The sequence below is a fragment of the Lissotriton helveticus genome, chromosome 1_2, assembly GCF_964261635.1.
Source record: "Lissotriton helveticus chromosome 1_2, aLisHel1.1, whole genome shotgun sequence".
In the NCBI taxonomy this organism is placed as follows: Eukaryota; Metazoa; Chordata; class Amphibia; order Caudata; family Salamandridae; genus Lissotriton; species Lissotriton helveticus.
This window is the reverse complement of record NC_136058.1, coordinates 369,741,051-370,029,408: the sequence shown is the minus strand read 5'-3', so window position 1 is coordinate 370,029,408 and position 288,358 is coordinate 369,741,051. Positions and strand designations below refer to the sequence as shown.

The 288,358-nt window shown below is 44.7% G+C and overlaps 1 pseudogene; it reads right to left on the bottom strand.

Moving 5' to 3' along the window:
- Positions 1–79,815: 79,815 nt before the first annotated feature.
- Positions 79,816–79,963, bottom strand: LOC144808073 (5.8S ribosomal RNA; annotated as a pseudogene).
- Between the last annotated feature and the right edge of the window lie 208,395 nt (positions 79,964–288,358).

Genomic DNA, 288,358 nt, shown 5'->3' with positions numbered 1-288,358 from the left:
GTTGAAAGAGATAACAAATAAAAGATCAGACTATTTGTTGTTTAGTGAGTGCTCATATGTGGGATCAGCTAAACTACCTAGAAATATGGTAGCGATACTGATGGTGTAAGCCATAGTTTGTCCAAGAGAGCAGTTGGACAGACAAGGTCATAATCTTTCTCCCTTCTCCCAGAAAAGCCCAATCCTTTATTTTGGTCTTAGTTAGGGAGGAGAGGAAAAAACTTTATATATAAGGGAGCTCTGGGGAGAGAATGTAAAAGCTGAGGCAGACCACCTGTAGGAATATATATATCAGAAGTAATCTCCAAAGATAAAAGAACATCTAAGACTAAATTCATTAGAAAGAAGAACTTAGATTTAAATTAAATGGGGCATTAGAAACGTGACTGAAATTGAGGGAATGAGATAGGGTGTCCATCCTGAAGGAGGTCCAAAACCTAGATAATGCCCTGTTCTCTCCATGTCTCCCAAAAGAGTTGTCTATTATGAAGTTTAACAAGCTTATTATACCATAAAGGAATCTGAAAAAAGCCATGGCAGATGAGGGTGTCAAGGTGAAACATGAGGACAACAGTGAACATGTGTGTCTAAACACAGAGTTATTGACAACCACGGTTTTAGACGAAAACAGAAATACCTTCTTCAAAAGAGAAGGGGTGAGTAAGGATTTCTCAACTGTAAATCAAAGAGGGGAGAAACGAGAAGAAGTCTTTCATATCCAAAACGAAGCTTGGCGAAGGCAAAATGCCTTCTGATATTGAAGGAAGTCAGGTAGGTTAACTCCTCCCTCACATATAGGTTTTTTAAGTAAGGACAATGAGATTTGAGAATGTTTCTTCTGGCATAAAAAGGCAGTAATAAGAGAGTCAACTCTCTTGAAATGAGGTACAGGGATGTTCACAGGTATCATTAAGGTCGTATTGAGTAAAATTGGTAAGTTCAGTAATTTGATACCATCTAAGCAACCCCACCAGGACAGAAATGGAGGATTACAGTTCGGATGAAGGAAAGCCGATGTGGACAAAATATTCTTAGGATTAGTGCGTTTTGTCTCAGTGATAGAATTAGTGAACCAAAGACCCACGTTTTTGATCAGGGAAGAAGTCAAGAGAAAGCCAGAGGAGTCCAAAGGATGTTCATTGCATAACTATTTAAAGGGAGTATTTCCATTTTATCAGTATCAATTTTATACACAGAGATCACTGAGGGTAATGAAAACTAATTCAGTAAAGCTGGGAGTGAGGTATAAGGATTAGAGACAACATAAGCTACTAATTTAAAGTGATTATAACCATATTTAAAGCCCAATATCAGCAAGTTATTCCCAATGCAAGAAAGGAAAGGTTCCAATGCAAGAAGAGAAGTGGAGAAAGAGGGCAGCTTTGGCAGACACATCTCAGAAGTGAAAAGTAGAGAGATACTATGTCATTCACTATCAGAGAAGCTTTGCTAGATTTATATAAGGCTATAAAGTGCAAAACCGTGCCATCTTAAGCCTGACAGCATAAAAACCTCAACACAATCTATCAAAGGCTTTCTCCACATCAATAATTTATTGCTGCTAATGCATAAGACAAATTGGGAGATGTACCAAGAACATTGAAAAATAAATGCCTGTTGGATGCTAGTCTATCCATAATGAACCCTGACTGTTCTTTCCCAATTAGTGTAGGTAAAAAGGAGACTAGAAGCAAAGCCAAAATGTTTTCCTGTATTTTATAATCAACGCTAACAAGAGAGTTGGGGAACTCATGTTTACAAAAGGTAGGTTCCTTACCATTTTTATGTAGAAGACATATAGGGGCATATTTATGAGCCCCTATTGCCACAGGAACATCACTTTTATTGACGTTCCTGTGGCGATATGGGCTTTGCCTTATTTACAAGCAGCCTTAAGCCACTTGAGGTGGCTTAACGCTGCGTTGTAAATATGGCACCCTTAAACGCTATACTTAGCGTGAAATGGGTGAGCAATGGGTGTTGCGGTGGGCGCTCCGCCTCAATACCCATTGGTTTTGATGCTGCCCCATATTTACAAGGGTGGCTTAAATATGGGGCAGCTCCAAAATGAAGACCAAAAAAACCTGGTCTTAACCTGGCGCACTTAGGAGCAATGCTATATTTATCCTAATTTTTGCTGGTTTTGTATGTGCTGCATTCTGCAGCACCCATAAAATCAGCAAAATGTCATGCATGATTGTTTATGTGCAGGAAGGTGTTTCCTTCCTGCACATAAACAATCATTTTGAAAATGACGAGTTGCAACTTCTATGTGTGCTGCACAAAGCAGCACACATAGAAGCTGCAAATCACCATTAAAAATGTTTTGTGCAGGAAGGGTCACCTTCCTGTACATAAACAATCATTCCCACAACTCAGACAACCTTGCACGATGGTGCAAGGGTGCCTGCGTTGGCAAAAGGCAGCTGTAATTAGTGCCAGGGGGAAACGCAGGGCTGCACCGCATTGTTGTAAATATAGTGCAGCCCTGCATTTCAAAAGTGGCAGAGCACTGCTTTAAGCCAAGCAGGCGAACGCCGTGCTCCGTCACTTTCCTTGCAAATATGCCCCATACTTCTTCAAACCTGCATATAGCTGAATTTGTCGATATGAGCAACCGGAGTAACTGCAATCGTTTTGGTGTTAAAAGATTAAAGAAAGGAGAAAACATTTCACTGTGACACCATCAGGACCAGAGACTTTGGCCTTTTTAAGTAAGGAGATGGTGTGAATTTTTTTCTGTCAGGCAATATTTGATTCCAGAGAGGATACATTGACATCTGCAGCTGTAGGACATGCAACTGTGCTTAAGTAATTAGTAATATCAGCTTGTTGAGGAATAATATCTGGGCTATATACATATTTATAGAAATGTTCAAATTCAGAAAGATTTCATGTTCTTTGAAAATCGAACAACCTTGTGCATCCTGCAAGTGATATATTCTAGTCCATTGTTGTTTAACTTTCAAATAATTTGCCAATAACTCACCAGCTTTATTAGAACCCGTATAATAATGAGCACTACTTTTGAGAAGAATGGCGGAGGCAGCCCACATCGAGATTTCATTTCAGGGCCACACTCTTGCCTATAACAACAGTTTCATGCTATTATTACATTTGTCATTGTTATACTTACATTTGTTCAAAGGAAGAATATTCAGTGTAATATATTACTAGATCTAACTAGTTCCTTTAGTATTAGATTGGATTTGAAAGAGTAAAACCAATGATTTTGACAGTTGCTTTTAGTACCTGAAGTTCTTTCTCAAACTGTTTCTTTATTCTAGCTACATAATTAATTATATAGCCAAGAGCCAAAGATTTAAAAGTATCCCATACCAATTCAGCAGATAGATTAGGATCATTGTGAATGTGAAACAACTCCAGAACAGATGAGGAACACTATGAAGAAAAGTATCCGTCTTTTAAGAAACCATCATTAAACCTCCATCTCCCTTCTTGTTTTTGACCCAGGATCATATCCAAATCAACAATGACTGGGATGTGATCTGGAATCAGAATGGACCCAATTTCAGAAGAGCCAATATTTTGATATAAACTTTTGCTACAAAATAAAAAGATGGTCTAAGCTAGAGAAAAGTGCCATGAACAATGGAGTTTAAAGTATATATTATCTGGAAGTAGGGTTACAAAACCTCCATGAGTCGATCATTGCTCTCTGAGAGACAATGGCATAGAATTGTTAATGAATTTTGTCTGTTAAACATTTGCTGGATGATTGCCGGTCAAGAAAAGGGTAGATGATATGATTACAGTCAACTTCCAGTATGAAATAGTCATCGCATACTGAAGGCATTTCCTTCCCACATCAGTCCAGGAATTTTGATCAGTCTTAGTGGGGCCACATTCATTAAAAGGGTTAAAGGAATGTTATTAGTCAAAAAGTTTACAATTATCCATCTGCCATCACTATCGATGTCTTGAGAAACAATAGTAAAATTCAATCACTTATTACAAAGAGTAATAACAACATTTTTGTTATTGAGGATAGGGGAAACCAGATGCATTCCCTCCAACCTCATTCAAGTTTCAAAGCTTCAACTTCAGTAAGATGAGTTTCCTGAAGAAGAACCATGTCTGGGTTAAACCCACCCAAACGGGAAAGACCTCTCTGTCATTGTATGGGATTACTAAAACCTTTCATATTCCATGCAATAACTCTGAATTATATAAACAACATTACATTTAATAATTACCTGATCTACAAGGTGAATGAAGAAAAACAGCATAACAAAAGGACAAGCAAACACAATAAGTAATAAAAAAAACTAGGAAAAAAGGAAAAGAAGAGTAAGAAAAGAAATGGAAAACAATGAGGAGAAAGAGGGAAATCAAGTAATGCCAAGGCAGACAGTAAATACCAAACTAGAGCCGACTGAAAGTAACGTATCTGACTGTGATGAGAAAAAGAGGATGAGGTGGAGCCCACACTAAATGAAGGTAGCCCTTCAGGGAGCAACACATACATACATACATAAGGATGAAGTATAAGGAAAATATGTATAGACAAGGACTACACATAATGAAGAAAATCTGCAAAAGAAATAAAAGAAGAGGTTATGACATCACAATAGAACACCTAACCATAAATAGAAACATTAGAGACATATGGAACAAGCATTGGTAATGCATCGGTTTCACCTATGTAATGAATAAAGAGCTGTTTTAATCAATCATTGTCTGGGAGAAGGAAAGAGCTCCCTGACAGATAACCTGGGAGTGGAGAGGATGTGCTGCAGTGGCAAGAGCTGCTGTGTCGAGAGTTGGGGATCCTGGTTCGAGTCTCAGCGGCTCTTCACAACATTCTGTGATACTGATAAGATAAGCAGATGAGCAACGACCATTGGTAAAACCAGGAAAATATGCTGCAGCCAATAGAAATGGGGGAAAGGTAAGTGGCACGCTTAAGAACCAGAGAAGACAGGAAAGAGAGGAGGGGGGATGTAAGTCCCTTTTAAGTTTATATTAAAAACAATAGATTTCTCAGGCACAACACAAGCGCTGTGCAGGCTAATTACTAGCAAGAAAGTCTATTTTGAAACCATAAATACTATAAAAGCAATGTTAATGCTTAGAAGCATTGTTGCCATAACCTCACTTGTGCAAACCTCGAGTAACTTTCAAAGTTTGGTGGGTCATCATGTGTGGTAGTCCTATTGTTTAAGGTCACTTTAAAAATACAAGGGTGAAACAAACCATAATGAGCTCCCAGAGAACGAAGGAATGGTCAAAGAAATGGTCAAAGTTGCAGCACTGAGAACTTTGGAAAATTTGTCAAGTAGGGAAATAGAACAATAAGCCCTTGGGCTTAAACGAAAAAAACAAAAGGACTCAGCTCTGCCAGCTCTTTGGATATTTAGCACAGTTGACTGTGGTACATCGACAATTTGAGGCAGAAATGAGCCGAAAAATGAGATGGTTATTACCTGTCATGTCCTCTAGAAGACCATAAATTTGTAGGTTGTACCGTCTGTTCCTATTTTCAAATCCTTTAATTGTCTCTTCAACAATGTTATTTCTTTTTCCAAGAGATTCATTTTCATATCATCCTGAATGTTATTAAGTCTCTGCTTCACTTCAGGAATCCTCCTTCTAGTTAGAGACCATTTATCATCCAAGCTCTAAATACTTTTATTGGTTTCCTCTACAAAAGGACGTAACGCTCTGATATCTGCAAGTAAGAGCTACATAGAGATAGATGAGGACAATTTATCAGGTGAAGGAGGATCATGTTTTAGTCTCTTGTTAGCAAAGGAGGCCATTTGAAACTTGGAGGAAGAAGATACTGGTTTGGGATAGCAGTAGGTATCAACTGATTAGTAGCCAAGCTTTTTCACCATTGAAGGTAAACAGTAATTAGAGAGCTGCTGAGTAAATTTAACCCTAGAAGGTTTAGCCTATAGCTCCTTCATCCTGTCTAGACAGGGTTAAGAGAAGGGAAATAGAAAACACGGGTGCAAACATATATAGATTTCTTTAACATGCGTAGAATAGAGGCTACTTTCTAAACGTTCATAAAGTAGTCTTGATTAAACATTTCATTGAAGATGTTAGTTAGATAGCTTGCAGTAGTATTGGGGATCAGTTGTAGGATCTTGGGAGGACAGGGGTCCAAGGGTGAGCCTGAACTGATAGATAATGAAGGATCCTGAACTTGATCAATGGTTAAAGTGGAAAAAGAAGAAAGATCTGTTTGGTCAGAAATAGAGCCAAACTCTGCAGAACTAAGTGGACCATCAGTGCAAGATCCTTCTAGCCTAACATCTGTACATGTCCCTGAATGTTGCGTCAAACTAGTGGAAACATTTTATAAATGTCTATCACCTTCGTTTGAAAGGCGGGCACGATACTGTCTCATAAAGATTGACTTCTAGAAGTTTTAATGGGGTCTTCAATCTTAGCAAGCTTTTTAACCGTGGAGAAAAGTTCTTTGGAAGAGTTTTTTTATATTATTATCTTCAGCGAGAAATAATCCATATATTTTGTGAAGATCAATGCTTTGTGCTCTGAAATTTTCTGTTTGCAGGCAATTTTTTCCATGGGGTTCGTAGTTAAGCCTCCAATTGCGCTCTTGCTGAGGATCTCAGTTTGTTATCTAGCATATGAGAATTGTTTATATTCCATAGGTGATTAGTTCTCAGAAGAGTGGGGGGAGAAATTCTGCAGGACTTAGGGGCCGATTATGATGGCGGACGGACCTGAGTCCGTCCGCCACCATAGAGTAGGAGGGACCGTCCGCAGGGGCAGCGACGGCCCCTCCGTGCAAATTAGGATGTGACCGCCACCCTGGCGGTCACATCCTGTATTTTTAACATTGCAGCGGGTGCTGCTCGAAGCAGCACCCGCCGCAATGTTAAAAATGTAAGTTGTGCATTTGCATGCACAAAGCGGCAGGCACCGCGCGGTGCCTGCCGCTTTGTGCACGCAAATGCAGGGGGGTACCATAGGTACACCCCATGTGCACCCCCCACCCCCCTTCACCCCTGGGGGCCCGCAACGGGCCCCCAAACAAAAAACCGTATGCCTTTGGACGGCGGAAATGCCGCTGTGTAAAGGCATGTTACTCCAGACATCCTAATACCGCCAGCCATGTTAGTGCTTTTCCGCTGCGGACGGGAGGCGACCGCGGCGGAAAAGCTGCGGACTGAAAAACGATCCCCCAGCCATCCTAATCTGGCGGGGGGTCTTTTTCAGTCCGCTGCGGTTTTTCCGCATCCTCCGGCCCGGAGGATGCGGGAAAACCGCCATCATAATCAGCCCCTTAGTCTTAAACTTTAGGTTGAACATGACCACAGCATGACCAGAACAAGTTAGTGGTAGCGCCTCTAAAAAAGATAATGAGGTGTTATCATAAAAGATGCCATCAAGCGTGTGACCATCAGAATGAGTTGGAGATTTAACCAACTGATCCATGTCCAAACTGTTCATCAAGTCTAACATACCCTCAGCATCTTTGTCTTCTTTGTTCTCCAAATGAAAATAAAAATCGCGAGAACAGTAAATTCAGTGGTCTCAGCCTTACCATCAAGCAAAAGCTTTGTAGAAATGCTGACCTGAAGCCTGGCATTCGGTAAATTAGTAAAGCATGGAAGGAGGTGTGGTTATTAAAGGTAAACTTAACCACTAAGGCCTCACAATCAGTGAAAAGAGGGGCTGCCGAAAAATTAGCAATCAAAGGGTTGCGACCAACAACAGCCAGCCCACCACCTTTCTTTCCCACATGGTCTAGTCTGAAGAGTGAGAGACCCTCAGGAGTTGGTAATATTAGATCAGGGCCCGAGCTTTAGTAGAACCCAAGTTTCCATTATAAAAGTGAGGTTAGTTTTAGTGCAGGAACTCAAAGAGTCCTAGTTTATTTTTAATAAGCAATCTGGCATTGATTAAGGTGCTGTGGACCACTAAATGGGTATGCATATCTTTCCCGGTGGACTGATCTATGCTAGTGACTGAACTGCTTTTCTTGGCCAACAACGTGAGAGAGCAGCCAGGACAATCCAGCTTTCCCACTGACTTTATAGGGTCAAATGAAGGGCAACAGCAATTTCTACCTAGAGGACACATTCTTAAGCGCTCATCCTGGAATATTGAGGTAACACACTGGGTTCTGGCAGCAAACCAACATAGTAGCTAGTGCTGAGGGCTGTCTGAACGCGGATGGGCACAGGCGGACTTCCGGTTGGCGCGCTTTCAGGACCAGAGGAGCACCTGCTGTGCTTGGGCGCGCAGCTTTCCTTCATTTGAAGCGCAACATCTGGGGCAGGTGGGGGGGGGGGGCCTTTCCAAAGCTCTCCTAGTTGCGTGATAACTGTGAGGGCTAAATTAAATCTAAACAAGGGTCCAGTAACCCCTACTGTGTTGGAACAAGCTTCCTTGTCCTGCAGAGATACTGCTAACTAAAGCAAAAAGTAAAAAGGTGAAAAGCTAAAGCACAACAAAATAATTGCATTAAAAGCAAAGCACAAAAAACATTACAAATGGCTCCATACTGATGATCTTGGGAGCCAGTCCCTTCCCTAACATGCACGCTAGTGCATACACGGAAAAGAAAATGAAGGTAGGGCTGAGCTTCTGTTACTGACAAAATATTGGAGCCACAAATATCTAAATACAAAAATATAACAAACAAATATGGATGACAACAAATATTGTCTTTGTTTACTTTGAATGTAAAAAACAACATATTGGTTGTCAAAATATAGAATACCAAAATATCACCATAAATTAGGTAAATATATAGAATGTTTGATATTAAACAGTATAATAACCGTAAAAATATATTTAGTTAAAGCATTATATAATATAGAAAAGATAAAATTGTATTTTATAACTTACAAACTGAAAATATATACTTTAGAATTCATGTAAAAGAACAAACACAATATATACATAAATACAATGAATAAATATAGATGAATTATAGACACATGTTTTTAATAGTAGTAAATAATAATAAATTAAAAATATATAAATATCCAAAAAATAGTATACCTTTTGCAATAAAAAAAACCTTCAAATAATGGAATAAAAACATGGCAGACTTGGAGGGATCAAATTTGCTATTCCCACTCCAAAGTAAGCTACAGTAAGAAAACCAACGTAAGCAGTGCTAGGAAAAGTGTAGTACTTTGGAAGGGTCGGAGATGCTATTCCCACTCCAAGGTTAGCAACAATAGACAAAGTGTTGTACTTTGGAGGCATCAGCATCAGTATTCTAGCACCAATTTAATCAATAGAAAGGAAAGTGTTAGACTTTGAAGAATCAGATTTACAGTTTCCACTCTAAAGAGAGCAACAGTAGAGAAAGTGTTGGAATTCAAAGGGGTCAGATTTACTTTTCTCCCTCCAACTAGAGTTACATTAGGAAATATTGAACTTTGGAAGGTTCAAATATACTATTTCCATTGAAACATTGTGGAAGTATTGCAGATTGGGAAGCCTAAATTTGCTATCCCCACTCCTAAATTAAAAATACCATTAAATACATAGTAACAAATATATTCAAAATGAGTGATTTTTATATTATAACATTTATTAAAAATGTTTGCAGATTAAGATAAATACATTAACAAAAATAAATGTAAAAAAATCCAACCTTATTCTGCCCAAACTCAAAGAACTTTAAATAAATAAATCCATATAAAATAAATAATCTTTAAATATATTACCAAATCATGAATAGTATAAACCATACGAAAATATTACACCTATCTAACATTTACATAATAACTTACCAAAAAACTCATAAAATACAGCAAATTATTTTTTTTAAATAAAAACATTTAAAAAGTGATGTAAAGTAACCGAAAAATAATATTCTTACAGTCTATATTGTGTCTGACTATATTTTTTTGACATCACAATACTTCCTTACACTATTTGTGCCCCACAACATTTTTGATACAACTATTCATCCAGAATGCCATTTTAGGAGTCACAAAATATTTTCAGACTCCTAAAATGGGATTAGTACACAAAAACGCAATTTTATGGTCCCCAATGCAGAATTGGAACCTTGTGACAAATAAGGTGCTTGGTGTATCTGGCCCCAAACTCTAATAATTTAATGAATAGTTTATCATAATAAAGCATATTATTTTATTGTATTCTGTAGTACTTACAGGCTGTTGTACATAAGGTATGCTCAAGGTCTGTTAAAGCATGGTGCCTGGTATATTTCTTGGTTGTCTCGATGTTCCATTTAAAATTACTTTGTGGCTGCAATGCAGCTTTGTCACTGGCACTTCTGTGGGACCTGGCTGTACCTGAAAGCCACAGTTCCTTACTTTGAAAGATATAATTTGTGGTAGAGCAGAGAATCCTTTCCATTCTTGTGACCTTCACAAACTGTTCGAATTTAAAATGAGCATTTACTATAAACAATTAGTGTACCAAGAAAAAGCACATCAAATATTTTTCTTTAATATTGTTTTAATCGTTCATGTTCTATCTGAATATAAAATTTGATTCTGGGCTGCAATATTTCAGTCCCTTACTTAAAAAAAACTTACTTTACAACGATTCCGTCAATTGTGAATTTTAGATTTGTTGTGTTTCTTGCTCTTAGCAGGTTCTAGGTCCCATATATACCCAGCTGCCCATGTCTTTCCCCATTCTCATTTTCTCGTACGAATACAGAAGGAATAATCGATGAACAAAGTGGTAATAAATGTCTTTGAATGTAGTAAATGTCATTGGCAGAATCTAGTTATAGTGTCAATAATAAGACATCTGCAAACTTTCCACTACAAAAGCATTCCCCAAGAAATACACCTACAGCTAACTTTAGTCACTAGTATACTGGCCATAGTGAAAGGGTGCAGTCATTGGACAGCTGCAGGCGCTGGACCAGAAAAAGGGTGTTCTACATTTGGACTTATGTCAATTTAATTCCCAGACAACATTACTGGTGCAATCCTCACAGGCAGGTGCTTGTATAAAGTAATCACAAAACTTGCTTACATTCTTGATCTCTTTGTTACGAATGTTGTGGAAAATATATATATTGTGGTAACAAAGCAGAAAATGATGGTGTTTTGTCATTAGTGCACATCAAACTGATTGCAAGTAATAGTGACACAGTTGCAATCTCTTTTAAAATGTGTCCTCTTCTGGATTGTTGTGTCCTGGGGGCTGTTTTTACAACACCATTTTCTAGGATCCTCTCTTTGGCCTACAAACAGTTTAAAGATGGGTTAGATCATTTATTAAAGAAAATATTTTTTGCATAATTGGTTTGCACACATACATTTAAGAAATGTACATGAACATGACATATACTTGTCAAAAAAGGTTTATTTAAAATGGTAATAGGCATTGGTGAAGTCAATAGCTCTTGTATATTAAAGACTATAACCTACTATGCAAATTTCACTTCTCACAGTTGTGGGGGAGGGTTGTGGTAGGATTTTTTTTCTCAGACTTTCCACAGGAAATATTTCTTCATATCTCTTTAATGCCTATTCCAACCATATTAAATGCATAATGCTCAAATATCTGTCAAGCACTTCTATCACCCACATCCTGAAACTGGGTAGGTACCACCAGAAACAAAACAAAAAAATCAGACTCTCCTTAACTCTGCTGTCTACTCACTTATTCTCCAGCTAGTTCAATATCCCCAGGAGAGGTCACTTGTCTAAAACAATACAGCATGGATTCAGACTCTCTTCCCTTGTGATAGCTCCTGCATTATATTTGAGCTTGAGTACACTTACATAATAATAATAATAAAGTTCTTTATTCGGCTTATTCACAAAGGAAAAACCATAAAAGAGACAGTAAATAACATTCATTACATTTTTGAAAAAAAGAAAAAAAAAAGCATAATTCCTAGACTATCATACAAAAAAACTAGAAAGTTATAAAGAAATTAGTTATAAAGTTTTCTGAAAAGATCCACACGAAGTATCATTAATATAGGCGATTATAAGTTTTTCCTATGTTTCGTGATACATTTTAAAAAGTTGCTCACGAAATAACAGACATTGTCAGTTTCCAACATTTGGAGTCTCAGAAGGGCGGGTCTGCATTGTCTCAGACCCCAGTTCCTTAATATTGGTAATATCCAGATTTTTCTGTGCGGTCGGTGAAATTTACAAAGCACAATCAAGTGTAGGTTTGATTGTGCTGATACTCCATCGCACGGACAGGGTGGGAGAATAGCATTCCAACAGTTTTTCGATGGAAACGTAACCAGTCTAAAAAAAGTATTTAGCCTAAATCGTGTTAGTAACATTCTCTCGTAAGTCGATAATTGCAGTGTCAGATACGGGTGAATGCCATAGGCTATTTGAACCATGTTCGCATGAACTACCGCCGTTTTCGATGAGTTTGAAGCTAGTCTTAGCGTTTCCAAGTGTCTTAGAGCTAGTTGTTTAAGTTCTCTTTTTGGAATGTCCATAATAGATTCTGGGTTAAAATAACAGTTCTCCAGCCCTAAGTCTTTAAGGAAGTTTCTTACATAAGACAGCCACTTTATTTTAGAGGATTTGTCTAGTGCCATTGAGTCAGCGATGATAGACTGTGTCAATTTGTTGTTTACAGATGTCCAGATGCGCCGCCACAGCATCACGGGTTCTGTTTTAATTAGATCCTCTATATAGGGTGTTCCTAGTTCCAGATGCATGGCATATGTTGAGGTGCCTTTCGGAGTGGCCAGGAGGAATCTAAGAAAAACATTTTCCGCCTTCTGGATGGAGCTAGTATCAGTGTACCCCCAGATTCCCGCACCATATATGGCGGTAGCCAGGCACTTGGCATTGTAAATTTTTAGTAGCTCCACCGGGGGCCTTTTTCCTAATCTCTGGGAAAAGCTTGTTAGAGCAGCTATTGATCTCTTGAATAGATTGCCCCTTGTGACTACGGCTGGCTTCCATGTTAAGTGATCATCAATCATGATGCCCAGGTAGGGATATTGAGGGGTAGCTTCGAGTTTTTGATCTTCAAGGTAAATAGCTTTTGTTCTTTTTTGGCCCGTGCCTGCTGTCATAACAAAAGTTTTCTTCACGTTCACCCTTAGATCCAAATTACCCATGAAGGTCGTATACCTATTCAATGAAGATTGGAGCTCACGAGGGGTGCGCGCGAGAATGACGGCATCATCCGCGTAGAGCAGAGCGGGAATCAGGCGCTGGTTTATACGTGGGAGGTCCTGAGCCCCCCTCAACATCTCCCCCTCCAGGCCATTTGTATAGAGTGAGAAGAGGAAGGGGGCCAGGACACAACCCTGCCTGACTCCACGCCCTACGCTAAACGGGGCCGTCAACTCACCATTTACGCCGAATCGTACTCTAGCCGTGGCGCCAGAATAGAGTTCTCGTAGGAAGTCCAGAAGAGGGGGTTCTACTCCCATTTGAGCAAGGACCGTCCACAGCTTTGCATGCGAGACACAGTCAAAAGCTGCGGACAGGTCTACAAAGACCATGTAGATTTTTTTAGCCTTGGCCTGTATGTATTTTCCCATTATTAGGGTAAGATTAAGGGCCTGTCCGACAGTTCCGAAACCCTCTCGGAAGCCGAATTGGATGTCGGAGATAATACCTCGGTCCTCACTCCACTGCTGGAGACGCTCAAGGATGACTCTCCCCACTACTTTCCCGAGCGAGTCCAGCAGTGAGATTGGCCGATAGCACTTCACGTCTTGTCGGTCCCCTTTTTTAAAGATGGGGACCATTATTGATTTAGTCCAAGAGCTTAACACTCCCTCATTCACGGCGGCAATGCAGACTCTTGTTAGAATCGGGGCCCAGAGATCTAGATTATTTTTGAAAAAGTCCACTGGGACTCCATCTGGGCCTGGGGCTTTACCCATTTTGCTTTTCTGCAATGCTTCCAATAAATCAGGAATGTCAAAGAGGAGCGGAATGGGATACTGTGCTCCTGAGGGTGCTAAGGCTGTTGGTGAGGTGTTTTTGAAGATGTTGGAGAAATGTGTGGCCCATGTCTTCTCATCTATGGCAACTTCTATTCTAGGGGCGCCAGTGTCCGAGAGATATGGGGTTCTGACTATACGCCAGAATTGCTCACTATTTTTTGATACCGCACTCTCATGGAGATCGTCCCAAAGTTTCTGCTTTAGTTGGGCGATTCTCAGTTTGCGTTCACCTATGTATTGACGCCTTAGAAGTTGGATTTGGGCTGCGTCTCTCGATTTATTATGAAGTGCTAATTTTAGTTTTTTTAGGGCCATTGTACAATTTTGGTTGAACCACCTTTTCTTCACTGAATGGATACCTTTGGGTTTTGACATAAGTAAGTCCTTGATGGAGTCCAAAATTTGTTTGAAGTTCGCTAGGACTTCCTCATGGTTAGACGATAGGTCAAGACATTTTAAGATATTTGGATATGCCTGAACTATAAGTTTTTTGGTGATTTCAGTAGGGTTAATCTTGCCCCATCTGATTGAATAGCCGTTCTGTTTGCCAATCTCTAATCTATTTTGACCGAGCAAACTTGCAATCTCCGAATTTAGGGTGTTAGGTGCAGACAAATACAGGTTAATCCTTAGGGCTGAGTGGTCACTGAGTGGATTGCCGATGACCCCAAAGTCCTTGGCTATACCCAGCAGGCCGGACGATAAAAATATATAGTCGACTGTTGTGTAATAGCCTCTACCCACGTAGGTCGGACTAAGTAAGTTGGACTCTGCATTTTGATGGTTAACAATTTGCAGGTCTAAGTCCGAGAGGACAGCGTTTAATGTATTCCCTGCTTTACTGTGTGTAAAGTGTACTAAAGGGGCATCGAATTCGTCCGCCATCCCACAACAGAGTGAGTTAGTCTTTATACATGGATGGAGATTGAAATCTCCTCCCCAAATTAAATGGGTTGCCCTATTACCAGTTCTCCATTGGTAAGATTGTTTTAGACTCTCATGTACATGGCTGAGGAGATTTATGAATTGGTCTTCAGGAAGGTTATTATATATGTTGGTCAGGAAAATAATCTCCTTATTGACAAAGGATAAAGAAAGGATTTGAAAATTGGAATCCTGAGAGACTATGGCGACTTTTGTGAGGGTGAGGGTGTTGGCTATATAAATTACTAACCCGCCTCTAGGTCTTCCCATTGTGCTACTTAAAGCTGGAATAGAATAGGTTTTATAACCTTGTAGGTGTAAATCTTCTGTTGACCAAGTCTCCTGGAGACAAATTATTTGGTAGGGATTTAAGAAGTTTTGTGCACTCCCATCCTCAATTTTGGAGCGAAGACCTGCTACGTTCCAATAAAGTATGGAGGTCGGAGGTGTGGCATCTTTTGAGAGTTCTACTGGTAGAACGACTTCCAAGTTCGTGGATCCCGAGGAGAGGTTCAAATTCACCGGACTAGGGGATGCGTACAAGCTGTTAGATGTACTTTCGCTTGGTGGTCAATCGACCATTTCAAGTCCACTGTACCTATTTTGCAAGGGGATGTTATACCATGGGTCCCATCGAGGATGCTCTCTGATTATCGGCCTTTGTATGTAAGGTCTCCTATCCTCCCAGCCACCCCCCTGATAGCGTGGACCCACTGTGTTCCAGGAATAATCTGTATCATGAAATCTTGGGGGGCCATGATATCTGGTATTAGCTGAGTCATTCTGTCTGGGGGCTGGAACTGCCCAAGGGGGCTCTTGTTCCTGTAGTCCGTTTATTTGCCTGAAAGGGTAGAAGAAAGAAAGTGATTTGATCTTAATACCTCCATTTGAGGTGATGTCTTCCCACGAACAGATGTAGTCTGCTATTCGTGGGTCCTCAAAGGTAATCACTATGCAATCCCCAGGAATTGTTTTTCGAGTGTTACCCACCCATGGAACCCTTGCAACAGATCTGATCCTGCCCTGCCAAGCTGACGGGATCGGCCGGTTAGTCTGCAACCAGTGCTGAGCCTTATTTTTTAGGGACCAACCAGGTTCCGAGTTGGAATCATTTAGCTCAGGAACACCGGTCATGATCGCCACATACGGTGAGGCCTCAGGTGGAAAATCTGCTGAAGGTCTTGATTTGCCAACATTTTTGGCGAAGTTTCCCCTGGGCCTAACAGACGGGGTGTTTGAAACTGGATGTTGAAGGACCGGCGTTTTAATGGTTGGTTTATTTAAGGTTTTGTTAGCGGTTTTATTAGTAGTTTTGTTAGATGCCTCTATATTCGGCGCCGGTGTAATTGGCGTTCCTGGGGAAATCACTAGGGTGGTATTTGTTGGAATATTAGAGATAGTCGGGGTGGTTATTGTCTTCGAGGTATTGATATTGGTAGGGGCTCTGGGAATTGTAATTTGGAGTATTTTCTGTTGAGGATTAGTCAAAATTGGATTTCTATTCGTTGTGTTTATGGGAAATGGTTTTTTAATGTTGTTTCCCCCTTGTTTGTGGGAGCCTACAGGCTGATCATGGTGTTGAGTTTTTACAAGTTGTAGAATCTGTGACTCCAAATTCGCTAATCTTTGTTCTAAGGGTTGCAATGAGTGTTTAAATATGTTGGCCATCTTGATCAATAATGAGTCGATAACATCCGGATCACGCAAGCCCCTAGGGGACTGTGTGTCAATTGGGGGATCCAGGGCTACCGATGTAAATATTTCAGTCTCTGAGTGGTGTACTAAGATTGGAACTTCTAATTGTTCTGCTCTAACCAGTCTTTCTTCTTGTGCGCTTAATAGGTGGGTCGGGTTGTTTAGTGTTGGGGGATTAGGGGCTGCCCTCTTCTTGCTTATCGCTCCCTCCCTCCTTCCCCTTTCTATCATTTTTTCTATGGAGGAGATAGGTGGGGGGGTTTGCGGGACTAGGTCCGGTGTTTTTTCGAGGTCAAAACTAAGCTGTGATTCAGCTAGTTGGGACACTGAAAGGTCAACTGTGTTGGGTAGACTGCGTCTTTCTCGTGTCGGGTTAACCTCGGCAATTGTGGGTCCTCCTGTGGCTGGTGACCTGGCATCCGCCAAATTCCCCAAAGAGGATCTCTTGGCAAAGGCCAGGTCCAAGGAGACCCTTTCTTCCATTAGTGATATACTTTGGTCTATGAACGTGTTCGCCTTCGTAATGAAGTCGTCCATAGGACCAAGCAATTTGCCCACGCTGCCCGGGACCTTGGTTTTCGTTCCTCTGGTGACAACCATTTTTCTTGGGCTATGAAACTAGGTTTAATAGTAAGAAAGATGATAAGGTCACGTGCAGACGAACGGAAGGTGGTCCAGTCCGGTCTCTCAGGTCCTCGAACGGCCGGCTCCTTGCCCGGTCTTCGCCCCGGGCTGCGACCCGCGCGCGTCCCGCGGTGCGCGTTGTAGGATCAGTTTATATTCAATTTAGGAGGGTGGAGGCGGGCACTGGGAGGGGGCGCGGCTCACGCGGGAAGAGGATCCGGCTGGTAATGGTGAATGCTGGTCCTCGCAGTCCCGGGGCCGCGCCTCTCACCTCCTCTGCGGCCACGCAGTTGGTCTTCTCCTCAGCGGCTGCAAAACAGGCACAAACAGGTCAGAGGGGCTACTCCTGTAGCGGAGACAGGGTCACAAGGCTGGAACGAACCTCTATGCGAGCGGCACCCGCGTAGCGGGGGCCGCGAGAGGTAATAAAGGGCAGAGTCAGCTGGAGGCGGGCACTGGGAGGGGGCGCGGCTCACGCGGGAAGAGGATCCAGCTGGTGATGGTGAATGCTGGTCCTCGCAGTTCCGGGGCCGCACCTCTCACCTCCTCTGCGGCCACGCAGTTGGTCTTCTCCTCAGCGGCAATTCCACAGTGATGCTCTCCTCTGATGAAGAAAAGCGTGAAGCAGGATACCAGGATTCCTGGCTGTACTCAAAGTCCCATAATGCAACTGACTTCTGTGAACAAAACCTTTGAAAGGATCCAGGGGAAAAAACTCTTTAAAAACAGAGAAAAACCCCTCTCAGAACAGGTACTCAATATATTTAAACCCGCTTTCTTCCTGAATAGTGGCCACTACATAGGGGATTTCCCAGCTGGACTCTACATCCTTCTTGACTCCTGGTGTATCTGAGTTAAATTCTTTTAAGACTGGGCTTTGGTAAATAACACTCCTTCTTGTCATTGATCCTTTTAAAACAAGAACCTCTCTGAGTTTCTCCCCTTTCTGGCTTTATAAGTCCTTCCTCTGGCTCCCTCCATGGTGACTGCTCCTTCCGCACCCCCTTGAGAGACCTTCTTTGCTTTGCTGAGGCTTTGAGCCTTCCCAAACCATCACCTCTGAAATATAGGACAGGTCTAATACGTCAAAGACAGTCAAACTCTGTCCTCTCATGTTCTTCAACCATGTATGGCCTCCAAGTCTGATGCAGGGTCCGCCCCCACTAGTATCCATTGGAAGTCTGTGCTGCTGCTACTGGTGTCTCAGTCTTTACCAAGTAACTCAGCCAAAGCAGAACTTTAGCTTTCTCTGAGGTTTGATAGTTTTTATCCACGCCATCTGCAAGACAATCTCCTTATGGGCAATTTCTCCACCTAAGACGCAAGTGTAGCCAAACAAAAGACTTCAAGAAACAAGCAGAAATTTTGACAAACAAGCTGAAAGCCAGGAACTACCCGGAACAACTGATAGAGAAATAAAAAAAAGAGCTGGAAACCAAAACAGAGAGACTCTTTTGGAGGGTGGAACATGCAACAAGACATATCCCCCCTAGTGTGCGTCACTACATATAACATAGCATCTAACCGAATTTAAAAAATAATTCTATGCAATTGGAGAACACTGAATATAGGAGGCAGACAAAAGGATCAGCCCCTATTCTCTCACAAGAGAGCACGTAGCGTATGTGACAGTCTGGTCCACTCTAGACCTAGGCAAGAACAAACACCAGCACACACTATGCACATGATGCTGGGGCTCCCACTAGTCACAGGACATTGCACCTGTGGGCAATGTAGCGTTTGGTATCTGACATCAGCAACTAAAATTATAAACCTGGGACTAAATGCCCTGTGGGAGTTGAGAACGCACACTAATTGCAACACCAAACAAGTGATCTACCTCATTGTATCCCAACGTAATCTCAAATATATAGGAATCACAAAACGAAAAGTAAACACATGTATTGTGGAACATAGGAGCTTAATACGATGTAGACGCAGTATCACCAAGATGTCGGAACACTTCACTACAAACAATCATACCCCTAATGAGATGAGGTGGATAGTTTTAGAACAGGTATCCACAAAGACAAGAAATTTGGAAAAAATCCTTTTTGAAAAGGAAAAAAGATGAATTTATAAACTATCTAGTCATACCAGAGGATTAATTGATGACGTTCCATGGGGTAATATTCTCTAAAATATTCTCATATATTTTTGCAAAGAGGAATAGTTATAGTTCTGAATCAAGACATCCCAAATTTTGGATGCAACAACTTAACCATCTTGATATCTGATTGCTCGTATTGAAAATGGAGTAGGATCATTATACAAATAGAGATCGATCATGGATAGTTTTGACTCCCTGTTTAGGTTACAAACAAGGTCTTTCAACTTAAATCTTGATTTTCGGACTCAAGGTTTCAGAATTCTTTGCTTCTGATACATTGAAAGGGAGGGGCTACATCATGCACATAAAATACGATTTATCTGTACTTTGACAAAAACTAGCAAGCCCGGACACAACCACTGGCAACGAGGCCATGTATTGTTCTGACCACATACCGGTGGAGGTATTTTGAGGGTCACACAAACACCTAAGCTCTTCAATGCAACTGAAAGAGTATTTCTTTCATTTCCGTTCCAGTCCTGATCATGTGACCAAAGCTCACATGACAAGGATAACATGAAAAGCATGCAAAAGGCATATAAAAAGAGAGAACAAACAGACCGTCCTCAACATGTAGGGACACAGGGATACGCTATGAGTTCGAGCGGACGCATACTCTTGATGAAGTAAGGCAAATCTCTCCTAATTTCACCTCCCATTTTTGTACACAGATTAGCTAAATTGCTCTGCTAATGCAGAAAGTACATTTTTTACAAAATGACTTAAAACTAATTTTCTCCTCCTAGTGTGTAACTACAGAGTCCGTCCTCCTCTGGTACCCCGATGATGTCTGTTGAAAAAACAAGTTGTGTATGTAATAGGTCCAGTCTGTTTTTCCTTCCAAATGTATTTTCCATAGTGCAACTTTAAGTTTTAATTATGCTGAATTTCTAGATGTGGTGACAACTATTTTAAGGCAAACACATGGTTTTCCCCTAAATACTTATAGCCTATTTTATAATCCCACTATTTGGAAGCTCCAAAAAGTATGAGCGCCCGTAGATGCCTAATCCGCCCCCCACTTTTTCTCTTTTCAGTTACAACCATACAAGGAAAAGGTCCTATAAATATGGTCTGTATGGTAACGTGCATGTTTATTACTATTTGATTGCGCAGAAAATTAGCTATCGCAAAAAGAAGGGAAAAAATGAGGCCCTCAGGAAAGCCTACGGACCCTTCACAGGCTATATAAAGGCTGAAACAGGTCTACCTATCAGATGCCTGGGAATATTAATTCCTAAAAGCATCACTCGATCTATTTTAACCTATCCCTAGATACCAGAATATTAAAATTGTTACAAAGGATTTAAAGGCTATTTTAACACACTCACTCAAGCCTGCCTTCAGTCATTACTACCACTCAAAGAACTCCACTTACAAACGTGTCGAGCCCACCCATTCGTGTTTAGTGTCTGGGTGAGGGTTCAATGATGAAGCATGCCACATGTGGTACCTGTGGATGAGGACCCTATATATATATATATATTCACTGAAAAAACCATAGCTTTCACACCAGTTATAGTTAGCTGGTCATTTTACTCATACAAAACCTTTGAAATTCCCCCGTTATAGTTAGTTCAGCTAACTATAACTCGCGCGCCCGCAATGCACTGCTGATGACGTCACATATTATATCACTCATGACCTCCAGTATGCGCCAGGGGGCTGCATTGCAGAGAGGTGTAATGAGGCCACACCCTTTTTTACACCTCTCTGCAACGCAGCCCCCGGGCGCGTTTGCAGAGGGGGAACTAATTCCCCTTGCATACTAGGGGTCCCTGGGGGCCAACTAGCCCACCTGGGACCTCCAGTATGTGCCAGGGGGCTGCATTGCAGAGAGGTGTAATTAGGATATGCCCCTTTTTACACCTCTCTGCAATGCAGCCCCCTGGTGCGTTTGCAGAGGGGGAACTAATTCCCCTTGCATACTGGGGGTCCCTGGGGGCCAACTAGCCCACCTGGAACCTCCAGTATGCACCAGGGGGCTGCATTGCAGAGAGGTGTAATGAGGCTATGCCCCTTTTTACACCTCTCTGCAACGCAGCCCCCTGGCGTGTTTGCAGAGGGGCAACTAATTCCCCTTGCATACTGGGAGTCCCTGGGGGCCAACTAGCCCACCTGGAACCTCCAGTATGCGCCGGGGCAGCATTGCAGAGAGGTGGAAGGAGGCCACACCCTTTTTTACACCTATCTGCAACGCAGCCCCCGGCGCGTTTGCAGAGGGGAAACTAATTCCCCTTGCATACTGGGGGTCCCTGGGGGTCAACTAGCCCACCTGGAACCTCCAGTATCCGCCAGGGGGCTGCATTGCAGAGAGGTGTAATGAGGCTATGCCCCTTTTTACACCTCTCTGCAATGCAGCCCCCTGGCGCGTTTGCAGAGGGCGAACTAATTCCCCTTGCATACTGAGGGTCCCTGGGGGCCAACTAGCCCACCAGGAGCCTCCAGTATGCGCCAGAAGGCTACGTTGCTTTCCCCAGGGCAGTGTGGGGCGGATTGCCCCCCCCCACACTTCTTTATCACTATGCCCCCGCAATTTGATCCCCCTGGGGGGTAATTTGAAAAAAACCAGACCGGGTTTAAAAAAAAAAGAATTGGGCCTTGGGGGTCCTTATGGGACCACCTGGGCAGGCCTAGGGGGTCAGGGTGTTTCTGCCCTGTCCCCTTTTTGTGTTCTACACGTTTGTTTTTCTACTTTCTTGTGCCTCAGTCTACTGAGCACAAGATGGCTGCCAACACTTCCTGGTTTGAAATGTTGACAGCCAATGAGCATGCAGCTTTCTCGGGAAGGTATGCCTACCGTACGCATACGGTACGCGTACGGTACGCATACGGTACGCGCACCCCGCAATTTTTCAAAATAATTATAATTATAATCATAAGGGTTCTTCTATCCTGCCCCTTTTTTGAGTTCTACACGTTTGTTTTTCTGCTTAAACTGAGGCACAAGATGGCTGCCAACAATTTCCGTTTTGGAGTGTTGACAGACAGTGGCAGCCAATCAGCATGCAGCTCGTGCACGGGAAGGTACGCGTACGGTACGCGCTTATAGATCTATATTTTTCTTTCTTTAGATTTTCTCATGAACTACTGGAGGGATTTACACCATTTAAGCAAAAGCATGATCTGCGAATCAGACTCTACCATTTGCCAAATTACTTGTAAATCTGTTCAGCCGTTCGGGCTGTAGCCGTGTCTAATCGTCCTATGGAAAATAACATGGGGAATACACATTTTGGAACCCCCCCTTTTTCTCAGCCCCCACTTGACGAATCCCCCCAAAACTTTCAGGGAAGGAGCGGAGCGGGCCATCTTCTTTGAGAAATGTGCGAAGATTCATCAACCAGCGCCAAAGTTATTACCAATATATATATATATTTATATATATATATATATATAGAGAGAGAGAGAGAGAGAGAGAGATGAGAAAACAAAAGTAGTGCTTCACTGGCAAACTCTGTAAAGTGGCGCTAATGTGTGTGGTTGTGAATAACACCAATCTGGCCACTTTACGAACACTCTGTTTCTTTTAATTTTCATATTTTGAACCTTTTTTTCTCTCTGTTACGAGGCTGCACATTGGAATGGAAAAATGTCAGAAAAGGACGATATTTGTGGCCAAAGTGTTTCTTTCTTTTTTGGATCCATTTCACAGGGGAACAAATAAAGGAAAGAAGAGGAAAGACAGGGCAAGAGCTGTTTGTTAAAATCATGGTTTTCTGCAAGTGAGGAGGAGCGAGACAGAGACAGAAAGAGAGGGAATGAAAGGAAGAGAAAAAAATAGAGTAGGGGCAGCTGCCAGCGGCAGAGCAGGAAAAGTGAACACTGTAAGGAGATGGGAGGTGTGAGATTTGTATTTGTATTTGAGCTTGTAAAGCGCACTGCTACCCGTCCGTAGGTTTCCTGGCGCTGTATAACTCTGGGGAACCCGTCCTGGCTTTCCCTGTGGGATGGTCCCTTCTGGGAGTCCCCAAGGTGGAGCCAGGTATCCCTGGAATTGATGGGGCCGTTGTGGAGATTAGGCAAGCTAATGCCCAGAGTTGCCGAGTGGAACCTCTGATTAGAGTAAGCACCGAAGCGAGAATTATCGAGTCCGCTGACCCAAGTCCACGACCCTGCCGCGTCGGGAATTGAACCCTGGTCCCAGCTGACTTCTGCTCCCGGGTCTGCCGCCTCTAACCAGTGAGCCACACTATTACACTGAGTGTGGGGATGGGGCTGGGGTTCATCATATTCGGAAAGGGTTCCTCAAAGCATGGCGAGGCAGATAAATCTATGAGATCAGTTGGATTTATTGCGAGTGGACCAAAGACGAACTGAGGAGCAATCCTTATTTATTTATTTATTTAAGGAGTTTTATATAGCGCTGGCCGGACCCGGGGGTATCGGAGCGCTTTACAGCAGTTTTAACAGCAAGAGCCACATAATAGAGTCTATTATCTTGTTATACATATTGGCTCGGAAGTACAAGTGCGCTGTGCAGTATTGAGGTAGTACGTGAGTCCTGAGTTGGCCTCGATTAGTGCACATTGTCTTGGGTTGAACCACAGCAGTTTCTCGCTAGAGTCATATAGTAGAGCAGTGATATACATATAGGTTTGGGGGTCCAAGTGTGCTGTGCAGTATTGAGGGAGTACTTGAGTCCTGGGATAACCTCGATTGATGCACTTTGTCGTGGGATAGACCTTTGTGTGGGGGGGAAACAAGAGGAGGTTAAAAATCAGTGTTATACATGATAGGATAGGGAAGTCCAAGTGTGCTGTGCAGTATTGAGATAGTACGTGAGACCTGAGATAACCTCGATTAGTGCACTTAGTCTTGGGATGAACCCTAGGGGGTTGAGGGGATCAGGAGGTGGTCAGAGAGCAGGTAGGTCTTAGTGATACAATGTCGGTGAGCAACGGCGAGTAGGGATTAGCGCTGAGGTGACGGCTATCCCTTCGGGAGGGAGCGGTTGAGGAAAAGGACTTTTAGGTGTTTTTTTTTAATTTGTGAAGGACGAGATAGTTCTGATATTTGCTGGGATTGAGTTCCAGATTTTGGGCGCATTTCTGGCGAAGAACCGTGCAGGTTTTTTTTGTTTGCATGTGTTCATAGGGATGAGAAGTATTTAGTCAGCTAAGCGTGGAATCGCGTTACCGTCCAAATCATGAAACGCAACAGGCTTTGTGCTGATACACCACCCGAGGGAAAGAAAAAAACATGGAAATGGGTCAGCCTAATGAGAATAAGCAGCGTCGGCTGGTAAGTGACATAAAAAAAAAGAGTTATCCCACAGATCAGCTAAAGAAGGAAAGCGTGAGAAAACTGTACTTGGCTGGTGCTCTTCAGACTTAAATGAAAGTGAGGTATCAGCTGCGTGAACAAGTTAGGAGGCAGGAAAGAAGAGCTACACTGGAGTAAACCTATGGTAAGCAGAACGCGGGATCAAAGTCAATTTTAGGATGCAGCAGGTCTTGCATGTGTGCTGCCTAGGTTCGACCTCAAAAGGAGTTTGTAGTATCTTGATATTCCCTATGCTATCCTTCTCTACCTCTATTGGAATGTTCTTGTGATGCACCTTTGAGAATGTTGGTGATCTGCCTGACAGATTACAGTTGGCTGGGCTGAGCACCATGTTGGATGCTCCTGGTGGGGTCTCTCTTTACAACTTGGAATAAAGCATCACTAAATACTACTCAACGTGTGGACATCTCATCTTTACAGAGTTCCCTTAATGTAAGTGGTGGAAAGATACAAGCAATCCATTCAAAAGGTTGGCAAAGAAGTTATGCACCATGGAAGAGTAAACAAGAGAGGAATGAGAACCATTGTGATATTGACAAGAAAGCGAGCCAATGATTAGCAATAGGCTGCCCAAAGTACAATGTAAGTCTAGCTATTATACAAGTTTGTTTTTTCAAATACAGACACCTAAATCTTTCCATAAGAAAGACCCAGAAATGACATAAAGAAAAGGGTAGCTCTTCGTGATGATGAGGTGTTAGTCAGTCACTGCAGGTCCATAGGGGGCACAAGGGCAGCGACCTACCATCACAAGCACGCAGGAGGACAGAAAAGCTACTCTTTCCATCTCCAGGCTCCAGAAATGGAGACATACCACAGACAGATTTGTCAGTTTTTTTATTTTCATTTCTGTGCTGGTGACAACGGATGTGCACCGAGGAGCAGCCCAGGGGAGGGCTGCATCAGGCACCATGTATTGTACATGTGTGAAGAGAGCTTTTCATTTCAGCCCTCTTCACGCATTTGCAACCCATAGACGTGCTGTGCATGCCCTTTGCGGGGCAGCTTATCTAAGAATTGTTGCATGCACGGGCTGCGAGGCAAAATCACACTATCAGGAGTCAGGATGGAGCAAGGGTGAAAAAGAGGGGAATCAGTCAGAACACCGCGGCTTCAGCCACTTGTATTCCGACAACGCAAGTGCTACCACCATTGCCTTACCCGCACATATGCCTTTAGCAAGACAGTGTGCGGTCTAGCTACTGGCTGCTGCTCGGCTGAACTCAGTAGCAGGAAGGCCTCGGACAAGGCAGCGGAGGATGTACTTTTCAGGGCCGGGGAGAGGTTGAGGCAGTTTTCAGGGGTGAGGGGGTTGGGGTCGTTTTCATGTGTGACGGGGTCAGGGTCGTTTTTAAGGCTGGGGCGGGGTAGTTAGGCGTAAGGTCAGTGGGTGGGTGGGGTAGTTTTAGGGACAGCATGGGGGAGGGAGGTTGGGGTAATGTATGTAACAGGGCAGGGTTTTAGGCTTCAGGGCAGAGTAAGGGACATGAGAGGTCAATCAAGTTTTTGGGCGCTTAGGTGGGAGCTGAGTAGATTTTAGGGCTAGATGGGGGTTGGGCAGTTTGTGAAATTCGGGATTAGGGTTTTAGGCCTAAGGGGAGTGGAAGGAGTTGGGGTTGTTTTAGGGACAGCGCGGGATGGGATGGTGTTGGGGAAGGTTTGGACCTCAGGACAGGGGGCAGGTAGAGGGTAGGTAGCTTAGGGCAGGGGGAGGGGCAACCTTAGCCATTCACACCCCTTTACCATGCATGCCTTTACCATGAGATTGCATGGTAAAGGCATACATGGTTAAGATGTATTCGTGATTCGGGCTGAGTGGTAGAGGCACACATGGTTTAGCCATGCGTGTCTCTATCATACAACCATAAAAAAGGTTAACACTCAGCTCTATCTTGATTTCGGCTGTGATCAGCACTTTCATTGCACAACAATAAAAAGGTGAACGGAGCAATCCAAGGCGTGAAGAAACATGCAGGTATGTAAACTACGGGAGGAATCCTTGAAGAGCACGATTCCATTATAACGGGCACCACGCCTACCAAGACTAAACACTGCCTTAAAATGAACCCTGCACAATTTCCCAATGTTGCTTTCAATAAGGATTCATTTAGAAGTTTTTCCTCTACGTTTCCCTCATACATGACAGTTGTGTCGTCTGTGCATGTTTTATTTACAAATTGGGGGTCAATTGTGTGGTAGAGGAAAGGGTGTTTAGTCATGAGAACTGGACCTTGAAAACAGAATCTGAAAGTCAATTTACACATTTATTAAAAAAACAAATCTGCTGCAATGAAATTGGCAGCAAGCACATATGTGACAGTAAATCTGTTCTAGATTACCAAATTGGTCACAAAGAGGCTGCATTTCAAAATATCTTACAGGGTTAATACATCTGATGCAGAGATCTCTGTCTGCCAAACAATTTTGGGGGAATTATAATAGTGATGAGATAACTCAAGTGATAAACACAGCTCTGGGAGAGTTACTCATAAAGTGATATAGAGGATTAATGTGCCGTGCACAAGGCACACCGTGTAACATGCAGAACACAGATTATGTAGCTAGGTATGGGTGACTCTGCCTCTGAGATCATTTTATAACCTCTAGTTCATAAGTTGAAATCCTTCCAATATAGTACAGTGATCTAAATACTCGCATCAAGGCGCTGCATGAAAACTGTAAGTCACGGGTTAGATCCTTTTTTGTTTTTTTCTCAATATGTTGATATTCTAAGAATGCAAAGTAGAGTTTCTTTGGGAAGAGATAAAGGGCCATATGTATCATCATCACCATTTGCGATTTCTAAATAGCGATTATTTAAGGAATCGCTATTTAGAAATCGCAAAATGGTATGTATGTAGGAAATCGCTTCTTTTTAGCGATTCCTTAACATTCCTAAATTGCGATTAGCCAGGAGGCCCATAGGAATGAAGGGGAAATTTGCGATTAGCAATTTGCTAATCGCAATTTAGGAATATTTTCAAGGGTGCAGGGGGTCACAAGAACACCCTGCTGCACCCCTGAAAATGACATGTGTGGGCATATTTATTTATTTATTTATTTATTTAGTCATTTGTAAAGCGCATAACAGCTACCCCCAACGGGGGTGTCCCGGCGCTAACAGCAAGTGAGGTCCCAGAAGGTTCAGTAGAGAGTTCCTGCCGGTTAAATCTGAGAGAAAAACCAGGTTTTAAGTTTACTGCGAAAAACAGCCTCGGATGACAGGAGTCTAAGTTCTACTGGCAGAGCATTCCACAGTCTAGAAGTGGCCACGACGAATGCTCTACCGCCTGTTCGGGCCAGACGAAAACGAGGGCAAAACATAAGTCCAAGGTGGTTGGATCTTAAATCCCTCGTAGCAAGAGATCGTCTGATTCTGTGCCTTAAGAAAGCCGGGCCACGATCGTTAAGAGCTCTAAAGGCCAGGACTAGAGCCTTGAACTGGATGCGATATCTCACAGGTAGCCAGTGGAGTTTGGCTAGGTAGGGAGAAATCGAGTGGCGATAAGGGATGTTACTTATTAGCCGGGCTGCTGAATTCTGCACATACATGCCCTAAGGGCATGTATGAGCGTCATATGGCACCTTTGGATTTTAAATAAATTGCCTTTTTAAAAGAATTCGCAACTTACCACCAACTAGAAGTTTGTGGTAATTTGCGAATCCTTATGGGCATTTTTGAATTAATTTTTTTCTTTGATACATTGCATTTAAGGAATCGCACAATTTGTGATTCCTTAAGTGCAATCGCAAAATAAGGAATGGCAAATTTTGCGATTCCTTATTTTGCTGGCAAAATGTTTCATACATACCATTTAGCAAATTAGCATTCGCATGCGAATTTTGGCCTTTGCGAATGCTAAATTGCTTGATACATATGGCCCAAAGTCTTGTTAGTAAAGACAACAATGATCAACTTCATTACGTTTTATATCCTGACTTTGGGGCATATTATCAAGGACGGGCGATACATTATCGCCGCTTTTATCGGCAGGAAACTGCTGATAAAGCGGCGATGATGGGCTTGAAAATATGCTCTATGGAATTCCTATCGAAGCCCATGTTAGATGTCTTCACATCTAACATGGGCTTCGATAGGAATTCCATAGAGCATAGTATCAAGCCCATTATCGCCGCTTTATCGGCAGTTTCCTGCCGATAAAAGCAGCGATAATGTATCGCCCGTCCTTGATAATATGCCCCTTTGTGTTTCTGCTGACCATTCACTCTTAACTTACACAAGGCATAATGGTGACTTTGAGAAAGTTTCAAACATAGAATTAGCAAAAATATTTTTGAATTCAGACTGGTGAGCAATTTCTATATCAATTGTATTGTTTTTAATGGATGTTAAGCCAATAGGTGGATGATATGTAATTTTTGTAAATTAAGCCATAAGAAATATTTTAAATAATTGTAATAAAAAGTAATAATGGAAAGACTTGAGGCCTGATTACGATGTTGGCGGATTGGATGACAAGCATGACGATATCCCGTCCTCCGTAACACAAGTTCCATTGGATATTATGGAAAATGTAATAGAGCAAACGGGATATCCGTCACAATTGTGACAGAGTATCCTATAAGCCAAAATCATAATCAGGCCATAAAAGTGAATTGTAATCATGGAGTCCAAATCTATGAAGGGTATCGTAGTAAGGCATGGATAAATTTGAACTTTTGAATGAGTAACTTGTAACAGGATCTTATCTCCAATACTGTCCTGTTCCCCTGATAGCTACTAAGGCGACATGGACTCCTTTTTAAGGTGCTGAAGTAAACCTAAAAGCTACGCAGGGTCTTAAGACAACATGGCTAGGGATCTATGCGCCAATATCCCTATCAGAGACAGCTTTACCAAACATGAGGACAAGTAATGAGGGGTTTCGAATTCCCGGGGCAGATTTACAAGCCCCTTGCGCCACTTTTGCATAATTTTTAACATGGGGAACATGATGCAAAAGTGGCGCAGGGGGCTTGTAAATAAGCCCCATCATATTTAAAGTTTTTGGTGTAAATAAATATTATTACCTTTCTTCTTCAAATAAACATTTCTGTTTCTGCTAAACTTTTTATTGCAGGATCCCATTTCACCCCCAATCTATTCAGCCATTTCAGCACTACTACTGGATAATTACACTTTTTTGCAATCAAGTTTTCTTTCTATTCTTTAGTCACCAGGCTTTTTATCAGATTTCTCATTGGAGTTTAGAATTAGTACCTTTCAAACATTGGTTTTCCTTTGGTGGGTTTACACTGCTCTAGTTCTCCCCTAACCCTATGTTCTCAACCGTCAAACCTCTGACATATGAAGCAATGTCCACTTTCCGCATTGCAAGTGGGCCATTAAGAGGTTCTGGCAGACACTTTCTTCTAATTTCTGTATTTAGTTCAATATTGCCAACTTCATGGCCTCTTTCCTCATGTGAACGTGATGACCTAAAGTAATTTTTTCCTTTTTACATTTATTCTGGGTCACATTAATTTTAGAGGGTTAATTTTTCTATTTTTACCAGAAGTTGATGTGGAGCACCTCTTGCAGATATTGAGTGGTTGACAGCAAGGAGATGCCACGGTTCAGGAAAGACTACCCACATAACCTTATTACCATTCTTTTAACCTTGTCATGGATCTGCTAGAAGCAACAACACAACTGGATCACCAGGCCTGCTTTTGGTGCCCTTTCTTCCTGCAGAACTTTCTCGCCGGCCGTTGAGTCTGCTAACCTTGGTTCTCACAATTAACAGAGCAGTTCCGTAATAGAAGCCAGTCTCAACTTAACATCATTACTAATTAAAAAGTGAGATTGAGGTCAGTGAATGATTAATAATCAGTGACTCATCCTTATCACATTCCTATCTCAACCCTATGGACTCCTGTACAGTGTGAGCAGATTAATCTTTATAATAGGCTGAGGGTGTAAACTAATTATAATGATGAGATCATCTCTTGGCATCTGCAAGATCCTCTCTTTCTGAATGGTCTCAGCAAGAAATTGACTCCAGAAAAGCAGGTTGTTTGGCATCTATGGAGCAAATAGGACAATCCACTCCTTAGCCCTTGCAGCCATGTGTTGGATTATGGATGGGCACTCTGACAAATTACATAAAAAGACTACTTTTGACTGCCATGCCATCACTGGAGAGAGTGTGCTCAGCTAGGGTACTGTCTTTAGACAGCATCGGCCAGGTGTATCTAGGAACCACAACAAGCTAGATAGAAAAAGCAGTTGCCAAAGCCAGTGGGTCTCATTATTTCACCTCTCTGAATTATTTTCTTTAGTATATGTGCTATGCTGGACAAATAGAGCTGTCAGGACTCCAGAGTTACTAAGTATTGGCAAAGCCAAAACAATTGACAGTTCTATAGTGAAGGGAATTAGAGAAAGGACACAGAGAAAAGAAGGATAAGGGAAGGCGTGTGAGAAGGACATCGTATGCCAATATCTTTATGAGTCAATATGAATCTGAACACATTCTATCAGATAAAAAATGGCAAGACAACATCATCATGTATAAAAGATACATAGACGATATATTTGTGTTATGGAAAGGAACCCCAAAAGAATTAACTCAAGCCATAGAACATCTCAATTCAATAAACGACAGGATTCAGTTCACACATAACATAAGCAAAACACAACTACCATTCCTCGATGTCCTTATCATGAACAACAATGGAGAATTACTAACCACAGTTTACCAAAAATCCACCGATAGAAATAATCTACTACATTATCACAGTTTCCATCAGCCATCCTTAAAAAAACACCTTCCGTTTTCACAACTGCTAAGGATCAAACGCATCGCATCCAATTCACAACTCTACAAAGAAAATGAAACCAAAATGATTCAAAAATTCACCGACAGAGGATATCCAAAGTCAACGCTGGTACAAGCTGCCAACAGAGTAAACGCAATAAAATGCGAACAACTACTAACACCCACACGTTCTAAAGAGGAAAGTCGTATGGTGTTCGTATCAAAGTTTTCCACCAAAAGTCAAATAATCAAAAAAACCATCATGAAACACTGGCCCCTTTTGGCCACGGAAGAAGATTTCAAAGGTATATTTTCAAATAACCCAATATTTGCCTATGAACGTACCAAAAACATTAAAGAACTATTGAATAGGAAACCTGAAATACTGAGACTCAATTTCAAAGGCACAAGTCCATGCCACAATTGTGGAAATTGTAACTCGATTATTAAAGGCAACGAGATCACTCATCCACTATATGGAACCAAAATCAAATTGAGAGTCACAGGTACATGTGACAGTACTAATCTAATCTACATGTTGAAATGCCCGTGTGGCCTAATCTACGTTGGGAAGACAACTAGGAAAATCAAAATTCGGTTAACCGAACACAGAAGCAATATAAGGATGAAATCAACCAAATCCACAGTCGCAGTACACTTCCAAGAACGTAACCACAACTTGAGTCAATGGAAGTATTGTATATTAGAAATGGTTCCTAAGTTACCAGGCAGAAACAACTACCAATTCCTTTTAAAAAGAGAACTATATTGGATTCACCGTTTATCATCGGTCCAGCCCAAGGGGCTTAACGAAAGACTGGAATTTAGTTGTCACCTATAATACATTTACTGGGGGCCCCCAGACTTTTACAGACCAGCATCCTCTGTAAAGAGACTTATATGAGACTTAAAAGGCAATCATGTAAAATGGTAATCATGTAAAATGGTAATCATGCATTGTATTATGTATATTGAAAAGTATCGTGTACATTTATGAAGCATCGTAAACTAACTGATTTGAAACTCCATAGTTATACATTCTTGATTACACCACTATTCCTATCAATCTTTGTCACTTTCAAAAATTCTTTGAAAATTCTTTGATGACTCTCATTTAATTAGTTTATTCATCCGGTAAGATTTTTTACTATTTTCGCTTCTTAGTAACTCGCCTTCAGCCGTGTTTGTAAGTATTCACGGCCATTCATAAAGTTATCCATAAAGTTTTTTCTACAGCAGGACGCTGTCCGGCATCCAATCACGAGACGCGTTACAACTTCAGTCACAACGTGACAGAAATCACCCTATCACAATCCACGTAGTTTCTTTAAGAAACACGGAACACACACACGGAAATTATGCGTTTCCTGATCGCACATTTTCGGACGCCGTAAACAAATCTTGAATACTTAGAACTACCAGGTAAGGGTAAAACCCGCAACCTTATTGACGCCACGAGTTTTCTCGTTACACCATGTCAGTTGCTGTTTAATTGACCTACTAACCTTACCGTCCCGTTACAGATACCACGCGAACGCTATCTCTGAAGCTAGACCTACGTTCAAGCTTCAGGTTGGTGGCAGTATAAACTGAGACACGCATTTGTTAAATTTTGAGCACTTTGGCACTAGATTAATTTATGTTTCATGTTATATAAGACGCACAAACCGTCCTTGGGTTCATGCATGGTACATTACCTTTCTGAATTTCCGACCGTTGCTCATTGCACACACGTTAGACACGAGCTTTTTACTCCCTTTAAGGCAACACCACACAGTTCAGTTGAATAGTATTTTAATGCTTGCATGTTTTGTTACATTGCCTTTGTATACCTACTCTACACGTTCCTCTGAAAGCACTGAAATGTGATGACATGTTGTAACTTTTGACATTTTCAAACAGCAACAGCTTACTAAAATGAAGTTTGCATAATTTCTGGATTAATTTGTAGGATCAAGTCCCCTGAAGAAGGGCCACAGCCCGAAATGCATTGGGCAAAAAATCGATATGTTATGAAAAACGAATAATGTGTTGATGAAAAGAAAAGAAAAATCATCATGAAAAATGAAAAATAAAATCATGTGTTAATGAAAAAAGAGTAAGAAGAATTATTACAAGAGTGCGCCAAAGGGACATTACACGAGTCTCGTGCAATGCACATTTGAATTTATCTATACCTTGGGCCCAGAAGGTTTACTTTGGCGGCACCAACCACATTTCACGAAATCACGAAAAAACGAACAAAAACTAGAGCCACAAACGAGTGCGATTACCACCAACCACTTGTTGGATTTTTACAGAAGGACAGAAGAGGAAGGAAGAAGAGGGGAAGGAAGGAGATGTGGAGGTAAGATAGTAGGGGAAGAAATTAAATCGCCTGTAGTCAGTGACTGTGGGTATGCCTGCTTGCGTATTATTTGCAGGTGTAAGAGTGCTAGGTTGTCTGTTGTGTGTGCATGATTGCCTTCAAATATGTCTCTCATGTGCATGGTGCCACTATGAATATTATCTTTTGTGAATGGATTCTGGAAGGTGTGTGTTCTGCCTGCATGTGTGCAACTATGTACGCATATGTCTGTGTGCGTGTTTCTGTTTACATGCACTACAATACAGCATGTGTAAACGTTTAGTCAATGCTTGTTTTCCTTTAGCATCCAAGTCAATATTTAACCAGGGCCAACCAGGGAAAAGAAAATACAACCAAGCAGCAGGAAAATAAAAACATCAGGAGAATAAAAAGACTCCCTGTTACCACAAAGATAGCTAAAAAGTGGCCCAAAATTGTAAACTGAGCAAGTTTGAACTTTTAAACATACATATAAACATATGCAAAGGTATAGGGTAATGCATGTGTGTGTTCTTGCTGCACGCAATATTTGTGGCAATAATAGGGAAATAAACAGTAAAAACTTTTCATATATATTTGCGCCACACAATATCAGCGCTACCACGAATTAGGAGTTATCCTGGATCACTGGCTTTTGCATCACAAAGACGGGGAAAAATGCAACTTGGGACACCTGTTTTTATTGAATAACAAGTCCCGCCCCAATAGGCGTAGGCAGAATCGCATTGTGGTTATGGTAGTCCCACGAAATATAAATTTGCCAAACTTGTAGTCCCATCTTACACCAAGTGGGTGCTGTTGTCTCCGTACAAAATGTTTGACCCAATTGGTGAGTAAAATGAAGTATCGCTCATAGGTGAAGGGAAAAGAAGGTGCTCTGCATTGCTCCCAATATCACCTTGTGGCTCAGGCCCCCTCAGTTCTTACACCAAGCTAGCGGTGTCGAGCATTGAAGAGTGGTCATTTCCGGCAGCGGGGCATCTCCACGACTGGACTGGCCGCTAATATCAAAAACGCACAAGGTTGCCCCCCCTGGAGACGCCACACACAGAGGGGATCACACATGATGCCACAGGCGGTTGCAATATCATCGCTCCCACTCACCTTCAGAGTTGCAGCAAAACGTGTTTCTGAGTTATTCTTGATCACTGGCTTTTGCATCACACAGACGGGGAACAAAAGCAATTCGGGACACCTGTTTTTATTAAATAACAAGTCCCGCCCCGATAAACGAACTTCATGCATTCATCTCTGGTCAAATCCTCATTATATTATCTAAACTGGAACTGCCATTAAAGGAAAACATCATGTCATCTTGGATTGGGAAACTCCCCCTTTCCTGAAGTTTACAGTGTTAGTTTTTGACATGAAAAAAAAGCACAAATTTGACATGTGCTGTCCAGCGCTAAACTCCGCAATGCTGCCGCTGTCTTTTTTGTCAGATGTCCCACCAGCCTCGAAGAACACTCATCCAGGTCGCCGCAGGCGTAGTATTCTCAATTGTGCGCTAAGTGTAGTGTCCAGCAATATGCGATATGGCTGTTCTACAAGCGCACTAGTCTTCTCAAGTACATTTTCAAACTCTAGTAAGCTCTCTGCACAGAAGTATCAACATCTCATGTAATAGATGCCCACAATATGCCAAGATTCCTCCTGATATTTAATCCCAAAACATGACAGGGTTATTTCAATGCAATTCTTAATGGCATTTAGAGATTATCCTGTTTTGAAGACAGATTGTAATGAATTACCATAAAGAGGAAGTGAAAACGGGTTTATTTCCCTAAAAGGTGTGCCTTAGTTATTTGACCGGATATCATTTATGGAAGTTTTCCAAATATACCAAGGGCTCTTAGGCCACCACTGCATAGCACACAGTGATTGAAATAAACAAGAAAATGAAAAGTAAATAAAATATTATTTTAGGGGCAGCTGAATTTCAAGGGTGGATGATACCCAAATGCACCTCAACATTTAACCAAACAATGACATCTTCACATAAGGCCAGTTGGATACCTCGATATCCAAAGAATTCCTAATACTCAAACCACAAACATTTCTCCTCATTACTACGAAGAACAGAAATAAAATTGTCTCTTGGACATTTTGAAAACATGCAGTTTCTCGCCTTAACTCACTGTTGGAGCAATCTCTAGGATTTATCTTAGATTCTTATAATGTTGTACTCATTTTTAATCCCTCACATCAGACTTGAGGCTAAATCTGCTCCCTACCAGCTCCACATAGTGAAGAAAATGTGAGTACCTAAGTTCCTAAGTCAAGCTGTGAACAGCAGGTCAAGCTTTTGTTGAGTTCATCTGCTGAGTGCGACTCTACTGAGTGCTACTTAGTCCTCACTGACTTGTACCAAAACAACTCTACACTCCGGGGCTAAACTTGTCACCAATTCAAATCAATCTACTTCATCAGTCCAAGGCACTGTGATCTTGATTGGCTACCAGAAACAAACAGAATTACATTGAAATGAAGTTGCCTCAATTAAACATCCATTGATCAGGATAAACCCACGTTTTTATCTAAATTAGTAGAAGACTCAGAGGCTGAAACTCCACAGAGATCAAAGTTTCAAGATTCAAAACTACTCTTGGACAGTTGACTCTTTTTTGTCTTGACAAACCTTTAGTTCTAGTAAAATGTATGTTGAAGCAGCCATATTTTATTTTGCCTACTCATGAATTAACCGTAAATCTTCACTCAAAGCAGACGTGGTTGTGTATTTGGCTCCTAAGATGGGACTTCCACAATTGTGGATTTAGAGATGGTGGCACACCAAACTTCATGTTTGCATTCAACAAAAGAACACTTACTTTGAGCTTCACTACTTCTCATGGGTTCATTTCTACACCTTGCGCTTAGAGAAGTGAAACTTTCATGATGTGATATGGTTCGAGAACCTCCGATAATGGCTGCAAGTGTGTGTTGCCTCGTCTGAAGAGAGCTTCTGTCCTTGGCAAGTTTAATGAGACTACTGTCTGATTTTTGAGATTGCAGCATTCGAATAAATACAGTTTTCAGACTCATCCTAAATACTGGGTATATTTTCTTCAATACTCCTGCCTCAACCACCATTTGAAACTTCTTGCCTCTTGACTGCATAACAAAATCCACCCTTCTCATTTTTAGGTAACACCTACAATTTCACCTCTTCCTACTCTTCATGAACATAAGTTCTATGGGTTCCTATCAAAACACTATACAAATGGATTTTTAGTCGTTACTGTAATGTATTCTATCTGGAGGGATGATGTACAAAGCATTTTTGTGGTATCAAACTGTTATACTTATTCCTGCTGCTCAGCCTAGAATGTATGATGTGAGAGCCTGTTAGAATGTTGAGTGTGTAAGCCTGTCAGTTGGATGAGGGCTGAGTGGGGTTTTCCTCTTAACATCTTGTAATAACTTAAATAAAGAAATCTACATAATCTACGCCCAAAGTCCGGACTTCCATTTGTTTACAACACAAACACTCCAATTTGGAGTTTGCATGCACAGAAATGATTTTTGCAATGCAATAAATCCATTTTAGGACTTAATACCTTTTTAAGACTCCTAAGAAATGCATAAGGACTCATTATTTAGAATGGGTGTGTTGTAGGTTTTCCTACCAAATAGCAATTTCTCTCCATATGTACCGATGGTCTAGGACTGAAATAGCGGCCGTAAACCATTGAAAAGTTACAGACCCCAGGTTCGGGAAGTAACCCATTTGCAAGATGAAATGTTGTCCTTTGGAACCCGTTCGTTCCCATTTGTGAATGTTAAAAAAAATTGTGTTGGGCTGTATGAACTGGTGCATGAAACCTCGGGCATTTCTCCCAAAAACATTTTTTTTTTTAAAGTAACTTTTTCCTTTGAAGAAATGGGCTGCATTTAAAACAAAATGTTTACTGTATTGAAAGGCTATCACATGCAAGGTGGTCTGCTAACACTAGCAAGCCACCAGCCCTGTGATGGTCACCAATTGGAATTTGCGACCCCCCTCTTGAATATTACTGAGGTATGTTGGATTGTTACCCGGTCCAAATCTGAATTTTCTGTACCAATTTTTTTACATAGGTAAGTTTGCAAAAATGCTGGTTACAGTATTTTACTACTAGTAAACAGGACACCTGGCCCTTATTTCTTAAAACTTTAACTTTTACCTAATTTTTTATGGCCTATGCTAGGCCAGCGTTTGTGCCACAGACATATATTTTTAGGTGTTGAATGAGCCTTTAGTTTCTCAATTTATAGGTGTCTTTGGTTCATCTGCATAGTTAAAGTATTGCTCATCCAAGATACAATAGTCATCAATTTGTTGCTTAAGTCGTTTTGTTTCACAAAATACTTCCTTGTGATTCTCAGCTACGTCATTTATAACTGTTCACATTCAGTAACACACTTTTCACGCCCAGATGAACTTGGTCACACTCATGAGTTAAAATTTATGGCTGATCTTACACAACCCTAGAATATCAGGCTTTTTTCGCTCTGTCCTCACCACAGTGGTCAAATAGTTTTATGTTTACTGTTTCCAAAATCCTAAGAAGTTATAAGTATATAACATTATTATTTTTTACTGACTTTAATTTAGATACAAAAGACTACATGCTGCTTTCAAGGTACAAGTTATTCAAATCTGTTTCCTCTTTCAGTTTATATTCACACTGTTATCAAGTCTCAATACTAAATTCCACCATACATCTTCCTTTGCTATTCTGTTTCCAGCTTAGGTTAACAAATAAAGTTTCTCCATTGCAAAATATTTTTTTAATTCAAAATGATTCTTGTAACAACAAAGAATTTTTAATCCAGCAGTAGTAGATTGTAAACATTTGATATAAACCGTGTATTCTCTTTGTCTACTGTAATAGAGTCCCTTCTATTTATATTTACATGTAAATTTGTTACACCGCATTTGCTAACATTTTTTATTTTATTCCACAGGAGCAGCAGAGCGCAATACCTAGTGACGCGGGGGTAGTCAGACTCTGTATCCCTAGCACATTTGAGAATAATGTACACCCTGTTTATGACAGACCTAAAGCCAGGTTGGAAACAACAGGATATTGAGGATTGTGGTCTTAAAGAATCTCCCTGTAAGAAGTGGAGTTGTACCAGGAGTGACTTTTCTAAGTTTCGACCTGGATTGGGGAAGGGATGGAGACACTCGCAGGTACAATGAGCAGAAACTACAGAGCGTAAACAAAATGTATGCAGGTATTTGTTTCTGAATCCTTTCTCGGTGTGATCTGGATATACAGTTGCCTAACTGGAAAGGCTGCATGTCGCTCTGTGGCTGAAGGCGTTCACGAGAAGATTGTTGAGAAGATAATCTGGTTTGGTGGTAGGACAGTCCTTATAAGTTGTGCAGATCCACACCAACCCGAAGACCACCCTCAGAGGCACCCTGATCTACCGACCCCCGGGACCGCGCACACGATTCAGCGAGGACATCGCCGACTTCGTCAGCCCGCACGCTCTCCCCTCCGCCGACTACATCCTCCTGGGGGACCTCAACTTCCACCTGGAGAACAACAACGACCGCAACACCATCACCCTGCTCGACAACCTCGACAACCTCGGACTCAAGCAACTGGTGACCACCCCCACCCACCTCGCCGGACACACACTCGACGCCGTCTTCTCATCCAGCAAAGACGTCACCTTCAGCCACGCAACAGGACTCCACTGGACGGACCACAGCTGCGTCCACTTCACCTTCAGAAGAACGACGATCCACCACCTCCAGCAACAGGTTGCTCGAAGAAGCTGGAACAAGATCACAGCCGACCAGCTCACCGCCTCCCTGAGCCAGCACCCTCCCGCCAACTCAGCGAACCCCAGCCAGGCCGCCGACAACCTCACGAAGTGGATCAGCAACTGCGCGGACGAACTCGCCCCTCTAAGGACCCCGCCCAGCAGATCCTGCAGCAGAAAAACACCATGGTTCACCGACGAACTCAAGTGCTCCAAGAAGAACTGTCGAGCCCTCGAGAAAGCCTGGAGAAGGGAACCAACGACGGACAACATGACCACCCTCAAGCTCGCCACCCGGAAACACCACCAACTGATCCGCGCCACCAAGAAAAATGCATACAAGGACCGGCTGGACAACAACGCACACAACTGCAAGGAACTCTTCAACATCGTGAAAGAGCTCTCCAACCCCAACGCCGGAAACAACGACATCACACCGTCGCAAGACCTCTGCAACTCCCTCGCGTCCTACTTCCACAACAAGATCACGGACATACACAACAGCTTCAACAACCAACCAACGCAAGCCACAACCGCAACGACGCCACCATCCACCACCCTCCGCACCTGGACCCCGATCAGCACCGAAGACACCATCCGCACCATGAACTCCATCCATTCCGGATCTCCGACTGACCCCTGCCCTCACCACGTCTTCAACAAGGCCGACGCTGTCCTCGCACCCCTCCTGCGGGACATCATCAACACCTCCTTCGACTCCGCCACCTTCCCTGAGAGCTGGAAGCACGCCGAACTCAGCGCTCTCCTCAAGAAACCCACAGCAGACCCCACCGACCTCAAGAACTACCGTCCCATCTCGCTCCTCCCGTTCCCGGCCAAAGTCATCGAGAAGACCGTCAACAAACAGCTGGCCGCCTTCCTCGAGACGAATGGATCCCTCGACCCCTCACAGTCCGGCTTCCGAGCAAACCACAGCACCGAGACCGCCCTCATCGCCGCCACCGACGACCTTCGAACTCTGATGGACAACGGAGAAACAGCGGCCCTCATCCTCCTGGACCTCTCCGCGGCTTTCGACACTGTCTGCCACCGCACCCTAGTACAGCGCCTCAGCAACATCGGAATCCAGGAGAAGGCACTGGAATGGATCACCTCCTTCCTCGACGGAAGAACACAAAGAGTCCGCCTACCACCGTACAAGTCAGAGGCCACCAAAGTCATCTGCGGCGTACCCCAAGGATCCTCGCTGAGCCCAACCCTCTTCAACGTCTACATGAGCCCCCTCGCGGCCATCGCACGCCAACACAACCTGAACATCATCTCCTACGCCGACGACACCCAGCTGATCCTCTCCCTGACCAACGACCCCGCCACCGCCAGAGCCAACCTGCACGAAGGGATGAGAGACGTAGCCGAATGGATGACGACCAGCCGCCTGAAACTGAACTCAGACAAGACGGAGGTCCTCATCCTGGGCTCCACGCCCTCCGCCTGGGACGACTCCTGGTGGCCCCCCGCCCTGGGCACCGCACCCAAACCGACGGACCACGCACGCAACCTGGGCTTCATCCTGGACTCCTCCCTCTCCATGACCAGACAAGTCAACGCCGTCTCCTCGTCATGCTTCAACATCCTGCGCATGCTACGTAAGATCTTCCGGTGGATCCCCACCGAGACGAGGAAGACGGTCACCCAAGCCCTCGTCACCAGCCGACTGGACTACGGCAACGCCCTCTACGCCGGAACCACTGCCAAACTCCAGAAGAGACTCCAGCGGATCCAGAACGCCTCGGCGAGACTCATCCTCGACATCCCCCGACGCAGCCACATCTCCGGACACCTGAGAGATCTGCACTGGCTCCCGGTCAACAAGAGAATCACCTTCCGGCTCCTCACCCACGCGCACAAAGCCCTACACGACCAAGGCCCGAGCTACCTCAACAACCGGATCAACTTCTACACTCCCAAGCGCCTCCTCAGATCAACCAACCACGCCCTCGCCGCCGTCCCCCGCATCCGAAGAGCGACAACAGGAGGAAGATCCTTCTCCTACCTGGCCGCCAAGACCTGGAACTCACTTCCGACCAATCTGCGCCTGACCCAAGACCACCTCTCCTTCAGGAAGAAGCTCAAGACCTGGCTGTTCGAGCAGTAGCGGCACCCCCCCCCCTCCCAGCGCCTTGAGACCCTACGGGTGAGTAGTGCGCTCTACAAATGACCTGATTGATTGATTGATTGCATTATGTGTTAGAGCTAGATCACATAAACGGAGCACTGTGAGTGCTATGCTAATACACACAGCCTGATTTAGATTTTGGCAGATTAATACCCCATCACATGTATGACTGATATCACGTCCACCTCATTAATATATTTTATATTTGAATGCACTTGTAATAAGGTGGACAGGATAATTGGCACATTCGTGATTGAGTATTCATCTGTCAAACTTTAACTCAGAACCTTCATCTCTTCCACTATTTTGAGCTAACTGGTATCCTAAGTAGTACAAGTATTGCACTGACATTATTTATTTTACCTTAGACAGTGGTAAATGATGCTGCTTTCGGCCCCAAAAATGGCAACTTTTTTTGCACATCTAATTTTAAACAAGCATTTGTAATGCAATCGGTCTTGCCTTTGGGACCTTATAATGCAGCACATTATCCTGGGTGCTGCAACATCTACTATTCTTGAAGATGGAAGCTTTGTTTAAATATTGAATTTTACAAAAAAAAACACCAGTTCATCTTCCAGTGATACCAGAAAATTGTAGATTGACCCACTGTTTTGTTTTTGACTATGACCTGATTGCCATGGAATTTTTTTATTTTCTAGTTCTAAATTTACAAGTAATGAATGTGATGGTAATCGTGAAGGATGAACCTTGATGGGAAGAAATAGAACACTTTACATGAGATCAGTGACGGCCTACACAAGTAAGTGTGGTGGAGCAGGGCCGGGTGGGGAGTGGAAGTTGACAGACGATGGAATAGGTATAATTAAATTAAACGGACTTACCTTGCGCTCGCAGTAACACTGAGCTGGGGATGCGGTGAGTGCAATGTAATTGGTTTTATTTATTTATTTACTTTTACCTATCCTGTCACTTGTTATTTCACCTCTGCCCACCCCGCCTCACTGCTCTTACCTGTGCCAGCTACCACTGCATGAGAGTAGGGAAGTAGGGGGCGTGGCTTGAGCGCCGAGGGAGATGGCGGCGTGAGCTCGGAGCTCCGTGCCTCTTCCCCGCGAAAATCCTGACACAGGGGCCGGAGAGCCCGTGGGTGCCCCGGCGCCGGCAGAGAGATCATCGGAGGCCAGCTGGGCGAGGCTTGGGCGGCCGGCGGACCCGCAGCGCCGAGGCAGACCGCCGATCGCTGATGCGGAGAGGCGAACTGCGCCACACAAGATGGCTGCCGCGACGGCGCCCCGGAGCACCGAGGGCTGCACAGCAGGTCGCAACGCCGGCGGGCACTGAAGAGCCGCGATAGCCGGCAGCGCCGATCCCCCGCACAGCGGGAGGCGATCCTAGGTCCGCGGCCGCGGAGTGCAGCGAGGACGTGTGGGGACGAGGAGAGCCGCCCGGACGCGCCGCTGCAAGCGCGACTTCCAGACAGACTCCTTGGCGGGGAGAGCGGGACCTGGAGCATCGGCCCGGTCCTGATTGCCAGCCAACCCATCAGGTGAGCGGAGTGCCGCCTGGAGAGGGGATCCCGGGGAGACGGGGCACGGCGCTGCCCACCTTGGCGCCCCCCCCCTTCCCCCCGCAGCGGGAGCCCGGTGAGCGAGCGAGTGGGGGCATAACGGAGGAGCCCATGGGCCACTGAGGGATCTCTAACAACGCCAGACGACCGAGGGCGCGACCAGCCTAACGCGCCGCTCCAGGGTAGTGAGAGCGATCCCCCACAGCACCCGGGGATCGGACACCACGGTGGACGCACCCACTGGGGAAGTGACTGAGCAGCAAGACCCCACAGCGCGCAGGAGCTGACCGCACGGATAACAGGCGGACGTGGCAGGCGGGAGCGAGGAGGCCGGCGGCTATGGGGAAACCGAGAACCAAGGCGGAGGAGGCGGCGTCGTCGAGTATGGCAGAAGGGGGCCCCGCTGAGCAGACGGACCTGCAGAGACTGCAGGATCGGATCTTGGACGCCATTTCGGCCACCAGGGACGCGCTTCATAATGACATTGCGCAGGTGGCGTCGGGGCTGGGCCTGCTTCGAGCGGACCACGACAAACTTAAAGACAGGGTCAAGGATACCGAAGTGGCGCTGAGTGACCTGGCACCGGCTCATAAGGCGATGGAAAATAAACTGACGGACGCCCTGGACCGCATACGCACCCTGGAACGGCGAGCCGAGGACGCGGAAAATCGAAGCCGGCGCAGCAATGTGCGGATCGTAGGCGTGCCAGAGACGGAGGGGTCGGGGAACTTGGTTGCCTACATGGAGGGATGGCTGAAGACAGTGGTGGCGCCGGAGGGGCTCTCGCCGTTCTTCACTCTGGAGCGAGCGCACAGGGTCCCTTCGGGACCGCCCAAGCCAGGGCTCCCACCTAGACCGATTATAGCCAAGTTGCTGCACCACCAGGACAGAGATCTGCTCCTACGGAAAGCTCGAGAGGATGGCCCTTTCCAGATAGCGAACAGCGCAGTCACGCTTTTCCCAGATTTCACCTTTGAAACGCAGAAGCAACGGGCCTCCTTCCTCACAATCAAGAAGGAGCTGCGGGCTGAAGGGATTGCCTACTCCTTGCTTTTCCCAGCTAGGCTCAGAATAGTAGTGGACGACAAGGCGATCTTCTTCGCGACGTCAGCGGAAGCCTGGGAGTGGTGGGAGACGTACAAGGCCGGGACTGATGGCGCCAAGGCACGAGAAGAGCGGGAAAAGGAACGAGAGCGCTCGCCCAAGCGGCTGCGGAAATCGAGGAGACTATGGAAACGAGGGCGGGGGAAGCTGGGACCCACGGCCTCCCAGACTGAGGTGGAACGGCAGGCCGCGCTACTGGAAGTCGAGAAGATTGGTCGAGCGGAGGGCCCTGAATCCAGGGGGGCCATGGACTCGGACACTCACGTATCGGCCTCTGGATCGGAGTCGGACCTTCCGGGGATTCACCGCGAAGAGGGGCCGCGGGTGACACCGCAAACGGCGGATGAGATCCTGAACATATGAACTTCCGTTGATGCAGCATGGGTAATGTTTGAAATGACTGGGAGGGGAACCATTGCCTGAGCACACAGTGGGGGCCGGGGCACACCGCAGGGCTCGGGGCAGGGCGACCATGTGGAACGGGGGAGGAGACGGGGAGCGAGGCGGCGCAGCCCCCCTCTGGACGAGGCCGCGCTCCGTAAGCCCTTAAGGCACCCACGGCTACGGCTGTGTAGTTGAGACCTGGGTCATCAGGTTTAGGAGTTTGGATGGGGACTGATATATCAATATTGGGGCCTGTTCTGGGGGAGGGGGGGGAGGGGTACCACAGTTGGGGACTGTTTAATTTTCTTGAGGTTGTTGACCCTGGGGGCATCATGGGGAGGGCAGTTGCAATGTTTTGTTTTGTTCAGGGGGGGCACCACCACCGCCGAAGGGCAGGATCTGGGGAGAGGGTTACGACTAGACCACCGGGACAATGGCTAATGTGAATGGATTGAACTGTATTACCTGGAATGTCCGGGGCCTACACACCATGCAGCGTAGACATAAAGTGCATGCCTATTTAGTGCGGAGGGGAGTACACATTGCAATGCTGCAGGAGACGCATCTCGCACGACAAGAGGGGGTGGCGTTACAGAGGAGATGGCGGGGACAGGTTTTCCACACCAGCTACTCGGCCTATGCGCGGGGAGTGCTTATATGGGTTAGAGCGGGCACCCCTTTCCAACTAACGCGCCAATGGGTGGACCAGGACGGGAGGTACGTGGTGGTGGAGGGGAAGCTAGAAGGTAAGGATATTGTGCTGGCTAGTATATACGCCCCGAACACGGACCAACTGGCTTTCCTAGCGACACTGTCAGGGACGCTGGCCCACTCCTTGGCGGGCCCGGTCCTGCTGGGAGGCGACTTTAATTCCATTGCCGACCCCTTGCTGGATAGGTCCCACCCCCCCCTACGTGACTCCCCAGTTCATAGGCTATCTAGAGGGAGGAGGGAATGGCAGGAGAGCTGGGAGCTAATAGATATTTGGAGAGGGCAACACCCGACTGACCGGGATTATTCGTTTTTCTCCGGGCTCCATGACTTGCATGTCCGTCTGGACACGATGCTCTGCTCCCGGGGGGTGCTGCCGAGCGTCACCGGTTCGGAGTATCTCTCGAGAACAATTTCGGACCATAACCCGCTCCTAATCCGGCTAGCATGGATAGCGGAGAAGCCCAGGATTCCGCTCTGGAAACTGAGGCCGGAGACCCTAGAGGACCCCCTCTTCGGGGAGGCCCTGGCGGAGGGAGTGGACCTATATTTCGCAGAGAATGCAGGGACGGCGACCTCTAGAGCGACGGAATGGGACGCCTTGAAGGTAGTGGTGAGGGGTATTTGTATTAAGGATTATGTAGGTGTGCGGAAAGTACTGCTGGGCGACTTGACTAAGGCGGACACTACGCTTAGAGAGGTAGAGAAGAGGCGGCCCGGACACCCGGACCTCCAGGAGGCTCTATGTGCGGCCAAGGAGGCGGTGGCCGTTGAAGTGGAGAGACTTCGAGCCTTCGACTACAAGCGATATATACTGCGCTCCCATGTTGAAGGCGATAAGGCGGGCACGCTCCTGGCATGGCTCTCGAACCCCACAAGACGGTGCGCTCCCATACTCCAACTGAGGGACACAGCGGGCGTGGTGCAACACACACAGCTGGGTATAGTCAACGGCTTTCAGCAATATTACGAGGGTCTATACCGGAGTACCCCGGGAGACAGGACGGGGCTGGTGGACCCCTTCCTGGCTGACCTGCCCCTGCACCGGCTGGAGGCGGACCAGGCGAAAGATTTAGGGTCTGATATAGAAGTGGGGGAGATACGGGCGGCGGTGCGGCGCATGGCAAGGAACAAATCGCCGGGAATTGATGGACTCCCTATAGAGTTCTACAGCAAGTACCTGGACGCGCTGGCACCACGGCTCCTGACTGTCTATAGAGAGGCCAAGGCGACGGGCCGGCTGCCGCAGTCGATGCGGGAGGCGTTAGTGGTCCCACTATTGAAACCCGGCAGGGAGGGCGCTGACCCTGCGTCCTACCGACCACTCTCCATGCTCACAGCGGATTATAAAATCCTGAGCTCCATACTAGCGGCGAGGCTCCTGCCTCATATGACGGGGCTTGTACACGGTGACCAGAACGGATTTATACCACAGCGCAATACCTCACTGAATATCAGAAGGCTTGTCCGTATCATGGATGGGCTCGACGGCGGGGCAGGGACGGAGCTGGTCCTCTCAGTCGACATCGAAAAGGCCTTCGACAGCCTCGAGTGGGACTACCTGTATGCTGTTATGGAGCGCCTCGGGCTGGGTGCCGGTTACATTCACTGGACGAAGGTCCTTTATGCGGGGGCGATGGCAAGAGTGAAGGTGGGTTCGACTGTATCCCTCCGCTACCCAGTGGAGCGGGGCACACGTCAGGGCTGCTCCCTCTCGCCGCTGTTATTTGCGCTGGCTATTGAGCCGCTGGCGGCTGCGGCCCGGACAGGGCAGCATACTCGCGGAGTGCGGGCCCGAGACGGACACCATTTCATCTCGCTATATGCCGATGACCTACTGCTGTTCCTCAGCGACGGTGTGGAGGACCTGCAGAGAGCGGAGGCCCTGCTGGAGAGCTTCGGAGAGATGTCGGGCCTAAGGGTTAACTGGCCCAAAACGAGCTTGTTCCCGCTCCTGGAGGGCACTGCCCAGCCACAGCACCGATCCGAGGCGGTCTGGAGCCCTACCTGTATAAAATATCTGGGGGTCCACGTTTACCACAAACCAGGAGACTTGCTTGAGGGCAACCTGGGGCGCTGCATACGTGGACTGAAGGGCTGTATGGCCTTTTGGACCACGTTACCACTGTCGGTAGCGGGCCGGATATCACTACTTAAGATGGTCGCCCTGCCGAGATTACTGTATTATTTCCGGACGCTCCCAATCTGGCTACCCGGCTCTTTCTTTAGACAACTTAAGTCTCAGATTACGGCGTTCATCTGGGGAACGGGTCGGTGCAGAGTAGCGCTGGCCACGCTTTCTCGTCCGAAGGATGAGGGGGGGCTTGCGGTACCGGACTTTGAGCTATATTACCTGGCAGCCCAACTGCAAGTCTTCACGCAGGAAGTAGCGCGGGTGTTCCGGGGCCCAGAGGATGAAAGCTTACGGGGGACGCCCAGACATGTCCTAGCATATGTAACCCTCCAACAGCGGCTGGACAGTCGGGATTTGTCACTGGAGCAGCGCACGTACCGACAATGCTGGAACCGGGCCCAAAAGAGAGCGGGTATCCAGCGCCCATATGCGCCCGAGATCCCCCTGGGCATGCTTACGGCCCTACCACATGGCGGCGACTGGTCGCACCTACAGGAATGGGAGGAAGCGGGAATACAGGTGGTTGGGGACCTGTTTGAAAATGGCGCACAGCTCCCATTCCAGGAGCTGACAGATCGCTTTGGCATCCCGAGAGGGGGATTTCTGCTGCACGCAGCCGTAACCAGGGCGATGCAGGCCCACTGGGGCACGGGATTGGAGGAACCTGGGACGGCAGCGGCGTGCCAATACACCATGATGGCGGCAGGCACGATCAAGGCGGTGACGTGCCTCTATAATCGGATGCTCAGAGAGAATACCCCTCCACTCGCATCCCTCAAAGCCAAATGGGAAGCGGACCTAGGAAGGGAAATACCAGACACAACGTGGGAGCAACTTGTCCGCAGGGCTCGCAACAGCACAAGGAACGCTAGGTTCCAGCTAATCCACTACTATGTGCTGCACAGGGCGTACATGACCCCGGGCAGAATCAGGCGGTATTTTGGAGATGAGACAGCGGCCTGCCCTAGGTGCCCGGAAGAGGGGGCCGAACTGGTGCACATGCTGTGGGCATGCCCGGCCCTGCGGGAATATTGGCAGGACATAGGAGAGGTGTTGAATGAGGTGACTGACAGATCCATAGAATACGGTCCAGCGGAATGTCTCTTGCACTGGTTCCCCCACACCCCCAAGAATAAACTCACCAGTAAGTTTATAGACATGGGACTGATGGTGGCCAAGAGGGAGATCACGAAGAACTGGAAGGCGAGAGTGGGGCCAACTCCGCGGAGGTGGCGGCAGGAATTTCTGAAATGGGCCGCGGCAGACAGCACACATAGGTACCAGCTTGCGCGTAGGACCCCTAGCCCAACAGCAGCTGACACTGCTACCTCGTGGGAAGTAATGGTGCAGGCACTTAGGGACAGCGAGGCTGATGATGAGGGGGAGGCCCCCGGGGCGGGTGGGACGGAGGAGGTGGACTGAGGCCCTAGGCGCAGCAGGTATGCAGGGGGGATGACACTAGCAATCCAGGAATGGTCGCAATGGAACCTCAGGCAGGTGGTGGTGGGTGGGATGGGTTGGGGGGGGAGTTCGGGGCTTTGCGCAGGGAAGGGGAGTTGGGGATTAGCGCGTAGTTAGGTAGGACTATAAAAGTAGGCATACACAGTAATCCGGACACTGATTACTCCTTCATATGGAACGTCAGGTGTGGACGAGCAGAGACATCATTGCCGCCCGACCCCAGGGTTGTGGGCAGGTAGGCTGTGTACAGATTGACGAAGCAAGTTGAAAGTCTGCTACATTTATGATGATACTTCTATGTGTAATGACCTGTACAGGTATGTCTACAATAAAAATTCTTTCAAAAAAAAAAAAAAAAAAAAAATGAGAGTAGGGAAGTACTCTGGATTGTGAATATATGTGAAATATAATACTGATGCTCAAGGGTCTTTTGAAGCTTGCCTCTCAGTTAAGCCTGGGCATGAAACTCTGCTCCGCTCACGGACATCGCAGTATTCAGGAACTCCGCCTTTCACGCAGAACGCAGAGTTCCGGGTAAAATCTGCAACAGAGCAGAGGTTTTTTTTTCTTAGCATGCTCGAAATGTCCTTTTCTGTGCGTGAGAGCGACTTGCCAGCCACACGATTTTCGATACCGCTGCAGGACGCCACAAGATTTGCTAACCAGTCGCATACTCCTGCGAGATTTTGCGGTCACCTACATGTAATTTGCAAAATATGTTTTTAATTCAAAATGATTCTTGTAACAACAAATCATTTTGAATCCAGCAGTAGTAGATTGTAAACATATGATATAAACCGTATATTCTGTTTATCTACTGTAATGGAGTCCCTTCTATTTATATTTACATGTAGATTTGTTACACCACATTTGCTAACCTTTTTTATTTTATTCCACAGGGGCAGCAGAACGCTATACCTAGTGAAGAGGGGGTAGTTAGTCTCTGTATCCCTAGCACATTTGAGAATAATTTACAAAAACTTGATACTTGTACTTAGACCCTGTTTGTTACAGATCTAAAGCCAGGTTGGAAACGACAGGATATTGAGGATTGTGGTTTTAAAGAATCCCCCTGTAAGGATTGGAGTTGTACCAGGAGTGACTTTTCTAAGTTTTGTCCTGGACTGGGGAAGGGATGGAGACACTTGCAGGTACAATGAGCAGATACTACAGAGTGTAAATGAAATGTATGCAGGTATTTGTTTCTGAATCCTTTCTTGGTGTGATCTGGATATATAGTTGCCTAACTGGAAAGGCTGCATGTCGCTCTGTGGCTGAAGGCGTTCACGAGAAGATTGTTGAGGACATATCCTGGTTTGGTGATAGGACAGTCCTTATAAGTGATGCATTATGTGTTAGAGCTAGATCACATAAACGGAGCACTGGGAGTGTTATGCTAATACACACAACCTGATTTAGAGTTTGTATTGTATTGTATCTATGCTTGTATAGCGCTACTGCCACCCAACGGGTATCCTGGCGCTTCAGATCATCCAGGATTTTGGCAGATTAATACCCCATCACATGTATGACTGATATCACGTCCACCTCATTAATATATTTTATATTTGAATGCACTTGTAATAAGGTGGACAGGATAATTGGCACATTCGTGATTGAGTATTCATCTGTCAAAAATTTAAATCAGAACCTTAATCTCTTCCACTATTTTGAGCTAACTGGTATCCTAAGTAGTACAAGTATTGCACTGACAATATTATTTTTACCTTAGACTGTGGTAAATGATGCTGCTTTCGGCCACAAATATGGCAACATTTTTTTGCACATCTAATTTTAAACAAGCATTTGTAATGTAATCGGTCTTGCCTTTGGGACCTTATAATGCAGCACATTATCCTGGGTGCTGCAACATCTACTATTCTTTAAGATGGAAGCTTTGTTTAAATATTGAATTTTACTAACAAAAAAACACCAGTTCATCTTCCAGTGATACCAGAAAATTGTAGATTGACCCACTGTTTCATTTTTGACTATGACCTGATTGACCTGGAAATTTTTTATTTTCCAGTTCTAAATTTACAAGTAATGAATGTGATGGTAATCATGAAGGATGAACCTTGATGGGAAGAAATAGAACACTTTACATGAGATCAGTGGCGGCCGACACAAGTAAGTGTGGTGGAGCAGGGCCGGGTGGGGAGTGGAAGTTGACAGACGATGGAATAGGTATAATTAAATTAAATGGACTTACCTTGCGCTCGCCGTAACACTGAGCTGGCGATGCGGTGAGTGCAATGTAATTGGTTTTATTTATTTATTGACTTTTACCTATCCTGTCACTTGTCATTTCACTTCTGCCCACCACGCCTCACCGCTCTTACCTGTGCCAGCTACCACTGCATGAGATTAGGGAAGTACTCTGGATTGTGAATATACGTGAAATATAATACAGATGCTCAATTGTCTTTTGAAGCTTGCCTCTCAGTTAAGCCTGGGCATGAAACTCTGCTCTGCTCACGGACATCGCAGTATTCAGGAACTCCGCCTTTCACGGAGAACGCAGAGTTCCAGGTAAACTCTGCAACAGAGCAGAGGTTTTTTTTTTTCTTAGCATGCTCGAAATGTCCTCTTCTGTGCGTGAGAGTGACTTGCAAGCCACACGATTCTCAGAACCGCTTCAGGGCGCCACAAGATTTGCTAACCAGTCGCATACTCCTGTGAGATTTTGCGGTCCCCTACATGTAATTTGGGCACACCAGTGTCTTCCAGCAGATGTTTTCTGCAGTTTGCAATCCCGAATGCACAGGATCTACCGCAGCTGGAGTTGATAACCTCCCCAAATGGCCATTTGGCATTTTTTCTGTGCGAGTAGTCTATTTTTTTAAAACTGTTTTCCAAGTGAAAGGAAGTGCCCCAGTTCCATCAGGCTCCTCACAGTGCTTTTTCCATCTCATGGTCACTTTTCCTTCGGATTTGAAGCTAGAAGGATCACTCTCGTGTCTGCTGCATATTCCATTGAATTTTTTGAAATTTCACGAGCAATTAGAAAATCTGGGGTTGTTTGTTTGATTGGGGCCATGTACATGGATTTATTTGTACTTGTAATCGATTTTTAAATTTGCTTGTGGTGGGTGACAGTAGGGGCCTAGTTGTTTCTTTGTAAGCAATCTTTCTTCTTTTATAAAGGAAATCGTTGCACAGTTCACTACATTTTCTCCATATTTTTTAATACATTTGCAATATTGATTTAATTCACTTTGTGTCCTAGTCTGTCAATGGGCCTTCCAGCCAGTAGGCACAGTGCTAGTCATGGGTGCATGAAACAACTGTTAAGGCCATGGATGGATTTGGATTGAAATGCAAAAAGTTTTATTTGTGGTATTTAAAAAAAATGTTCCTGCAAACAAAAGTGTTGTTGGAGCAGGGGGTAAAACCCAGCTGAGCAGGAAATCTGAATCTGATTAGATCACAGTGGAAGGTAAAGAAGAGGAAGACATTTTCTTTATGCAAAACAGCTCTCTCCCCAGCAATTCAGTAGTATCACCCACATCAGCAACATCACTATGGCTCAGGTCGAGACACCAAGGCAAAAGAGGACAGTAATTGCCACGCTGAAAAGTACATTGAGCCTACCACCGCCTGCTCTCAAAAAGTCACATGCATCAGTGGCATCGGAAAAGAAAAAATTCCAGGCCACTATTCCTGGCCTGTTTAGGCTGGAGCGGCAGTATTAACACAGGAGACCAATGGCAAGTTTGTACAACGTGACGCTGGCTAAAATGTTAGCGATGGACCTCCTCCCTTTTTTTGTGGAAGTGGTGAGTTTTCTTGAATTTGTGGCCGCCCTCTGCCTGAAATGGAAGGCTCCCAGCTGGTCCTATGTTGCCGGAGTTACTGTTCCAGTGCTACATAATGATGTGCTGGAATTGCTTGGACAAGCTTTGCTGTAGAGTGCTGTTAACAGTATCCACCTGACAAAAGACATGTGGACCACTTGCCAAGTGACTGATTACATGTGCATCACTGCACACTGAATATCTTTTGTGGGGGCTAGAGAACTGATATCTGCAGGTGTTGACACTGCTGAGATTTGTAATGCTGCTCGGAAGCATGCCACAGTAGCCATGTTCACCATTGAGATATCCCATACAGCTGCAAACATTTTGGAAGACTTTAACAACAAGTTCTTTGAATGGCTGTAACCTAGAGGGCTCAAGATTGGATTTGTTGCCAAGGACAATAGCAGTTATACAGTTAAAGCCATGGCCGATTGTGGCTAGTACAGGGTCCTGTGTTTAGCTCACTGCATCAACATCATTGAACATAACTTTCTCAAAAATAGAAGACAAAGTAAGCAACTTACTGTCCACCAGCTGGAGAATCTGCACTCATTTCAGAAATTCATTTAAAACACAGAAAGATCTGTGGGCCATTCAGGGTGATAATAGAATGCCAGTTAAAGCACTCATACAGGAGGTACCAACACGTTGGAACTCAACTTATTACATGCTTGAATGCCTCTTTGAGCAGTACAGGCCACTCAATGAATATGTGATGCAAAGAGGGGATGCAACTGTGAAAGGCATGATTGTTGAGATGGACCAATGGGACCTCGTCAAATGCCTGACAGAAAAGCTGTTTCCTTTAGAGGTGTTCACACAGGAAGTGAGCAAGGAGGTCAGTACCATGGGCCAAGGTATCCCGTTGTTGCACATGCTACAGGAACAGCTAAAGCCTGTCTGCAACGCACACAGGTGTGGAGGACAACAAAGGCGTATGACTTGGTGGAGATCTTAATCCTTATCTTATCTGCTAATACAAGGGTGCAAAGAGACATTGTGCCATTCAAACATTACATCTGTGCTACAATTCTTGATCCACGTTATAAACCATTACTGTTCACTTTAATTCCTTTTTCAGACAGGGATATTAGAAAATACAAAACATGGATAGCTGGACAAGGCAGGGAGCTAGAAAAAGAACAGCAAGGAAATAGAAGTCTACTCCTCCAGTGCAGAAGTCCTGCTTGGCAGCCTTCAAGTTCAGAGCCTGTTGGCAGTGCTGTTGGCTCACAGCAGCCAAAACCATCAACAACAAGAACAGGAGCATCAGCTTCACAATTTGCAACTGAATGGTTTCTACTGGCAGGGCTTAAGTCCAGTGTAGAGGTGAAGGAACACAAGGTCAAGCAAGGTGGAACAGCAGCAATGGCCATTGAGTGGATGGTACGAGCCTATCTGGATGGCTCAACACAGGTCTACCTTGATGAAAACCCATTGGTGTATTGGTATGGGACAAGGTGTCAATGGCCAGTGCTCAGCAGGCTGGCAATAAACTATCTGGGTTGCCTGGTAGCCAGTGTCTCCACTGAGAGGGTTTTTAGTGCTGCTGGAGCCATTGTCACAGTGAGAAGGACCAGTCTGTCACCCCAATAAGTGGAGACAATAACCACGATCAAAATTAATTAGCACTTTATACCACCTGATTACTCTATAGCTGAAGTCCGACAGGAGGAAAATGAGGGAGTAGTGTGTTTGATGACCTACTTCTGGGTGAAACACCAGAGTTTAAGAATAAGCTCTACTTCCTGACTACTAGGCCCTGGCCAACAACCATAGAACGTTCTATCCCAGACTCTCTGTTTCTATTGCTGATCTGCTTTCTTTCTTTGGTGCCAAAAAACAAACAGAAACAAACAAACGATATAGCTTGGGGAACATTAGTTACTTTTATTTGTTTGTGTCTCATTGACTTATTTATCCCCTTACTCTTGGACACATTGTATTGCCAGATTGAAGTTGATACTGTGTGCACTGGAGAAGTCCCCCCACACCCATTTCCCTCAAGGTCATTGGATGAAGAGAACACAAACAAATGTGGGCCTGTATCCAACCCCGGGCCATGACTATCTATCCTTTCCTAGTTTATTACCTTAGCCAGACTGCCCCACATTATTTGATTTACACTGGCCAATGTCTGCTTCATGAACAAGATGGTTCTACACTGTGCAATGTACCATGATCACGGTGACCACATTTGAAGAACAGGTAAATGGCATGCATTGCATGCTGAGTGATTGTTGTTTGCTATGAACTTATTATATGTGTTTAGAGATGATTCATTTGGTGGCAGGCAGTGTACCACTGAGTGTTTGTTTATCGGAAACTATTACGCTTAAATTGTGTTAGTGATGATGATTTACAATGTTGGTGGCCTACCAACGGCTGATCAATTTTTTCCGAAAGTGTTTTTTTTCCCTTCCCCATTGAGATATAGCAAGATTTCTTCATTGGGTCCACTCCACACTGCTTTGTTTTATTGTTTTCTGCTTTATACACCTCAAAGATTCAGATCCCAACAGTCCCTTACTCAACATAAACACAAATATAGTCTAACAAATAACAATGACTCAATGTTTCTCTTGTTGTGCAAAAACAAATTTGTATTACAGGTCGATCCATTGCATTGGACTCGAGAGTCGGGACTCGGGACACAGTTGGTACAAAGTTTGACACCTTACTCAGAGTTAGGAGGATCAGAGATGATGGAATGACTCAAGGCTTGGGCGTGACTACTCGAGAACTGCCACTGAAGAACGAAACCAACCGATTTTGTGATGACTTTGAAGTGACCTAGAGTTAAACAGCAGTCCTACACACCTCCGTGTAGTGGTGGTGAGTGGTGACAGTGGTGCGTTGATTTGACTTGATTGGAAAAATGCTATGTTGCTGTGAGTGTGTCTGTTCACTGCTGTCTGGCTTACATTTAAAGCTAAGTCGTGGTTGGGTGGGAGGCCTGTAACTGTAACTGTAAACTACATTTAGCCAACAATGATAATCATATTATGCATGTGCTGCTGCTGTTAGGCTACCTATTATTGTTATCATTCATGCTGATGAATTAAAGATCATGACAGTTGCGGGTTTGATCAGCACATGCAGATTCCCATAGTTACATGCAGCCACTTTTTGTGTGATTATATAGTTGTAAATTTGCCCTGACCTAATTGTTCACATACTAGCCATTAAAAGAATGATTGCAAAAAGGACTATTCTCAGTCTTTTTTCTCCGTTGCTGTCTCAGTCTTCTCGGTGAACTCCTCATGCAGTTTAACTTCTTTCTACTTGATTCTTCAACATCATTTTTGTTTTGCAGTCTACAGGCGCTCTTACCCTACACCATACTGGAAAAACAACATAACACACTCACGCTAACCTTACCGAACTGCTTTAGGCAGGCACCCAAGATTCACGGACAGCCAAAGAGGAATGCAGATGCAACTCCCAATATGACAATACAGTATACTTTTTTCTTTTAGTAATCATTAGAACTGTACGTGCTGTTTACTTGACTCCTACAGATAATTTAATTTGTAATATATTTGGTATATTTTAAAGCTCGGTACCACAGAACAATTAGATACACAACGTAACGTGGGTCTCACTGGGGGCATACGGACAATTTGGTTTGATTTACCTGTAATACTCATCATTCCTTCATTTTCTTTTCCTCCCATAACAGATTTATGATGGTTGGCTGCTCATTGCCAAGATGAACGTTGTCCTTGTGTGCTGTTTATCTTCGTCAAACCATTCTCCAAATCCAACTTCCCATCCATTCATCGAATCCCTAACCCTCTTCCCCCAGGCCGTGTGATTTATTGAGCTGTGAAGTAATCATTTGCACCATTAATTGATCACACACGTGGTGGGGCAGACCTTGTATAAGCACCACCAAATTAATGCAGGGCGAGAATCTTCAGCTCTAAGTAGAGCCCACACTGACTATATTATATTAGCCACCCACGTACAGTGTTCTTTATTTTTCTTCAGAGAAACAGCATTGATAGCATCATCATTTAGGCAATCAATTGCGTTAAAGGTTACGCTTTTCCATTTTGTAGCTCGAGTCGACTTTGTTTTTTAACTTATACTGTTGTGTAGTTCCTATGACCACCCAGGACCTGTGTGTTTTGGATGACCTAAACTGAGGGCTTCGTGTGCAGACAGACTCTGGACACCACTAAACATGACCACCCTGATTCCACAGGTATAGTGGAAAAGAATACTGTATCTTTTGCTCAGTCACCTATGCTTACTTTCCTCAGAATACACATAGAAGGACGATTTGATCGGTTTCAATAATGAATTATTGGTCAAGCGTCTGTCTAGTATGAAACATATTTGCTGCTACAATCAAAAAACAAATATGATCGCTAGCACCAATATCGTAAATAGTAGATACATTTTTACCATAGTGCTAATAAGATGATTTAAAGTAGATTATATCAAACAATAGCATTGGCATACACCTACAATGCGTAGCCTACCTAAATGTACCTAGCCTAGATACGTAGGTGAAGTATGTGTATGTAAGTGCAAGGATATATCCTAATGGAGCCAAGACTCTACCAGGGTAATGCTAACCCCTGATCGGATAGTTCTGAATGGAGGACCCCATCTCTGCGTTGAAGATGGCCCCCCCAAGGATGTGAGTGTGAGGTCTCTGCCTCTTAAAAGATCAGCCTGCAGAGTCTCGGATCAGCCTGGAAAGAATTCTCCTCTCTTTCTGTAAGGGGGAGTGAGGGTCTTTTATACTAAAAAGTGGTTACTCCAGGGTTTCTTCGAGAATCAATATGTTTTGAAAACATTTGCTAATCCTCTGCTAATCCTTTACTAAACAAACATGATCATGCACAGCTGGCTGTCGGCCATTAATGAAAAAAGTGATGACCCTTTTACAGAATAAATCTGCTGTGCCTCAGGACATGTTTAGGTATGTCAGGTACAGGGACTAAGATAGGGTACAGAGAGCCTGGTGTTGAAGAGACAGAAGTAAGCTACTAGGTAAAAGGTCCCCTGTGTCGGACCGTTATGTTGTGTGGATGGGCGAGAATGTATGTAATTGGTATGTACATGATGGGACTATCCTAAAGGACATGACAATGCTAGCTTACAATTCGATTAATTCAATTTAGTTTTGCTTATCATATTTTCTCTATTGTCTCTCTTCTTGTATACTAGTAGTCTAGTCTCTGGTGACTGTCTTATTTTTTTAAACGTGCTCATAATAACAGCATTAACTCTGTTTTTATTTCAATTTGTTTAGTTCCCTGCTATGATTAGTCCTTATGCTAAAATTTGAGTTTGGCTATGAGGGAGCGGTGCCTCACTTCTAATACCTTCACTGTTACACTAGCGCACCAGCATGCTGCTACAACTACCATCACCATAGCAGCTTGGGAAACCAAACTATACAATTGTTGAACTGCAATCATTCTGTATACAATGGAAATTCACACAGACACCTCCTCCAAGTCCTTAGGGGTTAATATAATTGCAGACTGCAGAGACTAGGAAGAGAAAGTAGTAGGCCAGGGGAGGGTACTGTACTACATAACTATTTTGTTGTTACACTATCAGCAGATTTTTAAAACTGGCTGTGGTAAAGGCAGCAGTGCGAAGTAAAACAGTAACCCCCAAAACAGATTGATATGGTAATGTACAACTATAAAAATTATATTTCAATAATAAATATAAATAAACTTAGTAAACCCACAACTGGCCCACCCCACTCCCTAACGCCAACCAATATCCAAAGTAGATTCCAAGTCCAGAAACAAAAATGTCCATAAAGAAAATCGCAAAAATGCCCCAACTCCTGCATTCCCACCCTCTCCCCACAACAAGTCCCACCTAACAAAAAAATAATTAAAAAAGGGCGGGCTATGAGCTTCATAATGTGCCTCTCCAATGTATCCAGATGTTCCTCCTGCCTGGCTTCCAGGAATGCCAGGCTCTGCTTAATGCTGTGCTGAAATATGCAGAATTAGGGGGGCGCAGCAGTGGTGGCGGTGAGCAGCTGCCTTTGGATGATGGCGACTGTGTGCTGGAGGCACTGGGACCTGGCTGGGGCCCAGGGCAATTGCAGCTGCTGCTGCCGCCTCCACCTCCTCCTCGGCCACCAGCTGCTGGTACTCGGCCCTGATGGGTCCGGGCTGCTCTCTCCGGCCTGTTAGGTGTCGGATCGGCAGGAGTAGCTATATCAAGAAAGAAAAAAGACACATTGTAAACAATGCTCTAAGCAAAATACATACAAATATATAGTGGCACACTAGCAGTACATTTACTGTTATCCGCGGCACATTTACTGATTAGAGTTTCAGGCATTATGCTCTATGGCGTATACAAGTATTCTCTCTCATGTTGAGCAAAATTACTGTAGGCTGGCTAGCTCAGTTGGCACCCTAGACAGGCATACTCATTTTGCGTTACCTTGTACTGTCTGAACTGGCAGTTGTACTAGACAATTATCTTATTACTATCATGGCCATTCTCTGTTAAATACCTCAAATTCACCCTGACTACAAGGCAGATGAATAGTTACTTACTATGAATGATATAGTCATGTGAGGTTCTATATAAAAAGAATTATGCAGACAGACATCTTCCTGTTTGCCCGTGGGAAAAGCAATACACTGCAGCTCATCCACAAAATGAAAAGGCACTTACTCTTAGTTCCACTTTGCTCCCTGGCCTCACCCTCCATCACCAGATTTGGCATTACTTTTTAATTTGCTTGGCAGTAAGGAAAATAATTATTAACTTAGTCTACTGCTGGTAAATTCTAGGGATTAGGCCGGATAGGTAGACTTTCCACTGATTATCATCATCATCATCATCAAGTGCCTAAGCCTTTGCTAGTAGTGAGTCACTTTGTTCAGCAATTGTTGAAAGGGAACTATTTGAACTAACGTAATCCGTTCTGCAAGCAATAATAAATTATAGCACTTGGTAAGAGGAAAGTGGCATATTCATAGAATGTTTTTTCAAATGTTATGGAAGGCTGGGACAGAAGGAACCTAGGAAAGGACTCTGAGTTATGTACTAGCAAGTGACTGAGTGGACACTGGGTGCTAAGTGAAACACAGCTATTTTTTTGCATTGCCATGAAATTTGGAAATGGGTCTACACATTAACTGAGGCAGATGCACATTGAACAGCCAACTATGCAGTGCCATCAACTGTAACCTTGCAGTCGATAGGTCACCCATGAGTTTCACTGGCAAAATGCCATGAGTAGGGAGGGTGGGAGGTGATAGATGATGATGGGTGGGTATGAAGGATACATAATTTATGTTGGGCTTGAAAACTATTGTGAGTCAAGGGAGTAGTCTGAAATACCACTGTCCTCAACCCTTTGAATAAAAAACCTTGATAAAAACCATTCCAAGCAAGTAAACGGGAGAAGAGCTCCACTACAGAGGAACATATACGTCCCTTGTTTATTCTTCTTCCCAAGTTTTTTCCAATTCATCATTACATTGTTCTAGTTTTTTAGTCTTCACCCTTGGCTTTGCTAATCACCGTTTAAGTTTTACATTCTCTCAATCTAGTCTTTACCATTGTAAAACATCCATATATCCATCCATCGAAACATGGCTCTCAGTCTCAACGAACCTTTCACAAGCTAACATTTGCCATTTACCCACCTACGCGTCCTTTGACCCATCAAATACACTGGAGTATTCTTTACACCTACCCTGACAGGCATCCTTTCATCCATACATTTTCACCCACTCAGGCAGGCGTCCTCTCATCCATCCTGCACACACTCATGCATCCTATCAGCCGCCCATAGTATGTGCATTCTTCTCTTCCAGTCATATTACAAATAACCTGTGCTTTTCTTCTTCCATTCTTCTTTCCCATTTCCATCAACCCTTAATAGTTAAAGGTCTTCATCAAACTTTCTCTGCTGAGATGAAGATAGAGGAGGCCCTTAGTTACTCAACTACCACTGTATATGCTAAGTAAAGAGTGGTGTGTTCACAAGTCGACAGTACACCTCCACTGGTGGTTGGTGCAGCTAGAATAAACATTACACATTTTTTAGGTGCCAGTTACGCCTCTCCCTATTTATTTATTTTTATAGCAAAATACACCATACACATCACTACAATTCGGAGGCAGACAGCATCTTCTATAAAAAATATCACGTTGGGCATTTTGTTTGTGGCAAATTGTGAATAGCCTCAAGACAAACTGTAATGGAGTGGTAGAGCTATTGATGAATCTTAGTTTGAGAAAAGAAACAAAAGAGTAGACAACTGGACATATGGTCTTGGTTGGCAAATGCAATGGGGCCATCCTTCTCACACTTCCTTTCAGCTCTGCTGCACGGTCATCAGTTCACCAACAAATTTGGGGTGTCCAAGTCCAACGTGACAATGGCCACTCTCTTGTTTTACTGATTGAACTTGAGAAGTAAAAGAAAGCCTTTTCATCTCAACAAACATACATTGAATACCTTACTTGGGCATGCAATCTGCATGGCAGAGCAGCAGTAATAGTATATAATCACTGGGTTCTCTGATTCTTACACTACCACCAGGGTGCAGTTCACAAAATATAATGTAATGGGAGAGGGAAAGATGACAGACAAAGCAGAAGAAAGAAAGCTACAGACAGACTTGTACACAGAGACAGTTGAAGTAAGGTACATACACTGGAAATATAGAAAAAAAAGTAAAAAGGATAATGCAGGGATAACAAGAATTTAGAAACAGATAGATCGAAGACGAGTTGGAAATAAATTTGGAAATGGGTAGAAAAAATTCAAAATAAGAAGCGGTTAAAGTTAGGGAAATAAATATTAATGTTAACAACAGGAGTACTTACTGGGGCCAGCAGAGCCATTTTCGTGCCCCTGGATGCTGATGTAAGATATAAGGACAGAAAAAGATTGGTGGTAAATAAATAATCGATTAAAAAAGATTTTTTGACAGGAAAATTCAATTGCAATATTATTGAACTTTGCTAAATCAGATCGACTAGTAGTAGACTAGTATAGCGGACAGTCCTATCCTATTAGAAAATTCCTAAACCTACCTAACCCTATTCCAAAGATTTTGGAATTACTAATAAATTGCATTGAATGATGTTTGTCTCTTCTCAACTAATTCACAATCTCAACCCCCTGTAATGGGTAATTACCTAAGTCTGCATTTTTTCTTTAAATGTATATATGGACGTATACATGCACCAAAATGGTTGCAAGTCACTGTGCAAGCTATAAAAAAGGCTCTAGAACTGAAGTGAGAGGATGTACCACACTAAATTACTAACACTAACTGCCACTATCTTCATGACAGGACGTAGGAGTCTCTGGATTACTTAAGTTCTTACATAATCGGCCCAAGCGAGTACCAACAAGTATGATTAGGTAGCCCCGAGCACCTGCCTACAATATTATTCACATAATATAATATTTGTAAACTTAACTAACTGCATGTGAGCAGCATGCTTGCTATTTGGGAAAAATATTAGCAATAGCATAGAATGCACAAGTAATAATGATATTAATATTTAGCTACTCACTGAGCCCCACAACCTCAATCCGTAGCAGGTCCTGCTCTCAGTCCAGGATGTCGGACCAGTGGTGCATCAGCTAATTATTGGTGCACCGGACCCCAGAGCAGGGATAAACTGCGCGGTGCACTCTTGCCCGGCTCTGTTGGCATTCCCGGAGTCCATACCCGGACCCAGGCCTGCCGCCAGGGTGGAGGGGAGGTGGCACTTCACCCCTTCCTGGTGCTTCCTTCCGCCAGGAAGGTGGCTCCATTTTGTGGGTGTTTTTGGGGCACCTTCATCCACCATGGTGCTGGGGTTTGGGGGTGGAAGAGAGAAAATGTAGAAACAGGAATGACATCGAAGGAATTAACGCGAAAAAATAAAGCACAAAGCTCACAAAAAAACACACAAAAAAAGTAGAAAAAAACATAAATTACAGACTCAGAAAGACAAATGATAAGAAAAAAAAAGATGGGGAAAAAAGTTTTAGAACAGAAGGATTGTAAAGATTCAGGAATGATCAAAAAAAAGGCCCCAACATCATAAGCAGAGTGAGATACAAGATAGCTGCTCCCTTGTGTGACTGTGTCATGCAGTTCACACAATATTTCTGCCCAAAAGCGCAATTGGCATTGCGGTACGGTGGAAACGTCACACAAACAGGTGGGACAAGGAACTCCACCCGCTCGCAAAACTCTGCATAGCATAGCAGAGTTTGTTTGCCACTATGCAGAGTTCTGCTTTAGCGTTGCTTCGCAAACTACGCCTAGCCTTACTCTCATTTGGGTCTATGGAGTTTGAGGAGCCCTTCAATGCTGGTTGAGGAGATATTAACTGAAGAGTCAAGTTTTTAGTTTTCCCAAATCATGATTTGGTCAAAGAATGGCCGTGCAAAATGAACCTCGACAGTATCAGTCCACAACCTTTGAGAAGTATCAAATCACTTTTATTCATCACTCACAGGAACATGGTAAACAACAGACAGCATAGTACTCTTTTCCAAAGGGCATCCATCCTGCAGAAATAAAACCTCTTGGCTACATCAATCTCACGTTGGACGAACTTCAACGGCGTCCCTCCTTGCCACATCACTGTTGGACTATCAAGAAGTCTGTAAGCTCAAACACAGTAGAGACTGACAAAAAGATATCAGCTCCAAGCAACAATTCAGCCTTGATATGAATGTACTTGAAAAAAAAACTGCAAAATGAGAAGTCTACATAGCGCACCTAGGAGCTATAAAAAGTACTGCCCACCACTGTAGAAAGGCACTTACCATAAAAAAGAATCCAATGCACCTTATGTAATGTTCATTTACTATGCTCATATACACATAACCATCGTGGCGCTATAGAAATATATTTCATAACAAGGTTTCTGTGAAGAGAAGATCTGACATAAATAAAACTAATGATAAACTAACCAAGGAGGTTGTTGAATAAAAACCCAGCTTTTTAACAGTACATACCCATGTTTGTACACACTGCCAAGGATACATAGGAACCTCCCCTTCCCACCAGGCAGACTCATTGTGTCCGGCATAGGTGGTCGTCTTTCTACAGCCGAAGGTGGTTAATCTGCCCTAATATATAAGGGCCACAAACATATACTCAGTATACTTGCTGACATCACATGGGAAGACACCATGACATTGGTGGCCCTGGATGTTAGCTCCCGGTACACGAACATTCAACAAAACCTAGGTCTATTTGCACTGGAACGCACACTGAATTCTCGACCGGCCAGCCTCTGGTAACATACTTGGATGCTTTTAGAAATGACCAATCTAATTCTTGAGAAAAATGTCTTTCTCTTTAAGGATGAGTGGTACAAGCAAATACGTGGAGTGGCCATGGGTTCGAAATATTCCCCATCATATGGGTGTATGGAGGAACAATGGATTTGGGGCTCAAAGGGCACTGATTGGAATGACTCGATCCTCTACTGGGGCAGGTATATTGACGACTGCCTCATGATCTGGATGGGGAGTACTGAGAGGTTGTCTTGTTTTCTGATCTTCTTGAACAGCAATGATGCTAACATTCGCTTTACCGGCAGTCATAGTAAGCTTTCAATAACTTTTTCTTGATGTGGAACTGTTTGTCTCCAACAACAAGATAGAAAGTAGACTATATTGGAACTCAACAGCATGCAGTAGCATATTGCATGCCAGGAGTGCACACCCACGACACCAGATAGATGTCATACCTTACGGCGAAATCATACGTGCCAGGCGCAATTTCAGTACAGACCCTGACTTCAAAATCTGCCTTAAAAGCATGGAGGACAGGTTTAAATGCAGAGTCTACAACCAGAGGACTATTAGCAATGCCTCTAAAGAGTCTCCAAGATTGACAGACATTATACTTTGCATAACAAAACTAATAGAGAGGACATGAACACCATAGGAATGATCACAGACTATAATCAGCTGAACACCACACTAACTCGCAGCTTAAAGAGACATTGGCACCTACTCTGTGCCGACAAAACTCTGGAGCCGTGCTTGCCTCCAGGTAAAAAGTGACATGCCGTAGGGGCAAAAGTCTCCAGAATCTGTTGAGTCCCATTTACACCAAGAAGTGTGGCTCAGTGGTTAGAGGTGGCAGACCCGGAAGCTGAGATCGGCCGTGGACCAGGGTTCGATTCCCCGCCTTGGCGGGTCTCGGGCTCAAAAATTCCACGGACTCGACAATTCTCGCTCCGGTGCCTACTCGACTCACAGGGTCACACTCTGCAACTCTGGGCAATAGCTTGCTTAATCTCCACTACGGCCCCTCGCGGCGGGATGCCTGGCTTTCACCTTGTGGATACCCTGCCGGAGTATCTCACAGGGGAATACCAGGATGGGTTCCCTAAGCAAGCGCTTAGATACCGGGTCGGTGATTTGCGCTATATAAATACATGTACATTTACATTTACATTTACATTTACCAAATTCAGGACGAATGCATATTGGCTCACACCACAAATGTTGGGTTTCTCCAAATGTGGACAATGCACCGTGTGGAGATGGGTCACAGACAGGAAGAGAAATTTCACTGACCCAAATGGCCATACCTATCAAATAGGCACATACATCAGCTGTTACACCAAGTTCGTTATCTATGAGATTGAGTCCAAATGCAAACGCCGATACATTGGCAGCACTATCAGGGCACTGAAGGATTGCATTGGGGAGCACATAAGAACAGTGAAACAGGCTGATGCCAGCTAGCCAGTAGCAACACACATTGCCGAATGTCTCGCACAGGACAGCCACAGAGCCTTCTCCTCCTACCGTACCTAGAGATGCTAGGGGAGGCAATAGAGAGCTAACGCTCAGGAGGAGAGAGGCCCCTTGGATAATGCGCCTAAAATGTGTGTAACTGGGTCTCAATACCGATCATAAATTGCAGTATTTCCTGGGTGACTGATGTGTATGTTCTCTCATCATTGTTTCAAGCTCAATGTATTCTGGACATTTGATTCTCTTTTCGTAACGTTCTCTTCTCACAACACTTGATCCATACATTGATAAGGATTCTATGTTTGAACCTAGTAAATGAGGTGCGCCCTCTCAGAACTCGATTACGTACCAAGCATTGGGATAGGACTGTGTCTGTAGGTCCTGTCCCTACTCCTGATTAACTAATAGGGATGTGTTATGCTACTTGTTGCTTTTCCATACCACCATACTGTGTGCCTGTCGCACCATAGTTTGCTGGATTCTCCTTTATTTTGCAACACAATGCATAATCTTGCTTACATGGCTAAAAGTCGGGTGTGACTGTCTCTTAATGTTGCCCCTAGTTTAGGATTTGATTCTCCTAGTTTTTGTTCTCTCCCCATATAGTTCTACTTATATTATGGATGACTGGCTTTTACATAATAATTATCCTTCACAGCATCTTGGAACAAATTGGTTCATTAATATACCATACAGTCCAAAGTGATCAAGTTGATTTTTATCTATTTCTTATAATCACTCAGGGAACTAGCTTCTATAGCTGTTCACTCTATTCAGAGTGACAATGAAACACACGCTCAATATGGCTGCTACCTGATCGAGTAATAGCACCTTGACACGCACAGATGGAGAATAGCTTTCTCTACTGAGAGATACGATAGACTACAGTAGGTGCCTTAATAGAATGCACAAAACGTAGGGGGTCATTAGAATGGCGGGCAGACTTTGTCCGCCTGCCATCCTTTCCTGAAATGGGACCACCAACCATTGCTGTGGGGGTCCGGTTGTTGATATTAGGATGCGCCCGCCACACTTCCTGCTGAGAGCACCGCCCGCCGCGATGCCAGGAAGGCATGTTGTGCACTTCCATGCACAATGTGACAGGCACTCTGCGGTGCCTGCCTTGTTGTTTATGGAGCTGTAGGGGGTATCATAGGTACCCCCATGTGTACCCCCCCATGGTCCCTGGGGGCCTGCTACGGGTCCCCAATTGCTGAAACCACCTGCCTTTCTGTGGTTGGCAACGCAGCCACAGAAAGGCATTTCCCCGCAGACATGATAATATGGTTGGCGGTGGCTCCCAGACACCACCAACATGTTAGCAGGTTTTCTGCCCGGTCGACTCTGCGACCGGGCGGAAAACCGGTGGACGGTCTTTCCATCCGCCGGTGTCCCCACCGCCATGGTGGGGGGAATTTGTAAGCGGGCGGTGGTTTATGGCGGGCGGATCGCCACTGCCATACGGGCGGTGGCGATCCGCCCGCCATACTAATGACCCCCTAAATAATCACCCGCCACTAAAGACTACGAATACTTCAGTTAATAGGCAATTGTGTCACTGTCTAGGTCTGCTTAGACAAACAGAGGCCAGGTGGGCAGTCCAAGACGGCAGACGCACCACCTTCATGACAGCCTCCAATTAACAGAGCACCAATTTCATCATTTGTCCTCTCTCTATTTTACCTACTTTTCCTAATTAAGGAGAGGAGATCATTCAGCTGGTGAACGCTGTACCTCTCACACGCGGGAGACTTCACCAGCTGCTTCAACAGTAAGAGATTACTTTGAGGGCCTGAACACTCATGGTAACAACCTCCTTTTGGGCTGGGTGGTTCAAGCCGCTCATTGCTATGGAGTACTCCCTACATAGGATTTTCGGTGCACATAGAGAATATCGAGTTATAAATATCGACATACACAAATATTGAGTTGGAAATATCGTGATACAGAAAAATTGACAACAAGAATATCGTAGTCAAGAATACCGACATAAGATAAGAAATATTGTTTTTGAACATATTCAAGTTAGTAATATCGTTTGCAAAAATAAAGTGGTTTAAAATATCTATTTTTAAATTAGTATTATATATTTTATTATGTATTCTAAAAAAATGTGATACATTTTTTGTATAAGTAATGCTTTAGTTTTTTAATACATGTGTTAAATTTTAAGTATTGATTAATTTTATGTCAATTACATTTAGGGGTCGATTCCGATTCGGGAAAAAACACTCCGAATAGCCGTACGGAGCGTTTTTCCTGTACGAATCGTACCTTGCAACGTCCCCCGTACGTACGCCGATTTACGATTCGCACCAGGAGCAGGACTCCGTACGAACGGTACAGAGTCCGTACGAATCAAATCCCAGTACGAAACTCCCTCAGGAACCCGCTGTACGCCACATCCGTACGGTTCACGGCTGGTTTTTGTGATCCAGCAAGTACGAATCGTGTCGGGTACGCACCGTTGATCGCAGGGGTACGGTGCATACCCCAGCGATCATGGGTTGTACGCACCGTACGGTGTGTATGTGAATGTGTGCTTTTCCGTACGAATCGCCCTTACCTGACGTGGGCAGTACGAATCGCGTCCTCATCCCCCGGTCCGGATCGTACTCGTCGGTTCGTACGGCATGTTCACGCTTTGTACGGAGAGGAATCCGGATACGAATCGTACGGACATTTTTATTCCTGAATCGGAATCGACCCCTTAGTGTTTTTTAGTTCTGTAGCAGGTTGTGAGTTTATAGGGGAATAGGGTGGGAAGTAATTTAATTATAATACCGTTAATTAATATTTTTCATTTATTCATATTTATTTAATTTAGATTTTTATAGTGTTAATTGTGGGAATTAATTTATTAATTATTAATTGGTTGTTAATCATTATTAATAGGAGCGGGTTGTGGGTTTATAGTGTAATAGGCTGGGGAAGTAATTTAATTTTCATAAATTGAATAATAATTGTTATATATTATTATTTACTTAACTTATAGTGTTAATTTTGGGGATTTATTTATTAATACTTATTTATCAATTGTTTGTTAATTAATATTAATTAATTCATTCATTTGTAATTAATTATGTTAATTCTGTCATTTTTTAGAAATGGGTGGTGTGGTTTATAGGGGAATAGGGTGGGAAGTAGTGTTTTTAATTAATTCATAAATGATTGTTAATAAATAGTAATTAATTATTTACAAATTAAATATGCCAATTGTAATAATGTAATAATGTAAAATTAGTTATGGAAAGTATGTAATGATTTTTAGGTGTGTGTTGTGGTGTTAATTGGGGTAGAGGGTGGAGAGTATTTTAGCTTTCATTAATTAATAATTAGTTGCTCATTATTATTAATTCATTAATTGATACATTTTCATGGTAATTGTTTACTTTGATTTTGTGTGTGGATTTTTATTTTATTGCGTTAATGTTTGGCGAGTAAATTAATTTGTATCTGTTTAAATTTATTTTTTAATTAATATTTTTTTATTTGATAATTAATTATGGAGGTACAGTTTTTTTGAAATTTAGATGTGTGTTGTGAATTGTGTGGGGCTATACAGTAGGAAATAAAAAATATTAATTGTATGTAACAATTAATGTTTTTTATTATAATTAATTTCTATTAAATATAGTTATTTGTTTGTAAATTATGTTTTAAATATTTATGAATTAATGTTTGTCGGTAATCTTAAAATGATTTTAACATTGTATTATGTTTCTATCTTTAGTAATTTTCACTATTTTTATATATGTTTTCTTTCTTTGTTTTTACCATTTTTTCCATTAAAGTTGATATTTTGCTTGTTTCTAATTTTGAATTGACTTCAGTGGAAATATTAATTTTTACCCCTCCGCTATCCAATACTTTCCCTACTGTTGCACTCACTGGAGTGGGAATAGTAATTTTGATCCTCTCGGCTATCCAACACTTTCCCTCCTGTTGCACTCACTGGAGTGGGAATAGTCATTTTTACCCCTCCACTATCCAACACTTTCCCTACTCTTGCATTCACTGGCATGGGAATAGTAATTTGTAACTGTCCTCTATCCAATACTTTCCCTACTGTTGGACTCACTGGAGTGGGAATATTAATTTCTACCCCTCCGCTATCCAACACTTTCCCTACTGTTGCAGTAATTGGAGTGGGAATAGTATGTTGTTCCCCTCTGCTGTCCAATACTTTTCCTACTGTTGCACTCATTGGAGTGGGAATAGTAATTTTTACGGATCCGCTATCCAACACTTTTCCTACAGTTGCACTCACTGGAGTGGGAGTGGTAATTTTTACCATCTGCGCTTTCCATCACTTTCCCTACTGTTGCACTCAATGGAGTGTAAAATGTAAGTTTAAAAATTATTAAATATTTTAATGTTTTAATTATTAATATATTTGGTATTAGATTTTATGTTATAGGGGTATATATATATATTTATTTGTAATTTTTTATATGTTTATAACATTTTAAAACAAATGAAAATGATTAGTTTATTCATTGTTTTAAAGTAAATATACATTTATATATTACATTTTATATATGTATGTTTAAATTTTTTAAATTACATTTATTTATTATGTTTAAATATACATTACATCTAAATGATTTTTGTAAAGTTAATTTTATTATTTGATTTATGTAACATTATTTTTTATATAAATAAAGATATTTTGTACATCAATATTTTTTACATCTATATTATTTTTTCGATATTTTTGTACTTTACATTATTAAGATAGGATGTCGATATTTTTGACATCGATATTTACATGTCGATATTTGTGTATGGGAATATTTTGGTAATAGGTATTATGTCAGTGATCCAGGAGTTTGCCCTCAGTAACTCGACCTATTTGTTCTCGATTCCACTCTAAGGGGTCGATTATGATTGCGGTGATTCCACATCCTCCGGGCCGGTGGAAGCCACCGCCGGCCCGGAGGATGCGGAATCACCACTGCAGACCTTCAAAACACCCACCGCCAGATTATGGTGGCGGTGGGATCAGCGGCGGACGGCAGGTCCGTCCGCCGCTGATCCGCGGGGTGTTGGACGCAATTTGGTGGCGGTGTCTGCAAGACACCGCCAGCCAAATTACGATGGGTTTGTAAACATGCTTTTCCGCTGCGGATTTACTGCCGTGGAAAAGCATGTGGACAATAGCTTCTAGGGGGCTCTTGCGGGCCCCCAGGGTGTCGGGCATGGGGGGTGCACATTTTCATTCACAAAGCGGCAGGCACCGCGTGGTGCCTTCCGTTTTGTGCATGCAAATGCAAAGCATGCATATTTAACATTTGTGCATGATAATGCAAAGCATGCATATTTAACATTGCGCAGCAATGTTAACTATACGGGATGTGACCGCCAGGGTGGCGGTCATATCCTAATTCCAATGGAGGGACCGCCGCTGCCCCTGCGGACGGTCCCTTCACCTCGGGGGTGGCGGACGGGCGCAGGTCCGTCCGCCATCCTAATAGGCGCCTAGGATCGGGTAACCAGCGGCAACACAATCAAAGCTGGCTGACAGCCATAACCCTATGAATACAGTCTCCCAGTAATTAGTAGCTGCATATCCTGAATACTTGTCTGTATCTCAGAATATAGGTAAATGCAATTACCATTACTATGGTATAAAGTTTTTTTAGCCCTAGTTTTCCTGCCTAATGCCGACCTTTGATTATTACTTTTTGCCTTATCCTTGTAGAATCTGCTTCATGAGGAAACTTTAATTAAATGGAATTTTGATCTCTGTTACCCTTGTGACCATCTACTACTATTTACCTTTGGGACGGAAGAACAATAGACAATAAGGTTGGTTTTATTACTATCCATCCACGCATTATGTGTTTTTTTTTCATGTCATAGTTGTATTCTGGAGTACTAATCTCTCTGATTCAGCCCTTTTCTCTACTTTCCTATAGGACCGTAATCAAAGGAATTTAGGTAACTATCCCTTTTTTCTTTCAATACTTGCATGGACTATGGACTGGCGACATTAAGGGGCCCACAAATTCACACTTGCACCATGCACAAGTCACCATTTTTAGTAATGAAAGTTACCATACTGCAGGGCAATAATGACTGTTTAGTTTGTCAAAATTCCATACAACCACATTAATGCTGTCACAATAAGTCACACAATTTCACTAGTGTTTTCCAAACACAGTTTATTTCCTCATTTGATAAATAATCTTTTTATATAAAAAAGCTTTGACACATTAGCCATTATGTTTATAACAACTTTGGTTTCCACATATGTTAACAAATCATGTGTACCGTGCTGCTTTTCTCTTATTTTACATGTCACAATGGGTGTGTGCCAATGGCCTTAATTCTCTTATTCCCTCTTTGATACAATTGTGTATCTTATATATTTCTTAGCCCTGAAGAATTTTCTGTTTACTTCATGGTAGCAACGAAACACATGTTGGCTAGGCTAAGACTCTGTACCAAGGAACGCACAACAAGGACAATGGGCCATATGTATCAAAACATTTCCCCATAGGCACATAATGGCCAAGACCCTTTGATACATCTGGCCCAATAAATCCTGGAATCACACAGAGCAGTGGAGGAACAGTGTTCCTTTGTTTCCTATACTCATTACTATACTAACTTAATTCTATGTACCACTAGCGTGTGCAGGGGACCCTGTAGTTCTTTGTCTGTGGTTTACCACAATCTAGGGAGAGGGGTGGATCTCCATACCATTTTGCACTGTACTTACACCTAAGTTCGCCCTATAATATTTGCATACTACCTTAGAGCGCCATCACCCCACTAGCACAACCTCCGGTTGTGCAGTGTCTTCAATTTTTTTATGGCGTTCGCCCATTTAGTGCACCGTTTGGAAAATTAATGAGTGTGAGACTGATATAGGTTATGGCGTCATGACAATCCTTTATCGAATACACTAGCAGTCAAGGCTTGTTTAAGTAGTTGATGGCTTGCTCAACATATTTATTCATGTCTGTATGATCACCATTATATGTGCATTGATCCTCACTTTGAGCTCGAGTTACTGCAGCATTCTTGCAGACTTTTGTCACTATCTTTGCAGTTAAGTCAACTGCCCACTTCCATTTAAAATGAATTCCTTCACTTTTATGTCCATTGTATTTTGTACATGGATAAATAGTAGCTTATCCAGCAGGACAGCCTCCTTTAACTATAGGTCTTCAACTTCTATTAGAACATTGGAATGTTGGGACTCCATTGAACACCATGGACTGCTCCGGGCTTCTAATGGCCGGTAGAAGCTCGGAGCATCAACATTCCAATGTTTATCATTCTCAGCTGTTGTGGGGTGGTGGGCCATACTAACCCAGATGACTCCTCTATCGGAGGGGGCCTTTATGACTCAGGTGGCTTCCCTTTCAGGATTCCGGCATTGGGATGCCATCGGTATCTCAACCCTAGGGGATATCATGCATGGCCCGATTGTTAAATCCTTTCCGGAATTGCAGAATGAATTTCAATTGATGCGCCACCAATTATGTAGATATTTTCAAATACGACATGCCATAACTCCTTATATACCGTGCCTGCAGGACCTGACAGAATTCAACCCACTAGAGGGCAGATTACTGAAGGTAGCCCTTGGTAATAATAAAATAAGGCAAGTCTATCATACACTATTGACACATAGTTCCTCCTCACTCCGGGCCTTGAGACAGTCTTGGCTGGAGGACATACCCACACTGGATAATGGCGATTGGACCGAGGCTCTCATGGCCCCTCATTAAGCAGAGATATCAGCCGGGCCGCGCCTTACTCAACTGAAATTCCTTCATAGAGTCCACTTCACTAGATGTCGCTTATGGGGCATGGAAGTCATTGCCTAGCAGCGGTATCTGAGGTGTGAAGTGGCTGACAGCACCTTTATACATACAGTCTGGGAGTGTGTGTCCATGACAAGCTTTGGGAGAGGGGTAGTGACATGCTTGGATAGGGTGCTGTGCTGGGAGATTCTCTTCCACATAAAGACTATATTTCTTCACCGCACAGATGGCATTGGAGGGAACAGACATAATAGACACTTACTATTCCACGGCCTAACCCTGGCCAAACAGGATATAGCAAGGCTGTGGAAAGACATGTCCCCACCCACGGTAGAAGCCTAGCAGCTGGGTATGGACCATTGCATGGGGATGGAGTTAGCAGTGTTCCAAGCACGGGAATGTCCACATAACCACACAAAGATTTGGCAGAGATGGGCACACTACACCATCAGCAGATTCCCTTCTTGACACAGAGATTCAACAATTCAATGAGTGATCATGACCCCTCTGTCCCCTAACATACACTAACTCGCGGTTGTGCTCCTGGAATGGTAGCCAGGTGATTATTGTTTTGCAATGGTAAGGATGGTATACCTGCTAATTATACGTCTGTATTGTGTAGGGGGTGTTATGGGGTGGTAATGCACTGTAATGTTTTTCTTGGCCATGTAGGCCACTGTGTTACAAACAAAATTCCAATAAAATGTGTCAGAAAAAAAAAAAGTCCAGCCGGACAAGGCACGCTAAGTGCCCATCCTGACAGACCTGACTATGAAGGCAGTAGTGTTTTGTGAACTTGTGCAGAAAGGCCAATGTTGCTGCCTTTATGTGCCGAGACAGTGGAGTCGCTCATATTCTTTAGAGGGATGTGGCAAAGCATAAAAAAGAGGCAGGGTAATGGACTTGCCTACATGAAAAGGAGTAATCGCTTTCAGCAGAAAGAAAACTCTAGTGCTGTGGTAATCAAAGTACGTCCCGGAGGTCGCATGTGGCCCTCCTGACCCGCACATGCGACCCCCCCAGCTGAATGACTGCAATGGGATACTGTTTACTTCAGACAGCAATAACCAAAAATATGTTTAATATGCAAGCAAGAGTTTGTTTACAGTCTAACCGAAGTAAAAGAAAAGAAGCCAAAAAGCCAATAAGGTGTCCTCCAAAAATTTACTTTAGGAACACAGTAATTTTTCAAGCCATATTGCAACTAATGTGTAAAAATATGAAAACGTCTCTTCAATATTCAAAAAGGGTATTTCATTAACATGAGCAAGCGTTTCACCTCAGTACTTTCAGAAGAATTTTATTTTTTTAAACTAATCCTTTTTAGAAAAATGCCTCCTCCTACCCTGACAACAATGCCAATAGTGAACTAAGAGGCACGTCAATTGTCATGTAGAACATTCTGGGTGGTTGGGGTTGTTGTTATAAATGGACAACATTATTTTATTGAATAAAAATGCAGGAGAAGGTTTTGTACCTCTTATATCCTGCACTCATGTGTTTCAAGGTGCTTTCATACGTCATAATGAAGAAAAAAGAACCAAAGTAAATTAGACAATTGCAGAGGTTCAACCAATTTGCTCAAGTGGGGAAGCCAGGATTGATCTATACACAATAGGGGATTTCAAGAAGAATAGCTTGTAAGGCTACCACAAAAAGGCTTGGATAGCAGAAAGATAGCCCTTTAAGGCACCCATGGCAGAGCCAGAAAAAATGCACAGAACTTACACAGGAAGTGGAGGCTTGGACAGTCAAGCTTTTGTGAGGAAATTGGAGCTCCCTGGGGTGGGATAGTAGCTGAGGGAAACCATCCTGTTCACAGGAGCCCCTTTGGTGGGCTTGGATATGTCCCAAGCAGGACGTTTGTAGGGATTCATTAAAAGGGAGAAGCCGTTCTGAGGGTCACTCCCAGCTGAAGCACCTCTGTTAAGACATTCGTCTTGACTGCCACTGAGGGTAGGCTAAGTTTGAGGCCCACGGCTTCCATTTTCACCACCACTGCCACTAACGCTCCCTCCTCTGTAGCCATGGTAAAGGGAGAAAGCATGCAAGTATCAGGAGAAGTGTCCAGTCCACTGGCCTATGCCAAGCCCTCACATTAGTCAACATTGGTATCTAAGGGCTGGTATTCTTCAGGGTCCGGTGACCCCTCCACAATCCTCACTGAGTCCTAGTCCATAAAAATAGGGCTCAGGCTCTGGCCTGGAAGGCATGGCTGCCATCATCGCCGGAGTTGCTTAGGACATTGCCCTTCTGGCTCTGTGTCAGATTCGAGGATCAGAATGGGGCTAGTACAGCCAGAGGCATTGCCATCAAGATGGAGCCAAGGAAGATTGAGAAAGTACAATCGGTGCCTGTCTGAATCCCTCCATTGATCCAAGGGGCCCTACTGGTGCCTAGGATGGAGCCACTGTCGTTGAAACCAAAACGGGCCACTCCCAAACTCCCGCACCAGCAGGACTAGGCCACTCAAATATGAGGATATAGCTTCAGAAAACTCCTGAATTTGAGCGAGGTTGCTCCAGCTCCCAGAAACTCAGAGAGACATTGAGCTGGCCCATGCACAGGCTGAACCGCAAAGCCTAGCCTCGAATGACAATGCTCCCTCGTCTTGTCTGAAGACCGTAACAGATGGTGCAAAGTCGAATAACTCTTCAACTTCTTGCTTTTCTTTTTTTTAGGACTTACCCCATTGACCCTATGGCTTCCAATGAGAAAAGGATCTTGAACTTTGCAAACTGATCCCGGGACTTTTCTCTCGACCGGGATCGAGACCATTGTGGCTTTGCACATCAGGTACCAAGGAGCTTGAGGGACCGCTCCCTCAAGGCTTAGGCTGCGTGGTGCAGCAGTCGTAACATGTCTTTACGCTGTAGTCATGCACCAGGCACCAGAGGAAAGCAAGATGGGGGGTGGTCACTGACATCTGTTGATACCAGATGCTGCAGGAAAAGCACCCTCAAAAAAACTCAACAAAACAATCAAAAACAAAAGCATAGCCAAAAAGTGACTGATGAGGTAGCTCTCTCCAGATCTCTGATGACTGGCACGGAAAGAAAAGAACTGACATCAACATGCTGGGGTAGCCTCTATATAGGCACTGTGCAAGTCACTTCCAGCATGCATGGCACCGCCACGTGGAGCCTAATGACACTACCTACTGGCGACCAGGAGTACTGTTCCCGAAAATTTTCCAGATCCAGTCTGATGCCGGGGATAATTCTAAAGTAAAGAATCTGCTGTCTCTATCTGATACATGAATCACTGCTTTTCACTCATATTATCAACAAGCATTGGAAAGTACTGCAGTTAGGGAAACTTTGAAAAGTTTGTAACACTTTTATAAAGTTGTGCTCAGGTACTCTGGAGCCTTATGGAAGACCAAATCTGACATGAGCAAGTTAGGGGAGCTACCGAGGAATTGTAGGACAGTTACCTTGTCACCAATGTAATCTCCAGTCCAGTTTCAAGCTCTAAAGGCGTTTCACCATAGACATCAATGGAGTGGTCCTGATTCAAGGGATGCAGGATGCTGAAGATGCTGTAAGATTCTGAGGATGCTGTGTGGTCATCATGGGTCTTCCTGGAAATACTCCTCATCTCCAATGTCCTGGTGGGGTAGCTTTGGCCACAAGGGTCGATCTCTCAATCCTGGTGGGTCCAGTAAAAGTCCAGATGCCACTGTTCTCCTGACACAACAAACTCAGCGGTTCCTGTTGGTGGATGCTGGTGTTCTTTTTGGGTGACCAAACTACCCTCTGACAACACTCCGGGGTTCAGTAGTCTTGGGTGTTGTTCTTTGGCATTGGGACTCGGTCTCCCACGCTTCATGATGGCAGTAAGTGACGATCAAGCGATCGTGGCTACTGACTAGCCAGGCAAGCTTCTTCAGCTTGTTGCGGCACCTCCCTCAGCTACTGTAACTTTATTTATTCTTTCTATATAAAATATTCTTAAACTACACAAACATTAGAAATTCTAAAGCTATAGTTATACCTTAAATGTATAATTTACGCACAACCTTCAAATTACTATAACTCGCTCACTTCTGTAAAAAGTGTTGTCAACTCGCTAGCCCGACTACATTAACTATAACTGACCACTATGCATGCACGGTGTTGTTACAAATGATGTAATTTGAGATATCATAAGTGATGTTATGTATGCTGTAATCTCACAGGGTATAAGTGATGCAATATGAAAGAATATAAGCAGTGAATTATAAACATGTGAGTTATAGTCAACTCCCTTCCCAACCCCAACAACAACTCCTCTATTTCAAAATTGCTTTCTTGATCCAGTGGGACTCTTGTGAGGGCCATGGGGCCATGCTGGCCCCCGAGGGACTCCATGAGAGACTCCCATGAGAGTCTAGGGGCCAGTGATTGCCCCCATGGGACTCCTGCAGATTGCATCTCCCCAAATACAATACATTTCTCTTAATTTGACCCAAGGGGGCATTCTGGGCCCCCCCATAAGGTCCAGGCAGGGGGTCAGGGTGCCCATACCCTGCTCCCGTATACCTTATTTTATTTTTAGGATACGGGGACTGAGTGCCCAAGCCCTGTAGCGGTGGCTGTAACATTGATGTTCAGGTTGTTGTCAGCCATTCAGAGCATGATTACCCAAGGGACTCACAGGAGTGTTTTCCTCCGGGGGAGTGAGGTGACCGAAGGGTAAAAAAGCCTTCTCTGTCAGTTTGAGGTGAGTACATTCAGAGTGTTGGTGGTGTTTTAGGTGTTCTCTGCTTGCTTTTTGCATATTTACATTTGAAACAGTTTTGTTTGGTGAAGTACCCCTCACACCCACCTTTTTTACTCCTAACCTCTTTCCTCCCCTGCACACTAAAAATTCCGTACAACCTTTATCTCTACCCACCCCTTTACCATAAAAATACCCTTACATCCAATTACCTTTATCCACCCCTAAACCATATTACTATCCTTACTTCCCTTTACCTCAACCCACCCTAAAATCCCTCAACTACCTTAACCTCCTTTTATCTATACACATCCCTAAACCCTAATGACACCCATGCCTCCCTTTACCTCTATACAACCTTTATCCCTAAAATCACCCTTACCTCCCTTTACCCAAACCTAAACGCTAGAGGCTGTTCACTTTTCAGACCTGCTGCAGATATGGGTAGGGCTTGGGGAGAGATTTACACCATTTCCCCTGGATTTTTAAAGATCAGCCAGAGCTCACTGGGGGAACCATAATGCGTTCATGCCCATCTCCCAAGGCAACCCCATTCCGGGACACTCTGCCCTTCAACTAGGAGAATACCACTCTCCCAGGGGCTACTGCTGGCTTCTCTGGGATAATTTATGTTGCCACACCAGGACGTTGTAAAGGCACCCATCTCTGCCACCCTGGGTTCCGAACTCGACTCCCTTTTGATTGGTCAAGGGGAATGGATACCATCGCCCATCCCTTCCTAACGGTGCTCGCCCAACTCCTATGACTGACTGACCCATATTAAACTGCTGTTCACATGGAACCCTTCTCCACTTTGGCCTTCAAAGTTCTTACTTGAATATTTGCTACTACCACCAAGATATTCTCCTGTGCGGCTCCACCTATACCCTTGCTCCGAGCTTCTGTGCAAACCACAGCGGCTCTCCTATTGGTCATGGCTTAGCCCCTGCAGCTCTTGCTGCTGGCAGCAGCCGGTATGGGCCCGACAATCTAGCGCAATCCATTTTCAGTTTATTTCTTGATTTAGTAGGTGAACTGTCACACATTACTTAGCGGATTCCGGCTTTCATGGCCACCATCCTGCTATCTTTATCAGCCAACACCTCTTCTGGGGTCTGATGTAAATCGGCTGTATTAACCCAGCGTTCAGTTCATCCCACAGTGCCAGTTCTGTTTACCAAAGTGGCCCACAAGGAACTCGCATTTCATGACTAGCTTCAAGCCTGCAAGTTTAGCTTCTTACCTATTTAAAGTTTGAGAATAGATTGAGATCGGTTTGGCCCCATAACCTCTAATCATTTGCTTTACAAGATAAAACTTGGGTTTCTGAGCAGGAGCTATCTTGAGGGAAACTTCAGAAGGAACCAGCTACTACGTCCTTCAATTAGTCTTTCACCGCAGTGCATACCAGGACCACTATGGACCTTCACCAGACTTTTCTTTAGCTTCCCACCGCCTAGCCATCGATTACCATCTTTCGAGTCCTATCACACATACTCAAGCTCCACCTGCCTGATAGAGTTGACACGATGGGCAGGTGGTGAACACGCCACAAGGCCATGGTGGGATAACCACGTCAGCCAGCATGCACTAGCCCTCACCTTGATTGCACCACATGGCTTCGATCATCTCTTCAGCTCATCCTTGGCCCATGTTTCAACATGCGTCAGGTGGGTAACTGACATCGACGCATGAAAACTGGCACCCAGCGTCGGTGTCCCCACTCAGTGACGCAACACAGTTTCTTTTCCTACCTTTCCACCAAGAAGGGTAAGAGCAAGCGTGCTGGCAGAATACCTCGGCAGTGGGACTGCTAGGCACTCGCGATGGGCGATCAGAGGTCTGACCATGGGAGGATGAAGGGACTAGGTCCGCCTGCAACAGCCCTGGCTATGCCTTGGGAGAGCCCCAGGCAATTGACATTCAAGCGACCGTCAGACAGGCGTAGCCATGGATGGTACTTAGGCTACCAGATGAGTCCAAAGGGAAGATCTGTGTCATGAAATTCACAGTAATTCTTGCAGCTAGCTGCTTTCCTCATCGACACGTGAGTCGAGAGATCTACTACCAAGAGTCGCAGGCAACTTTTGTTTGAAGTACAGCCATCTGGTCATACCATGTCTTATGAATAAGTTTCTGCCCGCCCCTACAGGAGGAAGGGGTTCCCCGGGCCAGGTTCCCAGGTCCCAGGCTGGGTGTTTGTTATGGGGCTGTCGGGAGACCTCACAGAGCTCTGCCCCAGGACCCGGTCTGGACTTTTTCTCCCAGCCAAGACAAGAAAACCTGCCTGGGCACTTTGGGACACAAAGGCCAAATATGGGAGTCAATGGCCTGGGACTTTCATCCTCGGGTCTTCCAGATCTCTGACTCAGGGCCAGGTCAGGGCTTCTTAACCCAAGTAGGCAGGAGAAATCTTTGCAGGCTGGAGGGATCCCATTCCCGGCACTTTGGGACACAGCAGTCCTTGGAACGGAGTCCAATGCTGGGGCCTTCCACACACGGGCCTGCAGGAACTCAGCCCCGGGGTCCGGTCAGAGCTTCGTAACCCAGGCAGACAGGGGTATTTTTCCAAGGCCTGCAGGGTCCCGTCCCTGGGCACTTTGTGACACAACAGATCGGCCCGGGTCCTCACCCTTCGCCCGCCAGAGCGCGACTCTTTTTTGTAATCTGTCAGCACCAAGTGACAGAGGGAGACATTCAAGAGAATGTTTACTGCCTCCTGGAGTTCTGGCTTGAGGCTTCAATTGAGCCCTCATTGAGACTTTGAGGGCAGCTTGGAATTCTGAACATGGAGGCACTTGAAGACAGTGACGAGTTTTTATTTATTTATTTTAAGTACAAAATGTCACCGGTGACATTGGCATGGTGGTGTGTTAATTGATCTCCAATTATGATCTCACACAACCTCATAATTTAGCCCTCTCACTACCAGGTTTCTCAGTACCCCCTCCTCTCTCCAGTAACTGCTGATACTCTAGATAACCCCAATGGGGCTATTACAAGTGCTTTTTGTTCCTTTCATCCCTCCAAAGCCCAGCAATTTCCGCTCTCCAATGGTTACAGATTGTATGTAGCTCAGTGGGTTGAGCCCCAGTGTGATTGCTCAGTGGTTTGAGCTCCTGCTACTTAGATCCTTCTGAAAACTTAATCTCTAAAGTTTAAAGCACGATGGGGCCAACAAGTACTTTCATCCTTCTGAAGTCAATAGCATGAGTATTGGTGTTGGGTAATAAAAGTAGTAGAAGAAGTGTAAGTCTTAATTGATGATTTGGATTGTGATGAATCCTACATAAATGTCTCCTATTGCTTTAAATGATGAGTGATGGCCGCAGGCAGCTAGTAGCCAAGAGGTGCGGCTTAATCCAGAATTTACAACTACCATTTGATTAACAAGAGCAATATTATTTTATGTTACAAATAATAATAATTTGAACTGTTACACGTTTAGGGCATCCTCAGTGCGGGCGCTTTACTTGGCCGGGTCGTGAACATTGTATCTCCAGGCATAAAGTGGGAAGTTGTTCTTGGCAGCGCCCTCAGCAGGTAGGAGGCTGACACTGTTCTGGCAGGACCTGGAAGCATGGCAGGTTTACACACTAAGGGTGTTCAAAATGTGCCTAATTATGCCAAATTTTGACAATATTTGCAAAATATACGTATTCATTCGAATTGCGAATTTGTCAATTAGCGCTACATTTTAGGCCAAAATACATGCTATTGTCATTTTCTGACATGAGAATGAATGTCATGCTAAAATAAAGTGCAAAGAGCAAAGCACAGTGAACAACAACTTCTCGCGCTGTGTTACTACCATTCTTTTACGGTAAATTTTTGCAGCAAATGGCATGTCATTCTGCAAAGTTGCCTAATGGCAGAATTTTGGGAATTTCGCATAGCAAGCGTAATACGAAATTCACAAAGATACATGCATTATGCCTGTTTAATTAACATTTCTCCCCAGTCATATTTACTACCTTCGAGCTGGGTGCCTGCTTCTCCACACCTAAGAATATCTTGGAAATGTCCTGTATGAGGTTTTAGGCCTAACCAGCGTGGGAGCTGAGCTTTCCTTGACTGACTCTCCAGCTCCTGTGGGTGGATCTCTTCCAATCAGCTGGAGGCTGGCTGGTGTTGCTAACACCCTGAGAAGGCAGGCTGCCATGATTCCTGGCATGCATGGGTGTAGCAGCCGGTTCTCCCAGCTCCAGCCCAGGTGGTGCTTCCCCCACCTTGGAGAAGTGCTTCATTAAAACACCTCTTGTAATTGGTCCTGCAGTGGTTTCTGGGATTGGTGGCCTGGTGTGGTCTCTTGTTGGTTGCAGTAATTATGTTAGGGAGATCATTGGCTGCTGCTTGCTGGTGCTGTCGCCTCATTGGAAGATAATTCTAAGCTTGTTTTCCACCTTGCGCCCTCTCCACATGCCGGTGCTAATAATACACTGAGGTCATTTTAGGGTGATTGTGTTCTCAAAGAAACTGAGCAATGACGTCACTGAGAGACATTCCAATGTTTTTTTTGGGGGTGGGCAGAATGCCCTTTCCTCCCTGAATTTTCAGGCAGGTGGTAGGTTACAGGGATGGTGGGCTCTGGGATTGGTCTTGGGTGGTGGGATGAGGCTTCGTTGGAAATGTTAGGGACAGGTTGCCATTTTAGGTTTGGGTACAACCTGGCTAGCAGGGACTGACTTTAGTGAATTTTTGTGAATCCCCATTTTGGTTTAGCTTAATGTGGTGCTTTGTTGGAGTAGGCGATGAGTTCCAGGTTAGTGGTTAGACCCTGTCTTTTGTATAGTAAGGATGGCTTTGCCTGAGAATGTAGTGAAGGCCCTGCAGGTGTCGAAGGAGGCTGGCAGGGTTGATCTTTTTGCGGGAGGGGTCCTTGAGCAGGCAGAGGACCCCGTCGGGGAGCGACTGGACCGCCGTCTGTGAGTGGAGGGCAGCGGCCATTATGGCCTGTTCCTTTCTGGCCCAAAAGCTGAGTAAGAGCATAGTAAGGGCTGGGCAGGCCCCTGGGAGCCGGGCAGTGTTGTCGTCGCAGGCTGCGGAGCGTGTCATGCTTGGGCTGGGAAGGAGCAGTCGTGGGTGTTTGGTGGGGAGAGTCGGTCGCAGTGCCTTGGCAAGCGAGAAGGGCTTTGGGCTAGGGAGCCGTGTCGGTTTCCCTTCCAACTGCTGCCCGCAGTGTCAGAGGATGCACATCTCGGGCAGGTACACGCTCCCCTGGCCACTCCTTACCTGGAGATGATGCTATTATGGCGGGGCATGGCTTGATTCGGGTGCTGGTTCCCCTTTGAGGTGGCAGGTTGTGGAATTCTGCAGGAGCGTGGTGATGCCTCTCGGCCACGTGGTGTTGTCAGCCTACGGGCCTGCATGGGGTGGAGTCACCAGTCAGCAGGGCCTGCCTTTGCACTTATCCAGTCTGTGTAGGCAGGTCCTGATGCCTGTTACTAGGGGGAGGGGGTGGAGGGGAGGGTAGGGGAGGGAAGGGTACAGGGTGCTGGGTTGCCTGAGGGGAGCAGGGATCGGTTGGAAGGGATTGCTTTTATGAAGAGGGGAGTGGAGCAGCGGACAGCTTGTTGAGTGCCACTTTGTTCAGTACACCAGGTCAAGAGGGCAGTATGACAGAGGCCCCTGTTGTGCCCACACTAACTCACAGGTTGCACAGGTGTGTGAATGTGTCCTTGTGTAATGCAACTGATGCTCATGTAAAGCGCTCTGATACCCGATACCTTCGGGTCAAGTTTGCGCTATATAAAACAACAGGGAAAAAAAGCGTGCAGTGGGGTTCCAGGCATGTCAGGCCAACCCGTCTTCCCAGGCAGAGGTGGGTACTGTGGTTTGGTTGGGGCTGGAGGCCTTCCAAGATGGAAGTCCAGGGAGGCGGGTATGGTGTAAGGGTGGGCATAGTTGACAGAGTACCACTACACGGAATTCTGCAGAATTGATCAAAAACGATGTGAATTTCGCTCAACAACTCCATTCTGTTTCACCACCTTTAATAAAACAACAACCTCACATAACCATGGTAAAACAACAAGTAACTCTAACATTACATGCTAATATGCATATAATGATCTCACAAAAGTGAAAATGAAAATATAGCACTCAGTGAGAGAGGTGATAATTTTGATGTCCTCACTAACCCAGAGAGAGAACCAAACAGATGCTTTGAACACAAAGAGCACATCCTGCTGAACAATTGGTGATGGTGACATCCTCCTAGGACCACCCCATGCACAGTTATGGGCAAAAAATACAATCCCAACCAAAGGCCCTGCAAAGCATTATGGGACAATATTCTAGGGTGCAGTGAATAATATAGTATCCAATATCAAAACATTCCTCAAGGGGCAGGCTCTCGGGCTCAGCTGAGAGATAATAATATAATATTCACTAAACTCTAGAATCTCGCCCCATAATGCTTTGCTGGGCCTTTGGTTGGCATTGTTTTTTTGCCCATAACTTTGCTTGGGGTGGTCCTAGGAGGATGGGACCACCACTGAATCGGTCAGCATGATATGATGTATGTTCAAGGCATCTGCTTGCCCTCCCCCTAGGTAAGGGGTGCTTTTTTTTTAGCATATAAAGTTAAAGTTTATTTACTAAAGGGTTGTGGGTACAGTAGGTAACTCCATTGCATAGCAGAGGGGGAATTCTTGCATGAATACTGTGTTTTCAATGAAATGTGTAGTTACCAAATCTCCGCAACTTCTGCTAGCGGAGTGGAGTTCATTGCCCAGGGTTTGTATGGTGCTCTTAAGGGCCCCAAATGGGGTGGTGGGGTCAGGCAGTTCAGGGCTATGGTAGCGCCAGGCAGGGGTCATCAGAAGCGGTGTGATCCAGTCAACCGGGAGGGTCAACTATGGCCTGGTGCCCCTGGTCCGAAGACAGAGCGCACATCTGTGCAGCCAGCTCTGGGATGGTGTTGGACCCCTTTTCAGCACAGTGCAGACTGGGTTTTTCACCCAGCCAGCAGGAGTTCGACCCCTCACAGGACTTATTCGATGCACAGTTTGGTGATGGAGGTGAGGGGGATGGTGAGGTGCCTGGAACTATTGCCGATGTGGCTGGAGTGTGTGAATGGATGGTGTGGGAGTTGGACTATGGTGATGTTGAATTGGAGGCAATGGAGGCAGAAGTGCAGGGGTTGGGCTGCAGTAGAAATGAGGCATGTGGGGTGTGGGAGATTGAATTGTTATCAGTGCTACTTGTGACCAGGTTGGGATTTCCATGATTTACACTAACATAAGTCCTTTTCTCCTAGGTTGTATTGTGGGCCCAGGGAGAGGGCACATTGAGGTTTGGCTCTGTTGGCACTCCTTTGTGAAATGGGCAGAGAGACATGCACACCACAGGAGAGGAGGCTGTCAATTGGGGCTGCCTGATATGGTGGTCCAACTGAAATGGTTTGGCAAGGGAGGCATGAGATGGCATGAACTAGTATCTAAACTGAATTCTTTGGTGAAGGGCTGCCTCTGTCCCAATTTCCCCATCTTGTACCTGGGGGATATGATTTAGTTAAATTAAAGGGACTAGCATTTGTGAAGTGCATGAAGCAAAACTTGTTGTGTAACAAAAAATTGTGTTCTGGCACAACTGTGGTACTAACGGAATTGATACCAAGAGAAGTTTGGAGTGGAGCGGAGATGCCTGGGTCAAAAGACAGAGGGGCATATCAGCGAGGAACGGCGATGAATAACATAAAGCGCGCTTGGCGCTTTCTTATTCATCGCCATCTATCTCTGGAATTTATCGCCCTGGTAGCGCGTTATCAACGATGCGTTGTTCCAGGGCGATAAAAATTCCAGAAATAGTGGGGGAAATCACCGTTTTGCAGGGAACATCGCTGGTTTTCCAGCGATGTTCCCTGCAAAAGGGCGATAACCTTGCTGATACGACCCTCTGGTCGTAGCAGCATAATCCACCCCCTATGTTAGGGATGGGTAAGTCAGGATTTTAGCAGACGTTAGTTTTTGGAGAAAACAGCAGTTATCTCCAAAAACTAACGTCTGCTCAATTGCTGGGGCAGCCTTGTAAATATTGCTATGTGCACATCAGCGATATTTGCAAGGGATCACTGAAACAATATCGATGACACAAATATAGAACTAACAAAATATCGAGTAAAAAATATAGAATGCAAAAATATCGACTTCCTATCTCCAAAAATATCGAATCAAAAATATCTTTGTAAAAAATATAGATAGTCAAAATATCGAATTTTAAAAAATGCTTTAAAGTAATTAAACATTAATGAAATAATAAATATAATTAACTTAAACATACTTAAAATACTTAAATAACCTTAAAATTAATAAATAATTAATGTAAGTAAAAAAACATACAAATTGATGTATTAATACATATATATATATATGAACGTAATATTAATAAAAAATATAAAATATTGTTACGTAGGATAGCGCAAAGAGTAAAATTTACTATTACCACTCCAGTGAGTGCAACAGTAGAGAAAGCGTTGGATAGCGTAGGGGTAAAAATTACTATTCCCACTCCAGAGAGTGCAACAATAGGGAAAGCGTTGGATAGCGTAGGGGTAAAAATTACTATTCCCACTCCAGAGAGTGCAACAGTAGGGAAAGCGTTGGATAGCAGAAGGGTAAAAATTACTATTCCCACTCCAAAGAGTGCAACAGTAGAGAAAGCGTTGGATAGCGTAGGGGTAAAACTTACTACTCCCACTCCAGAGAGTGCAACAGTAGGGAAAGCATTGGATAAAGGGAGGGTAAAAATTACTATTCCCACTCCAGAGAGTGCAACAGTAGGGAAAACGTTGGATAGCGTAGGGGTAAAAATTACTATTTCCACTCCAGACAGTGCAACAGTAGGGAAAGCGTTGGATAGCGGGAGAGTAAAAATTGCTATTCCCACTCCAGTGAGTGCAACAGTAGAGAAAACTTTGGATAGCGTAGGGGTAAAAATTACTATTCCCACTCCAGAGAGTGCAACAGTAGGGAAAGCGTTGGATAGCGTAGGGGTAAAAATGACTATTCCCACTCCAGAGAGTGCAACAGTAGGGAAAGCGTTGGATAGCAGAAGGGTAAAAATTACTATTCCCACTCCAAAGAGTGCAACAGTAGAGAAAGCGTTGGATAGTGTAGGGGTAAAAATTACTACTCCCACTCCAGAGAGTGCAACAGTAGGGAAAGCATTGGATAAAGGGAGGGTAAAAATTATTATTCCCACTCCAGTGAGTGCAAAAGTAGGGAAAGCGTTGGATAGCGTAGGGGTTAAAATTACTATTCCCACTCCAGAGAGTGCAACAGTAGGGAAAGCGTTGGATAGCGTAGGGGTCAAAATTACTATTCCCACTCCAGAGAGTGCAACAGTAGGGAAAGCGTTGGATAGCGTAGGGGTAAAAATTACTAGTCCCACTCCAGAGAGTGCAACAGTAGGGAAAGCATTGGATAAAGGGAGGGTAAAAATTACTATTCCCACTCCAGAGAGTGCAACAGTAGGGAAAACGTTGGATAGCGTAGGGGTAAAAATTACTATTTCCACTCCAGACAGTGCAACAGTAGGGAAAGCGTTGGATAGCGGGAGAGTAAAAATTGCTATTCCCACTCCAGTGAGTGCAACAGTAGAGAAAACTTTGGATAGCGTAGGGGTAAAAATTACTATTCCCACTCCAGAGAGTGCAACAGTAGGGAAAGCCTTGGATAGCGTTGGGGTAAAAATTACTATTCACACTCCAGAGAGTGCAACAGTAGGGAAAGCATTGGATAGGGTAGGGGTAGAAATTACTATTCCCACTCCAGAGAGTGCAACAGTAGGGACGGCGTTGAATAGTGGGAGGGTAAAAATTACTATTCCCACTCCAGGAAGTGCAACAGTAGGGAAGGCGTTGGATAGTGGGAGGGTAAAAATTACATTCCCACTCCAGTGAGTGCAACAGTAGGGAAAGCATTGGATAGCGTAGGGGTCACAATTTGCCAGGGATCACTGAAACAATATCGATGACACAAATATAGAACTACCAAAATATCGAGTAAAAAATACAGAATGCAAAAATATCGACTTCCCATCTCCAAAAATATCGAATCAAAAATATTGTTGTAAAAAATATAGATAGTCAAAATATCGAATTTTTTAAAATGCTTTAAAGTAATTAAACATTAATGAAATAATAAATATAATTAACTTAAAAATACTTAAATACCCTTACAATTAATAAATAATTAATGTAAGTAAAAAAACATACACATTGATTTATTAATACATATACATATATATATATATATATATATATATATATATATATATGAACGTAATATTAATAAAAAAATATAAAATATTGTTACCGTAGGATAGCGCAAAGGGTAAAATTTACTATTACCACTCCAGTGAGTGCAACAGTAGAGAAAGCGTTGGATAGGGTAGGGGTAAAAATTACTATTCCCACTCCAGAGAGTGCAACAATAGGGAAAGCGTTGGATAGCATAGGGGTAAAAATTACTATTCCCACTCCAGAGAGTGCAACAGTAGGGAAAGCGTTGGATAGTAGGAGGGTAAAAATTACTATTCCCACTCCAAAGAGTGCAACAGTAGAGAAAGCGTTGGATAGCGTAGGGGTCAAAATTACTATTCCCACTCCAAAGAGTGCAACAGTTGGGAAAGCGTTGGATAGCGTAGGGGTACAAATTACTATCCAACTCCAGAGAGTGCAACAGTATGGAAAGCGTTGGATAGCGTAGGGGTAAAAATTACTAATACCACTCCAGTGAGTGCAAAAGTAGGGAAAGCGTTGGATAGCGTAGGGGTCAAAATTACTGTTCCCACTCCAGAGAGTGCAACAGTAGGGAAAGCGTTGGATAGCGTAGGGGTCAAAATTACTATTCCCACTCCAGAGAGTGCAACAGTAGGGCAAGCGTTGGATAGCGTAGGGGTAAAAATTACTACTCCCACTCCAGAGAGTGCAACAGTAGGGAAAGCATTGTTTAACGGGAGGGTAAAAATTACTATTCCCACTCCAGAGAGTGCAACAGTAGGGAAAACGTTGGATAACGTAGGGGTAAAAATTACTATTTCCACTCCAGAGAGTGCAACAGTAGGGAAAGCGTTGGATAGCGGGAGAGTAAAAATTGCTATTCCCACTCCAGTGAGTGCAACAGTAGAGAAAACGTTGGATAGCGTAGGGGTAAAAATTACTATTCCCACTCCAGAGAGTGCAACAGTAGGGAAAGCCTTGGATAGCGTAGGGGTAAAAATTACTATTCACACTCCAGAGAGTGCTACAGTAGGGAAAGCATTGGATAGTGTAGGGGTAGAAATTACTATTCCCACTCCAGAGAGTACAACAGTAGGGACGTCGTTGGATAGTGGGAGGGTAAAAATTACTATTCCCACTCCAGAGAGTGCAACAGTAGGGAAAGCGTTGGATAGCAGAAGGGTAAAAATTACTATTCCCACTCCAAAGAGTGCAACAGTAGAGAAAGCGTTGGATAGCGTAGGGGTAAAACTTACTACTCCCACTCCAGAGAGTGCAACAGTAGGGAAAGCATTGGATAAAGGGAGGGTAAAAATTACTATTCCCACTCCAGAGAGTGCAACAGTAGGGAAAACGTTGGATAGCGTAGGGGTAAAAATTACTATTTCCACTCCAGACAGTGCAACAGTAGGGAAAGCGTTGGATAGCGGGAGAGTAAAAATTGCTATTCCCACTCCAGTGAGTGCAACAGTAGAGAAAACTTTGGATAGCGTAGGGGTAAAAATTACTATTCCCACTCCAGAGAGTGCAACAGTAGGGAAAGCGTTGGATAGCGTAGGGGTAAAAATGACTATTCCCACTCCAGAGAGTGCAACAGTAGGGAAAGCGTTGGATAGCAGAAGGGTAAAAATTACTATTCCCACTCCAGTGAGTGCAACAGTAGGGAAAGCGTTGGATAGCGTAGGGGTCAAAATTACTATTCCCACTCCAGAGAGTGCAACAGTAGGGAAAGCATTGGATAGCGTAGGGGTTAAAATTACTATTCCCACTCCAGAGAGTGCAACAGTAGGGAAGGCATTGGATAGTGGGAGGGTAAAAATTACTATTCCCACTCCAGTGAGTGCAACAGTAGGGAAAGCGTTGGATAGCATAGGGGTCAAAATTACTATTCCCAGTCCAGAGAGTGCAATAGTAGGGAAAGTGTTGATAGCAAAGGGGTAAAAATACCTATTCCCACTCCAGTGAGTGCAAAAGTAGGGTAAGTGTTAGATAGCGGAGAAATTTAATTTACGATTCCAACTCCAGAGAGTGCAACAGTAGGGAAAGCGTTGGATAGCATAGGGGATAAAATTACTATTCCCACTCCAGAGTGTGCAACAGTAGAGAAAGCGTAGGATAGCGTAGGGGTTAAAATTACTATTCCCACTCCAGAGAGTGCAACAGTAGGGAAGACGTTGGATAGTGGGAGGGTAAAAATTACTATTCCCACTCCAGTGAGTGCAACAGTAGGGAAAGCGTTGGATAGCGTAGGGGTCAAAATTACTATTCCCAGTCCAGAGAGTGCAACAGTAGGGAAAGTGTTGATAGCAAAGGGGTAAAAATAACTATTCCCACTCCAGTGAGTGCAAAAGTAGGGTAAGTGTTAGATAGCGGAGAAATTTAATTTACGATTCCAACTCCAGAGAGTGCAACAGTAGGGAAAGCGTTGGATAGCATAGGGGATAAAATTACTATTCCCACTCCAGAGTGTGCAACAGTAGAGAAAGAGTAGGATAGCGTAGGGGTAAAAATTACTATTCCCACTCCAGTGAGTGCAACAGTAGGGAAAGTAAATACTTCATGACCCATTAATTTTGACATTCAAACTGTTTGACCTACTGAAAAATGACAAACAGAGGGGGAGTGTTCAAATAAATCTCTCAAATGACAACAGACGCATCAGATGGTCAACTTGTGCAGCCAACGAGGAAAGTATAATTGCTATGAGGGATTTAACAAACCAGGCCATCAGAGATGTTAGGAGTATAACCATTATGGATTCTCTGATATCTGAAATTAGTAGGATCCACGACGAATTTTTTAATAGGTTAAAATCTTTCTTTGTTAAAATAGTTACTAAGAAACAGCGTAGCCTAGTAAGAAAGGAAGATCAGTGGTACGATAAAAACTGCAGGGGTGCCTATAAGCCATTGTCCGAAGCTGTAAAAATGAAAGATAAAAATAAGATAAGGGATGCCCGTTTTACGTATTAAAAAGTTCAAAATAGTGCAAAAAGGGAATGGGAGGAAGGTTACTGGAGGGATCTCCTTAAAGCTAGTGAGGAAAGATCTATGACACCCTTTTGGAACATTGTAAAATGGGGAAGGGGGGCCATAAGAGGAGAACCCATGAACCATGTGTCACCAGAAGCATGGGTATCCTACTATGAAAACCAGTTTGCTTCCGAGGAGGGGGATAAAGAGGGGAGTGTGGCTCTAGTAGATACTCCGATGATGAACAACTTATTCTTCACCAAAGCAGATGTATTAAAAACCCTAAATAACATACCCAAAGCTAGAGTCCCGGGCCTAGATTCTGTCCCTGCAGACTTATTTATGCACGATAAAGATTTATGGGCTACCTATATACAGTTGTTAGCCAATGGTATTGCGAACGGCTCGCCTATCCCTGAGACATGGAAGGGAGCCGAGATTATCCCCATCTATAAAAAGGGGGCATGCTCGGACCCAGGTAATTATAGGCCTATTAGCCTGATCGCTTGTATACATAAAGTATTGGCAAGACTTTTATTACAGCGAATTCATGGGTGGATAGATGAACATGACATATTGTCACCCCTGCAGGCAGGCTTTCGTAGCCATACTAGTACTATTGACCAGGTTTTTAGATTTGTTTTAATATACTGGCGCGTAGTTTTACTTGGGGGGGGATGCTTTTTGCAGCTTTTGTCGACTTAAAATCGGCTTTTGATTTAGTTCCCCGCCACAAGTTGTGGAATATTCTGCAAGAACAGGGTATTCCAAATGAAATTTTGTCCATATTAATCAGAATGCATGAAAATAATTTTGCACAGGTTCGGTGGAACCAACAGGGCAGCGTCACTGATAAATTCCCTATTGAGAAAGGAGTACGACAAGGATGCGTCCTAGCTCCAACGCTCTTTTCGCTATACATCGACAGGGTGACCAGGTACTTCGAACATCAACCTACAGATGCCCCAAAGCTGGCAGGAAGACTGATCCCCCTGCCGATGTTTGCGGATGATACCCTGCTGGTATCTAAGACACAACAGGGACTTCAGAGGGCCATTGGAGCTTTTGAATCATTTTGCGCAGACCATGGCCTTGTTATCAATACAAGTAAAACAAAATTTATGGTTTTGCACAAACGGAGACACATCAGAGGGAAGGTTGTCATGGACGGTGTCCAGCTAGAACAGACCCAGGTCTTTAAGTACCTTGGAATTAATTTGTCCTATAATTTAGACTGGAAACAACACACAAATGAGCTAGCCACAAGACATGCTCAATTAACAGGAGCCCTTACGAAGGAACTATTCTCATCACATACTAAACCAATTAGACCGGTTTTAAAAATCTATAACGCAAAGGTAGGAGCGGCTGTTCTATACGGAGCCGAAATCTGGGGGCCCAGTAATCTCACAAAGTTGACGGTAGCTCAGAATAAATTCCTCCGTAATATTACTGGTTTACCGATCTCAACCCCCTTGATACCTTTAAACTATGACCTGGCATTCTATAGTTTTGAGGATATGGCTAGGTATAGACCAGTTGCCTACTGGAGAAGGTTATGGGTAACCCCATAACTTTCCCAGTACGCCCAAGGCTTCTTAGATGTTAGATCCCTGGATAAAAATTGTAAAATAGTCTGGATGAGAGATGTAAAAACTATATATAGGGCAATGGGATTATCCCAATTGTGGGATGATCCTGTAAGTAATGTATTCCCACATAAAAAGATACTTCGAGAACTATATTGGAGCATGGTTGAGACCAAGTGTTTTGGAAATCGTATTGATCGATCTTTTACCTATGATTTCCTAGAACTCAAGCATGCACCGGCCCTTGAACCTTATTGGGACTGGATTACAGTACCAGGGGACCGGAAGAGGTATCATCAACTGAGGGTGGGGACTCTACCTTTAAACGCCCTAACTGAGAAATGGTACAAGAGTCAAACCTCAAAGTGCCCCTTTTGCTCTGACCAGAAGGAAAATATAGGTCATGTGTTGTTTGCCTGCCCGGAATATAGTGTTCCTAGACGTTCATGGCTAAAACCGATTTGCGCCCAGTTAGGCTTAAGAACTGCAAATGAGGCTGTTAGGATTTTAAGAACAGATACAACTCAGCCTGTTATCATAGCCATGTCAAAATTTCTCCACTGGATGTGGATAATTCGGGCACGCAAAATGAGTATGGAGAAATCATAGGACAGTCATTGTCTGTTGCTATCTAATTTTGCATACTGTATTAATAAGTGATTAACTACTTACATTGTATCAGTAACTGTTATTTTTGTAGTTTTGTATTGATGAATTACCTTTTATTACCTGCTTTTATAACTGTTTTATAATAGCTTTTTTTTTTTATCTAAGAATATGTAAAAATGTAAATAGGATGAGCTAGGGTAATATTTATTTATTTTCTGTTTAGATCAGAATCAATTCACTGTGGATCTTATACCTCTCTGGGGTGGGGGGCGGGGTAACAAGAAACAACAATTTTTAAATTGTAAATGTCTTTTATGATTGAAAAAATATCGAATAAAGACTATTTTGAATACTGAAATACTTCAATTATTAATAAAAAATATATATATTAATACCAATTACAAAATAATTTAAAATAATTACAAATTTAATATAATATAATAATTAATCAAACAAAAATACAAATAAAAATTATTTATTAAAAATCATTACCTATTAATACAAATAATTACCAATTTTCAATTAATTAATTAGCAAATTAAAAATAAATAACAATTAATTAAAAATAAATATCAATACATAAATTCAAAAATGTAATTAATAACAATTAAATTACTTCCCACCCTATTCCCCTTTAAACCCACAACCCGCTACAGTAAATAAATTAAATAAATTAACATAATTATCTATTAATAAAAATTAATTATCAATTATTATTTAATTAATTACCAATTGAAAATTATTTAACAATTAATTCAAGATAAATACCAATAAATAAATTAAACCATGTAATCAATTATAATTAAATTACTTCCCACCCTATTCCCCTATAAACCCACAACCCGCTACAGAAAAAAAACATAATTATGAATTAATCAATTAATAAAAGTTAATTACCAAATATAATTTAATTAATTACCAATTACAAATTAATTAACAAATAATTCAAGATAAATACCAATAAATAAATTAAACCATTTAGTCAATTATAATTAAATTACTTCCCACCCTATTCCCCTATAAACCCACAACCCGCTACAGAAAACAAATTAATAAAAATTAACATAATTATCAATTAATCAATTAATAAAAATGAATTACCAATTATAATTTAATTAATTACTGATTAAAAATTAATTAACAAATAATTCAAGATAAATACCAATAAATACATTCAAACATTAAATCAATTATAATTACATTACTACCAACCCTATTCCCCTATAGACCCACAACCCGCTACAGAATTAAATTACGCAAAAATTAAATACCATAAAATTCATTACTTAAAATAAATTATAAAATAAATATACACTTTTCAAACATATACTAACATAAAAACACTTTAAAAAATGTTATATTATTAAAAAATTGATATATTTAACATCTATATTATGTACTTCGATATTTTGACTTTCTATATGTATGTAAATTGATATTAACTTACTTACCTCAAATTCGATATTTTTGTTGTCTATGTTCTGTCCATTCGATATTTTGTCCATTCTACATTTTTAACTCGATATTAATGTAATTCTATATTTTTTACTCGATATTTTGACTGTATACCATTTGCAAGGCTGTACTGTCCAGTGAAGACACTTTGCATCTCCTCAGAGATGCAAAGGGAGGCATTGGGAAAAAGGGTGCTAACATGCGATTATGCATGTTAGCACCCTCTTGTAAAAAGGACGATAGTTTTATCTCCGCTTTTTTGGCTTTTAAAGCCAAAAAAGTGGAGATAAAGCCCCTGTTAATATGCCCCAGAGCTTGTTGGAAAGGTAACTGGGAGTTGAGGAAGTTTTGCAGAGCGGAAGGTTTCATATTTATGGAGCATAGTGACATTAGGTATGAGAATTTGGAATATTTCAGAGATGACAAGGTACCTTTGTCTGTTTTTGAACTTGAATTGTATCTGATGCAGATTCGGAATGTTTTGGCAGAAATGCTTTGTTTGCCTTTGGCAATGTAAGGATTTGTGTGTGTGGGGGAGGCTGAAAAACTCACGGGTTTTTCTGGTGGCAGTTTTGGTATACAATGTTAAAGGTTATTGCAGAAAATGTTGGGCATGTTCACACCCAGTGTTATATGGCCATTAGGGTCATTCTGAACATTGCTAAGTTAGCATGAGCTCTGCTGCCATGATGCTGCTTTTTCACACGTTACTACATGACTTTATTTTGCAAGAATCTGTTTATGCATTTCACATGAGAACTGTCTGCTTTCTGCGTTCTCTGCTTATTCCTGGAATTTAGTCTGAACATGATGTGCAAGGTCGATAAATATACCCCTTGTTATTCTGTTCTGGCCAGTCCGTAGCATCTAGACAAAACATGCTAAACACAGCTGCACTGCTGGATACTCGTGCTTTGATATTACGGGGATGCATGTTGTTCACACACACTTGGAGAGAGACCTTTCCTTGAAGAAGAGCTATGCAGTTCCTATGATGTAAATCTACCATCTAGGCTCTAAGATACGGGGTCTGCTGACAAAGTCCAGAGATCTTCCTTATAGTCCTTTTTCCACTCTCTGTATATGATGACATCCCCCTTTATATTCTATGGTATTGTAACAATGCTAACTGTTTGCTGCTGGTAGTGGCTCGTATACTGTGTTATAGAGCACGATAGTTAAAATAAACATTTTGAACTATTCAGTGACTCTGACAAAATCCTTATTGTGGACAAGTATGAGTGAGCCAAAGGGTATGTCTTGCTACCGCGATTCCTGAGAGAGTCAGGAGTGTTGTGTTCTGGGTTGTCTAATCATTTGTAGCTTTGTGACTATGTCGGAGAACGAATGAAAAACTCTTGCTAGTCGGTAAGGGGATTTTGAGTACTAAGGTGGTAGGAATGTACAACTCCTACACACCGAGGTCCTGTTTTCCTGCTCATAGTTCTGTGTATGTGAAGAATCCCTGCAACACCAGTTGAAGTTTGGGGCTGGGTGGGGTGGGGGGTTTGTTGAATAGAAGGAAATTGTAACAGTGATGTATTCATGAGATTTTGGATGTGGGAAGTTTAAATGAGGAGAGTGTGATTGGATTTGAGGAGGTTTTGTGGCGAAGAGCTACTTAGGGGAGGAGGGAGTTTTTTTTTAGATAGTTATGAAGTTGTATGGCGAGGCCACATTGAGTTATTATGTAAGGCTTAGAGCCAAGGTTTGTTCATATTGATGAGCACCTGTTTCATTAAAGCAACCTTTTCCACTCTGAGAATTAGTCAGTGGTTCTTTGGGGCTCCATCCCGCCCAATCACGTGTAAGATAAAGAAGTGGCAAGCCTGTGAGAGCTGTGTTGCTTACAGAGTGGCTATTATTCAGAAAAGTATTTTACTACCATTCATTATGCAGAAACAATGATCACAGCTCTATTGTTTGAACAAAGCTGCTTCATAAATTCAAATTTAAACAGGAGGAAAGGCATAATGAAGAATAAAAAGATTGAAACAGTAAAATAAAAAATGTGCAGTTATTATTGAATTACATGAATTTGGAAAAAATTGAGAAAAATGTATTTTGTTACAAATCTTTTTGAGGAACATTACATAGAATCTCCAGCCCTGTACATGCCACCATTTGTATGGCTCTGAATTAAACACTGCATTCAAGAGCACAGAATATTTATTCATTTATTCGGCATTTTCATATTGCGCTAACATACATGAGCCAAACGAGCATCAGACCGCTTTACAAAATAGCCTTTAACACTGCTTACAACAGCCCAGCCTCTCTGGGTTCACTGCATGCAGTCACACAATTACAGTTTCTGAAAGGTTTGCAAAAGAACATTCAAGTTGCATAACCACAGTTACAGATTAAAAATACATTACACAAAGCTATCAGGACCATGCCTTTTGGTAAACCGTTCCATGTCCAGTATTCTGTTATTGCAATGAGATAGAAGTCCTCATTAAAGATGGCTCCTGGAGCTTTCTGCATGCATGATTTGTATGGTGTTATGATAAAGCAAAACATTCCCAGATGCCTGTGCAGGTTATAGAGTGTTATTATTACTATAGAGTTCTTATATAGCACATGGCAACCCTAAAAGGGGTTCCCAGCGCTTAGAGAACCAGTAAATCAGTCTAATAGGAGCTAAACAGTCAAGTCTTTAGCTCCTTTCATAAAGTGAAAAGGTAGGTAGAGCATCCCAAAGAGGCCGGAAGAGCATTCCATAGTCTGGGACCAAGAAGAGAGAAAGACCAAACAACTCCTACATGAACCCAAGACCATCTAGAACACCGCTGGAAGACTAATAATTGACCTCTGACTGGCACCCACATCACACTTCACCACATGAAGCTTCACTAGCTCTCCATTTGTAAGTGCGGCCAATTCAAAATTCTAATGCTCACATACAAAGCCCTACACAACTTAGAACCAGAATACCTGAACAGTCACACACACTTTCACCAACCCACCTGACACCTATGCTCTGCCTCAAGCTCACTCAGGCACACTTCCCGCATCCGCAAAAGCAAAACTAGATGTCGCTCATTCTGCTACATCGTACCCAAGACATGGAATGACCTCTGTCAACACATCAAGTTCAAGTTTAAAATTTGTATAGCGCACTACTCACCCAGAGGGTATCAAGGCGCTTGAGGGAGGGGGGTACTTTACTTATCGAATATCCAAGTTTTTAGTTGTTTTCTGAAGGAGAGGTGGTTCTGTGTAAGGCGGATGTGGGGGGGAGAGAATTCCAGGTCTTGGCCGCTAAGTAGGAGAAGGATCTTCCCCCCATGGTGGATCTTTGGATGCGTGGAATTGCGGCGAGGGCTTGATTGGACGATCGAAGATGGCGGGTGGGGGTGTAAAAGGACAGGCGTGTGTTGAGGTATTCAGGTCCTAGGTTGTAGAGGGCTTTGTGTGCGTGGGTGAGGAGACGGAACGTTATTCTCTTGTTGACGGGGAGCCAGTGGAGGTATTTCAGGTGACCGGAAATGTGAGCTTGGCGGGGGACGTCTAGGATGAGTCTGGCTGAGGCGTTTTGGATGCGTTGGAGTTTTTTCTGTAGTTTGGCTGTGGTTCCGGCGTGAAGGGCGTTTCCGTAGTCCAGTCGGCTTGTGACCAGTGCATGGGTGACCGTCTTTCTTGTTTCGGTGGGGATCCAATGGAAGATTTTTTTGAGCATGCTTAGGATGTTGAAGCATGATGATGATACGGCGATGACTTGTCTGGTCATTTAGAGGGAGGAGTCCAGGATGAAGCCCAGGTTCCGTGCGTGATCCGTTGGTGTGGGTGCGGTTCCCAGGGCCGGTGGCCACCATGAGTCGTCCCAGGCGGAGGGGGATGATCCTAAGATGAGGACTTCCGTTTTGTCCGAGTTCAGTTTTAAATGGCTATTCTTCATCCACTCGGCTACTTCTTTCATCCCTTCGTGTAGGTTGGTTTTGGCGGTGTTTGGGTCTTTGGTGAGGGAGAGGATCAGCTGGGTGTCGTCTGCAAAGGAGATGATGTTGAGGTTGTGTTGGCGATCGATGGATGCGAGGGGACTCATGTATACGTTGAAGAGGGTGGGACTGAGAGATGATCCTTGTGGTACGCCGCAGATGACTTCGGTGGCCTCTGATCTGAAAGGGGGAGGCGGACTCTCTGGGTTCTTCCGGCGAGGAACGAGATGATCCAGTCCAGTGCTTTTCCTTGTATTCCGATGTTGCTGAGGCGTTGTATAAGGGTGCTCTGACATACTGTGTCGAAGGCTGCGGAGAGGTCAAGTAGGATGAGGGCAGCTGTTTCTCCGTTGTCAAGTAGAGTTCGAATGTCGTCTGTTGCTGCGATGAGGGCGGTCTCGGTGCTGTGTTTGGCTCGGAAGCCAGACTGTGAAGGGTCGAGGGATTTGTTGGATTCGAGGAAGGCAGCGAGCTGACTGTTGACGGCTTTTTCAATGACTTTGGCAGGGAATGGGAGGAGCGAAATGGGGCGGTAGTTCTTAAGTTCAGTGGGGTCAGCTGTGGGTTTCTTCAGGAGGGCGCTGAGTTCGGCATGTTTCCAGCTTTCCGGGAAGGTAGCGGAGTTGAGGGAGCAGTTGATGACTTCTCGGTGATGGGGTGCGATAATGGAGTCTGCTTTGTTGAATATGTGGTGGGGACATGGGTCGGTTGGCGATCCTGAGTGGATGGTGTTCATCAGGCGGATGGTGTCTTCAGTGGTAATTGGGTTCCAGGCGTAAAGGTTGTTGGAGGGGGGTATTAGTTCGTAGGTGGGTGGGGTGGACTGGTCTCCAAAGCTGTTATGTATGTCAGCGATTTTGTTGTGAAAGAACGAGGCTAGAGAGTCGCAGAGGTCTTGGGAGGGAGTGATGTCATTGGTGCCGGCGGTGGGGTTGGTAAACTCTTTGACGATGTTGAATAGTTCCTTGCTGTTGTGGGCGTTGTTGTCGAGTCGATCCTTGAATGCTGATTTCTTGGTGGATCGGATCAGTTAGTGGTGTTTGCGGGTGGCGTTCTTGAAGGTGGCCAGGTTGTCAGTGGTAGGGTTTTTACGCCAGGCTTTTTCGAGGGTGCGACAGATCTTCTTGGATTTCTTAAGGTCATCATTGAACAAGGGGGCTTTTTTGCTGCCTTGCTTCATTTGATGGTTTTTCAAGGGTGCTAATTCGTCCGCGCTGTGGGTGATCCATTGTGTGAGGTTGGTGGCTGCTTGGTTTGGGTCCGATGATTTGGCAGGAGGATTTTGGTGGAGCGGTGTGAAGAGCTGGTCGGTAGTAATTTTGTTCCAGTTTCTGCGGGGAATTGGTTGTGGGTGGTTGTGGGTCGTAGTTTTTTTGTAGTTGAAGTGAACGCAGCTGTGGTCCGTCCAATGGAGAGCTGTGGTGTGATTGAAGGAGATGTGCTTGCTGGAGGTGAAGATTGGGTCGAGCGTGTGTCTGGCATAGTGGGTGGGGGTGTCAACAAGTTGTTTGAGTCCGAGATTGCCGAGGTTGTCCAGAAGGGTGGTGGTGTTGCTGTCGTTGTTCTTTTCCAGGTGGAAGTTGAGGTCTCCCAGTAGAATGTAGTCCTCGGAGGGGAGGGCGTGTGGGCTGATGAATTCTGTGATGTCTTCGCTGAATTGTGTGCGGGGTCCTGGTGGCCTGTAGATGAGGGTGCCTCTGAGTGTGGTCTTGGGGTCGGTGTGGATCTGAAAGTGAAGGTGTTCGGTGGCTGCGAGGTTATCGTCGGACCTGGTTGTGATGCGGATGGTGTTCTTATGGACGATGGCGATGCCTCCTCCTGTTTGGTTGATGCGGTCCTTTCGGATGATCTTGTAGCCGTCCGGGATGGCTATGGGGATGTTGGGTGCTGATGAGGCGTTCATCCAGGTTTCTGTAAGAAAGGCGACGTCCGGCGAAGTGGTGTCGAGTAGGTTCCAAAGTTCAGTGGCGTGTCTGTGGACCGAGCGGGTGTTGAGCAGGATGCACTTCAGGTGGTTAGTGTCGGAGCTCTGTTTGGAGTGTGTGGATTTGGTACGGGTCCCGATGCAGTCGAACCTGCAGGAGTGGCAGGTGAAGGGTCCATGGGTGAGTCCTGGGGCGGCTTGGTAGCAAGTTGGGAGTTGGCCGGGGTTAAGTGCTGAAAGGGTTGCGGCGTTGTATGTTATGCGGGAGGAGTGGATTTTGCGGGTTCCAGGGGGTCTGGCGCTGCACAAGGTCCAGGCGCGGACGGGCGTAGACGGGCTTACCTTTGGCGCGCCTTTGGCGCGCATAGGGTGCGTCCGCTGCGCGTCAACGCTGCGCGCATGTGCATCTGACATAAGCGGATAGTGGGGGGGGGGCGGAGCGAGGGAGGGGCAGCTGGGAGGCGGGAGCGGGGTGGAGGGCCAGGCTGGGAGGCACAACAACAAACAACAAAATGGCAGCAAGCCAAAGGCCAAACAGGACGAGACTGGGAACAATCGCTATGAAATGAAATTAAATGAAAATGAGATTTGTAAAGCGCTACAGTTGCCCTGAGGCGTCCAGGCGCTGAAAAAAACAAAAGGATACCCTCAGAGGTTACTCTTTATTAAGCAGAAGGGTTTTGAGCTGTTTCCGGAAGCTAGTTAAGTTGGAATTGTCTCGCATTTGCAGGGGGAGGGTGTTCCACAGTTTAGCCGCATTGTACGAGAACGAACGTCCTCCTGCTCCGGCTCTGAAGATTCTGGGAACCTTGGCTAGTGATGCGGTTGAGGAGCGAAGTGCCTTGTTGGGCAGATATGAGGAGATCAAGGTACAGTTGATTTCTGGGCCCATTTTCCAGAAAGTCTGGTGAGCAATGCATAGAGCTTTAAACTTCACTCTGTCCCTAACAGGTAACCAATGTAGAGTTCATAGGCCAGTTTTTATTGAGGTCCTTCGTGGGACTCCCAGTAACGCACGGGCAGCACAATTTTGAGTGAGCTGAAGTTTCCGTAGGGTGTAGTCTGGTGCTCCAAGATAGAGGGCATTGTTAAAATCCAGACGAGACTGGACAAGGCCCTGTATAATTATTTGTCTGGCCTCAAAAGGGAGAAGAGGAAGAATTTTTTTGATCACCCTAAGAAGGCCGAAACAAGTGGCCGACACCTTGGTGGCCTGTGTGTTGAGGCTCAATGATTTATCAAGCCATACTCCCAGACTTTTGATATTATCTCTGGGGGGTGGGGCCATACCCATGCTTGTGGGCCATATCAGCTCCAAGTTGGAGGGGGCAGCCGGGCCCAGGAGCATGAGCTCAGTTTTGTCGTCATTAAGTTTCAGACATGAGCTCATCATCCAGCTCTTTACATCTTCCAGGCAGGCCGCTAGATTAGGCGGAGATTGAAGGCCGCTCTTCTGTGCAAGAGAAACCACCAGCTGGGTGTCGTCCGCATAGGAGATGATACTAATACCATGCGGACGAACAATCCCAGCCAGCGGCCTCATATATGCGTTGAAGAGCGTCGGGCTCAAGGATGATCCCTGAGGAACTCCGCACCCCAAAGGCCTACTAGACAAAACGGATGTGCCGTCAAAGACCTGGAAGGTTCTGTCCGATAGAAAAGATTCGAACCACTCCAGGGCTTCTCCGGACACTCCTAGGTCGGCAAGACGGTTCAGCAGAATTTTGTGGTGTACCGTGTCAAACGCGGCACTCAGATCGAGGAGGATTACTGCCACTGACCCCCCTCGATCCAAGATCCGTCTTGCCTCTTCAGTTACGGCCAATAGGGCGGTCTCTGTCCCATGTTTTGGGCGGAAGCCCGTCTGGGAAGCATCGAGGAGATGGTTTTCCTCGAAGAATTTCGTCAGGGTGGTATTGACGTGCTTCTCCAGGATCTTAGATGCCCATGGGAGCAGAGAAATCGGGCGATAGTTGCCTGGGTTGGCTGGGTCGAGGGAAGGTTTTTTTAGTAGGGCCCGCACCATTGCATGTTTCCAGGTTACAGGTACCGTCCCACTCAGTATGGAGGAATTCAGTAATTCCAGAAGGATAGGGAGAATGGTTGTGCTGGCTAGCCCCAGTGAGCCCGGTGGAGCAGGGTCGCACGGAGAGCCGGTTTTTATTTGTTGAGCTAGTTTCTCCAATGTTTCCAGTGTCATCAGAGGAAGAGACTCCAGCCTATTGTCCTTATCAGGAGCTGGGACCAGGCGTTGAAAGGGCGGGTCAGTGGATGGGTTTGGAAAGGAGAGGTAGATTTTATTCACTTTTTGAAAAAAGAACTCCACCAAATCATTACATATGGATGGTGAGCTGCTATTATCTGTGGCGGGCAGGGAGGGTTTTATCAAGGAGTTTACTATGCGATATATTTCTTTCGGCTTAGATTTAGCCGTTGTTATTTTATGGTTATAGTAAGCTGCTTGTGAAGTTTTTATGGCCAGTTTACAATTCCTAATCATTTCCTTATAGGCAGTTTTTTCGGCAGGGATATAGGTCATGCGCCATTTCCTCTCTTGTCTCTTACGGAGACGCTTTTGATGTCTGAGGTCTTCTGTGTACCACGGGGCTGATTTACTTTGCCTTTTTGACCTGGATGGGTATAAAGGGAGAACCGAGTCAAGAGAGGTGGTTATTCACTCGACATATTTGGTGTTATTTAACATCGGGTCATGAGAGAGCGTGGGTCTAGTGGTGCTGAGAGCTATGAAAAGGGAAGCGTCACCGGCACAATCAGGCACAGATTAATCAAGCAGGTAAAGGCAGCAATGGACAATCGAGTATCAATTAATGCGCAGCTCAGCAGTATAGAGCTACGATACAATTACATTCAGGCACAAATAAATGCAGGAGCAATGCGAGCAAAGCGCAACTGATTTCAGAGGTAAAGAGCAATTTCAGAGGTAAAGAGCAGTCTCGCACTATAGCGCTACGATACCAGATCCAGGCCAGGGAGCAGCGTGAGGAGCGACCGCTTCTGAGGAGCTCAGGACGATACTCCTCAATTGTTGAATTCCACAAGAAGCTGAAGGACAAGCTCTTTGTATAAGCACACCAGACCAAGCGCCTGGAAACCCTCTCAGGTGATTTGTGCGCTGTACAAATCAGCAACACATACAGTACAGTGTTGTAGAGTGTGGTAGCATGTAGTGGTATAGAGTGTTGTAGAGTTCAGTGACATAGACTGGAGTGGTATATAGTGGTTTAGAGGGGAGTACTATGTTATAGAGTAGGGTGTAAGTAAATTTTGGTGGAGTGGCATTGAGGGAGTTGTGTAGAGAGGCATAGAGTGGATTATAGTGTCAGAGTTGAGTTGAGTGTCGTAGAGTGGTATAGAATGGAGTACAGAGTTTCACAGTGGAATGTAGAGGTGTTGAGGATATAAAGTGTAGTAGTGTACAGTGTTGGAGAGTGAACTTGTGTAGAGTAGAATAGATTGTTGTAGAGTTGTGCAGCATAGAGTGGAGTGTCACACAGTGGTGTAAGGTGGGGTAAAGTGTTGAACAGCGGATTTGAGTGGAGTGGCATATCGTAGTGGAGTAAAGTGTTATATAGTGAATTAGCGTATCAAACAGTACAGTGCTGTGGAGTGCAGTACACTATAGTGTAGTGGTGTAGCAGAGACTAGAGTAAAGTGTTATGGAGTGAAGTAGTGTGTCACACACTGGACTGGTATGCTTTGTTGCTGAGTGCAGGAAATTGTCATATAGTGGAGTGGCATAGAGTGGAGTACAATGATGTGGAGTGTAGTAAGGTAGAGTATAACAGCATGTGGTACGATGGAGTGGCATAGAGTGTTGTTGACTCAAGTGGCATACAGTACGGTTCAGTGGAGTGGCGTAGAGTGGAGTACAGTGGTGCAGAGTGGAGTAGTGTGCTATAGAGTAGAGTGGAGTAAATTGTGGTGGAGTGGCATAGAAGTAGTTGCATAGACTGTGGTAGAGTGTAGCAGAGTGTGGTAGAGTGGCATAGAGTGGACTACAGTGTTGTACAGTGACAGACTGGAGTACAGTGTTGTACAGTGGAGTTACATAGAGTGGATTAGAGTTTGATAAACGGTAGGGGTGCAGAGTGGAGTAGGGGGTTGTAGAGCAGAGTAGACTAAGTGGCTTGCACTGGAGTGGCGTACAGTACAGTGTTGTACAGTGTTGTGTCGTAGAGTGTTGTATCGTAGAGTATCATGGCATAGAGAAGAGTGCTGTATAGTGGAATACCCTACAGTGGAGTGGCCTGGGCTGGAGTGTTGTACAGTAGAGTGGTTTATAGTTGAATACCATACAGTGGAGTGGCATAGAGTTGAGTTGAACAGTGGAGTGGCCTACAGTGGAATAGCATAGAGTGGAGTAGAGTGGTGTACAGTGGAGTGGTGTAGAGTAGAGTGGTGTACAGTGGAGTGGCATAGAGTGGAGAAGTGTACAGTGAAGTGGCTTATAGTGTAGTGGAGTACAGTGGAGTGGGGTAGAGTGGAATGGAATCGATTGGATTGGTGTAGAGTGTTATAGCATTGAGTTGAGTAGCTTAGAGTGGAATGGCATATAGTGGAGAGGCGTATAGAGGAATTTCATAGATTGGAGTGTTCTGGAGTGAAGTGGCAAACAGTGGAGTTGTATAGAGTAGTGTACAGTGGAGTGGTGTAAAGCTTTGATATAGGTAAGTTGTAGGTTTATTTTTGATCCATACCTATTACTACTTTGCTAAAGTGGTAATAGGTAGAAAAATGTGGTTATATTGTTCTATAGTTTTACATTTACGGAGAAGCACGCAATTTGAAAAAAGAAAAATTAAGTACTGTTGCAATTTATAAGTATTACTGTGGAACTAAGTGGAATTTTTCAGAAAGAATTAAAGATGTAAAAATTGAAAACACACTGTAGTATTCAATATTCATACCAATAGTGTAGTACAGAACTCAGTACATTTAAAAAAATATATATATAAACTTGTAACTAATTTTCCTTACTTAATACCACTTTAAATAATTGGTAATAGGTAGTGAAAAATTATAAAATCATAATACCTATATCTAAGGCCCTAACCTAGTACACAGGGAAAGAGGCCTTAAAACAACTGGGCTGCCTTTAACTTTTGTAAAGGCAGTCCTTAGCCAATCACATAATGTCTTGCCATCACTATGTACAGTAGTTGTTTCGTAAAATACCATGAAATACCACAAGATTTTGCAAAACTATCACAGAAACAGATATCACTATGGTAAATGCCTTACAAAGTAAAAAAAATACTTATCTGTAATACCAAAAAGGATCATCTGCACTCCATACCGTACAATCGCCCAATTTAATTGAAAGCAAACAAGGCGTTTGGCCGCTACATGTGACTACAAAGTCAGTGGAAAAATGCATTTGGTGCCCAAATGCTTTTTGGGATTCCCCTCTTTTCTTTGTACCTCTTTGACTAATCACCACCAAACTTTCCATTCTCCGTCAAAGAAGAGAAAGTAATAGGTCTTGAAAGCTTTGTTGCAATTCTGCAGAAGGGGTAAACTTATTAGCAAGCAAAAATCCAAGGAGTTCCTCTACATCCTAACTATAACTTCAGAGTGGATACCACCACAATACATGTATATATTGTCGGAGGTGTAAGAGGTGCACCAGTTAAGGTCTATGGCCCAAAGTGTGCCCTCTCCAAATGTCACTCCTAGAGACGCTACTGGGTATAGGGTCACTTGGCAGCTGTGTGAGAGTCATGTTTCGATCTCAGATTTTGAGCTGTGAATAGCTAAGACTCTAATTTTGATGGGGTGAGGTTCAGATACCGTATTGACATCTAAGTATGGATAAGACAATGCCTGAAGTGGTTTTCCTGGTGTGTGATCCTGTCTGCTAGATTTGAGCATTAGCTGAATTTTCATGTGTTTAATGTTTGCCAACTTTCTCAGGTATACCTTGCTAAACCAGTCAGGGCGAAGCCATTCCAGGTCTCTGATGCATGAAATTACTGTAACTCAAAAATAAACATCAATTATTTTCCAGCTCTTGATTATGTGAAAGTCAATCAATCTCAAATGAATGGCAATAATTAAGTCATTGGGGAGTTTACTTAAGGGATGGGCAGACAATTAAAGTGGAATGTCTTGGGTTCACAATAAGTTGGATGAGGTGGAGATGGCTAACTTTGCATCAGCTTCAGGTCATTGACGTCTATTTTGTGAGAAGGAAGAGCAGAAGAATGCTGATATTCATCATCATCATCAAAGCACTTTATTTGATTATTAAATATAATCATAAAAGTGCAAACAGATACTTTAAAATGCAATGTTACAACCATCCTCATTCGCATAAAAATATTTGATAAGATCACAATCAAATATGTTTCAAATTTTCATAAACAAGTTGGTCTAGCCTCTTGTCTATGCTTACTATCTAAAAAGCTATAGAATTGCAACAGTAAAGTGCATTTTTTAAGAAGGCTTCCACGGAATGGGACACATAATACTTCTGTAGCGTGTGCAGTTACTAAAGGGCAGGTCTATATTTGATTACCTTCTTGGTTTGTAGTTGGTAGTATAAAAATGTTTCTAAAAACTTCAGAAAGCTTCCAAAAGAATGTGAAATGTGCCAGGGTTTGTGAGGATTACTCATCGCAAGAACAAAGCAGGGTGGATTTTGGGTCAAATTGGCCAACAGAGAAGCTCAGATAACATCTGATTTAACCTAACCGAAACTTCATCAGTAATACCCTTTCCCTTATATTATTAACATACAATAAATATGTCTCAATCCCAAAGGTCGTTTGTAAACACATCAGTTCTCTCATGTTAGGCCTCATCACCTCTCTATCTTCCCTGTTGATTGCTGTTTTTTAAGACCAGGTCTTTGATTTGCTAGGACTTTCCCTTTAAGATGATGCACTGGTTAGAAAATTATTTGTGTACCCAAGGCTTCCAATGAATGTTTTCAGTGCGTGCAATGAAGTTCATTTAATTTATTTATTTAGTTCCTTACATTACTCCGGTCGGCCGTGAGCCGGGGTTTACTAACCCCCACCCTGCCCTCCCCCGCTCTGCCCACCACCCCGCGGCATTCCCTCCACGGGCCGCTACTGGAATTTTGTATATATTTCAGCCAAAGGATTCTTTGGCCAAAATCCCAGGACAAACAGTCATCTATAATTCTGCGATTAAAAGAGGCCTCTGGGTTTCTCCAGATGGAGATCCAGAGAAGGAGGGGAGCAAGCCCCACCAGGCCCGTGACATAACCCAACCCCAGCTCCTCATATTTAAAATTCTGTGAGTTGCCTGGTCCAAGGCCATGAAGCCAACTACAAAAACAATTGTCTTCCTTCTGGAGTCTGCTACAACCTCTATACCCCATATTCCAGCCCTCTAGGTAAAAACAGGTAGACATTTCTATTTGTAGATTTTCAGTAAGGGTGTAATAGGTTTACTGCCTACTCTGGTGGATACATTTAAAGGAACCCCCGTGCACTGTTCAATCGTGAGCATCGATTAGAAAGACAGGGCACAAAATGGTTGATACTGTCAAAGATCACACCTAGATAGGGAAATTCCCTGACCATGGTGATGTTAGTTCCCTTGATGGATACCGGTCTGACCTTGGAGCGCTGCAGGCCACAAATCATATAGTGTGAGTTGGTAACAGTAGTATCTAAGTCCAATTTATACATAAAGGATACAAAGTTGGCAACTACAGACCAAAGCATGTTGGATGTGCCTGAAAGTAGAACAGCATCGTCAGCATATAACAATGCCGACACGGGGTTGGACTTGATCCTGACTAAATCACGGCAGTTACTAATGAGGAAGGAGTCTAAATAATGTATATATAATAGAAAACACACCTTTGGCAGACAACTCAAGCAAAGGAAAACAAAGGGGTACATTCGCCATCTGTGCCAAACCTCACCCTGGCCAATACCTTGCAGTGCAGAGCAGTGCATGCAGAAAGTCAACCGAATCCTGCGGTATGCAAATCCGCTGGAGAGTGGACCACAGCTTGCTTCTGTTGGGCCTGTCAAATGCAGTGCTCAGGTCCATAAAAGCCAAGTATAATGGGCATTTCTACGCAATTCTTTATTTTCCCACAAATAAATTCAGGTTGAGGAATTGCTCCTGTGTGTTCCACCTTCCTGAAAACCATATTGGGCCCTACTCAAGACTCCATTCTGCTTTACCCAGCCCTCAATCCTGTGTAAAATCACTGACCCGCTACCTTGACTACAGAGTACCAAGGCAAATACCGTGCCCTGACCCAGGAGGATCACTATTGCCTGTAGTTGTTCCAGCCACTGTCTTTTTCCCTTTTATCTTTATTAGCTATGAAGAGCTCAGCCTTGGCGCGCCCTGTAGCCCTGACCTGGCATTTCCTCTTCGCTGATGGGCGTCCCTTAGGAGTTTGTTGGCAGCACTTGATGAGATTCAAAATGGTGCTCACCACAGACTTCCGTAGGCAATCCAGATGCACTATTTTATCCTTCTCTGTTTCCAGGAAGGAGGTAGACAACATTTTAAAAAAGCCGGCACCCTGCTCCAAAGAAAGCCTTCACTTGGCCAGGTCTATCTACCTGGCAACAGCTCCCACAGCTCTTGCCGGAAAGGAATCGATGTGGTATTGGTATTGAAGATGATGATGCAGCCTTATCTTCCTCTAAAGTTATTCACTAACCCATCCTAGTCCCTAGGTACTGGGGTAGACAATATAATGCCTGTATTAATTATCCTGTACCATTCATCACATGTAGTACATGTGCGCTGTAGCAGGTTAGTAAATGTTACAATGCTGCATTGGGGAGGAGAATCGAGCATCCCTACAATAACCCTTGCAAAGTCTCAGACTCCATCATGGAGTTCACAGCCCCTCCCATGCAAGAGTGTTAGTACATTATCCATTGTGGAGTCTCCTTACAGTGAATCTTCCTAGGTTATCCATCATGGAGTCTGAATCCCCTCCCCTGGGTAAGTGACCCTACATTATCTATTGTGCAGTCAGAAGCTGTTGCCAAAGCTAGGGTTCCTAGGTTATCAGTCGTAGAGCCTGAAGTTCTTCTGCCAAGCGAGTGTTCTTTCCTGGAATCTCAAACCCCTCCAATGGGAGAGTGCCCCTAGGTTATCCATCGTGGAGCCTGAAGCCCCTCCAATGGGCGAGTGCCCCTAAGTTATCCATTGTGGAGTCTGAACGCCCTTCCATGGGTGAGTGCCCCTAGGTTACCCATCATGGAGCATGAAGCTCCTCCCCTAGGTGACTGCGTATATATTATTCATCGTAGAGTCTGAGGCCCTTCCCATGGGCGAGCGCCTCTAGGTTATCCATCGTGGAGTCTGAACGCTCTTCCATGGGCGAGTGCCCCTAGGTTATCCATCGTGGAGTCTGGCACCCTTCCATGGGCGAGTACCTCTAGGTTATCCATCGTGGAGTCTGAACGCCATTCCATGGCGAGTACCCCTAGGTTATCCCTCATGGAGCATGAAGCTCCTCCCCTAGATGACTGCGTATACATTATCCATTGTACAGTCTGAAGCCCTTCCCATGGATGAACGCGTCTAGGTTATCCATTGTGGAGTCTGAACGCTCTTCCATGGGCGGGTGCCCCTAGGTTATCCATCGTGGAGTCTGTACGCCCTTCCATGGGCGAGTACCCCTAGGTTATCCATCGTGGAGTCTGAACGCCCTTCCATGGGCGAGTGCCCCTAGGTTTTCCATCATGGAGTCTGAACTCCCTTCCATGGGTGAGTGCCCCTAGGTTACCAATCATGGAGCATGAAGCTCCTCCCCTAGGTGACTGCGCCTACATTATCCATTGTGGAGTCTGAAACTCCTCCAATGGGTGAGTGTACCGATGTTTTACATTGCTGAGTCAGGAACCTCTCCCCTAGGTGTGTGCCCCAACATACCTCAATGTGGAGTCTGAAGTCCATCCAATGGGCGAGTGTCCCTATGTTCTACATCCTCTAGTCTGAAGCCGGTCCCCTACGTGAGTGCCTCGATATAACTTGACGTGCATTCTGAAGCCCCTCCTACCAGATAGCATTCCTGTTATCCATCAAGGGAGTCTGAATCCTCCCCCCCCAGAGAGGAATGTGTACAGCATGGGTACTTTTGCACTCATACACTCCCATGGTTTGAATGTTTTCCTGCCTGGGACATTACCCAAAGTAAACAAACAGGGTAATTGGGGGAGATTTAGACATGTCTCCTGTTTGTCGTTGGAAGGACAAGACTGCTACTTTTGGATAACTAAACACAACCATACTGTTGGACATGGCCCTTCTTAGGGTGAGTTCCCTAAAACTATTTGCTTTTTGTCCTCCTGGTTTTTGCAAACTCTCTGTTCCTGACCTTCGGACTCTGGGCACTTTCCCACTGTCCTGCAGTGGGAATGTAAGTGCGCCCTTCCTGCACATGCCAGGATAGGGTGCTTGATTGTTTGGTTGAGGCGTCGTATCGGTGAGTCCCCTGTAAGAATTTACACCACATACCCAGGGCGGGTGCGACACTGGCTAATAGGGGGACGCCACACTGACTGTGCCACCCACCTGAATAGCCTATCAAAACTGTCTTATGCTCAGGCTGGCCGGTCTCACTCCATAGCCAACCCTGAGGGTGCCTTTCACTAACACCAAACGAGGTAGGTGGCTGCCCGGGTAGGAACAGGCCCCCATGTGGGTTTTCCCTACCCTGTGGGTCAGCTCTCCCAATGGGACCCTTATCGGTAGGGCTGATTCTCTTATTAGGGCCTGGGGCACTTTCCCACTGCAAATGCAGTGCAAAAGGGCGGGCACCCTTCCTATACACTTTAGGAAGTGGTGCTCACCTGAGGATTCTCAAACATTAATCAGGTCCGCCGTGGCTTGCCAGTGTGTGCACACTCACACCTATGGTGATCCTAAACCAGTGTCGTGCCTGCCTTTGCAGGCCAGTGTGCGTACATGCACCTCTAATGTTTTAAGACCTGGGTCCAGCCTGCCAGTGCAGACTGCTGTGCGCATTTACACCGAGGTGTCTCGAAAGGTGTGTCATGCCTGCCTTTGCAGGCTGGTGTGCACACTGGCACGAATGGTGTTTCTCAATATCTGTCCAGCCAGCCATCTCAAGCTGCTGTGCGCACTTGCACCGAGGGTGTCTTTGAATATGTGTCAAGCTGGCTATTGCAGGCTGGTGCGTACTTGCACCGATGGTGTCTATGAATACGTGTCCAGCTGGCCATTGCAGGTCGGTGTGCACTGTGCACCAATGGTGCTCCTAAATACATGTCCAGTCTGTCACTACAGGTCTGTGTGAGCAGTGCACTGATGGTGCTCCTAAATAAGTGTCCAGCCTGCCATTTCAGGCTAGTGTGCGTAATCGCATGTTTACTTAGACTGGCCTATTTAAGTCCCTTGCCATCCTGAGATGACCTTTCACTTTCATCCGAGTACACCAAGGGTACGGCTGAAGGTAGGAGGTGAGTGTGAGGTGAAAGACAGGGCAGGTACACGTGTCCCTTGCCCAGGTAGTAAGGAATACCCATGTGTGTCCACTATACCTATGAGGCTTGCTCTTCCTAGAGGCTAACATGGGGATATGGGTGAACTCACCATAGGCTCTAATAGTAGATTACAGTGGAGCAGTTTTATGATGTTTCATATCATTGGATTTGCAGGAACAGCCCATTGCAAGTAGTAAAGGTGGCTTTGTCATGATGCGCATAGAAATGCCACTACTAGAAATTGGACATTTCTATGCTCTAAAACTCTTTACTTGCCTATGTGCATGCGTCCAGTCCACACTGGATGTCGGGGGAGCACATCCGGGCATTCCCAAGTGACGGCTATAAAATACTGGGCATGCACCTGGAACAACAGACCACTGCTGTTTGCGGGCCTAGATGGAGATATTGGAGGAGGAGATTTTGACACTTGGCCTCTGGAGCCAGATTATGGCCCCGCTAAAGATTAATATCTACATGCCATGGACACATGGCAGACAGGACTGAAATTTAGGGGAGACATCTAAGGATCAACGGGGAACAACCCCTGTACTTCAAATGATCTCCGTAGTATAACTACTGGTGATACACTTCAGCAAAGGGTGAGATACTCTTGTTGGGACGTAGAACCGGAGAGACTGGTGCACATTGCCAGAGGACTCTGTTGTGCACAAGGAGGATTAATGCCATCACAAGGGACTGCGTGCCCTTCCTGAATAGTGGCTGGCCTGGGCTGACTACATGCTGCTGTGTGAGACCTTGAAGTGTGCTCTCCAAGGGCTTGTTGAGCTTGCCCCCTGTTTTCTTGGAGATCTCAGGGGCATCAAAGATCTCTGACAGGAGACATCTAGAGAGCAGTGCCCTTTCAAGTGCCCACATTGTGTGGCCTGGTGTCCAGGGTGTCGCCAAGCAGGGTGGGTGTAGGATAGTCGGGGTGATGTTTAGGGTGGAGGAAGACTTGGGGCCACAGGGTCTTCAGAGTGTTTTATCAATTGACCAGCTGGGTATCAGCGCACTGCATTAGGGTGCTGAGTACGTATGTGTGCAGGCGCGTTCCATACAGACTTGCCTGATATCCTTTGCACCGCGTATCATAGCGAATTGCGTGTGAATGTTTGGGAGTGACAGCGGGTGAACCATCAATGATTCACAGCACTAGCCTGTGGTGTGTCTGATATGTTGATTCCTTCCCAAAAGAGCATCACTTTTTTCATAAAAGTGGTATAATTCTGTGTATGTACATATTTTTGATATTGTTGTGACCTGGGGCGCACCTTCGAACTGTGTGGGACAATTTGTTGCACTCCATAAGGGTGTTATGTTGGGGTGTGGGGGGTGTAGAATAGGATCTTTCCCAAGAGTGCATATTGACGGTGTCATTCGAACACGATTGGGCCTAGTACTGCTAGTAATAATTTCAAATGTGATTTATGCCTACAAATACATCCTGTTCATGTAGTGTTGATCATTGTGTGTGCTGAATACAAACGTTGTTTACATACATCACGTGTGAAGTCTCTTTTGTGATGCTCAGTGTATTTATTGTGTGTGACTGCTGTGCCTTTGCTTTACACTTTGCCTCTCTGGTAACCCTGACTGTCCAGGGCAAAGCTACGCATGGGTGAGTGCAGGTTATACAATGAGTGTAATCACTGCACCTCATGGGCGTGGTAGGTTCTGCCTGACTGGGGCATTGCTTCAGCCAACCAGAAAGTGCCAGTTCCAACACATACTCTTATTTCTCGAGGCAATACTTGTGATTTAGATGTGGAAGCCTCTGTGAAAATGTATTTCTGAATGGATTGGAAAATTACGTTCACATGGAAGCTTTTCTCATTGCAGAGCCAGCTTCGGCCATGGAAGGAACAAACTGTGTTACTTAAATGCGGATCTTAACCCTCGTTCCTCGTTGCACCGGATGCTCCAGGCAATCTGGCTCGCTCGCCAGGGCCTGGGTTTCCTCTGACGCGGAAGACCCCTGCTTTACCTGCAATCAGTTACTTGTGAATGAGAGTGACGTCTTGTGTTCTCCGGCGGGAGAGAGACATTTCTGGACAGGAATGCAACCTTTCATACACCTGTCAAAACCTTTTATTGCCAATTAAAATAATTAAGTGATTAGTGGATTATGATTCTCTTTTATCCACAGGAAGTAGGGCATGGCTTAAGGCCAACAAGGATGGCTGCTTCACTCAGAGCCTCCCTGGCGGCTCCGGCGTGTCTGTGTGAGGACACATCTGATCTCCGTTCTTTCCAATTTTGTGTGTGGCAGAGGAGGTGCCCGCGGGGCCGGACTGGCTGTAGCTGACACGGGCGTTTCCCCGGTGGGCCGCTAGGGTGGGGGCTGATTTAGGGCTCCTGGGGGCCGTTTTTGTTACAGGGCCGTTTTTGCAGCATAGCTGCAAAATCGGCTCCCGTAACTAAATTGGCCGCAACTGGCCCTGGCAAAGAGCTCTGCCGCTCCCAGGGGGGCCGGCCGAGCTCTTTGCCAGGGCCAGTTTTGGTTCCCTGTCCGGCCCTGGTGCCAAAGACACCAGGCTCCCTGTAAAATCCAGAATCGAGTTCAAGAGCATGTGCATCGCACACCGCTCCTACTGGGGAACAGGCCCCGTTATCAACTCCCCCCTGGTGGAAGCCTACCTACCCTCTCGCCCACTCAGATCCGCGACCTCCCACCTCGCCTCAGTACCACGCATCAGGAAGGCCAGATGTGGAGGCCGCATGCTCTCTTATAACCTAGCCAAGATGTGGAACTCCCTTCCCCTCCACATCAGATCTGAACCTAACCATCTCGCTTTCCGCAAACTGTTAAAAACCTGGCTTTTCAGTAAAACCTCAATTTAACTCTTCACTCAGCCTCTTTCCCCAAACCCTCCGGCACAACTCATTCTTTTTCTACAGCGCTGGGACGCCCCTGGGTAGCCATCGCGCTTTACAAATCCCCATAGAAAGACACAGCGGGGATGTAGAAGCCGCTTTTTGTGATGCAGTTTGATATTCTTTTTCAGTGTGCTCCTGCTCTGCTAAATCTTGGTCGCGGCAGCCATATTGTTTGTCATGGTGAGTCGCTGTTCGCCACACTTCATGTTATAAACCTATGTTACTTCAAGGTCACAATCAAAGATAAACCACTATATTTGATGCTCTGGCGAATGCCTGCCCACGAGGAGGGCATAGAGGGGCCGAAGAGTTAACCCAGGCAAAGGTCCAGACAAAGCAGCCCAAGAAAGAGCATGCCGGATGGTGGGTCCCTAGTAGGGTGACCAGAATTTTAAAGCAAAAAAATAGGACATTTCACAAAAATAGAGGAAGGACTATAATTTTACGTCAAGAGAGCACACAGAATGACAGCCTCCTCAGCAGAGAATTACAAAACAGGAGGTAAGAACATACATACGATGTAATTTTTAAACCCAGTAGCTTGCCTGTGAATCAAATTGCTTTCTTGGAACAACTGCTAACTATCCCTGCTTTGTAAAACATAAAAAACACCTCCCCCCCGTTTTTAGTCAACCCTCTCCAAAAACCGGGACATGCGCTAAATTTCTCAAAATCTGCCCAGACAGCTGGTGAAAAACGGGGACCGTACTGGCAAATCCGGGACACCTGGTCACCCCAGTCCCTAGGCTTCCCTCCCCATCCACTTTCCTTTACCCCTCATACGCAGTGAGAAGGCCAGGGCACCAAATTTGTGACAAGGGAGCGAACAACCACTAATGGCCCAGAGCACATATGAACTGACCAATCAGTAGTGAGGGGATCCAGATATAAGTGCCTACCTGGTGACCACAGGTTGTTTGGAGCAGGAGGACAGGCAAGGGGAATCCCGCCCACTCACACCTAAAAAACAAAACAAAATGGGGCAACAGGTGGAAAGCAAGGCTGAGAAACAAGCAGGAGAAAAAAGAAAAGTCGTCAATGTCACACTTTACAACAGCAGCAGAGAGCAAGCGATATCTGCATGGATCAGCTTAAGGCCACACTGGTCACAGAGGGGCGGTTGAGATACTGGACTTGCCTTGGGATATCTCAGGTCAGGTTAAGCCAGCTAGCTGGGAGTACATGGAGCACAGCACTCGCAGCCCGGGCCCACAAGATGGCAGGGCTCAGAGGACTCACATTGTAGTAGTTAAGCCTAACACCTGAGAGGGTTTCTCTGTGCGTCAACAATGGAAATCTCCAGCTCCTAGAGAGTGTGGGGTTTACTTACCAAACCAATGATTTATGACTTGATGCATGTATGACCGGTTTGCGGCTGCTACCGCACGGGGTGGCGGGGCTGAAAAAAAAGAAAAAGGACTTACCTAAAACGGCTGGCCGCCTCCTCTCACCGTCCTCTTCCTTATTCCTGTCTCTGGTCCCGGCTGGCAGATGGAAGCCCCATGGCACACAGGCTCCCCTGAGCCAACCACGATGCTGTAATGCATCATTTTGATTGGTCTGAGCGCCGAACAACGCGGACAGGGTGCCTATGCATGATCCTCACCAGGCTGTGTAATGCAGCCTGGTGGGGAACATGCAAAGTGCGCATGACTGTTTGGCCGGTCCAGGAGGGCTGGCGAAACACTTCATACACACTTTGGGAGTCTCCTACCCTGCCCTGGCCCGCCCCACCACTGACTGCGATAGGGAAAAAAAAGGATAATAATGATACGTTATTATCATGTTACTTTTCCTTTTGAACAGTGGGGCGACGCTCCTCCGCCTCAGCGGAGGAGCTGCCACTCTGTATGGCTTGATTGCTGAGGACACTGATGTGTTGTTTTGCGTTGTTTAATGCGTTGAAACTTGTGAGTAACTTAACTTGTTTTTTGCCTCCTGAGAGTGGTCGGATTTGAATTGAATAAATTACGCCCATTTACTTCCATCAAGAGAAGTCGTGTGGTGATTTATTCAAGGTATGTTGTGTGAGGAGTGTGAGCTGAGTGCCTGGGATACTAGGAATTTGAAGGAGTTCATTCATCATAACAAAGTTTAGGAAATGGAAATTGCACAAAGTGGTGGTTTAGATAGTCTTTCCTGTTGTTTTCTGTAAATGTGCCACATCCTGCTAGTTGTTACATTGCTTTGTTTATTTTGGTTCATTAATATGTTTTTCCAGGAGACTCTTCTTTTCTGTTTCCATGGATGTACCCTTGTTTTGGATTTTGTGGTGTTCCTACTTGTTGTCATGTTTTCTGTCATCCAGTAGAGCCAGTGGCGGCCGGCACGGCTCCCAGAAGGAGGGTGGGTGCTGGGGAGGAGGTTGCGGGGGGGGGGGTCGCAATTGCGGAAGGGGTGAGCAGAATAAAAAAAAAAAATAATAATAATAACTTACCTTGACGCCGGGTCCCTTCGTCTCTGCTCCTGCTCTCCTGCCTCTGACTTCAGGAAGTAATAGGAAGCAGGTAGCCGGGCTCCCTTCCCTAAGCCAATCACAATGCTGCAATGCAGCGTTTTGATTGTTCTCAGCACTGTGACACGGCGCTCAGCCCGGGACTGGAGGGCTGAGCATGTTCTCCATGCAGGCTGTAATGCAGCCTGCATGGAGAACGGGGTAGGTGTGCATGACTGGTTTGGGCGGCCCGAGAGGGTCGACCAAACAGTCATTGCCCACTTAGGAGTGGGCAAAGCACTCCTCCCTTGCCCTGCTCCGAGAGCAGAGCAGCCCTGCCCACCCGCCCGCCTACAAAGCAGCACAAACATAACATGATAATAAGGGAAAGTTATTATCATTTTATGTTTTTCCTTCTCACACTGCTTAAAAACAGAACATGAGTCAGAGACGCAAGGTATTTACTATGCCAACTTGCTCACTGTCCTCATAAGGTTGACATGTTTCAGTCCTTCAACTGGTGACTAATGCATCCTCAGGCTTTCTTCAGGATCAAAAACCCTAATTGTCTCATCCTAGCTTACCTTCACCTACTGAAAAAAGAAAAACTTATTTCTTATCTGTATTAAACTGGAGTAAGTCATAAAATCCTAGGGAAATCACATAAACAATGTAGGTGTGCTCATATCACGTAGGACATAAAAACACATATCCATACTTTATCACCATGAAAACACTCATGCGTGTGGCCAAAGCAAACAGCACATGGGGCATACTGTGCAGAATAGGACATGTTACAACGCACACCATTACAATGCAAAATCCATTACGACGCATGTTATTACAACGTAAACCATTACAACGCATGATCCATTACAACTCAAATTACTATTCTAACTCCGCTGGGCTTTACTTTAGTGAATGCGTTGTAATGACATGCATTGTAATGACGTAATGGATTTTGCATTGTAATTGCATGCGTTGTAACACGTGCTTTGTAGACGATGTCTCAAACTGTGCTTATTACTGCAGACCGCATTCTAGTCCAGGTTTGCTAGCGGTTTGATAAACCCATTGTGTGTGTTACCAAATGGCAGGATTTCTGAAAATGCGTTCTCACATCTAGCCCCAGACTAACTTTCTAGAAACTGTCTCTGTGGAACGTGAGCCTTCTTCGGAGGTGATATGGGGAAAACTACTCTCCATAAGGGTTTCTTTCATATTCATAGTAATATTATTGTATTAAAATGGGAAGGGAAAAGAGAATAATTATACCTCCTTCTTTTTACATTGGGAAAAACCTCACTTTCATAAGCATTTAAAATAGAACAAAGTTATTAGACAAATCTAAAATATAAGGAAACGGGGAAAAAAAGGAAAATAGAGATGAAAGAAAGAGCATTAGATATTTCTTAAAAGAAAAAGACGGAATTGGTAAATAACTAATTTCTACGTGAATATTGGAAAAGAAGCAGCAAACCCATATTGGTGTCTATAGGAATGGAACAATTCAGTAACAATGCAAAGCTGCAATACAATAACATACATATTACAGCAACAAACAGTCAATCCTTTGCAAACCGGGGCTTGTATTTCAGAACTGACTTGCTAGAGACTCTGGTGAGGAGACGAGGCACCCACATGTCCAGAGTGCTTTCAATAGGGCTCTGCTGGGCAGCCTTCCCCACTCACAGGGATGACTGGATCTGGGCAGAGAATAGACAACTGCCATCATTGAGAAGGGAGTGCCAAGGGAGCCTCAAACACAGGGGTACAAGTAAGGAGGCCTGTCCAAGGAGGCGCTAGGGGGCGCACAGCGGAATGGCTGCCTAGACGTGCAGCTCCGCCGGGCGGATCACAAAATCGCCGAAAATGTGCGGAATTTCGTAATGGAAAGGAGCGCAAAACATCTCGGACTGTAGGTGGATGACCGGAGCCCTGGTGGATGTGAAGGGGGCAATAATAGCGGCGCAGGCACGTCGATGTGGACATTTGCTCTGCGGTGATTGGAAACGGGCAAGATGGCGACCGGAGTCCGGCAGAAAACGAGAGCGGTGAGTCTGCTGGGCAGAGCCTACCGGCGCTAGCGGTGGCAAAGACATTGGGACCTGAATGCTCGGCAGGGCAGCGGGACATGACCCCTTACTTGCTGGCAATGCATGGCCACATATAGCGCCGGACCTTTCCTAGGCAGCAAAGACGGCCGTTGTCGGAGTGGGGGCAGGGTGGCCCTGAGCACTACGGGCTGCAGCGCATAGGTACAATTGCAGGATCGGCTGCCAAGCGGTTATCACGGGGATGTTGCACGCCAGGGCAACATAGGAGACCACATGGGGAGCACATATAGTGAGATCTCGGGCTAAGCGGTGGAATTGGGCTGGCATACCGCATTGGACACAGAAACTAAAATGGCGGCGCCCAAATACGAAATAAAAATCCATGCAACACACGGCGTTGGAGTACGTCCGTGACAATTAACTGCGACCTCAGTAGATCCTATCGGGTACTCTTGCCTGCACTTGCAAAACGGGCCACGCTAGATGTGCTCGCCATCCCATTCTGGATGTAACATCAGAACGGCGGGGAAACTACGTCCGGAGCGCGGGAGCGCAGGGTACCTCACGTAGCGGAGGTACGCTTCCATGGAGCACTAGCGACACCAACTAACGAGGCCGGCGGGATCAGTGGCGAGGCCCGAGATCGGAGCTCGCGCTTCCACAAGGACCTGACACCAGGATTGGCGCATCCATCGTGCTAAAGGGAAAACACTAAGACCCCTAATAACGTGAGTGCACTCTGGCGATCTGGTGTGAAGGACATAACGCACTGACTCAGCAAGGGTTGGGCCAGGTCTGTTACCACTGAGATCATGGCGACGATGCAATGATTCATTAATACTTGTACCACCACTGACTACATCTAACTGTTAAGGCGCACACTGGAGATCCTCTACATGCTGCGCGTCAAGCGGGCGCTCCTACCTGATACTGCATTGTAAATCCACGGCGCTGCACAATGGGGAAGCCGGACAGGCAGCAACCCAAACTCACGTTTGAAGCCAAAAAAACACCTAAGGGCCTCACTGAACAAGTCGACGAGGAGCAGGACACGGACTCCGCGGCGGCCAATGCTATGGACAACATTCTGAAGGCGATACAGGAGTCAAGACAAGAAATTAATGCTAAACTTGATCTTCTGACGGGCAGGGTGGATAGCCTAGCATCGAAGATAGACAAACATGGAGAGCGGCTAGACACAGCTGAAAACAGGATCTCCACGGTCGAAGATGAATCGCGAGCCACGTCAGCCAAATGTACAGGGATGGAGAAAGTCATGGACGTCATAAAGGCAAGGTCGGAAGAGTTGGAAGCGAGGTCAAGAAGGAACAACATACGTATAGCGGGCCTGCCAGAATCCACCAATACGGGACGCATGGAACCATACGTGGAAAACCTCTGCAAAGAATTGTTTGGCGCCGAAAACCTGTCGGCCATTTTCATAGTGGAGCGTGCTCACCGCTCCTTAGCTCCACAACCAAAACCAGGGGCCCCTCCCAGACCAATAATTGCGAGAGTCCTCAATTATCGTGACAGAGACACTGTGTTAAGACTGGCGAGAGAAAAAGGGGTGATCCAACATCAAGGTAATAAGCTGGAATTTTACCCGGACTTCACGGTAGCGGTACAGCAAGCACGTAAGGAATTTAACGCTGTTAAGGCCAAACTGCGAGACCTGCAAGTGCCATACGCCATGTTGTATCCGGCAAAGTTGAGGATCACCTGGGATGATAAGCCGGTGTTCCTGGCGACACCCAAAGCTGCCATGGACTTCATCAAATCGACGGTTGGGAAAGGTAAAAGATCTAATCGTAGAGACCACCAGCAAGAGGCGGAATGAAGGTAAGACTGTTCAATGATGTGGGTGGTAACTCTGACCACGCTAATGCCTAGTATGATCTAACGACAAAAAGTGTGGTCCAGCGGTGACTGATCGGCCAATGTTCACGTACGAAATCTGGTGGAAGGCTAGAAATCCACAAATTGAACCTTCCCTATGCGCACGAACTATGGACATGGGCACAGATGGTCCCTCTCAGCGATGGCAGGGAGGTGTTTGAAGTGGGGATGCTGTACTACTTGCGCTGCGCCCCAGGCAGACGTTGACCTTTGCTGGACGCTATAGATGCTGATACGGCACCCACTTTGACAGATGGCGATAGCGTGATTGCCGCGATTAACACTGTCGCTGGCCTGGGGTACACACTGACTGTGCAATTGCGTAGCGACACGGGCCCCCCACTGGGCTCACCGATCACTCACTGAACACGGATTAATGCTTGCTCTAGACCTCAAAGGGACGCTGATATGCGTTGACGATGTATTCTGTTTACATGTTATTGATCCGCCCCCATCCTCTAATCGGGGTGGCGGGATGCGCCCTCGGCGGACCTATACTAGGGTGGTCCCCAAACAGTTCTAGTACTTAGAGAAGTTATGAGGGTAGAATGGCTTCGGCAAAATTGGGATGCTGGAGTGGGTGGGATAGGGGAAAGTTGGGGTTTGTTGTTGTTATTTTCTGAGCCAAAGGAGCAATCAAGATACACTGCCAAATACCATATTGTAATGTATGATAACCGGACAGCATTTCACATGGTAAGAATTTGCGATAATGTGCTGTATTCAAGGGTATTTAATGTGCTGTATTCAAGGGGAGGGAAGGCCACTGTCAGATACTCTGCTGCGGGACTCAAAGTCAGATGTGTTATCAAATCAAGGACTACAGGTGATTTGTCTGGAGGTGACACACGGGGACGTTGGATAGAGGTAGCAATCGCAGCACAAAATAAGGGTGGTGTGGGAAAATGGTAAATGCTAAGGACCTGAATCTGATAACATGGAATGTGAGAGGATTTACCGATCCTAAGAAAATTAGACAGGTTTTCGCTGCTCTTGATAGACACCACATAGATATTGCATTGATCCAAGAAACACATATAGACCCCAAGACACATAGAGCTATTGGCACACGCTGGGCGGAATCCACATATGCAGCAAACTACTCTTCTTACTCGAGGGGGGTCATGATTTTGGTGAAGAAGGGGACCAATTATAAGATCACCAGTACCATTACTGATAACAATGGAAGATATGTAATTGTGTCCGGGGTTTTGCGAGGTCAAAAGGTAACAATAGTAAACGTCTATGGTCCGAATGTGGATGCGCCGGAATTCTTTCAGGAATTGTGGGATCATGTGTTGGAATTCTGTGACACTACTATGATATGGGGAGGTGATTTTAATATAGGGTTGTGTAACGACATAGATCGATCCACTTCTTCGATAGAACCACACAAGAAGGCCAGGGAAAAACTCAGGGATATGATGGAGGAAATGTCGCTGTCAGACATTTGGAGGATCCGACATCCGACAACACCTGGCGCAACACACGTAAATATGGCACATGGGAGTTGGTCGAGAATAGACTATAGGTTGGGAACTGGCAACATGGTCCTATGGACTGCAAATGTTAGTCCACTACCACGCACCCTGTCTGACCACAGCCCCGTGGCACTTACGCTACAAATACCCCATTACACACCACCACCATTCAGTTGGCGTTTCAATGCACAAACACTACTGGACCCGCTATATCTCACAACCATCACCACTGCCATTCAAGATTACTTCCAATTAAACACTGATTCGGTAGACGATCCCTGTATTGTATGGGAGGCATTCAAAGCAACACTAAGAGGAGTATGCATCAGCACGACTGCAGGGATACTTAAAGACATAAGGACACAGATTACCAGACTGGAGAGAGACATGTCATCCCTAGAGCAGGAATATGTCCGCACTGGAAATGTGGAGCTATTGGGGGAACTCAAGATCAAAATCACTGACCATCAACAATTCACAGAGGACGAACTGAAATATGTCACCAAGCGACCACTGGCAAGACAATTTGGCGAAGGGGGTAGACCTGGTAGGGTGCTAGCGCGGAAAATATGTAAAGGGAGAGGCCCTCAGGTGGTAACTCAAATTAGGGACAAGGATGGGACGCTACACTCCCACTATGACGAGATACTTCGCAGTTTTGTTGATAATTATGCAGAACTATATACTTCTCAAGACCCAGCTCCACCTCAAGAAACACTTAAATATTTAGAAGACATAGCCATAGCGTGGTTGTCTGATAGTCAACGAGAATATCTGGCTCAACCAATAACAGTAGAGGAGGTTACCGCGATTATACACGCACTCCCCAACGGAAAGGCACCGGGACCCGATGGATTCACATGCGAATTCTATAAAAAATTTGATGGCCTACTTGCCCCACATCTGGTTGAAATGTACGGCACCGCATTTGACCAGATGATACTACCACCGACGCTGAGGGAGGCGGTGAATATCACCCTATTAAAACCAGGAAAGGACCCAGAGCTATGTGACTCTTATCGACCATTGTCACTCCTGAATGTGGATTCAAAAATTTTAGCTAAGCTCTTGGCGGAACGGTTGCAGCCTTTGATGACAAACCTGATACTACCTGACCAGGCAGGCTTTATTCCTGCGAGATCCACATCGCACAACACAAGAACGTTGTTTGCACTCTCCCACTACCTCACACCTCAAACTAAAGCTGTTGCGGTAATGTTGGACGCCGCAAAGGCATTCGACTCTATAGAATGGTCTTACATTAGCACGATTTTGCAGAGAATGGGCTTCCCTCCGCGATTTATAACATGGATTGCACTACTCTACACAAAACCTGTGGCAAGAGTAAGAGTAAACGGGTACATATCTAGACCTTTCGACATCGCGAGGGGAACGAGGCAAGGATGCCCGCTATCGCCTCTGATTTTCGCTCTGGCATTAGAGCCGCTAGCATGTATAGTCAGGCAGACCCACAAACATTCCGCCCTACAATTTCCTGGGAGACCTCTGCATATTTCGCTTTACGCGGATGACATGCTGCTATATGTACGAGACCCAGAACAGAACCTGAGTCCATTACTCCGTGACTATGTACGATTTGGACGGCACTCCGGGTTGCAAATTAACTGGGAGAAATCATTAATCATCCCACTTACCGATTCAACAGAACAATATGTCCCAGATTTCCCGCTAGACTGGCAGACGGAACCGACTCGATATCTAGGAGTTTGGTACAGTCGAGACCCAGAAGAGGTTATTAGGACAAACTATGGTAGGGTACTCGCAGAAGTGGAGGGGCACGTAGCCAGATGGATACAGCTACCACTGTCACTGGCAGACCGAATCGCGATAGTAAAGATGAATATCCTACCCAAATTCCTATACTTGTTCAATAATATACCCATAACACCACCCAAAGCCGTTTTCACTAACATAACGTCACTAGTATTAAAACTAATCTGGGCAGGTAAACAAGCGCGCATTGACCTGCATACACTCACACTACCCTACGAGAGAGGGGGGTTTTGTGTGCCGGACTTTAAACTCTACTACTTATGTGCACAGGCACAATATGCATCACATTGGTACCACCCCACGACATATCTGACGCACACTGCGGTTGAGGAGGGTGACGCCTCGCCAATCCCACTGACAGCGATAGTGACACACAAGAGGCCTCCGCTACACTCTAGAGATATCAACACGATAGATACTACAGCACGTGCATGGCGGACACTAGGGAGAATGGCCCATAAGCTACCTCTCTATGCACCAGCACTCCCACTCCATTTCCACCAAGAGGTGTCGGTAACAAATGAAAAAGTAGGCATGGACATATTGCGGAATATAGGGATAGAAACATTCGGGGATCTATATCATGAGGGAACTTTCTGCAAAACAGTAGATTTAACATATATTAGCAACCCAACATTACTCTTTCGATTCACGCACTATAGATTGCAGAGGGCCATACAGGATCTATATCCAGACTTCCCACAGGAACCGCCAACTCTGCAATCGCTGCAATTCATTATAACATCATCCAACACGTCACACCTGGTGTCTAGATTGTACAAGATAGCCCAAAGTGAAATCCCACATACTTCTGAGAAAGCGATGCAAAGATGGAATGATGTTCTGCCAGAGGCGTTACAAGAGAATGATTGGTTGACTGCATGCACGCTGCTTAAACTACTCACTCCAAATGGGAATCTGCGTATCACGCATCTGAAGTATCTACATCAAACATATCACACGCCAAAAAGATTGTATAAGTATGGGTTGCGAGAAAATGCCAGATGTAAAAGATGTGGATATGATGATGCGGATTTTGTGCACCTAGCATGGCACTGCCAGAAGATCCAGGAGTATTGGGTGGGGGTTACGGGTATGCTGGGCAAAATGGTGGGCACTGAGGTAGGCTGCAGCATGAGGGTATGTTTGCTGGGCCTTCTATCAGGTGTTAGGGCGGGGAAGAGAAAGTTCTGTGCGGTGGCTTTATTGATTGCTAAGAGGCAGATATCAAAACGCTGGGAGGGAAGAAATGTACCTAATATCAAGACTTGGCTAAAAGATATGACGTACTGTAGAGATAAGTTAGTCACTTATGAAGAGGATCTGCCAAATAGATCACGCCCGAAGGACTGTTGGTGTTATTTGTCGGATTATCTATTAAAGGAGGAAAGTGTCGGGGAATCAGAATAAAAAAAAATAAAAAAATACAAGAGGTACTGAAGTGGCATGTGCTAACATGTGGCATGGGGATATCCGGCACATTCAAGAACAGTTGCGATTATGCTGTTATACCAAAAAGTAATGATGCATACAAGTGGCGACGGAGTGTGGAATTGACCGAGGCTCTTTAAGTTTACTGTTTACAACTGTTATGCCCAAGCACTCTGACTCTGGGCAAAAAAATTAAAACCAAAGTTCATGTCATAGCAAGAAAAAGGGGTACCAGGGTAGAATGATTTGTCTTGCAGTAAAAATTAACATGACGCCGCTGGACCCCTGGGTTATCAGCTGAATGGCTGTGTGCTACAGATTATTGTGATACTGCTACTTGCGGCCGGCCTCCGGGTTGTAGGCCATTGGCGGTTAAAATTGTGTCGAACTGTCAAGCCAATAAAGATTTTGTTGAACTCCAAAAAAAAAAAGAAAAAAAAAAGGAGGCCTGTCCAAATAAGCTATGCTGCCACTGCTGGGAGTCCACATATACCCTGGGTAGAGGCAGTAGTGGCTCAGAAAGGGATGTATTTTGGGTGCCACGTTGATGGAACATTCATCTAACTCTTCAACGTAGAACTGTTGTGAGATCACAAAAGATTGCAACGCATTACAATATAGAGGCTCTGGGAATTAGATCCTGTGTGACAACCGCGTCAGTAACAACTTCTCTGGAACCCTGTCCCCATCGCCGAGGTCCAAATAGGGATCCTTCTTCCTAAGTCAGAGTAAGGGGGCTACACCCTATGATAACCCCTGCTCAACCCTGTGGTAACGTAACACGAGCAGCTAGGCTTATCTCAGTGGCAGTGTGTGAATCATTTATGACCATACACAATAACACAGGGAAGACGCTACAAACGCACACCACAAGCAGTTATAGAAAAATGGTTATCTTTATATAGACTGAACATGAGGCTTAAAAGCGCTCAAGGAGCCACAATGCACATAATTACAGATTCACTTCAAAAGCAAAAAAGACATTCAAAAAGTGTGTGGAAGGAACTTAGGGGCATATTACCAAGCAATAGCGATATTATCGCTATTGCTTGGTTAGAGAGAAAATGTTACCGCTAAGATGCAGCGATTTTTACCGCAGATAAACCTTGGTATTACCAAAGTTTATCGCAAATGCGATAAAAAACGGCCGCAATGCATGAATATCGCTGAAAAGTCAGCGATATTCATGCATTACCGAGCTAATGCTCTTAGCCATGTTATCCACCTCCCATTGGATAACATGGATAAGAACTGCTCAGGGGCAGGTGTTAGCTTTTGGAGATATTCGCGCTTAGCGCGAATATCTCCAAAAGTTGCTAATAGGAGATAGCGATGTTAGCGACTGTTTCCAGTCGCTAACATCTTGGCACGCCCACTTTGCATGTCATTAGTGATAAATATCACTGACATGCAAAGTGGGGCCCAAGATGGTCGCTATCTCCTACTAGCTGTCGCTAACTGGTGTTAGCGACAGCTAGGTAATAGGGAGATAATGTTATCTCCGCTTTCTTGGCTTTTAAAGCCAAAAAAGCGGAGATAAACCCCCTTGATAATATGCCCCCTAGTTCGAGGCCGGGGTCCACGCGACCCGGTTGTGCACAATGTACCTGAGATTTAAAAGGGGCACGACATGCAGCCTCACAAGGAAGCCGCGGTGATGACAGGCAGACTCACAGCGGCCACTGCTCCCAGCTGTAGCGGTCCGCAGCGTGCACTCATGATAATCCTGGGACAGGGCTTATAGGCGGGCACCAAGCAGCACACGCAGGTGGTAACAAGATCCTCGAAGTGGGGACTAGTCTGGCACTCAGCGGCACAGCTCCTCAGCAGCAGCGGTCCACAATAGCAATTGTGATGATTCTTGTAGGACGGCAAATACGGGCACTCAGCGGCACACCTCCTCAGCAGCAGTGGACCACAATAGGGCTAGTGATGATTCTTGCAGGATGGCAAATGCGGGCAGTCAGTGGCACAGCTCCTCAGCTGCAGCGGCCCACAATAGCGATAGTGATGATTCTCGTAGGACAGCAAATGCGGGCACTCAGCGGCACAGCTCCTTAGCTGCAGCGGCCCACAACAGCGATAACGATGACTTTGGTAACACAGGCAAATGCGGGGTCTCAGCGGCAACAGCACATCCGCTGCGGCAGCCCACAATAGTGATAACGAAGATTTTGGTAACACATGCAAATGTGGGCTCTCAGCGGCATCAGCTCCTCAGCTACAGCCCACAATAGCGATAACGATGACTTTGGTAACGGGCTCTCAGCGGCATCAGCTCCTCAGCTGCGGCGGGCCACAATAGTGATAACAAGGATTGTGGTAACACATGCAAATGCGGGGTCTCAGCGGCAACAGCTCCTCAGCTGCCGCGGCCCACAAGAGCGATGCGATGACTTTCAGCCCACGTTTCCCACAGTAGAACCAGAGGCTCTGGAATTCTCAACAGCGTCCTTACCTGCGAGTAGAATCACCCTGAAATGGGAATCCAGGCTGGCTGATGGGTGAAGTCTAATGTCCCTTAGACTTCGGCAGGAGGCAAGCTCAAATTAGGCCCTTGAGTAGTTGCTTCAGCCAGAAGGATGAAAGTTTCAGAGTCCTTTCCCTCTAGTTACACAGACAGAAGTTCGTCTTGTCATCCAGAAGTAACACACCGTGTAGGGGTTTTAGCACAGATCTTTATACCCCAAAAGTCTTTGTTCTCAAAAAGTCACAAATCACTGAACGGAGCCAGAACCAGTTTGGTGTCGTCCTGGAGCACTTTGTTTACAAGGCTGCATCCTGCCATCAGACGCAGAGTGGGAGGTGGAGCCATCATTCACCTTGCCAGGCACAGTCTTTCTCAGATCAAAGGGTCACCCCTCCCCATACTCTACTGCAGATCTCTCTATTCAATCCAGGTCAGTCTCAGCCTGCCCTGACCCTCCAAAACCAGACAGCCAATACACATAACAGCACACTGGAAGGTTTAGGCGAAGAAATAACTACTTCCTAAAAGTGGTATTTTCAATCACAGAATATAAAAATAATCGTAACTAAAAGATGCACTTTCATATTTGGAGCTCAGGCATACTAAATTCGACTTTCCTATCATGTTCCTTTTGTCACTTAGGATTATACCAATTCACCCAGTCAATTTACAATAGAGAGCATTCATGCTGTGGCACTGAATGGCAGTGGCACAGCACCCAGAGCATCTAACACTAGCAAACACAGAGGAGACAAAAGCGAAAAACGGAAGGGAGACCCACATCAATGGTGCCAGGTCTAACACCTTTGAATTCCTACGCCGCTTTTGAAATCCACCCAATATCACCAGTGTTCTATTGTACTAAGACACAAATCACCCTCACATCAACTGATGATGATAAATAGACAGTATTAATCCCCTAAGGTTCACCCTTTGTAACAAACGTCAAACGACTGAACAGATTTACACCAAACCACAAGAAGCGTTGATTCAGAGCAAACTTCTAGGTTCAAGGCACGTTTCGTGTTCTTCTGTTTTAAACACCGCCCCTTTCAAGAAGACCATATGCATAACACTGGTTCTATAGAAAAATCTGAATGTGCTACTTGTGTCAAACTTCTTGACGATCTGACACTGCACAAATTATGAGCACTGTCCGTTTCAGTGGCGGGTGCGTCATGTGTAGAGTCCCCTCATTGCAATAGGGCAGCTTGATGCTAGACGCTCTGCCCGACAACTCATCGTGAAGAATAAGTCTCAACACTGGTCTCTCCATTCCTGAAAAGTGTTAGGGCCTGTTTTAGATCTTGGCGAATATCCCATCTACCGAACTACAAATCCCATTATATGCTATTCAAAGCTGAAAGATTAGGATGCTTGCTAATACAGCAGGACCAGACTCCCTCCCTGTGTGGCTGTACATGCCTGGCCTTTGACTGAAGCCTGTACAGTTCCGACAGAGTAAGGCACACTGAGGCTAGAATCTGACTACAATCGAAGCCGGTAGCACAGCTGGATCAATCCTGAGCACAATATCCTGCAGAATTAGCAGGACTCTTACAAAAACATCACAGCCTTCCTCCAGACAGACATTCTAGAAGACCTGCCCCTGGTTTTCCGAGGGTGGCAGTAAGTAGCTCTAACAGGCCATGCCCAAACGACTCACCGTGAGCCCATCTCTCTGCATGCAACATGTTACACTAAGAGTGTTATGGTACCTTGCAGAATTAAAAGGAATACACCACCTGCGAGGTCTCAGTTCACGGGAAGTATCTTACCCAGAGTCTTGGAAGGAGCTACACTGGTGATCTGCCGCTGGTTAACTATTTTCATAGGCCTGTCGCTGCCATCGGGCAACAGCAGTGCCGGTTACGATGGGGGTGCCCAGCTTCAAAATATTTTGGAGGTCATTTTCAAACAGAAACTGAGCCATAATTCGAGTGTGTGGGAACTGAAAGGAAAATAGTTACATGTAAGTGCAAATAAGGTTACAACGAAGCTCAGTTTAGGTTGAAGAATACAGTGTGCAGCCCCGGGGGAACTTGGGGATTTCAGAGGGACCACAGATGATTGTGCTGCCCTTCTGTAATACAGATAGCTCAGGTCGCACATACAGCGCCAGCGCTATCACCAGAGGGTGTTCCCTAATTTACATTGGGGTGTGCCCCATGCATATGATGGAATCCCTTTGCCTCTGCAACCGCACCGTGTAATAGATGCGGGGATAGAGGCTAAGAAGCTCTCAAGAGGCAGACTGCCATTGTGCCCCCATATGGAAACCCTCTGGAGGGAGATCCACCTCCCCTCTTAAAAGTGCAAAAGGGTTGCCACCTGCACAGTAAAACATGGAGCGGCTGCTTTAAAGCCACTCCATTTTGTCTCCCTTGGATGGGGGATGCCCCCAGAGCAGCACAGGTTCGCAGCTGTCCTGGGGGCAGCCAATTCAAGGTAATAGGGTGCACTTTCCCTGTCTGTGCCTGGCGCAACGGTTGTGTAAGATGTTAATATCATCCCAATTATGAATGTCATTGTGAGATGTCGAGAATTGAGCATAGTATGTGGCTAGTCAGGACCTACAGTGGAGAACTAAATCAACAACCAGTGGCGTGTGGCAGAGCTCTACAGTTATTCCATGCCTGGTCAGATGATAATGGGTGGTTTATTGCTGTGGACTGGTACAGTAGTAGAGAATGGATATGCCTTAAAGTGGTGTAAGACTGACAGGCACTAAAGGAAAGTATTAAGCAGCTTGTATAAGCTGCATCTGACTGTCTGACTGCTGAGGGGAATGGTATTTGTTTTAGTGTGGGTTACATGTTGTACTGTAATTGTATTATGTAGTGCCAACCACCTCCGATGAGTCATTGTTGTGCATGCTACTCTAGGCACCAGTGTTAGTGGGTTTTTTCAGTTATTGTTGGTTTTAGGGATTAGCCTTGCACTCATCGAGAGCCGTTACACGCCTTTACTCCAGTTTGTATGTGGTTGAGTGCATTAGTAGGAATTGGGTGCTATGTTTAGTGGGAGGGGGGATATGGGAATTTCGTGCATTGGTTGGAGGTATTCATAGATGAACTACAATAGATTAGGTTTTGCTAGGGGGCAGGAGTATGACTTAAAATCAAGGCTGTGATCTTGAAATAAGGTGAGGGCACTTTTTTTGTCATTTCATAGAAGGCTTTGCAGCGCTTTACACAAGGTCACATTCGTTTTTTTTTTAAGGCACTGGGAGATTAAGGGCCAGATGTATCAAAGGGTTTTACCCATTCTGTGTCTATGGGAAAATGTGTTCATACATATGGCCCTAGGTGAATATTAGCCAAGAATCACAGGATGTTGGACCAATGCCAAGGCTTGAACCTGGGTCACCAGTTACAAAATCAGCAGCTATGGTTGTAACGCCACACCCTATCCCCTACATGGGATGTAATAATAGGGATTAAGGCAAACATGCTTTTGAGTTAGAGTAGGCCGTGCTCAGCGAGAGGAGGCATGCAGTGGATGGAAAGTAAGGAGAGAGTCAATTAAAAGAAAAAGGACACCGACAATCCCACGTTTTAAGTCAAAATTGGTTTCATGCAGGGTTTTAGGAATATTGTATAGGGTTTCTGAGATAGCATGCAAAACTTTGGAATTAAATTTGCAAGTGTCACAGTACTATTGTGTGCAATATTTACCACTACATGGACAGTAGAGGTGAGAGAGCCAACAGATTAACAAGACGAGCCCAGCCTGAGGTGAGCCAGAGGTGAGCCAAGGGTATGGCTGGGCTCTTAGGGCCCTTGAATGAGACGAGCCTTGGAAATGTTTGCTATGTAAATTATACAGCAAACACCACAGAAAATATCAGAAAGTCTCTTCAAAATTCAAAAAAGTGTATTTCTTTATAATGTGGAGCATTTTTACATTAAGATCTCATACTATAGCACTGCACTAAGAAGTACCTATTAAAAGTGGTAGTTTTTAAACCTGAGTCCCATGAAAAGGTGACAATTGAAAGTATTGTCTCCACATGACATTAAACCATGTCTCAGTAACTGGAACTTTCCCTATAAATCACACTACAACAGAGAAGTTGAAATACAACATTTTACTGTTTACATTTGTATGTTTAAAAATCTATACATACAATATATAGCTAGAAGGATAATTGTGTGTGTTGTCATTTATAAAGGGCATTTGTATGTTATTCTATAAAGCCCCTCTCACAGCCTGAAGAAATGTACTGTTTGGCCTTCAATGTTTGCAATACATATTGTGTTGGCCAACCTACAGCTTCAGTTTGTACTTTTCTGAAGATTAATTATATTTGTATTTCTAGAGGGGTAAAGTTCAGTCATTGTTCCAATCTCTCAGGGCTTTTGGTTCTAAAAGTGGTAGCCACAAATTCCTCTGCCCAGTCCAATGCGCCCATCCAATCCTAGCACCTAGAACATCTTTATCTGTGAGTCAATTATTTTATTGGTAGGGTCCTATAGGTGAAACCTCTGTATGCTTCCTCCAACCCCCTGCATTGAAACTGCTACAGACCGAAAACGCTCTCTTTGCCAATCCACTGATACCCTTCCAGTCCTGGAGATGGCAATTTTTGAAATCCTGTGCTAATCCCTTCTCCCTTCTGATACTAGGGGTAAAGGCCTTTGTTTATTAGGAGGCCCTAATGGGTGTTATTCACACCAGATTCTACGTCCAGGTAAAGATGACCTACTGTTATAACATATGTTGGTCTTTAGTTACCTAAAATCTAAGTTCACCTGTTGATTTAGATATTTAATAAAGATAGCATTGTTAGGTATACCTAAGCTAATCTATGCTAAAATGAGTTTATACTTTAAAAAAACAATCAAAAATGCTGTTCAGCTTATGCAGTAAATGGAACTTTTGAATTTGGTTAATGAATGGACATCCCAGCCTTGTGTTTGGCATATTTCATGTCTAGACATCACACAATGTGTTGCCTCCCACTCACTACTTACATATGACTTAGTTAATGTTAGAGGAAGGATTTTAAACATGTCTTTAGAGTCTGCAGTCGGCCATCTTTGATTGGGCAGCCCGAAGATATGTTGTTTTGGTCTCTCATGCAGATGGTGCATGTGGACACTTAGGCCCACATGTGCCATGTCGCTCTTATGACACGTGCAGTTTTTACACTGTTTTACTGGTCTTACCCAAAAGTGACGTGAGTCAAATGGGGTTAACCAGTTGTGTGGCATGGTTACGAGGTCCGAGTACATGAACTGGAAGGTTTTAAAGCGCCTCCATGTTTCCAAAGGGAACATGTGTCACCAGAACTAGGCACTTGAAAACACACAGTTCAGAGGGATTCTGGGAAAGGCACAGTTCCAAACATGGACATTCCTCACCACGAGAGGAGCAGACTCTATGATACCAGAGCACCTGTGACTACAGATTTTTTGACACAAATATTGTGTCATAAATATTGTCACAGAAACATCACCCCACCGGAATGTATAGTAGAAAGTCTACACCTAATACGGCAATATTTATATAAATATTTTTGGGGCACAATACCTATGTCAGACAATGTTTTTGTGGCTGATCTACTGACATACAACTGAAGTCTAGGATTTGATTGAAGCTGACTGACAGTCGGGGGCACAGGCCTTTTTACCTGCACTGAAGGTGGCACACTGCCTACTGTCTGTCTGTGAGTAAACCCATGTAGCCTGGAACCCACTCCAATTCACCCTAGGTGTCAGACGTAGGTGTAAAGTACTGTTTGGGAACATTAGGGAGGGGGTAATCCAACTTGAGTCCCTCTGCATCTATCCACAGCCCTTGGTTTCAGGGTGCTTCAGATGTTTAGTGGTAGTTAGAGGTCTGCTGCCTTCTAATAATTTCCCAGAATTAATTTAGGACCGCAGAGGAGGGCTTGAGTTTCAGGGTATTTCTCTGGACGCCATTGCTTTTGCTGATGTGGGCTTTCTTGTGGGTTACCTTGGACACTAGGAACGCTGGTATAACAGTGATTCTATGAACAAACGGGGACCCCATGTGCGGAAACCATATCTGTGCCTCAGACCCATTATTGATGCTGTCCCGATGCTTCTACAGAAGTGGACATCAGAGAGGGCCCAGTGGGTACCAGATACTTCACCGATAAAATAATGTATTCATGCATTCTAACAAACAAGAACCCCTCCTAGTCCAGGATTTACTCCTATTGTGACATCAGAAAAGGATTTGCCCCCTTTACCTTGACCCCAGAGCTATGAGATGGCGTCATTCTTGTGATAGAAGGTCATATTCTAACCGCAGATGAATCCCAAGGGATCACTGGATTCTCTATTTTCAATTGCCAAATGTCTGACAAACTCAAAGATACTCATAATGTGCTGTGTATAAATGCAGAAATGTCCACAGGACTCTATATGTCTCTTCGTTTTATTTACATTCTCACCTGGAGCCCTCATCCTATTCCAGAACCAAGTACAACGTAGCACATAACTCCTACTACAACATACTACATTTGCTCTTCAGTGAGCGTAAGGAGGAATGTATTCCACATGTGTGTGCCACATTCAATACATTGAGAATGGGAGGATTGCTGATATTTGTTGATAAATTGCAAATGGCTCAGTTGTCCCTTACCTTCATTGGATTAAAAATGTCAGAGCATTGGGAAAATACCACCAATGAGTGAGTGAAACAGCCTGCAGCGCTGCTTTTTCCACAAACGTTCAGGAACCCTAGGCCTTTGTTCTACATTTGGGGCATGATTTGGAGTTTGGTGGATGGGTCACTGGCAGAAATGTGATTGATGTCCTGTCCACATTGTTATATACGAAATAAAGTACCACCTGCTGTACATCACAAGGATATTCAGCCTTATACCATATAGAAGAACGAGGACAAACGCTGAGTTCGTTTATAAGGTAAGGGAACTCAGGGTCGAGTTGCAATAGCCTTATAATGTAATTCAGGGGGTTCCTTAAAATACATGGTAACACATCACCTTTACCACACAATTCTTAAATACTTGGTGTGTTCCTCTTTAATATGAAACAGATCTCATGTTTGGAAAGATGACTATAAATGTAGGCTCTCTAGTGTAAAATTAAACACACCAAAAAAGTAATTAGATATTTTCAGCAAAATGATATTAGACTCAGTTTAACATGTCATATTTAAAAAAAAGTGCCGCTGCTCAGAATGACAAATCCAATATAACCCATCAAAAACAACAATCACTGGCCTAGAAACACTGAACTTGCATAAGATTGTCCACAAACCCACAAACATCGCTGGCCATATCATAGAGATGTCATTTTTGCTAATACCGAACTAGTTACTTTCCAAACTATAACTCCAGTCACATGGTCAGACCACCACTTGCTTGCTTTCCAACATAAAACAACACTAAGTGACTCACCTAAACCTACCTTACATCCATCCACCTATCAACTGTGAAATAAACTCAATTTGGAACCCTTAGAAACACAACTAAAATCCAGTACAGATCAGGAAACAATAAATTATGTTAAAAAAACTATATGAGTGGCTACAGGAAGCTTTTGATATCCTGATACTACTCAAAACCACACAACAGAACAAAAGAAAACAAGCACCTTGGAGAAATACAGAGATAAAAGACATAAAACTACAAATTTGAAAGCTGCAACGTGCCTGGCTCGAAACAAAAAACAAACAAGACAAACCTCACCTGCAGAAAATTAACAGATTATACAAGTCAGCTATCAAAAAAACAAAGAAAAGGTACTATTCAGACAGAATTCAAAATATTAAATGTGTAAATAAAGAATTCTATAAAATTTCGTAAACCAAAATGCCTAGAAGGAACTCATCCTGTTACTCAAGATTTCACAGACCAGCTGACAAATCTTTACATGGACAAAGCAGACACGTAGGACTTGTACTTAAAACAGAGACGAAGCACCAGCACTAACCGTTTACAAAACAATCCAAGAATACTCTAACTCAGCCTCTTCGTTCCTTCCACAGATTTCACATGATAAATGTATGGACCTATTTAAAGTAAGCAGGCCTGCCGGCAGCCCTTCTGACCCGTGTCCACGCGGACTTTCAAGACAATTCTTCTAACAAGACTCTATGAAGCCGGCATAGAGGGGACTGCTTTTGACAGGATCACGTCCTACCTTCGAAATAGAACTAATGTCATCCATACCCCACCTTTCTCGTCCAAACCGTACTCCAGAAAAGCTGGGGCCCCTCAGGGCTCTATCATCTCACTCTTGCTATTCAACATCTACATGAAGTCATTACCAGTACTGATCAATCAATTTCACCTCATGTGCTATAACTATGCAGATGACACACAAATAGTCCTTTAACTGGAATGCCCCAAAGACATTGGAAACTCATCAATTTTCAGTTGCCTCAGAGCCGTGGAACAATGGATGACTTGGAGCCATTTAAAATTGAATGCTTCCAAAACGGAAATAGTCACGTGTGGCGATTGGAAATATTATGACCTGCTTGCCGCCTGGCCTGATGAACTGGGATCACCGTCTAAAGTATCGAAGAAAGTAAGAAACCTCGAAATGACCATGGACTCCAAGCTATCGATTAATGCCCAAGTGGACAAACTAGCAAGATCAAGCTTTGTTACTATAAAACCTCTGTGACGAATCTTCCCGTTTTGGGATTTCCACACAAGGTCAAAGCCCCCATCTCCCTTGTTTTATCCATACTCGATTATGCCAATAGCCTGTACCATGGATCACCTTTAACGACTATGAGACGACTACAACAGATTCAGAATTCGACTGCTAGACTACTCTTGCAGAACAAACTGCGAGACCACATCTCCCCTGCCTTGAAATCCCTGCATTGGTTACCGGTTGCCAGAAAATCCACCTTCAAGCTGCTTTGTATCACACACAAAGCGGAATGGGACCACTCTTCATCAGGAATAAAATCACCAGACACATGCCGCTCTAGAGTGCCACCGCGCCTAAAAATTCCAAAATACAAGAAAAAAAACATGGGTGGCACATCCTTCTCTGTTCAAGCAGCCAAAATATGGAACTCTTTACCCCACAACATCAGATCCACCGACAGCCACCTTATCTTCAATAATTGGCTCTTCCACACATAAAAACCATACGCAAAAAATATATATACAGCATATCCCTCTGTATATAAGCATTTATTTGTACTGTAGATATGTACCGATATATGTGTATTGCTTTATATTAACATGTAGAACAATTATGTTACATTTTTTAAAATACATTTTTAAGTACAACACTTAAAAAACAGAATGCATCTTTAATCTACTTATACGAACTTCCTTTATGCATCTATATACCATCAATTTACTTGTATCTATATATTTATTACTTTCCTACAATTTTTTTTATATGTACTACCCTTTTTCTCACCTTATACCTCAATCAATATCTTTAATCTACAAATACTTACTTCCTTTATGCTTCTATAAACTTTCCATGTACTTATGGATCAATATATGTATGCACTACCCTATTTCTCACCCTATACCTCTCTCAATATATCTTCTACCTCAACTCTGACTCATCTCAAACCTCTTTCTACTACTATTTCCAATGCACTACCCTATTTCCCACCCTATACCTCTATCAGTATACCCTCTATCTACATCCACTCTCTCATTCATCTCAAACCACTAGTATGATCCCCAAAATTGCCCTTTCTAGACTCCCCCCTACTCTACCTCTCCTTGCACCATCTGACACCTCTTTTACTATACTGATCCCCTAAAGCAAGCCTTTCTAAACTCTTCCCTCTGACTCTTTCCCTCCAAATCCCTTTTTACTCATTCCAAGCCTCCTACTACTGCTATGACCTCTAAAAAAGTCTAAATCATTCACTCTTCTATTTTCCACTATCCTTTCTAATCAAAAAAGCAGACTAACATGTCCACTTCTCAAATTTCATATTTAACTATACTAATTCGCAACTAATCATTTATGGTTTCCAGAATAGTGTGCTTCTCGCCGTAAAAAGCTCTTCAGCATCTCATCAGGGGTAGCAAGCACTATATAAATGCACACCTGTTTCCTTCTTCTATCCCTCCACTATCCTTCTGAATCCAAATAACTGACTAACATGCCCACCACTCAAATTACTTTCATATTTCCCTATACTAATTCAGCACTAATCCTTTATGGGTTCTGGAGTGGCGTGCTACTCAACAAAAAAGCACCTTGATGCCTCGTCAGGGGTAGCAAGCACTATATAAATGCACACCTGTTTCCTTCTTCTATCCCTCCACTATCCTTCTGAATCCAAATAACTGACTAACATGCCCACCACTCAAATTACTTTCATATTTCCCTATACTAATTCAGCACTAATCCTTTATGGGTTCTGGAGTGGCGTGCTACTCAACAAAAAAGCACCTTGATGCCTCGTCAGGGGTAGTAAGCGCTATATAAATGTGATTACTATTTAATACAATGTGTGAAAGATGCACAGACATTCTACTTTTTTTTATTACATAAGTGCAGAAAAAAAAACATGTTACCTAATACCTTGTTTGGTCTTGTGACTGTTCATGTAGAAAAACAGAGCAGAGAGAAAAGCCCTGCTTTGTTTTCCTTTTCTAAACAGCAGCTCTAATTATGCTCTGTGACCTGCCTTTCCCTGCCTGCTGGCACCGCTGGCTAAATTGTTGTTGTTGAAGGCTACGTCAGCTCTTCCTTACAGGCGGCTAGGTGTGTCACAGGACATTAGAGAGTGGTTGCGGCCTTTTCATATGTTATACTCTTGATATGTGCAAGTCCTTACATTAACGACACAATTAGGGTGGCACCAACACTTTTATGGCACTCGATCTGGAGGAGAGAATCTGCGAACATTACACAGAGGCTGATAGAAGATTGCCTCTCCCTCGACCATGCACACAGAATCTCGTGGCTAATACACATCAGAAACACTATCTCTCCCCTTGGCTTAGGGCACTTGTTTACATCTCCATCAAACTGCACCACCGTCTCAAAAAAATAGATTAAGACACTACGGACTAGATGTATCAACATTGGATTTTGCGAGTCTATAATAGTGAATTTTACCGATTCGCTCTTATAGACTCGCAAAATGCAATGCATGTAGGTTTTTGCAAACATTTTGCGAATCCTACATATTCTTTAATAGCGAATCGCAAATTGCGATTTGCTATAAAGGATTGCCTTCACATTCATTCTTATGGGCCTAAAGGCATGTATGTGCGCCAAATGGCACTTAGAAAAATGCAGAAAAGTGAATTTTTCAAGGAATTTGCCATATACCACCAACTAGAAGTTGGTGGTAATTTGCGATTCTTTAATGCAAATTCGCAGTTTGCGATAGCTACAAGAATTGCATTTAGGGAATTGCAAATTGTGATTGCTTAACTGCATTTACATTTAGGTAATCGCAAATAATTGTGATTACCCATATTGCGAATTACGAATGTTTGTTACCGTTCAGAACCCATGTTTGTGATCACAAACGGTCGAAAAAGCATTGACCTAGCCCTACAAGCCTTTCAGTCAGATACTCTGAGTCAATCCCTTAGTCGTAAATTAGGACATTTTTCTGACTCTGCCCAAGTTCTGCCGGCCTGATTGTTGCTTTCAGTTTGGGAGGGGCGATATCTCCATATATACCAGCGCCCCTCAGTGATTGTACACCAGCTGGGTCCTATTACTGTTTTCAGACAGTTACTTCCAGGGTCTCTCGGTGTGAGCCGGAGGAGTCTCGGTCCTTTATATGTCGCATTTGAACTACCACGTGTTTCGTCGGGTAAAAGTTCACACCAGGCAGGTCTGATGTTTTAATTTAATGCGATTTTCTGTAGCACAAACATTACCCGAAGGTGTCAGAGCGCTTTACAAAAGAACCAGTTGCGATACATAAGGATTTAGGATTACATGAGTTACATAAAAGATACAAACAGGAAAGAAAATTGCAAATGTACAAGGTGTAAAGTCACACAGGGAAGAGATACAAATAGAAAAAATTGCAAATGTACAAGTTGTAAAGTCACTCAAGGAAGAGATACAAATAGAAAAAATTGCAAATGTACAAGTTGTAAAGTCACTCAAGGAAGAGATACAAATGGATAAATTCTAAGAGTCACATAGGATTGGTAGAGACGCCTCATCACTGCTGGGAGAGCCAAAAACGCCGAGAGCAGCGGGGATGTAATAAACCGCTGAGAACATCTGGAAGAGTGCCCTGACAGGAGCGAGACGGAACAAGCGAGGTAGCACCGCGGGTCAGAGCACGTTTGGAAGAGAAGAGAGAGAGTGTGTGTGTTTGTGTGGGAGAGAGAGCGGCGGCGTGTGTGTTAGAGAGAGAGAGAGAGTCATAGAGCCCTGCTTTCGCTGTTTTCACTTTTAAAAGATGACATCTGGTGAACAGTAGTGAGGGCCGACGTAGAGGCTTTCTGATTAGCTAACCTCGGGAGTAGGCGCTGTAGTAGGTGTTGGATATTGGTGAGGCGCTGCTCAGTGCCCTCACCAATCAAACTACCCTAAGAGCCGGGGTCATGACCCTCAGAGGATGCTTGCTGGAGTGGGCTGGGGCCACAGTGACCGCCCCGAGGGGAGCTGACAGGGAATCTGCCCCACGGGGCCTGAGCCCTGAGCCGCTGCTGAGATGGCCTCTCCATGAGTGGGGGCTGGAGAGTGGGGGGTCGGGGGCCAACAACCAGGCCCGGCTTGGCGGCGGCACTGGAGCCGTCCTTCGCTCTGTGTTGCCGGAGGGTGTAGTCTGTCCGTCCTGCAGTCTAGAACATTCTCGGGAACTCATGAGACATCCTGTTCTTGTCCACTGGCAGCTGCTGTGGGTACCACTGACTCAGGGAAGCTTGAAGAGTCAGCAATGTCACTCCCCAGAGGGAAGGCTTCAGTGTAAGGAACACAACCATGCTGACAGCGCCGCAGCGCCCTCTAGCGGAAGTATTAGAGATTGTATTCGGAGCATCGTCTAGGTTATTTTACAGCCGACACTGCAGTATAGCATAGGTTAGAGAAATTATGGGACAGATGTATCAAGATACACTTTTGCACTTCTCAAATAGCGATTTTTAAGGAATCGCTATTTGAGAATTGCAAAATGGTATGTATGTAGAAATTCGCTATTATTTAGCGATTTCTTAAACCCCCACATGCATCATCCCGGCCGTTTGCGAATTCCAAATTGCGAAAAATAGCAAATCGCAATTTGGAATTCGCAAAACGGGATGCATGAATATTTTCTCATAATATTAGCGATTCGGTAAAAATCGCATTTTTTACCGAATCGCAAATATTATACGAATTCTAATTTGCTAATTCGCATTTCCCATTGATTCCTATGGGCCAAAAGGCCCATAGGAATCAATGGGAATTGCGAATTCGCAAATTAGAATTCGTATAATGTTCATGCATTCCATGGGTGCAGGGGGGGGTCCAAAGCCCCCCCCCTGCACCCCTGAAATTTATTTTTAAGTGGATGTTTCACACACACATGTCCTAAGGACATGTGTCTGTAACATGACAGTTTAAAAAAAGCATTTTTTTGCCTGTTTAATAATTTTCGCAAATTAACACGAGGGTCAACCTCGTGTTAATTTGCACTTCCAATTTCACAATTTGCAATTTAAAAAAAAATGATGCATTGCATTTAAGGAATCACACAAATGTGATTCCTTAAATGCATTCGCATTTTTTAGAAATGCTAAAAAATGCGAATTGTGAAAAAAAGTTTGATGCATCCCAAAAATGGTTTTTGCATTCGCAAACGGCCGATTTTTCCGATTCGCACCGTTTGCGAATGCAAAAACCAATGATGCATGTGCCCGTATATTCCTTAATTGCGATTAGCAAATTGCTAATCGCAATTAAGGAATCATTTTCCATTCATTTCTATGGGCCAGGAGGCCCATAGGAATGAATGTGAAATTATTCTCAATTTGCGATTCGCAATTTGCTAATCGCATATTGAGAATAATTTCAAAGGTGCAGGGGTGTCCAAAGGACACCCTGTTGCACCCCTGAAATAAGCATGGGTGCACATCACATGGCACTTTGAAATTTTTTTTTTGCATCATACATTGCATTTAAGGAATCACAAATTTTGCAATTCCTTAAATGCAATCGCAAAATAAGGAATTGCAAATTTCCAATTCCCTATTTTGCACTGATATTTGCTACATACATACCATTTTGCTCAAATGAGTTCGCAAACGCCAAAATTCTGAGAATGTCGGCGTTTGCGAACCCATTTGAGCTTCATACATCTGGCCCAAAGTTTTTTTAACTTCGCTAAAGTGGGCAGAGTTGCAGTCACCGGGCTTTTAAAATTTACTGCGTTCCCAAACTTCACCCGACCTCGCTGCTAAGACATGTTTCAGCACATGGCAAACCTGGCAAAAAAGGCAAATTCTCTGCAGTGAAGGTATAAATTCAAAACATAAATTCGGGCTGAATTTTACAGCTATCTGGGCAGGTCGACGAGCTTTTTAATTCTTTATTTTCCTGAAGCTGTTTGTTTTTCATAATTGTCAGACTTAACACATTCTTTGCTCCCGAGAGACGTTGCGTGCGAGAGTTCAGGGGCTGTGAGGGCGGTCGGTGAGAGCGGGCGGCAGTGTTGTGAAAGTGCTGTGGGTAAGATAATGCAATTGTTGTGAGCGTGTTAAGTGCGAGAATGTGGCTGCTTGCGGTCCACGCAGAGGACCCCCATAAGAGGCGGCCGCCTTAGTGCCACATGAGGACACACAGTGACAGCCTAGTGCTGAGGGACCCCCTCTGGGTCCGTGCGCCTCACGTCAGTTCCGGCACACTGGTGGGAGGGGAGCCAGGTATAAGTACCTCTCCCGCTCACCTGGAGACCTCTTTGGCCGCAATCCTTCACGCCGTTCCCCCTATCTACCGCTTACCCGGCGTATATACAGGGGGTTGGGTGGGAGAGGCTGTTAACTTGTTATTTTGTGTTGCTGGTGGAGTTACAGGGTGATCCAGAGACTGAAAGGTATACGGGGTACCCTCTTCAGGAGCACCACAAGGGTGCAAATGCCAAATATCCCCAGGAAGTCCTCGCGGTGGAGACCCTGGAGGAGCAACGGCACCCCGCTAGTCCTACAGGCGGTTGAAAACCTGAGAGTGTGTGTGAAAGAGGAGAGAGAAAGGAAGAGAGGGGGAGAAGACTAAACAGAGGAACAGAGAGTGAAACAGAGAGAGAATGGATGGTGAAAAAAAAAGGAAGACTGACATACAGAGGGAGAAAGAAAGTCGGAAGGTGAGAGTGAACAATGGGAGAACAAGAAAGTGAGCGAGGTTCAGTCACATGAAAGAGATAAAAAATGCTGAAAGAGAGTTTAACAGAGAGATGGGCAAAGAAAAGACCCTAAAAGAGATACAGAAGGATGCTGAGGGTGTCAGAGCACATGATGAAATGAGACAAAAGGTAGAGGGGCATTGTTCTGCCTGGTTTTTCTGATTAGATAGGACCAGCTCATCAGAGCATCACCAACTCAGCCAGAACGTTACCACCTCCCCAGGGCCTATTTACAATAGGTAACAACATATATCTACCACCTAAGGACAGGGAATTCCTAAGATACATACCCAAACCTCGTATAATATCAGCAATCGGCGGCCTCGCGGTCCCATACGAACCCAGACAACCTACCCAGACGGCAGCATCAGCGGCGATCTCGCGGTCCCATACGAACCCAGACAACCTACCCAGACGGCAGCATCAGCGGCGATCTCGCGGTCCCATACGAACCCAGACAACCTACCAAGATAGCGGCAGCAATATCGGCGATCTCGCGGTCCCAGACGAACCCAGACAACCTACCCAGATGGCAGCATCAGCGGCGATCTCGCGGTCCCATACGAACCCAGACAACCTACCCAGACAGCAGCATCAGCGGCGATCTCGCGGTCCCATACGAACCCAGACAACCTACCCAGACGGCAGCATCAACGGCGATCTCGCGGTCCCATACGAACCCAGACAACCTACCCAGACGGCTGCATCAGCGGCGATCTCGCGGTCCCATACGAACCCAGACAACCTACCCGGATAGCGGCAGCAATATCGGCGATCTCGCGGTCCCAGACGAACCCAGACAACCTACCCAGACGGCAGCATCAGCGGCGATCTCGCGGTCCCATACGAACCCAGACAACCTACCCAGACGGCAGCAGCTTATCCTATGATTACCATTACATAAAGGGATCAATCTCACTATTCATCAGGGGTATAGAACTATAGTATTACCGATCACACAACGGTTGCCAATTTGGATAATGTACAACTCATTCTCTAATTCAAGGGGCTCCTCTCTCCCTTATTCAGTTACCACTTACCTGATCAGGGTTAGCATCTGTTCACATAGTTGCATCTGACTAGAAGAATAGGTTACCCTCTCATACAAGAATACGAAGCACATGTCGGTTCACAAAGAACTGGGGTACTTTATTTCTCATTACAATAAACAATCATATAACACCACACTACAACACATATCCTGCAAAGAAAAGTGAAAGATTAGGCTGTGCACTCTAGTAAGAAAGGGTCGACATCACCTTATTAATATGAAGTCTGCGCTCAGCAGTCATCTAGGTTCCCTTCTCGTCTGTGGCTTGGCTCGTCTTGAAGTCACACCTCCGCAATCACGGGTACACGTCTGCACCGCTATGCGCTGTTCCCTTCACCTTTCTCCAAGTCACTGGAACCTTCCTCTCATCGGCTACTCTCTCTTCCCTGGCTGTTCTACTAAGAGAGTATTTGTTTCTCGATTCTTCTCCGCCTGTGGAATGGCGCTTGTCTTCCCTGAAATAAGTAATAGCTTTGTTGCTAACGGCTAGATGCCACCTACGGACTAACTCACTAACTGTCTCGGGCTTTCACTAATATAGAAGCGTGTCTCCTCATGGAAAATTCCGGCCAGTACCCTGCCGCCCACCAAATTCTTGTACCTCCCCGTACCAAGGACACGTTCCCAGCCGGCCGGCCTGATGTTGTGTCTTCGGCATTAAGAAAAATACAATCCTTCGACAAGGGCCGGCCTGAACCGGTTCTCTCCAAGCGAACAACACCTCATAACTAAAACATTACACTTGACCTAGAAGCATCCCAAGCTGCCGGAGCAGAAAGAAAGATGGAGTCTCTCCCGTTTGAGGCCTACCAGGCCCGAATTCAGCATAACTCCATGGAAAGTATAATAATACCCTCACTAAAGGACGGATTATCCCTAATACTAATGAATCTATCCCCTAGCCTATGTGTATGAGCCCTGATCTAAGGAGGAGAATACAGAATTATAGCAAAGTGCCTTGTAAATAGGCTCTATTCACTACTCTAGCCCTTACACTGGAATGATAAGAGACTGAAGTCACCTTCAATCACCTTTCCTCAAAAGAGGGCCGGGAAAATCGAGCAGAACATTTCACCCTTGACTTCAGTCTATTATACATTCATCAAACAGAACTAACATCTGTGGACGAATAATATGAAACAAAACTAACTGATCTATGTCTAGTACCAGGTTTGCAGTATTGAAGTAGAGAAGGAATACACTGAATAAAGCAACAGATAGCTATCAAAATGCTAATAGTAATCAAAATACCCCCTAATATTTCACGCAACATATGTAAATCAGGTAACCAATTAAAGAGCCAGTCAAACCAGCCCTGGTCAATGTGTTTTCTAACCTCTTCCGTCAAGTCATGAAGTTTGTCAATATGGGCCTGAATAGATTTCGTATGGTCAGACAGGTTAAAACAACAAAGACCCTCAAAGTCAGAACAATCATGTCCATGTTTAAGTAAAAGATAATCAATAGCCGCCCGGTTCTGCAAGATAGCTCTACGTTCACCCTGGGCGTCTAATAGTATGTCAGACAGGATTGTAGAAGTATGAATAATGGATTTTACCATCCAGCAGGCCATTTTCCCAATAGACTTGGCATTATAGACCGCCAAGGCAGGAACACCAACAATTGAGATAGCTAAACTAAGGTATTCAGATTTGGAATATAAATGCATAGACGAATCACAGTCCTCCTGTAACATTACAGTATCTCGGATCACACGAGAATTGGCATTAGGATGCGATGAGAACATCAACAAACTCAGTCTGGTAATGGCACAAGGGCCTCCGGAAATGTTCGCAGGAATATATGGCCAGGATGTATTACCACAAGAGAAGAGCCACCCAGATGGTAGCAACATTGTATGATAATGACTGGGGCCAACACTAAACTCTTACAAGTCATATTATTTTGAACAGAACTACATGATTTCGGTGATCTTCGGAAGCACAAAGTTCTTTCATGAGCTGTGAATGAAGTAGTACCTTTCAATTTTAAACGCACACATTCAGTAATAGCATTGGGATCGCAAGTGAGGAAAAAACATAAATCACCCTGCGTGATATTATAAGTGATTATCTGGGACTGGATCGGGGGTGTCGAATCGGACAACACAGTACATAAGGGGCAGTATTCATGTGTAGCAAAATCTCCCAAAAGGACATTAGGACGGGCATTCGATATATTAAAAATATGGGCCAAAGTCTCTAATGAAGCAGGGACAGCAACTAAACAAGTCGCTAGAATGTCAGTCACCGAACGCATCGGTGTTAAACAAAAATGAGGAGCATTAGTCACTCGCTTGGCTAAAGTAGTCCAAAAGTTCGATGACGAATCCCACGCAGCAAAGGAACGCGGTACTCGGGTTCTCAGATCAGCCCGGGTCGATGGGTTCCCTCCTCTCTCGTCGTAGCAGTCCAAAAGGAGTCCAACGCCGACACATCCTGCAGCAACAGTCCAGAGAATGATCTGAAAGAAAATCAAATACAGGCATTATTCATTCTCGTAGGTAACATTTGTCAGCCGGGACAGCTTCCCAGCTATCTTTCCCTGGTCTCATGACTAGAACAGTATTATAATGACCGGTTGCAATAATCTCAGCTTCTTCAGGGGGATTCTTAGGCGATTGCACCCAAACTCTAGCTCCAGGATTATCCGTGGAACCAAATCCTTTTTGTCCTCGTACAGTTAGCAACGTTGGGGCAGTGCCTTTTGTGATCTCACCACTGAAAACAGGCATTATCAACAATTGAGCAATTCGGTCAGTTTTATGTATCGGTAAATCAACCTCACTGCTATTCAGCAGGAGCACCTTAATCTCTCCCTGATAGTCACTGTCAATGACTCCTCCGAGTACTTGAACACCTTTCACAGCCAGCCCCGATCTAGGGGCGATTAATCCAAAATTTCCAGTGGGTATACAGACACCAACACCGGTTTCAATGATGACTCGATCTTTACTTTTTATAATAGTATCATTCATGGCATGCAGGTCTAGACCTGCCGACCCCGGGGTTGCTCTGCATGGAGCCAGTGCTCCGGGGGTAATTTCCCAGTACATCACAGTGTCACCAATAGTATTGGGCTTTGCATCAACATTCGGAGGAAACAAACGCATCAATGGAGATTCAGCATTTAGAAAGGGACGATTATTCAAAATTAACAGTGCCTGGAACAAATAATCCCTCCAATTTTTATACTTGTCATCAGTCAATTTTCGCAATTGATTTTTCAGCAAACCGTTCAATCTTTCAATCAGGCCCGAGGCCTGCGGATAATATGGTATGTGAAACACCCATTCAATATTATTTTCCACACAAAATTCCTGCACCAATCTTCCACGAAAATGGGATGCATTATCAGATTGAATTTGGAATGGGACACCATAATAAAGCATAATCAATTCCAATGTTTTAATGGTATTCACTTGGGTGGCTTGTTTACAAGGAAAGGCCACTAACAGGCCACTGTATGTATCAACAATGGTGCAAATGCATTGACAATTTTTACTCATAGGGAGTGGACCAATATAATCAATTTGCCAAATTTGAGCGGGCAATTTCCCACGATGTAAATGACCTTTAACAATTTGAGGCACTTTCCGCCGTCTAGCATGCTGACAAATGGGACAATGCAAAATAATGTCTTTGATTAAATCTAAAGGAATATAAATTCCTCGATCAGCAGCCCACCTGCTAGTGACTTTCTCTCCGTAATGTCCTGCTTTCTGGTGGGCCCATTTCGCCAATCCTTCCATATCAGAATCCTGCATGTCCACCAGTGCCTCAGCAATTTTAGATTTTTCATCTGCAATATTATGAAAGAATTTGTCAAGGGAGTCTATCGGGGTATGAGCATCCACATGAAAGATTGTAACAGTACTTTGCGGGAGCATTTCCCAAATCTCTTGCCATAATTCTTTTCCCCACAGTTCTTTTGAATGCAATTCCCAATTACGGGAATGCCAAGTCGGTAACCAAACTGCCAATCCATTGGCAGTAGACCAGGAATCAGTAAAAATATGACAGGTGCCAGGTAACTCTTGTTTCAGAACTTGATTACCAGCATAAAGCTCAGCGAATTGGCTGCTCTTTCCCTCACCAGTTGTACTCAGCAACTTTTGTGTGATCGGATTATAGGACACTGCCTTCCAATGTCGTTTTGTCCCTATGAACCTTGCCGAACCATCCGTAAACCAAACATGGTTTCTGTCCTCCGCGGACAAATCATCAAATGGTTTACCCCACTTAACAGGGGATTCCTGTACTATAGGTACGGAACATTCACTCTCCGTCTCAACCGATGGCGCCCACGCCACCTGCTCATGCAAGGATGCAACTCCCTTTGGTCCCACACGTGCCCTGTCTTGTATGTACCATTTCCACTTAATCACACTCGCCTCCCGAGCGTGTCGAATTCGGTGAGTTTTCGGCGAACTCAAAACCCACTGCATGATAGGTATTTCAGGTCGCAGGACCACACCATGTCCCAAAGTTAATTGCTCGGTATCCACCAGAGCCCAGTAACATGCAAGCAACTGTTTCTCAAAAGGTGTATAACGCTCACCAGCATCAGGTAACTTTTTGGTCCAAAAACCTAACGGTACTTTACTTGTTCCTTGTTTTTGCCACAAACTCCAATTTGCATAAAGGCCTTGTACAGACACATTCAAATCCACATCACCCTCGCACACAGGCCATAAATCCAAGGCATACTGAATCGCTTCTTTTGCCAAACTAAACGCATCTTGCTGTGGTTTACCCCATTCAAACGCATTCTTTTTACGAGTGACTCGATACAAAGGGGCCAATATTTGACTCAAATGGGGAATGTGTTGGCGCCAAAAGCCAAACAAGCCAATGAAGCTTTGGGCTTCTTTCCTATTTCTCGGAACTGCAAAATCAAGAATTTTCTGTTTTACCTGTGGGATCACTTCTCTGTGTCCTTCATGCCAATTAATACCCAAAAATTTTACAGTCTGGGATGGACCTTGTAATTTATCCGGGTTGATTTCCCAACCTTTCTCGCGCAGACACTCCAGGATTTTATCTAATTGGGTCTGAACTTCATCTCGTGTTTCACCTTGAATCAAAATATCATCAATGTAATGACATAACTGAATTTGCGGATGTACAGGTACCTCAGCTAAGTGCTCGGCCACCAGCCGGTGACATATCGTAGGACTATGCACATAGCCCTGGGGAAGACTTCTAAACGTCATTTGACGTCCGTTCCATGTAAAACTGAATTGTTCCTGACACTCAGGGGCAATCGGGATCGAAAAGAAAGCATTAGCAATATCAATGGACGCATACCATGTACCTGGATGCTTTTGGATCCTTTCAATTAAAGTAATGATATCCGGTACTGCAACAGTCAAAGGGGGTGTATACCTATTCAGTTCTCGATAATCAACAGTCATGCGCCAAGAATTATCACTCTTACGCACGGGCCAAACGGGATTATTCCAAGCAGAAGTAACCGGAGTTATAACTCCTGCATCCACCAAATCCTGAATAGTGGTACTAATCTCTTCATGACCACCTGGGATACGATACTGCTTCTGACAAACCACTTTTGTCGCCTGGGGAATCTTTATGGGGGCCATTCTTAAACGACCAACCCGTTCAGGTCTGGATGATATATAATGTTTAGTTCCAAATTGATAACATCCATCATCCAAATGCAAAGTCATTCCTTTCAAAATGTCAATTCCAATTATGTACTCTAAGAGTGGCACGACTAATACCGAGTATTCTTTTCTAGGAATTCTACCTATTCTCATTTCAAGTGTAGTTTGTACTGCGGGAGTTTCCTTTCCACCTAAACCAGTAATTGTAAAAAATTGGCCTTTAAATTTCTTTGATTTTCCATGAATAAGAGTGGCCTCCGCTCCTGTATCTACCAATGCTCGGGCCCTTTGGACATTACGATGTCTCCAAAAAATTTCAATATCAACATAGGGTCTATTATCTCGGTGAGCCCATCTATGTACGGGAGCTTGACCTACTTCCTAGTCATTTTTACCGCGTTCTGTCAACCAGGACAAATCAGGATAAATGTTCTCACGTTTCTCAGGTATCAATATGTCATGTTCATATCCATCTCTATTACGAAATGGATTCCTGTCCTCTGTATTGTACTGCGAATTTCGATCGGAAAATCTGTGTCGATCCTCCCTCCTCCTCAACTCAGGGGACTGATCCCTTTCATCCCTTTGTCTGTCGTTAACATAATCATCTCTCCCCCTTTCTCTTTCCCCCTCTCGCTCTCTCTCTCTTCCACGACGAGGGGACGCATCACGTACATAACGTCGATCATCACGACGATCAGAACGCACACGCCGGTTGTCATCACCGCTGTCATCAGAATAATCGCGATCGCACTCATTCGTCCGCACACGCCGTGCACCCTCCTTCCGGTCCAAACCGCGTTTGTGAAACAAGTCCCACAAACGAGGAGTAGTTTCACCATCAATATCCTCCTTCCTCACACCGTCAGCCAAGAGTGCAAGAAACATGTCACGTCTAGTAAGCTTATTGTCTCCAGGACTACGAGTGTCAGGCCGGGACTGTCGTTCAGGTTTAAACCAATCACCCAGCTCACCGAGCTGGCGTACAGATTCCAGTACCATAGACAACGCGTTACCAGTCTGATTGATCAATAAAGTCATCATGACCTGCTTATAAGCAACCGGGGAAGAACGAATAATACGATTCCGCACAGAAGACGTCAGCAAACCATCAAGCAATCTGTCAGCAGTACTCAGAAAAATTGCAGTTTTCATCACCTCCTCTTTGAGACGTTTTGCAGCATCGCGCAATGTATACCACGGCTTGTCATTCACAGGCCAATCAGATTCAGTAGGGTACTTTTGATTACAACCCTCAGTCGCCAACTGAGGCAAACTGATTTGACCAGCACCATTATAATTACGAAAATGATCTTGAACAGTAGAATCCAAACTCAGGGAACAAAACTTCAAAGAATCGCCAGCATCCAACATAATGCCAGCAGCGCCCAGTTCATAAAGGCGCACCATCCACGTAAGCAAGGTCTCACCTGCTCGCTGTCGAAATCGCTGTAAAATATCACTAATTTCCTGTTGAGTAAAATCCTCCAAAGAGTCCAAAGGAATACCGTTCGGATTACCGGGAGTCTGCTGCAACTTCCTACGAAAAACAGGATGTACAGAGACCGCAGGAAGAGCATCACGAGGAGCCCGATCAGTAGAAGTATCAACACAATGCAAAGAGCGATCATAGTCGCGGGACTCAACATCTGTAGCACAAGAAGCAGATTTAAAAGCCTGTCCGGAGCGAGAAGACTCGCGATTGTTAGACTCCTCATCCGAGGAACGAGAATCACTCGAGTTCCAGATATTACCATCCCATTCATCAGGATTCCAATCCAGTCCGGCTTTCGCCACGACCAGACGCACTTTCCGTTTAGAAACGCGACCACGACGATTCTTGTATTTATATCGTGCAATCCGAACAGCCGCCCTTTCAGCGATAGTCTGATACGTTTCAAGTTTGTCGGCAAGCAATTTATTTTGACACCGCAACAAAGTATGGGCATTTTGAATTTCAACAAACTTCCGTTCCATTTCCACATGCTCCTTCTGCAATTTCGACAACCTCTCATGTACAAGCCTGTACGCAGACAAAACAATCCAACCTCTGCGCCCTAAAATAGGAAGCTCTTCACCCTTCGCCACTGGCGCCTTCTGCAAACAGGAAATCACATCAGCCGGCTCCGCCAGCTCCAGACAAGAATTCCAATTTTCACTCAAACCAGTAGAATCAGCCCACTCGTGGGCCAAGGCCTCATAAGGCGTTGAATCCCAGCCGGGAATATCAACAGGCAACTTAAAAACAGATTTCGACTTTCTCAAAAACATCTTGAAGAAAAGAACTATACACACAATTATATACAAAAATATACAAACGAAACCACGTACGCGCCGAGAACAAAAAAAAAAAAAAAAACAACAACAAAGCACACAGGTTTCGTAAACGGTTCGTGACGCCAAATGTTCTGCCTGGTTTTTCTGATTAGATAGGACCAGCTCATCAGAGCATCACCAACTCAGCCAGAACGTTACCACCTCCCCCTCCCTAGGGCCTATTTACAATAGGTAACAACATATATCTACCGCCTAAGGACAGGGAATTCCTAAGATACATACCCAAACCTCGTATAATATCAGCAATCGGCGGCCTCGCGGTCCCATACGAACCCAGACAACCTACCCAGACGGCAGCATCAGCGGCGATCTCGCGGTCCCATACGAACCCAGACAACCTACCCAGACGGCAGCCTCAGCGGCGATCTCGCGGTCCCATATGAACCCAGACAACCTACCCAGGTAGCGGCAGCAATATCGGCGATCTCGCGGTCCCAGACGAACCCAGACAACCTACCCAGACGGCAGCATCAGCGGCGATCTCGCGGTCCCATACGAACCCAGACAACCTACCCAGACGGCAGCATCAGCGGCGATCTCGCGGTCCCATACGAACCCAGACAACCTACCCAGACGGCAGCATCAGCGGCGATCTCGCGGTCCCATACGAACCCAGACAACCTACCCAGACGGCAGCATCAGCGGCGATCTCGCGGTCCCATACGAACCCAGACAACCTACCCAGATAGCGGCAGCAATATCGGCGATCTCGCGGTCCCAGACGAACCCAGACAACCTACCCAGACGGCAGCATCAGCGGCGATCTCGCGGTCCCATACGAACCCAGACAACCTACCCAGACGGCAGCAGCTTATCCTATGATTACCATTACATAAAGGGATCAATCTCACTATTCATCAGGGGTATAGAACTATAGTATTACTGATCACACAACGGTTGCCAATTTGGATAATGTATAACTCATTCTCTAATTCAAGGGTCTCCTCTCTCCCTTATTCAGTTACCACTTACCTGATCAGGGTTAGCATCTGTTCACATAGTTGCATCTGACTAGAAGAATAGGTTACCCTCTCATACAAGAATACGAAGCACGTCGGTTCACAAAGAACTGGGGTACTTTATTTCTCATTACAATAAACAATCATATAACACCACACTACAACACATATCCTGCAAAGAAAAGTGAAAGATTAGGCTGTGCACTCTAGTAAGAAAGGGTCGACATCACCTTATTAATATGAAGTCTGCGCTCAGCAGTCATCTAGGTTCCCTTCTCGTCTGTGGCTTGGCTCGTCTTGAAGTCACACCTCCGCAATCACGGGTACACGTCTGCACCGCTATGCGCTGTTCCCTTCACCTTTCTCCAAGTCACTGGAACCTTCCTCTCATCGGCTACTCTCTCTTCCCTGGCTGTTCTACAAAGAGAGTATCTGTTTCTCGATTCTTCTCCGCCTGTGGAATGGCGCTTGTCTTCCCTGAAATAAGTAATAGCTTTGTTGCTAACGGCTAGATGCCGCCTACGGACTAACTCACTAACTGTCTCGGGCTTTCACTAATATAGAAGCGTGTCTCCTCATGGAAAATTCCGGCCAGTACCCTGCCGCCCACCAAATTCTTGTACCTCCCCGTACCAAGGACACGTTCCCAGCCGGCCGGCCTGATGTTGTGTCTTCGGCATGAAGAAAAATACAATCCTTCGACAAGGGCCGGCCTGAACCGGTTCTCTCCAAGCGAACAACACCTCATAACTAAAACATTACACTTGACCTAGAAGCATCCCAAGCTGCCGGAGCAGAAAGAAAGATGGAGTCTCTCCCGTTTGAGGCCTACCAGGCCCGAATTCAGCATAACTCCATGGAAAGTATAATAATACCCTCACTAAAGGACGGATTATCCCTAATACTAATGAATCTATCCCCTAGCCTATGTGTATGAGCCCTGATCTAAGGAGGAGAATACAGAATTATAGCAAAGTGCCTTGTAAATAGGCTCTATTCACTACTCTAGCCCTTACACTGGAATGATAAGAGACTGAAGTCACCTTCAATCACCTTTCCTCAAAAGAGGGCCGGGAAAATCGAGGAGCAGAACAGGCATACTGAAGGTGAGGTAGAGGGAACCGGGAGAAAAAGGAAGCATGTGGGAGAGAGAGGGGCAGAGAGGAATGAACAAGCAGGAGAGAGAGAAGGGAACCCAGAGAAAAGAGAAGAAGAGAGAGCTAGAGGCTGAAAACTGAGTGAACAGAGATTAAGTGAGGGTTCAATTTGTAACCTGCTTGCTGTGCTGATTGAAAGTCTGTGCTGATTGAAAGTCAGGACTCCCAAGGAGGCGTTGTACATTTATTTCCAGCAGCCTAAAGAAACCTGACCCTCCTTTCGCCAGCCGGATGCCAACTGACTAAAGTGGAATCACAATACAACACAAGGGTTCTAACAGAGCCATAAAGAATAAAAGATCTACAGCATTAAAAGTACACAGTAACTTTTACAAGAAACAAATAGCTACTCATTACTATACATTACTACACATCCCCCCTCTCTCTACCCAAACAACAGAAAAGAATAAAGGTAAAACACAAAGATAATGCAATCCTACTTAAAACTACAATACTTGGTCAAGAAACTTGTACATAAATCCTCGAAATAATGAGGTGGTTTGTGACTCCTTTAATGATGTACTTCTGTCACACCTACCGGCGGCACCACGCTGTCACAGTCACGCTCTCTTACACCTTTCCGACCATTCTCACCTTGTCTTCTCACACCAGATATAGCATAGGTTCATCATCATCCACCAACATGTAACTGCTGATGCCCCCTTAAACATGTTCTTCTTTATTTTTGGCTCTATCACCCTTCTGGTAAAGAGCCACTTTGCGATTATTCAATTTGTTTGCATTCATCAACTCAACATATCCTTCACGTACCTCCTTAACTTTTTTAAAGGGTCCCAAATGTTGGATAAACCCCTACTCACTCCTTCATGCTATACCTTCATCCAATCGCCTGCTCTTATCACATTTCTTTGACCCCCCCCCTCCCATTTGTTTTCCTTTTCCTCCTCACTGCCATTATTAACCAACCAAGGCGGTGCCAACTTTGTGGCAAGCTTCCTCCGTCTCATCTTTTCAAACGGTGAAATATTAGTTATGTGGTGCGATTGTCCCAAGCTATGGGCCATATTATCAAGAAAACCGCTAAAGCGGCGATAATGGGTTTGATAATATGCCCTTGTGAATTCCCATAGCAGCCCAGGTTAACACTAGAACCTGTACTGCTATGGGAATTCACAAGGGCATATTATCAAGCCCATTATCGCAGCTTTAGCAGCAGTTTCCTGCTAATAAAAGGGGCGATAATGTATTGCCCTTTCTTGATAATATGGCCCTATGTTATTCACAATTACTTCCACATCTCTTCCACCTTGACTTGCCATTAGTATGGCATTTTTAAGTAAGCAGTTGGCCCTTTCCACCATTCCGTTAGCTCGAGGGTTGTACAGTGCAGTGCAATGGTGTTTTATTCCACAACTTTCCAAGTATGATCTCATCTTTTGTAAAGTGAGTTGTGTCCGGATATCCGTGAACATCAAACAGGGATACCCTTCTTCCAAGAACACTTTCTGCAAACTTTTAATGGTACAATTGGTGGTCACTTCTGACAAAAACTCAACTATCAACCATTTGGAATGCACGTCCACCATTACAATGTATTCTTGACCTTTAAACTCACACAATTCATGGTTCCTATAATATCCAAACACACTGTACTCCAAAGTCTGCCTGGGTCTTCAATGACCTTGTATCATCTGGACTCCTGTTTTGAGTCTCTTTTCACTCTTTTTGCATATATTACACTTTTCCACCCACAACATGATTTGGTCATCCATACCTGGCCATCAAAAAATTTATTTTTCTTTGGTCAGGGTTTACTCTAAGTGGCCCTCTTGAGCTAAGTTAATAATACTCTGCTTCAATCCTTCCGGTAGTACACATGTGTCATTCCTCATTATCACAGCCTTGCCACACAATGTCAACTCAGACCATGACTTTAACATATGGTCTAATGGGTGAAGCAATAGTGCTATCCCTACGTCCTCCTCTAACCACCATTTTCTCAATACTTTTAATTACTTCGTTATCCTCCATACATCTATTCCATTCCTTTGCCATGAACTTTCCATCTGCACATTTTTCAACATCATACAACCATGCCACAGCCACTTCCTGCTTTTTGGACAAAATATTTTGTCCATCAACTTCAGTCTAATCTAGGGACAATAGTGAGAGACAGTCAGCTTGTGCATTCCTCCACCCTGGAATATGCTAGATCGTAAAATGATATTCATGCAGTCTGGAGGCTAGTATCGCCAATCTGGCGGACCCTTGAGTCATACCGTGAGGTTCACCTCAGGCATGTAATTATTGCCTACCAAGTACTTAGTGAGGCTTTGGCAATCTCAAGGTTCAGGTGTGTTGGGCTGCACCCGGTTACATCGTCTCTGCACGTGCTTTTTTGAGACATCTCTTGCACCATTTCCAAGTCATGCCCATTGCTTGCACTCCCTCTGGTGTATCACTCTTGAATCACACTTGCATCACCAGGAAATCACCACATCTTCCTAAGGGGCTGCTCTCTGCAGTAGCACTGATTAATGCATTGCGAAGCCACGTCTGCATAACGGAAGTCTGTTACACCCCAGGACCACCCCATCTTCAAAAGGTACCCCATGTAAATCCTGCTCAGCAGCTTGGCCGCCACCCAATAATCAATTGGCCTGATTCACAAAGATAAGCTTACAGTCTTGTGCAAGTTTACTCTATTTCGGTCTTAACAAACAAATGATTTATTGGCAACTTTATGACTATGGAAACTCCGCAGTCGGGGCAGAGAACTCCGCATATAAAAAGACAGACCTATCTTTTTTATGAGCAGAGTTTTTCACCTGACTGCGGAGTTTCCACAGTCGTAAAGTTACTATTAAATAGTTTATGAATACTAAAATATGAATAAACTGACACAAAAGTGTATGGTTACTTTTGTGAATCGGCCCCAATATAGACAAGAACAAAATACATTGTACTGTAGAGCCCTGAAGGGGCATGGTAAAGATACAACATGCTTTACTGGTAACAGTGTGATGTAAAAAAAAAAAAGTACTTTACTCTACATTCATACAGGAAGTATAGGCCAAGGTGCTACACCTGGTATGCATACAAGTATGGGGGCTTACTAACTTAACACCTTGGCTGCTAGGGAGATTTTCATGCTGTGCTGCATATCCCGATTTTGCATTGTTCATGACAAGGTCAGCTCGTCATTAGCACACGATCAGTGTACTGCATGACGAGCTGTGCTCGTCATGAGCATGGAAGGGGTTAATGAATTTTGAAAGAACGATCTGTTGAACATAAGAGGTAAAATAGTTTACGGTCCTGGATCTACAAGGTGACTTGCAATATCGTTTTAATGTACAGCAGATGGCATTTTAGTCTTTATAATACATTGTCACAATATCACCATTCCCATACTACACTTAAAACCTTTGTGTCTTGCTCATTCATACCAACAGGACCGGCTTTAGCACTGGTTGCGCCCGGTGCAACCATGTTCTTTGCCCCCCCCCAATGACCACCTCCACCACGGATTCCCTCCCTACTGCCCTTTAACAGTCATCATAACCACTCTCTCAGATGCATTTAATACATTTTATAGCATCACTCATAAAAGTGAAGGGTGTCCGAGCACTGTACGTAACGCACACATTACACAGAGACTATCAATCATAGGTGTGTAAATCAGTGTATAGGACATGTTACATAAGACAAAGGATAACAAGGGGTGAATTCACATGTCATCCATATTAGGCCTGAGCGGGAAACTACTCTATGCTCGCGGAGTGTGCGTAGTTTGCGCAACAACGCGCTACATGAATTGCACGTAGCACAGTGCAAAAACACATAGCGTAGCAGGCATTTTTTGCTCGCTCGCGGTCCTCACCGTCAAGTTGGAGACCGCGAGCGCGCAAAACACCAGCCCGGCAAGACTTTTTTCTTGTTCGCGATCAGCAACATCAAGTTGCCGATCGCGAGCGTGGAAAATAAACCCCCCGGCGAGATTCTCAACACGGGGAGGTCAAGTTTCTCATTGCGAGTGGTCGTGTATGCCCGCTACCACTCGCGCTGAGCAACTACCAGTCCGAGTTGAGAAAACTTAAAATCTACTTGAGCGACAGAAAACTTGCACTGTGCAAGATGACGTTTGCAATGATTGCCCAGTGCGGACAAGCATCCGGCACTGTGCAATCAGTGCGAATAGCATTTTCCCTACTGCAATACGCAGTTCGCGTAGCTAAGCGTAGCTTGCGTAGTGCGAAGTGCACTTTGAGTTGCTACGGATAGCGCTATTACGCAAACTACGCCCAGGGTTAATCCATATTGGTAGGCAGTATAGTTGAAGAGTACTTGATCTGGAGAAGCCCAAACTCTGAATTTAAAATGTAACACAAATGATTGGGGCTCTCTTTAATAACAAGAACTGATTTGTACCCAAGTGAACCCTTTGCGCAAAAAATCGATACACTCTAATCTATACCTTTTTATTTATTTATATATTTATTTAAAAGGTTTTATATATCGCTGGCTGGACCCGAGAGTATCAGAGCGCTTTATAGGATTTGGTAACAGAGCATTCAGTATAACCTGTATACATTGAAGTAATAAAACTAGGCAAACAATGTTCATTTTAGATGAGGTAAAATTAACAACGAAACAATAAGTCTAACAATATATCGCAGATAGTAGGAGTGGAAGAAAGCAAAGGTTAGTTAGTGGATGGGGGAGGGAGAGAAAGTGTAGGGTTGCTGAGGAGGGTGAGGTGTAAGGGAGAAGAACGTGGAAGAAGGTTATCTATGCTAAGAAAAGGGGAGAGGTGGCCATAAATGAAAGAGTTTGATGGAAGGGGGGTGAAAGGGGGTGAGATCGAAGTAGAGGGTATCTATTCAGTCAGGTCAGGGTTGGGAAAAAGTATCCGGTGACAATGTATTAACCGCATGCGCGCTAGCGGTTTTCCTGCTGCGCTCTGCGTTTTTTAAAAACCCGCGTTACATGACGAGCTCAGCTCGTCATCAGCGTACGACAGGCGTACCTCATGACGAGAGCGTCGAAGGGGTTAAGGACCCCAGTATTTGTTGAGAAGGAGCTGTTTGAGTTCTTTTTTGAAGCTGGGGTAGGAGGGGTTGCAACGTAGTTCTTTAGGGCGCGTGTCCAGAGAAAGAGCAAGACTGTGTAGATTTTTTTTTTAATAAGGGCGGGATTAGGATGAGAGCGTTCGTGCTCCTCATAGCTCTAGTACAGCCCGATTTGTGGAGTTTATCAGAGAGGTAGGATGGGGTGTTTTGGTGGAGGGCTTTGTAGGGGGATGCACGCAGTCTTGTAAGTGGATCTGCCTTCAATAGGAAGCCATTTAAGGTTGTTGATGACTGGGGAGATGTGATCAAACTGCTTACAGTCAGTAATAAGCCTAGCCGCAAGGTTAAGAACGGATTTGAAAGGGGCTAGGTGGACTTTAGGAGTTCCAGAGAGAGTGACATTACCGAAGTCGAGTCTAGATTGGACTAATGATTGCACCACTGATTTAAAGTCATCGGCTGGGATAAAGGGTTTAATTTTTTTAAGATGGTGGCGTGTAAAGAGAGCACCTTTGGCTGATTTATATGGGGAGTAAGACTGAGGTTCTGGTCAATGCTGATGCCGAGGGATTTGACTGAGTTAGATATGGAAAGAGAGCAGTTGAGAGCTTTGATGTCAGAGATCCAGTGTAGAATAGGGAGTGAGGTGTTAGAATAGAATGATTTCAGGTTTTTTTTGGGTTGAGTTTGAGGTGGTTGTGATGGAACCAGGATTGAATCTTATTCAAGGCATTGTTAAGGTGCAAGACATCGGCATGGGATTTGATTTTATATTAAAGTTGGGTGTCATCAGCATAAAGGTGGTAACTGATTTTCGCTTGCTTAAGAATGAGGGTGATGGGTTCCATGAAGAAGTTGAATAGAGTGGGGGACAGGATAGAGCCTTGGGGGACCCCCAAGGTGACCGGTAGAGGTTTGGAAAGGCAGTCGCTGACTTTAATTTGTTGGGTTCTTTGTTGGAAAAAGGAGGTGAACCATTTGTGAACAGCACCATTGAAGCAGAAACGGTCTTTGAGAATGTTGAGTAAGGCGTAATGGTTAACAGTATCAAAAGCAGCAGAGAGCTCAAGAAGAATGAAAAGGAAGTATTCACCCTTGTCTAGGGAGTGGTGGATGTCATCAATGATGTTGAGCATGGCTGTTCCAGTGCTGCAGCCCTTAGGAAAACTTGATTGTAATGCGTCCAGGAGGTTGAATGAGTTGATGTGTTTGTCCAACTGGAGCAGGGTTCAGTTTTCCAGGGCCTTTGATAGGAAAGGAAGGTTAGAAATAGGGTGCAGATTATTTAAGTCATTGGGGTCAGCAGTAGCGTTTTTGATGGTGGGGGTAATTTGTCCTAGTTGGAGGGAGGCAGGGACACTCCCGGTGGCTAGGGAAGAGGTGATGATAGTGGTCCAATATGGGGCAATGATGTGTTTTAGGTTTTGGACAAGATAGGCTGGGAGGGGATCTCTTGTATGCAGGAAGTTTAAGCTTGGTGATGATGTTGAAGACATCCCATTCCAAAACTGGACAAAAGTTATTCCAGGATGCATTGTTTTTTAGTTGGGGGATGATGTAGTAGGGTTCAGAAGGGGAAAGGATGGGTGGAGACTTAGAGGGAATGTTAAGGAAGGATGGTTGGGTATGTGGGAGGGTAGTTAGAGGGAAGAATTGATCGATATTATTGATTTTGTCTGAGAAGAAGCTGGCTATTTCTTTACATCTATCGACCGTAGACATAAGTTTGGGGGGGGGCTGAGGCAGTTTGGCTTTTGACAATGCTAAATAATTCCCTAGGTCGGTTTCTTGCCCTGTCAAGTTGCGAACGGAAGAAGGAAGTGTTTTCATTAAAGTTGTGGTTTTTGTTATTGACTCTTGCGGCTCTGAGGAGGATAAGATTTGAGGTGGAAGGCTGTTGCCTCCAAGTGCATTCAGTCTGCTTAAGAGCGCGTCTTTCACTGTTGAGGTCGCTATTGAACCAGGATTTGGAGGGGTTACGTTTCTGCTGTTTTAATTTGGCTGGGGTAATTTGGTCAAGGAGGTCAATGATAGATTTGTTGTAATGTTCTGTAAGGTCACTCTCAGTCAGAGAAAGAGGAGTAAGGCTTAGGTGAGCTTTAATTTTAGTCTCCAGTTCGCCCGGAAGAATAAGGTGGAGATTTCTAGTTACCTTCTTATGGTTGATGGTATTTGTGTATGGTGGGGGTACGAAGCTGTTGATCGTGCAGAGGATGAAATGGTAGTCAGATCAGTCAACGGGGATGCTGTGGGAAAGAGAAGTCAGTTCCTTGCGAGTGATGACAGCGTTAAGAGTGGCACCTTTGGAGTGTGTTGGAGAATGGCAGAGTTGCTTCAAGTCACTGATATCAAGTAAGTCATTGATGAGAATAACCGAGCTAACGTCATTTTTGTTCCAGTGGAGGCTAAAGTCTCCGAGAAAGAGGTTTCCAGATTTGGAAATCGATGTTTGAGTAAGAAGATCAGACAATTCTTCCACAAAGGAAAGAGGGTCACCGGAGAGATGGTAGATGTTATGTAGACGAATAGGGGGGATCCCTGAACTATAAGATCAGCACCAAGGTATTCAAAAGTAGTAAGGTCAGGATGCTGAACAGGTGAGAGTTGAAGTTCTTCTTTATAGATTATGGCGAGTCCCCCTCCAATTTTATCAGGCCTGTCTTTTCTGAGGATGGAGTAACCAGGGGGGGGAGCGCAGGACAAGGATTGATGTTGAGTGGGCATTGAGCCAGGTTTCCGTGAGAAAGGCTATGTCAATGTCTTCACTAAGGATAGTTTAAGCGATTTCTGTTGCATGTCATGCTGCTGATCGGCAGTTAACCAGCATGCAGTTAAGGGGTTTAGGGTCATTTTTTTTGTGGGGGAAGAGGAATAGATAGCGGAGAGTTGTTGCGGGGTCTGGCCGAGACTGGGGAGGACAGGATCCTACTTGTGCTCAGAATCACAGGAATAGAAGAATGTGGAGAAAGGGTGTAAGTAGTTGAGATAAGAAAAGGATGAGCTTTATTGGGGTCATGGAGGTCGGGAGGGGAGAGATGGCTCGTGGAGAGGGGTGGACTGAGTAAACCATTTCTGCAGGTCGCTATAGAAGGAGAGTTGCCATAAGGGGAAGTATTCCCTTGGAGATGGAGTACGGGGTAAGTTTGAACAGAATCCAAGGGATAGGTATGATTGGAGTGGATCCTTGAGACGACGGAGTTAACGTTATTTCTGAGTGAAGAAAGTTCTAATACGAGGGTTGAGCGGTGGAGTTCTATATTGAGGAGTGACTGGGTGAGAAGTGAGATAGAGAGGGGGCAAGGAGGTCGTGGGGAAGGGGTGTGTGTTTCGTGTTGGTCAGGGATGGTGTCCTATGTTATGGATGGGGTGGGAAGCCAGGTAGAGGGGAGTGGGGGTGCTAGGGTTGCAGGATTGAGGTAGAATCAAAGGGTATGAGAGGGCATTCTCAGGGGTCAACTGGGTGTCATGAGATGAAAAGGGGGTGTAGGAGGGGGTTTGAAAGCTGTTAGTTAGATCATGGGGGGATGGTTACTAAGGGAGGCAGGAATTGGCGTTATTTGTGGAGCCATCAGGGGATCATGAGGAAGAGGGAGGGTTAGGGTGTTTCAGGGAGTTATAGGAAGGTTACTAGGAGATAAGGAGATTGGAGGTGTTAGTGGAGCCGTCTGGGGATCGGGGGCGGGAGAACAAGAGGAGGAGGGGGAGTTTGGTGGCTGTGGAAGTTATATGAAAGTCATTAGGAGGGGGAGATGCTGATAAGGCAGGTGGGAAATGTAACAGGGTATTGGGGTTTTCATTGTTGAGTGATAGGTCAGGGAATGGATAGGTTGGGGCCAGGGTGAGAGGGGACGAGAAGGCACCTTGCGTTTGGGAGGCTGAGAGGTTAGAGGTAGGAGTAAGTATTGGGATAGGAAGTAGAAGTGGTGTTAAAAGATGGTGTGGTGGTTTTCGGAGGCTTGTATAAGGATATTTCCTGATTTGAAAATAGAGATATTGATTTTGCCAGGAAAAGTTTGGGAAGGAGTGGTGGATAGTTTCAGACCGTGAAGGATTTTGCAGGAGTTTGTGACAGGAAGTTGGTGGAGAAAGATACTTTTTCCATTTAGAGGGGCGTTTGGAGTAGATGTTTTTATGATGGAGGTTAGGCTAAGTTTGCATGCAGTTCTTTGATGACGGTTAATAGTTCACTGTAACCTTCAACTAACAAAAGGAAGTCTCTGACAAAAGCAGTAACCCACTGACATGTTTACATTACAATCACTTTGTTATATGCACGGTACACGGTCTTTGTAGCAAGTATATTAACCCTTTGCGCTAACTTACCATGAATCAAAACTTCCAGGAGTCATCTATTAGAAAAAATGCCGATCTCGCCTGGAAGAATATTAATCACCGTAGTTTTCTTGACATTTTAATTGCTGCCTGAACATTGCTAGAGGCCAGGAATGTGGCAGCAGGTACTTTTAAGCCAAGAATTTTCAGAAGCCTTGTGATTTTAGTGAGCAGGTGCTACAGGCCAGCCCCCCCCCAAACTCTGAAAAGTGTTCCAGCTCCAGGCTCCAGTCCAGTACTTTTAAGCACAATATAAACTAGCAAACACTAAACAGGCGCCCCTGTGCGAAGTCAGCACCCGGTGCGGTGGCACCGGTCACACCGCCCTAGAGCCTGCCCTGCATACAAAAGACATACTATGAGCCATATTATCAAGAAAGGGCTATACATTATCGCCGCTTTTATCGGCAGGAAACTGCCGCTAAAGCAGCGATAATGGGCCTGATAATATGGCCTTGTGAATTCCCATAGAAGCCCAGGTTCTGGTGTTAACCTGGGCTTCCATGGGAATTCACAAGGCCATATTATCAAGCCCATTATCGCTGCTTTTGCTGCTGTTTCCTGCCAATAAAAGCAGCGATAATGAATCGCCCTTTCTTGATAATGTGGCCCTATGTTCGCAAATGTATTATAAAAGTGGAATCTGTACTGTTAAATTAAATTCTTCAAAAAGTAGCTAGCAATTTTTTTTGTGGCTCAGAACTAGCAGAAAAACGGCAAAAGATTCTGCCTTTCCCGTAATGACCCATATCTGTGCTTACCAGACTTCTCAGAATCATGACCCAATGTTTAGAATGACAAACGTTTGCAAGCCACTTAGCTTTAATAGTAGACATACTCTCAAAAATGCTATGGATTACCAAATTAACATACACATTTTTGTGTTCCTCTTGGACAGCAATTATTTGTAAATGTCACAACCTTGGCCATGCCGTTTGATATGTCTTTATTGAACTGTGCCCAATATATTGATCTGCCCGTAAAAGTGGCAGATAGTGAACTGCACGGGAGTCTGAAGCTGGAACACTTTTCAGAGTTGTGGGGGCTGGCCTGTAGCATCTGCTCACCCAAATCATAAGGCTTCTGAAAAATCTTGGCGTTGATACCAGTAATATTATAATTTAAAAAAATTTATTCGCCACCAGATAATTTTTGTGTTAAAACGAGAGCCAGTGGTGCATTTTGGACTCCATCTATACATTGCAGTTTTACATGGCACCAACACTTCCCAAAGGCATTGGAACATTTTATATGATTGCACAAGTTCAAATTCATTTTATTTTAACCACAGGAGATCAAGTGATTTCCCCAGAGTTAACACCACAACTCAAACATGGTTCCCCAGATCCAAAGTGAGCAGCGATAGCTGTCAGGCCACATCCATATTTCTCAGTGTACGTTTGAAAGTTAGAAACCAGCGGGATGATTGTGTATGATCCCATATAGTGAGCACATCCCCTCCCTATGTATATAGAAATAACTCTAATCACTAGTATATGCAGTAGACCGCTGTGCTCTCTTCCATTTCTATGTGACTCCTAGAGTATATCCATGTCTATCCCTTCCCTATGTATATAGAGTAATCACTAGTATATGCAGTAGACCTTTATACCATCTTAGAGTATATCAACGTGTATCGCCTCCTTGTGTGACTTTACATCTTGTACATTTGCTATTTTTTCCGTGTGTTTCCTTTTTGTAACGCATGTAATCCTAAGTCCTTATGTTTTACAACTGGTTCTTATGTAAAGCGCTCTGACACCTTCGGGTAAAGTTCGCGCTATAGAAAATCGCACAAATAAATAAATAAATTCTCACTTGTAATGGCTTTGTGAAGTAAAAAACACAAAGCCAAAAGACACTGAAAGGTTCTCCCAGAATCTTGCTTGAAAATATTGCATGGGTTTGTTTTAAATCTAGACTTAAGGACATAGTTCAGTGCCTTGGCACAGTGGGGCTTGAAGAATGCGGAAAATTGGCGGCGTTGACATCAATGTTGTATACCTGGGAGTGTGAGAAATCCTAGCTTCACACAAACTGTAGCACATGTGTTCTTCAGGAGAATGGTTCTGGGTTCAGTATGTAGCAGATGGTGCATTTTGGAGCACACTGTTACAAATATAGCACTAAAGCATCATGCGGTAGAGCACTGTCATTAACAGACAACACATCTTCCATAGAAATGCCACAACATTTGCATAGTCATACACGTTTACTGATGAAGCTATATCGGACAGCAATGATAAATTGAGGACATTGGGTTTCAGTGAATATAAATTGTGCATCATTACATAAATGTGTCATGATTTGTTTTGATCCAATTAAACTTTTTGTTTACATTACACTTCAGAATTACAAACAATATGCTTTATTTTCGATTTCCTATCTGCTGATATATTCCAAATATGAGCAGAGTTAATTTACAGGTATTTACATTTTGTACCCCAGCAAGATTGTCACATAGTCTACTTTAAAAAACTTGTCTCACTTTACATTCAGAGAAATAAAAGTAAACACCAAAAGCCATGTTAAATGAATAATCAGCCATTTTTCTGAAGACATATCCTGACATTTAACCTCTGTCTGTGAAGCACTGCAAATGTGACAAGATAAATACAAAATGTAAAGGCAACTTTGTTTATTGCTCTTTCCCGGACCCACTAGAAACTTGCTAGTGACCCAGGAGTGGGTCGAGAACCCCAGTTTGGGAAACACTGACCCAAAGAAGGCAAAAACAAAACCTTTTGCCATAAATGTGTCATTGCTGCTGATCTCTGTTCATATTAGAAAAACAGATCAGAAGGAGAAAAGGCTAGTTCTCATTTTTGTGGTTTAAGTTGCAGCTCTCATGATGCTGCATGACCTGCCTTTCCCCTTGGGTACTGGCTCAGGTAGTTTGCATTATGATGTCACAATTCAACTGTTATAATTTATTGCAGTTCAGCTATTGTCTCAGTTAATTATAGATGACTGGGAACATCACTACTCTACAACAATAAGATAATTAGAGATGGGCTTTTGCATAGCTATTGTACTCTACCATCTGTTATATGTTACTTTATGCAGATTTGTAGAAAGGATCGTCACCCGGGAGAGTATCGTGGCGCTGAACGGGTGTGAGTATAGCCACACTTATGGCGTGGTGGGACTACTTGAACATCTTCTTGCACAATTCCAAAAGTGGGGGGGGCTCTTATGTTTAGCGGCATGTCGTTATACGCTTTAGGGGTGACGTAAGAGAAGGCTCGACCGCTGGATCTGGTTTTCTGTATGCGTGGACTGGTTCAAGTAGAAGTCCAGATAAGCTGTGGTATCTGGAAGGTTTGTGAAAGCAGATGCGTTTGTTGAGGAATGCTGTGCCAGTGATATGCAGTGCCTTGAAAGTGTAGGTAAAGGGATTGAATTGTGCTCGTTTGTGAATGGGGAGTCAAATACTTCAGGTGTGATGTGATGCAAGCGTGAAATGGGAGGTTAAGAATGATTATGGCTGCTGGGTTCAGAAAGTTTAATTAACAACAAGGGGTGGTGATGGACAGAGTCTCTGAATTAAGCAGAAAACTCTCACCCAGTCAAGAGATCAGGGCTAGATCCAACACCGTTTTTTAGCTCACTGCATCATCCCAGTTTCAGAACCTGGCTGCATGCAAATTGGTCTGTTCCTGTCCCAGTGCATGATGGGAACAGGGCAAACCAAACTACAGAGCCAATTCTTACACTGGAAAGGAAACAAGCTACCGGGGACCGGTTTCTGGCATTTCAGCCTCTTCGGCCCGGCTTGCTTGAATCCTGATGGTGCAGTGAGCAAGGGACTCATGTCTGAGCATACCCTTCCACGCTTAGGGTGGACAAAATAATTAACAACAAGGGGTGGTGATGGACAGAGTCTCTGAATTAAGCAGAAAACTCTCACCCAGTCAAGAGATCAGGGCTAGATCCAACACCGTTTTTTAGCTCACTGCATCATCCCAGTTTCAGAACCTGGCTGCATGCAAATTGGTCTGTTCCTGTCCCAGTGCATGATGGGAACAGGGCAAACCAAACTACAGAGCCAATTCTTACACTGGAAAGGAAACAAGCTACCGGGGACCGGTTTCTGGCATTTCAGCCTCTTCGGCCCGGCTTGCTTGAATCCTGATGGTGCAGTGAGCAAGGGACTCATGTCTGAGCATACCCTTCCACGCTTAGGGTGGACAAAATAATTAACAACAAGGGGTGGTGATGGACAGAGTCTCTGAATTAAGCAGAAAACTCTCACCCAGTCAAGAGATCAGGGCTAGATCCAACACCGTTTTTTAGCTCACTGCATCATCCCAGTTTCAGAACCTGGCTGCATGCAAATTGGTCTGTTCCTGTCCCAGTGCATGATGGGAACAGGGCAAACCAAACTACAGAGCCAATTCTTACACTGGAAAGGAAACAAGCTACCGGGGACCGGTTTCTGGCATTTCAGCCTCTTCGGCCCGGCTTGCTTGAATCCTGATGGTGCAGTGAGCAAGGGACTCATGTCTGAGCATACCCTTCCACGCTTAGGGTGGACAAAATAATTAACAACAAGGGGTGGTGATGGACAGAGTCTCTGAATTAAGCAGAAAACTCTCACCCAGTCAAGAGATCAGGGCTAGATCCAACACCGTTTTTTAGCTCACTGCATCATCCCAGTTTCAGAACCTGGCTGCATGCAAATTGGTCTGTTCCTGTCCCAGTGCATGATGGGAACAGGGCAAACCAAACTACAGAGCCAATTCTTACACTGGAAAGGAAACAAGCTACCGGGGACCGGTTTCTGGCATTTCAGCCTCTTCGGCCCGGCTTGCTTGAATCCTGATGGTGCAGTGAGCAAGGGACTCATGTCTGAGCATACCCTTCCACGCTTAGGGTGGACAAAATAATTAACAACAAGGGGTGGTGATGGACAGAGTCTCTGAATTAAGCAGAAAACTCTCACCCAGTCAAGAGATCAGGGCTAGATCCAACTCCGTTTTTTAGCTCACTGCATCATCCCAGTTTCAGAACCTGGCTGCATGCAAATTGGTCTGTTCCTGTCCCAGTGCATGATGGGAACAGGGCAAACCAAACTACAGAGCCAATTCTTACACTGGAAAGGAAACAAGCTACCGGGGACCGGTTTCTGGCATTTCAGCCTCTTCGGCCCGGCTTGCTTGAATCCTGATGGTGCAGTGAGCAAGGGACTCATGTCTGAGCATACCCTTCCACGCTTAGGGTGGACAAAATAATTAACAACAAGGGGTGGTGATGGACAGAGTCTCTGAATTAAGCAGAAAACTCTCACCCAGTCAAGAGATCAGGGCTAGATCCAACACCGTTTTTTAGCTCACTGCATCATCCCAGTTTCAGAACCTGGCTGCATGCAAATTGGTCTGTTCCTGTCCCAGTGCATGATGGGAACAGGGCAAACCAAACTACAGAGCCAATTCTTACACTGGAAAGGAAACAAGCTACCGGGGACCGGTTTCTGGCATTTCAGCCTCTTCGGCCCGGCTTGCTTGAATCCTGATGGTGCAGTGAGCAAGGGACTCATGTCTGAGCATACCCTTCCACGCTTAGGGTGGACAAAATAATTAACAACAAGGGGTGGTGATGGACAGAGTCTCTGAATTAAGCAGAAAACTCTCACCCAGTCAAGAGATCAGGGCTAGATCCAACACCGTTTTTTAGCTCACTGCATCATCCCAGTTTCAGAACCTGGCTGCATGCAAATTGGTCTGTTCCTGTCCCAGTGCATGATGGGAACAGGGCAAACCAAACTACAGAGCCAATTCTTACACTGGAAAGGAAACAAGCTACCGGGGACCGGTTTCTGGCATTTCAGCCTCTTCGGCCCGGCTTGCTTGAATCCTGATGGTGCAGTGAGCAAGGGACTCATGTCTGAGCATACCCTTCCACGCTTAGGGTGGACAAAATAATTAACAACAAGGGGTGGTGATGGACAGAGTCTCTGAATTAAGCAGAAAACTCTCACCCAGTCAAGAGATCAGGGCTAGATCCAACACCGTTTTTTAGCTCACTGCAGAGTGAGCTAAAAAACTTTTTCAGAAAGTTTTGCAGCTTTCTGGTAAGTTATTTTGTTGATCCCGCAATAGAACGTGTTCCCCTAGTCCAGCTTGCTTGTGACCAGGTCTTGCCTGACGTTTTCTGAATGCTCACTGGGAGCCATCTGAAAGTCTTCCTTGGCATCTCCAGGGTCTGGAAGCATGAGGTGGTGACGGCTTTGACTTGGGCAGTCATGACGAGTTTGCTGTTGATGATGATTCCTAGGTTCTTGGCGTTTATGGTGGAAGCACCTTTACTGCAGACCTGTCAACTCTGTCAACGCCACCATGTGTCACACGATATCTGCTCCCATCACACAGTCGCCCAATGAGGGGAAGATATCAAACAGTTGTATGAGACGAGCTGGAAACCACTTCACAAATACGGCTTCTAGGTCGTCTTTCGAGGCTTTGAGCAGCAGATGATCATTAAAGGATTTGAAAACATCCCATAATATTGGCAACCACCTAGCTAACATTTTTTATTGGAGGGAGGAAAAAGTGCCTCTTAGGTAGTTTTTGGCACAAGGCCCTCCAAGGCTCCGCCCTCTCCTCACAGCGTGAACAATTTATTAAGTTGGCAGGTCTGGTATTGGGTGTGGTTGATCCTCTACAAAAGGCAGGTGTGCTTGTATTTAATGGTGTGAACGCAGGCACGCTTACATTGGCCCAGCCCTGAATAGAAGCTGCTAAGGAGTAAGGAACTAGGGGTACTGATAGTATTATTCACAAATCCTGTACTACTGACGCGAGAACTGGCTTGGCAGGATGTGGGCCAAATTGCTATAGCTTCAGAGTTAGTTAGTTAGGTCCAGGTAGCATGAGGTGTGGTGGTCTATCCCAGGTTTGGCCACACCTATTTAGATTTAAGAGACCAACATTACTTGCTATACTTGTCTAATGATGTGCTCTGTCTTCTTACCTCTGCCTGGTGATTTAGATTTTGGTTTAAGTTTTTGCTCTGTGTTTCTGTTTCACTTTCAAATATTTTTTTAAGCTATTATTTATTAGAAGATCTTTTATGAAAAGTACTTCAAATATTTCTTATTGAGACTCAAATAAAAGATGCAACATAGGCTGGGAAAACTTCGAGTGCCTAAGCCAAATTATCTTTATGTGAGTTTATTCAGCTGTGGTAATTGCGCTGATTTTTTAAATTTCATTTGTTTGTCATTAGATGATTCAACTCCTGGAATCCAGCAAGGATCCATTGCGGCAGATTGACAAGAACTGACTCATCTCTTCATACTAGCTGGGTTGAGTCAGTTCAAGTGCGTCATGCAAATAAAAACATTGCGCCACCATAGAAGTGTCGCATTTACAATGCGGCATACAGTAGCGCAAGGATTGATAGATGCATCTGTTGTCGTAAAGATAACGCATTGCTGGAGTTGTGTCTACAGCGCGATGCAAGTCCAGCAATGCTTAGGAATGCCTATTCCTATTGTACGTAAGAAAACAAGCATAGGGTTGGCTCTAATCAGCAAGGCTGAGCCTAAATATCAAATAACAAAGAAAAATGCCAATGCTGATAACATTTAATCATGAATACAATTACTCATCCACATCACGAAAGTAAATTCATGAAAGGGTATTGCTACTTAGTCGCAATTTTATTTTCTAGAAATTCAACAATTCATTACACAAAGATTTTTTACTTTTTCATAAAAAAGAGAGAAGCATTAAGAAAAATGAAACAATTATGGACACATCACACTCAATTTAATAACTCACTCATATCTCAGTCAAAAAGCATTCACCACATTCATACCTGAATCAAACATACCATACTGTTATTACAAAGAAAAACATTCTGCTGTAACAAAGAAATCTTTTTAACTAGATGTGCATTGGTTATACAATAATACAAAGCAATAGTCTAAACATGGTACATTCCAATTGGATTCCTGAATTTTATACCATTCAATAAAAAAAAATTTAAACTGGTAATGTACAAAAGATTGTCCGGAGTCTTGAGATGATAAAGACTCATAAGCAGATCAGTAGAAGAATTCCTATTGTACTGCATCACTCCTTACACCTGTTTCCAGAAGGCGTAAGGTTTTGACGCAGTGGCGTTGTAGAAGTGACTCAGTGAAATCTTGTAGATTTCACTGCATCACTTTTACAAGGCTTTCTTGCGTCAGAACCCCCACCCAGCACACATTATAACTGGCGCAGGTGTAAGTGACGCAGGCCTTTACAACGTGACGCATCTTCCAAGAAGCGTCACATTGTTAATGTGTCGCAACGTGGCGCATTGTTTACGACGACGCTGCATCACAATAAATAATGCAACGGCTGCGTCAAAGTTTCGCAAAAGACTTGTAAATCTTCCCAATATTTTTAGCTTTGAGTAATTAATCAGTAAGTGGCGGTAATGCTGAATAATTGATCTTGGAGCAATTGATGTTGGAGCCCTATCCTATTTTGTTTTCATTAACTTTCATTAACTTTGCAGCATTATTTCTGGAAATTCCGAATGAAAACTTGGAATTTCCTCTTATGTGTTCTGCAGGTGGCAGGGTTGCATCATCTACCGACGTATTTTAAAAAAATGAAATTTATTTAAAAGTAAGCTATATGATTTGAACATTAAAAAGTGGAGTAGCTTCCCATATCTAAGAGGATAGGATTCATGCATCTTCCTTATCCTTAAATCTTTTTTTACGGTTTTCACTATTCATCTTTGAAATGTTTATTACACTGTCTACACTTACTTACTTTCCTGCATTTTGTGATGTTTTATTTTGCATTGCTGTTGGTTTACCCAATTTAATTACTATTGGCCCGATTCACAGAATTAACTTAAGACTCAATCCTAAATTTACTACTAATTTGGTATTCACAGAATGCACTTACTACCTTTGGCATTCACAGATTGAATTTACTACTTTTGGTATTCACAGAAGTTAGGATTTTGTCTTAAGTTTGTCTTAAGACAAACTTAAGACAGACTTAAGACAGACTTAAGACAAAATCCTAACTTCTGTTCATACCAAAAGTAGTAAGTTCATTCTGTGATTACCAAAAGTGGTATGTGCATTCTGTGAATGCCAAAAGTAGTAAGTGCATTCTGTGAATACCAAAATATTAGTAAGTTTGGGATTGAGTCTTAAGTTCATTCTGTGAAACGGGCCCTATGAGATTTTTGTATTGTAAAATAATAAACTGGAGACAAGATTGTCCCCCCGGCCGTGATTATACTTATAACCTCTTATTGAGAAGGGAGCAGTTAGGTAATTACAGACTGGCAATTTTCCTCCATTCAAAGGCTAAATGTTTCAAAAAAATTATTATTTCTAAAACTATTTTTGTCTTATTTGATAACTTGAGGAGGGAGGTTTTCTTTAATGATGTAAGGATGTGCTGATAACATTTTCTGCTGTTGATAATATTCTTGTTTTTATAGCAGGGGAAATACATTGATTTGAACTTATTGCTGTAAATACTCGTTAGCACCTCTTCTATTCCGTTTGTGCACATAAGGGTTTGTTGTCTGTTTGGAATAGAATGTCAGCTATTTTGAGCACACAACCAAGAGCTAGAAGATTATCTACACAAGAACACAAACCTGGCACCAGTTCGTGAAGGCAGAATGGAACGCTTCGCAGAGCCTCTTGGAGTCTTGCTGGCGGCTTCTTTGGTCAAGATGGAATCTGGTGCTGTGCTCATATGAATCTGCGTTTGTGACCTGGTTGAAGTTTCTCTACTTTCTTAGTGGTCAAATGGTAGTCCCTATATATTTTATCTTATCTAAGCTGTAATTTGCAATGTCACCTTAGGAATGTTTTGACATAATCATATACATCAGTGGATCTACTAATAAGGTAAACATGCATCAATATAGACGATATTTGTTCGGGTTAGACCTGCAATGTATTTTATGGTTGCTATATATCCCAGATTCATGTTGCACTGGTTTGTTGATGCCTTTACCTAAATGAGGTGACATTTTGTGGGTCTTATAAATATAGGTAATGGCAACACGGCTGGGTCTGTTGGCTTAGTGGACTAATGCATCCACTGTAGGGGCCTGTGTTTGACTTTACGGTCACAGGTTCAAATCCCTGAAGTTCCACTCAGCCTTTCGTCCTTCTGAGGTCGATAAACTGAGTACGATTGAGTTGAGTAACAATAAACATCTGTTATTCAGCGCCAAGATACCCTTCTGGGTGAATGTGCACTTTACAAATCCACATGTTATGTTATCTGAGTCAAAGGTAGACATGTTGATGATTCCTCATACTTTGACGAAAAATGGAAGTCTCCGTTGTCAATCAAAGCAGTCTTAATGATCTAAGATGGTGACCTCCATTACCTAGGAGGGATTCGGGGCCCAAGGTAAACAAGCTGGACACGCTAACTAAAGGCTTATACACGTACAGGACTAAAAAGCTAAAACTAAAAGATCGAAGCCTAAAAGCAAGTGATTACAATAATAGAATTATGTTGGGAGACAGTCATAAGATTTTTTACCTTCCTGGAATAAGTTCTAAGCTAAATAGTTACTAAATTATTACTCAATGTGTTTTTGGTTGATCTTGCTTATCAGAGATATTCACTATACATTTACAGAATAAAAGCATCTGCCAGAAACGTGCATTTGATGAGATAGCAATTCTTCACTTGCTACATGTTTAATAACACGTCTCTAAACTGAAATGAAAATGGGGGCTATGCGCCGGAAGACATGATCCTTACAACAATTCTTTCGATTCTCACGTCATGCCACAAATATGTCACACAGCAAACTTATATTTTCTAATACCTACAGTAGTCACTTTTTTCCTAAGAATATTTAACATCTAAATTGACAGTCATGTTCCTCTCTGCTCCTTCACATGAGTGTGACATAAAAATCGTCATTAATCACTCAAAAACCACCATCGTATGATCTGGAAACAACTGATGCACGTGATGATTGATGCCAGTTTTTTGCTTCTGTGATTTAATGGTATCTGATGGTAGGTAGTCGGATCTGAGATTAGTAATTAATACTCCTTTAGGTATCGACAATATCTCAGTTATTCCAGGTAGGGGAAATTTTCCTACTAAAACGTTCTCATAAGACTCGCTGATGTCCCGACACAATCTGAACTTACCATTCGCTCGCCTGGCCACGACCAAGGGGCCATACCAGTTAGCAGACTGTGTTGCTTCTATATTACCAACATCCTGTATTTTTCAAATTCTTTGTTAACTTCATTTCTGAAGAGCACAGGTACCTTGTGCACATTATTTACAATCAGGTTTGCTCCCTCCTTCACAATAATCTTGTGTGAATATAACTCTAAGGTACATACTTTCCTGAAAATACCTCATGGAATTCTGACTGTACCTCAACACCCATATCATCATACTATACCATCAGTAAAACCAAATTGGGTGAAATGCTTTCGCCAATGCTCTCTGGTCAATCCATTACTGGGCAGATGGCCCTTCTTCAGCAACATACAACTTGCATAAACCTTTCCTACCTTTGAATTCAAGCAGGACCATATTGTACCCTTGTATGTGAACAGGTTCCTTGGTAAGGCTTTCAGGGTTGGCATCTGGAGGGTCAATATTTTCTCCAATTTCTTCAACGTGTGTTTTGCACACCTCCTGATATACAATGATGTATAGGTATCTCAAATCTGCTAAGATTTGCATGATCCGATCACTCAATTTCATCTCACACACACAGGTGTATTATGTTTCTCGAAATTCAAAGTCTGAACCTTCCCTCCTCTTCTCAGATCCATCTACACTTGTCAGGATCCCCACTCTCTAAAGATGGCCTTAGTAATCTTTCCTTTAATTGAATTATTATCTGTAATACATTTTACCTTCTCGCTCACTCCTTTCTTACAGACCCTAGCAGAATGCCGCACAGTTCCACAACTCAAGCTGAAAAATTCTTGCTAAAGACCAGATGCTCACCACAAATGCATCTCATAACTCATTTGTCTCCCAGAATCGTATTTCTTGTTCCTACATGTTTTGTTCTTGCCCTCAGAATTTTTCTGTTAACCCACCTTCTCAACATGGAATGATTTATTCAAGTTTACTTTGATGAGTATCCCTTTTCCTTTAGCACCGCTCAAGGCCACTAAGGTGCATGTCACGGACAATACCACTTTGTGTTCAATAGCCACACCAACTATTACAGAAGAGTCCTCGTTAACCTAACGCCTATCTTGTACACAAGGATGTATGCATGTTGATTTGATTCCATATACATTTTTCAAGGAAACTTCCAAAACATCAATTGATAACCTATGTCTTCAACACTGAGAAATAGTCAACAATGTTCTATGAACCCCTTTCTTCCTTTGAAAAAATTTAAACTTATCCATGGCTATACATACGACAGGGTTTGTTGAAATCAAACAAGGTTTATTGATGTATCAGTCTCTGCTTTAGTTCCAAGTTTTATTTCAATTTGATTGTACCCTCAGTTAGGGTTGCCACCTTGGCCAGAACTATGAATTTCCAGCCATTTAACATTTTTAAAGATTCTGCAAAGGCCCGGACATGATACTTAAATAGAACTTTATATAAAATCACCCGTATTCTTTTTCAACATGGCCTTTCTGTCTTTGTTTACTTTAATGAGCAGTCCGGGATCGTTAAGGCACCCCTAGAACACATGTTAAAATGCTTTTGTCTTTTGTTGTAGGTGCCTGGCACCCCGTCCACTTCAGGGCCGCTCGCACCTGATGCCTCCTTGCTGCTGCTGACCCCAAGAGATCCTGCTCAGCTGTTTCCATACTGTTTTTTCCATGCCTTTTTACAGTTGCACTGCTTGACATTACTTTTATTTATTTTACCGGATTTTGTTTCGCCTGCACCTACATTGTCACTTATGGTGTCAGGTACTGCCTATTCACGGCAGTGGCTTCCTGCTATTTCTAGACCACGCTTCCTCCAGGACCTACTTAATAGCGACCGCAGTGCAACCCCATTGAGTAGGTGCCTGGAGCCCCAGCCACCTAAGGACCTCTATTTACATTGTCACTTTTGGTGTCAGGTGCTGCCCACTCCCGGCTTCCTGCATTTCTGGACTTCGCCTCCAGACCCCGCCCCCACTAGGACCTACTCAATGGTGGCCACAGTGCAAGTGTGTGCAGCGGGCATGCCAAAAGGGCGCAAGAGGCAAGCATGTCTGCACCTGGACTGCGCCCAGCACCTGAAACCCTGGTTCCTGCACCACCCAAAGGTACTCCTCCATAGAACTCCATTGCTAGAACCCTGGACGAGGAGCTGACCACTGCTGCCACGCTGCACCCTTCACCACAGTAGGATCTTTCTCATTCTCACACTGCCACTTCTCATTTGTTCCACACCCCAGTCTCCAGCAAACTCCCAGCCCCACTCCCTTCCATCACACTCCCACACCCAACATCCACTATCAACACTTGGAAGGCATACTACTCAATGCCCGCTCCCTCCACAAACATGTCACAGAAGATTTGAGACCTCATTCAGAGACACACACCTGACCTCGCCTTCTGCACGGATACATGGCTCAACCTGTCATCTGCCCCAGACATTACCACCGCCATCTCAGCAGGCTACAAGATCATGCACCACGACAGAATCTCTAAACCTGGAGGAGGCATCACCATAATCTACAAAGACAGCATAAAGTGCACTGCCATCAACGACCCAGATACCATCTACTTCAAGATCCAGAAGGATTGCAAATAAACTACAGAGGGAATCCTCGCCTGCCGACCACCGGGCCCATGATGGAATTTCAGCAACCTCATCACTGATCTCATCTCCCCACTGTACTCAACTCAAGAAAATGTCTCCTCCTTGGCGACCCCAACTTCCATCTAGATGATCCCACTAATCCCAACAACACCAACCTTCTGGGCAGCCTTCTCAACATTGGCCTCACGAAGTTCGTGGCCGACCCCTCACACACAGCAGACCACACATTGGACCCCAACATCCCCACAACCAAAATTCAACCACACCCACTCGTTCACCTGGACAGACCACTTATCATCCACCTCAGCATCTGCCCCCTACAAGCACGACAGCAACAACCCCCTGCCTGAACCGCAATTGGAAATACATCACCCAACAAGCATGGATCAACTCTCAGCCCCGCACTCTCTCAGACAATGCTGACAGAAACACCCAATGCCTCAACGATTGACTCAGTAACTGCGCCAACAGCCTCGCTCCTCTCAAAGACAACAAACCAAGGCAAACCCCAAAACTGGCAAAATGGTTCACAGCCATCATCAGGAACTCTGAGAGACACTTTAGACATCTGAAAAGGAAGTGCTGTTCCTCTCAATAGCCCTCTGATAGGAGCACCTACAAGGTCATGTTCAGATGTTATGTTATGTTGCTATGTTATGTTCATCTATAAAGCGCACTGCTACTCAGCGGAGTGTCCCGGCACTAGGCATAGGAGGAATCAGCCAGGCCATGGGATTAGATGTTAAAAAGGCAGGGTTTGAGCTTCCTCTTGAATAAATCGATGTAGTGTATAAGCCGAAGATCTAGCTATAGTCTATTCCAGAAGGAGGTTCCTAGATAGGAAAAGAATCTCCCACCCATTCTGAGGCGACCAATGCAGGGCACCTTTGCCAGGAACGCCAAGGAAGAGCAGAGGGTGCGAGCAGGGTATATATACTAATTCTTGAGATACAATGCCCCCGTCCAGTACAATTACTTATGCATGAGGACCATGGCCTTAAAAAACACTCTCTTCTTCCCCGGGAGCCAGTGCAGGGTGAGGTGTCATTTGGAACCTGGGAGGAAGTCTGAGCAGCAGTCTTGCTACGAAGTTCTGAGCCACCTGTAGTCTGTTAAGGAGATAGTCAAGGAGGATGAGGTACGGAGCATTTCCATAGTCTAATCTAGACGTAATCAGGGAATGCACTACCTTTCTGCCAGCAGACTCATATAGTAGCGGAAGAAATCTTTTCTGCATGCAAATCATAAAGAAATAAGACCCAGCAAGCACTTGAATCTGCGGTAAGAAGAAGAGGGCACTATCTATTTTGATTCCGAGATTCTTGATGCCGTTTTGTGGGAGGCAAAGGTGTGGCAGATTGTTTGGACAACAGGCTTCCACAAAGTTGTGGGGGACATCTCCGAAGGTCATGATCTCTGTTTTGACAGGGTTGCATCTCAGATGGTGCAAATCCAACCACTGAAACACCACGGTGAGACAGCATGAAAACGATTTCCCATCTAAGTCCATGCCGTTCTTGCATGTAAACAGAAGCTGTGTGTCATCTGTGTACGAGATGACTTTTGCGCCAAGAGACTCAGCAAGAATAGCAAGGGGAGTCAAATATACATTCAACAGAGTGGGATTGAGGGCCAAACCCTGCGGAACACCCGCAGACAGGGGTCTAGCTTGTGCTGTAAAGGGCGGCAGCCAGACTTCCTGAGTCCGTCTGTCCAGAAATTAGGCTTACCAGTTAAAGGCCAGGTGTCTGATCCCTATCTTGTGAAGGCACTTGAGCAGTTTAAGGTAAGGGGAACGGTGTCAAACGCTGCAGTGAGGTCGAGCAATATCAGCACAACTTTTCCACCTCAGTCAAGGGTGCTTCGGACATGCTCTACTACTTCGAGGAGCACGGTCTCAATGCTAAAATGGGAGCGGAAACCGGATTGAGTAGGGTGGAGTATTCTGTTGTCTTCCTGATAACTGGAGAGTTGGTGGTTGACTTCTTTCTCCAGAATTTTAGAGGGACCGGTGAGAAGGGAGATAGGCCTATAGTTTACTGCTTGTATTGGGTCTGCTGCAGTTTTTTTAGCAACGGGAAAACTTTGGCCTTTTTCCACATAGAAGGAACATCCCCTGTTACCAGCAAGGTATTGAATATGTGGTTCACAGTGGAATTGATATACGGTGCCACCATATCTAGCACCATAATAGGGCAGGGATTGAGGGTAGAGACAGATTTTAGGCTCTTTAAAGCTGCAGGAGACTTAGCGGAGGAGATGGGAGTAAAAACATCTAAGGTAGCATGTGTAGGAGGAGAAGGAGAAAGTGGTAGGAGATCCTACCACCATGTGTTGATGATGGCCAAGAAAAGGGCCATTTCCCAGAGAATAGAAAACAGAAACAATGCAGAGAAGCCCTTCACAATCATCAAAGAATTCATTCACCCACAAGCCACCTACAACTCCATCACCCTATCACAGAACCTCTGCAATCAACTCTCAGACTTCTTCCACAACTTAACCTCCAACGTATAAGCAAACTTCAACCCTCCACCTCCTTCCACGACTCTCGTGCCTGCCACTCAGGCCCTCCTCTCAGGGGTACCAAACTATTCCAACTGGACCTGCTAGCCACAGAAGAAACTACAAAGTTCATGGCATCTACTCACTCAGGTGCCCCCACGGATCCATGCCCTCACCACCTCTTCAACTATATCAGCATCATGCTAAGCCCATCATCAACTCATCCATCGCTACTGCCACATGTCTGGATGCCTGGAAACACCCAGAGGTCACCACTCTCTTCAAGAACCCATTAACAGACCTAAAGTTCTCGGGAACTCTCGAACTATATCTCTGCTTCCCTTTCCTGGAAAAAGTCATCCACAGAAAGCTCTCCCGCTTTTTCAAACAACACAAACTCCTCGATGACTCACAATTGGGCTTTCACAGCAACCATAGTACCGATGCGGCTCTCATCGCTACAACGGATTAAATTCACACCATCATGGACTAAGGACACTCCGTAGCCCTAATTCTGCTCGACCTCTCTGCAGCTTTCGACGTTGTCTCCCACAACACACTTATCACCAGACACCACGACACACGAATATAAGGACCAGCCCAACAGTGCATGCGCTCCTTTCTGTCTGGTGGAACACAATGCATCAGGCTGCTGCCTTTCACCTCTGAACCCAAAAATGTTATCTGCAGAGTCCCATAGGGGTCATCCCCAGCCCCACCCTCTTCGAAATCTGTCTCAAGCCCCGGCAAAGATTAAACGCTCCCACAGACTCAAAATCATGTCTTATGCCGATGACCCTCAACTCCGTCTGTCCCTCTCAGATGACCCCATCAACACTAAGCATCAACACTAAGAACAAAAATTAAAATGCTGAATGATGGAAATCGCCACCTGGATGCACACCAACTGCCTGAAACTCAACACAGAAAAAATGGAAGTTCTGATTTTTTGACACAAGAACTCCCCCTGGGACACCACCGAGCGTAGATCCACGCCGACCCCCACCGACCAGGCTCATAATCTGGGGATCATCCTGGAAACCAAACTCTCCATAAGAACCCAAATCAATACCACCACATCCACCTGCTTCAACATCCTCTGCATGCACAGGAAAATATTCAAATGGCTCCCCCTGAACACCAGTAACACTGTCACCAAGGCCATGATCTCAAGCAGGTTAGACTATGACAATGCCCTCTACTACAGAATACCCGCCCATCTCATGAAAAGCTCACCACCACCACAAGACTTGTCCTCAACCTTCCCCGCCGCATCCAAATGACACCTCAACTAAGTTAACTCCACTGGCTCCATATCCAGAAACTCTCCCACTTCAAAATATCACTGCCTACAAAGGTCTACACCAGAAAGGACCCACCTAACTTAACCGCCGCTGTCTACACTTCCACAAACCAACATGCAACCTCCAATTGGCATTGCTGTCACTCGCACACACATCCTGCATTGGCACCCTCCCCCAGGACATCAGAACAACCACCACACCTACAGCATCTTCGTCTGTGGCTCCTTACCCATTGCACCTACTCAGGGCCTAGAGACCATCACAGGTGATTAGCTTGTGCTATACATATTCCATTCCATTACAAATTTAGGGGCATATTTACAATGTCTGGCACATCTCTGCAAATCAGCTGGGATGTGCCAGAATAGATGTGACACGCAATTCTCCCCTTGTGCCACCACGGATGCGTGGCATTTACAATGCGGTGCAACTTGGCACAAGGATAGGCAGATGCGTGTCACATCTTATGGCGTAAGGGCGGAGCATTGCTGGAGTCGTGTCGCAAGTGTGATGCAACCCCAGCAATGCACAGGGGCCGCCCATGCTTAATGTGGTGCGTCACTCCTTACGCCTGTTTCAAGCAGGTGTAAGGGTTTGACGCAGCTGCGTCGTAAAACTGACTCAATGAAATCTTGTAGATTTCACTGAGTCAGTTTTACAAGACTTTCCTGCAACGGAAAGCCCAGCCTGCAACGGAACACCCACATGAAACCTGACTGAGGTTTCATGTGGCACAATGCTTTACAATGTGACGCATCTGCCTAGATACGTCACGTTGTAAATAAGTCACAATGTGGCGCACATTTTACGCCGCCGCTGCATCACAGAAGTGATGCAACGGCAGCGCAAATGTGTTGCAAGGGACTTGTAAATCTGCCCCATACTATTCAAATTATGTCCTGGAAAGGGAAAGAATGCAGGGTTTACTTGATGTTCCTCATTTTTATATGGGTTGGAAAATTAAGATTCTGGTCATACCATTACAATACAAGGCTAGGTGGCAACTACACCCTCAGTCCTTCTGGACCTAAAAGTGTGCTAAGATGTTATCTTTTTATTAGGTGCAGTGAGGTCTTCTTTAATTGTGGATAAATAGTTCAAAAAGTATTCCTTCCACTCAGGCCATTTCCCGGCAGGCTCAGCGAGAGAAACAAGCTCAGGTTTGGTTACAGTAATTGCGCCCCTGGGGGGGGTGGGTGGTGTAACGGTCTAGTCATTCACCCTAGTCGGATGAAGACCCGGAAGCACCCATTGACAATGTTTCACTCTCTGGCTAGGCGTGGCCAGAGAGCATAAATAAATGGGCCGGCGTCGCTCGAGACTTCCGGTCCGGACCAGTGAACCCAGGTGTCTGTCCCCTTGATTGTGCTGCGCTGCGACTGGCATGCGCAGGGTGAATGACAGCGTGTGTTATCGCGAGTACCCACACTGGCGATGAGGGTGGGGTGCACGAAGAGTGTACCCCTGACAACCAACTAATACTCACTGTGCAGCCAAGTGCAGCACCTGCAAGCGTGTAGCCCAGCCGAGCCTCCGGCAGCAGGAAAGCTCGAGGAGTGGAGCGACGACATCAGGAGGCCCGAGGTGAGACGAGCGCGATGCAAGCAGCGCTCATGATTGCCCCGCTGGGAAAAGCAAACAAACCCTGTGCGCAGTGACCGGGAGCATCCCAATGCTACCCGGGAGGCTCGGATCTCCCCAGAAGAGCGCGCATGCGCAGGAACGAGCAGGGGGACCAACCAAGACCCGATCGAGCGCGAGGGAGGACACGTGAGGGCATAGCAGCGACTGAGAGTTTGAGCAGCTCCCTCAAAGGCACCAGACACCGCGCGAATGGTTTAGGACAAAGCAACAGTGTCGACCACAGTCAGAAGAGCCGAAACCAACAAGCACTGGCAAAGACAACGGCAGTTTGACACAGAAAACAGCAGAGAAAAGAAAAGAGACATCAAACACAGGCGAGAACAACACAGCTGTGGCACAAAAAAACCACTCAGCAGCAAAAGTACACATCCCAGGGCAAAAGAAGATCAACAAGCACTGGCAAAAGCAATACAGCCCTGCCCAAGACACATACAAAATGCAAGCATTCAAGGCTGAAAGCATCACAAGCACGTGGTGAGACGCAGGTGCTATCACCAAGTAAGAGGGCACCATGTCAAACCCATAGGCACAAGCAGTCCAGCAGCCAGTGGCCCCACCTGCGCCACCACAGCCAATGCACTCCCAAATCACTGCACTTCCTCCGTTCAGAGAACTGATTGACCCAGCAACCGCATCACCAAGTTGGAAGGTGTTGGTTGGCCGCCATGACAATTACTTTGTGGCAACCAGAGAGACCGACGGAGCAATCAAAAGATCGCTACTGCTACATTCAGCTGGAGACGAAATATACAAGCTATTTGAGCATCTCCTAAACACTGGTGCGCCAACTGACTATGATGCTGCAGTCAGAGCCTTAAACGCCCATTTTGACCCCCAGCTTAACCCTCACTACGAGCGTTTCAAACTCAGGCAAGCAAGGCAAAGAGAAGGAGAGTCGATGGACGCCTATCATGCACGACTCAGAGAACTAGAAAGCACATACACTGAGGACGATCAGACCAAAGAGGTGACGGCACAACTCATCCAGGGCTGCCGCAACAAGACACTGCGGACACTCATACTTCGACAACCTCTCAAAACCTTGGAGGAAATTTTAATCCTCGCTCGCTCACACAAATTGTCAGACATCCGAGCGACTGCAATGGAAAACGCGCTCAACCAACAATCGGAGCAAACAAGTAGCATCAAGACGGAGCGAGTGGACGCCATTCGCACACTATCTCGTGGTGGGCGTGGAAGGTGGCCCACCAAAACGACGCGGCGGACACAGTGTGGATACTGCAGGAGAGATGAGCACCCTCTAGACATTTACCTGGCGAGAGGTAAGACGTGCACTAAATGTGGCATCCCCAACCACTCTACAAACGTGTGTCGAAGAGGTTCGCGAGGTAAAGGCAACCCAGGGAGGAGGACTCCGACAGGAGCCGTAAGACACCTATCGCTAGAAGAACCCACAACTTCACGAGCAACTAGAACCCCTACTCGCCACAACCAGCGCCTGGATGACTCCTCCACAGACTAAGACGAAGAATGCTATTTTGTGTCGTTTGCAAGTGACCTCAAAGAGAGACGCCGACTGCAACCAAAGTGCAACATTGAAATTGATGGATCCCCTGCAACTGGCCTGATCGATACAGGAGCAACTGTCAATGTAATGGGATCCCAACACTACAAAAGGCTGAACCCAAAACCGCCACTCACCCCGTCCAAGATCAGGATTCTAACGTACGGAAGCGAGAAACCACTTCCCCTGAAAGGAAAGATGACAGTCCAGGTAAAATTCGGAAACCCAAGCAGTAACTACAACCTTCCATGTCGTTGATAGAGAAGCAGATATATTGGTCGGGAGCCATACCGCAGAAGACCTCAATTTGATTGCATTTGCAAACGCAGTGAAACTCCTCCAAACTGATGACATTCTAGATTTGTTTCCACAATTGTTCAAAGGACTAGGGAATATAAAGAGGCCACCAGTAAAGCTGCACATCGACAAGGCAGTACAACCTGTTGCGCTAGGAAACCGACGAATCCCTTTTCATCACCGGCCATTAGTCGAGCAAGAACTCCTGAAGCTGGAGCAACAAGGCGTAATAGAAAAGGTAACAGGTGTCCCCCATGGTAATCGCTGAAAAACCAAAGCAACCAGGCAAGATCCGGATCTGTATTGACATGAGGATGCCTAACCAAGCCATAAAAAGAGAAAGACACTTAACACCAACAGTCGATGACATCCTGGCCGACCTCAACGGCTCACAATGGTTCTCGAAATTAGACCTAAACGCTGGATATCATCAGTTGAAACTGCCGGAAGAAAGTAGGTATATTACCACATTTTCGACGCACCTTGGACTTCTACGTTACAAAAGATTAAACTTTGGAATATCTTCCGCTGCAGCCTTTTTCCAAAACACTGTGAGGGAAATTCTATCAGGGCTTCAGGGAGTCCTCAATGTAAGTGAAGATATCCTCATCCATTCATCGACAATTGAGGAACATCTCCGTCGACTCTGAGACACTCTTCAGCGGTTGGCAGAATATTGCGTGACCCTTCACAAGGAAAAGTGCCAGTTTTTCCTCAAAACGATCGACTTCTTCGGGTATGTCTTTAGCTCGGAAGGTGTTAAGGTAGACCCCCGAAAGTCACAAGCTATCCAACTTGCTCCCGCCCCGACAAACGCCTCCGAAGTGAGAAGTTTTTTAGGGATGGCAACATATTGTGGACATTTTATTCCGAACCTGTGGTTCCCAAAATCCGGACCCTGTGGTTTTCCCGATATCGAGGTCCAATACTCGTGTCACAAAATCTCAACGTACCAAGACGATTTTGGTGTCTACGAACCGATAATGATTAGGACATCATTCCTATGTATTTGCGTTACAATCGAGGGTTGCCAACACCCCTAAATCACAGTTTCCGTCCCATCCCTTAAACTCCATTTTGTGAACGGCATCCATCTTGCATCTTGCCCTCATGATAAGTCAATTAAAGGTCGAGCTTGATCCAAATAGACACGTCCACCTTTCGTGACTTTCCCCTGACCTGTCCCAACTGACTCCACTGTCTTCGGCCAAACCTGTTTAGGCAGCTCCTCGCCCAGTGACCGAATACAATAGCATCTACACATAACATTCCACGAACCATTCACTACATACAGCCCATGTTTCCTTCAAACACGCACCTGTCCCCGTATCTTGTTTATGGCCTTTTTATGGCTGGGTTGTACCTTCCTTTATTGGTGGTTCATCTATATCTGATGGGAGTTCCCGGTCCAACTGGGTAATATATCAGCAAACTGGACATCTAAAATATGGGCTTGCTTACATGACTTCGCTCTTTGTATTGTTGTAGAAATATGTGTGTTGCCATACCATAAACTCAAGAATTCTTGCTTGAAGCCATATATTTGATATATAAGGAGACGGCTGGTTCTGTAAAAACGAACAGTCTCCCAAGAACCTACTCTCTGTGTGGTGTACTTCTGGGACACGTGTTACTTGGTAGCTACCAATAAAACTTGATCTTTGACTGCGACTAGAAGACTACGTGTTTCTGTGGTCCGGAACAAGGGAACTCAGAGGTCTTCGGGTGTTATCCCCTGACACCGGCGGGTTCCTAAAAACCCGTTACCTCAGTTGGCGCCCAACTCGGGGCGATATCAAGCGGTGACGGTCCAAGCCAGATGTTCGTGAGGAGCTTCGTGTGAAAATTCCGGAGGACGGCCAGCCACTTCAGCGACCCCTGTATGTCGACGTGGTTCCGAAGGTCTTAGCTGCGAGGTTCCCCGCGTCCCGACGGCTACGAGGGACTGCTGCCCTGACTATCGCCTTGTTTTGGACCCAGTGATCCTTGGTAGAGCGAAACGATAGACGAGTCTTCTAGCGACGTCATCGATCTTCAAATACTTCAGTTAAGTATAAGTGGAGCGTCTCCTAGTCCTTAGTTTGTTCTTAGTTTTTGGTATCCTTGAGATACGACTTGATTTGGAACTTGCAAGCCCCAAAGCCGAAGGACTCGTGTATTCACGAGAAATATCGTAATAGATAATCCTTTGAAGTTTGAAGCTAGACTAGTGAGCGAAGATGCCTAGTTTTAGCAAACTTGGAAACTTGTTTTGTCTTGGTTGTAGTAAGGACTCCCGATTGGAGGATTCTTGTCCGGTTCCTCCAATTGGAACTCCAACGTATGAACTCTATGTGAAGCATGGCGTAGGCCCTATCACATATAACGAAGTATGGATAAAATACACCCGCAAGGATGGTGTTTTAAAATGGCCCCAATATGGTAGTTTCGACCAAGAAATATTAGATAACTTAGAGGTCAAATTGTTCAAGAAGAAAGCCCGGCCGGCGATGTTTGACTCTTTCCGCTTATGGCGCAAGGAAGCCAAACAGAAAGAAATAAGATTAGCAAAAAAGAATAAAAGAGGTATGTCAATGGTGCAAGCTGCCGTTGCATACAGAGATAACGAGGAAGAGCAGGAGAGCAAACAGATGCTTAGGAGCAAGAAACTAGCGATAGATAAATGTTACCCGATGTTGCCAAATAAGGGACATGGTCAAAAGGAAGGATCCGAGAAAGATCCATTAATGTCCCACCTATTAAATTTTCCGCCACCCTATGCACAAAATGCCACAGCACCTCCGCAACCTTTCGTTGCACCTTTGGTAGCTGTAATACAGGCTCCTTTACCGCACTCACCGGCTACTCTTCAGCTGGCTCCTGTTTCTTTGGCACAGCCTCCTCAAGGCTCACCGATCACATCTATTTCTCCTACCGTTCCTTCTAAAATTTCGCCTAGCGCACCTTCTAGTCTCTCTGATACTCGTTCTACGAACATTTCTGTTTCTGCTTTGCGTGACTCTGTTCTACTACCAGCTATTCCTTCACTTTCACCTTCCGTCTGGCATAAAATGGCCAGCATTGTTACTAACTTTCCTTCACCACTTTTTCGGTCGCCTAAAACGACCCCTAACACGGAACGAAGACAATTACGAAGCCAAATGCCTGATTATCAGGAAAGGGAAACATTGAATAAGTTAGCACGAAATTGGGCTATGGATACAGCGAGATATGATGTAGAGTCTGTCATGAACGTTTTCCGTCAATGGGATGAACGAACGCAAAGATACGTCTTTGAGCAGATGTGTGTTTTCCTGTGTGAGGATTTGGAAGATAATGGTCAGAAGAGCAACATGCAGGAGTTGTGTAGGTTACGATTTAAATTTGGGGAGGGTATGATAGTTGGTCCCGACGTTGAAAGAGCAGTAGAGATATTATTATCACATCGAAGTACAGGTGATAATTCTGGGTCATCCTCTGACAGTGGTACATCTAGTAGGAAAAGAGCGAGACAGTACCCTATGAGAGAGGTTCCTCCGGTTTGGAGGGAAGGTTATGCAAACGCAGTTCCACCGGTTCTGCCTCATTTCCAGCGTGTATGGGTACATGTCCCCTGGAAAAGATCAGAAGTTCTAGCACTCAAGCAGACACTACCCGATCCCCGTAAAAACCCGACTGGGTATTATAAGGAGTTGTCCCAAACTGCAAGCTCCTGTATAATGAATTTAGCGGATATAGACATGTTGTTTGGGAACATTGTTTCACATCCTTTATGGAGTAAGATACGTCATACGAATCATGACCAAGAATTAGGTGACTCATGGGCAAACATTGCGACTACAGATGCTAGACGAATCGGTGGTTTCAAGCCTGAGCCGTTAATAGCTGAACTTCCTGGTAGAATTATTGCATACATGAAGACAATTATGCCTGAAGTACGTGTAAACTGGGACAAGCTATCCGCGTGCAAACAGAAGAAAGACGAGAATGTGTCTGACTTCTTCACGAGATTTGAGGAAACCTTCACTGACCATAGTGGTCAGGATATGGCTACCGAAGGTGGCCAAAGACTGTTTGTAGACAAGTTTGTACACAATTTGCTTCCTGAATTGTGTGCTAAACTAAAAGACTCAGAAAGTGCTTGGGCTGTCTCTACGTCAGCGCAGATTCTAGCAACAGCCCAGTACTATGAAAATAGGCGTAAAGACGAGTTAGACAAGGCAGACAAAAAGACGAAAGATTTGAAAACTAAAGTTCTTCTCCAACAGGCCTATCAGCCTCGTATGGCTAGCCAGTCTAATTATCAACAGAATCAGCAGTACTCTAGAGACGCGCAAGGAAACGAGCTTTCCCATCAGCGTCCTACGTATGGCCCGAATCAATGTGTGTATTGCAAAGAAGAGGGTCATTTTAGGAATAATTGTCCGGCTCTTGCACGACGTTTAAACGGTGCACAAGGTGTAAGGGGAAGAGGTGTTCAGCATGCCTCTAGAGGTAGAGGCCGTGGAAATTTCACTCAGAATATAACTTCTTTTCTGCCTCAGAAATCCATGAATAGCTTTGATCAACAGGGTAATTCATCGTCCAAGTCAGCTCAGTACTATGCTGACGACTATTACACCGAACACGACAATGAGGGTAACGATCGCTAGGACAGCCATTGACAAAGAGAGGGAGTTGTTTCAGTTCCAGTAGATCAGGATGGACCTTATGTCGAGGTAATTACCTCAGGAGTGTCAGAGCCATTTCTGCTGGATACTGGTGCTACAAAAAGTTCTATTATGCACTCAAAACTTCCTGGCGCACCTTTGTCTGGCGAAATGAATGTCTCAGTAGGCTTCTCTGGCGCCCCTGTTAGAAACCCGATCTCTAGTCCTATTTCCCTTTCTGTTGGCCCCCGTGAATTAGAAGCACCCCTCATTCTTACAACAGGTTGTGGTGAAAATTTGTTAGGATTGGATTTGCTAAAGAGGTTGTACGTGACTTTGTACTGTTCTCCCTCGGGAGTACAGCTTACTTTAGGGAGAAAAGTCATTTCTCCAATGTACTTGTCAAAAGACGGTATCCCAACCGAATTGTCATCACTTCCAGATTTACTATGGGCTAATGGTTCCAACGATGTAGGTCGTTTAGAGATAGCACCGTATGTCATAACTTTGAAAGCAAACGTCAGATTGCCACGTATTCCCCAATACAAAATTTCTAACGACTGCGAACAGGCATTGTTAACGATCGTTTATGATTTGATCGATAAAGATGTTATCGAGGAAACAACAGGAAACATTTGTAACAGTCCAGTTTTGCCGGTCTTGAAACGTACTGATCCTTCACAGCCCCCTGTGTATAGGTTTGTGATTGACCTCCGAGAAGTAAATAAGGTAGTTATACCGCAGTTTCCAGTCGTCCCCGACATTACTGCTTTATTGACAATGGTTCCAGCTTCAGCAGCTTGGTTCTCGGTGATTGACCTGAAGAACGCTTTCTTCAGCATCCCGATCGCCGAAGAGAGTAGAGACCTTTTCGGCTTCAATTTAGGAGGACGAAGCTTCCGCTTCAAATGCGCTCCTCAAGGCTACTGCGAAAGCCCATCAATATTCAGTCAGGCTCTGAAAACACAACTAGACACAATTGTACTGCCAGATGGGTCAACATTGATTCAGTACGTAGACGATCTACTGATCGCTGCAGACACTGAAGAGATCTGCAAGGAAGCTACGTTGTCGCTATTACGTCACCTATGTGACATGAAGCACAAAGTCTCCCTTTCAAAACTGCAATTTTGCCGACAAGAAGTAACCTACCTAGGTCACATCTTGTCGAAGGAGGGAAGGAGACTGACACCAGAAAGAATACAGGCAATTGCAGAACTGAGTGCCCCAAGGACACAGAGAGGTGTCCGAGCTTTTTTGGGCATTACATCGTACTGTAGACAATGGATACCGAATTTCTCACTACTAGCCAAACCTTTACTGTCACTACTCCGCAAAGACACGCCTAAACCTATGCCTTGGTCTGAAGATTGTCAGACGAGTTTCCGCGAGTTGCGCGATGCATTGTGTTCGGCTCCTGTGTTGGGAAACCCCAACTACAGTAAGCCTTTTACATTGTATGTCCACGAAAAAGAAGGTTGTGCATTATCAGTCTTAATGCAACTCTTTGGGGACAAACAACGCCCATGCGCGTATTTTTCGGCAACTCTGGATCCAGTGGCTAAGGCACTGCCAAGTTGTCTAAGAGCAACAGCCGCAGCAGCTGTCTGCATTCGACAGTCTGCTGGATTAGTCATGAATAACACTTTGATCGTTATGGTTCCGCATGCAGTAGACATTTTACTAAATAGGACAAAGACACAACACCTTACTAGCGCTCGACTATCCAGTTAAGAACTTACCCTGCTAGCAAGTCACATCCATATAAAGAGGTGTGATACACTCAATCCCGCTACGTTATTACCCATCCCGACAGAAACAGACAAGATTGACAAGCATGACTGCTGTTTCAGGACAGAGGAAGAGACAAAAGGGAGAGTAGACTTACAGGACACTCCCCTTCCCGAATGCAATGATACTCTATGGGTTGATGGTTCATGTTTCAAGTTGCCGAATGGTGATACGACTACAGCATATGCCGTAACGACGTTACACACCATTGTAGAGACTGCACGCATTCCCCACAGTTCTGCACAAGCTGCAGAGTTGATAGCGCTTACTAGAGCATGTGTGCTGGCGAAAGGAAAATGAGTGAATGTGTACACTGACAGCCAATACGCCTTTGGTGTGGCTCACAGTTTTGGGAGATTATGGCGTGAACGAGGGTTCCTTACGTCCCATGGTGCAAAGATACAACATGGCCAGCTAGTCAATGAGCTCCTTGAGTCACTCACCTTGCCCCTACAAGTCGCCATTATAAAATGTAGTGCACACAGAAAGATTCAGGATGATGTTGGCCGCGGAAATGCATTTGCAGATGAGGTTGCGAAAGGAACTGCAAGGAACACAATGAGTCGGATGTATGTCATGGGTCCCGCTAGATGGATTGCTGATATAGGAATGTGTGAGGACACTATTGAAAGCGTAAAATCAATACAAGCCGAGGCCACTGAGAACGAGATGAATGAATGGAGAGAAAGCACAGGTAGATTGGATGCGAATGGTTGTTGGGTCGAACTATCGGAACACCAGCGATGGTTACTACCTAATGCATACGTATTTGCAGTGGTAACGATGGCTCACGGAATGGCACACATCAATTCGAGAGGAATATGTAAACTATTGGCCCCAGTATGGCAGAATAGCAATATCCCAAAGTACGCAGAAAGCGTGGTCAGAAAGTGTATGGTATGTTTGAAGTACAATCCCGGTAGGGGAACGCCAACTCCAGCTGGTCATTTTGCGCCTCCAACGTATCCGTTCGAGGTTTTGCAGCTAGATTTCATCCACATGGAGAGGTGCAACAACCTGAAATACGTTCTCATTGTTGTTTGCGCCTTTTCAAGGTGGGTGGAAGCGTACCCCCTTAAGGACAACACCGCCTTATCGACTGCCAAAGCCCTTGTCAAAGAGTTCTTCCCTAGATTCGGTATGCCTAGAATTGTCTGGAGTGATAACGGAAGTGAATTCGTAGGATGCGTGATGAAGAGAGTGTGTGAGTGTCTAGGCATACACCAAAAATTCCACGCTGCAAATCACCCCCAATCAGCTGGATTAGTAGAATGCTACAATGGCACTCTAAAACTCAAACTAGCCAAAATCCAAGCCAGTACAGGTCTTAAATGGCCTGATGCCTTGCCTCTAGCACTTTTGTCAACCAGGACGACTGTCCACTCCAGGTTAGGACTTAGCCCCCATGAAATCGTGTTTGGCCGCCCAGCCAATGTCTGGGGCGTGCCAAGACCCAAGAAACTGAGCGAGATAGAGCACCCCGTACTGCTTGACTATTTGTGCGAATTGACAACTAAATTGCGTGTTTTACACCAACAGGTTCACAGTTCTTCTCCGCCAGCCTCTGACGATCCAGGTCACCTCATCGAACCCGGTTCGTGGGTTTTGTTGCGGAATTTTCATCGCACCAACAACGGACAACCGAGGTGGACCGGACCGCACCTGGTACTACTTTCAACAAGATCTGCTGTTCGGGTTGAAGGCAAGAAGAACTGGGTACATGGGACCCACTGCAAACGGGTCCCTCTACCCCTTCCATACGACCGGTGGGTCAACAAAGGACTTGCTGACTCTGAGACAGAATCCGTACCTCGCTTCATCCCTTTCAGCGATGCCCGTTTGAAAGAGACTAGTACCGAAAAGGAGAGTGATCATATTTTGCAAGGACGTGTGTCACCATCTATACAATTGGACACTACTGAACCTGAAACGCTGTTTGAAGATCACACCGTACCTGGGAAACGACGATACGACCTGCGATCTAAACAAAAGAACTAATAAAGTGTGATCTAATGTAATTTCTTTTCCCCCTAAGAACTATTTTTTAATTTTCAGCTCTCTCGTCCCAAGGGAACTAGCTCATTTTTGATTTTTCGAACCGCCATCCGGTTCTGCTGCTAGGGTCGCGGTTGAAGTCTGGGGAGTGCAACTGGGAAGTTCTAGGTCCACGGTTCTGATTGGTCCACGGGAGTTACCCCGGACTGAGCAGAGCGCGCTCCCTGGGAGAATCAATCAACCACCGCGGGCAGCAACTAGAGGATGGAGTTTCCAAGGGTAGAGAGACCTGTCAGACTCACGAACTTTGAAAAACAGTTATGCACGATACTGTCCAGAAGAACATTCCTGATATTATGTGTTTTAATGTTATGTAGCATACTTGTGTTTTTTATTGGTTATGCTTTGTTCGTATTTAAAGTTACCTTTTCGAATGACACCCAGACACCACCTCCTCCCACTATTTCTCCACACTACTTTCACCCTTTACCTGAACACGAGTCTGCCCGAAGACTCGAATTTGTAAACAACTCTTTCATCCAGCTTCTACACCAACACCAGTCCATAATGAACACGTCAAACTGTTGGATATGCGGACTTATGCCACACACAACCGATAAGGGGATCCCATACTTTATTTTGCCATTTAGCTACTATGGTTCTCTGTGGGCTTTCCAGACCCTGTTCTTATTCGCCCTAGAACCATACCCCACCCGTTCCGCTGTGAGCGATTCCAGTAACAAGGCGCTAATCGCAGGGATAAGAAACATGAGTAGGGATATCGACACCTATCTGACAATGCCCAAAGATGAACTGAGTCCCTACTCCCGTTGGAACGTGACCAAACATGGGGTTTACCTGGTCAAGAGCCAGGCAGCACAGAAATCTCGCCCAGTTTGGATAGTTCCCCACCGAGGTCACTTATGCTTACAGGGTATTGGTAGGAACCCCACAGCACAGTTAGGAAAGAGCATTTGCACGGAAACATACGTATTTGCTTCCCGAACTTCCCCTATACTCCTGGCAGCTAAAGGCACGTATTTCGTTTGCCACGACCAAGCCTACACGTGGTTGCCCCCTGATTTCTCAGGTTCATGTTTTATTTCATTTCTGCTGCCTCCTACCTACACGGCCCGAGCAGATTACCATCGGACAAGGATAGCTAGAGGTGTCGTGAGTAAAGACGACACCGCGGGTCAGGAATTCGCTGACTTCACAAAGGGTTTTCTGCCATTTTGGGGGCCTATGGTGAACAGCAGGAATATTCGCCAGTTAGCGAGGGTAGTTGAATCCGCCGTGACTACAACGGCCGGAGCACTTGGCAATTTGACAACAGAGCTTCAGTCGGATCGACTTATGACCCTTCAGAACCGAATTGCCTTAGACATTATACTCGCCGATCGTGGTGGTGTGTGTAGAGTCATCCAATCCAGTTGCTGCATTTTCATCCCTGATAACGCACCGACAGTATACCAGGCCATCTCCAAACTACACGAAATATCTGGTTCCCTTCACATTGAGAAAGGGGATTGGTCCCTGCTGGGGTGGTTCTGGGAACTGATCACTGCCTGGGGATGGAAAACTTTGATTTTCATTGGGATGATCTTGGCACTTCTGTTCATGTTTTGCTTGTGTATACAGTGTGCTCCTGCACTATGTGGCCTCTGTGCTACCTCGTGTGTACGGAAGCCTGTGTCACAGGACGAGCTGAGTAACAGAATGATGCTCCAGCAACATCTCCACGAATTTCTTCATACCGATTTGGACTCAGATTAGCATGAGTTATTGCCTTATATGAGGGCAAAAGGAGGGTCTGTGGTTCCCAAAATCCGGACCCTGTGGTTTTCCCGATATCGAGGTCCAATACTCGTGTCACAAAATCTCAACGTACCAAGACGATTTTGGTGTCTACGAACCGATAATGATTAGGACATCATTCCTATGTATTTGCGTTACAATCGAGGGTTGCCAACACCCCTAAATCACAGTTTCCGTCCCATCCCTTAAACTCCATTTTGTGAACGGCATCCATCTTGCATCTTGCCCTCATGATAAGTCAATTAAAGGTCGAGCTTGATCCAAATAGACACCTTTCGTGACTTTCCCCTGACCTGTCCCAACTGACTCCACTGTCTTCGGCCAAACCTGTTTAGGCAGCTCCTCGCCCAGTGACCGAATACGATAGCATCTACACATAACATTCCACGAACCATTCACTACATACAGTCCATGTTTCCTTCAAACACGCACCTGTCCCCGTATCTTGTTTATGGCCTTTTTATGGCTGGGTTGTACCTTCCTTTATTGGTGGTTCATCTATATCTGATGGGAGTTCCCGGTCCAACTGGGTAATATATCAGCAAACTGGACATCTAAAATATGGGCTTGCTTACATGACTTCGCTCTTTGTATTGTTGTAGAAATATGTGTGTTGCCATACCATAAACTCAAGAATTCTTGCTTGAAGCCATATATTTGATATATAAGGAGACGGCTGGTTCTGTAAAAACGAACAGTCTCCCAAGAACCTACTCTCTGTGTGGTGTACTTCTGGGACACGTGTTACTTGGTAGCTACCAATAAAACTTGATCTTTGACTGCGACTAGAAGACTACGTGTTTCTGTGGTCCGGAACAAGGGAACTCAGAGGTCTTCGGGTGTTATCCCCTGACACCGGCGGGTTCCTAAAAACCCGTTACCTCAAACCTGACCACAATTGCAGAGCTACTGCAAAATTTGACAAAGAAAGAAACCCCCTGGCGGTGGACTGGAGAAGAGGACAAGGCGTTCAAACAGGTACAGTCAGCGTTACTAGCCAGCACAACCATGGCATATTTCAACACCACTCGCTCAACAGAACTACTGGTGGAGTTTTCCCGATGGGAGAGTCACAGCCGTTCTGATCGACAGTTACACCAAGTTTCCAATCGTCGAAGTCCTACCGTCAACAGCATTCTCCAACTTGCAACCAGTACTAGAGAAATCGTTTGCCCTATTTGGCCTGCCACACGTCATCAAGATGGACAATGGGCCCCCATTCCAGGGCAGTGAGTTCAAAGACTTCCTGACACGACTAGGCATCAAACATCGACGAATCACACCCCAGTGGCCGCAAGCTAATGGCGAAGTCGAACGATTCATGCACACCCCCAATATAGTCTTGCGCATAGCCATGGCCGAACACACTGACCCAGAAAACGCTCTACAACAATTTCTTAGAGAATACCGCGGCATGCCTCACTGTACAACACGGCGGTCCCCCTGGTCGCTTATGCTGACCGGATCTCGACGAGACCTTTTGCCCATGGCTGACAACTGGAGGCAAGAACCTTACGACCCAGCAGATGCCCAGGCGTGGAGACGACAAGCCAACGACAAAGCAAGTCAGCGCCGAAGGGCGCCAGTCCGCATAGTGACCCCTGGATGTTCTGTGTTGTTATGAAATCGGTGGAGCTGGGGAAGATTCCATACCCCCTATGAGGCAGGGCTGTGGACTGTGAAGTCGTCCAACGGCTAGGCCATCATGGTGGAACGGGACGCAGAGGTGATAACACGAAACGTCTCATGGTTCAAGAGAGTTCTTTCGTCGGACGGAACCCAGCAGGTCGCAGACCAGTTAGAATCCGCCGAGCTACAACCCGATCCAGGCGAGAGTGCTTCTGATGAACCTCCGTCTCAAAGTCCAGTAAAGTCATCTGAAACAAGGAGTCCCCAACAAGAGCGAGAGGACCGCCGACATCCGTACCATCTCAGGCCGAACCCCCGGCCTAGCAAGAGACTAGTGGACTTTATATATTAAAACATGTTTTGTTAATTTGTTTGAAAAACCAATTTGGGATGGGATGTAACGGTCTAGTCATTCACTCTTGTCGGGTGAAGACCCGGAAGCACCCCCTCGAAACAAGAAAGACTGTCACCCATGCACTGGTCACGAGTCGACTGGACTATGGCAACACACTCTACGCAGGAATTACAACAAAATTGCAGAAAAAGCTCCAGCTTCTCTGGCACAGGTAACGTACCTGTAGCTGTACTTAATGCGAGATTTGAGGAACCCACATATGCCTGAAGTCACGTGCATTTATTTACTGCAGCCTTGGTGACAGCTTTAATCTGCTGACAGCAAAGATCTTCCAGCACTACCTCCACCCACTATATAACTCTACAAAAGGCTTCACAAAGAGAACCTTGAAATACCCTACGGTGCCAAGCGACAGGCATACCAACACTATAGGTGAGCTTCAATGGGGCTTTTAAGTGGGGCCTTTGGACTGCCTCCAGGGACTTGGAATCTCTAGGGACTTGGGGTCCTGCCTTTCCAGGGTTGACTATCACCTGGATACTACACCGACTGGCAAGACTTGGAGAATGATTCCAACAAGAACAGTGACCATCTAAAGCCACTTTATATTCAGAATAGGATCAAAGACTTGGGTGCCCCAACATGTTCAGTGGCGCTGGAACTAGGGGGGCGAGGCAGCACCCCTATGAAACTTGAAGGGGACATAGAGAGTGAACAATAAATAGGCCCTCCCAGTGTTCTTGTTGCATGTGTTGAATTCCTAAAGATAGACCGTCGCATATGTATTATGCCTTTAGTGATGTGAGCTCCCTAACTCTAAAGATTGTTCTACTTAGCAGATGCCACTGCTAACCTCAAATTATACTGGTTGAGATATGCTCCCTGAAAAGTTACTGTCACACTCTGGCTCCTGCTTCATGCACGAGACAGCAATGGATGCACCAAGTCTGGAGCATTCTGTCCTAGGTCTCATGCACAACACCAAAACTCAACATTAAGAGGTGTCACTGCTACCCACAATGGAGCAATGGGTATCTACCCGCTTGAGCAGTGGGAGAGCTCTGCTTCAAGAATGCCACAATGGGATACAATTGAATGCATTGCTCACTCTCACTTCTTGGTCTTGACATGCTTCCACACTCTTATCTAACAGGGGGTAGGGATTGATAAATGTGACAACCAATGTTCCCAAAGGTTATGAATGAATGATTGTGAAGGAATTGCGGATGAAGGTTGTTGCACTGAGGAATCTCAGTCCTGAGGAAGGTTGCGGATCCCCTAGGGGTCTCAAAATCTTTTGCATTGTACGTGGAACATTCCCCTGTGAAGGACTTGACTTAATAATGAAAAATATGTTGTAAAATTCACAAGCACGAATTTGAATCTCAACAGAAATGTACTAAAGTGGAACAATACCCAGGTGTGGTGTAATATTGTGGACCAATAAATCCTTTCTCGGGGGCGGAAGTGGGCGTTCCGAGGCGGGATGCCCATGAAAGTTTGGTCACACCCATAAACTCAATGACTCAATGCCACCCTTGAAATAATCCCTGGAAACAGTCAGACTCCAGCCAGGGGAACAAGTAAACCCAGTTCCAGGGTTGAATGAGAAAGCAGTCCCAGAATAATTGTTGGTGCTGTTTGGAAACAAGACGGGCCTCGGGGTAAATTATTTCCATGTGAAGCACAACACATATAAAAGTGTAATTGCTTTACTGCAAAGGCATATTCACATTCACACATGTCCACAATGTGCCTTTATAAACAAGAAGCTGCATTCTCCTCACAAAGCATTTGCTGTCGAGCTCCTGGAAATCATTGTATATTTAAAGAACGTATGAATCTTCAGCCAAACAATTAAACCACCCACCAATACATGCATTATTTTTAAAATTCGGGCCCTATTTTACATGTAATGTTCTACTAGCCTGTGAGTTAAGACAGACTAACACTTGTTAGAGAAGAGACGATGCAGCAGTCTATGGGAGTCTAGAGAGTGGGTCTAGGAGACAACAGCAGCACAGAAACAAGTTAATGCCTTTCTTACGTTTCGGCTAACCAGTGAGCGCTGCTAAAAAATCTGACCTTCTCCAGGAGCATGTTAGAGATGCCCGTAACTTTTTTTAAAACAATGCTTTTTTTTACACAACTCCTTTCCAATGATGTCTAAAAATCTATCTAATTTACAGGATTGTGATCATAAAGTCATGAAATACTTTGAAAAAGTATCCATAGTGCACTGCAAGATCAGCTACTGTTTGGCTTCGCGACCTCAGGAGGGAATGTGGCTAACTCTGAAAATGTGTGCCCATGAGTATGGAATGTACGTGTCCCCATTGAAATAAATTGACATCAATTTGTGAAGCCGAGAAGATATATGGCAAGTGTGGCTGCTTGTTGGTGAATACCTCCAATGAGTTTTAAATTGGTCGTGGAGACACTATGACAATGTTTGGAGTCAAGTATTTGGCTAGGAAAGAACAAGAGAGCTTTGTTTTTCAATTGTGTACTTAGCTTACATGTAGCTAGCTGTATTATACTACATCGCCATTAAGTATATACAGCATTGACTATAGCGTTAACGCAGCCTTATGGAGTGATATGACTACATTGGATGTGCACTGAGCGTTGAACACTCATCACCTCCTTGAGTAACCTTGGACCCATCTGCTTAGCTATCCCGGCACAGTTAAGAGTTAAAGATGGAGTACTGAGTACTTCAGTGCAGGATCCGACAGACCCTGGGACATCAGTGGACACCATTGGTAAATAACTCCAGTTGCCACCATAGGAGCCCAACAGCCCATGGCTACCCTACAGAACAGGCCTCATCTATACATACTGGAAGGTCTTACAATGTCTCATAGGCTGCACAGGATGATTTATTGGCATTCCATAGGATGCCTCACTTCCCTCTTGTGGATACATTGCACTTGCCTCGTGTTTCTCACCAGCAGCATGTCGCTGGCGTTACTCAGCATTCCCTCTTCGCATTTACACCAATAGGGGTTCACAGAATGCCCCTACCCCCATGATGAAATAGCACACTTCTCTCTGATTAACAGGTTGACTGAGTACATTCATTAAAGAGATTGGACCTCTTCATAGAGCCATACATAGTTTAATGTATTTAACTATAGTTAGTACTTAAATATATAAAGGCACTTCATTTCATTCATGTACTTTATTCTACATTTGTTTTGCACTGTCATCTATGCAATACACAAAGCTTTAGAAACAGACGCGGACCAGTGCATGTGGAGCATATACCGAAAATGCTGCTCTCAGTAGAGGTGGAGGCTAGCTCTGCTGGTCACCTCCTAGGAGACATGGATGAGTGTGAGGTCTTTGTTCACCAGAGAGTCTTCTTAAGACCAAGAAGGGACTCATCTCACTGACCCAAAACCACATCTCACTCACTGGAGTCCCTTTGCCTGCTTGTATCACACACTTATTAGTGAAAGTGTGGACTTGGTGATGGTCCTCTGTCCAGCATCGACCATTGGCTAGAAGCAAACGGTGTCCTCGCTCCTACTCTTCCTTCTTTGGAGACTCCTTAGACTGTAGGAGTTTTGGAGAAACCCTGAGGATGAAACAGAGAGATCAACATCAGAGGATGAACGAGCAGCGAGGTCATTGTACCAGGCTAATGGAGACAGCCGCAAGGAAGAGTGGGTGTGGCAACAGATGTTGGACAGTCATGAGATTATACCAAGGTGCACTGCATGAGTGACGGTGATAGCTCACTGTTCATCTACTGTGCAGAATAGTTTGTAAGAACTACGAAAGATGCTGGTGCAAGATATACTGCCAGAATATCGATGTCTCCGATATTAGCCTTTGAACTTAACTCACCATATGCAAATGGGGTGCGCCCTTGGTTGGGATGAAATATTGTGAGCAACAAAAGTAATTTCAAAAGGGCGCACTCCTTCCCTTTGTTTGGTAAACCACATTTTTATAATGCATATTGAACCTTGCGTGCGCAACAATCCTAGTGACCCATCCCTGGTCACTCATTCAAACATGAGAGCAATGAGGCACGTAACATACGCACCAGGTTGGCGCACTGCAGAATATGGGACCTGACGAAGAGCTGCCCGGCTCGAAATGCATTGGGTGATATTTACAAGGCTTACGATGATGTTTATGAAATTACATGTTGCTGTTTAAAAACCTGGAATGGAATACAGTCGCATTTGAAAATGTTGAATAAACATCTTACTTGGAACTTCGCTGTCTCCGTGGCATGAATATGGAAAAAATGTAAAAATATATGGAATCAGTGGTCAAGTTTTGGTTGAAAAAAATGGAGAAATGTATGGACTGAAAGGGAAAAGGTCCCATATTCTGCAGTGCGCCAACCTGGTGCGTATGTTACGTGCCTCATTGCTCTCATATTCTCAATATTCTGACACACAACAATGAATGCTCATTAGCAAAATACATCATTAAAAACCCATACAATAACCCACATACAATGAAAATATCATTAGACATTACGTAGTCTACAGTAACAAACTGCTATATCAAACTCCACTATACATCGTTTCTATACCCTAGCTCTTGTTATCTTAAATCCTTAGCCCTAATCCTAACATTTTACTTGACCATATCCTAGATCGTCTTATCTTGAGTCCTATCCCTAACCCTAATCCTAACATTTTGCTTGACCATATCCTAGATCGTCTTATCTTGAGGCCTATCCCTAACCCTAATCCTAACATTTTACTTGACCAGACCCTAGCTAATCCTATCCCTAACCCTAATCCTAACCCTAACATTTTACTTGACCACACCTTAGCTTGTTTTATCTTGAGTCCTATCCCTAACTCTAATCATAACATTTTACTTGACCATAATTTAGCGTGTCTTATCTTGAGTCCAATCCCTAACCCTAATCCTAACATTTTACCCTAACCTACTCTAGCTCGTCTTATTTTTAGTCTTTTCCTTAACTCTAATCCTAACATCTTACTTGACCATATCCTAGATTATTTTATCTTGAGTCCTATCCCCAACCCGAATACTAACATTTTACTTGACCAGACCCTAGCTAATCCTATCCCTAACCCTAATCCTAACATTTTACTTGACCACACCCACCTTAGCTAGTCTTATTTTGAGCACTATCCCCAACCCTAATCCTAACATTTTACTTGACCCTTACATTGACCACAATCCTTTCCTTAACTTAAACCCTAATGTTTACCCTAATCCTAATCTTTACTGCTAATCCTAATACTAACCCACACCCAATTAGTAGACCAGACCCCTTCCTACCCTAAACATGTACTATTCAATTACCTAACCCTAGCTCTAACACTGGTGAAGATTACTCTAAACCTTATGTACAACTCTAACACTGGTGACAATTACTCTAACCTATGCCTGGCTCTAATACTGGTGACGATTACTCTAACCCTATGCAATGATTACCTGTACCCTATGCCTGACTATAAAACTGCCAACGATTACTCTAAACCTCTGCCAGATTCTAGCACTGGTGAAGCTTAGCCTACACCTATGCCCAACTCTAACTTGGCTACACTTACCCCAAACCTGTGCCTGACTCTAATACTGGCAACGCTTACCATAACCTATGCCTGACTGTTAACACAGGTGACGCTTGCCCTGAACCAGTGTTTGACTCTAAAATGGCAGTTCCTTGCCATAAACCTATGATCGACAGTAACACTGGCGCCTCTAACCCTCAGCTTATGCCAAAATCTTATACCAAGTGAAGGCTGGTTCTCCTAGTGACATAATCCCTGCCAGAATAGTTAACACTCTTATCCCTCAACTTGCACCATTGTTTAAACATCTTTTGAATCTATCATTGAAGGAAGGTCATGTTCCATCGAAGTGGAAAGCAGCAAAGATAATGCCCATTCGAAAGAATACGAAGGCCCCTCTGACCGACCTGACCAAACTTCGCCCCATCTCACTCCTGCCCTTTCAGAGTAAAGGATTAGAGAGACATGTCAACAAATACATCTCTGGCTTTGTCGAATCTTCAGGCAGCCTAGACCCTTCCCAGTCAGGCTTTAGGCCCAATTATAGCACCGAATCAGCCCTACTAGAGGTCACAGAAAACATCAGAATGACCCTAGACAAGGGCCATTCTATGATTCTGGTGCTATTGGACCTATCCGCCACATTCTACACTGTTTCCCACCAAATACTACTTGGAAGGCTGAAGGAAGTGGGATTAAGGGACTCTGCCTTTCGTTGGTTGGCAAGTTTCCTTTCGGGCCGGACTCAGTCGGTTACTCTAGGCGCGTATCGTTCTGCACCCATGGGACTTACCAAGGGAGTTCCACAGGGCTCCTGTTTGAGCCCCACTCTATTCAACATCTATGTGGCTCCCTTGGATAATGTTCTAAAAAAACATGGGTTTATTCCAATATCGTATGCAGACGATACACAGCTACTTTTCCCCTTCGATGTACTTACTCCGACCATTCAGGAGACCTTCTCTTGGGGCATGAATACCATTTCACAATGGATGATGAGTAATTTCTGACAATGTAACGTTGGTAAAACCGAGCTCTTACTTTTTGGAGAGGCCCCAGTATTATGGTGCACAAATTGGTGGCCCATTAATCTTGGAAAGCCCCCTGTCCCCAAAACGTCTGTTAAAAACTTGGGAGTTCGGTTAGACCCAGCTCTTTCTTTTAAAGAGCATGTTGGTCAGACAGTGGGTGTATGATTTTACACACTGGGCCTACTCCGACGAGTCTTTCCTTTACTTCCAGACTCTGTTCGAAAGACTCTGACCCAGGCACTTATATTGAGCCGCTTAGACTATTGCAATGGTCTGCTGCTCTCTGCTAATGAAGCATCAATTGACAGATTACAAGTGGTGCAAAACACGGCAGCACGTCTGGTCTTAAATATGCCGCCCAGATCAGTCTCCCGCCCTCTTCCCCTAAAACTGCATTGGCTCCCAATACGCCAACAAATAAAGTTCAAGGTATGCTGTACCATTCACAAGGCACTATACAATCTTGGCCCCAGCTATTTATCCGAAAAGTTTATCCCCTACCATCCATCGAGAGCCTTGCGCTCCAGCAACCAAATATCTGCTAACAGTTCCCAGAATCAGGAGAGCGAGATTGGGGGGTAAATCTCTCTCATACCTTGGACCCAAGCATTGGAATGACCTTCCTCTTCCACTAAGAGAATGTTCGAACCATCTTGTTTTTAGAAAATTACTTAAAACCACTCTCTTCTGTCCCTAAATAACCAACAGTCTCCCCTTGAATAATATGCACCCACATAAGCGCAGAGATACTCCTCCGAGTCGATTTTGGCACTATATAAACCCATAAATAAAATAAAATAAATAAATAGAGGTGGTGCTTACTGTAAACTTATGCCGGAAGCTTTCCCTAAACCTATACCCGACTTTAACAAAGGCAACACTTACCCTAAACCTATGCTTGACTCTAGCACTAGCAACAAATACCTTAAACCTATGCCCTACTCTAACACTGGCGACGTTTATTATAAACAGGCCCCAACACTGGCTCTTTCCTGCCAATTTAATACATTATATCACTTTCTATTAATATTTGAGCTACTCCTTATTCAATATTTTGGTTGGAGCATCCTCAGAGAATAAAAATTGTTTGCTGTGTTTTTCTATGTTCCAGATTCACTGCACTGATATGATGTAAGAACCCCATTGGTTGTCCTTTTAATATTATGGTCACTTTCTTTGATGTGACCATCCTCACCATGCTGAGGGCAATTCACCCTTGAGTGGCTGATCCTAAAAATATGTTTTGAGAAATACAAATATAAATCTGTAGTTACAAATGATAGGATTCTATTTATTGTGCATTCTGGGATCAGCATATTGTGTATTCAATACACCATAGGTAATAAACACCGCTAAAATGATTGCATGGGTTTAAATCTGTGACTGTCAGATTAAAAAGACCTTTTAAAAATTGTGCCTAACTCTTCTGTTACTTCCCTACCTGAGGATCTCCTCCTCCCTTTGCAACTGCACTACATAAGAAAGGCCGGCAAGATTCTGCCCATCCAGGTTTCATAAGTGTATCCTAGAAACTTTTCCATAGTAAGTATAGTAAGGAGTGTGATCATGTTTTTTCCATTAGCTACATTTTTTAAGTCAGTATGGTCTGTATTGAATCTGTGTTGCCTGAAAAGCTGGTCGCTGCATCAGCATCCTTTCTGGTTTGCCAAATCTCAGAATCTGGGTTATGTCTCTGTGTCTCAACTACTGTAGCAAGAGGTGACAATACCTTCTATCAAAGAAGCTTCATTAAAGAAGAGGTCAAAGCTCTGTAGGAGAGGTTGGGAGGTACTAGTTAATAAATTGATGCCCTTCCCTCACACAATCTTGTTGAAGACCTGTCTGGGATCACCTATTGAGTTTATCGTTATGTGTAAAGGAACTTTTGGAGAGGTGTGGCTCACTGGTTAGAGGCAGCAGACCTGTAAGCAGAGACTGGCCCGGGACCAGGGTTCAATTCCAGACGCGGCAGGGTCTTGGACCATGGTCAACGGACTTGATAATTCTCGCCTCAGTGCCTACTCTAACCAGGGAACACACTCGGTAACTCTGGGCATTAAGCTTGCCTCATCTCTACAACGGCCCCCCACAGACGCCGGGGATGCCTGGTTTCACCCTGGAGATACCCAGAAAGGGACCATCTCACAGGGAAAACCAGGACGGGTTCCCCAGCGGTCTACAGCGCCAGGACACTCGGGTAGAGTAACAGTGCGCTTTACAAGTATCCAACATTACATTACATTCTGTCCAGTATGGTGAATTCCTGTTGGGTGAAGTGGGCTTCTGTCTTGCAGACTCTGTAGGAAAGTTTACATATTTTTTTCTTTTCCAAAATACCTTTATTTATGTCATAAACGTCATACACAGCTCAAGGCCCAAAACCCGGAGGTCGGCCGCAGTAAATGAAGGATAGATATTGAGTCTCAGCTATAACATCACAGCCTTTCAGCCGACAACCCGGGGGTCCGGCGGCGAGGTAAGAAAATGGGACAGCGTCATACACATTGTCAATCACTGAAAGATTAGAATAGTTACCTATCCCCATATACTAGCTGTGGTGTGCAAGGCTGTCAATCCGTCGCTGCCTAGCCCCGCTGTTCCTACGCGCAATCTGCCCTAAATGAGGTCCTGACAACCTAACTGCCCCAGTGAATAAACCCCCCTACCCTATTCCCATACGCACACAAAACCCCTCCCCGAGTCCCTGGATCTCGTAAGTTGTCTGCGCCTCAATCCAAGCCAACCCACCCGCTAAGCGTGTCCAGTAATGTAGTTCGCTTCCTACACTAGTGTGCATTTGTCCCGTGGCATGGTCCTGTTCCTGCACGGTATCCCAAAGCGTTCAGCCAGTTTAATATTCTGGACATCTTATCTTCTCTGTCGCAAATCGCCTCCTAGCTAAGCCCCGCCCTCCCCAGTTAACCTTCTGATCTGAACAGTAGCTCCCAAAACTACCCTGCCTCCGCTAGACTGCCGGTGTCTGAGTGCGCTCCCCCCTCGGCCACCCCGACCTCCTCCAGCTCTTCCGGATCATCTGTTCTCAAGTGTGTTAGGTACAGTCCCCAAAAGTTCTTTGGTCTGCTAGTCGGGGGTAATAATTCACTGTAATGCTCGGATTGCGTGCAGCAGTATACCATATCATGCGCCCATCGTTTTGCCGTGGGAAGCGGGCCCCTCATCCAGCATAGCGCCAGCACGCGCCTAGCTATTAAGAGTCCCATATCTGCAAGGCGTCTAACTGCCACCAGCAGGGTTTTGGAATAGCCCATAGGCGCCAGTGCCGGGTCCCGGGTCAAGTCAGTTTTCAAGGATTTTGTTCAGCTCTGCGTAAATGCTATCCCAGTATCTACGTATTCCTGGGCAGGACCACGCCAAATGCATAAAGTCCGCATTCTGCTCATGACATCTTTCGCATTCTGCAGACTGTCGCAAGCCATATCTATGCAGCCTTGCCGGGGTATAATAGACCTTCTGCAGGAACTTAAAGTGTATCAATCAGTGCCTGCCATTTAAGGAAATCTTCTGCGTGCAGCAGTATCTCCACATTTCGTCATCTATGGCGATTTGCAGATCTGTTTGCCAAGCTATTCTGGCTTTCATGAGCTGTTGCTCCCTATGCGTCATTGCCGTCCTATACAGGGAAGATATGAGCTTACTAGGAGACTTGGCTTTAATAACATGCATGAGTTCTGGCACTTCCGGCGGTTCCGCCAGATCAGGCCCCAAGAGGTCCAGAAGTGCGCTGCGGACCCTATGATACTGGAAGCGCAACAGTAATGAGTTATTGGGATTGCCCACCTTTACTCGTTCCCACGTTTTAACTGTACCGTCCAAGAATAAATCGCCCATAGTGTGGATGCCCAGACTGTACAGTGCCTGAGTCACACCTCGCTCCACAAGCGGACAGAGCCAGACAGCCCACTCTATTGGCATTCTGGGCGAGTATAGTAATATGCCTCCTTGTGCCTGTAAAAGGGATTGCCAAGCGTGATTCGTGGCCGTCACTGAATCCAGAAGTCCCGATCTGCGGTCCTGTGGTCTGCATAATGTAGCCGGAAGTGGCAATGGTTCCGCAAATAGTCGCTCAATGCGAACATGGGGTATATATGCATCTCCGTGTATCCAAGTGTGTAGGTGGGCAGCCTGAGCCACCCTGTAGTAAAGCTCTAGGTCCAGCATACCCAACCCGCCCATATTGTATGGTAGCGTCAAGAGACTCCAGCGGACTCTAGGTTGCTTGCTCGCCCAGGCGAGCTTGACCATCAGTTGTGTCAACGTTCAAAAGAAGACTTTTGACAGCACCAACGGGAGAGCGCTAAACAGAAAGAGGAATCTTGGCAGCACCACCATTTTTATGATGGCTATGCGTCCAATGAGAGATATAGGGAGCTTACACCACGTCTCCACATCTTCTTCCAGCTTGCTGTAGGCAACTCCATAATTTTCCCTGAGTGGAGCCTCAGGATCTGTATGGATCCTGACTCCCAGATATCGGACCGGGTCAGTAGACCATCGCAACGGGAATTCCATATCAAATTGTCCCGTCACTGGGGTGAGCGGGAAGGCTACCGATTTCTGCCAGTTGACACTCAAACCCGACAGAGCACCAAAGCGGACCACCTCCCTGAGTACAGAAGACAGGGTGTGTTCCGGGTCGCGCACATACAGCAGTGTGTCATCTGCGTATGTCGAGACTATAATTTTGTATGTCGGGAAGTTGATGCCTTCATATCCATGATATTCCCATAGGGCGCAGGCCAATGGCTCAGCTACCAATGCGTAGAGCAAAGGGGACAGTGGGCATCCCTGCCACGTTCCCCTGCCAATCCGGAAAGAGTCAGACACCCGATCGCCCAGTCGAAGTCGTGCCGTCGGCTCATGGTACAAAGCCCCTATCATTTGGAGAAACGGCTCTCCCAGACCCAGCCTCCGCAGCACCAGCGTCATGAACGACCATTCGACAGAGTCAAAGGCCTTTTCCATGTCTAGGAAAACTGCAACTGCCTTCGAATCCTGCTTCACATGTTAAATAGTGCCAAGTACCGTCCTAATATTGTACGTCAGATTTCTACCAGGAATGAAGCCCGCCTGTTCTGGTGCCACCAGGCCAGGGGCGAGTAGAGCAAGGCGAGTCGCCAACACTTTAGCGTAAATCTTGGCGTCCACGTTTAACAGAGATAGAGGTCTGTCCGAACTACATTCAGTAGGGTCTTTTCATGGTTTAAGAATGGTAACTATGAAAGCCTCCCGCATTGATGGCGGCATTGCTCCATCTATACATATGTCATCGAACAGCTTCGCTAAGTGGGGAATCAGCTTGTCTTGGAAGGCTTTATAGAAGCCAACCGTCAGTCCATCTGCACCCGGTGCGCTTCCAGATCGCATACTCACTAAAGCCTCGGTTATTTCGTCCCGCTCTATGGGCAGCATCAAAAATTCACGCTGCGTGTTGGTTAACTGGGGCAATTCTATATGGTCCAGATAATCATCTGCCTCTGCCGTAAGGTCCCCCCCTCTCGAGGAGTATAGACCAGAATAGTACTTTCTGAATTTGTCTGCGATCACTGATTCTTCTGTGACTGTCCGTCCCTCCGCGGTCTTTAACTCTGAGACCAATGACCTTCCCCTGGTGCCTCTGACTACTCTGGCCAAGAGAGTGCTAGGCCGCTCACCTTCCCCGTACGTGCGCGCGGTGGCATATTTCCCCATGTGCTGAACTTCTCTGTCAGCTTCTTCGTTATATTCCGTGATCAAGGACTTAATTTCATCCACCACCGTGTCATCAGGTTGCTGTAGTTGTCGCAGTTTGAGTGCTGTCAGCTGTTTCTCTAGCGATAACAGTCTAATGGATTTCAAAACACTGGAGTATTTAGACATCGCTATGCCCCGCATGTATACTTTGAAGGCCTCCGTTTGTGAGGACGCTGTCGACTGAGCCTATATTTACCTCAAAGAAAACTTCTATATCCTCCGCCAATGCACCCCTGAACAGCGGGTCTAACAGCGAATATGGAGGGAAACGCCATGTGAATGGGGGGATTACTTTCCTAGGGGACTCCAGTACCAGCAGGAGAGGGGAATGATCTGACAGCGTCCGAGGGAGGACCGTGCAGGACCTAACCTTAGCCATAATGGTAGACGATGACAGCCAGTAATCAATCCTAGTGTGTATATCGTGGTAGGCCGAGGAATGGGTGTAACCCCCCTGGGAATTGCGCCTGCGCCTCCATACGTCTTGTAAATCTATGGTGGCGATCTCCAATTGTATCGCCTGTGCCGCAGCTGAGGGTCTGCGAGGAGGGCCCACTGATCTATCTAGCGCTGGGTCAAGCGCCAAGTTTAGGTCTCCCCCCCACAATATATGCACTGCTGGGTGTCTGCGTACTGCGGCCGCTACCTTGTGAAAACATTCCGGTGAGTCGTAATTCGGGCCATAGACATTAATAATTAACAGGTCTAGTCCCATCCCCACACATCGTGAAATTACAAATCGGCCCTCAGGGTCAGCAGGCTCTGTGATCGTTTAGTCCTAGGATTAATCCAGATCAGCACCCCTCTGGCGTGTGACGGGAAGCCCGTGGCCGCTATATTGCCTACCAGTCCCCTACTGTGTAGCATTTTGCTGGTAAGCAGGAGGTGTGTCTCCTGTGGGAGTGCTAGATCCACCTGGTGTCTCTGCAGATAACTCAGCACCTTGCGGAGCTTGCGGTGATCATTAAGGCCTCTCACGTTCCACGTGAGGCCGCGAAGCGTAGCTGGCAAATCACAATGTGTCATATTAGGTGCGTCAGCCATTAGTGATGCGGAAGTGTAGCATAAGCATCAGACAGCGCTCCAGTGCCAGATCAGGTCATGTGTGTAAACAATGAAAAACTTTCCCCTTCCTCCCCTCCATCTGCAATGTATAACAACAAAAAAGTCCCCCCTCCCACAGCAGACCGCCCCCAACCTGGCCTTGCCGGTCCCCAGATCCTCCCCCCCCTCATTGTCTTCCCTCTTAACTTAAGTAACACAGAAGAGTCCTTTGGGAGCATTGTGCACAGGGGCCGTGATTGCCATGCCACCAGCAATCAGCGCTTGCCAGCACTACTTTGAGGTCGCCCCAATTGCCTCCCACCGTGGTTTAAGAGTTGCACCAATCAGCATAAAGTGAGCTGTCAGCAGCACTGTAGCAACTATGTAGAAATAATGTCGAGTCAGTTTACAAAGTCTCTGTATCCTGAACCCCCCCTTTCAAGCAGAGGTCCCCCCCGATCAAGACAGACACCCTCAGCAGTAATAGCAACTATCTTGTGTAAAAATGCGTTCCAGGCCATGCATTGCTCAGAGTCTAATAACTGTTCTATTCCACCCTTAGCAATCCCGCCCATTCCAGGACGGATCTTGAGTCAGGTGAGGGATAACACATATACAGAGTCTGGGTGTAGGACTCCCAGGGGGGTACCATCCCACCTCGTACCATTGCAAGTGTCTACCTCAAAAAAGCAGTCACTCCTGTTCGTCTAGACGACTGCTCCCCGTCGCATCCTCGTGCTGTTCCTCAGCGTCCCTGCGTCGCTCCTCGCCCAACCTTTCAGGGCTTGCTGCAAGGCATGAGAGTCCGTAAATAAGTGGGAGTGACCTTGTCTGTTAACTCTCAGTTAGTCTAGTCCCAGTTCCCTGAGTTGCCTATTGTAGGGCGCAAAGTGTTTCCGGGCCTCCTGAACCCTGGCAGTGAAATCCGGGTATAATGAAATTTCGGAGCCCTCATACTGTAGCGCCTTCTTTTCTCTAGCCAGGCGCAGAGCGACATCTCTGTCTCTGTAATTGAGGAGTTTAGCTATGGTGGGGCACGGTGGAGCGCCCGGGCGCGGGTGCTGGCCCAAGGAGCGGTGAGCCCTTTCCACGACGAAGACCTGTGAGAATGATTCATCCCCTAGGAGAGTGTTAAGCAGTTTTTCTATGAATCTTTCCATATTCCCTGTTTGTGTCGTCTCAGGAAAGCCAGTGATTCTGAGGTTACATCGACATGAACGCGCCTCTATGTCCTCGGTTTTGTCCTGTAGGACTTGCATCAGAATATCAATCTTCTTATGGTTGGTGCCCAGCTCCATTTGCGCCTCTTCCACTTCCGTTATCCTCCTTTCCGTCATGTCTATCCTTTCCGCGTGCTTATCTATCCTTTCCGCCATCCTATCCATCCTGTAGGTTAGGGAGTCGATTTTGGAGCCCAATGTAGACATGCTGGATTGTAAACCCTTCTCCATGGCTAACGGCATCTTCTTGATGTCCGAGGTTTCTGTGGCTTCTTCCTCCGCTTGCATGTCGTCTTTTTGTGCGTTCTCGGCTTCCTGAGACTTCGTCCGCCGCTGCCCAAAAGAGAGCTTAGTTTGTGTTTTGTCTCCTCGCCCCATCCTGTAGGGCACTCTCTGGTGTGGTCAGCTTTACGCTTTGCCTGGAGCGCTGGGTTCCTTTTGGTCTGCGACGCACTTGGCCGCTTAGTGCTCTTCGCCACACACAGGCCTCTCTCACCCAGTTCCTGTGTGCGCCTCCACTCGCCGCTGTCACCTAGTAGTCTGCAGTCTCTGAGATGCGCAGTGGGCTCTGCACCATTCCGCAATCGGCTCTGAGGTGCCACCACGAAGTAGCTGCACCGCTATCCTTTCGCCACCTCCAGGGCTGTTCCTGCGGGCTCGCAGTCCACTTCGATCTGCTGGAGCGCACTCCCAAGGGAACCCCCGGGAAGCACCTGCCTTCTACTGTCCGCGCCCGTTGGGCATATGGTGGGGTTGTCTGCACTTTTCACGATCTTCTGCTGACCATGCGTTGCTAAATGCTCCTGGGGCCCGCTACATCTCTGCTGGCGTGTTGCCTTTAGGGTTGAGTCAGCACCACCCCCGTAGTGGAACCACGCACACAAGCGTTGTCTGGAGCGCACCTTCCTAAACACTGTCCCTGGGCACTAGCTCCGGGCCCCACCAAGTGCATTCGTGAGCCTCCACTCACCGCTGATCCGTACCGCTTCAGACCCGAGCCGTCTGCACCATCTCGTAATGACTGCCTCCACCACGCGAACCGTCTTCTCCGATGGATCGGGCATGCAGAGGGTTGTGAGTCCGCGCCCGAATGTCCAGCCCATGCGCTGTGACCCACAGCGGTGGTGCTGGGCTCCGGTATTGCCTCCGCACAGTTGGCAGCAAGCACGCAGCAATAGGCGGCCCGGTCCGATCCGTTTCCGGGGTGGGCGGGGCTAGTCGGCCGCACGCGCTGTCACGCCAGGCGGCCTGTGTTCTAACGTCAGGTCGTGGCTTTCGGCCTGTCACGACTGGTCCGGACAGCGCTCTCCTCCAGGGCAATCGCAGTAGCGCAGCAACTTTGGGAGGGCAGTCTCGGATGCCTCTTCACTTCGCACGAGCGGGGAGCCGGTTTACAGCAATTAATTCACCAGTTGGTGCAGGATTATGCAGGATATTATAAAACCACAGAGCGGAGCTCTAGGCTTACCTGGCCATCTTGGTTGCCGGCAAGCTCCGCACCCCTCTGTAGGAAAGTTGGTCGACAAATCCAGGCTCCTAACTATTGAAATACCCTTCAATGCCCTAGATCCGACAGTTTAAGACACCTATCTGAATTTACTATTTTGAGTCTCTGTATTACCTCTCACTGCTTTCACCTTGTTTTTATCATTAGCTTCTCACTTCTAAGCCCTCTGCCCCATTTTTAATGTTTTTAAAAAAAATAAGTGCACAAAAGGTTTTTATGATTTTTTTGTGTAATGGTTTTAAAAAGACTAAACACTAGAATACATTTTTTTAATTTGTCCCTTTTGCGTCTCCTGTCTTCTGCCGCATAAATGACTGTGCACCCGTCACACAGAGCTTCAATCACAGCCCACAGTGATAATGTGCCTCCCACAGAGTTCATGTGCATCCCACAGTGATCATGTGCAGCCCACCGAGATCATGTACATCCCACAGAGATCATGTGCATCCCACAGAGATCATGTGCATCCCACAGTGATCATGTGCATCCCACTGTGTGCATCCCACAGAGATCATGTGCAACCCACATTCATCATGTGCATCCCACTGTGTGCATCGCACAGTGATCATGTGCATCCCACTGTGTGCATCCCACAGAGATCATGTGCATCCCACAGTGATCATGTGCATCCCACTGTGTGCATCCCACAGAGATCATGTGTATCCCACAGAGATCATGTGCATCCCACATTGATCATGTGCATCCCACTGTGTGCATCGCACAGTGATCATGTGCATCCCACTGTGTGCATCCCACAGAGATCATGTGCATCCCACAGTGATCATGTGCATCCCACAGTGATCATGTGCATCCCACTGTGTGCATCCCACAGAGATCATGTGCAACCCACAGAGATCATGTGCATCCCACAGAGATCATGTGCATCCCACAGAGATCATGTGCATCCCACATTGATCATGTGCATCCCACTGTGTGCATCGCACAGTGATCATGTGCATCCCACTGTATGCATCCCACAGTGATCATGTGCATCCCACTGTGTGCATCGCACAGTGATCATGTGCATCCCACTGTATGCATCCCACAGTGATAATGTGCATCCCACAGTGATCATGTGCATCCCACTGTGTGCATCCCACAGTGATCATGTGCATCCCACAGTGATCAAGTGCGTCCCACTGTATGCATCCCACAGTGATCATGTGCATCCCACAGTGATCATGTGCGTCCCACTGTGTGCATCCCACAGTGATCATGTGCATCCCACAGTGATCATGTGCGTCCCACTGTGTGCATACCACAGAGATCATGTGCATCCCACATTGATCATGTGCATCCCACTGTGTGCATCCCACAGTGATCATGTGCATCCCATTGTGTGCATCCCACAGTGATCATGTGTATCCCACTGTGTGCATCCCACAGAGATCATGTGCATCCCACAGTGATCATGTGCGTCCCACTGGCACCAATCATTGCGCAGAGATCACAATGACCCTGACAGTCGGTTCCGGTCATGACAAGCCTTTAGATCAACCAACTGAGCTCACTTGACAGTTCCTTTATTTATATATGCGGGCCCAGCGATGGGGCATACTTTGGCACATTAGTTCTTGGCAGACGGGTTACTCCGTCACAATGGTGACGGATATCCCGTTCACCAAAATCTACATCCATAGGATATGATGCATTTATATGTCGGCAGACAGGATATCTGGCATCGTTGTGACGGAGTAACCCCTACACCAAGATGTAAATCAGGCCCTTTGTCTCTGCCGCCAAGATTTGCAGTCTCCTTCCTTTCCACATTTGTTCTGAATTTACTTTTTTGAGATTCAGGAAACTTTTTAAAAACTGGGATGCTCACCTCTGTGTAGAATGTGCTACACTAGTAGTGGTTGTGCTAGGTCTTTTTACTAGAACACCAAGAAAAACTGTCGCAAAAGTGATTTAAAAATAAATAGTAACACAATTTTTGGACCTGTCAGCTTTAGGGTTGTTTTCTAAAGTTTTTGCCTTCCTTCCCTTATTTTTGCTGACGTCCTTTTTACTGGCCTTAGAACTCTGCACACTTTACCACCGCTAACCAGTGCTAAAGTGCAAATGCTCACTCCTTGAAACATGGCTTATACCCAACTGGCATGTTTAATGTACTTGTAAGTCCCTAGAACAGTGGTACTCCATGGATCAAGTGGCTGTAAATGAAATGCTGTATATGGGCCTGCAGCACTGATTGTGCAATCCAGTTAAGTATCACTTCAAACATGTCTCAGGCCTGACATTGCTGCTTGTGTGGGTGAAGTTTTAAACTGCTTTTTGACCTGGCAAAATAAACCTTTTGCCTGGCTCAAATCTGTTCTTAATACATATAAGTCACATATAAGGCCCTGGACAGATGAGATAGCAGTATGCAATGTATTTAAAGAGTACAACATGTCATTTTATGTTGTACGTATCTTGTGGTAGTGAAATACACTTACATTTGTTTTTCCCTACTGTAAGTCCCACATCTCCTATAGGATAAGTTTGCAGTTACCATGTTACATTTAATAAGCAGTAATGTCCAAATGGGAACAGGGTACCAGTTCATGTTTGATTTCTTTGGAATTTTTATGAAAAATCCCAGATACTCTTAAGGTAGTTTTAAGCTCTGACATTCTTCTGGATTGTGTGCTAGGGAATGATTTGGAGCATACTGTCTGGATGGAAGTGGAGCTCCAGTTACACCTCAAAATGTTGTGGCTGCCTAAGTGGGTCTGTATGACCACTCATTCCAAGGCTGCCCGAGAGGAGAGTTAAGGGAACTTGGAACCGGGACAAATGCAGGAGGTGGGGAAAGCCGACCTCTGAAGTTCCCGCAGTACCGGTGAATGGGGTGCCAGAAGAGGCGGTCTCTTAGCTGACCAGGGAGGACATTGCATCTCTAGGTGACCTTCCAGAGCATGCTGGGTGGGAAGTTGAGGGTGGGCCCACCAGAGAAGAGCTCTGCAAGGTGGAGACAGAGTGCCAAACCCTAGAGAGGCTGAGGCGGCAGGCATAAGCCCTGGCAGCTTATGACACCTTTGGAGATTACCTGATCCACTGGGAGAAAAACCTCCTTACATTGAGCCAAAGGCACCTGTGCATGAGGCAGTACATGTGCTGTTGGTCCCTTAATATAATAGGGCCTTCATACTGGGTCTGGCTTATGAGATACCTTTGGAAGGACACCTGCAGCAGGACAAGACCTTTGACAGGCTTGTCACTCACCTTTACTGGCCCCAAATGAGGAAAGCCTCATATGCTTTTTGTAAGACTTACCTCACCTGACTCCCTTGCCTGTCATTGGCACCCCATTTGAGAGGGTGGGCATCGACACTGTTGGGCCCTTGTAACCCAAGACTGCTTTAGGCAACAGGTTTATCCTAGTTTTGGTGGCAATGCCATGCGGAACTCAGAGGCCATCCCACTGAGGACCATAACATCCCCATGTAGTGGCTTGGGCATAGATGGAGATTTTTACCTCGGTAGGTTTCCCCAAGGATGTGGTGTCAGACAGGGTACCAACTACATGTTGGTGTACATGAAGGCCATGTGGACAGAGTGAGACGTATCCCTCAAGGTCCCCACAGAAAGCAACTGGAATGTTTGAAGAATTTTTTGGGGGGATGAATGTGTTATCAATGTGAAAAGGTAATCCCAACTTGTTAGGGTCTTTTGTATGTATAGGTTGAGTAATTACGATCAGACTTTGTGTTTTTAACTTTAATACAGCCCACTTGAGGGAAATATTTTTCAGTTACTTGGTGTTTTGCAGGCATTCCATCCACACTCTAAGCTCATCCTCTATTCCAGTATTCCAAAGGTCATAAGGTTCTGGAGGGTGGTGCTGTCTTTTAGTCACTCTTATCAAGGAATTGTTTTTTTTCATTAGAGGTAAATCAACAAATGTTGTATTGTAATCATTGAGTACTCATTGTGTATATGCATACTTGTTGGATTTGTGCGCACTCGACCCATCATTTTTAGGAAAGCCCCTGTTGATGATGGGTCCATTGCGTACGAATTCAACAAGTATTGTATAATTCTATTGTCCTGAAGATGATGCGTGGTATTTAATAGTGGCATCGAAATGTCGTCGACACTGATACACCTTATGCACCAAGATTAAGCTGTATTAGAATGTGCAATGGTGTTTAAAAGTTGATATATGTCTGAGTACAAGTATACAAACCCATTTTGGCTTGCCTTTTGGCAAATCCCTTTCGTTGTTTTGTCTTGTGTTTTGTGGGTCAAGGCTGTGCCCACTTGTTATTGATTGTTTCTTAAACGCTACTTATTGAAAAATATTATGAAAATAAATTCTTGTCCGGCTGGACAAAAGTCATACTTTCTATTTAGCGTATGATTATCTCCCCTTGTTTATTCTTTTAGAATAGGGACCACTGTTCTTTATAATATGATGCTACCCAAGGTCCCTACCGAATTACCTTTGGGTTCCCTTGTCCTTTTATAAAAATGTTACTTCCTTAGCCATTTATTGCCTGCAGCCTGTCTATGGGAACGGTAAGTTTGCAAGCACAAGCGGCAGGAATACCAGCACAAACTGCAGTTCGCATTGCACTCCGCTTCTCGCAGAACTTCATAGAATTTTTTCATAACTTTGCAAAGTTTCGCATAGCAAAACTCCGTGAACAACGCCCAGGCCTGCTTTTGATTACTTCATCACCTTGTTAGCTAGAGGAAGAAGGGGGCAACATAACTTACGCTGAGGCTTGGCATAGTGGTGTCTGTGTAGGGGACTCTGCCCCCTAATTCGGGGTTGTAGCTCGATGTTGAGGTTAAGACCCCCACAGTAGCATTGTTGAATCTGCCTGAAAGTATCTGAAATACAAAAGCAGCAAGAGTGCCTGATCAGTGGCATTAATCCTCAGCATGGTCATGTGCAGGTGTCTGGTCACTCAGGCTGCCTGCACTTTGACTAAGTGTACGAACCTTAGAAAACAAATAACAGGTTTCGGTTTTAACTGATTACCACTCGTGAAAGTGCACTGCCCACAAATTTGACTTCTCTGAGAAAACCAAAAACCACCAAAGTTTTCCTCTACACCTCAACATAGACTTTCACAAAAAAAAAACAAATAGGGATCTGAGAGTTTTGAGCCCACCACATTACCTTGTAGTGCTTTGAATGCTATTATTGTATACATCTGGCAGCAAAGGCAGAAAGAGCTGAGCCATAGGTTGCGTTTACTGGTTACCCTTAAATGTAGTGTCACTTCCACAGTCCACTGCTGTCTCATTCACTGGCCTGAAACATTAAGTAATGCTGCGGCTATGCTCCTACACCCACTACCTTCTGTACATATAAAAAAAACTACCACTCATTGTAGCCACTGCTCTCCTCTTCTCACTCTTCCCTTTCCTTTCACTGATTCCCCCGTACTTTGCTCTAGTTCTCTCCCCGTTCCTTCTCAAGATCTGAGGTGGATCTCACTGCAGGACACAGGCTTGTGATGAACATTGGCAGAGCTCCCACAGAATCAAAGCAATCCCATTACTAAGAATTATACATGTTTTTGTGCAGAATCCCGAACTCACCGTTGATAGCTTGGCACAAGCAGCAAGAGCTTCTGCAGAGAACTGCATGTGGTACATGAATGGTAAACGGTCTAAATATCGATTCCAAAATATCGAGTAACCTAAATATCGAGTCCAAAATATAGAATGGACAAAATATCGACTAGACAGAATATAGACATCCAAAATATCGTTTTGAAGGTAAGTACTGTAATATCGAATTTAAAAATATAGACAGTCAAAATATCGAAGTACATAATATAGGTGATTAAAAATATCGACTTTTTAATAATATCGAATATTTTTAAGTGTTTTATATGTTAGTTTATGTGTGAATAGTGTATATTTATTTGTAATTTATTGTAAGTAATTAATTTTGTGTTATTTAAGTTTTGCGTAATTTAATTCTGTAGCGGGTTGTGGGTTTATAGGAGAAAAGGGTGGGAAGTAATTTAATTATAATTATTTAAATTAGTTAATTAATCAATTTTTATTTATTTTGAAGTAATTGTTATTAATTTTTAATTGATAATTAATTATTTGTTAAATGATAATTAATTTTTATTAATTGTTTAATTGACAATTATGTGAATAATATTATTTTATTTTCTGTAGCGGGTTGTGGGTTTATAGGGGAATAGGGTGGGAAGTAATTTAATTATAATTAATTAAATAAGTTAATTAATTAATTCATTGGTATTTATTTTGAATATATTGTCAATTAATTTTTAATTGGTAATTAATTAATTGTTAATTGATCATTAATTTTGATTAATTGATTAATTGATAATTATGTGAATAATATTATTTTATTGTTAGTAGTGGGTTGTGGGTTTATAGGGGAATAGGGTGGAAAGTAACTTAATATAATTAATTAAACATGTTAATTAATTAATTGGTATTTATTTAAAAAAAATTGTTAATTAATTTTTATTTGGTAATTAATTAATTCTTAATTGGTAATTAAAATGTATTAATTGATACATTTATAATTATGTGATTTATATTTATTTATTTTCACTAGAGTGGGGATATTAAAAGTTACCCCTACGCTATCCAACGCTTTCCCTACTGTTGCACTCTCTGGAGTGGGAATAGTAATTTTTACCCCTACGCTATCCAACGCTTTCCCTACTGTTGCACTTACTGGAGTGGGAATAGTAATTTTTACCCCTACCCTATCCAACGCCTTCCCTACTGTTGCACTCACTGGAGTGGGAATTGTAATTTTTACCCCTACGCTATCCAACGCTTTCCCTACTGTTGCACTCACTGGAGTGGGAATAGTAATTTTTACCTCTACGCTATCCAACGCTTTCCCTACTGTTGCACTCACTGGAGTTGGAATAGTAATTTTTACCCCTACGCTATCCAACGCTTTCCCTACTGTTGCACTCACTGGATTGGGAATAGTAATTTTTACCCCTATGCTATCCAACGCTTTCCCTACTGTTGCACTCTCTGGAGTGGGAATAGTAATTTTTACCCCTACGCTATCCAACGCTTTCCCTACTGTTGCACTTACTGGAGTTGGAATAGTAATTTTTACCCCTACGCTATCCAACACCTTCTCTACTGTTGCACTCTCTGGAGTGGGAATAGTAATGTTTACCCCTACGCTATCCAACGCTTTCCCTACTGTTGCACTCACTGGAGTGGGAATAGTTATTTTTACCCCTACGCTATCCAACGCCGTCCCTACTGTTGCACTCTCTGGAGTGGGAATAGTAATTTTTACCCCTACGCTATCCAACGCTTTCCCTACTGTTGCACTTACTGGAGTTGGAATAGGAATGTTTACCCCTACGCTATCCAACGCCTTCCCTACTGTTGCACTCTCTGGAGTGGGAATAGTAATTTTTACCCCTACGCTATCCAACGCTTTTCCTGCTGTTGCACTCACTGGAGTGGGAATAGTAATTTTGACCCCTACGCTATCCAATGCTTTCCCTACTGTTGCACTCACTGGAGTTGGAATAGTAATTTTTACCCCTACGCTATCCAACGCTTTCCCTACTGTTGCACTCTCTGGAGTGGGAATAGTAATTTTTACCCCTACGCTATCCAACGCTTTCCCTACTGTTGCACTCTCTGGAGTGGGATTAGTAATTTTTACCCCTACGCTATCCAACGTTTTCCCTACTGTTGAACTTACTGGAGTTGGAATAGTAATTTTTACCCCTACGCTATCCAACGCCTTCTCTACTGTTGCACTCTCTGGAGTGGGAATAGTAATTTTTACCCCTACGCTATCCAACGCTTTCCCTACTGTTGCATTCTCTGGAGTTGGAATAGTAATTTTTGCCCCTACGCTATCCAACGCCTTCCCTACTGTTGCACTTCCAGGAGTCGGAATAGTAATTTTTACCCCTACGCTATCCTACTTTAATAATATTGTGTATTTTTTATTAATAGTATGTTTATATATAATATATGTTTTAACAGATATGATTGTATTTTTTCTTTTTTATAAGTTAAATTAATTATTTAATACTTTTAAGGTAATTTAAGTATTTTTAAGTATATTTTAGCTATTTATTTTTAATAATTTTTTTATTTTTACATTATTTTTAACAAATTCGATATTTTTACAGTGTATATATATATATAAACGATATTTTGGACTCGATATTTTGGTACTTACCTGTTTGTAGATAGGAATTCGATATTTTGTCCGTCGATATGTTGGCATTGATATTTAGTCAGTGATCCACATGAACACCACTAAAGAAGCATTTCAGTGAAGAATGACCCAGGTGGCATTCAGAAACCAAGGGCATGACTATGATCTTGGTGGATGGGATACTCCGTCACATACGTGATGGATATTCTATCCACCACTTGACAAGTTCCCTAGGATATAATGGAATTGTAATTTGGCGTTTGTGACCGAGTAACCATGTCCGCCATGATAGCAATCAGGCCCCAAAGCTTCAAATGAGTTAAATGAAATCAAAATAAAATAGGCATCAGGAGCTATGTCCAGGTATTCAAGGTTCTCTAACGCCTTCCCTGATGCTCAAAGTGTCTCCATACACAGGGTTCAAGTGTAATATCTGTCAGAACAATCTATGTCTCACAGCCTAAAAGCCAGAAATCAAAGGTCTTGCTGCTTTCATTTCAGATACATCCATCTCCATTGCCAGAATTTCCCACACTTTTCTATCTCAAGGGACTTAAGTAAGAACAGCAGGTACATTTCATTGGGAACTGACATGTCTTTCCACACACTCTGCTCTTTAGTCCTCCTATGATCAGTGACGCTTGTAATTGCAGAGCAGCCTCTCAGTTCCAGAATTCAGGGCAGGCATATTTCACTTATATTCACCAGTCAAATGAAATCTGTGCCAGCAAATATTTGGCATCCCTCCCCCTACTCCTGTTGCAGTCAGTCCCTTAGCTGTGACTGAGGACGCTGTCTCAAGTAATGAGTGAACTATCTCACTCCAAAGTGGCTGAACACCATTTCCTATATGGGTACATACATACATAATGGTATTGAGTGTCCCCACCTGTTTCTATTGTATTACATAAACACACACACACACACAAACATATATATACATATATAACAACCAATGTTCCCTCTAATTATTGTCCTTTTTGTGCGACAACGAAGGGTCTTTGAACACTTCAGCCAAAGCTATGTGCACCAGACATTTGCAATATTAAAATGCAAGTGAGTGCAGTACATAAGGTACTATAATCAGTGGTTTTTCTCCCCCCCAAATATTAATCAAAGTAAAATGGAGCATTTTGGTTCAGTTTAGTTGCCTGTAATAGGTAAATGACACTTGTTGTAATTTCATCACAAATCACTTCCCATCCAACATGATGCTAAAGATATTGCAGCAATAGATAAAATATCTCTTTTTATGGAAAAATGCGAGTTCACACAAAATACCTGAGTATTTCGGCATCTGATCTAAGATATCTCCTCATTCTCTGCCATCTTCAGGTTCCATGCATCCACTGTATTACTAACACTCACAAACATGTCATTAAAAGTAGTCTTATGTACAACCCTCAGAGCAAGAAGTTCCTCAACTGCTGATGGGTTGTGGACAACAAACTCACATGTGACATCTAATCATCATCAGCGGTAATCATGTTAATTGGTAAATGCCCGACAGCAATTACAGTAGTTTTTCCATTCCCCAAATAATTGTCTGTCTTACCAGGGACTTCAGCATTTATACATTTAAAACATTTGTGGAAGACAATGTCAGCATATCTCCTTTTCTACAAAGGCTCCAACCAAACTACTAGATATTGTATCAGATGTGCTGTTATATATATATTAGGTTTAGGAAGGCATGTTTTGCAGCAGACATGCCCTCACCGATGAAGGTGAAACACAGGGCTTCAGAGCCTCACAACAAAATTATCTTTGCCACTGCAAGAGCCCAAAAGAGTGCCCAATGAAAACTACATACACGCTTCACCATTCAATGTTTGTGTCTCCATTACCCAATTGTCAGAATTGTAAGCACTTGCTAAGAGGTTGCATGTCAGCATTAAATATAATATAAATAGTTGATATTTACATATTTGTCTCCAAAGTAAAGAGAGAGGTAACAGAGAAACATCATAGCTTTTTAGGATTGTGTATAGTTTATATGCAATCTTTAAACTGCTTCCAAGTGCCGTGTGAGAATAGAAATAAGAAAGAAGTGACAGGAGGGAGGTAAGACGAGGAGAGAAACAAAAGGGAAATGTTGGGGTATTCTGGAATTTCATGTTGATCATGTGCCATTCTATGCTGCTCCCATGCGAGAAGAGGAAATGAAGAGGGGGGGAAGATGGGGTATATGGAAGAGGAGGACATTACAGCATGTTGGATGCTTGTTTAATTTTTATGCTGCCCCAAGGCTTCTTCAAAGTACAAAATGGTTCAAAGTAAACGGAATAAGCAAAAGGTAGGTGAGGAAACATGGACTCATATTGTTTCATATGAAGGATTACACTTCACCTTCACTCTCTCTTTTATCAGTTCCCTCTGTCGCTCTTTGAAACAGCCTCAGCGTGGCGTAGGACTTCTTCAAGTACCCAACCAATCAGAATGTTCCCCGCTTTCCTCTAACTTTGATCCTCTTCCCTTCCAGCACTTTAAAGAGGACATGATAGTTTCTTTATGCAAACAACTTGCCATATAGTTCCCTTATTTCTTCACTCTTCCTTCCTGTTAACTCCTTGAAACATCTGTTCTCATCCAGCCATTAAAGCATCCTTTTGATGTACATAACCATCTTTTATTCTGTGATATAAATATTTATATTTTCTTTTTAAATCTTTACATTGATAGTGATTATTGTGTGCATCAAGGAAACTGATAGGTAAGGAGAACATTACTCCATCCATTCCAACAGACCTAATAACTTTGAAGATCATGTAAACAAAGCACTCCTATATGAAGTTTCTTTAACTCTAGTCCTTGCACTTTTACTGCTGCCCCTAGGAGTCCTATGAGTTATCTGAAGCAGAGGACAAAGTGAATGTTTTGAAATGGGCTTCATGGAAAGCAAAGATCATGGTTGTCAGTAGCAAGTTTGCAGAAATCAAAACACCTTCTCCTGATTTAAATACACACATATTTCCGGGGAAGGTATTTTCATTTCTGCAGCTTTTCTTACACACACGCATTTCAGGGAAGGCGTTTTCATTTCTGCAAGCTTTCTACTTATAGTGGGACAGAAGGCATGTATCCAGCCAGAGTGGATCATTGCTATAAAGACATCTATCATTAGCCGTGGCGCTTCAGGTAAGAGCGGTGGGGCAGTGGGTCCAGGTAAGGGGTGATTTCGAGAGACGACCATGAGGGAAAATTAATTATTTATTTATTTTTCTCTCGCGGTCGTCTCTCGACATCTCCCCTCACCTGGCCCCACCGCTCTTACCTGCAGCGGCTGAGGCTGTCTATCAATAGAAAAAGACGTCAAAGACAACATAAAATCAACAACATAAAATGGTCATGCAGACAATGGAAAAAACAGCAACTCAATGCCCACCTTGAAAGAAAACCAATAAACATGCGGCCAAAAGACATACACACATTCTACAACTGGATCTCCACTGCACTGGACATATAGATACCAAAAAAATCACATCCAAGGTTGACCACAAAAAAAACTTTCCATGGGTTAATGACAACATTAAAAGAATGAAACCAGAACTCAACATAACAAATCAGTGATGTCACTGACCATGTCATGAGTGAGGTAATATGTGACGTCATCAGCAGTGCACTGCGGGGGAGCAAGGTATAGTTAGCTCAGCTAACTATAACAACTGAATTTCACAGGTTTTGTACAAGTGAAATGTCAGCCTAACTATAACGTTCCTGTAACCTGTGCATTCTTCTGAGAATTTGTAAGGTTTGTTAAATGTTAATTCCTAACTATAATGTCACTGAAACCTGTGTATATATCTATCCTACTATTATAAAGAGAGAGCAGAAACCTTTGAGGCGGGTAATCTCAAGAAGTACAGCACCAATCACAACACCCAATACAGCATTGTAAAGGGGAGTTGCAGCAGATGGACATAGGCTATACATCTGGCCACCATATACATTACAAAGGTTAAACAACCTTAGGGGTAAAGTAGTCCTTTGTGGGCGTTGGCGTTCTGCTGTCATCGATGGGTGTGTCAAAGTAGCGTGGGCGTGTCATAGTAGCGATGGGCGTCTCAAACTACACTTTGTGGGCGTCACCGTTGTCAGAGGGGCCTGGCCTAAAACAAAAAACCATAATAAAATATGCGCGCACATTTACGCTCCATTACTGATACTGACAACACTCACAGTACTTGCCGCGCTAACTAAAACAAAGCTTTACTCATTTGTGACCTTCGGCGTTGGCAGAGGGGGCTGGCATCCAAAAAAGGGGCGCGGCTTTCAGAAGAGCACTATTCACTCGGCGCAACATTCGCGCCTTTGTGGGCGTCACCGTTGTCAGAGGCGGCGGGGCTGGCATAAAGAATGGGGCACGGCTTTCACAAGCGCAGAATTCACTCGGTGCCACATTCACGCCTTTGTGGGCGTCAACGTTGTCAGAGGGGCCTGGCCCAAAACTAGAAACAATAAATAAATGGCCGCAAATTTCACTGTGCAAGCCCATTCACGCTCCATTAATGATAACACTCACAGTATTTGCGGCGGGAACAAAAACAAAGCTTCACTCATTTGTGAGCCTCAGCGTTGTCACAGGGGGCAGGCTTAAAGAAAGGGGCGCGGCTTTCACAAGTGCCCACTCACGCTCCATTACTCATAACACTCACAGTACTTGCGGCGATAAGTTGTCAGAGGGGGCTGCCATAAAAAAAGGGGCGCGGCTTTGTCAAGCGTGGAATTCACTCGCCGGCACATTAACAAAACATTACTGATAACAGTCAGAGTACTTACTTTATATAGTACGGCCAGAATTTCAAAGTTAAACAAACCTTTTCTCACTGCTTCACTCATGGACAGTTATATGTCGCACTTTCTAGGTCCGGCAATGTGCTCAATCAATTTATTCTACGTCCACATTCAAATGAAACCAAAAATGTTGTATACCGTGAAATCTTACAATAATTTGGAATTTAATATTACAAACATTGCACACGTTGCATTTCATCCCCGGACAACGTCGGGACGGGCTGCTAGTATATATATATATATGTATATATATATATATATATATTTTTTTACCACACCAAACTTATGATAAAAGAAGGTGCTGACTCCGTAAATTTAAATCCAAACGATTTATTGCTGTTTGCTCAGTTTCTGCTCAGACGCGTTTCGGCGGCTTGCTCCCGCCTTGTTCACTAACAAATGCATTCCACATTGTATGACTTATATACATAAACACGCTGTCATGGATTTAGTAGACTCAACTCGTTTCTACTGGCAGTTACTATAGTTACATGGTTACACCCTAAGTGATGACGCTGCCTTTTACATGACTTGCACATTATAACTTCATGGCAGTCTGTTTTCTCTTACTGTTAAGCCACATATTACGTTAATCAAAGTGAAATTTCAACAATTCAAATTGTGCTCGTATTGCATCCTGTGAATGTAGTTAAATAAAACTGTGTCAAAATAAACACTTTATCATCACTCGTTAAGCCGAATATCACTAAACATACACCAGTAAATTTGTAAGCGAATCCCGTGTGTTCCTAGATTCGGTCCGTCCATACCTATTCATAAAAGCACAGTGATTGGCTCGGGGCTGTAACACCGTTGCTGATTGTGCAAGTCACTGGGCGCGATGAGAGCAGAATGTATCCTAGTCATCATAGTAACTAGGTAAGTGCTAAGATATTATTTCACGCACCCTGTTAACCCCTTTGTCGGCTGGTGCCTGTACATATGTATTACGATCCTGCTCTTCCAAGTGGGACAGCGAGGGGACCTACCACGGGAATACGGTAAATGGCTTTGGTGGTACTAGGTGATTAATGATACAACATGTCTGGCAAGACGTGATTTCTTCAGTGCAACACTTGTGCCAAAACCCTTCAGTGACAAGTACGTGTGCAGTGTATTTACAGTGACATGGTTAGATGCAAGTGTTTCAGGGTACTCGGGAAAAGAAAGGGGGCGGACTCTCTGGAGTGATTAATTTAAATGTGGACACTAAGGGCTTCATCCGCATTCAAGCCTGAAGGGATCTTGGAGTTCAAGAGAATGATGTATCTCGACTCCAGGCGGCGTAACGCAAGTTTACGATTTCCACCTCTTGTGCTCCTGGGGATGCTGTCTATAATGAAATACGTTAGACCATCTGCATTGCCCCCATGGGCCTCATGGATGTGTCGTGCCACTGCGTAGGCTTGGTCCAAATTAGCAATTGCCCTCAAGTGTTGCAGAATCCTCACATGTACGGGGTGAATGGTAGACCCTACATATCTTTTGCTGCATTGACAAGTTAACACGTACACCGCAAAATCAGTTTTGCATGTGAAGTGTTCCCTTATGGCATAGGGTTTTCTTCTGAAGGGTAACTGGACATCGGTGGTATTGATGCCATGGTTACAGGCTTTGCATTTACTGCATTTTTTAAAACCTTTTTGGGACTGTAACCAGTTCTTTTGCTTTTTCAGGACAGGTGCATTGCACACTAGATGGTTGCGCATTGATTTTGCTTTTCTGAATGAAACTGATGGACTCTCGCCTACAGTGCTTCCTATGATAGGGTCATTATGTATCAATGGCCAGTGCCTTCTTAGGATTTTTCGAAGGTTTGAGTGGTATCGGTTATAGCCTGTTATGAGTCTGGGTGGTTGTCTATCCTGGTTCTCTCTAATGGCTTCCTTTGCCCCCGGGAATAGTAATTCCTGTCGAGTTTTGGTGTTGCACTTCACTTCTGCCTTCTTGCATGTTTCTGATGTGTACCCTCTTTTTTGGAGTCTCGTGAAGAGATTTTGTTTAGCATTTGCGAGTCCCTCAGTTGTGCTGCAATTGCATGTCATTCTTAGGCATTCGGCATATGGGATTGATTGTTTCAGAGATGTGGGGTGGAAACTATGGGCATGCAGTATCCCGTTGCCAGCAGTTGGTTTGCGGTAGGTGCGTGTTTGAATCCTATCCTGTTGGACAAACAACTCTATGTCCAGAAATTGTATAGTTTCTGTGCTCGTGTTGCAGGTAAATTTTATATTCAAACCATTTTCATTCAATTGTTCTGTAAAACTCAGAGCACTCTCCACATTGCCCTCCCACAAAATAAAGATATCATCAATGAATCTGTTGTATACAATCACATTGTTTGTCATAATCTCTTTGTGTAACACCCATAATACCTGCTCCTCCCACCAGCCCATATGCAGATTCGCATAGCTGGGGGAGAAGCAAGTACCCATGGCTGATCCTTGGACCTGTTTATAATGCAGTCTGTCAAACATAAATGTATTGTTCGTGAGACACCATTCTGTCATTTCCAATAGCATCTTTGTATGCTGAAACAGGTTTATAGGTCTCTTTCCCAGAAAATGTTTAATGGCGTTCAGGCCATCCTTGTGTCTGATGCTGGTGTGCAATGCCTGGACATCCAATGTCATAAATACTTAATCCTCCTTCCATTTGACATTGTATATTTTGGAAAGAAAGTCTCCTGTATCCCTATATAGGCAGGTAGTTTTTTGACTTCTGGTTGCAGGAAGTGGTCTATGAAAATACTGGTGTTCTCAAATAGACTCCCTATCGCCGATATTATTGGTCTTCCAGGTGGTGTTTTGTCATTCTTGTGAATTTTAGGGATTAGGTACATTTGGGCAGTCACCGGATAGTCGTTTTTTGTACTTGCGGCGATAAGTTGTCAGAGGGGGCTGCCATAAAAAAAGGGGCGCGGCTTTGTCAAGCGCGGAATTCACTCGCCGGCACATTAACAAAACATTACTGATAACAGTCAGAGTACTTACTTTATATAGTACGGCCAGAATTTCAAAGTTAAACAAACCTTTTCTCACTGCTTCACTCATGGACAGTTATATGTCGCACTTTCTAGGTCCGGCAATGTGCTCAATCAATTTATTCTACGTCCACATTCAAATGAAACCAAAAATGTTGTATACCGTGAAATCTTACAATAATTTGGAATTTAATATTACAAACATTGCACACGTTGCATTTCATCCCCGGACAACGTCGGGACGGGCTGCTAGTATATATATATATATATATATATTGTTGGACCCGGCCTCGTGGCGTGGCCCGTCTCTGTCCCCCAGAACCCTGCGAGCGTAGGCCTGCACCCTGAGCCCCTGCGCAGCGTCCCTGCAAGAATAGCCTGCCCTCAGCAGCCTGGTCGTCTCACCCCCGATGAGGCCGAACCCCCGTAACCCCACGACCAGGCCGAATGTCCCCGTCCCGCTCCCGGCTCCGAGTGCCTAACATTGCATGCCCCACAAGGCCCGGCCGCCATCTTCCCTTCCCGACATCCCTGTCTCCCTGAGCCTAGCGTGACCCCGGACCCAGGGAAACCCAGCCTCCAAAGGCGCGCCAGTCCCGGCTGGGGGGGTAAAGGGCTCCCGAGTGAGATAAGCCAGGGAGTTTCGATGACACCTCCGGCCTCCCCTGAGGGGCTGATATCTGTCACACCTTTGGCCCTCCCCTGTGGGCCAGTTTCGATCACCCCTCTGGCCTCCCCGAGGGCTGGCTCCAGACCCGCTGGGCGTCTGGGAATTCCCGGACCCATCTTTCAAAGGGATCAAAGAGCCAACCGCCGGACCTCGCCAACGACCAGCCCCCAGGGCTTGAGACCTCCGCCTGCGAGGGTCCGGAGATCAAAGAGCCGAAGGACTATAACTGGGCCCGCCCGACAACTAGCGGGCAGTTGTATCATGGTCCTGAAGCCCTGCTGATCCGATCGCGGCTGACCCTAAGAAGAACTCATCTGGAACCTCGGAGCCCTGCTGACGCTGTCGCGCCTCAAGCTGAACTTGTAACCATCGGAGCCCTGCTGACGCTGTCGCGGCTCAAGCTGAACTTGTAACCATCGGAGCCCTGCTGACGCTGTCGCGGCTCAAGCTGAACTGAACCATCGGAGCCCTGCTGACGCTGTCGCGGCTCGACCTCTAAGACCATCGGAGCCCTGCTGACGCTGTCGCGGCTCGAGCTGAACTTGTAACCATCGGGGCCCTGCTGACGCTGGCGCGGGTCCTCACGAACTTCTCCAGATCGAGCCCTGCTGACCTCGTCGCGGCTCGAGGAGTACTCTGGTCCGGTTGGACCATCGAGAGCACCATCACGACCGAGCCGACTCGACGGAGGTGAGGCAGCCAGTACGACCATCCTCCCGTACCACTCGGCTCTAGGATTGAGAGCTGTGCGTAGGGTACTCCTCGTACTGTCCCAGAGACTCAAAGATTGTCCCGCTTCCCCCTTCCCGAATCCTCCGAGACTCTGTGGTCCCTTGACCCCTGTGTATATAAGAGTGCTACCTCCCTATTTGCTATATAAAGACTTTGTTACTAAAACCCACCGGTGTGGTGTCTGTTCGTAGTGTGGTGTGAGCTCAGTGTGTACGATCCTAGACCCGAAGTCCTCCCCGGTGAGGACCTCACGATCAAGACTCGGCAAGTTCTGTGGGAGAGGTGGGTCTTGGGGGAGCCCGGGTGAGCACAACCTGACCCTCGGGGACCGCCCCTTCCTACATTGGTGGCAGGGTCGCGATAAGAACCTACGTCTAGGGATCGTACAGTACTGACACACTACCCGAACGAAGAAGCAGCCATGAGCGTCACAGCCGACAAGACCACCTTCCAGATGGAGCTTCTGGGAGACTATTCACACCGTGAGCTCAAGCAATTCTGCAAGGATCTCCGTATCCCGTCAATGGGATTAAACACCAAAGAGGACTTCCAACAAGCTCTAACAGCCTGGGTGGAGGCCGGAGCACAACCTCCAGCACCGACAGAAGCCGATGGGGAGAGAACCCCTCTGACCGAAACCCACGCTCCAGAACAAGAAAGAACAGAGTCCCCGACGCGGACTCCCAGCACGGAGAGAGGTCTATCTCCAGAAGAGATGGCCGACCGAGAACGCAACCGAAGCCACGAGCTAGAACTAGCCCGTTTGAAGATGGAGGGAGAACTCAAGCTGGCCGAGAAAAAGCTAGCCATCGAGCAGTTGCGGCTGCAAGGAGAGCTGGAGGAGAAGAAGCTCCAGCGAGAACATGACGGAAAGAAGCTCCAGCTGGAGCACGAGCGCAGCCTATTGGAAATAGAACTAAAAGCCCGGAACGAAGGCAGCAAGACAGCAGCGACCCGAGAGGCCATTCCCCCGGTGGAACCCAAGGTCCACATCCCCAAGGACGTGGTCAAAGAATATTATAAAAACAATGACATCCAGCAATGGTTCAAGGCATACGAGGTCGCCATGACCTCCCACCGAGTTCCGCAGAAAGATTGGGGAGCCGGGCTGTGGGGTCGATTCCTGAGTGAGGGGAGAGACACCCTACTCGACCTACCGTCTGCCGAGCAGACCTCCTACAGCCACATGAAAGAGGCCCTCCTCACAAGGTACGGGCTCACCCCAGAAATGTACCGCCAACGCTTCCGAGACTGCAAGAAGATCCCCGGCACCACCTGGGTGGAGTATGTCAATTTCTACAGCCGGGCCCTGGAAGGATGGATCAAGGGCAGCAAAGTATCCACCTTCGAGGGGCTCATCGACCTCATTGCCTACGAACATTTGTCTCTGAATTGCTTTGTGGAACTCCGACAGCACCTCCTGGACAGCAAGTTGGCTGACCCCGGGAAGCTGGCCGTCGAGGCCGATCGCTGGGTGAGCACCAGAGTACCCCGGGGGCCCGGGGGAGACTCTGGCCGAAATGAACAGGGGTCCTCCCGCCAGAGGGGAGGAGGGAACCAGAATAGACAGAGGGGTTCCCAGGTAGGGTCCCCTCGTAGTCCCCCCAGAAACCAGCCCGACACCTCGCCTCCCACAGCGCGCGCAGGGTTTCCCCCAGCTAAGCCAGGGCCCCGAGCCAACCAAGCCTGCTACCATTGCCAGCAACCAGGGCATTATACCAATGACCCCCGCTGCCCGTTATTCAAAAAGCCTGCCGCTGCAGGCCCCCCAGCGCGCCACATCACCTCAGTAGCCCTAGAAGAAGAGGAGGGAGAAGAGGAGTTCGGGGGAGATGACCCCGCAGCCATGATGTTAGTATCCCTGGGTGATAGAGAGATGGTCCCAGGGGCCCCCCTACCCGACAATACCGAGAAGTATCGACAGCAGGTGACTGTCAATGGCCATCACATAGGGGCGCTCCGAGACACGGGGGCCAGTATCACTGCGGTGAAACGGCATCTAGTAACCGAAGCCCAGATTGTCCCTCACATCTCCTGCAGGGTGATCGTAGCCGATAATTCCGTCCGCACCTGCCGGATAGCCCAAGTCCCGTTCGAGTGGGGGGGCGTCTCTGGGGAGTTACGAGTAGCAGTCCGCTCTGACATGCCCGTGGACTGCCTGCTCGGCAACGACCTAGAGAGCTCCCCATGGCAGCGGGTTGAGAAAAGGACCCACCTGGAGATGGTGGGCCTGCCCGAATGGGCCTGTGTGAGTACCCGGTCGATGACCGCCCGAAGAATCACCCCCGCCGGGGCGACCTTAGAGGCGGCCCCAACGACCCCTGAGGACCCCGAGGTCCCTGAACCCTCCGAAGCCCCTGAACTGTTCCCCGGGGAGAGCTTCCCCTCCGACGCAGGTCCCCTTGGCCCTAGCGTCGAGTCGACCCCGAGTCTGGACGACCTTCCTGAGCTGGCCCAGTGGCGCCAGGAAGGGGGACCGTCCCGTGAAGAATTCTGCCTAGAGCAGACCTCCTGTCCATCCTTGGTTGGGCCGCAGCAGCAGGCCGCCGCCCAGGCCGCCGGTGACCAGTCCGGCTCCCACTTGGTCTATTGGGAAAACGGCCTATTGTATAGCGAACAAAAGTCCGCCGAACTAGGGTCCGGCCGAGTGCTGGTGGTCCCCCTACGCTTCCGGGGCTTTCTCCTGAACCTGGCCCATGACGTACCCCTGGCGGGACACTTGGGACAGGACAGGACGTACCATCGCCTGGTCACCCACTTCTACTGGCCGGGCATGCGCTCCGATGTGGAGGCCCACTGTAAGTCCTGCCCCACGTGTCAGTCCAGCGGAAAGAGCGGGGGGAAGCGCAAGGCTCCTCTCCAACCCTTCCCCGTGGTCAGTACCCTCTTTGAGAGGGTGGGAATCGACATCGTGGGCCCCTTCGACCCCCAGACCTCCTTGGGGCACCGCTTTATCCTAGTACTGGTGGACCATGCCACCCGCTACCCCGAAGCCATTCCCCTCCGGACGGTGACGGCCCCCGTGGTGGGGCGGGCCCTCATGGCTATCTTCTCCTGGGTGGGATTCCCCCGGGAAGTCGTCAGCGACCGAGGGACAAACTTCATCTCAAAATACATGAAGTCCCTCTGGCAGCAATGTGGGGTGACCTACAAGTTCACCACCCCATATCACCCCCAGGGGAACGGTCTGGTGGAACGCTTCAACCGGACCCTCAAAGGGATGATCATGGGTCTCGAAGAGCCCCTGAGACGTAAGTGGGACGTCCTCCTCCCCTGTCTCCTCTTCGCGTACCGCGAAGTCCCCCAGAAGTCCCTGGGGTTCAGCCCCTTCGAGCTGCTCTACGGGCACCCCGTCCGAGGACCCCTCACCCTGGTCAAGGAGGGGTGGGAGGCGGCGGCCCCAGAGCCCCCTCCCGATGTGTTTCGATACATCTTGGCCCTCCGGAACCAGACGAGGAAGTTCCGAGAGCTGGCCGAGGCAAACCTCGAGGCCAGTCAAGAAGAAATGAAACGGTGGTATGACCAGAATGCCAATCTGGTCGAGTTCCAGCCCGGACAGCGGGTCTGGGTGATGGCCCCCGTAGAGCCCTGTGCCCTGCAAGACAAGTGGACAGGGCCCTTCAAGGTGATCGAACGCAAGAGTCAAGTGACCTACCTCATCGATGTAGAGTCCCCCAGGAACCCCTTGCGGGTCCTTCACGTGAACCGCCTCAAGCCCCACTTCGCCCGGTCCGAGTTGAGTTTGCTCCTCGCCACGGACGATGGGGAAGAAGAAGAAACGGAGCCTCTCCCCGATCTCCTGTCCACGAAAGAGAAAGATGGCTCCGTAGAGGGAGTGAGTCTCTCCTCCTCCCTCTCTCCAGAGCAGCGTGAGGACTGTCGCCAGTTGTTGGGACAGTTCTCAGACCTCTTCTCCCTCACCCCCGGCGTCACCAACTGGTGCGTCCACGACGTGGACACCGGGGACAGCCCTCCGGTACGGCACAGAGCCTACCGCGTCCCTGACCGAGTCCGGGCCTGTATCAAGGCCGAGGTATCGAAGATGTTGGCCCTCGGGGTGGTCGAAGCCTCTGACAGCCCATGGGCTAGCCCCGTGGTCCTGGTTCCAAAGGCAGCCGCCCCCGGTTCTGTTCCTGAGCTGAGGTTCTGCGTTGACTACCGCGGGCTCAACGCAGTCACCAGAACCGATGCTCATCCCATCCCCCGAGCCGACGAGCTTATCGATCGCCTCGGGGCTGCTCGCTTCCTTAGCACATTCGACCTGACCAGTGGATACTGGCAGATCGCCCTCACCGAGGGAGCTAAGGAAAGGTCCGCTTTTTCCACCCCGGATGGTCACTACCATTTCCGGGTGATGCCCTTCGGGATGAAGAACGCCCCCGCCACCTTCCAGAGGCTGGTGAACCAGGTCCTGGCGGGGTTGGAAGAGTTCAGCGCTGCGTATCTGGACGATATCGCGGTGTACAGTTCCCACTGGCCCGAGCACCTCCAGCACCTCTGGGCGGTGCTGACCGCCCTGAGGGGGGCAGGTCTCACCATTAAGGCAAGCAAGTGCCAGATCGGACAAGGGTCCGTAATCTACCTTGGGCACCAGGTCGGAAGCGGCCTCGTAGCCCCCCTGCAGCCCAAGATCGATGCCATCGTGGCCTGGGAGGCCCCCACGACCCAGACGGAAGTGCGGGCGTTTCTAGGGCTCACGGGGTACTACCGCCGGTTCAGCAAGAATTACGGCAACATCGTAGCCCCCCTCACGGAACTAACATCCAAAAACCAGCCGAAGAAAGTCAGCTGGACCTCCGCCTGCCAGGGGGCGTTCGAAACTTTAAAAGACGCCATGTGCACTGCCCCCATCCTACAGGCCCCCGACTACTCCCGAGAGTTTGTAGTCCAGACGGACGCGTCCGAGCATGGCATCGGAGCGGTCCTGTCCCAGGTGAACGAGAGCGGCCTAGACCAACCCGTAGCATTCATTAGCCGGAGGCTGCTCCCTCGAGAACAAAGGTGGAGCACCATCGAGCGGGAGGCCTTCGGGGTGGTTTGGGCCCTGAAGAAGCTGAGGTACTCACTTCCGGGTCCAGACCGACCACCGACCCCTCCGGAGGCTAATGCAGATGAGAGGGGAGAATCCCAAATTGCTGCGCTGGTCCATCTCACTCCAGGGGATGGACTTCACTGTTGAGCACCGGCCTGGTGTTGACCACGCCAACGCAGACGGCCTGTCCCGATTCTTCCGCCTCAGCGAAGAGAACCCCTAAGAGGATGGGTAGTTCTCCCCGCCTTCAGCTGGGGGGGACACGTGTTGGACCCGGCCTCGTGGCGTGGCCCGTCTCTGTCCCCCAGAACCCTGCGAGCGTAGGCCTGCACCCTGAGCCCCTGCGCAGCATCCCTGCAAGAATAGCCTGCCCTCAGCAGCCTGGTCGTCTCACCCCCGATGAGGCCGAACCCCCGTAACCCCACGACCAGGCCGCATGTCCCCGTCCCGCTCCCGGCTCCGAGCGCCTAACATTGCATGCCCCACAAGGCCCGGCCGCCATCTTCCCTTCCCGACATCCCTGTCTCCCTGGGCCTAGCGTGACCCCGGCCCCAGGGAAACCCAGCCTCCAAAGGCGCGCTAGTCCCGGCTGGGGGGGTAAAGGGCTCCCGAGTGAGATAAGCCAGGGGGTTTCGATGACACCTCCGGCCTCCCCTGAGGGGCTGATATCTGTCACACCTTTGGCCCTCCCCTGTGGGCCAGTTTCGATCACCCCTCTGGCCTCCCCGAGGGCTGGCTCCAGACCCGCTGGGCGTCTGGGAATTCCCGGACCCATCTTTCAAAGGGATCAAAGAGCGAACCGCCGGACCACGCCAACGACCAGCCCCCAGGGCTTGAGACCTCCGCCTGCGAGGGTCCGGAGATCAAAGAGCCGAAGGACTATAACTGGGCCCGCCCGACAACTAGCGGGCAGTTGTATCTTGGTCCTGAAGCCCTGCTGATCCGATCGCGGCTGACCCTAAGAAGAACTCATCTGGAATCTCGGAGCCCTGCTGACGCTGTCGCGGCTCAAGCTGAACTTGTAACCATCGGAGCCCTGCTGACGCTGTCGCGGTTCAAGCTGAACTTGTAACCATCGGAGCCCTGCTGACGTTGTCGCGGCTCAAGCTGAACTGAACCATCGGAGCCCTGCTGACGCTGTCGCGGCTCGACCTCTAAGACCATCGGAGCCCTGCTTACGCTGTCGCGGCTCGAGCTGAACTTGTAACCATCGGGGCCCTGCTGACGCTGGCGCGGGTCCTCACGAACTTCTCCAGATCGAGCCCTGCTGACCTCGTCGCGGCTCGAGGAGTACTCTGGTCCGGTTGGACCATCGAGAGCACCATCACGACCGAGCCGACTCGACGGAGGTGAGGCAGCCAGTACGACCATCCTCCCGTACCCCCCGGCTCGAGGATTGAGAGCTGTGCGTAGGGTACGCCTCGTACTGTCCCAGAGACTCAAAGACTGTCCCGCTTCCCCCTTCCCGAATCCTCCGAGACTCTGTGGTCCCTTGACCCCTGTGTATATAAGAGTGCTACCTCCCTATTTGCTATATAAAGATCTTGTTACTAAAACCCACCGGTGTGGGGTCTGTTCGTAGTGTGGTGTGAGCTCAGTGTGTACGATCCTAGACCCGAAGTCCTCCCCGGTGAGGACCTCACGATCAAGACTCGGCAAGTTCTGTAGGAGAGGTGGGTCTTGGGGGAGCCCGGGTGAGCACAACCTGACCCTCGGGGACCGCCCCTTCCTACATATATATATATATATATATATATATATATATATATATATATATATATATATACACATATATCAGCTCCACTTCCGATTCCCTTAATCAAGAGACGGACACCGACACGTAGGTAGAATCGACGATTCAGTCTTGGTTTATTCAATATGCGCTGTATATATATGTTTACATACATACATATGTGTGTATATATATATTTAAGTGATATAAATGTTTGTAGTTTAAATAGAAATATTTTTTGTTATATTATTAGGAATTTTGGTTATGTACTAAACGGATTTTTTATTTAAACTTGTACAAAATGTTTTATTTTTATTTTAAATAATTTGTTTATGAAAATTTTTACTTTTTACATATTTATTAATGATAATGTAATTGTTTTGATGATATTATCGTAGTTGAAAGTCTGTGAATGGATATTTTTGATATATTAAATGTTTATTTAAAGGTGAAAATATTTTTGTTTTCGAAATTTGTGTTATCGATATAAGTAAAAATCGATATTTTTAGCAACAATATTTCTGTTCTTGATATTTGTGGTTTTATTAGTTAAGTATAGGAAGGCAATATTATTGCTAAGGATATTCATTTTCTTACATTTGTGGGTTTCGGTATTGTATGCATTGATATTATGTCAGTGATCAGGTGACTATATTTGCAGGCTCCTATTTCTGCTGTTCAGAGACATCTGAAGCACAGAACTCCACACAGAGGGATTAGGATCTCCTGTGCAAATCCTTGCTTTCTTTTTTCTCTGCGGGGAATATATTTACTCTATGGTGAAAGCCTCTCACCTAAGCCTTCCCGCCCCCCAAATATAGGGGAGATCTGTACTCCTCCTCAAACTGGAAAGGGAGTTATGCTAGCCCTGTGCTAGAGTAAATTTATGAGGAGGAGAGGAGTTTGGGAATGCCTTGCGTTTGACTCTTCAAGTCACTGAATAGTATGTGTCTCATCTTAGCCCCAAAGTTACTAGGACCACCGATTTAAAAATGGCAGCAGGTACTGTGAAATGTAATTGTAATTATAACAAAAAGAGGCCGAAGTAATACCAATCTTTAAGAAAGGGGATAGGTCAACGCCCTCCAACTACCAACCAATTAGCTTGATCGATTGTGCCCAAAAGGTCTTTTGCCATTTGCTCCTGGTTAAAATCCAGGACTGGATGGATGAGAATGATATTCTCTCTCCATTCCAGGCAGGCCTTCGGAGAAGGACTGGCACAATCGATCAGGTGTTTCGTCTTGTCACACTGTATTGGAAAATTGTTGTGTTGGGCAAAGGTAGTTTCTATCTTGCCTTTATTGACCTAAAACAGCTTACAACCTCGTCCCCAGGGATTCGCTCTGGCGGGTACTCAGGGATATGGGAATGCCGTTGGCAATTTTAGAAATTTTAATTTGGTTGCATGAGGACAATTCTGCCCATGTAAGATGGGGGAACCAAGGACAGACCACTGAGCCTTTTATGATTCAGAGGGGGGTTCACCAGGGGTGCGTCCTAGCACCCACCCTCTTTTCCCTGTACACTAACAGGTTGCTGATCTTTTGTGCTCAATACCCGCTGATGCTCCAACTTTGGCGAATAATAAAATCCCCACTCTACTATTAGCAGACGACACCTTATTGATATCATAAACTCCCCTGGGTATCAAGAAATTTTTAAATCAATTTAAAGCCTTCTGCGATGAGAGAGGATTGGTAATTAATACCACTAAAACCAAGCTAATGATGCTGAACCCACACAAATCCTTCAAGGGCACCATGAAGCTGGATAATGTTCAGCTCGAGAGGGTCAGTTCATTTGATTACTTGGGCATTAAGCTGTCCGAGGGAATGGCATGGAAGAACCATTTAGGAAGGGCTCTTTTGAAACTCACACAGTTTACAGGTGCACTGAGGAAAGAGCATTCTCAATCTTATACCAAGCCGATTTGGCGTTCTATGCCGCAGCTTTTAGTGAGGTCATAAATCTTGATACCTCAAGGAAAATCGGCTGGATAAAACAGGTAGCTGGCCTAATGTCCAGCATTGAGTTGTCAGGGCAGGCTATTGGCCATCCACTATCATTTTCTTGGGCCCAATTGAAACTTAGGTATTGGCCGTGGGTGGAAGAGAATTTTGTCCTGAATAGACAACTTGATAGCTTAACAGAAGTATTTATTACCTCGTAAAATAACTTCTGCCTGGAGAGCTACTTTGATATTATTAAGGTGCCAGCAGACAGGGAGCTAAACACAGTTTAGACATGGTACCTTACTTATCAATATCTTCACCAACACTTGGCAGAATAACAAAACCCAACCTATGGGATGTCCTTCTTGTCCAAACCCACAGGAATCAATAGGCCATGTTTTCTTTGTCTGCCCAGCCTATGCCAAACCTAGAAGCAAATGCTTAACACCTGTATACAGGGATTCAAAGCTCCATAGATGCCCTACAAAACTTAAAAATCAGATGCAGACCCGTCTTTGCCTGCCCAACATCTAAATTCCTGGGCCAGTTTTGGGCGATCAGGAAGAGGGCCCAGTTAGTAATGTCGTCTATACTTTGATTGAAAAGCGAAGTTGGGCATGACCAAGTTGGTTTCTATCCCCTTTGAGATGTCAAATTGTAAACAACCTGATTTTATCTGCATTTTTTTGTCTTGTAAAGAAAACTTTTATCTATTTCTCATCTCGATTAAGGGCTTTTTTAGTCAACAAGAGCTAACTAATTGTATGCTCACGTGTGTATTTTATTAGGTATTATTTGTGCCTATCAGTATTCGTTTAGTATTTTTATTTTATGTCCTAAGTTTGCTCGAATGCCTACTTATTTTACCATGTATCATTTAGTCTTTTATGTGGTCGTTTCTTCTTTTATGGTTCCTGTGTAACCGAAATAAAGAAATTTGACTGACTGACTGAATAACAATTATTGAGCAATAATTGTAAGAGGGCAGCAAATGCTGTAGTTTGCATGTGACACTTCTCAGTTAGCGACAGAGAGTAATGAATGTCTTTTGGAGGCGGGACCTGCGATTTAGGATGCATGAGCATGCTGCTCTTACATCCTGGAGTCTGTGGACCTGATTTGTATTTGCATTGTAGTTGCGTAAAATGTAGTATTGTAAGATTTCAATCAGCTAAAACAGTTATGTACTCTTATGTTTCAATATGATGTACATGAAACTAGTAGTGCATAAATTGACTAATTGTGCTTACGTGTTTTTTCTAAGAGATTTTACTTGCAAATTAGCACAGATTTTATTTTAATGGCAAGTGAATGTGCTGGTTTTACTGTAAGATTTAAACTGATCAGCAATACACCTGACTTGACTATTTATCAAAGTATTATCTATTTGATTTAGTTCTCTGCTGAGAACAACAAATTTCCTACAAAAGAAATGCTATTACTATACATATAAAACAATCAATACAAATTTTAAAAAGATTTAAAAAAATGTAAACAAGTTATGACATACGAATTCATCAGGGGGAGAGTTAAAAAGCGTGATCAAATTCTGCACGGATGTGCTGTTGTATCTAAATTGTAATGGTTTTAAATAATGCCTTCTAGCCTCAACAAATAACAGGTTTGGGCATACCGACAATACGTGCTTCAAATCTGGCACTCCATCATTGCAGAGATCTCAAATGCTGGTAACTTGTTCTTTGTGAGTCCATTTGGTAGTCAGTGAATTAAAAGGGAGTAGCCCAAACCTCAAAAAAATTACATACTGCTGGATTACATGCCTTAAGGAAAAACAAATATATTGTTGAGCCTGTTTGTATGTAATGGCTTCTGCATACTGTTCATAATGATGTAATTTGGAGAAGTGCAAGATGTCCAGATCGTAACTAAGCCTTGGCGTCAGATGTTTCAAGAAGAGCTTCATTTGAGCAGGAGTCCGTGATTTCAACAGTGCAATTGTGCAATTAGATAATTTAAAAGCGATAATCAATATATGGTTAAGAGTGTATTTTGTAAATTTGGTCTTGAATGTCTCTTTTTTTAATAAGAATCTTAAAGTACCCTGGTCTGCGTGTAGAAGATTGTACGGCCATCTTAGTATATTAGTGATCGCTCTAGCAAAATAACTGACTAAGAAGAATTCCAAACGCAGAGCTTGTGCAGGAACAGCTTGTTGGACCTAAGTCAGTTGACGAATTTTTCCTTCTTTCTTTTGTATTTGATGCCACTGGGTAATTGGGATATATTCCAGAGCATACGATAAAATTGCGGGAAACAAAGATCTGTAGACCTGTAGTAAGGATTGGAAGTGTCTTTTCCCAGAAGAAGAGTATAGTCGTTGGAGCACTCCCACATGGATATCTGCTTTACGATTTAAATGCTGCAGGTGGGTAGAGTTTCCTAATGTTTGATTAAAGATGCGCCCCAAATAGGTGTATTCTTTTACCACTTCTAATGTTTCTCCTCCCAGTGTCCAGTTGTAATTTGTGTAATGCTTTCTACCGCTGAACGGGACTATTTTCGTTTTAGCTGTATTTGGAACCAAGAAATGTTCCTTTGTATATCTTGTTAGTACGTCCAGGTTCCTTTGTAATCCGAAAGGGGTAAGATCGAAAATTACAACATCGTCGGCATACATCACAGTGTGTATCTTACATGATGCTATCTTCGGGGGGAAATTTATAACCTGTAGAAAACTGTCCGGTAGATCACTGATGTATAAGGAAAAAAGGAGGGGAGCCAGAAGGCAGCCTTGCCTGAGGCCGTTTGGTGTAACGATTGGGCTGGTAAGTCCCTTTTTTTGTCCCTGTTGTACCTGGCACCACGTTTGGGAGTGGAGTGAAATAATAAGATAAAGAAGGATTTCCAGGATTCCCAAGTTTCTAAGTTTCTTCCAGAGTGTTGGTCTATCCACTCTATCAAATGCTGTTGAAAAATCAACAAAGATGGCATAGACGACCTGTGATTTCAGGACTACATATTTGTTGATAATAGTCTGTAGAACCGCTATGTTGTCCGTTACTGAATGTTTCTGTCTGAACCCGGCCTGATGAAGAGGAATCACACCAGAAGAAAAGGCCCGATCTTTGAGATGGTCCAGGACTCTCGCCGCAAAGATCTTCCTTGCCGATAGTTGCCTGGATGCAGCCGGGAACCTTTCTTATAAATTGGAATTAAATTGGAATTACTATACTTCCCTACTATGACTTGGGAATTTTCCCGGTATTATAGCAATGTGAAAATAATGGTACTAGGAATTTGCTAAATTCCACAGAATTAGATTGTAGTGCCTTCATCGGAATTTAAACCGGGCCCATTGTAGCTGATGATCTTTCTTTCATTATGTAATACTCTATTTGACGGGCCACAGGAGGAGAAATATTTTTTATATTTTCCATCTGCGTACATAGTAGATAATTCAGCTTTTCATGACGCCGATTTGATTTGTAAAGATTACATAGGAATTTTTCCCGTTCCTTAGGGGGAACCAGTGATGCTAGCAAAGATTTCTTTGTTCCTGTTTAGCTATTAGTCTCCAATACACATGAGTATTGTTTTGATTTGCTGCAGTTTGGATTTCGACCCAGTTTTTGTTCTGCTGCGATTTTCGCATTTTTTCTTTTTTTCTCCTCCGGCGTTTTTTTAGATGTTTGATTTCCAGTTCTCTTGTCTTAGAAGGGTTTTGAAATTTGCATACGTATTAATTTGTTTAATGCGCCGACTCTTATGTCACGAAACTTTCTTATTTGAGATATGGCTCCGTTAGCCCGATGTTTTAGATTTGCTTGTAGAGCTTGCATTATTTTATTGAGGACTATTTCAAAATTAGCTATTTGGTTGGAGAAATGTATGAATTGTAATACTTTTGCCTTGTCAATTGCATAGCTGATTTTGTTGAAAGCAGTGGATGCCCACAATATTCTCCATTGGCCCTGATTCATGAGTACTGTACTTTGTACATGCATAATAAGTCCTGGAGATGTGTGTTGCAATGTTATTTTGGGTTCAAGTCTTATTATGGCGTGATCACTTCCATGATAACATTTTCTGCCTAATTTTTCAAACCATGTTGAGCAGAACTAAACTACAGATCATCTAATCTAATATAGAAGCAGTGAAGTTGCCTTTTCTGGTGAAGGATGATAGAATGTCTCCTTCTGTGCATTCATTTAGGAGGAATCCATGTATTATTTATTATGGGCAGTGGCGATAGTAGGATTTTCCCTCGTATGTCTGCCTTGATCCCAGGTGGGAATAGTGGAGTAGGGATTGATAAAGCTTCTGATTGTTCTTCATATTCTCATTTATCTATGAGGTCATTGGATATTTTCCAGTGGAAGTCTCCTATAAGAAAAACAGGAGGGAAACCTCTTTCTTACACCACCCTTTCTATTTCTGCGAAAATTTTGACTAAAAAGGGCGTAGTGGAATATAAGCATTAAAAATGATTAGGACGGTTGGAGAGTCCTTGGCTGCAAGCCAGCATTTAACCTTTAGGCATTGGATAGTTCTGTGCTCCATGAGGATTACTTCCTGTTCCCAAAAGAAGTCCTTGTGAATCAAGATTGCTAGATCTCCTTTAGCGTGACTCCTTGCCACCTATTTTGCTGCTTTATCATAGACAAAGTAATCATTTTGATGGAATGGCTTTGTTGCCCAGGTTTCCTGGAGGATAACCAATGATGGGAAATCTTCCAAAGTTGACGCCATTTTCTCTATATTTTTTCCAGCTATATTCCGCGATGCTATGGACAATCTACTGTTAAAAGAGGAATTTGATTTCCCTTCCCTGCTTGTGGCTATTTAGGATCTCCGGTATCCAGGACCAATGGTGTTCCACCGAGGGTCTCTCCTGCTTAACTTTATTTTTATTCCTAATCACTCTCTCTCCGTTTTCTAACTAGATGGTCACATTTTCCTTGGGGATGCTTGTGGTATTTTTAATGCTGATGTTGTTGTCAGAGTACTGTATTTTTATAGTGTTCTTTTCCTCTGGTTACCCCTTTGGTTGAGTACCCCTATTGTTTGTTACTGCAATGTCGTATCCATTTTTATGAAGAATCTCACTTTCGTTTATAATTATTGATGGAATAACACACAACCTAAATTCCACAGTAGCCACCGTGCTATTAGACTTTGATGGGAAAACTACTAATTTTATTTCAGAACTTGTTATCGGCAGTAATTGTGGGATCTTGCGAATTAAATTCACTATTCTCCCACAGTTTAGTGGGTCATTTCCTGAGGGAAATAAATCAGAAAATTCCAGGAAGCATGATTGAGTCTGCTGTGCTAAAGGACTTGTTGCCTCTGTTCCTTGTTTTGGCCACAGGGTAACACTGGGTGCTCTATGTCATAACCAGGCATAGTACATTTTGCAGTGAAAGGATTTTGTTGTTTTTGTATTACTTTCTCCTTTAGATCTAGATCACTGTGTCCGGTCTCGTGAAGTCTGTCGTCTGATCTTGGAGATTTACCTTTTCGAGGGTTTTGCAATGCTTAGTTAAATGCAACGAAAATGTTAGCTTTTGTGCTTTCTTTTTGGAGATCCTTCTCCTAGGTCTTTTTTATGTAACTTGTCACAGTTCTTTTTCAGTCCTTTTTTCCTTTTTAGGTTAGACTGAGTCCAGGGGGTCAGTTGATAAGGATTCACTCTTTGTTGTGAGTTTTTTTGTTTATTTCTTTTTTTAGAGAGTGAGGTGTGCCCTTTGTTCTGCATTGATAAAAAATTGGAAAGAGAGGAATTGCTTTGTTACAGACTGTTAATTTATTTGCCTCTTTAAATAGCTTTCTAAGGGAAAAGATTGTTCTTTTTTCAGTTTTTTTGGCCTTTCTTTTTTTAGAAATCCAGTTGGTTTGGGTCGCTTTTCCTTTCTTTAATTGGGGAGGAGTTTCCCTTAAAGGGTTGTCTTTTGGAGTATCCTCTATTCTTTTATCCTCTCCATAGTATCTCAAAGGTAAAACTTGCTGGACCGCTTGCTGGTGTTTCCTTTTCTTGTTAACGAGGTATTAGAGCATTCTGATTTGGGTGTCCAACATCTGATCGGAATTTTCCATCATATTCCCTAAGAGATGTAGCACTGACTCCAAGATCTTTTGAATAGTCAATAGTGAGTCAGACACTGTGTTTTGACCATTTGGTGAGAGCATATTATTTAAGAAAGGTATTTCCGAAAGATGGGAATATTTCTCTTCGGAGATGAAAAATCTCTGTGGAGCCGGGGACTCTAATATTTTTGTAGCTTTATCTGCCCTTTGGGTAATGATTCATTGTTTTTTATATCTGGTAAAGTAAAATCTGTCTCGGCGATTTGAAGAGCCTTTTGATCATTAAGAGAGAGAGAAAAGTCAGCGCATCCTTGATGATCCTCGTCTTTTGCAGATGTTAGAGTGAAAGATGTTGAGGTAGTGGTGTCATTGGTCAGTTTTCCATCACAGGCTATGATGTTTTGAAGTACAGAGTTACTTTTCTCTATATTCTCTGTTTCTTTGTCCTGGGCTTTGCCATGGTCGTTTTGTACATTATTGGGAGACCCTTGGTCAGATTTAGCAGATTTGGCTTGTTTTGTTAAGAAATTTTAGATATCCGTGTTCCCAGAGAGGAATCCGATATGGGTGGCCTTGCCTGGATGATTTCGTGAGGTCTGCTCAGTGCCCAATCTTTTCATATGAATTGTCCGTGAACGCAATTTTTTATATGCCATTAAAAGGGAGAAAACAAGATATTCGTAGTAGAAGCTACTCGTTGGTCTGCTCAGGCAGGTTACGCTTTCTATCAACTGCTGGTAATAGCGCTCAATCTGGGTTCCTGCTTGGATGCTTGCTCTGGATAGTATTGATCTTACTCTTTCTTTGTCTTTCTTTTTCTACTGATCGTAGGATCTTATAGGAGTAACATAGGGAGGCAAGTTTGCGGGGGCGGCGCAGGTTAAGTGGCCGGTTGTGGTCTTGTGGTCCCCAGTTGCCTCTCAGATACTGGCTCTCAGGTCTTAGCTTCCTTCGGCTCCCTTCTGCTCCCTGCTCCGTAGTGCACTTTGTGCAGGATGACACTGGAGCTGTTGGACTGCGGCAAGGCTCCGAGGCTCAGGGGCGCTCAAGGGGCTCGGGATGGGTCTTGGTAGTCTGTGACCCCCCCGTCCCTCTGCTCACCTCTCTCAACCTGCTTTGGCTACCGCACCGCTTCACTCCACACCAAAAGTAGATGCTCCCCTGATGTCAGCTATATGATGGGCACCTTTTTCCTCTAAGCTCTAGGCTCAGGGCTTAGTACCACAGAGCGTTGGTACCTTTGACCCTTTTCAACCCCTTTCTGGCCGCCTCTGACTTGATTAGTTCCTTCTGTATTGTGTGGATTTTTAAACTGCCCTACATTTCCTAGATGTGAATAAAGTGCTATTTATAGTGCTAGTATCCCTGACAGCATTGACCTCGGCTGTATGTCCCGCTCTACCTGAGTTTTTGACCTGCAGACCCTCCTAAAGTACGCTATTCTGGACTGCCGGACACGCTTTCCCGGTGCAGTGTATCACTACCTGCTACTCTGGGTCAGTGGTGGCCAGTAGAACTGCCCAGTCTCCTTTTCCTGCCCAACTACCCACAGAAAAGTCCTGGCACCCTTCATCTCCTCATCCTCTAAAAAACAAGAAAGAGTGCTCAGCACCACCTACAGAGGAGAGATGAGGGTCCATCCTACAAATCAATGAACTCAAACAGTGGGAGCTTGTCAACATGGGAGTCAGGGCTCCACCCCCACCACATTTCCTGTCTCTTATTTTGGGTCATATATTCAAAAACATTTTTGTAGTAGGAAACAGCCCGATTCTGTGAATAAGGCCATTTCTGGTCGCATAAATGCTTTTACTTATGTGCAGAGCACAAATTGCGATTTTGTAACATATTACAGAGTCACAATTTGTGCTTAGCATTCGATCTTTGGAAGGGGGCCTGTTTAGGACGTCCCTTCCCAATACTAAATTGTAGTGGTATGTATGAATGGATTTTGCAACTGAATTACGGTTCCAAAACATTCATTTTTCATGACACCTCGTAATAACCATTTTCAAATGGAACCCCTTTTTCTTTGTGAATGTTGAAACACATCATAAGAGCAGGCAGTGGTCCAAAGTACCACTGCCTATTCTTGAAAAATGAAACTTAAAGGTTTTATTTTATTTTTTGAAATGCATCCCCATTTCCTTTAAGGAAAATGGACTACATTTAAAAAAAAGAGATTGCTTCATTTAAAAGCACTCACAGACATGGTGGTCTTCTGACTCCAGCAGCCCACCATCCCTGTGAATGCTTTGGTTCCTAATGGGTCACAAATTGCGACCTACCACAGTGATATTTATGAGGTAGGTCTACTGCGACCCCACAAGGGGTCACTATTACTAACTTGTACATTTTTGTATATTCGTAATTGTGGTTTCCTAATTGCGATTTACAAAGAATCGCAATTGGGAACTGACTGTCCCTAAATTCTGTACATTGTTTTTAATTTTATTTCAGAAACTGATATTATCATGGTCTGTCTGACCCTTGCTGTGTTCCAGAAACACAGTGAAAGATACATGAGCTAGTTCGCATATGTCTGCTGTTGTAGGTTTTTCAAGGTTGACCTGCATAGCTGTGGTTTCTGAAGTCTTTTACAATGTAAGCCACTCCCCCCCACTGACGCACTGACAGCCTCGTTAACTGAATTCAGCTTGGGAGCACTGAAAGTAAAGATAACAGGGGGTGTCTATTGAAACAACCAGGTTTTAAACTCCTTTCTAAATTGTAAATGATTGACTGTAGTTTGCAATTTGTGGGGAAACTGATTCCAGATCTCAGTGGTTTGGACGAAACAAGGCCCTGCCCTTCAGTCATTTTCTTTGGAAGCAAGGAACAAAGACACTGGAGATGCTGAGCGGACATTCCTTATGGGGATGTATTTAATAATTCTTCTCAAGATATATTCTGGTGACTTATCATAAGGCTAGTGGTGGATTCTGCAGTGTCTTGAAACTAACACGGTTACATGAATGTAGCCAGTGTAATCCACACAGAATAGGTTTAATACGACTATTGCTTGGAGCGCCCACCACCATTCTAGGTGCATGATTTTGCATCACATGAAGAGCCTGATTACGAGTTTGACAGTCCAACCGCCATATTGCCAAGATGTCGCGGTATTAAAGAAGACCACCACTGCAGTAGTCTCCTGCCTGCCATATTATGATGTCTCTGACTAATCGTGGCTATCCCAATTGTTTGGTATCATGGGCCTGCAAACGCGCTTGGTATTGCCAGAGAGAAGTCCTCGTTTCACTTTCTCCCAAGCGTACCAACTCCCGCATCTCCTTTGTTTCAACCTACAGCCCATCCAGCAAAAACATAAAAAGAAACTAGTCCATACTCTGCACTCAGGCCCCCTTCCTGGAACCTCTTCTTTTTTCATATAAAAGGGCTAACAATCTTTCAGACAAATTGGTACATGCCATTACCTGGCCAGATAACCAGATACAACCCCAATCTGTGACCTTACCCATTTGATTTTGAACCAGCTTCTGATGAATGCCCCTTTGCGGGCAAGCTCTTGCATTTGTATCTCAAGCTCCAGCCTTAATTATGCGGGAGATGTATATCCTGGTAGCCCAAAAATCATTCAAATTGCTCTTATTATTGTGCGATCCAGAGTTTCTGCGTCTCTCCCTCTCATAGCCTCATTTCCGTAGCTGATTGATGGTATAAGCTTCACCTAGATCACTCTGATTAAGGGAAGTAGATTTGGGCCAGAGATGTTGTTCTTTACATTTCTTAGTGCCACAGCAGTCGTTAATCCCCTTTTTTTATGGACTCAAGTTGAGCTGTGTACTTTCCTTTAGGATCGATGATGATTCTCAGGTACTTGTAGTTTTGTACAGCTTCCAGTTTATGTGACGCCAAATGGCAGCGAGGTTGTATCTTTTTTTTTGCACCAGATCACGCAGAGAGTTTTAGTTTTTTCTCTACTAATGCTGACTTTGTTGTCCTCCGAATACCGAGATGTGGTGTCAAGCAGACGCTGGGAACCAAGTCATCTGCGTAGAAAAGGTTAGACAGCTGGAGGCCTCCTATTTTCGGTGCGTGCGAGTTGTTGCCATAAAGGGAAATTGAAAGCTCTGCCATGGAAAGATTAAAGAATAGTGGAGCGAGAATGCAACCTTGCTTTAGTCCATTGGTGGTTGGGATCTTTTTTCTTAGGTGGTCTCCTGTACCCAGTTTTACTTGCACCCAGATGTTGCTGTGCAAGAGGACCAGCTGTTTTAGTAGTAGCAGTGGAATATTCAGCTTCTTTAGTTTTTGCCACAATAAGTTCCTGTTTATATGGTCGAATGCTGAGCAGTAGTCATTGAAACATAGATACAAGGGCTGTTTTATGGCAAATGTGGCGTCTATCATTAGTGAGAGGGTCATGATGTTGGTGGTAGTACCCATGTTCAACCTGTTTGGTTTATCGGGATTGAAGAGATTCCCGTCACCCAAGATGTTAATTCTTGTAAGAGCAATCCTGCATAATATTTTGCTTCGTTGTCAAGTAGAGCAACCAGCCGATAGTTTTTTGGGTTGTCCCTATTGCCTTTTTTGTAAATGGGGGAGTTGAACGAACCCCTCCATGAGGATGGTATTGTCGATATGCGCAGGATTGATTCAAAGGTCGGTTTTAATACGGATGCGCAGTATTCTGGTCTTGTTTGAATAGTATGGGTGGGATACCGGTTGGTCCTGGACTTGGAGTGTCAAAGATTTCAGTTTTTTGTTTTTAGGGTCCTTGATAGCCAGCTCCACTCTTTTGGGGGAATGTCTTTTGTTGCATTAGATCTATGGAGCCGCTGGTCTCTAGTTTCTTTTCCCTCTGGGGTTTTGCTGTGGGGTCCATGTAGCATTGAGTACGAGTGTGTACTCGGTTGGGTCCCCCCAGATTCTATTTGATTTTTCGACGTTGTGATTAGGGGTTCCGGGTATCTTGGTCTAGTGAAGGGCCATAGCTTAATGCCCCGGGTGTTAAACTTAGTGTATTCTTTTAGAACTTTGTCTGCTATCCTAGGTGTGGCCAAAACTGTTTTATTCGCTTCTACTCCCGGATGTTCCAAAGACTCCACACATTCTATTGACTCTAGATCATTAGTTCCTATGTTCTTCCGGCATTTGATGGAGTTTATTAAGAGTTGGATGTTTCCTCTATTTAATATGTCGATCCGTCCCTGTGACTTATATTCGGGGTGGAAAATGATTGTTGCAGAATCCAATTGCACCGTTTGTTCTACGTTTGGTTCCTGATTGGCTATGGGTATGTCTGCAGCCTCAGGGGATTCACTTGATGTGATTATTGCTGCGCCATCAGCTGTGCCCTCATGAATGTGTCCTCCGTTCTCGGAGGGTTCGCTCTTTGGGGCATCTCCACCGCTTGTGATTGTTTTAGGGGAGTTGCTTCCTTTTGCATCTATTCCCTCTTCCTAGGGCAAGTGTTCTGAAAGTTCCTGTTGACTCTTTGGCCCGTTGCCCATCTGGGTTGTTGTATCAGGGGATACCCCTTGTGATCTTTCCCCTGTTCCTGGATCAAGGCCCTGCAAGAAGATGTTAATTGAATCAGCTTTTGGTTTCACCCCTTTCTCTTCAGCTTCCTTCGCTGTTTGGATGTTAGCGAGCTGGTTGGTGAAAGGTTTGTTCCAGGGTGTCTGCTGTCAGGAAACGTGTTATGCCTTGGGGGCCTTGGAGAGGCTGTCAGTAATCCTTGCCTTGTTTGTTTTTTCCTCTGATCTTGTTGGGGCTGAGCCATCCTCAGGCAGACTAATATCTGGTTTCTGGTCCACGATGTCCTGAGGCACGTCCTTGGTTTTCAATTGTGTTGGGTGTTGCTCGGCAGTTCCCATTGTGGCTAGTTCTTTTGGTGTTAATTTCTGTGACACTGCGATTCTTATGTTAGATAGGAGGTTGTCCATTACCTTTGGGAGGGTTGCCAGCTTATCTACCATGGTTACGCAGGTGCAGCTAGCCTGTACTATTTGTGTCTCTGCTTGAACTCTTCTGATCAGAATATTGAGATCTGCCAGATTGTCGTCGATATTTGTGACAAAGATCAAGAGAGAGTTGAGAACTTACAATTGGATGTCCATTTTGTCGGACTGATATTGCATGGCGTTTACCGACATTTGCATTGAGTGTAGCAAAGTAGCCAAATGTCTTCTTTTTCCTTTAAATTGGAGTGTATTATGTTAGTCCTTGGTGAGCTGTTTCTTTGTTGGGGTTCGGCCAGGGGTGTGAGAGAGTATGAGGCAACCAGTTCATCACGCGCAGTGCCTGCAGGTAATTGGCCATGGTTGCCGTATGGCTGTTCCTGAGTTGGTTGGGTCTGCCTTTCCAGTGATATCTGGAAGGTGGACTGAGTTTCTCCTGCTTCCGTTTCAATAGACGAGTGCATGTGGTTGCTATTCCCCGCTGTTGCCATCGAGGGCTCTAGCCCTGGCGGGAGTAAGGGGGATATTTGCTTTGCTTTGGTAAGGGCTTTTCTTCGGTATTCCGATTCCGTTGCCTTTTTCCTTTTGTTGTTGTTGGTTGAGTTCAAGAGTGCCTGATTCTTCCCTTCGAGTATTGTTTTCGTTGTTGTTGTTGACATTATTGTTAGCAAGGTGTCCATGTTCTTAGCATTCATGGAGTTACTGATAGAGCAAGATTTCGCATCGCAACTTGCTCGATTCAAGAACCTCGAATCTGTTGTAACCCTATAAACAAATTGTACGTTTACTAATCTCTTTTATTATGATATACATGTATATTAGTGAAGCTTGCCTATGTGTTTTACCAATACGAATAACCCTTGTCCTTAAACATGGCCGCTGCTTGAATTTTTGTTCCTGCGCATGCGTTAGACATAATCACGTGACATGACGCAGTCACAGTTTGGAGGGAAAGGGTGCGCATGCGTAATAGCCATAAGATGGCCGCGCTTTGTGATAACGAGGTGAAGCTTGTACCGCTGCTCTTGTGATGCTGTTTGTTGCACTTACCCTTAATCGCATAGTATATTTTTATGATGATAAATCTGAAGTACGAAATCATGACATGTAATACATTCATTTATTTCTATGTTTTAATTCGTTTTCGCTTACTTTTCATGTATCACGATGACTGGGGGGGTCTGAATGCACTGGGAGCCATCTTGAAGGTCCCTTCCACGCATGCTCGTGTTGCGAGGCAAGAAACAACCTTGGGCCGTGGAACTCGGCCAGTTGGCAGCCTCAGTCAAGATGCTCATGAGAAAGTGACCTGCGACCCAGTAAGATGGAGTTAACTGTTCTGAAACTGTTACAATGATATTTTTCTATTGTATTCCGTGCGACTTCTCATGGGAACCCCAAACTTGCTAGGCGGTATCTTAGAATGTAAATTAGGACTTGCAGAAGTCTGTTCTGATTGGTGTGTTAACCAAACCTACCTTAGGACCAATCGAAATTGGGGATTCTGACACTTTGCAACATTCGGGGGGGGGTACACTGACCCGAAAACAGTATAACTAGCCTAGGTTCACCTAGGGAATTTGTCCGACTTGTCTGAATTAGCTGACCTGTCACTGACCCAACGCACTCAATAGGTGACTGAATTTACAGAGAACTGCGGAGCACTCTGTCCGAATTTGACCATAGACTAAGGGGTTACTAAACCTTAAGTGCTGGCGGAGCACTTTGCTGGGGAGTTCGCTAACCCAATCGGGGTCCTGACTGATAGCTGCAGAGAGGGTGGAGCGCAGGCGTTGCTTCCGAACTGCGGGTGCTGGTCGTGTCCTGGTGGTCCTGTCCTGATCCTAATCTGGTTTTCCTGTCCTGTCCTGGGGTGTCCATTCTGCACCTGCTGTCCCATTGAGGGTTATCCTTCCTTGAGGGTTTTCCTGTCCTTAACTGACCCGTGGCCAGGGTTGGTTTTCACACCAGTCTAGGTAAATATCTTGCCGAAATCTCTAAACTGCACCTTTCTATTTTCTGTCTTTGCTTCAATAAAGACATACCTTTGCATATGATAATTTTCCATGCTTTCCGCAAACATTGCATCTCATAAAAGTCATTTGCCATTTAATTTCATAGCGTGTTCCTATGTTACCCTACCTTTTAGAAATCATTTTCTCCATTGCAGTTTGCAATTTCCTGATGTGGTCTCTAATTTTCTCTTATAAAACTGACTGAAGTAATTTTCTAAGAGTTATAACGTGTTCTACTTTTCACCCTTATTATAGCTGTGTTAGGATTTTTAAATTCCCATTCCATAGTATAAATGTATACTTGCATTAACTTGCCCTTAAAGATGTCTATTCTTGAGTAACTACTTTCGACTTAAGCAGGTTCCCTGTCGCACTAGCATTTTTGATAAACTAAATGTTTGCCCTGCCTTTGTTTCTTTATGGTTATATGATTTTTGTTATCTTGATTATTGACTGTTTTATAACTGTGAGCCTAATTCTTTTAGAAAACAAATCTTAGATAAAACTTTTAAAACTTCTCAGTTGTCCGTGGTCATTTTATGAAAATTCAAAGTTTATATGTTGGGTTTGTATTTTTCTGCCTTTCCATTTACAGCTAGCTCCCTGACCCATCGTGGTCATAGGTACCCGTAACAGTGGATGGTAAGTCGGGTACACTGGAAATAAAAGGAAAAAAAGGACTCACAATTACTGGTAGTGGATTGTAAGGTCATCTGATCAATGTATATGGTGAATTGAAGTATATGGGCCCGAAACCGAAGTGGTGAAAATATTGGTCGGGTGACCTGCGATCTCTATCAGTATGTTTCTGGTAGCATAGAGGATGGTTAGGGAATAGTTAAAGGTTAGGTAGGACTAGTTGGTCTAGCTAAGTCGGATGCTAGTAACGAGAGTAGGCAATTTGGGTGAACTGATCACTCACTTGAAGTGTTTACTTTGTTATTCTTGTTATTATACTGTTATATGTGTTAATTCATTTGTATGTAAAATGTTATATGTGTTGTCGGAAATCCCCGGGGAATTGAATAGCGAATGGTGAATAGAATGCATTTGCTCTGAGGTCACTGGCTTTCAAGGAAAGTTGGTGCAGGGTAGGCAGAACCGGAAGCACTAACTAGGGTTTTTTCTGAATGCATGGTTGAATAAATGTTAGCAACGAGGTTCATTGGCAAAATTCCCATTGTGGCATAACCAAGTGAGGGTCACATCGGAAGAGTAGCAGGTTCATCGGAGCTTGGGTGAAAGCAAAGGGGTTCGCTGGTGAAACTTTGGACTCGGATATATCCCGGAAAAGTGGATGAGTCTAGGGAAGTAGCAGGTTCTCCAATGCTTGAATGAAGGGTAGGCAGGGGAGACCTATCCGTAGTGTGTGAAAAGTAAATGGAAGTAGTTTACTTGTAGTGAGAAATTCTTTCCTGTCTAGACACTTGAGCACAGTGGCGAATGTGTATTCGTTGTGAAATAACCAAGCACTAAGCACTTTAGAAAGAAAGAAAGTTTCCGTTACCTTGTAAAGGAGGGAGTCAGTCGCGAAGCTGCTCTGACGTCACTCCGTGCCGCGCTGGGATTGGTAGACGCAGCGGGTGTGTAGCGGAGCTGGAATTGTAAAGGGGGGGTGAGCGCCGAGGCGTGAGAACTGTCTCGCGAAAGGGCCGCGCACCCATTGGTCGAGATTATTTGAATTCGTGCACTTCATTGGTTGCACTAAAATAAAAGACGCACTTAGATTGGAAGTGATTTTGTAAACAGAGGTCACTTGTAGGAATCGTATGTGGCATTCATATAGACCGCATACTTGACCTGATCCACGGTGTATGGGATTTGAGAACGATCAGTGGAAAGGTGTTAAAAACGACATTATGTACGGAAATAAGAGAAAATTATCCCTGGTAAACAAAGTAAAGAATTATTTCAAAAAAGACAAACCGATTAAGACAAGGGAAGGTGTTGTCATTCCGCCACCGAATACTCCCGCATCTTTCATGATGTTCGATAAAGGGTACAACACATGTGTATGGTTGGAAAATTGGGCGGAATACACGAAAGATGACGGAGTATTGGCTTTTCCGTTAGAAGGGACCTTTAATAGCAGGATTCTATTTAATTTGAGAACCAGAATGAATGATTTACATCCCAGACCTAGATTAACGCAGTACGAAGCCCTAGAGGAATGGGAGATCGAGGCTTTTGAGAGGGACAAGCCCCGAATGGATAAAGGGTTAACTAAATTTTATCCAAAATTGAAGCAGGAAGCCCGAGCCAAAAAGATGAAACAATGGAGACAGAATATGATTGTAGAAGGATTGTTTCCAATGTTGCCAGCATGTGGTCCTCCTGGGGCGGAGAAAAAGACAGAAAAATGCAAACATTGGGTGCCCCTTGGGGAATCAGATGATGAATTGTTAGATGACTTGTTTATAAGGAGTCCACCACCTTATAATGAAGAGCACCGACCTTCTAGTAAAGGGGAAAATTCTCGAAGACCTCCACCCCAGGAAGAGGCCAGGTCCGCAAGTGTAGGAGGGGGTTACCACGTGCCTCCCTATACCGAGAATCTAGGACCCGTAGATACGAGAAACATTTACCCCAGAATGTCAGCTAGTGGGGAGATAGGATATTCACGTGAACGAGACTTTTGCTCTCGACCTCCCTACGGAGGTGAGGTGAGACCCTCAAGTTCAGGAATGCCGTTCTTACCACCTCAGTGTGAGGAAGAACCAAGATCCCTAGGCACAGGAAGTTTGTTCCCGAGAAAAAATTATGGTGAAGGACCGAGTGAGACACATCCCACTGCCCCGAGTTATGCTCCCACTCTAACCCCGCAGGTGTTACATGACAAATCCTTGGACAGGTTATTAGAAGAAAAGGAGCGAGAGGCTCTAGCAAAGCAGAGAACTGAAATAATTCAGAAAATCTCTCAGTTAAATACAAGTCCTGAAGCCTTGACAATCCCAGTAACAATCGGACAGGTGGTTCCGTTGTATGGGGACCGTCAAGGGAGTCCGAAAACTAGAGTTATTACCCCTGTCATAGCACAGCCCAGACCAGAACCCTTAATTGTAGATAACCAGACAAGTGAGTGTGAGTCTGAGGTCTCGCTGTTAGATCTGCCTGTTAGAAATACAGGGAAAAGGATGCAGAAAAGACATAATCCTTTCAACACGAGGGAGATTCAAATGGAATCGACTTCGGGTACTAGAAGTGTCACGTTGGTGAGTCCTGAAGAAATCGAAAGATGGAGTCAAGAATTAGATAAACAAACTCCACCAACGAAACCTTTAGATCTCTACAAATTAAGAGTAGAAATAGAAGAATTAATGGCAGGAAACGTAGGATTAGACAGATTAAATACCTACTCTGAAGAAGAAATGCTGTTTATTTGCAAAAGTCAGAAATACCCGAGTACTTCATGAAAAATTGACAGACACCGCTGCTAGCATGGGAATAGATATTTCTAAATCGAAACCTTTGCAGAAACCGTACAGAGCAGATTTTTCAGACAAAGATTTGGAAAACCTGAATGTGTCAGGGAAAAAGGCACAGGTCAAAGAATTATTGACAGTGTTGCAGAAATGGGGAGATGTAGAAAGATGGAAAGCCAGATGGGCAAAGAAAAAAGATGAGGCCAGGTCTAAGCAAGTTTAGTTTAGTTTAGTTTAGGGCATTTGTAAAGCGCCTGGTGACGCCTAAAGGCGTGTCCCCGCGCTATGATAAGTGAGCAGTTGCCGTCCCCCCCTCCCTCAGGAGCTACCTGCTAAAAAGGTGAGTTTTCAGTTTTTTCCTGAACAGGATTTCTGATGGTTCGAGACGCAGTTCTGGAGGTAAGACATTCCAGCATCTGGGAGCAAGATGTCTAAAAGATCTCCCTCCCATTCGTGCCTTCCTAACTCTGGGTACCACTAGTAGTCCCGTCTGAGAGGACCGTAAATTGCGGGTAGGCTCATAGTGGGACACCAGACTCTGGAGTGGCACAGGGGCTTTGCCGCTCAAAATGCGATGGCACGTTGAGAGGGCCTTAAACTCAACTCTCTTCACCATCGGGAGCCAATGGAGGGCTTGGAGGGCGGGTTTAGAAGGTGACCTCCTAGGGAGTCTAAGCACGAGCCGTGCTGCGGCATTTTGAAGCACCTGGAGGCGACCCATGACCTTGCCTGAGGCCCCCAGATAGAGCAGGTTCCCATAGTCTAAGCGCGAGGTGACCAGGGCGTGCACCAGGGTCCTACGAGCAGAGATGGGAAGCAGATCTAAAACCTTCCTCAGAGCTCTCAGGACACCGAAACACCCCCCCGTCACCCGGCCAACCTGAGGACCAAAGGCAAGGTCTTTGTCCAGCCACATACCAAGATTCTTGGCCTCCAGACAGGGAGTGGGGACCTCGCCCAGACAGGGTGGCCACCACTTAGGCGACCACGCAGAAGGCCTGCCCCCCACCACGAGCACCTCGGTCTTGCTACCGTTCAGCTTTAAACAGTTTGCGGACATCCAGGCTGCAAGATCTCCCGAATTCGTTCTAAGGGAAGCTGACAAACCAGAACAGTTATACCCAATGCGCGAAGTGCCAGGTGGAAAATATGTGCACGTTCCATGGTCCAGACAGGATATTGTGTCCTTTACCAATGACTTCCCGAAATTACGAGAGAAGCCCGTGGTTTGGTACAGGCAGGTGGAAAGATTCGTAAAAGTGCAAAAATGCTTATGGAAGGACCTGGATGGGTTTTTCGACATAGTAGTCCCTGTAGATCTTTGGACTGAGTGTAAGATTGCCATAGATTGGCCTAGTGAGGAATACCCGAGGGACTCTAAAACAGGGGAGCCCTCTATTGAAGTGATGAAAAAATATGAACAGGTGATTCAACATTTGAAGCAAAAGGTGCCCGCAAAGGAAACTGATTGGACCAAGATAGATAGAACCACGCAGGAAAGGGACGAGACTGTGCACTCCTTTTATGAAAGGCTGTTACAGGTATTCAAAACATACAGTGGTATAGATAACATCGAGATGAAGGACATGACCCACTTCATTTACAGGTTTGTAAATGGTTTAAGACCCGAAATTTGTCAGTGGATAAAAGATAACAAAATTTGTTGGCAATCCAAAAAGATGGATGAGGTCCTACGGTACGCAAAGTACTGTGAGGATGAGATGGCAGAAAAGAAAAAGGCTTTAAAGGAGAAGGTGATGTGGGCACAAGTAAAGCTCGCAGAACAGCAAGAAAAGCAATTGAGTAAGTTAAATAAAACTACTCAGAACCAAGGCCCTGGGGGTGGGGGTGGAGGAAAGCCCCGAGCTAAAATGAGCAGAGAGGAAGCGAAAAGGAAATTTCCCTGCCACCAGTGCGGAGAAATTGGACATTGGAGAGACGAGTGTCCCTATTTACAGCATGATAATGCCCAAACCCCTGATTTAATTCCACAGACGCAGAATGAAAAACCAAGAAAGACCCAGCAGCAGGTAAAAACGATTCAAGTGCCCCGAGCGCCAAAACCTATTTTTAAAGGGAAATCACCGCAGGGTGATGACGTAGAGATCTGGGGAGGCAATGAGAACAGAAATGCAGCAACTTCGCAGTATTTAATGAATGACACCTTTTTCTGTGATGACCAGTACTGACGGGGCCTGAGAGGGGAGGACGAGGAGTGTGTACTTGGCGCCTCCTTGCCGGTAGACCAGTCAGGGCCATACATTGAAGGAAAGGTGGATGGAAATGATGTCACTTTTCTGTTGGACACTGGTGCTACCCGTTCTACTGTGAGAACAGCGGACGTTCCAAACCTACCCCTCTCGGGAGAAGCAATCCAAGTAGTGGGTGTATCTAATCAACTGATTAGTACACCTGTTACCGAGCCCATGGAGATCTCAATAGGAAACTTTAAAGAAATGCACAGATTTGTCGTTTGCGATACCAGTCCAGTGAACTTACTGGGACGTGATTTGCTGTGCAAAATAAACTGCACTATCTTTTGCACACCAAAGGGCGTCGAAATTCAGACCCCAGATGAAGATGGTATCTACAAATTAATGTTAGTCAGACCTGACTCAGAAATAAAGCGAATGACTATACAGGACTTACCTGAAGAACTTCAACAGACAGTGAAACCAGAAGTATGGGACTTTACTGGAAAGGATGTAGGATTGATGAAAAACGTAGACCCCATACAAATAACCATGAAAGAAAATGCAGTTTACCCCAACACTAAGCCTTACAAAATGAGTGCCGAAGTGAGAGCAGGTGTTGCCATTGAAGTACAGAAATTGCTAGAAGCAAACATCATACAGGAAGTAATGAGTAGCCAGTGTAATTCACCCATTATGGGCATCAAAAAGCCTAGTGGCAAATACAGAGTAGTGCAGGACCTGAGAAAGGTAAACAAAATTGTGGTTCCTTGTTGTCCTATTGTCCCAAACCCAGCAGTGATTCTGTATCAGATTCCCTGGGATGCTGAATGGTTCACCGTGATAGATCCATGTCACGCATTCTTTTCGATCCCATTGCATCCAGACAGCAAATTTATTTTCTCATTTGCTTTCAACAGTCACGTGTATGTCTGGAATAGGGTCCCCCAAGGGTACACAGAAAGCCCCTCTATCTTTAATCAGATCTTGAAAAAATGTCTTGAATCTTTAGTCTTACCTGGAAAGTCTGTTTTGGTGCAGTACATTGACGACCTATTGGTGGCGTCCAAAAGTCATAGGGATTGTGTAATTGACACCATTGCCCTACTGAATCACCTAAGTGAAAAGGGACATAAAGTGGCCCCTGAAAAATTGCAATTCTGTTCAAAATCAGTAAAGTATCTGGGGCACCAGATAGAAAAGGGCATCAGAAAAGTAACCTCAGAGAGAGTCAAAATAATTCAAAATATGCAGTTACCCCGTACTCAGAAAGAAGTCAGAATGTTCCTCGGAGTTGTAGGTTACTGCAGGCAATGGATTGTGGGATTCGCAGTCCTGGCAAAGCCTTTGATAAATATGACAAAGAAAGGAGCAAAAGATCCAGTGGAATGGAATGATGAGAGCTTAACAGCCTTCACACAGTTGCGAGATTGTCTGTGTACAGCCCCTGCTCTAGGGATGCCTGACTATTCCAAGGAGTTTGGCCTATTCTGTGACACTCGTGATAATTGCGCATTGTCAGTCCTGACTCAGGAGCATGGTTTGACCAGAAGGCCCGTGGCATATTTCTCTGCCACTTTGGATCCAGTGGCTGCTGGATTACCTGGGTGTCTGAAAGCAGTAGCTGCAACTTGCACAAGTTTAGAACCGAGTGAGTCCATTGTCATGGGACATCCTGTAACTGTGTATGTTCCACATGCAGTTGTGATTCTATTGACCCGCACAAAAACTCAGTATCTCACCCCTAGTCGGCTGACTAAATATGAGAGAATTCTCATGGGTGCTGCAAATATAGTCATCACTCGATGTAATATTTTGAACCCAGCCACTCTGCTCCCTGACTCAATGATAATAGAAGATAAGGGAGAGAATGAGCATGACTGCATTGACCTGACAGAATTCAGTACTAAACCCCGTCCAGACATTAAAGAAACACCTTTGCCCAAACATGATGAGGAATGGTTTGTGGATGGCTCATGTATGAGACACGAACTTGTAGGCCTAAGCGCTGCATACGCTGTGGTCAATTTAGACAAAATTGAAGAAGCATCCTGTTTATTCGGAATAAAGTCTGCACAAGTAGCCGAATTGATTGCTCTGATAAGAGCTTGCAAATTGGGAAAAGACAAAAGAATAACAGTGTATACTGATAGCCAGTACTGTTATGGGGTTGTGCATGACTTTGGCCAATTATGGCTACAAAGAGAATTCCTGACTTCATCAGGTACCCCCATTCGAAACGGAAAAGTAGTTCAAGACCTTTTAGAGGCAATCCAATTACCAAAGGAATTGGCAGTGGTCAAATGTGTTGCTCATAAAAGGGGCCTTGACCCTGTCTCCTTGGGAAATGATTTTGCTGATCGGGTAGCAAAACAATGCGCTATGGATCTCATGTCAATAAATGTCAGACGGGGAGGGATTGGAAACAGCTGCCAACTTATGGTGTTTGAAGAAGTGCCTACCTGGGATGAAGTGAGAGAATGGCAGCATGCTGTGCCCTGGGAGGAAAAAGAGAAGTGGAAGGAACTTGGTTGTCGACCAAGACGTGAGGATGGTGTCATTGTGGGCCCAAATGGTATGCCTGTGTTACCTAGACACCTGCTCGCCCCTATGGCCCGATTGATACATGAAGGATCACACATTGGTAGGGATGCCATTGTTCTGGTATTTCAACAGACCTGGTACAACAAGAAGTTCAGGAAGGTAGCAGAATCCCTTTGCCAGAGGTGCTTGACATGTCAACAGTTCAACGCTGGCAAAAGAACAGTAGTTGAACTGGGAAAAATTGGGAAAACAGGGGGTCCCTTTGTGAGAATACAGGTTGATTTCATCACCATGCCTCGTTGCGAGGGAAAAAGATATGTCCTTGTCGTTGTCTGCCTATTTTCAAAATGGGTGCAAGCTTACCCTGCCACACAGAATGATGCCATAACAGTAGCCAAACTACTACTAAAGGAGTTGATACCTAGGTTCGGGGTTCCAGTCACTATTGAATCAGATAGAGGCGGACATTTTCAGAATGAAGTACTGGCTCAACTATGCAAAGCATTTGGGATCACACAAAAGTTGCACTGTGCACATCGTCCAGAGGCTTCTGGAGTGGTAGAGCAAATCAATGGCACCATAAAAACAAGATTAGCAAAGATGTGTGACTCTACTGGTATGAACTGGATAACTGCCTTGCCTCTTGTTCTGATGGGACTCAGAAGTATTCCAGACCGGAAGACAGGCCTGAGCCCCCACGAAATCCTGATGGGAAGAATGATGAGACAAGCGTGGGTACCAGGGTACAAACTGTTAAGCATTTCTGATGATTTGGTACTTGAGTACTGCAAGCAACTGGGTGACCAAGTGCGTTCTATCTCTCGCCAGATTGGGGAAGATGCCGTCGCCAACCCGACAACTCCAGTTCACAAATTGGTTCCTGGTGACTGGGTTAAAATCAAGAAACATACTCGTTCGAGTTGCCTTGAACCGAGGTGGGGGAAAAAGCGCCAAGTAATACTGGTGACCACGACAGCGGTGAAGTGTGCAGGCGTTCCCAAGTGGATCCATGCCAGCCATACCCAGAAGGTGATACCAGACGAGGAGCCTGGAGCTGAAGGTTGTCCAGCTGTGGGGTCTGCAGACGTTGGTCCTGAAGTAGCTGATGACGAACAGCCGAGCACCAGTCCAGCTGAGGATCCTGTAGACGTTGGTCCGGAAGTAGCTGATGACGAGCAACCGAGCACCAGCCAAGATGATTGGATACCCATAATCGATCTCATTGAAGACCCAATCAGAACGAGAGAGCGAATCTACGAAGATAGAGAGTGGGATAGAGAGGTCGAGACAGGCACAGGCGAAGACCCTCAGATCATTGAGATTCACGTCAAGTCTGAGGACGAAGAGGAAGGTCAGACAGGGACAGAGCAAGTGATTGACACTCCCCCACTGACTCCTGAAATCGAAAAGGGACAGACTAGAACTAGTGTAAAAGTTCGAGCAGAAGAAAATCAAGGGATCGAAGTGCTTGAACAGGATCAGATAGAAGTAGAAGAACGTGTTCAGGAAACAGAAACAGAGACATTTGAAAGCCAAAACAAAAATTTACCTGAACGAGGCCAGCTTAGTAACCAGGCAGAAGAAATAGATACAAGACCTGGGACTAGTCAGACAGGAAGGGAAGAGACAGAAGAAGTGCCACAAACAAATGAAAATAAAAGAGCATTAGAAGAAAGCCAAATCACAGTGCCAGCTAAAAGACTCAAGAAAAAGAAACACATTGAGCCAAGATATATTAAGAGACTGAGACTGAGAATAAAAACTGTGGAGGAAAAACGTGCAGACAAAAGGAGAAGCCCACGGATTGCAGAGCAAGCTGGAGATAGCTCCAAAAGAAGGAGTGATCGAATAAAAAGACTGAATGAAAAATATCAAGATCCTGAATGGACATACTTGATTTTGGAAAATTTTGAGGATCTTGACACTTCTGACGAGAGCGACGAAGAACAGGTTGCTGATTTGTCTGCCGAAGAAGAAGAGCTCACCTGAAATTGCACAGAGTAAGCTACCTGTGTAAAGATACAAAGAGGAGTTGAAAACTTCTTCTGAGCCAAAATGTCTGATTCAAGAGTGAGTGGTAGACCTAGTCGCAGTTGTTGCAAAACATGCTGCAAAGTATGTATATGTAGTATAGTTATAGTTATATTAGTTTGGATAGGCCTAACAGTTTTTATTTCTTTTATGGTAAGCAAAAATGCTAATATTGTCCCTACACAGACTACCGACACTGAAGAACTGACAACACGAAGTGTAGAAAGACGTGAAAAAGCACTCAGACAAACAAAACGAGACTTAGAAGCATCAGATGAGGAAGGACTACATTACCATGGAATTAAGAACCAGACTCATTTAAATGTTTTCGCAAACCTGTTAGTACACTATGTAGAAACTATGGAGATAGAAGACTGCTATGTCTGTATGAAGCTGCCTACTTCTGTAGCTGAAGGCGTGACTTATCATCACCTACCCCTGACATATGGAATTTCCTGTAGCATTTTAGCAAGCTTATTTTACAAAAGAGGACCGTTACAGTACTATTACTCTAACAATGACGTGATCTTTTCTGGACTTCCTATACGTGGAAATCTGAATCCTGTACATACCAAAAGTGACGTTACACGTTATATGGGAGAATACTTTCTGACTATAGGTACTAAACTTAAATGAAGCACACAGAGGCAACTTGACCTGTTCATTACATGAACAAGAGAAAATATTTTTGAACATGGCAGAGAAAAGAAGGGAGAGTTTCCAAAGAAAGGCAAATGACAAAAGACAGAAAACAAAAAAAACACAATCTATTGCAGGGCTTGAGGGATGTTTATAGACCGTGCCTAAGTAATATCCCCCGTAGGAATCAACACACAACTACAAACTTAGGGGTCTAAATACGGATTCAATCGTAATCCTCTGCTCGTCAACACCTTATCAAAAGTACAAGGGTACGAACACAATAATACTGACAAACCAGATCACAAGATGTGAAGAACCAGTAACGTGAGTCACCCCTGGTGTAGGATTCCCATCAACAGTCTTGTAATGATCAATATTATCATGTGGAAGTCCTTATCGGGTATTGTGTCTCTAGATCATTGAGACCGGCATACCCCGATAACCAGATGCGGGGTAGCGACCCACAATCACTTGGTACTACCACATAATGTTGATGTGATGGGAAGTGCAGTGTAACAAAAAAAGTAAGTGGTGCTCTTAAAAAAGGATAGGGAACTCAACCCAGAAAGCTTTAATAATTATTGGCCCCTTCCTTAATAAAAACCAGAACAGTATAATATCGTCATCGCAGTCCAAACAAATAGCTGCGAGGAGACCAACATGTTTCAGCCACTAAGGGATAACTCCTTCGGCTTTCGTCAGGGTCTCTGTTCTTTAATACTACTACTGCATTAATTGTGAATAAAGTGTGAAAAAATAAGGGAAAAAAAAACACACGAGTGAAAAACCAGTAAAGGATATAATGTTCCTTCGACTGTGTCACCTCCTCTCTTCGGAACCTGGTTGGCTATGTACTGTTTAGGGAGGACAAACATACAGGAAAATCACAATCCGCTAACCTGGTCTGTACAAAACATATTAAATTGTTTCACAAAAAATGTAACTGCTTGCTTACTCACCCAGAGTATCCGGGGAGGGGACCTCACCTCTTCCTGGACCTGGCTCAGGATATATGAGACCCCGCTCTACAATAACAAGAACCAACTGCGTAAAATACAAAGACCAGAGACACAGACAAGATACTGCTCTGGCGATGTATATATCTACGTAATCTACGGTGTTCTGTACATGGAGTTGATTAACACCCATCACAAGGTTCCCACACCCCCTCTACCCCCTCCCTGTAAGCTACAGGCTAAACTGAACCTGCTCTGCACAGCTTCTTACATGCCACATATATCTGGCACAATGGCAAACCTCTAATATCAGGCTGACAACGCAGGTAATCATACCTGTCCGTCGGTATCTCCGGCCGTGACTGAGTCAGGGGGAGGCTCAGTCACCTGTAAGTGCTGGCTACTTGACTGTTAAGCTTAGCATCACGCAGCCAATCGATATCTGTCAGGGCGGGGCTGGCCCGGTCGCCACCGCCCCCGAGATCACTGACATATCTAACAGTTATGTCCACCTGCCGCTTACCTACTTGGTAGTGCCCGCTGGCGGTCTCTGGTGCTGGTAATGCCCCCGTCTTAGACAATGCCCTCTCTTCCAAACCATTGCAGCCGCGCGCGCGTGATCTCGCGTGCTTTGCCGGACTAGAACTACAGAATGACGTCACGTCATTCGTACTTGTAGTTCTATATACGGAAAATGCTTCCGCATTGCTGGCGGCGCGAGGCAAGGCGCCTTATCTCTCAGATAACCTCATACCTAGCGCCACAAACCTAACTCGCAAGCCTGGTCACAATACTCCTCCCTCGAGATGTAGGGACTTGCAACAAAGGCCGTTTTCGGAAGTGTCAGCTCTTACACTCCACCATGGCCACTTGACACGCCCGTCACTCGGTATTGGCTGTGTAAAACTACAGGATGACATCATGTCGTTAGAGAATGTAGTTTTTAAGTTTTATACGTGTTATGTGCTCAAACAGGCTCACGCAAAGATCCTAGGTCCACCGCAGGACGCAATTGATAACAACTATCAGCACATCTGTTCTAAGATAAGGCAGATTACCAGATGCCATTTGAGCGTGGCAGACCGCAATCATTGTCAAATAATAATACACTGCTGGGTCAATCCTTGGTACTAACCTAGCACCTACTTTTACCTAGCACATTGGGATCTGTCTTTGCACATAACATGATTCTCCGTTTGAGCATAGTCCACCACCTATTGTTTCTCTCACAAGTAATTCGCTTGGGGTCTGATGCTCACTACCAGCCATATCCATTTCCAGCGTTTTGCGCATGGGAAGGTAGTTTGTTGGCTTATTCAGTATTCTTGGGCATTTGTGACGGCGTTCCCGGTCCCAGGGTAGCTGTTGATAGCTAGTGTACCCCTAAAGAACCCTTATAGGATTGGGGTCCGCTTTTTACTTTTCACCAGCACTCTCTGTTTACGCCCCGAATAATCTCTTTGCAGCCTGGTCTTATGCCCATAAACAGGTTAGTACCAAGGATTGACCCAGCAGTGTATTATTATTTGACAATGATTGCGGTCTGCCACGCTCAAATGGCATCTGGTAATCTGCCTTATCTTAGAACAGATGTGCTGATAGTTGTTATCAATTGCGTCCTGCGGTGGACCTAGGATCTTTGCGTGAGCCTGTTTGAGCACATAACACGTATAAAACTTAAAAACTACATTCTCTAACGACATGATGTCATCCTGTAGTTTTACACAGCCAATACCGAGTGACGGGCGTGTCAAGTGGCCATGGTGGAGTGTAAGAGCTGACACTTCCGAAAACGGCCTTTGTTGCAAGTCCCTACATCTCGAGGGAGGAGTATTGTGACCGAGTGTATCGAGTTAGGTTTGTGGCGCTAGGTATGAGGTTATCTGAGAGATAAGGCGCCTTGCCTCGCGCCGCCAGCAATGCGGAAGCATTTTCCGTATATAGAACTACAAGTACGAATGACGTGACGTCATTCTGTAGTTCTAGTCCGGCAAAGCACGCGAGATCACGCGCGCGCGGCTGCAATGGTTTGGAAGAGAGGGCATTGTCTAAGACGGGGGCATTACCAGCACCAGAGACCGCCAGCGGGCACTACCAAGTAGGTAAGCGGCAGGTGGACATAACTGTTAGATATGTCAGTGATCTCGGGGGCGGTGGCGACCGGGCCAGCCCCGCCCTGACAGATATCGATTGGCTGCGTGATGCTAAGCTTAACAGTCAAGTAGCCAGCACTTACAGGTGACTGAGCCTCCCCCTGACTCAGTCACGGCCGGAGATACCGACGGGCAGGTATGATTACCTGCGTTGTCAGCCTGATATTAGAGGTTTGCCATTGTGCCAGATATATGTGGCATGTAAGAAGCTGTGCAGAGCAGGTTCAGTTTAGCCTGTAGCTTACAGGGAGGGGGTAGAGGGGGTGTGGGAACCTTGTGATGGGTGTTAATCAACTCCATGTACAGAACACCGTAGATTACGTAGATATATACATCGCCAGAGCAGTATCTTGTCTGTGTCTCTGGTCTTTGTATTTTACGCAGTTGGTTCTTGTTATTGTAGAGCGGGGTCTCATATATCCTGAGCCAGGTCCAGGAAGAGGTGAGGTCCCCTCCCCGGATACTCTGGGTGAGTAAGCAAGCAGTTACATTTTTTGTGAAACAATTTAATATGTTTTGTACAGACCAGGTTAGCGGATTGTGATTTTCCTGTATGTTTGTCCTCCCTAAACAGTACATAGCCAACCAGGTTCCGAAGAGAGGAGGTGACACAGTCGAAGGAACATTATATCCTTTACTGGTTTTTCACTCGTGTGTTTTTTTCCCTTATTTTTTCACACTTTATTCACAATTAATGCAGTAGTAGTATTAAAGAACAGAGACCCTGACGAAAGCCGAAGGAGTTATCCCTTAGTGGCTGAAACATGTTGGTCTCCTCGCAGCTATTTGTTTGGACTGCGATGACGATATTATACTGTTCTGGTTTTTATTAAGGAAGGGGCCAATAATTATTAAAGCTTTCTGGGTTGAGTTCCCTATCCTTTTTTAAGAGCACCACTTACTTTTTTTGTTACACTGCACTTCCCATCACATCAACATTATGTGGTAGTACCAAGTGATTGTGGGTCGCTACCCCGCATCTGGTTATCGGGGTATGCCGGTCTCAATGATCTAGAGACACAATACCCGATAAGGACTTCCACATGATAATATTGATCATTACAAGACTGTTGATGGGAATCCTACACCAGGGGTGACTCACGTTACTGGTTCTTCACATCTTGTGATCTGGTTTGTCAGTATTATTGTGTTCGTACCCTTGTACTTTTGATAAGGTGTTGACGAGCAGAGGATTACGATTGAATCCGTATTTAGACCCCTAAGTTTGTAGTTGTGTGTTAAAAGACAGAAAACCCCAAAATGGGCTGAGGACATGGAAAGCACCTCAAATGGCGGGGCGGGACCTGCTTTGTTGCTGGATTTCGAGAAGAAAGGGAAACTCTGTCTTCACCGCGAGAAGACTAGTTATTATAATAAAATTTTCATTGGTTCCAGTCAATGTGAGCACAATTACAAGGTAATTGGAGGTTGGGGATTCAAAAATGGGTCAGAGCCTGTGTTTCCTGGAATTTATTATATATGTGGAGACAAGGCTTATTTCAAATTGCCGGATCACTGGTATGGAAGCTGCTACTTTGGCATTGTCTTCCCCGAAAATATACCATGTGAATGAAATTTCTGGAAGCAATGAAAACACTAATGGCTTAGTGCGTAGTAAAAGAGAAAGCGTAGGTGAAATAATGGGTAGTATTTTTAGTGCACTGATACCTGGAGTGGGAGTGGTTCTGAACACTCACAGAATTTGCAAATTGTCCACAATAGTGGATGTGCTGTCCACTGACACAGCTCATGGATTTCTGCTGGTCAATACCGAAATGGTTGCGATCAGATCAATGGTTTTGCAGAACAGACTTGCTCCTGACACCTTATTAGCAAAAGAGGGCGGAGTCTGCCGGATGTTGAAGGCACAACATTGTTGCACTTACATTCCGGACAAAAGTGTGCAGCTCAAAAGATATGTGAAAAATATTACAAATTTGGAAAAGGAACTCAAACCACTCGAGGTTGAGAGTGCCTGGAAGAGACTGGTTGATGGTCTCTCCAATGTAGGTCATTGGTTTGCTAGTTTAGGTAAAAGCTTATTGTTCAAGATACTGATGCCAATTGGAGTCATAGGTTTTATCCTATTCCTCATATTCGTCTGTTGCAAATGTCGCAAACACACAAAGAAGTACCAAGTGAATGCGAGAGGAGTGAAACGGAATGCGGATGAGCTTGAGTTAGAAGAAATGAATAATCAGATTTACAAAAGGGTGAAAAATTCTCACCCTACCAAAAACGAGAAAGAGAAACTGAATCGGCTGTTGGAAGAGATAGAATTGTACAAAGTGTGAAAGAAAGTTGGCATCTGGTTCCGTTATTTTGTGATGATAGTAAATATCATCAAAGAGGGGATTGATAGAGCAAGATTTCGCATCGCGACTTGCTCGATTCAAGAACCTCGAATCTGTTGTAACCCTATAAACAAATTGTACGTTTACTAATCTCTTTTATTATGATATACATGTATATTAGTGAAGCTTGCCTATGTGTTTTACTAATACGAATAACCCTTGTCCTTAAACATGGCCGCTGCTTGAATTTTTGTTCCTGCGCATGCGTTAGACATAATCACGTGACATGACGCAGTCACAGTTTGGAGGGAAAGGGTGCGCATGCGTAATAGCCATAAGATGGCCGCGCTTTGTGATAACGAGGTGAAGCTTGTACCGCTGCTCTTGTGATACTGTTTGTTGCACTTACCCTTAATCGCATAGTATATTTTTATGATGATAAATCTGAAGTACGAAATCATGACATGTAATACATTCATTTATTTCTATGTTTTAATTTGTTTTCGCTTACTTTTCATGTATCACGATGACTGGGGGGGTCTGAATGCACTGGGAGCCATCTTGAAGGTCCCTTCCACGCATGCGCGTGTTGCGAGGCAAGAAACAACCTTGGGCCGTGGAACTCGGCCAGTTGGCAGCCTCAGTCAAGATGCTCATGAGAAAGTGACCTGCGACCCAGCAAGTTGGAGTTAACTGTTCTGAAACTGTTACAATGATATTTTTCTATTGTATTCCGTGTGACTTCTCATGGGAACCCCAAACTTGCTAGGCGGTATCTTAGAATGTAAATTAGGACTTGCAGAAGTCTGTTCTGATTGGTGTGTCAACCAAACCTACCTTAGGACCAATCGAAATTGGGGATTCTGACACTTTGCAACATTGGGGGGTGGTACACTGACCCGAAAACAGTATAACTAGCCTAGGTTCACCTAGGGAATTTGTTCGACTTGTCTGAATTAGCTGACCTGTCACTGACCCAACGCACTCAATAGGTGACTGAATTTACAGAGAGCTGCGGAGCACTCTGTCCGAATTTGACCATAGACTAAGGTTTTACTAAACCTTAAGTGCTGGCGGAGCACTTTGCTGGGGAGTTCGCTAACCCAATCGGGGTCCTGACTGATAGCTGCAGAGAGGGTGGAGCGCAGGTGTTGCTTCCGAACTGTGGGTGCTGGTCGTGTCCTGGTGGTCCTGTCCTGATCCTAATCTGGTTTTCCTGTCCTGTCCTGGGGTGTCCATTCTGCACCTGCTGTCCCATTGAGGGTTATCCTTCCTTGAGGGTTTTCCTGTCCTTAACTGACCCGTGGCCAGGGTTGGTTTTCACACCAGTCTAGGTAAATATCTTGCCGAAATCTCTAAACTGCACCTTTCTATTTTCTGTCTTTGCTTCAATAAAGACATACCTTTGCATATGATAATTTTCCATCCTTTCCGCAAACATTGCATCTCATAAAAGTCATTTGCCATTTAATTTCATAGCGTGTTCCTATGTTACCCTACCTTTTAGAAATCATTTTCTCCATTGCAGTTTGCAATTTCCTGATGTGGTCTCTAATTTTCTCTTAGAAAACTGACTGAAGTAATTTTCTAAGAGTTATAACGTGTTCTACTTTTCACCCTTATTATAGCTGTGTTAGGCTTTTTAAATTCCCATTCCATAGTATAAATGTATACTTGCATTAACTTGCCCTTAAAGATGTCTATTCTTGAGTAACTACTTTCGACTTAAGCAGGTTCCCTGTCGCACTAGCATTTTTGATAAACTAAATGTTTGCCCTGCCTTTGTTTCTTTATGGTTATATGATTTTTGTTATCTTGATTATTGACTGTTTTATAACTGTGAGCCTAATGCTTTTAGAAAACGAATCTTAGATAAAACTTTTAAAAATTCTCAGTTGTCCGTGGTCATTTTATGAAAATTCAAAGTTTATATGTTGGGTTTGTATTTTTCTGCCTTTCCTTTTACAGCTAGCTCGCTGACCCATCGTGGTCATAGGTACCCGTAACAGTGGATGGTAAGTCGGGTACACTGGAAATAAAAGGAAAAAAAGGACTCACAATTACTGGTAGTGGATTGTAAGGTCATCTGATCAATGTATATGGTGAATTGAAGTATATGGGCCCGAAACCGAAGTGGTGAAAATATTGGTCGGGTGACCTGCGATCTCTATCATTACGACCCCACTTTTCCCGGGTTGTGTGGTGCACCAATTGAACGGGGTTCCTTCCTTGTTGTCACTGTCACTGAGAGGGGTGTGTTTGTTGATATTTTGGTTTGCTTCCTCTCTCATGGCCTCTGTGAAGCTGTTAGTCTGAGCTTGGGCATCTGTCTCCCTTCCATTGATTTTGTTGATGTTTTTGGTGGTTGTGTTTTTGTTGATGGTGTTTTCTTTTGGTGTCAGCTCCGTTTGGCCCTGTTTGACCTTGTTTGTTCCTTTATATGCCTTGTCGCCCTGTTCCCCCTGCTCCTTGTCCTCATTGGGTGTCTCATCTTCTGTGCTTGCTACACAAGGTCTTGTTGCGCATTGCATTTCCCAGCCTGCCGGGAGCCCCTTACTGTCTCCATTTGGCTGCTGTCACGTAGTGTGAAGTGTTTTGATGGGTTGAAGAGGGGTTGGGAGAGTGCTTTCTTTGTTGCTGGATAGGCATAGGACCAATCCGGCATATTTTAGGAAGGAGAATTCGGTGTATATTTTCGGTTGATATCCTTTAGTGTTGATGGCCCCAGTGGTTGTGTTACTTACATTGACAGTCGGCTGTGCCGGCAGGCTGCTGAAAAGTGGGAAGACAAAGGAGGTCTCCTCCTTTGTCGTCAGATCTTCTGTGCTTTCTAGGCTTTTAGTGCCGGAAGGCTTCTTTGTTGTCCTGCGTGCTTTCCTTCTGGGATTCAGTGCTGGCTGCTGTCTTGCCTTCCCTGTTTTCATTGTAGCGGTGGTGTGTTGTGGGCCCCCTTCCCGGTTTCTTCCCCACTTTTTCCTTGGCTTGGTCCTTGACCCTTGGCTGTAATCTCGATGACACAGTGGTTATTGCCTTGCCTTGCTTTTCCCTTCCTCCTTCCTCCCTCACTATAAGTAGCCCAGTAGTCAGTAGCTCAGTAGTCTAGATGGTGTGGTGATCTGGAGTGGTGGATCAGGAGCTGGAGATCTGGAGCTGGAGCTGAAGTTGGGAGGGATGGAGGGGTGGATACGTTTTTGCCGCGTGATGCGTCTGGCGTCTTGAGGTGCGTCTTGAGATGCTGTGGCCATTGAACTTGTCGGGGTCTAAAGTTCGAGCTCGGACTCAGAAGTTGCCCCCTCCGCACTAGTGCACACTCCACTGTGCCGAGCCCCATGCACCTTCTCTCCCCTCCACCTGCCCCCCCGCGGTACTGCTCCTTCGCTCTCCTCTAAGCTCTGAGCTCCACCGCAGCGCTTCTGGATGTTTCAGGTCCGTGCTACGGCCAGGAGCAAGGAGCTGGTGCAGAGGTCAGGCCTGGCCAGGCACGGAGGCTAATGGTCAGGCAAAGGAGTAGATGCAGGAGTGCAGGTAGAGCTGAGAGCACAGGAGAGACCAAGAGAGCAACAGGGTGCGAGGCTGGCAGGGTGAAGATGAGTGGAGTATGCCGATGTGGGACAAGCCCTTCTGCCACACCCGCTTTGACCCGCTTTAACCCGCTTTACCCCCCTGTCCCCTCCGCCGCAGGAAACCAACCGCTACCAACCATTGACAACTGCCAACCCCCAACCCAGGCAGCAGGCCTCAACAACCACGACCCGTGAACGGCACCCGGAGCATCTTAAACTGGCTTACCGGGCCATTTCCACCACCTTCGATGGCAGGGGAGTCATGGTGGCTGTAGCAGCAGCAGAGGGGCAGCGGCCGGTGCGCGGCGGTGCTGGTGCAGCGTGGCTACACATCGGGAGTCTGGTATTGGGACCGCTGCCGCCGCGGCAGGAATGCCAGAGTTCACCACGGCCGCAACGGCAGCCTTAACCTCAGCCTGGGAGATGGAAACCGGAACAGCAGTGGGCAATTCTACCGGAACAGTATAGACTATAAAACCAACCAAGATGTCATAAAACAGAGGAACATTATAGACTATAAAACCCAACAAGATGTCATTGAACAAAGGAACATTACAGACTATAAAGCCAACCAGATGTCATCAAACAGAGGAACATTAAGGACTATAAAACCAACCAAGATGTAAATAAAATAAATGTAAATGTCATGGTACTTATAGAGCGCACTGTCACCAGACGGTCACCTTGCGGTTTCGGCTTCCTGGCGCTGATACTCATACCGCTGTGGAACCCCTCCTGGCTTTCCCTGTGAAGTGTCCACTCCTGGGCACCCCCAGGGTGAAGCCAGGCATCCTTAGCACTGTTGGGGCCGGTGTGGAGGCTAAGCAAGCTATTGCCCAAAGTTGTAGCGTGGGGCCCGTGATTAGAATATGCACCGAGGCGAGAATTAACAGGTCCGAGGAAATTGAGCCCGAGACCCTGCCGAGGCGGGAATCGGACCCTGGTCCCTGGCCAGAACTCTGCATCAGGGTCTGCCGCTCTAACCATTGAGCCACACTCCTCCAGATGTCATAAAACAGAGGAACATTATCCATACTAATATTATAAAGAGAGAGCCTAAATCTTTGAGGCAGGTAATCTCAGTAACTACAGCACCAATCAAAACACACAACACCCAATACAGCGTTGGAAAGGGGAGTTGCAGCAGAAGAACATAGCTATGCAGACGACCACCATATACATTCTTTTTTTTTTTTATTGTTTTTATTAACTTTTCAAGAAACAGTGGTGTTCATCACAATCATACAGTGCAAGACATACAATTGTACCGTAGGACACCATATACATTTAAAAGGTAAAAGAACCGTGCCAGCAAAGTAGTCCCTTGTGGGCGTGTCTGCGTTGTGCTTTGGGCGTGGGCTGGGGGCGTGACTAACGCTGGGGGCGTGTGGTACGCCATCACATCGTGGGCTGTGGGCGTGTGACAAACACTGGGGGTGTGACAAACGCTGGGGGCGTGTGTCCGCCCTTCATGCCATGTGAGTCGTACATACAAGCGCCATTTACGTTGCTGCGCAGCATCAAGGGGCACCCTGGGGGCGTGACACGCTGGTGGATTGAGAAACGCTGGGGGCGTGTGTCCGGCCTTCATGCCATGTGAACGCAATTGCGCCACATCAAGGGGCACGCTGGGGGCGTGAGAAACGCTGGGGGCGTGTGCTACGTTCCGCCCTTCATGCCATGTGGGTCGTACATTAATCAGAAGATCGTCTGCTGTGGCGTGTGCTGGGGCATGACAAACGCGTTCAGCTGGAGGCCTGGTAAGTAACATTACTGCAGCCTCTCCTGCGCGCTGTTACTGAACTCTCTCATTCAACGAAATTAGACGCGCCTGCTACCATCAACCAGGGCTCTAGCTGGTCTCAGGCGGCGTATCAGTACACTAATTACACGCACCTGATAACATCAACCAGGGCTGCAGCTGGGCCTCAAGCGGGGGAACACGCGCCTGCTAACATCAAACAGGCCTGCATCTGGGCCTCAAGCGGGGGAACACGCAAATGAGCGTGTCTGCGGAGACAATTAATGCAGCCTCTCCTACTCGCTGTCACTGAACTCTCTCATTAAACGGATTTACCCGCGGCTGATAACTCTCTCATTCAACGACATTACACGCGCCTGCTAACATCAACCAGGGCTGTAGCCGGGCTCAGGCGGCGGATCACTACACCAATTACACGTGCCTGCTAACATCAACCAGGGCTGCAGCTGGCCCTCCTCCGTCCCTATTCTAATAAAACAAAAAATGTTGTGTACCGCGAGATTTTAAAATAAATTGCCCTTGCCAAATACACACATTACACACATTCTATTTCATACCCGGACAACGTCGGATGGGCTGCTAGTAGAATATAAAACCAACCAAGATGTCATTGAACAACGCCACATTATAGAATTTAAAACCCAACAAGATGTCATAGAACAAAGCAACATTATAGACTATAAAACCAACCAAGATGTCATCAAACAGAGGATCATAAAGGACTATAAAATCAACCAAGATGTCATCGAACAACGGAACATTATAGACTATAAAACAAGATGTCATCGAACAATGGAACATTCTAGACTATAAAACCAAACAAGATGTCATCGAACAACGGAATATTATCTATACTACTATTATAAAGAGAGAGCCCAAACCATTGAGGTGGGTAAGCTCAGGAACCACAGCGCCAACCGGGACACCACATGCAGCATTGGAAATGTGAGGCAAAGCAGATGGGCATAGGCTATACACCAGCGCAACAAATACTTTGCAAGGGACAAAGCACGTTGCGGGACAAAGTAGTCCGCTAGAAGTAGTACCGGCTCTGTGGAGCATATGCCGCCTGCAGCGTGGGAATAGCGTCTGTGCAGGGGTGTGAGAATAGCGTCCTACTGGAAGTAGCACCAGCTCTCTGTGCAGGGAATATAGTCTGTGCCGGGGTGTGAGAAAAGCATACCGGCTCTGAGGAGCATACACTGCCTGCAGCGTGGGAATAGCGTCTGTGCAGGGAATAGCATCTGTGCAGGGGTGTTAGAATAGCGTCCTATGACGTGGGCAGAGCGGCCCATGGTGTGTGCGGATAGCGTTGTAGCGTCCTATGACGTGGGCAGACCATCCCATAGTGTGTGCGCATAGCGTCGCATCACGTAGATGGTAACGGCGTCTCAGTGCACCTGGGCACATTGTGCAGGCCAAGACAGATGAGGCGCGTGTGCACACTGTGTCATTGGGGTAAATTCGGGACACACACAGCATCGCGTACAGAGGCATCCGGGAACATTGTGCAGGCAAAAATGGGTAAGGCGCGTTTCCGCACCATGTCATTGGTGGGGATTACAGACACGCACAGCATCTGCATCAGCACAGCACAGCATTGCGGTGCCGCTTTGGGACATTGTGAGGCCACACACGATGAACGTTGGCGCCGTCATTATTAAATGCAGAGCCTGTCATTCTTTTTTATACCCGGACAACGTCGGGACGGGCTTCTAGTAGACTATAAAACAAGATGTCATCGAACAATGGAACATTCTAGACTATAAAACCAAATAAGATGTCATTGAACAAAGGAATATTCTAGACTATAAAACCAAACAAGATGTCATCGAACAAAGGAACATTCTAGACTATAAAACAAGATGTCATCAAGCACTGGCTGGAAGGTCCTCCTGCTTAGACTGTCTCTTAACCAACCCCTCTCACGCAGGTCTCTCTGGCACTCTTGTGATAGTTGATGGAGCGAGATTTAGAAAAAAAATTTTTTTCAACTCGTGAAGTCACACTTCCATAATAAAATAATTATGTTAACAATTTGTGCTGTGTGTATTAATTCAACCTAGTTTAAAGTTGCATTTTCACAGAACACGCGGGAAACTAACATGTGTGCTCATAAATGTGCATTATTGTTGCATCTTTCTGTTTGTGGAAAATAATAAATTAATCTTGTCTATTGTCATGTCATAACTAATTGCGGCTGTTTTTAAAAAAGTGGCATGTGCTTATTTTGCTTTCCTGTCTATGTGGTGTCACTTTAATCTCTATAGATGCATAAAGAATTTTGTTGGATTTATTGAAGAATGGTAAATATAAATGCTGCTTTATTTGTTCGCTTCAGCTAGGTAATTTAGACTAATGGGTTAATTATTAGCAATGGTGGGTGGCAACAGAACAAACTATATTTCTTGCATTAATTATTCTTTGTGTTTGTTTATATAATAGTTATACAAATGAAGCTTAGAGATGGCTGCAGAAAAATAGTGCACTTTTAAAAAGTGACGCAAGAGAGGTGGCGCAGAAAAATGACGCTTTCTGAAAAGAGGCCTGTTGATGAAAATGGCACAAGAGAAAATAATTCTGAAAAAGTTGAAAAGCCCATGAGCTTTTATTTTCAAAGGTTTTGGAAAGAACTGTTAAAGGGTGAATCTGTGGAGAAATGTGCTAACATGCCACAGGAGCTCAGAACGGACAGGCTCAAGGTTGAAAGGAAGAGACGTGACAGATTTTTGCATTGCTTGAACTTCTTTCGCTACAAAATGTAGCAGCCTGAGGAAGTGCTGCCAAGACTTCTGCATGAACAATGAACTAGTGAATAAGCCCGGACATGTGGGAAGGAGATGTCACAATTTACTGTGGCACGAGGTGGCTCAGCCAATGGAGAGCTAGAATTCATCTGATGGAATGTGAAAAATAGTTAGCTCAGCTAAGTTTAGGGTATAAAAATGGGCTCAAAGAACAGACATTTGGCTTGCGCTCGAGATTCCTGAGGGACGTGATATGCTGATGGACTACATACGTAAGGACAGGAGTTTTTATTAAATGCTTTATTTCTAAGTGATGAGGGTAGAAACAGAGAGATAGTTAGGGTTTGGAAATGCTTAATTTTACTCATTTTTGCTAATGAATAATAATTCTTGATTTATGCTCTTTTTATTAATTCTGAATAAACCTCTCTTTATGACATTTTCTAATGCTTGTCTAATAAAATTCCAAAACCTGAGTTTTTCTAGTTATGTTTAAATACACTTTCTAAATGACAAGCTGGTCTTGATTATTGTAGATAGTTTAAAACAACATATTTAGATCTTATCGTCTCATGATTCAGTCGCTCTGTTGTTGATATGGGCCTAGTGTTGTAGTGTAAGTTTGGTGGTAGTAGATAGAGTCATTTATGTAGAATTTTGGTGAGAGCGCTGGATCAATTCCCTGGCAGCAATCGGATGGTTTATATGTTGTTTTTGACGTACATGTTACATGCATGATACATATATGTTGGTATATTCATAGGAATAATGTTTAACATATGTTGAGTTAGTGATTTTGTCAGTTTGTTTAATGTAAGGGTTTTTTCCAGAAGTGTGAAAATTCCCAGGTTAGCCATGGCTAGAGATGTGTAACGCTGTGATCAGGACGCTGATATGTAAGCAGGTTACACAAGCACATTTGTTCTGCTTCTGAAGGTGATATCGCCGTATATCATCGTGTTGTCGTCGTGCAACACATGTTAGGGACATAGGTGTGAATGTATGCATAGTGAGGATTATCTAAGAAATTTGAGCAGCATGAGTATAGGGACAATGAGCCTGTTGTAAAACTCACTGTAAAAAGAGTAATAGTATATATTCGAGCTAGAGTGAAGGGTAAAATAACGTCGCTTATTTTACTAACGGTGCATGATTATCTATAAACAGGTGAGAGTCCTGTAGGGATAACATGTATGTATGTTTTTAGGGTTTTCCTGTTTGAAAGTGCGTGAATGCTCTGTAATGTCAATTGGGTTGAACTTGAATTGCTAAATGTACCTGCATTCGACTGAAACTCTTTTGATTATTACCTGTTAGAAGGGTAGAGTAAGAATTGCTCTATTGGCGATTGAAATTATTCTATGAGAATAGCGCCGACTATTCCAAGCTGAGAATACTTGAACGAATGTATAAAACTATCCTATTTAGAGAAGCAGGCAGATGAGTCCGTTTTATGTAATTACTAAATTGTACCAAAAGTAATTTTAAGGTACTTAGGAACGTTTAAGATAAAGTCTGTGCTATTCAAAGACTTTATAAGGTGTTGCGCACTATTTAAATACATTTAAAGTATTGCACGTTAATAAGAAGTATTTTAAAAGTGTGCCGATCGAAAATGGTAAAGGAGGGGCTGTTTTAGAGAGCGAGAGCGTGTGGGGAGAGCCTCAAGCCGCAGCGGCTGTCTTCGTCAGAACCGCCGCGCTCGGATTGGCTAGAGCATCCGGTTCGTCATAGGAAAGCTGCGCCCTGATTGGCTGAGGCGTCGTTTTGATGTGACTAGCTAAGCCTCCGCTTTGGTTTCCCTCGTTTCAATTGCGTTAACTAAATAAATATGATAACAGCTGTCAATCAGCGTTGTTGAGCACGAGAGTGCAAGGAGGAAAGAGAGGCAGTAGTAGCATTGACGAGATTTTCCTTCTCGGCTAGCGAGCGTTTTGTAATATATTATGAACTCACTTCTTTTTAAGAACGCAGAGAAATGAGAGCCACAGCAGCTGTGTGAGCCGCCGCGCTCTGATTGAGTGAAGTACCCAACGCGTCACAATAAAGTCATGCTCCGATTAATTCAAGCGTCTGGAGTGTCTCGACAAAGGTTCGCTCTGATTGGCTGAGGAGTTATGTAAAGTTGCGCTGTGATTCGTTAACAGCGTTTCTATGTCTTCTGCAGCCAAGGCTCTGTGTGACCTTCATTGGCTTAAGGTCCCGAACCGCGTACAATTTAAAACCTTATGTCTTCTTTTTAAAATTCGGCAGGGCTCTGCTCCTAAATACCTGCAGAACTTGGTTCAAGTCTATGAGCCTGGTCGTACTTTAAGATCCTCCACCAGTGGCAATCTCTTGGTCCCTAGAATTAAATTGGCAAAAATGGGCGGCCGCTCGTTTTCCTATCTTGGTCCAAGGATGTGGAAGGCTCTTCCGCCGGCTCTGAAAGCCGAGACTGATCTCTTCTCATTTCGGAAAAAATTAAAGACTCTTTTGTTTAATTGATCCGTCTGCACTGTTTGTTCTGTTTGGGCTTTTTGCTTGCTTTCTTCTCCTGTCTGTCCCTGGCGCCGGGAAACCCTTTGAGGGTAGCTGTGCGCAATACAAGTTTAGATAAATAAATAAAAAAAATAGAGTGGTTGTGCGTGATTGGTTAATGCGCATCTCCAATGCCTACCGAGATTTTTATTAGTTTTAGCAAGTATCCTCGAATATAGAAATAAATCCCCGTTTTAATTTTAGTTCCCTTCTTTGCCACGCTATTGTTTAAAAAGGAACGCGTGTCACAGCTGATGTGTGATGAGCGTTGCGCACAATTTGAGAAAGAGGGGCTGAGCGCGAGGGGAGAGAGACTTACACTAGCAGCAGTATATGTCATAGCAACAGCCGTACTGTGATTGGCTGAATATTGTAAAAACCACATTGTAATTGGCTGGAGCTGCTGAGTTGTTTATAAATGTGCCCGATTTGGTTTACTTCTTGATTGCTCTATTATTTTTAAAAGAAATGTGTTACAAATGATGTGCATGATGAGCGATTGCACACTATGTTAAAATAACATTTTTTTAAAGTAAGGCAGATTGCAGAGAACTGAAAGCCACAGAAGCTCCGTGCTTCAGAGCGTCATTACCAGAGCCGCCCTCTCATTAGGCAAGATCTCGGAGTGTCTGCGCTCTGATTGGGCTTCTTGCTTTGTGAAGGATTGTGTGTTGACTGAAGCTTGTTTGAGGCTCTACAGATTTACGAAAGAGCCGCCCTTCTATTGGTTAAGGTCCCGACACATCACAGAGGAGCCGCGCACCCATTGGATGGTGACGCGCAGTGTCACAAGAAAAGCTGCGACCTTATTGGTCAAAACTTTGTAAACTTCGTGATAATTTTTTTTGCGTTTATTTGCTTTTAAAAGATTAATGCTGACTTAGTCTTAAGAGTAAATGCTTTATATGGATTACGCTATAGCTATAGTGCGGCTTTCTCAAGCTTACTGAGAGACAGGCTCCTGTTACAGTGGTGCTTTGGAGCCACTGTACGCTGATTGGTGGATGACTTCATATCATCATAAGGGAGCCGCGACCGGATTGGTTGAGGCTCGGGTGGGCACTGTAATTGGCTGTGAGTTTTGTTTTAATAATTGAGACTACCGAGGAGTTGCTTGCTGAGAAGTTATATTAACGAAGGGGAATTTAAATGCTGTGATAGCGCTGGAAGTAGAATAAAGCTTGGCTAAGCATTAGAGAGGTTGGTTTCCCTTGTTAGCGCTAATGAACAAAGGAAGGCTGCAGTTTCTTAAAAATTAGAACGAATAGCCAGTAGCAACTAAGTGCAGCAAAAGTATTGATTGTAATTGAAATAAAAGATTTAAAGATTTCTTAAAGGGTGTATGAGTCAGAAGAAAGCAGATTTGGGTTAAATTTATTAATAAAGGAGTCTAAAGGTTTTTACAGCAAAACAATTTATTGAAATTAAAGGCAAACAGATTAGATTTTCTTTTTTTTTACAACTGTTGATGGAGAAAGGTGTGTAAGTGCAAATAAATACATTTTAAACATACCCAATCACATTTAGGTGTTTTGTTGTTGCAAATTAAATACTTTATATTGCTGTTTTTGCAAATTCATGTTTTTCTTTCCAGGTTTATTAAAAATAGTGATGCAGGTAAATTAGGAGATATATTAAATTGATCAAGTTATAAGGTTTTTCTACACCTGATAGTGTTAAAATAATAAATTAATTGATCAGCAAACGCTGTAAGGCAAATTAAGAGAGTGCATTTACCTATTGAAATTATATTTAACTATTTTCAACATGGATAACAATTTTCTAAAGAAAAAGAAAAAGATTTCTTGGTATAAGAAAATGAAAAATGTTGTTAAATGTGAGAACAAATTAATGATTTCCAAATTAGCAAAAATAAATAATAAACGTGTCAGAGTAGAAAATATTGATCAATGTAAAATTAATGTTGTGAATACAGATCAGGACAGAAATTCAAGAAGACCCCCAGAACAGATTAATGTAATGCCAAAAGTCCCGGTTCAGATTAATAGAGTCCCAACTCAGACTTCTTCTCAAATGGACGTGACAGAAAAGCATGATGAAATGACTAGTACTTCTGGAATTAATATTCCTGATCATGTGAATTCATCAAAAGATTTAAAACAGTCCATGAAATATATGGAAGCAGTGACAGTCCCTGTGCTTGGAAAAGATGAAACTAGTCCCACAACTTTAATGGTCCCATTAAATTCTGAAATTAAAAATTTTACTGAAAAACTTTATTCTATTGTACTTGAAATTGAACTAGTAAGGATTACAACTCAGCAAGAAAGAGTGATGACTTCAGTTCTAGCTAGTGAGAAGTCTGAAATTGATCTGATTGATTTGACACAGCCTGATGAGTCAATAGATGAAATTGATCAACAGATTAAAACAAATTTGACAAATGATCAGGAATTTCAGGATGTATTAGAATTTTACAAAAAGCCCAGACAGGACATTAAAATTGTTTCTCTGCCAGAGTCAGGTTATGCCTACTTTACTGATGGCTCTTGTCTAAAAAAAGAGGAAGGCTTTATGAGAGCAGCATATTCTGTCTACATAGTTGCATATGTTGCTGACAGAGAATACGGTTATAGAGTTGTGCATGATTATGAACAGCTCTGGTCCCAAAGTCGTTTCCTAACTTCTGTAAGTTCACCTATCAGAAATGCTAATTTAATAAAAGGATTGATTGATGACATTCAGTTGCCAGAAAAGATTGCTGTCATAAAATGTGCAGCATACAAAAAGAATGAGGAACATGCTTTGAGTTGAATAATACTAACATCTGTAGTTGAAACATGGCAGGGAGTCAAAGATTTACAAGATGAAGCAACTCATGAGGAGAAAAACACATGGTTGAGAGCAGATTATAGACAGCGAGAAGAGGATGAAATTTGGACACACAAAGATGAGTAGTTTTGCCAAATAGCATGATTGCTGACATGGCCAGAATGTACCATGATTTTGAACAAATTGGAAGAGATTCAATGGTCAAGTTTTTCAGAGGAATTTGGTTCAATACAAAATTCAGAATAATTGTAGAATTTCTTTACCAGAGGTGTCTGACTTACCAACAAGTGAGCCCAATTAAGAAAACAATTGTGGGAATGGGAACAGAAGGACAGGAGAGTGGTTCATTCACCAAATTACAAATGGATTTCATTGAGATTGCACTGCATAACAAACTGTACTATGTTTTTGTGATTATCTGTTTGATTTCAAGATCGGTTGAAACATTTCAGACGTGACATAATGATGAAATTACTGTTGCAAAGTTATCAGATGACAGAAGACATATTGAAAACAGATTGCTCCATTGTATATATATAGATCAGAAATTTCAGATATTGTGGAGCATGAGAATGGTACTATAAAGAACAGAGATGCAAAATTGTGCCTAGCTACAGGTATACAGTGGACAGATGTCCTTCCACTTGTTTTAATGTTTCTGAGAAGTACTACTGATAAAAAGACAGATTTAAGACCACATGATATTATGATGGACAAGGTCATGAGTCAGGCATTCATACCAGTGAAAAGAATGATGACTATTAATGATAGCATCAATTTGGAGTACTGCAGGAATTTATCAGATGTAGTGACTTCTGTGTCTAATCAAGATGAAACTGAAGTGCAAACAAGAGAAAAAGAGCAAGCACGTGATCTGTTACCAGGTGAAAGGATCAGGAGAAAGGTTCGCCTAAAAAGAAATTGTCTAGTGCCATGGTGGCAGAAAGGGAGGCCAGTTAGTCTTGTCATAACAAATGCAGTGAAGCGCAAAAGACTGAAGAGGTGGATTGACACTGGCCATACTTTTCGTGTACCTGCACCTGAAAATTATGATGAAGAAAGTGTCACCACTGCTGATTCTGATTTTTGAGAAGAACATGAAAGAAATTCAGATCTTGAAGATCGACAGGTTGGTCGATATCTGGAGAATTTGAATGAAAAAGAAGTCTTGAATGAAAAAGACTTGAAAGTTGTGACATTAGACTCAGAAAATGATGAAGATCTGCTAGAAAAAGAAGCAGAAGAAGAATCTGATCAGATTGTGATTGAAGACCAGGAGAGTATTGAAAAGCAGAAAAGAAGCTCTGAAAGCAGGAACAGGAATTCTGAAACTGGGAAGTTGAAGGTAATTGAAGAAGAAGAAGAAGACGAATTGCCAAGTACCAGTTACAAAGATGATGTTCCTAACAGAGTGAAGCTGCCGAGTAAAGAAGTACCTGAGTCCAGAATTCAAATTTCTGACAGTGAAACTGATGAGAGTGATGAAGATTCTCAAATAAGAAAATTCAGAAAAGGAACTTGGAGAACAGAATGCAATGTGACCGAGCAAAAGAAGAAATTATCAACAAAAGATGATTGGCCAGAAGAAAATGAAAGCCTAAAATTCAAATTGGTACTCAGATCAAAGGAACAGATTGATAAAATATCAAGTCAAAAAGATCTTGAAAAGAAAAGTGAGACAGGAAAGAAAATAGAGGTGATACCTGTAATGGAGGTAAATAGTCACAGTCAGGAAAAGATTGAAGAGAATAGTGACAATGATTGAGGTACATACCTGTTAAAATTTTCTGTTTTTGGCATTAGGCTGAAGAAATTGTGTTAGCTGGAAAATAATTTGTGACACAAGGTCGAAGAAAAACTGTTAGAAGGTTTAAGGGTATATATATATATAAAAAATGTTTTTAAAACAATTGAAAAAGGGGGGTGTTAGAAATTTTTAGAAAATTTAGACAAAAGTTTAAAATTTTTGTTTTATTTTTCCTTGTAAGCTTAGTAAAAATACTTTCATGTTTTTATTAATAACAGCTCAAGATGCTTAATGTTAAAGATATATTGTAAAATGTCTCTGATATATGTGCTCCTAATAATTGATATTTTGGTTAGTTTAGGTTGTCATTTTTCCTTTGGAATTATCAAGGAAAAGTTTAAGGTCATTATGACAAGTAAAGCTTCAGCTAGTCAAGACAAACATAGTGTAATAATGACAGTTTTATTAGTTATAGTTTTTGCGACACTTTTGTTGAAGATCAGTTGCATGTTACACAAGAGAAAGAAATACTTGAGGAGGAGGAGAAGAGAATTTTTAAAATGAGAAAGAGATAGAACTGGAGGAGTTTCTTAAAACTCAATATGAGAGTTGTAGAAAAATGGATGAGATAAGTCTTTAGAAATAGTAACACAGGTGAAATTGAATCATGTTCATCTTAGATAAAATTTTTGCTAACATTTTTGGTGTGGTTTGGTGATTTTAAAATCACCAGATGGGGGAGTTGATGGAGCGAGATTTAGAAATAATTCTTATTTCAACTCGTGAAGTCACACTTCCATAATAAAATAATCATGTTAACAATTTGTGCTGTGTGTATTAATTCAACCTAGTTTAAAGTTGCATTTTCACAGAACACGCGGGAAACTAACATGTGTGCTCATAAATGTGCATTATTGTTGCATCTTTCTGTTTGTGGAAAATAATAAATTAATCTTGTCTATTGTCATGTCATAACTAATTGCGGCTGTTTTTAAAAAAGTGGCATGTGCTTATTTTGCTTTCCTGTCTATGTGGTGTCACTTTAATCTCTATAGATGCATAAAGAATTTCGTTGGATTTAATGAAGAATGGTAAATATAAATGCTGCTTTATTTGTTCGCTTCAGCTAGGTAATTTAGACTAATGGGTTAATTATTAGCAATGGTGGGTGGCAACAGAACAAACTATATTTCTTGCATTAATTATTCTTTGTGTTTGTTTATATAATAGTTATACAAATGAAGCTTAGAGATGGCTGCAGAAAAATAGTGCACTTTTAAAAAGTGACGCAAGAGAGGTGGCGCAGAAAAATGACGCTTTCTGAAAAGAGGCCTGTTGATGAAAATGGCACAAGAGAAAATAATTCTGAAAAAGTTGAAAAGCCCATGAGCTTTTATTTTGAAAGGTTTTGGAAAGAACTGTTAAAGGGTGAATCTGTGGAGAAATTTCCTAACATGCCGCAGGAGCTCAGAACGGACAGGCTCATGGTTGTAAGGAAGAGACGTGACAGATTTTTGCATTGCTTGAACTTCTTTCGCTACAAAATGTAGCAGCCTGAGGAAGTGCTGCCAAGACTTCTACATGAACAATGAACTAGTGAATAAGCCCGGACATGTGGGAAGGAGATGTCACAATTTACTGTGGCACGAGGTGGCTCAGCCAATGGAGAGCTAGAATTCATCTGATGGAATGTGAAAAATAGTTAGCTCAGCTAAGTTTAGGGTATAAAAATGGGCTCAAAGAACAGACATTTGGCTTGCGCTCGAGATTCCTGAGGGGCGTGATATGCTGATGGACTACATACGTAAGGACAGGAGTTTTTATTAAATGCTTTATTTCTAAGTGATGAGGGTAGAAACAGAGAGATAGTTAGGGTTTGGAAATGCTTAATTTTACTCATTTCTGCTAATGAATAATAATTCTTGATTTATGCTCTTTTTATTAATTCTGAATAAACCTCTCTTTATGACATTTTCTAATGCTTGTCTAATAAAATTCCAAAACCTGAGTTTTTCTAGTCATGTTTAAATAAACTTTCTAAATGACAAGCTGGTCTTGATTATTGTAGATAGTTTAAAACAACATATTTAGATCTTATCGCCTCATGATTCAGTCGCTCTGTTGTTGATATGGGCCTAGTGTTGTAGTGTAAGTTTGGTGGTAGTAGAGTCATTTATGCAAAATTTTGGTGAGAGCGCTGGATCAATAGCACCATACTTGAAACAGTCTTCTGAGACATGCAGCTTGTTACATATAAATCCAGCGTGGATACCATGACTCTTCCTTTCATTTAAAATGCTGGGGGTTTCGTTCCTACTACATTAGGCCTTTTACACAATGGGGCTAACATGACTTACCATAATGATGACTGCGACAATAACAACGATCAGCAGACCAAAGATGACAATCAGGGCAATGGCATACGGAGGAATATTGGGCCAAATGGCTGCTCCTGTTCCTGCTCCAAGGTCACTGGCGGCTGCATCAGAAAACAAGTACAGGCAAGAGGTCAAAGGTCAGAGATGTTTCTGTGAAGGCGCTGTAGTCTTCAACAGTCTAAGACCCCCTCAGACTCCTCTTGGCACTCTGTGGGCTCAGCATCACTGGCCCAAACACTGTGAGGTTTGAAAGCAGATCTCTCTGCAGCTACTCACCCCTTGCTTCTATCAGATAAACGCCCAGCCCTGAGTGCCTGTTGGTCCCGGCCCCACCAGAAAATATGCAGTACACAAGGTGGGGAGATTAGGTTACGTCACTAAGGGCCATATATATCAAGCCTTATTCCCGTTTGCAAATGGGCTGAATCGGCCTGTTTGCAAACGGGAAAAAGTAATTTGGGATATATCATCCCAAAAGGCCATTGCAAAATAGGGAATCTCAAAATTTGCTCTTCCCTATTTTGCGATTGCATTTAAGGAATCGCAAATTGCGATTCCTTAAATGCAATTCTGGGAGCAGCCACAAATTTGGAGTTGCCCAAATTACCACCAACTTCAAGTTGATGGTAATTTGCGAAATCCTTGAAAAATGCACTTTTATGCATTTTTCGAAGTGCCATGTGGCGCACATTCATGCCCTTAGGGCATGTATGTGTGCCACATGTGCACAAATGAATATTTCAGGGGTGCAACAGGGTGTCCTTTTGACACCCTTGCACCCTTGAAATTGCATTCGCAATTTGTGCGTACCTAATGGGTACTCGCAAATGGCAAATGTCTTCCCAATCATTCCTTTGGGCCTCTAGGCTCATAGGAATGAATGGGAAGGTATTCCTTAATTGCAAATCGCAATTTGCAATTCACAATTAAGGATATGTACGAATCGCAA